This window comes from Chelonoidis abingdonii, chromosome 16 (assembly GCF_003597395.2).
Source record: "Chelonoidis abingdonii isolate Lonesome George chromosome 16, CheloAbing_2.0, whole genome shotgun sequence".
Taxonomy (NCBI): Eukaryota; Metazoa; Chordata; order Testudines; family Testudinidae; genus Chelonoidis; species Chelonoidis abingdonii.
Genome location: NC_133784.1, coordinates 26746063 through 26974402, shown reverse-complemented (window position 1 = coordinate 26974402; position 228340 = coordinate 26746063). Strand labels below are relative to the sequence as shown.

The window sequence follows — 228340 nt, the reverse complement described above, 5'->3', positions numbered from 1 at the left end:
CAGGGGTATATATCCGGCACCATAGCGGCGCCACTCCAGGGGGCGCCCTGCCGACCCACCGAGTGTTGCTAGGGTAAAAATCTTCCGACGAACGTGCACGCGGCGCGCACACACCTAACTGGAATGGATATGAGCAACACATCTCGAAGAACAACAGTTACAAAGGTGAGTAACCGTCTTTTTGCATGGTTATCCAAGGTAAGTGATTTTAGCACAGCCATGGGAAGTAGTAAACAGCAAAAGGATTGCAAAAGATACTGACGTTTCTGTAGGTTGAGCAGTAGGCTTTATTTATTTATTTGACCCAATGATACATTTAAAAAAAAGGGGGGGGCGGTGCTACATGATTGAGACCATTTTTAGAGAGGGTTTGCTCACTTGGAACCATTGTAAGTGCCGCAACGAAGACCTCTGGTTTCTCTCGGCCTCCCATCTTTCCCAGAGGCATGCGAAGTGAATGGGCAGTAGGGCGCTTCCATCCCCCCTCCCCCTCGTGTGCGTCGGTGGGTAGCCCCGGCTTGTGGGTGCTCCGGAGCTAGCCGCCCCTCCCTGGTGCAAGGCTCCGGGGCGGGGTGTTGTACGGTGCTCCACGCCTCACCTGCGCTGTTCGAGTCTGGCACTAGAGGCGCGTTTGCTCAGTCCTTGCTCGGCTCCTTGTTCCGGGCCTCTGTGGGCCGAGGAGGCGGAGCTGCAGCTACATCCCGCCCGTTGCCTCTGCAGAGCACCCGGCTTTTCCCCGGCAGCCGCCGCCACGACTGCCGGCGGATCCGGGCCCCATGCGAGGATGGCGGCGTCGCCGGCCCGAGAGCTCACGCAGAACCCGCTGCAGAAGATCTGGGAGCCCTACAACAACGGGCTCCCGGCTAAGCACAGCGCCCAGCGCGGGGGTGAGTACTCGGGGGGAAGTGGGCGAGCTGCGTTAGAACCAGGAACAGGAGAAACAAAGGGGTTGGGGGAGCTGAGACACCGGGGTTGAGGGTTCAGCAGATGGATAGGGGATTGGGCAAGCAGGATAGAGTCTGGGGGAGGTGTAGTGCGGGTTGTATGCAGCAGAAAGGCAGGAGAGGGAACAGCTTACCTAGGGGATATGAGTGTGTAAAATATAATATGTGGCAGTACAGGATTTACGGTAGCAGGGACTGAGAGACCTTGGGGGAGAAGTGCATGTTTTTTGGGAGGCAAAATAGAAGGGGACTGTGCAAGATGTGACTCGACATAGGAGACAGTGGAGGAGGTCATGTTTAGGGGAGAAATCGGGGGGGGGAGGGGACAACAGTGTCTCGGGCAAATCTGGAGTTGGGGCAATGCAGGTGAGGTAATAGATGGAGATGGGATTGGTGGGTCATGGGAGATGCAAAGAACTTGATGAAGAAATTGGATGGGGAAGATGCATAGAGGTGAGGTGATGGAATTGAGGAGTAGAACAAGACCTGCCCTGAAGATAAGATTGGGGGAGGAGTGCAAGAATTGTGAATATTTGGGCCACAGTGCTAGCGTGGGTTAGGTGCTTGGGGAAGGGGGACAACACAGGAGTTGTTTTGGGCAAGGGTTTTGGCAGTGGAGGCAGAACAGGAGTTAAAATGTATGGATTGAGAGACATTGCCAGGAGTGTGTGTGGGGGGGGGTATAATTTCGATGGTGAGGGACAGCGTGGCATGATCTTCCAGTTTCTTATTGTAAGTTACACTTGGCACATTGAGAAATGGAGAAAAATCTCTGATTCCTGTAATTTTTCTTCTTTTAGGAAGCATAAGGTGATTCATCTGGAAGTTCTCTCTGTTTTGTGGTATGGATATTTCCTTGAGGTGAAGTTGTGGAGCTTGAGGTAGAAATCTGGAGTCTGAAGGGAAATACAACTTGCCCTTTGAGTAAAGCCCTCTCTGAGTTGTTTGGAACCTCTTGTACTTTTGCACTTTTTGCTACGCTAGTGCTTATAGAATCACTAAATAAATCTGAATGACAGAGATGTCTCATGCCTTTTACGTTTTAAGAACATTTGGTTGGCTTTGAAATTCTCCAGCTCGCACTAAGGTCCCATTTATACTAGAAAATCTAGTGTGTTGTGGGACTTGGTTACAACATGGTAGTCCTTGTCAACTATTAATCTTATGTAGATGGGACCAAACTGGATTCCAGAACCTTTCTGTAAATTTGAACTTCATGTGTCTTCTGCAGCATGACTTGGTAACTCTGTTAAAATTTGGTTTGGTTCCATCTACACTTGCAAGACTGAACCATACATGGTACTACCATGTTACAGTGTGGTAGTTTTAATAATATAGGCCAGATCTTAACAGTTTGTATTTAAAACATACAAAAACCCCTGTGAGGTCTCTCTTCCACAAATACTGTAAATGAATGCTGACTGGAAAGTCATTTTAGTGGTGTTGGTTTCTTTTACTTCATATTAACCAAGTAAAGTTAAGGTGTTAAGAAAATTAATATTCTTATAGTGACTAGTGGATCTCAGTAGCCCTGAGACAGGAACATGAATGGTAAAAGGACCTTCCTCTCATGTGAAACCCTTTCCGCTTTCTGCTGGACTGCAGTAAATCCTTTTGATTTCCCTTTTAGTTCCTTTCTGTTTAACCTACTCATTGTATTGCCATATCATAAATCATTTCTAGCTCGGCACAGGATTTCTCTCTTTTTACAAGGCTGAGGCTAAGGCTCCGTGGAGGATTTATTTGCATCAAAACAGATCTGCTAAATAACAAGTGTCTACATTTTCACCTGACATGGTTTTGTTCATTTGTTTGTTTTAACTGCAAGATGTCTTAAAACTGTGGACTGAGCTCAGACCTGGTATAAGCAGATCTGATTCTATGAAGTTAATGCAGTTACACGTCATTGGGCCAAAGCTAAGTTTGGCCTAAGGGGTTCAACTACATGTTTCAGGTGCTTTTAGATGATTCTAAATTAGTTAACTTTTTTAAATGAAATGTTTAACTAAGCCATCTGTTACATCACTTAATAGATTTTTTTTTTTTAGGTCTAGCCAACCAAGTTATTGGGCATTAGGACTTATGGTTTCAGGTTTTGTAACGTTGTAGTCAATTTTGTAAGAGATTTCATCACAGAAACTTTTGTCTCAGTTGAATTAAAACCCTACCGTGCTTAAGTCATGACAATCTTATTCGGCCAAGTGTTTTCAATAGTACTGAATTCAGTAGTGGATGGACTGCAGTTATTGTTGACTTTTAAGGCAAATATCCACAATCATGTTTACATGATCTAAAGTATCACTTTGGTCCATCCATTAAAAAATGCTCCTAAAGATTGATTTGTCAGATAGATGATGAAACTAATTTTTGCATATGAAATAAATCATTCAATTAAAACAAATTGTGTAAGAGCAATAGAATATGGAAAACTACTTAAATATCAATTGCTACTGCAAAAAACACTTTGGAAGACTGACACAGTTACTTCAGTCAAACTTGTATCTGTTTTCAACATGATAATTTGTTACAGTGGCAGCTTTTAGATAGTTAAAATGCTTCTTAAAAAGAAGGCCTGAAGAAACTAAAATTTCATGTACACAATGGAAATGTGTATTAGAAATCAGTGAACTGATTATCTGCATGAATCTTCTCAAAAAACGTAAGTTGCTTCTGATGGTTATAAATAACAAGTAACCAGCATAGACTTTTGACTGTTGTTATTAGACTGTCCTGTTTCTTGGTAAAGTTCTGTAACTCTTTCACAGGCAAGGTCTATTTAAATAGAGAAGCCTTTTCAACAGAGCATTAGATAGCACAAAAATAAATATGAATTCTTAAAATATTTTCTTCTGCTCATGCCCATCTTTCCAGATTGGCCAACCTTTTTCGCCTTTTATATGTTTGTTACAGTATTCTTTTTTTAACTGATGTAAGTTAAGGTTTTATTTTTAAAAATAAATATAAATCCTAATTATGCATATACATGTTTATATTAATTAAAAAAAGTATGTTTGCAATGAAAACTTTCACTCCTTTAATTGTTGTAAGCTCCAAGCTAATGCTGTGCTGGGGCACAGAACCAGAAAATGAAATTAACTAGTTTATTTTAGCACCTGTCTACGTTACAGTTTTTTAACTGAGTCTGAAACTAGTAACAGGTTTCACAGTGGTAGCCGTGTTAGTCTGTATCAGCAAAAAGAACAAGGAGTGCTTGTGACACCTTAGAGACTAACAAATTTATTTGAGCATAAGCTTTCAATGGCTAAAACCCACTTCATCTGATGCATGCAGTGGAAAATACAGTAGGAAGTTATATATAAACAGAGAACATGGAAAAATGGATGTTGTCATACCAACTCTAACAAGACTAATCAATTAATGTGGGCTATTATCAGCAGGAATAAAAAAACTTTGGTAGTGATAATCAGAATGGCCCATTTCCAACAGTTGACAAGAAGGTGTGAGTAACAGTAGGGGAAAAATTAGCACGGGGAAATAGTTTTTATTTTGTGTAATGACCCATCCACTCCCAGTCTTTATTCAAACCTAATTTAATGGTGTCCAGTTTGCAGATTAATTCCAATTTTGCAGTTTCTCATTGGAGTCTGTTTTTGAAGTTTTTTTGTTGGAGAATTGCGACTTTTAGGTCTGTAATTGAGTGACCAGGGAGGCTGAAGTGTTCTCCAACTGGTTTTTGAATGTTATAATTCTTGACATCTGTTTTGTGTTCATTTATTCTTTTGCATAGAGACTGTCCGGTTTGGCCAATGTACATGGCAGAGGGGCATTGGTGGCACATGATGGCATATATTATATTGATAAATGTGTAGGTGAACTAGCCTCTGATAGTGTGGCTGATGTGATTAGGTCCTATGATAGTGTCCCTTGATACGTGGACAGAGTTGGCAATGGACTTTATTGCAAGGATAGGTTCCTGGGTTAGTGTTTTTGTTGTGAGATGTGTGGTTGCTGGTGAGTATTTGCTTCAGGTTGTGGGGCTGTCTGTAGGTGAGGTTTGGCCTGCCTCCCAAGGTCTGTGAGAGTGAGGGATCATCCTTCAGGATAAGTTGTAGATCCTTGATGATACGTAGGAGAGGTTTTAGTTGGAGGCTGTAGGTGACAGCTAGTGGCATTCTGTTACTTTCTTTGTTGGGCCTGTCCTGGAGTAGGCAACTTCTGTGTATTCTTCTGATTCTGTCAATCTGCTTCTTCACTTCAGCAGGTGGGTATTGTAGTTTTAAGAATGCTTGATAGAGATCTTGTAGGTATTTGTCTCTGTCTGAGGAATTGGAGCAAGTGCAGTCGTATCTTAGAGCTTGGCTGTAGACAGTGGATTGTGTGATTGTGGTCTGGATGAAAGCCAGAGGCATATAGGTAAGTATAGCGGTTAATAGATTTCTGGTATAGGATGGTGTTTATGTGACCGTCGCTTATTAGCACTGTAGTATTCAAGAGTTGTATCTCTTGCGTGGACTGCTGCAGTGAAGTAGGTTTTAGTTGAAACTAGTAAGTGATTTAGCTGGCTGTAAATGTAATCTATGTCACCTGCAACGTTGTTAATACTGTGTTCGGAACCACAATGCTGAGTGTTACACGTATCCCACCATCTTTGACAGAAACAGGGATTGTTTCCTGTAAACAGGCTTTAAATCAGTTGTTTTACGGTGTAGGCAGGACGCTATAACTACATCTGTGTAACTGCCCAGTCCTCTTTCCTCCCAAATTTTTGTGCTCACACAGTATATGTACTGTGGTGTGTGTGGATGGGATCCCTCCCCAGATTTTTATAGAGTAAGCTCATTATGCATAGAGGGTAAATAGTGAGGCTGTTTGTACACCAGCATGGTTGGCATATCGCTTTGTTAGTAAATGATTCAGAGAAGGGATGTCAAAACCTGGTGATTAACATCAAGGTTACAAACAGTGAGGTGGTATTGGCTAAGCTATTTAGAATGCAAGAAGAGAAAGCAAGATAAATGGTGAAAGGAAACTTTTTTTTTTTTTAAAGTGTGTTTAGCTGAATTGATCTAAAGTGACAGTTAAGAGAGAAGGATTTAGTTCTTTTGTCTTGATAATGTTCCTTTAAATTACTTGTATTATTTTTCTATTTATCTTCATTGTTTGTTTCCTGATATATTTCTAAAGTAGCTCGGCTCTTCCCATGGCATACCTGTGGTTAATTGGACTTTCTTTAACATTGAGACAGGATAGTAGGTAGTGGATCCCCTGGATGCAGTTACCTTTAGTAATGTTATCTGAGTTGGAAGAAACCATAATTAGGTATCTCAGTAGACAGTTAGAACACGTGAAACACTAATATTTTTAGGTTCTGCCTTGACCATGATAATCCAACATGAATAAAAATCTGTATAATTTTGGACTAGTAAAAAGCACAACAAAGTACTATCTGAGACAGCTTGGTGTGAAAATATAGGACTTTTAAAAAGTGTATAGACTTGGCTAAGGTAAAGTGAAAATAAATTGTTCAGAATGACACTGTAGCTGAAGTAAGGGAATAAAACTCACTGAAAGTCAGCTAAATGTCAATTTTATTTACATCTCCACTTAAATTTTACAATAGTCTGTCTTGAAAGCATTCTATAACTTGTTGTTTGGGTGCAACTGGGTATGTGTATAATTGGCCTAGATCAAAGCTACTTTCAGGTTCAGCTGTTGGGTTGCTTTAAGTTCTGTGCATCTAGGAATCAAATCTAAACCTGAAATTTAATTCAGAACAGTGAAATATACTAAAGCTAAATACTTTTTTGGGGGATAAAGGGAAGGTTATAGAACAAAGGTGAAAAATTAAAGGCCACGTTTCCTGCAATGAAAAATAGTTTTTCCTGGAACTGTTTTTCCTGGAACTGTAAACGTCAGTTAGTCTTAAAGATAGAATTTGACAAGTTGAGTAACTTTTTTTTTTTTTTTTTAATTTGAGATTCATATAGCACTGTAAAAGTAAGACACTTTTTCAAAAATATAAAGACAGACATGGTCACTGCCCTGGAGAGCTTACTTTAAGAGCTTGTAGGGCCTTTTTATACAGTTATCTGTATAACACGATGAAGGGGCTTAAATGGAGAGAAGGGACGATGGTTGGCAGAGCAGCTATAGAAGATGACGACAGCAGCAACAGTATTTTGGATAGGTGAGAGGAGGGAAGAGAAGGTAATGAAAGGTAGGTAGCTCAGAGAAGGGAAGGTTGCAGTATAAAATGTTAGATGACCAAAATGAGGTAAGGTTGGTGTGGTAATCTCCTTTATTGGACCAACTTCTGTTGGTGAGAGAGAGACAAGCTTTAGAGCTACACAGAGTTCTTTTTCAGGTGTGGGAAAGGTATGGAGAATGTCATAGCTAAATATAAGATCGAACAGATAGTTTAGCACATATTCTAAGGGACAATTCAAGGTGAAGTGGTCCATTAACACTCCTGTAGTCATAAAACAAAAAGGGATGGTTAGCGAGTTACAGATTGTTGTAATAACTGTAAATCTAGTGACTTTAGATGAGCAGTTTAGGGCTTGGCTACACTCGAAACTCCAAAGCTTTGAAGTGCGAGTGTGGTCGCAGCACCAGTGCTGAGAGAGAGCTCTCCCAGCGCTGCAGGTATTCCACCTCCCCGAGGGGATTAGCTCACAGCGCTGGGGCACTGTTTACACTGGCGCTTTACAGCGCTGTAACCTGCTGCGCTCGGGGGGGGGGTGATTTTTCACACCCCTGAGCGAGAAAGTTGCAGTGCTGTAAAGCGCCAGTGTAGCCAAGGCCTGAGGATTGGGGATAGGGAAGATGACTTACAGGGAAAAGAAATAGGATTTGAGAAGAATGTGAATGGGTACGTTGAAAATCATGCCAAGATTACAAGGCTGGTTCCAGCAGGGTATGGGATTAGTCAATGCTGGCAGAAGAGAGGCTGTGGAGAGGAGTTGTGAGCAAGGATGCTCCATATCGCATATAGTGCATTTAGGATGTCCAAGGGATAGATATCTGACAAAGAGTTGAATGTGAGACCAGTTGGAAAGCAGAGGTAGATTAGGAATCACCCACATGAAGGTGGTAATTGAACTTGATATGAAAGGGAGAGAACATACAAATGAACTCTTAGAGACTTCCACAGATAAGGAGCATAAATCAGTAAAGCAAGGGGAGAACCAGAGGCATGAAGGAGGATAACCACAATCATGCATGTAAAGACTGCATATGGATCTAGAACAAGGGCAGAGCAGTGCTCCATCCCCTCACTAGTTTGTTAATCTCCTTGGTCAAGATACTTTTGTTGAAATGAAAAGGGCAGAAGCTAGATAGGAGGGGAAATGTGCCTTGGCAGCAGAAGTAGACAGTACACACAAGAATTTTGGAAACAGAGGAGAAAGGTGGGAGGAGAGAAGGTGACAATCAGAGACAGATGGGGCTGAGTGAAGTTGTCAGGATATGCATAATAAGTGTGTATCTGTGCTGACTGGAAAGAATTGAGGGTGGGAAAGCTGCTATAGGTACGGGAGAGGGAGCAAGGTAGGAGGAGGTGCAGCATAGTGTAACCCTATCATTCAATGTTCTGGTAATGAAACTGGATGGCTTCAAAGACAAAGTAATACATTAGAAATGCTGGGCAGAATTAACATAAATGGATGCTGCTTCAACTTGTGTATGTACGGTTTTATAAAATTTACTGCATCACTGGCTCATCTTCCAACCCATAGGGCACTCCTACTTTTGAGTTGCTTTTCTAAGCACTTTCTTAGAGATGTAGCTGCTATCTGTTGTTGGAGGAGAATCAGGCCACGGTTACTGCTGCGCTCTTCTTTGTCTTCAAGATCAACATGTATTTGCAAAACACTGAAACAAAAATAGTTAAATTTGATAGGACGTAAGATGGGACACACTATGTAGAACCGTCTTATTTGGGAGGGAGGTATTTTCAACCCTTTGTTGTCTATTCTAGTCAGAGAGGATGGTGTGGGCCTATCTAAGAGCTAAATAGTACTTCAGTTTCAGAGACTAAGGGCTTTGATACAGAGCCCATTGAAATTGAAGACCAAGAAGCTTTCCATTAATGTGCTTTGGGTGATACCCTAATACTTCTGTTGACCATAAAAGTTGATTTAAGTGCCAAATAGAAATGAGAAATTTATTCATCAGTTTTAAGTATGTGGAAGGGGAGGGACATTTTCATCTACATAAGTGAAACATAATTTTTAGTCAGTATGTAAACTTAAAAGTAAGTTAAGACATAAGTTTCACAAGATCACTTGTTAAATATTCCGGTCTGCTTTCAAAACATTGACACAGCATGTGCACATCTATTGTGAAATAGGTCAAGTAAGAGGAAATAAAAACACCACTTGGTTTTCCTCAGTCTTCAGAAGTTAATAATTTTAACTCCTTTATGCTCATTATTACTTTTAAAAGGCTACTAGACAATCCTAACTTTATTTTATTGTGGGAATCTATTTCCGTTCCTTTTCCAAAATTCATGTGGAATCTAAAATGAAACATTTGCTATAGAGTGCCAGGTTGGTATGAACAATGCTATTTCACATAGTCACATTTTCATCAAGATAACAAACTATATTTATGTTTTTCCCAATTGTGTTATAACTTGTGGCCATATGACAATTTCTGTCTGTCGCTTGATAATAGGAAATTGATTTGACAGGGTGAATACACAGTACTTTCCTTGATGTGGTTAGTTTTATAAGCTTGTGACTGTTTGGTTAAAAAAATCTTATTTTCTTGCATGCATTACGTATATTTCTAAAACGACTGAGTAAAGTATGCAATACGGTCATGAAGTACTGGATTGTAGCAGTCCAGATTCCTTTTGCCATTTTGCATGGTAGTGAATATAGTAAGGTATTATAGTGTTTTTGAAATGTCAGTTTCTATTAAGAATACTCTTGTAGTATTTTTCTTTTGGGAAGCGAGAATTATTGTAGACCCTGTATACCCTGAATGCATTGGTGGCAATTCTGCTAATCACTGCCATAGTATTAAAATAATGCTTGCACTATGTTTTAGTGGTAGTAATACAATTTTCCTCTTTAAACATTTTGTGCTGTAAACATAATTTTATAGTTTGAGGTTTTATAACAGTTATCCTTTTCCTATCCCTCTTTCCTCCCTCCTTTTCATTGGGTGCACTAATAATTAAAGAGCACAGGCCATCCAGACTAATTAGATCAATTTTTTATTTCTTGTCTCTTAATTAAATTGAAAGACATTAAAGCCCAAGGCGGGGGGGTGTATCTCATCTAGTTGTCGGGAAACGGAGAAGGGAACAAAGCTCAGCTTCCAATACTAAGTGGCATTGTTCACAGGGGGATGTGAAAATAGGGAAGTTTCAGTTATTTTTAAAAAAAGGGTTTACATTTTTCCGCAGTTTACCTTGGCATGGTGGAATTTCTTAAGCTGCATCACCTTAGCCCTTGGGACATAGTCACTTCCCGTGCTATGAACTAAATGAACAGATGCAGTAATGTTTCTATACGTGTTGTACTTTGTCAGGAGAGAAATCTATAGTTGAGATTATGTGAAAACTTCTGTTGTCTCCTTTTCCCGTATGTTTGAAACATCCCAAAAAGTTCTCCTATTTTTTCTAACATTTAATGCCTGGTCTCAGCCAAATGTGACATTTCCCCCCCTGGAAACTAATTAGAAGAATTAGCGTACCTGGTTTTTTGGTTAGGTGATTGTTGCAGGGAGGAAAAAGTAAAAAAGTCTTTATTTGTTCCTGCTGAACTCAAATGTCTGAACTTAAGAAGTTTAAACTTCCCAGGTGGCTTGTCCTTGCTGAGGACACATATGTCTTCAAGCTACCTTACTACTGAAATATTTCAAGTGTAATAGAGTATTTCCTCTAAGGTTAGTTACAGTATTAGTTGCAGGACTGTGGAGTTAAGTAAATACACAGTACTGGAGATTATAGTGCCTTAAAGGCTAGGGCTGAATTTAGTTTTGTTCTTCTTCCCTTACATATGTAGTAGCTGTCACTTATTGGTACTAGTCTCTTTATAGATGGAAGGCATCCCCCCAACCAACTTGGCATTTATAACTGAAATATTTAGTGAGAGTAGGAATCAGGGCTGCCATTGTAATTGGGATCAGCAAATTATTCCCTTGGCTTTCTAATAGTAGGGTGACATAGCCAAAGAATTGTGCCTATAGTGATTAGAGCATCAGATTCGGTGCATATGTTAAACACCAGGAGCATAGGTTCCTAATAAAGGGAGCCTCATGACATTGTACTTATGGGAGTTATTCTCAGTCTTAAGCATAGTTAAGGAAAAAACATTAGTCATGTTTATGCTACTGCTCTTCACAGTTATGGAATAAAATGTGTAAAGGCTGTCAGCCCATGTATTTCTGGATATAACCTGGCCACTAGATCCGTGGCATTCAGAAGAAATGTCCGTCATGGACATGCTGCATAATTGATGTGGGTTTTACAGCTTCTTCTACGGAATCTAGCACCAGTCTGTGATGGAACCCTGAGCTATGTGGGCCATTGGTCTAATTAGAATGGCAATTCATATGTTTGTCAATGAATTACATTATCTTAAAAGAGGTAATAGTGCTGCATGGTTCTGAACAGTCCATAGGTCTGCAACATGAAGACTAGGGGCATATTTACATGAGTACTTGCTGTGTGGCAAGCTGGGATGTAAATGTACAGTGTTCCAGCATGCTGTGCACTAACTGCTCATGGGTACCTTGCAGATGTGCACTAGCAGTTCCCAAGTGCATTTTCAAACTAGGGAACTTTTAGTGTGCTTCAGCAGGGTTCCCATGGAGAGTGCACAGTATGCTGGAGCGCTGTTGATTTACACTCTAGCTTGGCATACTTGTGCTTGTGTAGATGTGCCATAGGAATCTGTGCTAGTTCAGCAGTACGGAAAGTGGTGTCCATTGTAATGCCGTATTACAAGTCTTTGTAAGTGTTCCGTGAAATGACTGCTGTGGGAAGAAAGTTGAATTTGCATTGCTCACCCTAGGCAAATGTCAGTATTTATTGTAAGAATAATTTTGAAGTCATATATGTTAGCCATACATGTAATGTTAAAGTCTGGAAATTCTGTTCAGAAAGTAAAAAATCTTTTTGGTTTACACAGGCCCCATATAGAGTATGTTGCGTGAAGCAGCACTGTGAGCTTTCTCAGCACATCAATTGCATACAAATCAATTGCTTATTGTTAGTTTCTACAACTTGTATTCCAGTGCTTTCTCTGGATAACTATTCAAAATTCGAGTTGGGTATTTCAAATGAAATCTGCAAGATGTAAATAATGATACGTCTCTTGGACATTCTAGGGTCACTTCGATTTTTCCTGGCAATGATGTCTTGTATCTGGGATTTTTCAGGGAGATTGTGAGAAAAGCTGACAGGAGAATAAATACCATACTTCTTCCATTTCACAAACTTCTTGTATCCCCCCTCCTTGCTATTTGGAATTACAGTTTGCAGAATTGAGAGAGAGGAAAAATGTACCAGAAGACATTATGGTCCTGGTTTTACAAGAACTTCAAAGCCCATACACAGACAGTAGTGCTTGGTTTGATAGCTGCACAAGTTTGTACCAGTGTCTTTCTGGCGTCTTAGAATGACATGCCATCCAAAAGGAATTTAAATTTCTGTTCTGATCCATCCATTTTCCTGGAAAAATAGTTTACTTTGTGCAACCTTTGCATGATACAGTACAGTAACTGCTCACTTAATGTTGTCCCACTTAACTTTGTTCCAATGTTACGTCCCTGCTCAATTAGGGAACATGCTGTTTAAAGTTGTGCAGTGCTCCCTTATCACGTCGTGGCTGCCTGCTTCTAAGATTCTGTGGAAGAGCAGTGATTTTACAAGGGAGCATTGCACAAATTCTGCTTCTTCGCCTCCTCCCCCTCCCTCCCAGGGCTTCCCGGCGCTTAGGACTTTCTGGGAGGGAAGGGCAGGAGCAGAGACACAGGGCTGGAAGGGAGGGGGAGGAGCAGGGAAGCCCCATGTCTCCGCTCCTCCCCTTCCTTCCCAGAAAATCCTAAGTGCCGCTAAACAGCTGTTTGGCAGTGCTTAGGTCTTTCTGGGAGGGAGAGGCAGGAGTGGGTAAGAACTATAGAGAAAGTGCTATAGAGAGAGGAAATTAATGTCTGAATTAAGTCATGGGGAAAAAAAACTTATCTATTTTGTTAACCTGTTTGTTTTTTATTGTTATAAAGGCCCTGGACTATTTACGTATGTTCTTTACTTTTACGCAGCCTTGTACCATAAAGGTTCATTTGTAGCCATGATGGATTCAAGAAAGATAGTTGAATCCATCCTGTTTTACTACTAGAAGTATTTGAAACACTTGCCATTCGAAAGGAATACTGCCAAGGTTTTCAAACCCCAAATTTAAATTGTTTTAAAGTATAATTTCATGAAATTGTCTAATTTTAAGCATATATATTGAGAATTATAGTTGTGGTGATGTTTTATTACCTTATCCTCTGTTGGCTGGACAACAGTAGTTAACACAAGCACTGTTTCTAGAGCTGTGGTGATGTCAATAGTGTTTGGAAAGAACAAGAGAGTGCTGTTTTGACATGATAGGGAACTCTATGACGTATTAAACAGCAGCAGTCTGTTTGTTTCATCTCCACTTGAAAAACAGAAAAGGAGATGATTAATAGGGCTGAAACCTTGCGTTTTAAGAAGACATTAAACATGGAAAGTTTTAAAAATGAGACAAACATCTGTGTCATTTTGGTGTAAATGCAGAACTGAAGTAGAAGACATCATAACACACACACACCCACGCGCACCCCTGTTGTTTTTTAATATGAATGCAGATGTGGAAGTTTATTGTTTGTTATTCACAAAGCAGGGATAAATGTCCAGTGTTGCACTGCTTCCACTGACTCACTTTGGTAAAGCTGTGGACAAATTAGAACAGAGTCCAATTGCACTGCACTTGCTAGGGAAAACTTTGAAAGTGGTATAAATGGAATGCTGTAATGGAATAACCACTGAATGCATGACCTGTCTGACCAGCCACTTCCTTAAGACTTACACTCCACAATGTCCTGGTTTTACTTGAGCCTTTGCTTGGCGTCATGTTAATTGTAAACATTTATTTTTCTTTCAGTCTGTATGACCAATTGTCCTACACTGATTGTCATGGTGGGCCTCCCAGCTAGAGGGAAAACATACATCTCCAAGAAACTGACACGCTACTTAAACTGGATTGGAGTGCCTACAAAAGGTTTTGTTCTGCTTTCCTTTACATCACAAGGTTTCTTTTGGGACTGTTAGCTTTTTTAATATATTTCCCTGTTGTTTCTTCTTACCCTCTTGTCAATGTCCTTCATTCGGTGTATACTTACTTTCTTTATTCCATTTAAATTTCATTCTGTATATCAGCTGTTTTGTCTGATCTGTTTTTCACTTTTTCTAGGCAGATTCCTGGATGAACTCTCTGCATTTATCTTCCATGTACTGACTCTTACAATTGACTAACTAGTTTTGGTATCCGAGAAGAGATTTTGTTTACTGGAGGGGTCTGAGTTAACACTCCTTGAATCAGTTCCTAACGTTACCATTGCCTTTCTATGTGATCTTTGAGGCAATCTCTTAATTTCTCTGTGCTACTCTTTATCTTTATTACATAAAATGGATGTAATAGTATCTATCTCATTGTTGCTCACTGGGTAATGCTGGTAAAGCACTTAGAGAGCCTCAAATAAAGGCACTAAGTAAAAATAAAGTAATAGCTAATTTGTGGAGCGGGCAGGGACTCTGAATCTTTTAGAGATGACTACAAATCTAAAGTTTGGAAGACTTAACCAACCCATTACTAAGTATGAAGACTCAGTATGTTACTACAGTAATGGGGGCCACATACATACTATAGATATCTACCAGTAGTGCGGTTAAATAACATAGCTAATGCGAAGGGTCAAACTTCTGACTGCGTATATTGAGATCAGACACTCATTCCTTAACTGCTTTTGAAGGAAAAAAATTGAAAATATGTTCTGGGCTGTATTTAGACTGCCATTTGACTTTGTCAAACCCTTCCTATTAAGTTTAGGATTGGAATTTTAAAAATATTTATAATTTTATAAATCTCTAACATTATTTGCATTGGGTAGATGGTTGTGGAAATGACATGTAGCTTATTGGTAGGTGATAGATGCTCAGTGTTCTTGTGGAACAGTGGGGTGTACATATAATATTTCCAAAATATTGTTGTCAGTTCTGACTCCAGTGTCCTCTCTGACTTGTAGTAAAAATCCAGGGCCTTGCAGTTTGGTTTCCAGTGGAAGAGAAATCACTGATTCAGATTCAGGGTACCTTTTAAAGTGTAACCTGCTTTTCTTATACACATGCAGCAGTCATGAAATGAGACAGTCGTGCAGACCATTGCCTTCTTACAGGAAACTCAGGCCAACACGGCTGTCTAGTTCTCAGGGAGGAATCCGAGCCCAAGGCAGAGAGCAAACTCTCCTGCTGCTCACGCAGTTTTCTCTCTCTCTCTTCCCCCTAAATTTCTTCTAACCAAAATTAACATCCCCACAGAGTCAAAACTTGCTTGCACATTAAGAAAAATAACTTAGAAGGCTGTGCCACCTGTTGACATGTCCTATTCAGATGATGGGGCAAATTTAACCATTACATTGACTTTTTAAAACAAATTTTTTTTTTTTAAAATAAGGTATCTAAGTGTAATATATCCTTTTAAATTCAGCAAGCTATTATAGTAGCCAAGATTCCTGTGCTGCCTTATCGTGCTTATCAGGGATGGTTATTGAACTCAAAGAGAGAAATGCTGCACATTCAACTTTGTGAAGCAAAAATCCCGTGTTGAACAATACATAAGACACGCAAGACACTATCCATGTCTAAGATTGGGGGAGTAGATTGTGGGTCTCATCCACAGGGTGCCGGCTTCCAGTTGTCCTGGGGAGTACTCAACCCCTGCTCAGCCCCAAGCCCTGCCCCCGCACCACTCCTTCTGTAAATCCCTGCCCTGCCTCTTCCTGCCCCATCCTCTCTCCACCACTTCCCCCAATGCTGCACCCCAGCCTCACCTCTTCCCACCCTGCCTCTTCCTGTCCCTTCCCCTAAGCATGCCTGGTCCCTGCTCCTGCCTCTCCCTTTCAGTGCCTTCTGCATGCCGCGGAACAGCTGTTCCATGGTGTGCCAGAGGCGCTGGGAGGGAGAGGGAGGAGTTGATTGGCAGAGCTGCTGGCGGGCAGGAGGCGCTGGAGGAGAAGGGGGCTTATCAATTGCAGTAGGCACGGATAATTGGCTTGAACTGTGGTAAAAGTTCCACAGACTTAAATAACAGGTCTGTATATTTAAATGTTTGTGTTTTAAAAATTAAAATTTTAAAATGAACTGGATATTCAGGAAGGGAATCCTTCTGTATCATTACATCATCATTACAAACCTTGCCATTTGTATGGTTCAGTTGCTATTTCTAATTCCTGACTAGGCTGTCAGTGAGGGTTGTCCTGATAATGGCTGCTGCGGATTTACAGTCATATGACCTGTAGTCTAGTCCTCCCTGCTGCTGCTGGAAAATATATCTTGCGTTTAATCCTTAGGTTCAGAGGAACAGCTTGTTATTTTGTCATCATGAATGCAGTTTCATCAGAGTTGAATCAGTTTAAAATACCTTTCCCATGATCGAAGAGATAGCTCTTGCGTTGTCTATCACTCTGTTGTCGTAGGCTAACTGGATGGATGATATTTAAGTAATAAATGTCTGGTCTTGTACCCTTTTCACTCTGAGGTTTCTTAACATCATTTAAAAATAACAGAATGTACTCAGTATCGTAAGATTTTGTAGCCTTTGATGTGGATATTAAAATGATTAGATTATCAAAAATCCAGGGTCAGATGAGTGGCATCTTCTCATGTAGCTCATGTTGAATGAAATAAAGAACATTGAGACAAATAGCCTGAGGCTCCCATAATGAGAATTATTTAAAAAATAATTAGACATTTGCTTTTATCCTTTCCGATCAAATCAAATCCAAGTAGCCTAAGGGAGCTAAGTGCTCAAATTCAACTGAATTTCAGTGAGATTTGGGTATTCTACTTCCTTAGGTTCTTTTGGATAATCCCAAACTATATACTACATTTGGACCACAAGATGCTAAATTAAATTGGGTTTCTTCAGTGAGATTTCTGTATTGAATAGATACTAATCATAAGGAAAAGGGTGCCCTAGGGAGAAGCAATATAGAATCTTTTTTTCTTTTAGAAAGAATTCCATGTATAGCTAATTTTGCAAACTATTTTTCGGTAGTCCTTAATTTTAAAGGGCTTTGACATGAAGAAAAGGTCTGGTTTTTTTTTTGGGGGGGTTTTTTTTTTTTTAAAGAATCATTCTTAAAGTTCCTTTCCCTCTTGTGCATATTCTTCTCCTGGGTTCTTATACGATGATTAGTTTGTATGGAAATTGTCCTGATGCCACTCAAGACATAAATGCCATTCAGTTGGTTACTAAAGTTTCCATCGGCTGTACTAGCTAATTTATTGTGATGACTGTTAAAGTTCAGCAGTATGTTTTGTCCAGGATTAAACTATTAATTTCCTAGTCTGTGACCCTTTTTAATGCTGTTATCAGGAGAGTCTGAACAACAGCTCAGTAGTTAATTTCCCCTATTTCTTTACCTCCTTCTGGAAATGAAGACTCGCAAGTAACAGTAGTTCTTCAAACAGAATGTTCAATCCAGGTTAGTTTAAACAAATGCTTGAGGTACAGCAAAGAAAACCCCTAAACACAAAAGAAGATAAACATTAGTTGCTGTGCTCAGAAGCTTATTTTATAAACTTAATTCTGGTACAGTTCTATTTGCCTTGTTTGCTAAGTCAAACTGTGCCTTGTCAAAGTCATACTGGTGCCTTTGATCACCTGTGCTGTGACACTCCTGCTGGCATAGACCTTTGTCCAGACGCAAGACAATTGCTCTTTGATCAGTGACGGCACATTTTATTCAGCATATGTGCAATAAATGCCCTGCACTTTGTGCCCCTCTATACGTTTTTAACCCATAGGAAGTTTTTCAGGATGGTATATACACTTGTTACTACTTATAGAATATAAATAAATAGGTTGTGTTCACATAGTACAGTACATTGGGGGGAAGGGGAGGAAGTAAGGGGTATTTAGCCAAAAACTAGGCTGACTAATTCCACATATAACTCTTTTTTCTCTTTATGTAATAGTTAATCTTTGGATATTAGGTGCTCTGGAAATACAGTTTCACTAAAATAATTTGTGGAGGGAAAAAAGATTATTGAAGTGCTTTACAGAAATGAATTAAATTAACTCAACATTTCTGTGAGGAAGGAAGTAACTTAACCTATTTTACAGGCGGGAAAACTGAGGCACAGAAAGGTGAAGTGATTTGCCCAAAGGTGCACAGAAGACTGTTGAATAGAACCCAGATTTTCTCACACTCGTCCTGTTTTGTAACCACAAGGCATTTCTTTACTGAAATGAGAAGTCTAACTAGTTTTGTTGTCCAGGCACAAACTAGACTGATCTATTCCTGGAGGTGCATTTATTTCAGAACTGTCATTAAATGTGATTTTTTTTATTGCTATTTAGTTGCAGGATTATTAATCCCAACTAATAGTGACTCTTCTCCACAGAATTTAATGTTGGTCAGTACCGTCGAGATTTGGTAAAAACATACAAATCCTTTGAGTTCTTCTTGCCAGACAATGAAGAGGGCTTGAAAATCAGAAAGTAAGTTGAAATATAGTTTAATTCTAATGATATTTTGTAATGTACTTTTGGGAACTGCTGTATATTCTGATTTTGTATGCCCTGGAAACCTCTGTAGGACTATATCAGATACCAAAGAAATGAAATCTTAGAGGAGCAAAAACAATGACGAGTCCAGTGGCATCTTCAAGACTAACAGATTTATTTGGGCATGAGTTTACCCGTGAAAGCTTATGCCCAAATAAATCTGTTAGTCTTGAAGGTGCCACCGGACTCCTCATTGTTTTTGTGGATACAGACTAATGCAGCTACTTCCTGATACTTAGAGGAGCAGAGGCAGTGTCTTTTGTTTGGATTGTTTAAAATTTAATTTAACCTTTTGTTTTAACTCAGACAACTAAAGCAGTTGGCTTTATTTAAGATTCATCACCTCTGGCTCTTCAACAGGCTGTAAATGCTGCCATTCCATTTCACAGGTACCTCAAGTAGACTGCCAATAAAAACAGAGTGGATGAGACTTGACATTCCTAGTATTTCTAAGGTGGTAAATAAGTAGACTCCCTTTGTCCCCTTTTTCCCACTGCCAAAAAGGGTGCACATACCTATCTTTTTCTCTTTTGCCACTCATATTAGAATTTCTATTCTGATTTAAAGTGTATTTGAATATATTCCAATCAGTGCTTCAGGGGAGCTGGAGCTGCACTGTCTCTGTCTGACAGCATGAGAACTGCTTCGTATTCTGTATGCAGTCAAGTCTGCTGGTGAATTGCACTGATTAGCTCTCTGTTTGCTATGCCTGGGAATTAGGCGGAGGGAGCGGAGCACCAGCGGTAAATACTGTGGACAAAGAAAGCAGATGGAACTCCTCCAAACTGTGAGGAGGGAAGGCTGCTGGTCATGGTGAGAGAACCACTGGTATGGAGTTGGGGAGAAAGTTCCTCTATCACAGAAACAGAGATACGGAAGGCAGATGGCTAGCAGGACAAGAGGGAGCCAAATCCTCTCTGAATTGTGATGCAAAACCAAATATTTGAAATTTGTGTCTTTTTCCCCCCATCACTGAGACCTTCCATTCAGTATTACTTGCAGCAAGCAATATCACTAATACAAGGAACAGGCAATTTGCAGAAGAACCTGCTGTGTGGTTGTGACATGAGAGAGATGCGTTTCGTTGGCCTCCTAAGTCTCTACCTTTTACTTATAGCTAAAATTCAGCTTAATGTGGCTCCATGACACTTATTAGACTAAAGGACTGGAATTACAGTAATTGATAAAACACATGATCAAATCTGCCCCATTTGCTGCGAAGGGAATGGGAAGTGTATTTAGTTATTGAAGGACTGATTGATGTATCTTAACTTCCAAACTCTATTAACAAGTAGCTGTTGGTATAGAAATGTTTGCAATGTAAAAGTTGTTGGAATTAAAAAGCAATCATTTTTTTCTTTTAAGACAAAGTTTTTACCAAGAGCACAGAATATCAGTTACACTTGGAAAACTAGACATTTCACTCCAGAATCTAAAATAGAGAAGCGATGCCAGTAAAACCCATTGTAGGATATTGAGCCAAATACAGCCTGTTTGGCAGCTACCATATGTCACTTAGGTTGGTTGTTAGCAAAGATTGTTGCTATCTGATGATTCATGTGAAATACCATTTCCTAATAGATAAATTGTCCATTTCACAAAGAGTAAACAGACATTATCCATAGTATTATTTAGGTATTGAAAATCTTATTTCACTTTGAGATTATTACTAGATCTGGTCAAATAATTGAGTAGAAGAAAATTGATCTGAACGTTAAGCCATTATAAATCAAAATTGAAGGGTTTTCTGTGTTCTTCCAGCCAGCTCTAAATATTGTATTGTCTCATTTATGATTCAGTTTCAGACTAGTGGCTGTGGTTGTGTTAATTTACATTAAAACGAATACACACTAAATTTAAGACAAAATGAGAGTTGAGCATGCTAAAAACAAGAGAAAAACCATAAGAAATCCAGCATAGAAGTCCAAAGCAAGTAGACTACTGAGAAATAGCTGCAACAATTATTCATTTTAACCTAAGAAAATAAGGCCACAACTCAGAACATTGAGCAACCATGTCTTCTTACTAGAAAACCAAATTAAGAGTCAACTGCCCATGGATTAGTGTTTTGGGGAGAAGAGGGGGGAATCTTTCAGTTTAAGTGGTGTTTTTATTATTATTATTATTATTATTTTATGGATCTGTGAACAATGATCCAGCCTTGTAAACTGGGCTGTAGAACATTCTGCATGTTATGTGCTGACCTGTGCAACATGTCAGATTGCCAGAGGATGCCTGCTTTCGTTTTTGTCCAAAGCTGCGTGCCTGTGATCTATGGCCTTGGGCAAGTCAGTTCACCTCTTTGCCCGTTTCCCCACCTGTAATGTGGAGATGGTACATATCAAATATATTGATGACTGACTAATGTTTCTTCAGCACTTTGAAAGCAAAGAGTTGTGTAGTGCTAAGCATAATTATGGATAATTAAATTAGTTAAACTAGCATGTGTCTTTTTTCCTTTAAGACAGTGTGCCTTAGCAGCTCTGAATGATGTCCAGCAGTACCTCAGTGAAGAAAATGGACATGTGGCTGTAAGTTTTCTGTCTTGAAGGCAAATTCTTGGAGTGTGATTTCTGCAAAATCACCAACCTGTCCTGGATTATACATAATCTGATTCAGTCCAGAATCATTTCATTATGTGTCTTAAATTTTCTTTGTAAATGGAAACTAGATTTATGTTGCTGCTGCAATGGTCATTTTGTGAAAGGAAAACATGGTATTTTCCTAATTAAATCCTGAAACAGCCTCCCTTAGAAATGGGTGGGTGATGTCTAATGCTACCAAGCTGTGCTAGTGCTGAGGAAAGTGTCTGTGCTTTTATATCAAAATATCCTGTTTAATCACAATATAGATGCATCCAGAACCATTTGGATGTCTAATGTTTAAATCAAAGGTAAAAATGTTTTAAAAATTGTCCTAAAAGAAGTGCCTGAATACTAGTGTTATTGACACTCTAAAAATGCCTCTGAGAAGTAGGACAAAATTCAATTTAATCTTCTGAAGATTTTCTTCCTTTGTAAAAATAAAACCCAGTGGGCCACATTCAGTGGGTTGTCAATTAAAGGTAATGCCACCATTGTTGCACAGAGTATTTTTAATTTTGTTCGCAGTTTGATCAGTGATGGCACAAACTCCTGTTGGAACACAGTTAGTATAACTGTTAATGGAAAACTACTTGGGAATGCACATGCACACATGCTTTTACTTTCTACTAAGTTGTAACTTATTGGCGTGGTTTTTGAGATTTGAATCTTCAGTGTAAAATTTGGCTGTTAGAATCTCTGTTCATCTAATGCCAGTAATATGCAAAGGATTCAAAACACGGGCTGTTCATTCAAATGACTTTTTAATTTTGTTTCCTCTGGGGGATTGTTAAGTTTTCTGCATAATTTGAACTCTGTTTTTGAGACTGTTGACGTGCAGCTGTCACTCAGTGTTCAGTGAGTTAGTCAAACTAACATTTTATTGTAAATTTAAGCCATAATTTGGGACTCAGAATAACATTTTATATCTTATATACTATTTAAATGTTGCTTATGAAGAAATTGATGCCTGTTTCACTATTAGGAAAACCTACAATTCATGGGTATGGTTTACAAGTTATGCAAAGCTCCTTCTCTCTGTTTTGATCATTACACTTTACTGTACTTTTAATGTTTTGACTAATGTAGTGATTGTCTATATAATAAGGTCTATACTTATCTGCTAAAACAGTTTTTCCATTAGAACATGTAAGGTCTAAATGTGCAATATGAATTTATTTCAAAACTCAGTCTGTCTGTCTGAGTTCATAGTAGTGCAATGTACTACTATGTACTTACTTTCTTAGTATTTTAAAAAAACAAAACAGAAGAAGCTAAATTTTATCCTGCTGTTTGGAGTGTTGAAAAATAAGGACATGCTATTTTAAGGATCTTTTTTACTTTTTATGCTCAATTTTAAAAATCAAAATCAATTGCAAAATGCAACCCATTTCACAGAAGGCTCAACAAACATGAAAGTTTGCATAATAGAATTTATGTGGCTGAAGATATTTTCCATTTAGTTACCTGTTTTGTGATATACCCAAGGTGTGTGCAGTTATTGCACAATAATGTTCGCCATGTACATTCTGCTTATAAATAGGAAAATTAGGAATATGATTTCTAAAGTCATTAGTAAGTGGCATGAATTATACTCCATTTATATAGTCAGAACTTCTCTTTACATCAGACTTTCTTTTCAGTTTTTATATGGATAATCACATTTCTTATGGAGGTTTTCCCATCTTATCTAGTTTCTGAAAGCTTTTGGCAGCTGGAAAACTTCTACAGAGAAATTCAATAAGTTTACCTCTTTGTATACTGTTCAAACAGGAGTAGGAGTATATGCAGCTATTGAAATGTATGGGAGGTACATGGCATAAGTACAAGAGAGCAGAACAGGATCCCACGAGATCATGCTCATCATGTTTTTGTTCTTGAAGTGAATAATATTGTGAGGCTTTTTATTTTCTGAAAGCATGGTGTGTTACATTAGGCATCTTTGAAAAATTCCAGCTTTAGTCATCAGCAGTACTGAATTAGATTATGTGTGTCTGTGCAGCATTTAGTTTTTGAAAGTGGAGGCCACTTTAGAAATGTTACTTGACATTTTCGCTACTAAGGTAGATAGAGATGCTTCAGAAAAGTGGGTTCTCAACCCAGGTGCTATTTTATTTTTCAGAATTCTTATGGCCATAATCTAGTGCCAGCAAAGTTTTTGACATTGTTCCTGGGAATGACTTATTTCTGTTTCTAGGGTTTGTTTATTTGCTGTTTAAGTTGAAGGCCTTGGAAACTTTTATTGATCGTTTAGTGCTGTTGTCAAGATGTGGCAATATTTTGACTCTACTAAGATACTGTTTTCTCTGTCATTTGTCTTAGGTTTTTGATGCTACAAACACAACACGAGAACGCAGAGAAACCATCTTCAGATTTGGTGAGGAGAATGGTTATAAGGTGAGTTGGTAGCTAAGATGCTTGGGATGTTAATCTGACTAATGTGGATGCATGGTTTTCTCTTATGTTCTAGTGACATTCTGATCAGAATGTCACAACATCAAATAAGTTTTTAAATGATGTTGGGCAGTAGAAATCTAGCAATTTTTTTCTGATGAGTTTAGAACGGTGTTTCCCCCCCCCCCCCCCCCGAGAATGCTGTTTGAATCCTGGTGAAATTAATCAGTAGCCCAGTTTTATGTTATGGCTCCCTATAACAGATAAATGTTATTCATATAAATGTTAGCAATAACTGTTTCGAACATAAACAGCAAGGCATCTGGTGGCGCCTTAAAGACTAACGGATTTATTTGGGCATAAGCTTTCATGGGTAAAAACCCCCACTACTTCAGATGCATGGAGTGAAGTGAGGTTTTTTACCCACGAAAGCTTATGCCCAAATAAATCTTTTAGTCTTTAAGGTGCCACTAGATTCCTTGTTGTTTTTGTGAATGCAGACTACCTCCTGGTACTTGTTTCAAACATAGTTGTCATTAGCCCAGTTCTGATTCTGTTCTGAACAATATCCTATCACTGCCTTCCTTTAGTAACTTCGATAAATGGAGAGAGGTTTTCTGTTTTGTTTACAGTTTTATACAGATGAGTTTGTATTTAGCAGACTGTATTATTTGGGTATAGGATTTTTTGGCATTCAGCATTTTCCTAGTAGTCTTTGTTTTTTCCCCTGGTCTAGCTTCTTCATAGATCTTTGGAAAAGCATGTCATGTACCTCTCATATGTAAGATTTGCTATGTTAGAGAGCCTTTTAACACTGAAATGCTTTTATTTTAAAGGTATCAATTATGTTTAGGAGTGCTGATTCACTTCCTTCCACTCTCCATTTCCGCTTCTTTGCCAATCTGAATTTTCTTGCCCCAGATTCTCTCTGTTATTGAAAGGTGCTTGTGAAAATTATAGAGCCTAATGCTGCAAAGTGCAGAGCACCCTCAACTTTTAGTGGGGCATTGAGTACCCTGTAAGACCAATCCTAAGTCGACATAGGAATGTTTGAAGCATGGCATAATTAGCAAGACTTGATACATGAACTGGTAGAAACTGTGTTTGTGTTGTCAATTACTGGAGCAGTTCTAATGTCTCTCCTTTCTTCCCTCCTTCCTTACATGTGATTTCCTGTTTGGATTAAAGACGTTCTTTGTTGAATCAGTATGCGTAGATCCAGAGGTCATTGCTGCAAACATAGTGGTGAGTTGTAGAAAAGTTTTCTTAAATTGCTTGAAGATGGGAGACGTAGCTTCTCTAAAATCAGCCATATGATGATTTTTTTTAATGTTACCTTTCATTTAGTCTCATTTTCCCTCTCCTTTCACACTGGTCTTGCTGAAGTACAGAACAAGAATCTCATTTCATGGCAGTAATATAAAACTGTGCCCTTTCATTTTATGTTAAGAGGAAAAATTATCTGGCAATGGGGTCACCCTTCCCATGGGTTCTATTTTTTCTTTAATCTACCTTTCAATAAACTGTTCTTTGAGTGACTTATTTTAGTAGGACTCCGAAAAGAAAAGAACCATCATTTCCTTTTCCTTTTGATTTGTTTTCCTACCCATTTACATAGTAAATACGGAATTTAGGTTTGATTAAAAACGGCCATTCATTGCTACACACATTTGGTTAAAATGTCTTTAAACTTTGCTGAAAATGGGAAAGAAAATGCATGTGCTCTTTTATCTTTACTTTAAATAGCAAGTGAAACTTGGCAGTCCTGATTATGTTGATTGTAGTAATGATGAAGCTACAGAAGACTTCATGAAAAGAATAGAGTGCTACAAGAACACATATGAGATGCTAGATGAAACTCTGGACAAGTAAGTGGCAGAATAATACTGTGGTCACAGCCACTTTATTTCATGACAATACATTAGGGAATGTGTACTAAATCTCATTGTCATGGAAATATGTCACCATTATTTATTTATTTTTTAACTATCTCAATCTGTTGGCAATTTAGAGAGAGATTTTTCAAAGGCCCTAGCAGCTTGCCTACATGAGGAAATTTACTGGCATAACTATTCCACCATAGCTGTCCCTGTGCTTTATTCCAGCATAATTACTCCACTCACAATTTGCTATAATCAGAATAAAGTCACTTTTATTTCAGAATAATGTCCAAATGGGAAAATTATTCCTGAATAGCTATATTATTCCGGGATAGCTATAGTGGAATTGTTATTCTGGAATATCTTTGCTGGTCTGTTTCCTCTAGGTAGACAAGGCCTAAGTGATTTAAGAGCACAAGTCACATTGACTCTTAAATCACTGTGGCAACTTTGAATGCCTCAGTCTTAGTAAATTTGACGTCCAGACTCATTTTTTCAACGTTTTAAATGATGTGTACTTGCCATTCACATTTAACACACTGTAAGATTAAGGTAGAATCTGGAAACTGTGGGAAGAACTTTGTGATGGTACATCCCAGCACTCAATCTGTCTTCCTAGGGTTTTATGCTGGACTCATCCTCTGGGTAGATTTCTCATTGTTTGTTTTGTGGCTGTTGCCAGGCAGAAAAATCATTTTAGGGTAATTGACCATGAGCAGTGAGAAGCTGCTTCTGTCAGATCTATCTGTGCATATCATGTCTTTAAGAGCCATGATATTTGTGTCTGTGCAGATCTGTAATGATTAACGCCAGCAAATGCTTTCAGAGATTAAGTGATGGTGGTTGTTCCTTACTACATTTAATAGGTTGTCTTATTTTTTTTTTATCATGTGGTTTCTCAACTGAATGGGCAAAACACAACAAGGCTAATTTTAGGCTCCCCAATCTTGACACGCTTTTTCCCTAGGTTGAATGTTGCTTAAAACTGTTAGCTCAGCTATATAAGTTGGTGGAGATGGGAGTGGAGAGGAAAACAAATAGATAATACGAGCCAGATTGTACCTTACCCAATGTGAGTGGGTAGAATTTGGGTGGGAGGGGGGTTGGCAAAGGGACATCCACAAGGTGGCTGGGATTGGTAGCTCTTCTGGTGACCCTAGCCCTTTTAGAAGAGGTCAGTGAGGTGTGTGGATGTAACCATAGCTCCAATCCCTTTCTGTACCGGACATGTATTAGGTGTGGGGAGCAACAGCTGCAATTTGCAGAATGGTGTCAGGCTTACATGAGCAAGTTAGAATTTCTCCTGGGACTGCTCCTGAATCTTCCTTTCAATGTAGGGCTGTGCCTTTGAAGTTCTAGCTGGGGGGCAGTGCACAAGTCAAATGGTACAGAATGGTGTGACATGAGAGAGAAGAGTTTTATGTGTGAGGAGAAAATTAATTGTTTGCATGAGTTCATTGCACCTCTGTTTACAATAGTTTGCTGCCATGCATCAAGGCTGAGGATTTATAATGAAGATTATCTCTTTTGAACTGATATTATATATTCTCATATATCTGAAGATTTATTCAATTTGGGGTCTCTTTGGCAGTTGCCTTTTTGTTTTTGAGTGCTGATGTTTGTTGGTGGGGCTTGGTACAAGTTAGAGGAGAGAGGAAACCAAATGATGATTTATGAGTCTCACTTGTTTACCATGAAAGGGATCTTTCCTATATTAAAATCATGGATGTTGGAAGGAGTTACCTTGTGAATAGAGTAATGGACCATATCCAAAGTCGGATCGTCTACTACCTCATGAATATCCACGTAACTCCTCGCTCAATCTACCTCTGTCGACATGGAGAAAGTGAACTGAATCTGAAAGGGAGGATAGGAGGAGACACTGGACTGTCCTTTAGGGGGAAAGAGGTAAGATCGTTTTGATTAAGTGACTTCAAACAAATGGTTGCCTTGTGTGGGTGGATGTTGGCATTGTTGTTCATGAAGGATTGGTTCATCAATGGCTGTTGTCAGGGACGCAACCCCATGCTCCAGATGTCCCTAAACCTCCAACTTCCAGAAGCTGGGACTGGGACTGGATGATGGGATGGATCACTTGAAATTGCCCTGTTCTGTTCATTCACTCTAAAAGCATCTGTCACTGGCCACTGTCAGAGACAGGATACTGGTTTACGTGGACCATTAGTCTGACCCAGTATGGGTGTTCTTATGTTGTTGACCATCTCTTACAGCTTCCTTTCTTTCCTCTGTCCTTTCCTTATAACAAACATAAATATCTCTATTACTTTGACTGTAATGTCATGCAAGTAGATAAGAGGTTTCAGTGGGCAAGTTGTTTTGTAGTTTGCTGGTAGCTCTTCATATATGGCTTCTGTTTTCATTCTTCTCTGATACACTTGTATTTAACCTTGAGTTCAAAGCACTTTTCAAGGAGTCCTTATTTTAAGTTGGGTTTTGATTTTTAAACCTGTGGCGCTCCTTAGTTGGAGGACACCTATGAACCTTTGTAAGGTGAAGATGGAAGAGGAAGTTAGATTGGGGCTGGAGTAGGGTACCAAATAGGATTGTTATCATCTTTGTATAATCTTTTCATTGCTGAACAGGAACTGTCATATTCTTAGGAAAAGTCTGAAGAGCCTTTTTAAAGTAGCATAATGAACTTGCAATGAGGGACAAGAACCAAATGGGTTCCAACTCAGCATATTGGCACTGGTTCCTCATCCAACCTCTGTCTTTTTCAGTTTGCCAAGAGCTTGGCACAGTTCATTAATGAGCAAAACATCAAGGATCTGAAAGTTTGGACCAGTCAGATGAAAAGGACGATTCAGACTGCGGAGGCTTTGGGAGTGCCTTATGAACAGTGGAAGGTTTTGAATGAAATAGATGCAGTAAGTTCTCCTGAGTTTCCTTTTTTGTAACTATTCAAGGAAGTGGCTTTGTTTCAGATGGGGGATGGGGGATTATTGTGCTGTAATAGGGTTTGTGTGGATTAGAAAGTAATTAGTATTATGGTTCTGGAGATCAGAAGGCTTATGCCCTCTCCCCATTAACATTATTAAGTGTTTTAGTAAAAGGTGCCCTAATGAATTGAAACTTGGTCTTGGTTAAACGGTATGCAACTTAAAGGGTCACTGTGGTAGTGCACTGCAGGGGAATCCCTAATCAGCTCTTGCCACTCCAGCCTCAATCAGGTGAAATGAGTTGGGGCTGGGCCACTGTCTAGGACTGGCCTGGAAACTGGCCACACCTGCCAGCCTTGTTAACGGGGGCTAAAAGCTAGGGAGGAAGTGAGTTGGAGGGGAGTGGGCAGAGACCAGGAGGGGAGAGTAGGGCCCAGAAGGAGTCATGATCCTGCTACCCTGTTGCCACTGAGGCATGTGCTAGGCCAAACCTGTATATAATCTGTAAATAGTTGGAGCTTGGTGATGGGGACCGTCCAGGACACAGGAATAGAGAGCATGGGTGTTGCACCAGCTTGAAGTGGTCCTGACTCACTAGGGAGCGGGGCCAGGAGGCTGAACCCAGCTGGGTGTGGTGAGCACCCCATAACAGTCACACAGTTCATTTCTTCTGTAGGCTGAGCATGGGCACCTTCGCCACCCTCACAAGCTCCCTCTCTGCTGCTAGGGGCTCTGTGGTGTTCTTTCCTCTCTCCAACCCCACTTAAGTCCCGTCTTCCTCCTCACCATTCTTAAATCTTCCTCCCCTCGTGGGAGATAAGTCATTTAGGGTGTCTGCATTTTAACTCTATTGGGACCATGAGCAGAGCTGAGATGGGCGAGGGAGAGTATTGTTAATGGCTGGTATCAACCAGTTCTTCGATATGAAGACAACTGCAGACTTGGTTGAAGGTAGTAGCTCTGCATGTTCCCTCATTTCACCCATCTGGGTCTGACTTTTCACAAAATCAACAGTGTTCTGCCCATTGATATCTAGAATGTTCCCTGAAATTTTGCAGTGTATCATATGCAACATTCAAAGGTTATAGCATTATAGGCAAGCAAAGAAATGCCATCAAGGTGTGGGGTGTTGGACCTGGCTAATAAAAAGGACGCTCAGTATAATTCTAGGTCCAAAACTTCAGGCGTGTTTTTAATATTTGGCACTTGTCACTTGATTACCATTGTAAGGCACTTATAATTATAAATTTTGATGCTGCTTTGGGGACCACAAGAATGATCCTTGAAAATAGTAGCTTTCCCCATTGTCTGTCAAGTGTGTACCAGGATGTTCTTATCTGGGAGTTGCTGTCATCATTCTGAGGACATCCTGCATTAAATAAAAACAGTATATGTGGATAATAAATGTTCTTCTACCTCAGTATGACTGTGAAATTGACACAGTCTATGTCAGTGACTAGGTCACCTGTAGGATCAGTAAATTATTACATAGAAGCTCCAAGTCTGCCACTGTGGGTATGGGAGATAAAGATCTACTGTTGTGCCCATGGGCCTGATGACTCTCATAGATATTGTGTGCCTTTTTTGTTTTTGTTACCCTTAGGGAGTCTGTGAAGAAATGACATATGAAGAAATTCAGGAAAACTATCCTCTTGAATTTGCCTTGAGAGACCAAGACAAATATAGATACAGATACCCTAAGGGGGAGGTATGCTGCTGTTTGTCTTTTTTTTCTTTCTTTATGTTAAAAGAGTGTCATGTTTTCTAAGATGCTAGGTATCTTGAAGAAAATTGAGTAATATGTTGTTTTCCTTGCCAGGTGGAAGGAGTATAGGAGCTTGTAGATATTATTTAGCCAAAACCTTTTAGCTGAATACATCCTTTGTGTAGATTTATGTTTTTGTTTTTAAAATAAATACTGTATTTGCAAATATGCTTGGAAGGATTTTCATACATTACTATTATTTTTATATTGATATTTTGGTTGTTTCACAAGGTGACTGAGCAGGTTGTATTATTATTAGACATGCAACTATATGCTGTAAAGACAGCTATTTATAATGGTCATCTTTGTGTGTAGTTAAATGTCACATATTATGTGCATTTTTGATTGAATATTGTGTAAATCTGTAGACACATTGGCTTCCCTTGTAACCTAGCAAGTCTTGCACCTCAGAAACAAAAATGAACCTGCTAGCATTTTTATAAAGAGACTAATTAAACTGAGGCAGTTAATGGATAGTCATATGGTCTGTCTTTGTATGCTAAAGATTAGGATTCATGGCACAAATTAGAACACCTGTTTTGATGTTTGTGAAGAGTGCAGTGGACTTCATTGGTACATAAATGAAGCCTTGGTGCTCTCTTTCATCAATACTCTGAGTGATCATCATTCCCAGAATAGGTTTGCGATAAAGTGTTTTCTTCTAGATGTGAGCATTCCATTTAGTAATGACACAGTCACTAAACTGAAAAGTTTTTAGTCTACTCAGACAAGGACTGTTGGTTTTTTACATCAGTGCTTCCTTTGAAAGATTAACAAACATTTCAAACTGTCTCATTGCTCTTAATGATTAATCTATTTTGTTAATTTCTCAAAATAAATGTATTTGTTGGTGATGACAGCAAAGCTGAGTCGTTCAATATTACCAGGTTGGAATATATTCAGTGTTACTGTTGCCAAAATCAAAATAAATAAAGTTGTAGAACGTTCATGCCATTTTATATTTTAGCTTTATCATATACACAAGAACTATTAAAGGTATTTATGTGTGTGAATTCATTGTTTGAGAAAGCAGCAGGTATAGAGTAGGCGGTGGCAATGAGTGTTTCCTTATAGTGTCTTGTCAGCGTGCTTGTAACAGTCAACTCGAGAGACAACCTTTTAGAGGTGACAGGGTAGCTTCTGTGAAAAAGGTGTATAGAGTTTGATAGAGAATGTTATCTTTTCTATAGAGTGTTCAAATCAACAAGCACAATTAGGCCTGTTACTCTCTGTGAAATTGGAGTACCTAGGCTCTTTAGTTGTCTTGGTAGAGTGGGACTTATTTTAATAGTAAAATATATTTACTATTTTTATTCTTTTATTATTTATTTTTGTGTGTAATATGGGTAGAAGGTCAACAAATGGACGTCAGATGAAAACAAGTTTTAGGGCACGTCTACACTGGCCAAGTTACAGCGCCGCTCTGAGAGCGCCGAAGGAAAACCACTGTTGTGTGTACACAGTGACAGCTGCCTGCGCAATAGCATGTTCACACTTGCGGCACTATTCAGAGCGGTGCACTCTGGGCAGCTATTCCACAGAGCACCTCTTTCTCTTTTGCCACTAAGACTTGTGGGAAGGCAGAAGGGGTCGCGAGGCATCCTGGGTCCTGTCCCAATGCCCCGTGATGCATTGCTTTGCATCCCAGCAAACCCTGTGCTTCCGTCAGCATTTGGTGCCATCGTTCAATCGTTTGTGTACTGCGTGAGTTGTTGACAAGAATACTGCTTGCACTGACCAACGCATCATGAGTGGCAGTGGAGTTATTCCTTAAACTACAAAGCAAGAGGGGTGTGACATTGATCTCATCACATATAGTAGTTATGACACAAGAATGCTTGTGGCATTCATGGAGGTGCAGATCATAGTGAAAGGCCGCTTTTGGGCTTGGGAAACAAGTACTGAGTGATGGGATCACATTGTGATGCACGTCTGGGATGACGAGCAGTGGCTGCGGAACTTTCACATGAGGAAAGCCACTTTCATGGGACTGTGTGATGAGCTCGCAGCAGCCCTGTCGCTGGAGAAGCATATGATGATTGCACTATAGAAGCTGGCTACTCCAGACTGCTACCAATCGGGTGCTAACCAGTTTGGAATGGGTAAGTTGACAGTTGGAATCATGTTGATGGAAGCATGCAGGGCCATTAATCACATCCTGCTCCGAAACACCGTGACTCTGGGCAACGTGCGTGAGATTGTGGATGGCTTTGCACAAATGGGCTTCCCTAACTGTGAAGAGGTGATAGATGGCACACACATTCCAACTCTGGCACCAGGCCACCTATCCACCGAGTACGTTAATTGCCAGGGGTATTTCTAAATGGTTCTCTAGGCGCTTGTGGATCACCATGGGCGTTTCACAGACATTAACGCCGGCTGATCTGGAAAAGGTGCATGACACACACCTTTTTCGGAACACTGGTCTGTTCAAGAAGCTGCAAGCAGGGACTTTCTTCCCGGACCAGAAGATCCCCATAGGGGAAGTTGAAATGCCCATTGTGATCCTGGGAGACCCCGCCTAAACCTTAATGCCGTGGCTCATGAAGCCATACATGGGGTGACTTGACAGCAGCAAAGAGCGGTTCAACAACAGGCCAAGCAAGTGCAGAATGACTGTGGAGTGTGCATTCGGCTATTTAAAAGCCTGCTGGTGATGCCTGTATGGGAAGCTGGACATGGCTGATGACAATATTCCTATGCTTATAGTTGTGTGCTGTAAGCTCCATAATATTTGTGAAGGGAAGGGTGAAAGCTTCACTCAGGGCTGGACCACAGAGGCTCAGCGCCTGGAGTCTGAGTTTGAACAGCCGGAGACCAAGGCTATTAGAGGGGCACAGTGCGGGCCATAAGGATCAGGGATGCCTTGAGGCAGCAATTTGAAGCTGAAAGCCGCTAATATTTGTTGCTATGCTCAGGATTGCAGTGCTTGTAATGCTGGGAGGTGATTGGTGCACATTATGCAAGAAGGGGCTTTAACATAATTGTATGTTGATTTGCGGTGCTCTTTTTGCTTTCACTTAATAGAATAAAGATTGCTTTCAAAACATCACAATTCTTTTATTGAAAAACAACAACCAGAGGAGAGAATCAAACGAAAAAATTCATCAGCACGGATGGGGATGGGGGAATGGAAGGTCTCGAGGAGGAAAGGTCCCGGGATGGCTACTGTTTTGTGTATGTCCAGGGATCATACCCAACCTTCTCCTTTGGAGTACGATGCAGCAGGTGTTGTACTTCAGCAGGGCCAAACTGCAGATGGATGGGTGTTGAATGCAGCGAGTATTGGGAGTCCACACTGCTGGACTGTGAGGAGGGAGGAGTGGAATTCTGTGGGTAGAGAGTGGAGCCAGGAGGTTGATAGGAGTGTGTTGGCGGTGTGTGTGGGGGCGCATGGGGAAGAGTTTTGCGACAGCAGCTGCAGAGGAGGACAGAAGCGCAGCTGCTCAGTTTGAAGAGCTGATATTGCCTGGAGCGTGTCCACTTGGCCACTCCATAACTGTTAAGAGCCGCTCTGTGGGTTCTTTCTGGTGTGCCACGTTCCTTTTTTGTCCCCTCTTCTTGCTGTTCCACCACTCCTTCAGTTCCTTTTCCTTGGTAGTGGAGTGCCTCATAACATCACGCATAAAGTCCTCCTTAGTTCTTCCTGGACACTTTCTAATTCTTTGCAACCATTCTGCCACCGATAACAAAGAGGGAGGCTGTGTTCTCAAAGTCTTCTCTGTGAAGTTTAAATGCAACATTTTACAGAAGCAGTACTGTTTGCAACACAGACAACACTGTTTGTGATTTAAACCACAGCCAGTACACTCACACCTGTCACTAACTGGCTGACCCCCTACAAACACACATGAGCCACAAGACCCCCAGAATGGTGAGGAACCTGTGGGAGTGGACTGCCCAGGATCTCTATGAGAGTTTACTGGAGATCTCTGAGGGAGATTCCTGTGAAGTGAAGGAGTGTATCAACAGCCTGTTCTGCTTCTCAAACTTGCCATGAGGTGGGAGACAAGCCTGCTTTTTGCAACCCTCTTGCCTCCAACAACTTGCTTCAGCAATTCCCAAAATCAGATCCACTTACCAGGGGCCTCCTCTCCTGTTTGCGCTTTACCAAGATCTGGTTGGCTAGGCTCCTGTGGGGTAGAAAAGAGCTCCTGACTGAAGGCATCTCTGGACTCTGACTCATCCTCTGCCTTTGGTTCCCCCACCCCCTCTTCATCAAGATTGCCTCCTCCTGGTTCAGATCAGTCTTGACTGGCGATGAAGCCAATGAAGTATCCACAGGGGACTTTGCAGTGGAGGTGGGCTCACCACCGAATATCACGTACAGCTCTTTGTAGAATCGGCAGCTTGTGGGTGCAGCACCAGAGCGGTGGGTTGCCTCCTGCACCTTGTGGTAGGCATTTTGCAGCTCCTTCACTTTGATCCTGCTCTGCAATATATCCCGGTCATGGCCCCTTTGTATCATGCAGCTAGAAATCTGTCCATAGGTATCATAATTCTGACAGCTGGAGCGCAGCTGGGACTGGACAGCCTCCTCTCCCCAAATGCCGATGAGGTCCAGCAGGTCAGCATTGCTCCAACGGGGGGATTGCCTGGTGCGTGGAGAAGGTATGGTGGCTTGGAAAGATGTGCTGAGACCACAACACACATCACTGAGAAAACAGGAAATGGACTTTGAAATTTGCAAAGGAATGTGTGTGGTGGGGCTGATGGTTGGTCACCTGGGGGCAGGGCAGTAGAGTTCAAACCAATGGCCAGAGAGGTGAGAGCAGGCATTGTGGGATACCTCCTGGAGGCCAATCGCAGCTCTGTTATCACCACAGTGTCTACAATGGCACAGCAGCTCTGTAGCCATGGCACAGAAAGGTCTACGCCTCTCATTGAGGTGGTTTTTTTAGAGCATTGCACTTGCGCAGTTTCTGTACACTAAGTGGCTTGGTGGTGTGTACACCTCGGAAATTACAGCGCTCAAAACTGCTTTACTGGGCACAAACTTCCCAGTGTAGACGGGAGCCTTAGTCACGACTCACTGGTAACTTCCAGGTTAAAAGGTGTATGTTTTTGTTTAAATAATCATTTAGGCATGGGGCACTTTTGTTGCAAGGTCAGACTCTAAACTTTTTTTTTTTAAAGGCCAATATAGAGCAGCTACCTAAATGTTATCACCCTCATGATATTGCAGAAGTTAAGTAATTGTGGATAAGATGACCCAAACAGGAAGGGTTATGGTGTTAACTGACTGCGGCCGTGTCTACACTAGAGATCTTAACAGTGGCACAGCTGTACTGCTGCAGCTGCGTCACTGTAACTTTCCTGTGCAGCTGCTCTGTGCTGACGATAATTAAATCACTCCCAGCAAGCAACAGTAGCTGTGTCAGTGCATCTGTCAGTGAAACTTATGTTCGTCAGGGCCTGGGGTTGGGGGTGTTTTTTTCATACCCCGACCAACAAAAGTTTTCCTGACAAAAGTGCTAGTGTAGAGATTGCCTAAGATGAGACAAATTTTAGGATTTTTTTAAATTTTAATTTTTAGTTTAATTGAGCAGGCGTAATCCAGAAACTAGGAAAATACAAAGAAACAAAAACACCCTTTGACTTTGGTCAGTCTTCCTTAGTGTGGGCTTAGTGCTAATCTCTGTTCAATACAACATTTAACCACTTTAAACACATGCTAACGTTGCATTGACTTCAAGTTGGCATGCTTAAATGCTGTCCTGAAAAAAGGTGAATGGAAGAGAATCTAGCAACCAAATTAATAATGAAAGTTTTGGTATTTCCCATTGGAAGGATCAGGCCATAAATTACCAGCACAGGATAGCCCATGAATGAGAAACTGAATTTAAAAAACAAACTAACCAAAAAATATGAGTAAGAGTACATCAAAGTATAGAAGTTCACGCAAATAGAGGTAATATTAAGATAAATATTAATGGTAAAATTCTGTATTTGAGAGGGTTGAGGGATAATTTGGCTCCAGAGATAATGGCAAATGAGTAAACCACTTCCTCTACAGAGTAAAAAAAATTGTAAACTTTTTTTTTTCTTTTCCAGAGTGCACTATATAGATATTGGCCCTCCTTTCTGGTCAATATCCTGTCTTAATAAAATGTTTATAAAACAACTAGCATTAGTAGTTCCTTCTGACTGTGCAGTAATTCCTGCCTAAGTAAGCCTCTGACTGCTCAATATGCTTTTGTTTTCCAGTCATACGAAGACCTCGTTCAGAGACTGGAGCCAGTAATTATGGAGCTGGAAAGGCAGGAAAATGTGCTTGTTATATGTCACCAAGCAGTTATGCGCTGTCTGCTTGCTTACTTTCTGGACAAGACTGCAGGTATATGCCCTTAATCAGTATTGATGTTTTAATTCAATGGGTCAACCTTAGCCTTGCAAGTGGTCTTGGCAACTTATGCAGCCCAGACACAAAGCTCACCCTTCCCTTGATGCAATGTTAATGTCACAGCAAATTCTAACACAATAATTCACTTGCACATCAAAGGTTACTTCCGCTGGGTGAATGGTTAAGTGGAATTTTTTTTCATGTCTGACCTACCTTTCTGCATACCTGGTGTGTGATTTGTATTTAATAATTCCTGTCTTTGAATACACAAATATTTTTCTGCTCAACCAAAAAACAGGTCTCAGTGTCACTGAGGAAGAAAAGATCTTTAAATAGTTTTAATGTAACAAACATTACAGCTAAGTGAATTTTCTTGTTCCCAATGTTTCATATGTATTTTTGTTTTTCAATTTCTCAGAACAACTGCCTTATCTAAAGTGCCCACTCCATAGTGTCTTAAAGTTAACTCCAGTGGCTTATGGTAAGTTAAAACTTTTTTTTTTTTTTGGTAAACATGCTATTATCAAATTCCACCCATGATTTTATTAAAATAAAGATAAATAAAGTGAAGTCCTTTCCAGTATAACTTTAGGGAGAAGTCCTTATTTAATTTCCTTTCCCAATATCAATAAAATTATTTAGTCAAAACACCTTTTCATGAAACATCTTTACAAATTTCCTTTATTGGAAAAACAAATAGTTAAATCTATAAATGCTGAGGGCCAAATTCTGTCCTCAGATATGCATATACCTCCCTTCCAAATTAATGAGTGTACATATATGTATTTGTGAGTTTTGATTACACCAGAAAAGGGTATAATAATGAAGATATGAAAATACCAATTTGTGTGTGTGTTTGTAGGTGGACACTTCCTTGTGTGTATTCATTAATTTAGTCCAGTTGATATTTCACCAGCAAGCACACCTTGACTATGTTTGTACTGTGCCAGCTCTAGGGGACCCGAATGCTGGTTGAATCCTTTGGGCACTGATGTAATATCTCTGCTAATTAAAAATAAGCAAGTGAAATTCTGAAGGTTGCTCATAAAATGGGAGTTTGGTAATTGTCATATTTTACTCCCAAGGAGTCTACTTGTTGTTTTTTCTGAGATTTATTTATGATCCGTCCTTCTAAAAAAATATATATATATTTTCTTTTTTCCTGGCTGTGTCCCCACTTTCTGTAAAACTCTTCATTAACAATTATTACTGTTAGATTGTTTTTCAGCAAATCTAAACTCTTAGATTTACCAGAAGTCTACAGAATACAAGGAATTAAATAAATTCTAGAGTGGTTTTTCACACACAGTTCATAAAGTCGTCACTACTACGATTAAGTGCATCTCAACCCTGATTCAGCACGTCTTATTTTAATGTGCTTCATTACATTGTCCTTAGAATGATTGTTTTTAATTTTACACAGTGATGGCTAATCACTGTTCAGAAGATAAATTGTAGATGGAGAAAAATTTCTCACAATTTATCTGAGAACGAGTTACCAAAAAATCATTTGACAATCTAACTACGCAATGGAATTCAAATAGCAAAGGCTGAACAATATATATATCCAGTTTAAACAAAAACAAACCCAAATTGGCTTCTGTTCAGATCTAAGTAAGAGAAAGGAAATAGTTGTTAAAAACCAGGAGAATTCGTATCTGGAAAAAAAAAAAAGATTTTTATAGACTTCATAACAATGATCTAAAATATTCTTGCTTTTTAAACAAGCTGAGAACTCTTCACTCTGGTGACACCTGGTGTCCAAAATCATTTATAACAAGTTGCAAGGTAGGTATGCTGGGAGTTCTGGTATTTAAAAATATCTTAACGGAGAAGGAAGGCATGTTGTATAGGTTATCAGTGCCAAACTATTCTAGTGTTTCATATAGAAATTGTACTGAACTGTTAGGTGATTTTGGATACTTTGTAATCTGGATTTGGATATTGGACCTGAATGTTATTAACAGTATTTTAAGATACCAGATAGGAAAAGAGAATTAACAATGAGACCCCCTCTAGCTCCTGTTGACTAAAATAGGAGGAAGGCTGTGCTTATGAGAATGGATTTTTGTATTTGTGTGACTGATAGGTGCAGCATAACCTATTTTTTAGTAATTTCACCAACTGAAACCATAAAATTTGTCTTCAGAAGTTAAAATTATATAAATATTTCAATTTGTTAATATTTCTGGGAAACTAATATTGATATATCACTTGGATTCCATGAGACAAGATGTGAAAAAGCATGAGATATTTAATAACCGTGTGTGTTTGGGAAACCTTTGTCGCTTAGTAAGTTGTCATTACCTAGTGCTTTGAACTTAACATCTTATGTGTGTAATTGTACTATGTTAGTTCCCATAAGTACTTGCTATGTGTTGGATCATTCCCCAAGAATCCTACTTGGCAGTGTGTTCATCCCTAGTGACTAGTGGGGATGGACAGATGGGCTATGCTTATTATCTTAACACTCCCTTACAGCCCACTCTAAAGCATCTGCTCAAAAGTTAACCATCTGATGCTATATTAACTTCTATACAAAATTCTGTGTTTTTGGAACCCCACCCTTAAGGAGACAAGGCAGGGGGTGTGGGGCTCTGAGAGAATCTCTGAGTTAATGGCAGGGAAACAGAAGGCTCAGAAACCTCTGTGGAAATAGTTTTAGAATCGAATGGTTCCCCAGCAGCTGCACATATTATTCCTGGGGGATTTTGTGCCAAAAAATAATAAATTCTGTGCACAATATTTTAAAATTCTGCATATTTTATTTGTCAAAATAACACAATATAATCAAGTCAGTTTCAATTATTTTACTGATTTATTTAAAAATACCTGTCAACAAGTGTATCTGTAACAATACAGACAACAAAAATTCAGAAAATGTTTTTGATAAATAGATTCCTTACTGGTTATATTAGTACAGAACTTTAAGTAATAATTAATTTAAACTACAATACAGAAATGTATTTCCTGCATCCCTCAGAAACAATGCAAAGGCTTGGGGGAGTCAGGAGTAATGGAGAAGCTAAGGAAGAGGGAAGTAATTGCTGGAAAGAAGCCTGGGGGTGAACCTGGAGGGCTGTTGGGTATGGGTTGGAGAAGTATGGAGCAGTTTGGTTTTTGGGGGGAGGGATTGTTAGGGAGTTGTGAAGCCTCACCTTTGCAGACCCTGGCTGACTCCTAGCTTCTTCCATTCAATCAGGCACATCTACCCCATCACCATGTATCCCTTCACCCTCACTCAGCCACCACTCCTCTCCCATCCCCATGTACCCCTGCATCCTTACTCCCATTCAGCCCATGCCCCAGTCTGTCCCCCCACTAGCCCTTCTGAACCTCAGTCTGTCAGAAGCCCCACTCTGTCCATCCCCCTCCATGTTCTGTGCCTCCTCATCTGGCCCTGTGGGTAGGGCGCTGTGTGGAACACAGCCTCATCTCCTCCCTATTGGCAGAGGGCTGCTCCCATCCAGAATCAGTTGCCCTCTGTTCGGGTGCCAGAGCAGACCCTGGTGGGCAAAAGATGTAACTGCAGCACCTCTCCAGCAGAATGTATTTTCTGCAGAGAAAATTTTTTTGTGGGGAACATGTATTCAGCATGTGCACAGTGGTGCAAAATTTCCACAGGAGTAAAATATCAGGGGTTTGAACCCTTTGCTGTTTGTGTGTGGGGATGAGAGTGCCCGTGGAAAAACTAATAGGGTTCTCCCTTGAGGAACAGAGTTTCACCCCAGACCCTTTTAATGGACTTTTCTGCAGGATATGTCCATCAGGCCCATTGTATTCTCTCATTGCTAGTTACAAATGAGTTTCTCAATATTAGTCAAAAAAGATCCCCCTCTGAGGAACGGTACAAATTTGTACCATTCTGACTGTTGATGTACCTTTAATTTTTGGAAGTAGGGTGGATTTCTGCTTGACTTGCATTTGGGGAAAGACTGCATTATAACTTCTGACAGCCGTGTTAGTCTGTATCTGCAAAAAGAACAGGATGTTCCAGTCTATGCATCCGATGAAGTTGGCTGTAGCCCACGAAAGCTTATGCTCAAATAAATGTGTTAGTCTCTAAGCTGCCCCAAGTACTCCTGTTCTTATTATAACTTCTCTGATTCACTGTAATTAGTAAGTGAACAGACTAATTAGAGCACATACAATAATGCATCACAAATGGTACATTGCTTTAATCTTGTGTGAGGTTTCAGAGCATATACTAATAGATATTTTGTAGTGTATTTCATAAAAATAATGTCTTAATAATATGAGACCTGAACTACAGCCCTTGGTTATTAAACATTGCTGAGGAGTGAGGACAGACCACCAAATTATGGAGAGTGCAGATTAGTGGCAGATGATTTAGTGAATTTCTTCTGTGTCTTCAACATGATGAGGACAGGTGGGTAAATTCTCTCCATCTGGGACGTATCAGCTTTGCTCTCTGCAAACAATCTTGTTTTTTGGTTTGTGTGTGTGTGTGTGTTTTTTTTTTTAAATGCACTGGATAGTCGGTAAATGGATCAGTTTTTTCTGGAGGCATCTGTTAAAACCAAGCTAGCATGAGAGACAAATAATGGTATTCCTACTTTCTCTGAGCTTGTTGGCTCATCCAATGGAAAAAAAATTGGCTTCTCCCCAGAGGTTAGCTTTAGATTTCCATTTATATAAATGTTAAAATGTTAGGTAAATTTAATAATAATTTAATAGGCTTGCCTGTGCCAGCCTTAGTAATGTGAGCTTTTAAAAATCTGAAATATACATGCATTTGGTCATATTCACGGTTGTTAAGAGTTTGAGGTCAGTACAATGTGATGCTAAAGTTAAAAATATCCCAGAAAACAGAAGTGGATGTGAAATGTTATGATTGTGTGTATGCCTATCATAATTTTTGATTGGTTTTTGAACAAAGTGAATTATTTAGTTTCCCTGTCTTGTTAAAAGTAATAAGAAGAATATGAGGTTGAAGATAGTGAGATCTGGATTAATCACCAAACTGGGATAAATACTAAACCTACTGAGGTTGGCTCATTATGAGGCCAAGGACAATTAGAACTTAGCAAAGGAATTCCAAGTGAAAGCCAAGAGGTGGAGGGAAGGACAGGGAATAATCTTTTAAAGTTAGATCACATATTTGCTGTAACTTTTTTTTAAAAAAGCAACACAGTTTTAGAAACATTAATTGCTTATCTGGTTAATTTCTGTCAACAGGTTGTAAGGTGGAATCTATATTTCTGAACATTGAAGCTGTAAACACACACAGAGATAAACCAGAGGTAGGACAAGTGTTCAGTACAAATACCTTAATGCATTGCATTTTCTGAGATGATTATCATAAAAAAAAACTATTGCCCAGATTTAGAATTAATTTGTTACAATTGCTGAGCGTATTTAACTTTACACATCAACTTCGTGTAACCAGTATGTTACTCATCTGGGTATTGTTTGCTAGATAAGGTTTGTGAAAAGAAATTTTACATTTCAGACGTAAAGGTAAACTCTGGCTCTTGCATTCAGAAATATCAACTGTGTGTACACAGTGTTTCTAAGTCAATGCCTTCTATATTTTTGTTAGAAAACACAAAGGCCAAAACCTTAGTAATGATCAAAGCAATGAATAATCTATTCAGTCTGTTATGAACCAGCTTATCATGCATCTATTTCACTTTACAAGTGCATGATAATGTATTTTAAACATTAGTGAAAACTTTTGATTGAGCTCTTTTTCCATTTTGGAATTGGCATAGTTCCCCATGCATTTCCAAAACATGCAAGAACTGTTGGTAGTAGGGATTAATGAAGTCTGTCTTGCTGTAGGCTGACTGCAATTACACGGCTTTGTCTGTACTGAGAATTTTTAGCAATGCTAGCCAATGGTGGGAACACTAGCACAGAGAAGGAATGGGTGTTTTTATATCTGTCATGTTGACCACCTCAAAGCAAGCTCGGCCAGCTGAGGTTTCATCTTTTCACTGCAGAAGATAGGGGTGTGTTTACACTGAGATACCTAACTTGAGATATCTCAGTGGATGTAGCTAGTCAGGGTCAACTCGTATACCCCCCAGTGGCTTGTATGTGTGTAATGTGTAAGCAGAGTTAGGAAGTCAGGCTTGTGGTAACTTATTGCATTCTTGTGGAATCAGAGTATGAGATGCTGTGTGTGCCATAGCATTCTATAGTAACACGAGTTTGGATTAATCATATTACTCTACCATTGATGGATTATAAAAGCTTACCCAAACTTGATAAGCATGGTGCTTGTGCTACTAGTTTTTCTGTCTACACCTTGTCTCCCTTGAAGTAATTTGGCTACCATTGCAAAGAATAATATGGGTAGAGTTGAGGCGAATGCATTTGTGCAGTATAGTCAATTTATATTATAGTGAGAAGTTGGGATTTGTGGTATTGATTAGGGCCATATGTGTGTGAAAATACGAGATTTTTGTATGTTTGTGTGCATGGAAATGATGTGTGTGTAATATGAGATAGATATATTTATATTTATTTGAGTGTATATGGCATTTGTGTGACTAATCAGTTTATTGCATGCTGTTTGCTACCGGGCTTTGCAAGAAGTTTTATTATCTTAGTTGCACTGAGTTGACAAAACATTGGTTTCAGTAGCGATTCTAGTCAAGTGCTTTCATTATGGATATTTTTTACCATGTTTAGACTTCACTGCTTTCATTACTTCTTTCCCGTCAACAGTTACATTTTGCCAGATTTTTTAATCTGTTCTTCTTGATGCAACTTGCATATTATGCTGAAAGCCACTTAAGAGGAACAGAGCGTAAATAATGGGATGCTTTCTGGTAAACACTTCACCTCACCCATCAGATGGAATATTAAACAATTCTGATGAATTGAACATGTTCTGTAACACCAAAATGACATCCTTATGTGCCCCTTTGTGAATATTCTTATTTTCAAGCCATGACTTTTTCAGTGATGATCCAAATGACTGTCTCCTGCAGTTCAGATGAAGAACCACTGAGTAACCTCAGTCTGCCACAGTGTCTTACAGTATGCAGCGTATTTCCAGGAAATTGCTATTGGGAATATTCATTTTGATAGCTTATTAAAAATGTTCATTTGGGAAGAGAACCTGTTGAGTCACTGCATTAGCTCTAAATGTTATAATTATGGGTACCTGAGGACCTAATGCTGTTAATTAGCACCTTTTGACCTGAAATGCTTCACAAACTACACATCTGGTGTTGCTAAAATGTAATCATGTTTGGGGAGAAGGGCAGAAGTCAGGCAACAACTGTATGGTAGTGAAACTAGTGCAAAAGTTTGACAAAGGATAGCAGGGTAAACCTGAGTTCTTTCAGGGAAGACCCATGGGGATTTTATTATCCGTAGAGAGTCACAGACAGGACCTGTACTTGAGATGTCTTCTGAAAGACCCACACTGAGTAAAGTTCATAGTATACATTTAAACTAACTAGGCAGGATGAAAGGCTAAGTTGATTAGGTCAGGATTAAGAGTGTGGTATTAGAGTATAAAATATTTCCTTTATGCTGACTGTGTAAATGGTAACTGCTACTGTAAAATCTAATTTTAAAATACTCTTTTTATTAAAGCTGAACAGCTACAGTATTTAATTTTAAAAAATTACCATTACAAACAAGATGCTTTCCTAATAATTGTACTGTGTGCGCCTCTTAGATATAAATTCCGTATCAATATATAAGGCATGCTACAGTGCATAGCAGATATTGAAAAAAAGTTTTAAAATACTTTATGTACTCTAAGAAAAATTCAAGACTGTCATTTTTACATTGCAAAAATACATATAAAGGAGTAGAATAACTGACTTTCCTATGTTTTCGATAATAAAGATCATCTATCTGAACTTGGACTCCAGATCTGACTGTTCATCCACAGTAACATCAGATTTGTAATGACTTCAGTCTCAGTCTGGATAGGATAAAGGAAGAGTGATCTTTGTTTTTCTCCCGTAATAAATCTTATGGAACTACTTCAAGAATCATTTGAGTTCTCTGTCTGATGTTTTGGATTTTATTTCAGAAAGCAAGTTTAATGCCTTTGTATGGCAATAAAATGTTTCCTTTGCTACATATCTTAGTCCATAAATTAGAGATTCATTGCAAAAACTCATTTTAGATTTATTTCAGTTAATTCAGTTTTTATTGTAAAAAGAAAAGAGAAATTTGCTCACCCTAACACAGAGTCAGGGAAGTGAACAGAGAGAGAAACATGGAACCCAAATGCCCAAAGCCTTTTTTTTTTTTTTTTTAAAGTGGAAAATATATTTTTGGAATTGAAATGGCTTTGGTTTGAAGCATGAATTGATCTTTCAGATTGAACCTGAATGCACATCATTTGGTTTTTATTTCAAGTCATAGGTAGGGTGCTAGGTTACCAGGTACTTTGTTTGAATTTGGTGATACTGTTGTAGGCCCCCAACTTGAGCTGCATGGGTGCAGCCAACGTTAGACTTGTCAGCTAAACTGTCTGCCCTTTGAACACATGCTGCATTGAACATGGGCAGTACTATGCAACTTCTAATCAGAGGTCTACCCATAGGTACCGTTTTACTCTTGGGGGAGGGATTTTGTCATAACTCACAACATCAGGTGTAGTTTTTGTATTCTAAACTAGCTATATTACAAGTAAAGTGAAGATCATGTTATGGAAATGCAGCGTGCGGCTCTAGTCAGGAAAGCATTGCTATTCAGAGAAACCAGTTTACATACTTGATTTCAATGGGAGCGGAGTATGTGCTTAGTGATTTTCCTGGGTAGGAATAGATTTAAGCACATGCTTAAGAGTTTTCCTGATTGGGGCCTATAATAGGAATCCTCTACATGTGAATAACTGAAGTGTTAGCTATAAGATTTATGTAAGATTGATAGTTATTTTGTATAAGTTGTGCTGCTGTATGTTCTAATGCGTTAAAAAGCTGTTACTTCACTGAATTTTCTGAGTGAAAAATCTTTTGTTGAAGTACAGCTGTACTTGTGAAGGAAGCTGACTGATATTTTACTGCTGCTTATTGCTGCATGATAAATATTCTCTGTATTTTTATTATTATACAGAATGTAGACATTTCCAGACCTCCTGAGGAAGCCCTTGTAACAGTCCCTGCTCACCAGTGAACCTGTGTCCAGATCAGCTATCAAACATGTGGTGCTGTTTTCATCCTATTACTTTAAAATACATCTTTAAAAAAATCATTCCAATCACTTTGAAATCAATTACAAAAATAATATTTAAATCATTGTACAGCACATAACATCTAAAATTGTCTAGGCATAGTGAAACTGTATTATACTAATTCAGTCGAACCTTAACTGGCTGCTGTTTGCTTTTGTTTTGTTTTGTTTTGTTTAAGATTTCCATAATCCTATGATTTTTGCAGTTTTCATTTTTAAATTGTTTTTAGGGCCAGTAACCGTTGGACTTCAGCTGAAGTATGAAAGCTACGATGCATAACATACTGTGTGTGATAAGCACAAGCTGGGTACAAGTACTACTTGTTTCCCTGGCCTTGGGAGTGATTGGACTGTTAAATGTAGCAGAAAATAACATTTCCATAGTTAGCAAAACATTTAGTTCTACTGATCCATAGTGCTAGTGTGGTAGATCTGCTAGATTACCAAATCTGTAATGATATATATTTGGAGAGGAGGCTAGCAAGTTGAAGCTTATTTTATTCCAGACTTCAAACATAATGAGGAGAAGTATATGAGTATTTTAATGTGTGTGGTTTTTCTTAAAATATATTTCTGCATTGGGCGGATGGCAGAGTTCTCTGTGCACATAGTAACAATTTTCATTTGGTTTCTTTTGTTTAGGAATTAAGATAGAAACACAGAATCTTAAAGTTCCCTATTTATGGTCTGGCAAGCAGCAGCCACACTTACCTCTAGTAGTACGCTGCTCCTAGCGCATATGTGGATGACCTTTGAGTCGTCATGTAGTCTTCGAGTCTTCACCTTTGAGTCTTCAATAGTGCATACATCTTATCAGAGCTTACCTTGGGTACAATACAAAGGGCAATGGCCATTTCAGATTAGTCTGTAGCTAGATTTTAGCTTCTACTTAAAAGGTTAGTTGGAGGTTGTCCTGGCCAAAATGGGTGCACACACCTCCCGAAGCATTAACAGAATGTTTGTTTGTGTGAAAGATGTCATGTTTACTACTGATTGTCAAGCAATTATTCACCAAGAGAGTGCAACATGCCAGTGTCTGAAATCCTTTACACATTGTACAAAAAGAAATTGTAGCTCATTTGAAAGTTGAGTAGCAGCACGACCTTGCTGTTTTTTGGAGGATAGACCAAATTAACATAAATTAGAAGTGTCCAAGTAACAGGGGCAGCTTTGTTTTCATTTCATCGAACCTTGGAAAATAGGCTGTTTTTTAAGCAATTGCTTTTCATCTAAAAGAATAGCACAAATCCCTTGTTGTGTAAACTGTTGGTTTGTTCAGTTAATAGATCTATTTCTCCAGCTTGTACATTTTTTACAAATATTTTGCATTTTGGTGAAATTAACTATTTGCATTTTTGATAATTACTGTTGAGGTCATGTACCCCATTATGCGCTCCTAAATACTATATGATAGGGATTAATTGATAGCTACCTGGCTCCTGTAAATAATCTACCCTCCAAGTATAGAATTTGAAGTTTCAAGTGATAGCATGTAGTACTGGATAGGACATTAGACTGGGAGTCAAGTGATCTGGGTTCTGTTCCTGTTGCTGCAGTGGGTATCCTTGAGAGGTTTGCAGGGAAGTTAGTTATGTAAACCAGAGATGTGGAAAAGTAGCAAGACAGTGAGTAAATTAGGAGGAGTGTGTGTGTGGCCCATTATTAAGGAGAATCCTATGCAATTGTAAATATATATTCAAAGTTAACTTAAAGCTGTTTCTGCTGTCTGATGTCTGTAATACTTATATCCTGCAGATGTAGGTAAGAGTCAGTAAGTAGTTCTAAGAGGTCTTTTTCAGTTGTATAACTGCCTGGATGTGGCAGTGGAGTAAGTGGTTCAATAACTGCTTACAGTTATTGTAGCACTAGAGAAAACCTTACCGGAGGACAGAATGGATTTTTAACCCCGGGCTGATTGTACAGAGCTCCAAGGGAAATCAGCTAGTTATAGAGCCTAAGCTGCTACAATACACTGATTTAAAATATCTATTCATTTATTTTTATGTATTTTTTACCTTTTAGGTTTTGGATGTGAATGTTTTTCACAAACTGAGTCTGGTGTTTTTTATTTTTATTTTTTGTGTGTGGTAAACTAGCCATGTCTGCATTCAGTGTATTTAACAACTCCTTGTCTGGCTTCTTTCTGAAAAATACTGTCCTCCCTACTTCATTCCTTCCAGAATTGTTTTTCTTAGCCTGGAGACAGGCATAAGCCCATGTTGGCAGTCTCAAGAGCTGCACAGTTTCTGCCAGTAAAAAAAACACTATTAAGTGCTCTCCCATCCTGGTTCCATCTACTTTCACAGACATGGTTGCCATAGGTATCTGAGATGAATCCCTAGAAGACTTAAGACTATGGCCAGAACTTCTCATTACCAGACAATGTAGCTATGCCATCCTTTCTCTCCCTTCTCAAATCCTTTCTCCTTCATTGCACTCTTTCTGATAGAGAGGTCTCCCTCTTTTTTCTCTTAGGCCTCCATCTATTACGATATATAGTCTACTCCAACAACTTCTTGGTCTCCTCTTATTTTCCCTGGGATTTCCTGGAATTTGGCTTCTTGCCTTCCATCTCTTTGAATCAACAGCAAATGCCCAGCCTTCCATATAGTGCAGCCAATATTGGGGCTCTCAGGCAGCCCACATAGACAACCCTTCAATAACTTAGTCCCAAGAGCCTGGTGGATATGTCATTTTGATCCAAGTGTTGCACAAGTTATTCTGAAAAATATGGGCAGATTGAACAAATACCCTCATCATTGCTCCGTTGTGGCCAAAGATTGGCTTGCTAAAGGCCAAATATCCATAGACAGGTGGTGACTCCAAATCCCTTGTAGTCTCTCCCAAAAACAGGCCAGTTACTCTTCTCTCTAGAATTTGGCCTGTGCTGGGTTGTTGCACAAGAGATTATTGCCTCAAGAAAAAGGAGTCTGAAAAGATAATATAAGCTCACTTCAACTCCTGGAACTCCCAATCCCATTAAGAGTTTGAAAGACATTCTGAATTTGCTGCCTGCCCAGAGAAAACTCAGCTTTCAGTGTCATCAGAATGACCTCTTGAATTTCCTCTGGAGAGTTTCCATATGGGCTTAGTTGATGGCAGTGTAGGTTTCAAGGTTTGGTTTCAGGCTTGCCGGTAACTTAACTTTCACAGAGTGATGTTTCCATAATTCTCTCTCAAGACTCAGATCTCCTGTAAGATACGTTGCCCTAGTCTGGGGTCTTAATCTAGTTTTAATGACGTTATTGGAACCAGTCCCTTGAGCCTACTGGCACATCTCTGATTAAACTGTAAACTCTTCAGGTTCTGCTTGTTTACTGTATCAGCAAGAAGAGTCAGTGAGCTAACAATCCTCACTTATCACTTTCTCACACATTGTCTTCCTCAGTTTTAAGATGGTGTTATGTACTGAAACGTCTTCCAGGAATAGGACCGTTACCCAATTTTACCGAAATGAAAGGTGGTTCTGCTCTTGATTCTCTGCTGGGCAGAGGAACAGATTAACTGCCTGGAGGTCAAAAAGCCTGCGACAGCTCACCAGTGCTCCAGCGTTAGTCTTTTCAGAAACCTTAGCTATTTCAGAGTATGTGAGAAAATAATCTCTGTGTCAATCCAATGCTGATTTGAAATAAAGGGAATGAATTAAAATAAAGGTTTTAAAAAAGAAGTAGTGGGGGTGCCCTCAACTTAAGAAAAATCGCAGGCTTTTTTCTACATACCATTTTCACAAGAAAGAGCTAGATTTCTGTCACTGAAATAGGGTAGAGGAAAAAACAGATTTCTGTTTTTCAATTACTTATCTGTGTGCACTTTTGACTGCACTCTGTGTAGTCAGTTCAGTCATTTCTGCTATGTATAAGTCATTTTATGTCGTCTTATTAATGTAGGTTTTTACAGATCAACAAGAATATTTTTTTAAAGGCAAATATGAGTATAAAACCACAAAAATTGATTAGCAGTTGTGGCTGTTGGTCATATTGGCGGGTTTAGAACCCTGAAACATGTTTAAACTTATTTTTGAAAATGAATTGTTTTCCAGTAACTTGATAGTAACCCGTTAAGTATAATAAAGCAACTTATCATCCCCAAATCAATTTTCCAACTCACTTTATTTTTTTATTAAATCAAGTCATTGCCTGGATGTGTGCTGTAAAGGAGGAGCTTGATAAACTTACTAAAAGTGACAGCTCTTATTATTTAATAGTTGTACTGCAGTGGCTTTGCCCCCTCATTGCCCTTTAGACCAAAACAAAATCAGAAAAGAAGTTCAAATATCTTTTGAGACTACATAGAAAGATTGAGGGGGAGGTTTCTGGTGAAATTTGTGCAATTCATGAAAATCTGAGGTGCAGTAATAAAAGCAAATTCAGACAATTTTCAGTAAAGGTAGTTTACAATGCTTATAATAGGAGAGTGATTTTGTGGTTAAAACACAGAACAGGGAGATGGTCTGTGGCAAAGTCAGCAGTAGGTGCTATATCTCCCATCCGTTGATAATGGCCCTTATGCAAAGCCATCCGGAGTCTTTCCTGTGACATCACTGGTCTTTGCAGTTGGGATTTCCACTTGTTAGTGGTTGAAAGAAAGGGCTCTGCAGTAGAGAACCTTAAACGTGCAAAACTTTTCTGCAACCATCTTCTTCCCTAAGTTCTGTAGACTTGTTACTTCTCAGTTAAAATGTGTATGGTTTCAGAGTGAAACTAGTGGTATAGAAACTTTGTATGCTATCCAAACAGCTTTGGGGACGGTATTGCAGTCAGATGGTAGAAAAAGTGATTTTAAAATCACATCTAAATGCCAACCACTGGCACCTATCCCCGTAATATGAATGATAATATCTGTAATATGAATATCCTCATAATATGAATGATAATATCTGCCCTAACAGTAATTGTATGCTCGTGGGGAGGGGAGAATAGACCCTTCAGTTTTATTTACATTTTGCTTATCCACCAGATAACCTTGAATGTAAGTAAGTGTTTTTGGTTTTATGAGACCAGGGAAGATAGTCAGTGGAAAAACACTTACTCTAAGACTGCAGAAACCAGTAAAAATGAATTCACTCAATTTCAGTTAATATAAAATCTGCTAGTAGCTAACAAAACTAGAAATCTGAACAGATACTATTTTGGGGACAAGTAAGTGAATAACTCGGGGACCTGACCCATGTTCCCCATCTTAGTCAAGCAGGCCCTAATACCCAGAGGTGTGTGACAATTATTGCTAAGTGCATAGTGCTAACTCATTTTCCTATGGAGTCTTTGCAAGACTGTATCTGAGGTTATGCTCATCCAAGGAGTGCAGTTTCAGCTAAACTGACATAGCGCACAGTGTGGACAAGGAACCACGTCTTTAAAGATAAACTTAAGAAGACACGTGCTCAGTGGACAGTATGAGAGTGTTTTAACAGCTGGCATAATGGATGTCCTAACTGATGCTTTTTTACTGGCAGCAAAGAAGGCCTGCGATCTGGTGTTAGAGAGTTGGCTTTGTAGAGAATTTAATAGCTGACATGAAGTTTTAATCATGGTTTTTGAACTCTATATACTGGCTGGTGTAGGTGTAGGCTGGGCCTTATGTCTCATTTTATTAAGTCTTGTGAGAAAATGAGTGTCCAAGGTGCTGTGTAAGAAAAGCAAATTCTGTCTGTCTTTTGCCCTTTGTGATGTGCCATAGTAAAAACATACAGCAAAGCAGGAAGAAACTTTGTTTAAATCCCCTTTCTGTCTTTGGCTTGCAGAATGTAGGTGTGGATCGCTCGAGAGAGGAAGCCTTGAGGACAGTACCTAATCATCTATAACTCCTGTGGACCATGACAATATGCCCTGCCTGCTACAGAAGCACTAAGGAAATAGCTCAGGTACATGAGACTGGAGAAGACATCCAAGGAGGTGAAGCTGTGTCACATGCACATACTCCCTTTGACTGTAAGGCTTTTAGAATGTGATTCAATGACTTGTGGAAAAACCCACAATTCTGGAGGACACTTAATGCTGAAAATTGAAATGTGCAAGACTGGAAATATTTATGGGAAATGCAGTGAAGTTGTTATAAATTTTTCTTCTGTGAATATGCAGTTTTTCAACTGTTTTTATCCTTCACCTGTGGCTCATGCAAGATTGTTAATTGCTCGTCAGTTTACTGTCAAGTTTTAACTGAACTTTTACTTTTTTCAATAATGGCTTTTCTAAGAGTACCTCTTATTTTTACTGTGAATGACTTCCTAGAATTAGATAACTTCCTTTTTAGTGTGTATGTATATATATATATTTTTGAATACATGTGAAATTCTGCATTTAATGCTCTGTAGGCTCCATTTGATACAAAAGCACTTCATATTGGAGGCTTGCTCTGAAAAAGTTTCTCATATACTCGTTTTTTTTTTCCCCCCATCCTCTGTCTGTGTTTGAGCATAGTTCAGGAGTTGCAAAGCAGTATGTATGTGTCTTTTGAAATGGGGATGCTTTCCCCTTTGCAAAGAACAAATATTTGATATTATATATTATGTTATATTGACAGTGAGAGAGGCTTTGCTATCACAGTAAGTTCCTTTACTCTGTGCAAAATGGCATTTTGTACCATAGTGGGGGTGCACTGGTATACAGTTGATTGTTATGGAAGGATGGTTTTAAGTACAGATAGCTGACTTGCTAATAGTCTAATTATCCTAGAAAGAGATTATAAAGGGTAAGATGGCAGATATCCTTCAGAATATCTTTACTGTCCAGGTTAAGCAGCCTTTCTAAGAGAGAACACAACTTCCACGTTCAGGGTAAAATATACTCCCATTCAGTGGGCCCTCAAAGGACCCAATACATCACTTGAATGCAGGAAGACTTCAATGTAAACCCTAAATGGGCTCTAATAGAGTGAATTTCACCCTAAAAGTATAAGGTTTTCTATGTGGGAGCATTAAGTCAATAGAGGAGAATGTTAAAATAGGATTTTAGCCTCCTGAGAATTGTGTAAGTACAAAAACCCTTGAGTGAATTTGAAAGTTGATTTTTTTAAATGTCATCTCTATATTTTGTTTTTAAAATCCTGTGAAATTGCAAGTGCATTTATGTCCAATGCTAAAAAGTAATAGAATTTTCTATGCATGTCTAGGCTACTCACTACCTTCATTGTTCCAAGCAAATATATATATGTAGTATACATGTGGTGCTGGATGATAGAATTTAGCTAGCAACACCTAATTGTTAGTGAAATGAAGAAAGCTGCCTATTAGTTATTGGAGTATCTTGTTGATGTCTGTATTATGTATAATCCAACTTTTGCATTTATCCGTTAATACATTTAGTTGAATTTCAGTGTAGAGAATTGAGTTCTGTCAAAGTAGCTTGCAGGCAAGGGGTAAATTATTGGGGTTTTTTATGCAGGGTAGGGGACTCTAATATGTGCTGCTGTTGTGATTTGTTTTATTAAGCTAGTCTTAGCAATATAGTCAGTATACTGGAAGTAAGCCATCTAGCTAGATTTCATTTCAGAAAACGAATACATAGGATATCAAAAACACTTGCTTGGAACTTGAGCATCAAAAGCTTTTTGTCTGTAATCCATGCAACCAGTAATATGCATTTAAAAGTATGTATATATTTAGCTGTATTAATAGTTATGTCTAATGTTAATAACTGCTAAGACATTTATTGATGCACAACAAAACAAACCCTAAAGATTCTTATATTGGAGAGGGAAGAGATGCTATATAGTGGTTTCCCTTCTGATAACCTATTTGTTCATAGTTCAGAAGAACAGCCCTATTTCCTCTGGATCTGGGCCACATGACCTACAGTAGAGATTATGTATGTTTAATGATGGTAAATTGAGGAAGCCTAGCTTTTATCCATAGTTATCCAAGGCAAATTCCCAAATATCTTCTTAATGTGCTTTGAAAAGCAGAGGTTTACCAAAGTAGTTTGGACTACTGTCGTTTTGAGCTTCGTCCTGGCAAAGGAAGTATGGTTATAATAGGGAAATATTTCCTTATGAGTTTTTAATCTCAGAACTTTCAGAGGTGCTGTACAATTCTACATGGCTAAATGTTTTATGTATAGTAGATATTTTTATAGACTGCTTTTACATATACTGTGATCAGAGCAGTTTCTCATTTGCAGGATGGATGTATAGTAAAAAATCACCGTATACAAGTTTGAATAAATTGTATGTCAGTACTTGAAAATAAAAGAGAATCTGAAGCTGTCAATTCTATTTTAATGTACAAATAATGTCATTGACTGTATCTTAGTTAGTAAAAGGAAAATACTAGAATGTAAAAATAAGTAAATGATCACTCCCATCTCTCCTGTAAAAATTGAGTTCTGGAAATATATTGCAAGCATTACTCATTACAATCTAAAAGCTATATACATATTCCCATCCCCATCTGTTTCGGAAAAGCGAGTCATCATCCAGAAGGGTTAACTTCTAAGCACGGTCTAATATGCTTGTTTTATGTTGCAGTGATTGGATGGGATTAACCTAACCTTTCTGACATGACAACTGGTCTTCAATTTAATCTTCTAGGCAAAATGAATCTCATGTGATCTTTCAGCCAAGTAATAAAGATAAAACATAAGATTTGTGTTTCTTTCCTTGTCCCCTTAGACCAGCTATGCTACAGTAACATGTAGAGTGGTGTAAATATCTCCTCAGGTCAACACACTTTATGAATTTGTCCATTGTGGAAGGCTGTGAAATACTTTTTATAACATGTATCTCAGAGAGAAGTGTGAGAATAAATGTTAAGTTCATTTCATTATCATCTGCTGAAAAAAGGTGAGATATACTGATTACACTACCTACAATGTGTGACAGAACCTGAGATCTGCTCAGGTTGGCAAAAATCTTCTGCAATAGAGAAGAAAAAGCAATAGTTGAGATTTAAGATAGAAAAGGAAGTCAAAATTCATGTGAAATTATGATTGTAAATTGAGGCTTTGTGAATTAAATGTTATGTTTAGGATCTGTGACATACTAAAACAGGACAACTTGGGTTTCTTTTTTTTTTTAAATGATTAATTCTCATCTACCTGATCATCTTCAGTACCAGTAGCTGCAAATTAGTAAGTAAAATGTTAATCTGCTGTAGCATTTGGAAAGTACTGATCGCTACTAACTTTAGTCCCTCTTGGTGGTGTATTATTTACAACGCAATTGCTATGCCCTCTTCTCCTCAAATGCACTAGCATTCTCTTTATTAGAGGTAACTCATTTCCAGGTCCCCCTTTTTTTTTTTTAAAGGCCTTGGGCCTCCTCTGTGCAGTGTATTGTATGGACACTTTAGCAGCAGCTGGAACTAAGAACACCAGCCCTTGTGCCCAGTCATCTCTTCAGACCAGTTTGGGAATGAGATAGAAAATAACCACAATCTACTATGTTCCACAAGGTGGCTCTCACGCACAGTGGTTACAGGAAAGAAGGTGTGTAATAAAGATTGTAAATCTCTATTTAGTTATTGGCTGCTGATGATAGTGATCTAACACCTTAGTCAGTTCCATTAATCAATGGGGAATTAGACTGTCACTTAAGTAGCAATACATCAAATATCTATAATGTATTAAATCTGAAGTATTTATTATGCTGATGCAGATAAAGATCACAATGAGTGTCTGGTTACTTGTTGGAGGGTATGTTAACTCCCCTTGCATGAAGTAGTCTGTTAAACCTCCTGATACATTGATGTGCACGTGTGACACCAATTGGCTGAGGCAGGCATTCCCAGCCAGTCATTTCAGCATCTCCTACCAATTGGAGTGATGTGCAAGAAAAGAGAGCTTTGTAGAGCAGGATCATCTCCTATTTTGAAAGAGGAGCATGGGTAAATGTAACCAGTTAGAATTCTATTTTCTTTTGACACATTTTAAAATAATTCCTTCTTTCCTTGGTTAAAGCAGACACACATTTTCCATGCTTGAAGGCCGAGAGCCTGATTTGAAACTGTATTTGTAATAACTTACTTTTAATCTTAGGGTGCATCTCTACCATTCTATTGCAGAAGGATCAAGCATCCATAGGCACACCAATCTCAAATATAAAGAACAAGAGTGTAGCCCGGTAAAATATACCTAAGCCTTCTCTGTTCTGGTGATTTGCCCCCTTTTCAGCCATTGGTTGGCCCCCATGATTCTTTTACCTCTGTTTGAAACCTCAAATTGCCCTTTACATTTATTTTTGTTCTGCCTACACTGAGGGTTTGCACTTAAGCCACTGATATTAGGGCAAATCCCCAGTGTGTAGGCAAACCCTTCTATATGAAATAAAACGCCAATCTGGGTCTCCCTAGAGAAACCTAAATTTATTATGAGAACACTGAAGCTCCAACTGTAGGTCCCAGCTTTATAAAGTAGCACTGCTTTTATAAAAACAAAACCAAGAATGTATTCTATGATTGAGTCTACAGTGGGGCCTCTTTTAAAAAGCCAGAGCAGTCTTCCTGCTTCAGTAGTACAGGGCTACGGCGCTTTGAGCTGGAGCTGCAAATTCCAGCTTAAGGAGACGTACCCAAGCTAGTGGGCTCAAAAATAGTGTAGTAGCAGCAGGAGGGGCTAGTAGCACCAAGTACATATGTGTTTGAGCTGCTACATATGTACTTGGGGCAGCTAGCCCCTCCTACTGCTGTAGCTACACTTTTTTCTAAAGCATGCTTGCTTGATCAGCACTAGTGCAGGTATGTCACCTTGAGCTGGTATTTACGCCCCCAGCTCCCAAGTGTAGACAGACATACTCCAGGTTTTGCTGTTCTGTGAAGTATTATAATTAACAAACTATTCGTGTCAAATTAACGAATGTATATTTTGTGATTAATTCTTTATCTGCTTACTCACTGTTTTCTAAAATTTAAATCTTTCTGCACTGGGTTTGCCAGAGATAGCAAGGTTTAATTGTATTTAAATGAACCATACTCATCTTCTTACAACTATTCCATGTTTAAGCACTGTACTCAGTAGAAAGTTCTTCTGAAACTAACCAGCCTTTTCTTAGCATAGTTCTGTAGTTTATCACAGTACCTCAGAAAGGTTTTCAGTAGGATACTCTCATGTTCAGTAACAATAGTTCCTAATTCTAAATTCTTAGAGGACCCCCCTCAATTTTTTTGGTGTATCTTGGATAAAGAAATCCAAAAGTGGAAATGATTCCCTTTTGATCTCAGCATAGTTGCTTGTAGCCATTTAAATTTTAGGTACATTTGATTATGAAATTTACATTTATATAGCTTCTGTGCAGATAAAGGATTTTTTAAACTTAATGGACACTAGGCTGATAGCACCTACACTTAATGGTTCTCTCTCTCACACATGTATGCTGTCTTCTGTGACAATCTGGTAAGTAACTTTTTATTCTTGCTGTGTAGCCCTATTTGCTGGGCTAATGGCAGTTACATAGCTGTGGAATTTTCGTACCGGTTAGCAAATCAGGGCCCTCTGTTATGAAATACACTTATAGAACAGCAGCACTTCAGTATTGTCTTTTTGATCTATCCACTAGTTTAAGGTCTATAGTATGCCACAGGCCCACTGTGTGTCTAGCTTTATAGTTAATGTTGTTTATGATCCAAATCATTAAAGGTTGTGCATTGAGTAAGTCAACTTTCTATTTACTTGGAAGTAGACCTGTGTGAACTAGTCTTGTAGTAATGAAAGTGGTTTAATCCAGATGAATCCTTTCCCTCCATCATGTACAGATGTTATTGAACTATGGAAAGTTCACATGTGGTTATAACCTACAAAAAGGAAGCATGGATTTGCTTTTACATCACTTGTGCTGCAACACATGGAGCTACAGCTGTTCTATTTGAAAGCTGGTGATTTATATGGAACAGCACCATGTCTGGCAGTTCAGCGGAAATGTTCCATCTCTGAAAGGCCAGGTAAGTGGACCCAATATTCCATATAATAGCTGAACCAGGGCTTTTTCGTAAGAGGCAGTGATCTTATTGCTCACATCTATTAATAAATGCACTTTATACTTTAGCAGTGGAAACTTTACTTCAGTCTCTAAAAATTTACTCCTAGTGGGTTGTTGCCAGATACTTGGGCCAGAACATCTGATGCATATGTTTGCCAAGATTAAATATTTAGAGTAACCAATGAAGCATAGCGCATGGAAAAAAGATGTCAGACAATTAATTGGAACTAATTTCTTTTTTCCTAATGTAACCCATCCTTTTGAGTTACATTGCTGGTGGAAGGTTGTAGCAGTTAAGCTGGTAAGTATTGTAATGATGCAGGATAGAAAGGAGATGTAATATTGGTTGGAGGAGATAAATTAGTTAAATTCAGTAGTATTAAATCATTCTTGTATTTCAAAAACTAGAGGGACACTGAGGCTAAACTTAAAGAATAGCCAGTGTTTTATCTGCAGCTGCAGACACCACCACATGTGTTACTTAACTGTGGCATGAAATTGTTTGGCACAGAACACTCTGGAGGCTCCATAGTTACATGAGTTTTTAAACTTTTAAAATACTGGATGGTGTCTTACAATAAAGTATTAGTTTGTAATGAGGCAAAGTTGTTTGGTCAGAATGAGCCAACAGCAAGCATCTGACACTAAGAGAAACTAGTGTTGGGTACAGGTTTCAGAGTGGTAGCAGTGTTAGCAAAAAGAATGAGGGAGTCCTTGTGTCACCTTAGAGACTAACAACTTTATTTGAGCATAAGCTTTCGTGGGTTAAAACCCACTTCATCGGATGCATTCAATGGAAAATACAGTAGGACGATATATACACAGAGGACATGAAAAAATAGGTGTTGCTATACTAACTATAACGAGAGTAATCAGTTAAGCTGGGCTATTATCAGCAAGAGATGCCCCTCTGCCATGTGCATTGGCCAAACGGGACAGTCTCTATGCAAAAGAATAAATGGACACAAATCAGATGTCAAGAATTATAACATTCAAAAACCAGTCGGAGAACACTTCAGTCTCCATGGTCACTCGATTACAGACCTCAGTCGCAAAACTCCAAGAAAAAGAAAACTTCAAAAACAGGCTCCAACAAGAAACTGCAGACTGGGAGTGGATGGGTCATTACACAAAGTAAAACCTATTTCCCCATGACAATTTTTTTCACCCCTACTGTTACTCACACCACCTTGTCAACTGTTGGAAATGGGCCATCCTGATTATGACCAAGTTTTTTTTCCTCCTGCTGATAGCCAAGAGTAACTGATTATTCTCATCATAATTTGTATGACAACACCCATTTTTTCATGTCCTCTGTGTGTATATATCTCTTCCTACAGTATTTTCCACCGCATGCATCCAATGAAGTGGGTTTTAGCCTATGCACAAATAAATTTGTTAGTGTCTAATGTGCCAGAAGTACTCATCATTCTTTTTATAGTGTTGGGTAGAGTATCCTTAAGAAAAGCTTTGCTTTTTAAATCAGGAACATTTCTATAATCTCAATTTACCTTTTACAATAGATTGAGAGTAAATGAGAGTCATTTTGGAGAAAAAAGTGTAGTTGCTAAAATCATAAGAAGTTTAATATAACTTCAAATTATTTGACTGAAGATGAATAAAAGGGCCTCAACCATATTTAAAAAACGACAGTCTTTTCTAACATCATGTTTCCAGAGCAAAATATACAGCATATACATATAATTACATTTAAGTAACCAAACACACAATTTACATTTTCCCAATTAATGCACACAGTTCTTAATATCTTAAACCTGACCATGTAGAAAACCACTGCCAGTTAATCAGCAGTAAGAAATTTTTCATGCTACTGTATATTATTTTGAAGGAAAGGTATAGGGACAACATTGTTGGACCACATGTCACTTAGCGTTTAGAAACCTCTGTTTACGATGTTTAACCCCAAATGTTCAGAGACTATTTAGCCAGGATCTGTTCAAACTTAGGGTTAATAAAAGAGAATCCAGCAAATGCAGACTGATCCATAGATTCGATCAAGTTTTTGTCACTGTAAGATAACCGTGCCTTCTCACTCAGAAACTCTCGGTCAAAGTTGTTGTAGTCACTTGCTGATTTCTGTGTTAAACAAAGAGGGTGGAAATAGTTAGTGGCTTCTTTGCTTTTCTGCACAGCTTCAGCCTAATCAGATTTGCTAAAGAGAGAGTTTTAAAAACCCGTAACAGTGAGCACAACATGAAAATGCTTCATTTACTACATGTAAGATGTTGAATCCCCACAGAGCATTATATTAGCATATTTTCAGAGTTATCACCCCAGTAGTTCTAATCATTGGAACAGTATTAAATTACACTACTGATAAAAATTCAAGCCAAACTAGTGAGAAAGAAGTTAAGTAATGCTGTGTAGACAATGTTCTTGAAAGCTTATAGTGTCAATCTTTCTACATTTACTTTGTGGGACATTCATTTTAGTCAAAGATGTCATAGTTGTTGGCCTATTCATTACTGTTTTAACTAATGATCTTACCACTGTGCTAGCATATAATGCAGATATTAGCTAACATCCCAGTGGAGAAAACCAGAACACTCATCTGTTGAGTTGTTCATTCTCAGTGATAGTCAACCGAAAAATTCTATGACTAAGAGGTTCTAAGATGTGCTTTTTTAAAAGTGGTATTGCTAGAACTCCACCGGGGCTTAGAGGCTCTCTACAGGGGAGGAGATATCTAAGTAATAATTAAAGGCAAATAGCACTAGACTTAGATAGCTCCTTCTGCTGTGTATGTAGAGGGAAAGAGCCATGTAAATACCAAACAAAGAAAAAGCTACAACTGAGAGTGACTACTAATCAATAAAATTGACAAGTGCCTATCATTGGCTCTGCTCAAAGACCTTAACAATTAAACTGTGCATATGATGGAGATAGAAATCCTTTCTTCCCCCTAGATATTAAAAGAAAACTGATTTGAGGTGGTGTGGAACACTTGCATTTCCTAGACTGGTATTAGATAGGGTTTTGGCTACTGTTCCATTACAAGAAAGCGGCACATGGTGCTAAATTAAGTGCTTTCCATATGCCTCTGGAAGATTCCTAATCCACATATAAATGTATGGTATGTCAGGAACGATTATAGTGAAAGTTATCTTTAAACATATTGTGGCAAATTGCCGGTACTGTTCTGCTGGGTCTCGCGCTTTCTCTTCTCTGGGGTAGGTTCAGGGCGCTATTGCTTGCCTCTGAACCAGTTCTTAATCACTCCCCTAGTGTCCTTGGAGGAGGGGAGTGGAGAGGGAGGGACCTGGGCCCGCCCTCTACTCCAGGTCCCAACCCAGGGGCCCTGGGGTTGTGGTGAACCACTTGACTAGCGGTTTCTTCCCCTGGGTTACTTCCCTCTCATACCCGTCAGCTTGTGAAGGGCTTCTCGCCTCTCTTCTATACAAGCCTGGTGCCCCTTACCTAGGGTTTCTGTTGGGCTTCCCAATCCACCGCAGCACTCCTCCAAACCTTCTATTTCTCTCTGGACAAACTCTTCTCTTCTGCAATCTGCACTCTGCTCCAATCCAACCTTTCTCCTTCAACTACCACCCCCTGTCTGACTGAAGCAGGGGTTTATATCCCATGACTGGAGTCAGGTGCTATAACTGGAGTCAGGTGCTCTAACTGGAGTCAGGTGCTCTAATTGGAGTCAGGTGCTCTAATTGGCCACAGCTGTTCTAGTTAATCTAAAGCAAACCTTCCTCCCTTGGCAGGGAATAAGGCCCCCTGCTAACACTCTTATGCTGCCCTCTGGCCATGCTGTATCACAATATATTGAGAAATGAAATCAGTGTTCAGACTCTTTTGGTCTGAGTGGCAGTGGTAATGATTGATTCTTTACAGTAGAATATACAATTTAAAATAACTATATATAGTGTCATCTCAAGTGGTACTATGAGTTTATCAATCATCTTTTTTCCCACACTATGCTTGATAACATGCAAATACATGATGCTCTTAGTTGGACCAGCTGTAGATTTTTCCATTGATTTCTTTCACTGAAAAATCCTTATCCACCTGTCCATTTCCCCCATTCAGCTTCAACTAATGGACTGTTCACATTCCTTTCCTCCTGTTAGGAAACCTTCAAGCTTTTTTCATCATGTTGTTTCTTCAACAAGCATCTTTATTAGTGGTATCCTTATAAACAAAAACTGTTAGATAGTATGGGTAAGTCACCACCTGTCTCTAGTTTCAGGAATGAGAATTGGGAAACTCAGAATGGCAGCACCTCTGACTCTTATAGTCAATATGAATCATCTGGGTAACCAACTCTCTGAGGACAGTGCAAAACCACGTAGAGTACAATAAGTGTTGGAATGATACATACCACTTTTGGTTTGAAAGGGGGCTCTACCTCCCTCTTCTCTAGTGCTGTCCAGTTGATGGTTTTGAAGAAAGAATGCTCCTTGATGTTCCCAGTAATTCCTAGTCTTTTTGTTGGATCCCTTTCAAAGAGCTTTGAAAGAAAATGTGTATAAGATTGAGTTCTGAATCCTTACATCTCCTCAGTGGGAAAGGGAACCCAGGGCTTTAGCTGGTTCTGGGGGTACATGGGCACTGACAAAGACAGGGGAATTGAATCATATGTACTGTGGAAGGGAACAGGTAAGCTACTGATGGTGTGATTGCTGCGCAGACATACTTTGTTTTCATAGAGTGATTGCAGTTCACGTAGACATACCTAAGGTAACTTGAATCAAGCTAGCTCCAGTACTCAAGCAATGAAGCTGTGGCAGCATGGACTTCAATTTAGCTGTACAAGCTCATCTAAGTCCCTGTTTAACTACTCATGGGGTAGCCTGGGATGAAGCACATATTCCTGCAGCTTCACTGTTCCAGTACCTGAGCACACCCTGTGACTGCAGATCAGACATATCTGAAGGGTTTCCCTGTCCCCTCTAACATAGTATAGACTAGCCTTTAGTGCTAAATCTGCTTTGGTTTCAGTTTAATAAAAATCTTTCACTGCTTGCTTAATAATTGCACTTCTGTGAAAGGTTTAAAATTATGAGGCGATACTTTACTGAAAGTGCAATTTGGTAACCTGGGACGTTAGTGCCAGCTTCTCTTCCCTTAATACAAACTTAACAATAGGCCTTACTGACTGTGTCACAGCCAACACCTACCTTCTCCAATAAGTCCTTCGATTCCTTGGTAATCCACCGTGGGTAGTGAGGCGTGTCCACTCGGATTGACTCGAACAACTCATCCTCATCATCGCCATGGAAAGGAGATTGTCCAATAAGCATCTCATACAGCAAGACTCCAAATGACCACCAATCCACAGAAAATGTGTACTTCAAGCCCTGAAGAATCTGTTGCCATGACAGGACATGTGCAGGGGAGAGAAACAAAAATTCTAATAAGGAAATGCTACCTCCAGCAGCTCACTTAACCAGGTCCGCAAAGACTTAAAAATAATTTGTTGGTCATGTCCAAAATCCCAATCTACACCTTAAAAGGTTAGATAAATCAGCTTAGATAAATGCATTACTGGTAGAAAACGGATTAGGGATTTGCAGCTTCTTTTCATACACAGTGTAGACCTGCATGTCAACTCCAGCAAAAAGAATGACAGGCATTTTCAAACTCTTCATAAATCAAGAAAAAAAAATAAGTAAGCTTTTGATGTGATTATGTCCTACTTAAATGGCTACACTTTAGCTTGTAGCTAGCTGGATATGGAAATCGTGTAGCTAAATTTTTTGTCCAGATTTGTAAATATATTGGTTGTTCACTTGTAACATGCACTTCCTAGGGAGAAATATTGTTGGACACCTGACAACTTGGTTTTTCAATCTTTAGAAGACAGAGGACTTACACTAGTACAAGTGGGAAGAGAATTAAGTCATTACCACTCCTGTGCAAGACGAACTATAGGAAACAAGATTGATTGTGATCAGAGAAAATAATTTACTAAAGGAAGGATGTTTGCTGTGATAACTATAACTAGGATTTCAGTGATCTCATTCTGGACTATAGTACAGGTGAGATTTTAAAAGCAAGCAACTTAAGAGCACAAGTCCCATTGAATTTCAGTGGGACTTATGTTAAGTCACTTAGCATTCCCCTGTCCCAACCCCCCACATCAAAATGTTTTATACCTACAAGCTGGTTTCATGATGTGGGAGAAGGAGTCAGTGAAGACCAGCTTTGAATTTTTCAAAGAAAGATATAACAATCCAATGGCTGGAAGTTGAAGCTAGATACATTCAGACTGGAAATAAGGTATACATTTTTCATGGTGAGAGTAACTAACTATTGCAACAAACTACCACGGTTTGTGGTGGATTCTCCATCACTCACAATGGATGTTTTTTCTAAAAGATCTGCTCTAGAAATTATTTTAGGGAAGTTCTACAGCGTGTGTTATACAGAAGGTCAGACTAGATGATCACAATGGTCCTTATGGGCTTAGATTCTGAGTCATGTAAGGTCTCTAATGAAAGCCTATGTTACACAATCATTGCAACGTGTGTGTATGTATATATATACACACACAGAGAAAATTATGTTCTTAAGGTCTTTGACTAGCGACTGGTCACCACAGGTAAAAAGCAGGTTTTCTTTCAGGAACAAAATGTCTGCTTACACTGTAAAATAAGTATTGTATGGTTCATAGTATCCCTCCATTTACTGTCTGAAGTCAGTGCTAAGGAAGGATTGTGAAATCTTCAGAGAGGAAATATATAGAAAGACATGAACTAGCATTTATAAAAAGGACAATGAACTTTTGGTGGTATAACTATGGGACAGGGAGGTATATCCTCATTCTTTCCATCTGTGCGGCCAAGCTGCTAGCAAACTTGTCCTTATGAGATGGGGTCTTAGTTTACCTCATGTCCTTTCCCCAGGATTTTCAAGTTGAGTGACTATCTTGTAGGAAATAGGGGAATGCCTTGTAATTAAGTTTTTGTCTCTAGAAACTAGTGCATTGATTTTGTTTTATATGTAACCATTTTTCTAGTATTCTCACTTCCTATCATGTGAACCTCCTCTGTTTGATAGTAAACCTAGGGTTGTTTGCTTCACCCACAGCACTCATGAAAAGTGTTGATCCTGAGGAATCTTACAACTTGGTGTATACTATTCCTTTGGGAAGAGCAGATCTAAGTTCCGTGAGTGTTCAGGGGAACAGAGGCTGAGTATTCTTGAGGGACACTCTGGATGGGATGGGCCTATCGCTACCTGTACAGAGAGTAGGAGGCGTAGAACGCAGTGCTTCTGTTGCCAGAGGGTGATTTTAGGGAGCTGATCCACAGCAGACAGAGACAAGACTTCCTCGCACTAAGGGCAGGTAAGTGGCAAGGTGCCTCACAATCATGGAAAAGCACCACAGTGAAATTATACCAGTGTTCATTGGGCAATAAAGCAGAAGGGATAACAGCTGCTTAAAACTTCACTAGCTGGATAGATTTAATATAAAAAATGAATTGATATTTCAAAAACCCAATGCATGCTTTAGAGTTCTGCAGTATTTTTAGGACAGCATCTGGATTAATCTTGTTCTAATGGGATTACTAACATTTAGGAATAAATATTTTTAAAAGTAAATTCTGTGAAAGGAAAGATAATTACATGTTGGTGAGTGCCAAAGAAGGCTTTTTAAGCAAATTCCACATTACCATTATCAGAACTTTGCACTTCTAAGTACTTGACTGGTTCTGTGCTTACCTCAGGTGCTATGTAGTCTGGGGTACCACAGAAAGTGCTTGCTCTGTTCTCTCCAACCACATTCTCTTTGCACATCCCAAAGTCAGCTATTTTGATGTGGCCTTCTTTATCAAGCATCACATTGTCCAGTTTGAGGTCTCTAGATGGAAAGATTAAAAAAAACAACAAACCAAAATGTCAGTATGCTACTTGGTTGAAAATAAGTGACACATATTACTGCCAGGAAAGGTTAAACGGCCTCTCACCAGGTGAATATAATGACTAAAGTAAGTAGGTTTTTCCCATATGTCTCAGGCCTGGTCTACACTACGCGTTTAAATCGATTTAACGCTGTACCCGTCCACACTACAACGCCCTTTATATCGATATAAAGGGCTCTTTAAATCGATTTCTGTACTCCTCCCCGACAAGAGGAGTAGCGCTAAATTCGATATTAACATATCGGATTACAGTTAGTGTGGACGGAAATCGACGTTATTGGCCTCCGGGCGATATTCCACAGTACACCACTGACCGCTCTGGACAGCAATCTGAACTCGGATGCAGCGGGCGGGTAAACAGGAAAAGCCTCGTGGACTTTTGAATTACATTTCCTGTTTGCCCAGCGTGGAGCTCTGGTCAGCACGAGTGGCGATGCAGTCTCAAATCCAAAAAGAGCTCCAGCATGACCACTACGGAAGAACTAGATCTGATCGCTTGTAATGAGGGAGACAAATCTGTTGTATCAGAGCTCCGTAAGACACGAATAGCCAAGCGTTGAAAAAAATCTCCAGATCCCACACGCTGTGACGCAGTAACGGGAGAGCCAGAAGACTCAAATGGACGCTCATGGATGGAGGGAGTACTGAGGACTCAGTCATCCCACAGTCCACAGCAGTCTCTGAAAGTTATTTGCAATTCTTGGCTGACCCCCCAATGTCTGTAGGTTCAAACACAGTGTCTGGTGTGGTTCAGGGAATAGCTCCTCAGTCCCCCCCCCCAATGTGAAAGAAAAGGGAAAAGAACATCATTTCTTGCTTTTTCAGTGTCCAACGCTAATGTGTACTGAATGGCTGCTGGTAGACACGATGCTGCATGCAGTGAAGAGCTCAGTATCCGCTCTCCACTCCCTGGGTGGGGTAGATGGTACAATTGACTGATATCTGTCTCGCAATCAGCCGTGAGTGCTGCTGGTGCCGCAGGTGAGGCTGGCTGGGGATGCCTGGGTAAAAATGGGAATGACTCCCCAGGAGAAGGTACGGAATGGCTGTAAACATGTCTTCATCATAGCCAACTGGGGCTGAGCTTCTCAGCCCCTCCCTTTCCTGTGTAAAAAGAAAAAGATTCCCGTACTGCCTGGACGTCATAGCCCCAGGAGTGCGCCCCCACTCATTTTATCTCACTAACAAGTCTCTGTTTCTATTCCTGCTTCTTTATAACACAATGGGGGGGGGGGCGGGGACTGCCACACCCTCTGTGAATACTGACACGGAAGCAGCTGTGCTCTGATACATTGTCCTCTAATACAACTTGTCCCCTTATTCTAGCAGGACTGACTATTATTTTAGATACCTAAGGGAGGGTTGCTCAGTCCAAAGTGAGTCAATCCCAATTTTGCTTTTGCGTTGCGCCCCCAGCCGATTTCAGCCAGGGCATCATGATAGCAGCGGGACAGTACAGAGGGGGAGAGAGAACCATCATCTCATGCCAAATTTTTCTCCGGCGTAGACGTGACATGAACGACCGGTAACCATCTTGCTATCATTTGCAAAAGCAAGTGAATGCTGCTGTGTAGCGCTTGAGTTATCGCTCTCTCTCTTGCGTGCATCAGTACACATACAGTGCCGGAAAAAAAAGCTGAACGGGCTCCATGGTTTGCCATTGCTATGGCGTCTGTCAGCTGAGTGTTTTCCTGAGGAAGGAATGACTGATGCCATTTACCAGAAAAACCACCCGCGACAATTGATTAAACCCAGAATTCCAGGGGCGGGGGAGACTGCAAGAACTATGGTAGCTACGGAAGACCTTACCCACAATCAAACGCTTCAGAAATCGACATTAGCCTCGGACCATGGACGCACAACGCCGAATTACTGTGCCTAGTGTGGCCACATGAAATCAAATTTATAATATCAGTTTTATAAAACCGATTTTAGCTAATTCGATATTATCCCGTAGTGTAGACGTGGCCTCAGTGTTGCCATATCTGCAGTCTTTGCAGAAAATTTTTTCACCGAGCTGTAAATGTGAATCCAAAAGACAATTTGTTTACCCTCTCCTCCCCTCCCCCTCCCTGTTTTAACTTTTTCCACATTAAGACAATACCTAAGAAGTGAGCTAGGTAAAACTGAAGTTTCTGCAAGCATAAACCACAGGAGCTATGGCTAGGTGCAGCACTCCTACCATTACTTGCATCTGTTATAACTGAGTTTTCCCCTTTCTCTGTAAGCACATGGTAAATTACTATAATCTATTTTTCTATCCTTACCATGTTTGCCTTTTGCCAAAATCCATTGTGATATTATTATTACCTAGAAGGAAATAAACTTATGTTCAGGACAGTCTCTCCTGGTCCCTGTTTTCATTGGTGGCTGAAGGGAAGAAGTTAAATGTTTGGTACAGAATTACTTAGTAAGTATCGGGAATTAATAACTCACAATTTGTAAGAACTAAAAGACCTGAAAACAGCTACCTTTTACAGCTGGCTCACAAATATTTTACAAGGGTCCCTGCCATAGCATGAAGGGAAAAAATCATAGGCAAAGTGTCTGAGGATTTTGGGACAGCAACGTGTACCTTCCAATAACTGTTCTGAAGCTATTTCACCTGAGAGACTATTGCCATTGAACAGATGCCTGCACAATGAGTAACTGAAAAATCCAAACTCTTCCCTACCCATGTTGCAAGGATGGCATTTGTACAGAATATCTTTGAAAAACTGAACAAGGCTAATCACTAATTTCATGTATTGGTATCCTCTGTGGAAATTCATGGGACACTAATGAACCACAGAAGAGACTTGTCTCCTGCTTGTCAGCAGCTCAATTTGGATTCTACATTTCCATTTTGTAGCAAGTGCAAGGATTCTTATTTCTGGCTGGGATTTTCAAAAGTGGTTAGATGACTTGGGAACACAGCTCCCTGTGAAAGTCAAATTCTTGCCTTCAGTTATTTTCCTTCTGGGTTAAAAAATAGTTCCAACTACCTTGTCATCACTTGTATACTGCCAATTGAAATAGGATATGTCAGAGCTATTGCTCAAATACCTGAACACTTCACAATTTAGATGTAGCTGAAATGTCAGGCTAGTTTTGTTTAGTTGTGAAGATTATAGACCACAGCATTATTGCTAATTCTGTTCTATAATCCTAGATACTTGCTTTGAAGTCTCTTAGGGCAACGTTCTGTGTGTCTAGAAACTCACTTGGATTCATTTGTACTAAATTTTGTTTTTGTAAGTTTTGGCATGACCAGAATGAGATTTCATCCAAAGGCCAACCAACTTGTACTGTCATCTGTGACTAGATGCCAACTATAGCAGCAGGGGATTGCACTACACTTCACAGTGACCACAGTAAATTAATGTTAAACACTGTGTTCACACTGTTTTTCTGAAGTCTTGTTAAATCATTTAATGGTGTGAACATTATTGATGCAGTATCTCCAAGTCTGCAGGAAAAGCAGTTACAGTCCCTTCTTTGAAGTATTATGCATTTTTTTGTGTGCAGCAACACATACCAAGAAAGGCAGACTGAACAGCTGCCAACAACCCTGCTACTGACCTATACAGACATAATTAGAGCAGCTGTTTCACAAGATGACTGGGAATTCTTTTTTTTCCTGGGTGAGTTCCCGAAAGCAGCTGCTAAGATTGTTAAAAGAGGGTGATCTACTGCTCAAGACCATGAAACAAATGTCAGAACTGTCCTTGACCACTCCAGAAGCACATGGTGTGACAGGCTGCACTGTTAATCCTCTCTAAGACTGGACATGACTCCCTACCTGTCCCATTGGATTATAGCTGCTGATACACAGACAAACGTCATTATTCTCATTTAAATGATTTAGTTTACTCCAGTAAAATCAAATAACCTTTGACAATTCACCTGGAATCTGTTCATTCCAGCATCACAAAAGTTAAGCCCATAAAATCACTATAAACTTGTCTACATGGGAAAATTTACCACCAGAACTCCCTTTCAGGTGGGGGCACATCATCTAGAATAAGCAGTGTTTCCACCATTTGTTTTGCTGATAGATATCTTCATACAGATAAATCCATAGGTTGTTAAACAAAGGTTTTTCATGTGATTATCAAGTGTCTTGGGGTCTGCTTCCATTGCCTTCTCCTATGCCTGCACATTACAGCCCCTCAGTGAAGATGCAGTGTGGGCTGCCTTGAGTAGCACCCACTTTCAGAAATTTGCTAGTAGTTGATGCATGTATACAGGAGATGCAACCCACATATCCACAGGAAACATGCAGTGGAACATTTTCTCCCCTCTGCCTCTTTAAAAAAAAAAAAAGGGCCCATCCCCATCCTTCAAATTTAGCAGATAAAGGCTAGTGTTATCAGAACTGCTAACTTGCATAACTAGCACCAGCACCACAGCATACAGCTAGTCGTCTTTTTCTTAGACCCACTACTAAATATGGGCAAGTGTACATATATGCTGAACCAGGATATTACATAGTAACTTAAGTCTTACCGCTTTCCTTTATTGAAACATAAAAGTAAGAGGCAGCGAAGGTTGACAGTTTGAGCTCAGCAGCACCAGGAAATGGAGTTACACCATATTTACTCAACTGCACTTGAGATCAGAATATAGCCCACAAGGTCTAAACATAGCACAGTGTGAAGAATGTGGACATTTGCAAGCTCATTTCTGACCTGAAGTTACAGCCCAGGAAGCAGTGTCTCTCTCTCCTTATTTCCTAGAGAAGGCAGCAGCAGAGAGCTTTAGCCTCAGTGCTTTTCACAAAGTCAAGCACAGCCTCATGGAACCTCTCTCCATTACCACTAACAAAGTCAAACTATCTTAGTCTGAGTACTGTGCTTGGCAATAACTAATGGGAAACAAAGACACTTCTGTGTAATATAAATAATATTTCATTATACTTGTTGCCAAGGAGAAAACACAAGAAAACAATTATAGATTCATCTCAAGTACTTGCTGAATTGCATCCTAATACCCTTGGAATAAAATCAAATGTTTAATAAAGAACTGTTTCTTGTATGTGTCCTGGTTGTAGGTTAATCACAGAATCCACTAATACATCACAAGAAATATGCCAAGTGTTAAGGGCCCCGTATCAGAGGCGATCACCACTCACCTATAAATAATGCCTTTGCTGTGAAGGAATTGTAAACCGTATACTATTTCAGCTCCATAAAACCTGAAATAGAGTAACAACACTTCAAACTGGCTTGCTTAGACATTTACTACATTGTGAATGCAACTAAGAAGTTTTTTAATGAAAGATGAATAGTACTGTAAATTTACATAATTTAATTATTTGGGGGGGGAGTCCCATATTTAGTTCTTGCATAATTACCTTGTATAGCTTGCAATATGGACATAATGCAGTGTTGAATACTATTACGGGTGGATTACTATATGTAATAAAACTGCAGTTAAAATTAATCTCTCATATCTTTCCAAGGAATGTGGCCTGAAAGCTACAACATATTTGTTATAACACTGCTATTCAGTTCTATACACACAACTCCAAACATTATGGAAGATAGCAACTTCCTTTTCTTCCACCATGGAACATTCTCCCTCATCTAACCTTTAATCTTCCTTTACACACTTGCAGAGAGAGGTATAGCTGAGCTTCAAGAGGCAACAGTAAAGAATAAAAGGTCAGAGTACCAGGAATCTCATGGGATCACCTTAAAATGGATGGGGTTCTTCATGCAAGACACGCTACACCCCATCTTTCAATAGTAAACCTGACTATAAAAAGTCAGTGAAATAAAAGTAGAGCCAAACAAAGCTAAACACCTTCCTTCAGCATTCACCAAAATATCTGTGTAATGGGATTTTTGTTGAATTTTACTTAAATTTTGAATGGCAAGACCATCTCTGATGAACTTTAGTTTAAATTACAGAGAAAACCAGCCTTAAGATGTTACATAAGAGGCTATGGTGTAATAGAGGTTGGTCTTGTAAGACAGACAAAACAGAACTGTAGGTAATCTGGGGATTTTAATGAAAGTGGCCTCCTGTAAAGTTTGTTGGGAGGGCTTACTGCTGTTTGGGGAAACTGGAGTCAGATCAAACTCTGATCCTAGCAGAACACTCAGGATCTGGACAGGAGGGAGCTGTCTCATCTATATGGCCCCCTCTGGTGGTCCTAAAAGTAGGATATGCCAGTCTAACATGGAATATTTTAAAGGGGGAGGAAGAGAATAAAAGGATCCCTTCAAGCTTCCCATGCCCCCTCCCTTTTGTGAAGAACTAGACTGAATAATTTTAAAACCCAACTGCCAACTTGTTCTCATTCCTGGAACAAGATGCATCTGGCAACCAATCCAGAGCTTCTGAAAAAAACACTGTGGAAAGAGATATCCTGCACTCTAACTTACTGTTTGGGTAAAAGTAATTTGAGAAGCTCTCTTATTGAAAGCAACGCAAGTAACTTGACTGGATAACTAGGCATGAGAGTGAATTTTGCAAGGTGGGGTCCCTCTGTTGTAAATCCATCTTGGACTTTGCCCCACAGCCCTTTATGCCAAAACTCTGTGATGAAATGAAACCCGATTCTTGTTAATACAGCACACAGTAATTTACATAATCCCAAACTGCATATAATCAAGTCCATCACTAGGCTTTTTTAATTTTTACGGTATCACACACAGATGAAACGTTTACCCAATGCCCTTCTCTATTAATTTTTGCACACCCTAAATTTAATGAAGACAATAAAAAGGCTATTGCCTTTTTAAACCTGTTTCACAGAAGGCATCTAATATCTACCAACCCTACTGCCTGAAGTTTAATTCCTTCTAAATCATATGATTATTTGCTCAATGTGCCTATAAATGATCCATAATCATTACTACTAAAATATGAATGATTTAATTTTTTGTAATTTTTTTTTCATTGCTAATCTCAGCTAAGGGAATAGGAAGCATTTGTATCTGATCAGTCTCCTTTTAGCTAAACACTCAGAAGAGAAATTACATTTTTATGAAGTTTAAACAAAGAATAAGTGGATACTGTACTCTGATGCACCAGCCAGTTAAGTTAGTGTTTTTATTCTGCTAATAAATGAACGAATCTTAAATTTTTGGAATTTAAGAAAATAAATGAAGCTTGTACTTTAAATTTGGCTTAGAGTATGAGGTAGAGCTGTGGGAAATTCTGACATCTCTTCTCACTCCAAATCAGGACATAGAATATCAGGGTTGGAAGGGACCTTAGGAGATCTCAAAGCAGGACCAATCCCCCAATTAAATCATCCAACCAATTTTTGCCCCATATCCCTAAATGGCCCCCCAAGGGTTGAACTCACAACCCTAGGTTTAGCAGACCAATGCTCAAACCACTGAGCTATCCCTCCCCCCAAGGACAAGAAATTGAAATTTATTTTTAAAAAATCATTTCAGAAATTGTTTTATTGAACTGAATCTAAAAATGAACCATTACAGGTCAGTTTAATAAAACAGAATATTTGAATTCTGAATTCATTTTGATTTTCCCAATGAAAATGGAAATGCTTGAAGGGAAGGCAGAAAATATTTGGATTCTAATCTGCCAAGTAAGTAGAGAGTCTCCATGTACCATATCAAGTTTGCAACACAAATCACCCTAATTCACCAATGGTTACTTGTTTTTACTACACCAAAAGATAGAAAATTGAAGGGGGTAGGGGAACACACTTTTCTCACATGTAGAAGTTCAATATATAAGGATGTAGGTCCAGAGTCTTGCACAAGACTCTATCCTAATAGGAAAATTGCATCTGAAACACTGCTAAGAAACATAATTCACATTCTGCAGCTTTTCTCTTGTTTAGAAATGGCTTATTAAGTTCCTCTGGCTATTTGAAGTAATTAAACCCAACTTTACAAAGGAAATTAAAAGAAGGATAAGAGAACATTTCCCTGTGCCACCACATACCACCAGTCCATTATTTCAGAAGGTCATTCAGTGTATGGAACAAATGCTTTCAAATATGTCTTGACTATTCAGCCAGTTAAATAGATTGGCTGAAATCACTAGGTCCTTTAGAACAGGGATCGGCAACCTTTGGCACGCGGCTCACCAGGGTAAGCACCCTGGCAGGCCGGGTTGTTTACCTGCTGCGTCTGCAGATTCGGCTGATCACGGCTCCCACAGGCTGCAGTTTGCCACACCACTTACTGCAGCCCCCGTTGGCCTGGAGCAATGAACTGCGGCGAGTGGGAGCTGGGATTGGCTGAACCTGCGGATGCTGCAGGTAAACAAACCGGCCCAGCCCGCCAGGGTGCTTACCCTGGCAAGCCGTGTGCCAGAGATTGCCGATCCCTGCTTTAGAACTGTAGGTAGTTAAAAAAAAACAACAAAAAACAAACAAACATGAACAGTTCTCTCAGCACAGCTTGTTCAAGATGCATTTTTTTGTTTAAAGCTTATTTTAAAAACTCTCAAGAAAAGTAGCAAGGTAGCTCACTTATTTGGGACTTACGTTGCTCTATAGAGATCAAAGCGGCCCTTATCCTGTATGTGGAACATCAGGTCTCCTCCATTCAAGAACTCCATAACAAAAAACAGATGATCCTATTTACAAAGCAGGAGAGAACACAAAATTAACTTGCTTATGCAATTGTGACTCAGCATGGAGGTGCTGCTTCTCTCTGACCAAGAAAAGGAATAAGAACTGGTGAGGGAGAGAGGAAGTTGGCAAATGGCTTTTACGGAATGGTCTTTGACTTTCCCAGCACTCTCAAGCTTTTCCCTCCTGCTCACACCCCCACAAAAATCAAAGAGTCCCATTGCTACTGATTTCATTAGCTCAATGATATCCTATGTATCTTATTTTCAGAGTTCATGTGTTTACAGGTTGGATATGAATGTACATTTTAATGAATCTTCCATTTGTGCTTCCCTTAACTTATGTGAGTCGTCATTTTAGATTGTGGATGAAACCAGTAATTGAAGCAAATGTTTAAATTAAAACTCTTCTCTTTGGCTGTAGACTTTGTAAATGCTGTACTTTGCCAGTCTGACCTAGTGTTATTTTACACCCACTTTGCACAAACTACTACCTAAAGTGCAAGGCAGGGAAGAATCAGGGCCAATACCTTCAGTCAATTAAAACATATTTCACTCATGCAGAGAAACAGATTGTATCTGTTCACTAATCCATTTTGCTTTGTTATTGATACCAGTATTCTCATAAAGGCAAAAGTTAAATCCATAGTATACCTTAGTTTGAAATGTGCAGTAGAGGTGAGTAAGAAATGGGTTTTCCCATGCAAGAGCTAGGACCCGCTTTTCCACCATGGTACATTCCACGTCATCATCGATAAGCACCACATCCTTTTTCAGGGCTTTAATAGCAAAGAATTCATTCTTCCCTTTCAGTTCAGCAAGCAGAACCTGCAAACACAGGAAGACTTCAGGGCATACGTAAGAAAAGTTGATTTAGCTAATAGTGCTAATCAGCAGAGGAGAATTTTAGGACAAGGCATTTAAAGAAGGTTGCATAGCACTACAAAAAAATTATTAAAAAATAGGGAGATTCACACCACCCCTCTATAGCCCCTCAGCCCAAAGGCAAAGCTAATGGATTTTATGATGGGGTGCATCACAGAAATTGTGGTTACCAGCCCAAACAGGTGGCAAAATGTTAGACATCTGTGCAGTTCCTCTGTTGCTATCACTTGAGCTCATGGACTAGAAGAACGAACATGAACCCTATTCATCCCTTTGAGATATTTCATTGCTGTGAAATAACCCAACTAACAGTCACATCCAAAATTCCCCTCCTTATTGACCTATGCAGGGCTCGCATAGAACTCAGCTCCATGATAGACAGAGGACATGGAGTCACTCTTGCTCTGCAGCAACCCTGCTTCTGTCCAATTCAACTCATAGTGGTGCCACTGCACTGGGGTGCTCTGTATTATTTTATATTGTAGAGCACAAAGGCTTATGTATCTTTTGGGTATTAAAGGAAGAAATCAAGAAACAAAGGGACAGCAGGTAGTACATTGTAGATCCTTTTTTGAGTCCCAACACTGCTCTTGGTCAGTTGCGATTTTACAGGTGTTGGGATTTTTAATCCATTCCATTCCATTCCATTAGCTGTAACAGTTTCACAACAAAGGATTAATCAAATTCTCTCCCCACAAAATGAAGATTGTTTACTTAAGTGAAATTAGCCCATAACACTTGAGAATAAAAGGCAAATCAACTTAAGCGCCTCCCACTTGTTACTCACCTTTCCAAAGCTTCCTTTCCCTAGTACTTTGTGAAAGACAAAGCTGTCTATGGTGAATTTTCTCCTGGTTCGTGAAGCTGGTATTGGTGTACTTCCCTCCCAGAGCTTATCATACTCGCTGTTATCTGCTAATGCAAACCATGATTTTGAAATTCTGCATGGCGCTTTTCATAACAGAGATTCCTATAATTTCTGACTTTCAAGTCTAAAATGCCAATAGTTATCAAATCTGCTCCTGATGCTGGTGACTATAAAACATGAGGACCTTTCAAAGAAGCTAAATCGTTCAAATGAAGTTAAAATTTGGGGTCTAAATCTGGGATTTTACTAAACTCAAATCTTGGATTACTAAACTCATATTATGCTCAAAGGCCCTGAGTATCTGCTTTGCCCAAAGAATGCAAGGCGTAACCTTGTTTAGGGGGAGGGTATTTGTTAAAGGTTGCTTTAAACTATCTGCTCTGATCCTAGGTGTGTTGTGCACCACATTGCAGCCTGCTTACTTACACTAGGGGACTAAACTTCTCTAATTTATGTGGGATGGCAATGGGCCATTGTAACAGCTATGGACTGCCGTGAAGCAGGGAAATCTTGGATACACCCCTTTTTACCAGCCATGTACTCAAACATGGTTGCATAGGGGTATAAGCACAGGAGCTGTTACTCCGCCAGAGGATCCTCATATGTAAATTGATTTTCCCACTGAGGGCTGTGCCAGCTTTAGAGCTGCTTTGCACTGGCAGCGTGTCACAAAGTGTCTGTACTGCAGGAAAGAATTTGGTCCAATATGCCCTTACTATACTTTAAGGCCTTTCTTGCCAGACATTAGTATGGCAAATTGGAAAAAGAGTGATCATTTACCAAGCAATTCAATAAAATCAGCTCAATACATAGTAGCTTCTATCAGATTTCATGGGACCATCCACATTGGTATAAGTCCTTTTGAATTTTAACTCCAATACCTGATCTGTGTTATTGAGGATTTCCCTATCTGTTCTCACTCTCTAAAAATATTTTAATTATCACATTAGTAGAATAAGAATTACGTTGAGAGGACTGATACAACTCTGACAGCAAGATTATATTAAGTGTGTTACAAAAATGACATCCCCTTCTCTTCATTTTTTAACAGAACTGCACACATGGAATTAGTGTTTGTGGGTTTTGTTTTATTTTTTGTTTTTTTTTTTAAGTACTTCTTCCATTTAGTCCCAACTAATATATTTTAGTTGACTCCAGTTTTTCAGATCAACACTATGCTTGTCATTTCACAAAGATTTCTACATTCCTTGAGTCAGTCAAGGTCTTGAGAATATGCACTGTATAGATTTCCATTACAATATGCTGACTATTTACATGTGCACCTCTCCAATTAATGTTCCTTTCACAAATTCTGTCAGAGAAATTATGCTAGAATGAGAATATAGCAAAATCTACAGGAATTTGAGCCTGCTCTCATTTATCTCAACACGTCTCTGGTTACTCTTGGGCAAAAGAATCCACTGATCTTTATAAATAATCACATTGTTTCACAATGTTCTCTGTGTTTTTGAAGAAAGAAGTGTCCGAGGAATAAAATCTTACTAATATTTTCAGTGTTCTGGGGGAGTTTCAGTCAACAACCTTTTAAGTATGAATTAATTACTTATTTTTAATAATTTAAATTAAATGAATGCATTAAATTAATTGTAAGTCTAAATTATTAAAATAGCATTGATGTGTTATTGATATTTCATGTTCAAGCTGATATTTGCAAAGCTCTAAATATTACATATCTGAACATAAGTTAGTCACAAGAGTTGTACAAAGACTGTAAATATCTTTGTATATTAAATCTGCCTTTTTGTTAGAAAAATAATAAAACATTGTTTTCAATGTATGGTAATAGCAAATAACTGCCTGTGATTAACATTTCAGTATGTGTGTCAGTCTGGTAATTACCTATGCATAAGTAAGAGAAAATTCAACAAATTTCATTTCTTACCTGTTGTATCTCCACCCAAAGCTTTAGATTTCTTATCAAAATCCTGGTAAATACCAACATTTTCTAGTGACCCAGAATCAGATCTTCTGGTCGATTTCTGTACAGGAGCAGAAGGCATTTGAGGTTATTCTTGCACTGTAATTAGCATATAGTAATTAGTAAGTATCACCTGAGAAGTTTTAGTTGTTGCTTTGCCTTTATTATAAGCAAATCTCACTCATGCAAAATATGTATTTACTACTTTGTCTAGAAACCTTTGGTAATGGAAAACTGAAGAATTATAACACACACATTTTATTTACTAAAATCCCTTTTATAGCATCCGCACTGTCCACTGTCATATGTTGTAAGAAAATAAACATTCAAAAATGGTGTTAAAAATGTTTGAACACTCTATTCTACCACCTCTGCCAGTGCTATCCATTGAAAATTATGGGTTCAAAATATCATAGCTTTAAATGATAGAGAGGGAGGGACAAACATGAACCAGGGCAGAATGCTGGTGGGGGAACAGCCTTCACAAAAGTGTGTATTACTTTAAAGTTTAAGCAATATACAGGAGGAGTCTTTATGTCCTAGACACAGAAAAGAATCACTAGGTTATTGGTGTTGTAAGCAACTTTTCCGTATTGCTGTTCTTTACGTAAGTGCACTGTTTAATTTTACTTTAGTAGTTAATCTCTTTAGATTTTCATGTAGTGAAAATATTGTTCTATCAGCCCTACATTTTTTTAAAAAGTAAATATCACACAAAATCTTAGGAAAGGTAGCTTGAGATGGAATTCTGAGATGTACTTCACTTCATTAAGCACGTGACTCTATGTTTTTCAGTTATGCTGTTATTTCACAGCCAGTATACAATTTTCTGCTTGTAAATGAAAGCCAGTGGTATCCAGCTGTAAAAGAAGCAACCACCAGACTCAGGAGATCTAGAAGTTAATACTGGGGAAGTGTTAGTTCCAGCAAACAGAACCTCTGATAAGCTAAAATCATGGAGTATAACATTTATGTTTTCAACATGTCATGAAAAAGTACAGATTACTAAAAACAAAATTTTGCAAAAGCTGATTTGTTTTTCACCATTTATACCAAACACTGCAGAAGAATGTTTAAATACAACAAAAAAGAAAAAAAACCTTGTTCTTGTTGGGATTAAAAAAAAATATTTCAGTAGAACGTTTTCAATTATCTTAAGGGTTTTTTTTGTTTTTTTTTAAACCTGCAGTTTCCCTTTAAAACCTCAAAAGGGATTTCACCACTTAGGCCTGGTCTACGCTACGCGTTTATACCGAATTTAGGAGCGTTAAACCGAATTAACCCTGCACCCGTCCATACAACGAAGCCCTTTATTTTGATATAAAGGGCTCTTAATATCGATATCTGTACTCCTCCCCGACAAGGGGAGTAGTGCTCAAATTGGTATTGCCATTTCGAATTAGGGTTAGTGTGGCTGCAATTCGATGGTATTGGCCTCCGGGAGCTATCCCACAGTGCACCATTGTGACCGCTCTGGAGAGCCATCTGAACTCAGATGCACTGGCCAGGTAGACAGGAAAAGCCCTGCGAACTTTTGAATTTCATTTCCTGTTTGCCCAGTGTGGAGCGCTGATCAGTACGGGTGGCCATGCAGTCCCAAATCCAAAAAGAGCTCCAGCATGGACTGTACGGGAGATACTGGATCTGATCGCTGTATGGGGAGACAAATCTGTTCTATCAGAGCTCTGTTCCAGAAGACGGAATGCCAAAGCGTTTGAAAAAATCTCCAGGCTATGACAGACAGAGGCCACAGCAGGGACTCAACACAGTGCTGCGTGACAAGCGTAATGGAAAGCCAAAGAATCAAATGGAGGGAGGGAGGAGGGACTGAGGACTCGAGCTATTCCACAGTTCCTACAGTCTCCGAAAAGCATTTGCATTCTTGGCTGAGCTCCCAGTGCCTGAAGGGTCGAAAACATTGTCGCCCGTGGTTCAGGGTATATGTCATCAATTTACTGCCCCCATCAAAGAAAAAGAAAAAAATCATTTCTCGCCTCTTTTCAATGTTACTGTATGTCTACTGATGCTGCTGGTAGACAGGGTGCTGCAGCGCTAAACAGCAGCACCTCTTCCCCTCCCCTCCCCGGTGGCAGATGGTACGGTACAATATGACTGATAGCCATCCTCGTCATCATCCCATGAGTGCTCCTGGCTGGCCTTGGTAAGGTTGGCTGGGGCGCTTGGGCAAAAATGGGAATGACTCCTGGTCATTCCCTTCTTTAAGCTTTGTCTCCTGGAGATTCAGTCCTGGCAGATGGTGCAATAGGGCTGGTAACCGTCCTCATCATAGCAGCTGGAGGCTGAGCTCCTCTCCCCCCTCATTCCCTTTCATGTCTAATGGAGATTCTGGACTATCATAGCAATGGGAGGCTGCGCTCCTCTCCCCCCTCACCCTTTAATGAGTAATGGAGATGTCCTGCCTGGAATATCATAGCAGTTAGAGGCTTCCTCCCACTCATTTTCTCTCACTAAAAAGTCAGTGTTGCTTATTCCTGCATTCTTTATTACTTCATCACAAATGGGGGGATAACTGCCACGGTAGCCCAAGAGGGATGTGGGAGGAGGGAAGCAATGGGTGGAGTTGTTGCAGGGGCACCCCCTAGAATGTCATGCAGCTCATCATTTCTGTGGGGTCTCTGGGGCTCTGACCTGGAGTGGCCATTTGCCTCTGTGGTTCTCTAGTAGACTTGCCCCATAGTCTAGGCAGGACTGACTCTATTTTTAGACAAAACATGAAGAAAGGCATGACCTGGGGAGTCATTCCCATTTTTGTCCATGCACCCCCGGCCGACCTCACTGAGGCTGGCCAGGAGCACCCATGACAGCAGCAGACAGTACAGTGTGACTGGTAAACGTCATCGCCAATTTCCAAAGCAGCAGATGGTGCAATAGGGCTGGTAACCATCTCTGCTACCTTGCAAAGGCAAATGAATGCTGCTGTGTAGCAGTACCGCGCCTGTCAGCAGCATCCAGTACACATACGGTGACAGTGAAAAAAGGCTAAATGGGCTCCATGGTTGCCATGCTATGGCATCGGCCAGGGCAATCCAGGGAAAAAGGGCGCGAAATGATTGTCTGCCATTGCTTTCACAGAGGAAGGATTGAGTGATGACATTTACCCAGTATCACCCGCGACACTGTTTTTGCCCCATCATGCATTGTGATCTCAACCTAGAATTCCAATGGGTGGGGGAGACTGCGGGAACTATGGGATAGCTACCCACAGTGCAATGCTCCAGAAATTGACGTTAGCCTCGGTACATGGATGCACACCGCCGAATTAATGTGCTTAGTGTGGCCGCGTGCACTCGACTTTTATACAATCTGTTTTAAAAAACCAGTTTCTTTAAAATCGGAATAATCCTGTAGTGTAGACATACCCTTCCAATGAGGCCCCCCAGCAGCATATTTCACTTAATGACCAAAATGGTATGGAAAGGAAAAACCTCCTTCCCATGCTGGTAATACAACTAGCTGAATGACAAACAACAGTGCAACATACCTGGCTAACTTGATTTAAAGCTTCTGCCAATAGTTTCTGGTTGATTCCACATAGATTTGCCACTTTCTTTTGACATTTGTGGTGCACATTCATCCCACACTCTAAAAGAAAGGAAAGGACAGTAATGTGAACTTCATGCAAAATATTGTTAAACAGTAGATCTATCAGAAAAGATTTTTTTTATTCAATACTTCTGTTCAGAAACATTTTCATAGCTCGGATTTGGGTATGAACAAATTGCTCTTTTAACTGATTATAGCCTTTAATAAAATTGCAGTTCAAATTTTACCTTCCCACTACCCAGCTCATTTAAAACGGAAGTTGTCAAAATCACCACAGGAACAGAGCGGTAAAGCTTTGCTGATTTGGAGTTATGCCTGTTTAATTCAGCTGTAATTTTGGCCCATTATCTTACAAACTAGAAGGAATAATTTAATTATATTTTGTCTTTCTGGTTGGAGAATGACGACGAGAGGGATTTATAGTTAACATTCAGAAAATGCATAGTCAGTTTGGGAGTATGTGCTCAGATACTATACAGTTTGACAAATATACTGAACTGCATTGCATCTGGGGGCTGCTCGTCCCTACTGTTACCAAAGAGACAATTTTTCTTGCTCTTGTCTCCTCTTTAACACTGCAATAATCAAAATGCTCTTTAACTGACAGAGCCAAGTGTTGTTTTTAAGAGAGCTTTTTGTGAATCACAAGATGTCATACAAACTCAAGAACATCCACAAACAAGAGACATGGACACACTTCACCACAAATTAGTTTTTCTATGGAAAACGCCCTGGCAATTCTCTTTTCCCATCCTCCATAAAAACTGAGACTCAGATAGCACAGAAGCCCCTAGAGTACCTTCGCACTTTAATCCTTGTTTAACTAATCCCCAGAGAAGACTGCCACAGTGATCACAAAAGGTGGGACTCATGTAGTTGTAAACTTTAAATCGATGAGGCATATCAATGTTGAACCGCTCCTTCTGAAACTGAAGGCATATTTACACAAATAAATCACCTTTTCAGACATTAGGGGGCTAATCTCTCTCTCTCACACTCTCTCAATCACATTTAAAAAACATTCACAAATGATCCAGCACTGAGTACTTTAAGTGTACAGTCTCTGAAGAAATTTAATATGCTGAGTTTGGGTGAAACGTGTGTCTATCAAGGGGACACTAGATGCCTACTGGCAAATTAAAATTGTTTCAGTCAAAAGCAGACTCACTGAAATGCACTAGTCTACCTCTCAGCAAAAGTATCTCTCATGTGTCACATATTTACATTTTATTATGGATGTGAAAAACATACAATCACAAAGAGTATTGCCCAGCAGGATAATACAGTAGGAACAATTCACATAGCACAAAGTATGAAGTACGGGAAAATATACCCCCGTTTCTTGCATGTCCTGAAATCCCTGACCCTCATAACTCCTGAAGAGATAAGCCACGCTGCAAAAACTTTAAGATCAACAAATTTGAGCTGTGTTGTATTTTAAAACCTCCCCAAACCCTATCTGTTACTGCATAATTTATTCAACTCTTAAAGAATTAAATCTTGAGGGGAAAAAAGGTTTCTGTCAAGGGATTGTAACTGCTCTGCCTTCTCCAGAGTTTCATCTGCTCCATCTCCATAAAATGTCTAGTATCTAAAGGAGGCAGTAAACAGCCATTGTTATGCAGCAAAGTACTTCCCAAGTGGATCTTGCTGTTTCCATCAGAGTCTTGCCACATTTACAATCATACATTCTTAAAGAAATGTTTTCATGTCTTACCATTGTGTCTCTGCTGTTGGCTGCAGTACCAGTACATCTCCCAATGATTTTATCAATACATTTCTTATGAATAGCAGCATTGCATTCTTCGAGAGAGAAATGAAAAGGAAAATAACCCATCAGTTAATGGATACAGAGGATTAGGTGCTCCTCTTTGGAAAAGTCTAATACGAAATATGCATTCTCTAAAATCTACAAGTGTTAATCCATATTTCTCAAGTGAAAGTGCCTCTCTCTGTAAGCAAGAGAGATATCTGTAGGAGATTATCATCTCTAGTTTAGGATCATATGTCTTTATTTCTGAAACACCAGTCTCTCCCGTAGGTGATGCCACCAGCATTTGAGGGTGAGGTGTGTGTGTGTGAAAACATTACTACATTTGCAAATTCTGGAAACAAAAAGTACTTTGGCATCGGCTGATGCTACCCTACAAGATACATCAAGATCTACTTTGACTGAAAGGTACTGCTATCACTAACTACATAAGAAATGAATCAAGGGTTTCCTTCTGGTTGGAAAAACTGCAATTCTTAAACTCTATTTAGAAGATTTCCCATATGTTCCAATATTTACTAAACACCAAAATGGAATTACTGGACACAATTTTTTGATGTTGTAAGTGGGTGCAGCTGTTGTCTTCAATGACATTTCACCCATTTACACCAGCAGAGAATTTGGCCCATTAACCTCATTACTCAAGGCTCAATGATGGAAGGGTCAGTCATTTGACACTGAACTACAGGGCCCTATGTCAGCACTTAACACTTTATTATTAACATCCGTATCATTGAGAAAGTGATTATGCACTTTGTGTAATAAATGTTTACACAGTATATTATCCATGTTACATATACCCATCTACAGAGTAATATTAAAAAGTTTGTCATAGTTACAAAATGCATACAGTCAACTCACGTCTACATTTGTATCCCTGCTTGTTAAGTCCCCTGAAAAACAAACAATATGAAAAGAAAATCACAAAGGCAGAAAGTGTAGCTCTAGATATTTGTCTTGTTCAAAACAGATTTTTTAGTTGCTTTCACATGCTCGAGATTCAAGGTTTAAATCACAATATTTATGCTGATTCTATCAGTCTAGGTCCTGTTATCATAAATGTGTCTCAATGCAGCATGTCAAAGGATTCCTACTTCTTCCTCTCTACGAAAACTTTTTTATCAATTCCCCCAACCCTTCCATAAAAGGTTTGAACATCACTGCCTTATACCCAAGGCAATTATCAGACAATATTCCTTTGAGAAGGTTTTGCCAGTTAAGGGCCAGATTTTGCTCCCACTGAAGTTGATGGAAGTTTTGCCAATTACTTCAGTGGGCTCAGGATCCATCCTTAAATTATTACCATGGCATAATGTGGGGAAAATGTATGAGTTGGGCTTCTAAGTGCTACAGTACTACATAACATAATATATTGTTCTCATCCAATGTGATACATGACATGTAACATCAAGGGCTACAGAGTATATCTGAAGCTAGTTGTTTTTTAATCATTTAACTCCCAAGAATAAAACCTGAGCTTACATATATTGTTTCCTTCTTACCAGACGAAGTCTTTACAGACAGAGCAAAATGTGAGCTGTCCAAAGAAGGTGGCAATAAACTCATGATTTTTGATGTAATGGATTTTGGCTTGCTTGATAGCACCTCTCCTATTCATAGTCACAATCCCTTCATCTTCCCTCATTGACTGCCTGCAATCTGGGGAGAAAAATAAAGAAACTGTTTTAAAGTTATACCAAGTTGTAATGACAATGAATTAATACCACCTTCCCAAAAGTTATAATTTAGTCTTATAATTTAGATATATATTTTTAATTCTCTCTCACACACACCAACATACAGCACTATGAAAAAACAAAATTACTCCTATCAGGTTTTAGACCCAGACACATTATAAAAGTTACATGTAAAAGAAGGTCTATGTTCAATACTCTTTCCTTGTCAATGTCAAGCTTTTTTTTTTTTAATTAAGCACTAACCTTAAAACACTTTTGCTAGTACTGAGTGCATTCAGTGGCATTTTCTTGAACAAAAACTGCTGCATAATTTAAATGAAATGAAAGTGAAATGATGTAAGCAAGCTGAACCAAAAACAGGGCATGCTGATATTTCAAGTTAATAGAGGAAGAGAGGTGGGGGACAAATCAGGGCCCATGCAGCTTCAGAAACACATAAGAGGAAGTGAGCATCTCAGATGCTCCCAATATTCCTTCTTTTAATAAACATGATATATTTTTCAATACTTCTACAGTTGCCCCAAAAGAAACAACCCTATGGTGCAGCTTTGCGACAAGGATCCTACACTACCTTGGTGAGGAGTATGACACAAAATCCCACTTATTTTAGCAACTTGGTCTTGGAGCAACCTTATTACTAATCTTTCATTTTCATGAAGGAGATAACAGAATTCCAAGTAAAGTGATTCTCTTATTAATCCCTTCAGTGGCACTTGTTCACAGTCAACTATTTTTTGTTTCAAAATGTAAAGGCAAGAAAAGATATTGGAATGGGATGTCCTAACTGAGACATTTTAAAGTGGTTAAGAGAAAGTCAAAAAAGACTGGAATCACTGGTATAGCAGTGCACTCAGCCCCAGAAAATGATTTTTTTTTTGGCAGGGCAGGGGATAAGGAAAAGCTGCTCAAGAATGACTCCATCTAGCCAGTTAAGGAAAAGCACAAGTCAGCTATTGAGAACTGACCAATTGTTTAACGCATTCAGAAATGCTCATCCACTGCTCTTTGTCTGGGATGGCTGAAAAATTTATAGTAGTGAGAGGTTGTAGTTTGGGATGTAGAGAATTCCATGGTGATGGAGGGAGGAGAAAGTCAGGCAGGAACAGACAAGGGGTAAGAACCGCATACCTTGTAAGCATAATTATTTTTTAATACGCCTAAGGCTACGTCTACACTATGAGCTAGGTGTCTGATTCCCTAGTAAAGTAGACACACTTGTGATAGCTGTCATCTGAGCTAGCATGCTAAAAATAGTAGTGTAGCCACAGTAGCACGGGCAGTGGTGCACAGGCTAGGTGCCTAAACCCCATGGGTACATACTCAGTATGACTAGCCCATGCTATTGCTGCTACCGCCCATGCTACCACGTCTATCCTTTGATTTTTAGTGCACTAACTCTGATGAGAGCTGGCATGAGTCTGTATGAGTAATGAGCACCCCTCGCTTGCAGTACAGATGTAGTCTAAGTTGATTTCAGCACCGTGATAATACAGCACCGCAGTTGGCGGTCTGCCTTGAAGCATGCTCTCCTGGAAGTCAAAGGATGTTTTGCCAAAGTCTTTGGTTGAAGCCAAGTTGGCCCCTCTATCAACAAATATTCAAATATTCTATGTATTAGAATAATACTATGATATTCAAAGTTACTGCATCCAACAATCTTCACATTCCCCTACTTTCCCATGGATTTCTGTTCCAGACATGCCCACTGATCTCAGTGATCGTTTTATTTTCCATTCTGAGGTATTGTTTGAACACACACTGTATGCAGCCTCTTAGTGGTGGTGATCTTAAACTTACCTTCAGCGCCATTAATGAAACTGAATTGAGGAGTAAACAGAGCTATTGGAAAATAACATTTTACAGCCAAAATTGACAAAACAACAAATCTATGACTATTCCAGACCATGACCTATGATGATAGCATTTCTCAAACACTGGTGAACTACATATTCCCCTTCTAGCATGACGTTGCTTCTGCCATTAGATCAGGTGGCTGTCCCCACCATACTTAAAAAGGAATCAACAAATGACAGAACTTGGGAGAGTCATTGTCTGGGTATACCACAATGACAGGAGACTTGTTCTGGGTTTTAATCAGGCCGCAACTTTATTATATAGCTGTTTGGGACTACCTGGCAGTGTAGTGTACAGTGCAGGCAAATCCACACTTATTCAAAGCAATTCTCCAGGGCTTCCATCAGCCCCCCTTTGTTTCCATCCAGGTCCCCCAGCTGACCCATGGTTTGGACCTTACCATCCACCAGCCTCGCAAGAGGCTTAAGGAGGGCTATGAGAATGGGGGTGGAGTTGACTCCCTGCCGTACTGGTCATGGGAATCCCCAACCCCACTCCCCCGTTCTGTTTCTTTATCCAGTACCTCCTTTTAAGTCCTTTACTGGGTCATTTATCTGGTCACTGGCTGCCCTCCCTATGGAGTACCTGCATTGAACATCCGCCACAAGGAGGTACCCGCCATTTGCTTGGCTGCCTTCCCCCCAACCCCACCGGGTTCCCAGACATCCGCAAATAGCCTCTTGGCTAGCAGCTCTACTGGGGAGAAAGAACCCATTGTCGCATGTGTGATTGTCAAGGGACACCGGCAGCTGCATTGTCCTTGACCTGATACTGCAGCAATTGCCCTTAACGGAGGGCCGCATAGGCGACCCATTTTCTGGAGCCTTGTATTGTCAAGATTCCTTAAAAGAAAACAAAATAAACTTGTAAGCTGGAGCCAAAATAAATAAATAAATAAAAATCTGCATTATGCCAGCCACATGACATTCTGAGGTTGCAGAGAGCCTGCAGCAAACTGGAAATGAGACAAGGCGTCTGCTATGTCATTATCCATGCCCAGCACGTGCTTGGAAGAAAAAACAGATGTTGAAGTTAAGCACTGGAGAACAAATGCCCTTAACAACATTCCAATCCTGTGCGATCTGGAAGTTTGGCAATTGATAACCTGTACTGCTGCCATGTTCTCACGCCAACAGCACACCGGTATATTAGACCCAAATTAATAACCATTTGTACCTCCACAATGATACCCCCTTAATTGACTTAGAAAACTTTTCCACACCCACAAGTCTTACTATATCTGTGTAGTGACTCGAATGTAACTGTGTGGTCTGGCTATGCCAGCCTTTGCCGCTGCCAGCCGGGCACAAAAAGCCCGCCCTGGGGCAACAACCCTGCAAGCAAAGTTCAGCTCAAAGCCCAGGTAGGTTAATGTCGTGAAAGGGGCCTTCTGTCTTGTCCTTCGCTAGGGCTTTCCCGAACTAATTAGCCAGTGCCTGAAATGTGTCCAACAGGTGAAAACACTCATTTGATCCAGCTCATCCTGCGAACAAAAATTATGCAACAATTTCTGAAAAGCTGCACAGGATTCTGAACAGCCCCTGGGCATAGTCTTGTCAAAATAAAATTCCCAGTGGTAGGTGTCTTAAACAACCACCATTATTAAATGTCCAGCAAATACTATTACATGCCTGGAGCCCTTTTCGGGCTTGTTGCGGTATGAACAAACCCCTGCTGCCCTTGGTGTTATGCCCTTGAACCAAAGTGTGTGATGCCATCTTATTCCAGTTTGTGCTGCTGCACTTAATGGAACCTTCTTATGACATACCCCCAAACATATTGGGTGGCAGCCTAATTATAGTCCTATAATTAACATAGGCCGGGCTGCTGTCTTGGTAGGCCTGTACCATAACACCCGCCTAGACGACGAGGGCAGCCTCTCAATTTTTTTCATGTTCTAGGCTCCCTGGGCCTCTTGGGCAGTTCGCTGTTTTGCTTGCCTTGTCCATGTTTACTGTCTGTGAACACCTTTCTGTGCCATAGGGATATTACATGCACAAATTGCCTGTGAGGATTCTATATTTAGTTGCACTGAGTAGGTGGAACTCCCATTGGGTAAGCTACCCTGGCATAACCTGTACTGCAGAGCTCTGCTCCCCCAGAGGCCCCTCGGGAGCGTCTACCCTGTCCCTTGCAGTTACATGCCCTGATGGCCAATGAGTTGCTGTGTGCCCCTTCCTTGTCCTGCTGCTGAAACTTGAGCCTATGCTGGGCCTACCCTGTCACCTTGTGCAGACCCCTCACATCTAGCTGCCTGAAGCTGCTGTTGTAAATGCAAATTAGCTTGCAGCAGCTGTGTAATACCATCAGTGATCCCCACTGAAGGTGCCACCCCCAAGTGGGTCTGCCCAGGCTTCTCAACCTTCCACTCCTGGGCCCAGAGTATTTAATAACTCAATTGGCTGACTCCTGTTTCCCTTAGGTGAACTCACTGAATGACGAGTTCAGCATGGTCCCTGCACCTGGCTGTGGCCCCTGCAACTGCCACCCTTTGCCAGGCTGGAAGCCAGATACCACCTCTGTCGCCCATTTCCTCAATCTCTGTGTGGTTATTACACTCACCCCCGGGATCAGCATTACCCCCGAACACAAGGGACGGTGGAAGAAAACATCCTGTTTTTTTTAGGTGACTGTGCACCCTTTGAAGCATCGTAATGCTGTGGAGAAAACTTAACATTACTGATCATTTACTGCACATCTTAGCTGACCACCCCATTAATGCACACAGCCTGCTCGTCTGAGTGCGTGGACACTTTCCTATGATCATTTGCCTCCCTTAGTCCATGAGGCTGCTGTGGGTTATTAAACACATCACGGGCAGTAGCAGTCCACATACTTGTGAGCCCCTTTACCCCTGCTGCAATACTGTCTGTCTTGGGTTTCCTTTCAGGCCATGGGCTCCTTTGGGGCTTCCCTGCCTGTGCCGGTCCCCTTTCCAGCAAAAGTATAGGCACATGAGCTGCAAGCAGCACACAGCCATGAAACAGTTACATTTTCCTTGCCTTCCTGCTTTCATATAAAGACTTGCCCCACCCAGGTTTCCTACCTTTATGCATATTCCTGGGCTGGGGGGTGGGGAGGAGTCATTGCTGCAAAGTTGACCACAGAGCACCTTTTGCAGCAGTTTCTGACCTTCTTCCTCTCTTCCCCCGCCTCCCAACCACAAAGCAGAGCTGTCCTTGTTTGGGTAAGCCCACCCAAATTCTGCCCCACCTTTAGTTGTGGTGCAGTCACTGTCCCGAGTCCAGGTGCTGTAATCCTGCCTAATAACTGCATTCACATCTACAACCAAGCTTGGCATGCAATCAGATTTCAGGATTTAAGAGCACCCTCAACTGGTTTTCTGGTTTCACTGGAATGAGAAGAAAGAACCAGTGATCCATGAAATCTTAGAATAAAGGACAGACCCAGTTTTATGAGGTAAGGTGAGGAAGAGACAATTAACTGTGAGAAGAGGTCAATGGCTGGTGCTGCTGAATGCAAATAGTTTCCTGAAAAATTTGGGAGCCACTAGCTTAAAACTACTGATGTTTGATCTTAGCCCACAGGACTACTTACTCCAGAACTCATACTCTAATATTAAATGATGATGACAATGATAATGATACACATAGTAAATCACATCTCTGCTCCAGGAACAAGATTAAGAATAGTTCAGTTTTGCTGTTCCAACATATCTTATTGAAACAGCCAGCCAAAAACTAACCCCAACAGCAATTTTTCAATGTTTCACTTGCAAACCATATTTTACCCCACTGCTTAATTCTGCTGAGCAAGTGATATTTTGATATATACAAACACCAAATCTTTGAATGCTTCAGAAAAATCACACACTGAAAAATGTGTGCAAGTATGTAGGCTGGAGAAAGGAACATAATAGTAACACTGCCGAATGTTAGTAACATTTTGGATTATCAGATGCACAGAACAGATGTGTCCAGGGGGGTGATTTAATCAGCATTATAGCCAAAGGGGGAGAAAAGCTTTTTCTTGCATAATTGTACTCCAGCAGCCTCTCTTTTCAGGCCTACATTTTGATAATTTAGCTCAATGCCGAGGGAAAACATTTAATAAATTAAAGCTTCTCAGGTGGGGAGTTGAATGAAAATATAGCTTCAGGAAAACCTGCAAAGATGTGAACCTAACAGAAGAGTTCATCATGAAAATGGGAAATAGTTCTCTTCATTCTGAAGTTACTATAGCAATCCATTACTGTTGCACTCAATTCCTAGCCAGCTGCTGATCAGTACGTGGGACAAAATCATAATTTGTTTCCCCTACTTGAGGTAAAACTGACAATGTACTCCAAAGAAAAGCTAAGCTTCAGAAGTCGGTGCATACAGGAAGCATAATTTAAAGCTAGAAGAACAGTCGCTGTCCTTAACCATCACATCCTCATTTTATCTTAAGAATCCTTGCACACAGTATCAATGTAAAAATCTGTATTCCAGAACAACCTGCTTCTACAAGTGACTGCCTTATTAAATGACATATCTGCACTGCTTTGGCCAAAATCAACCAATATATCGAACTATTATTGAAAAGAACATTTCACTTCTGCTCCAGAGCAAATAGAGAAGTTTGCACAGCAGCTGTTGCTAGACTGCATCTGAGAAGCTAAGATTGCTTTAAAATGATATCTAAAGTGAATTACAGTAAGATTACAGTACAGTCCATTTCAATTCTTTATATAAATGCCTTGTAGTACATATTGCCAGAAACCACTTTAAAAAGTGGAGCTATCGTAAGATCAAATGGGAAGAAAGATTTTATTTGTGAGCTGAGATTCAGATAGCAGTAGTGGCTGGGAGGAGCACGCTGAGCAAGTGAGTCAGAATTCCAAAGAGTTGGGGGCAACACAAAAGCATGGGGAACTTTGCCCTTCCCTAAAAGTGTGAATTCATGGGAAGTGCAACAGAGATTGGTAGGATTTTCACAGACTAGATCCTTGTGCTATACATGCTCAGCACACTCAGAAATGGTAACATACTAACTGAACAATCAACAATTCTGCTGCTGATGGTGTCAGAAAATCCCCCACAACAATTGTAGTTACTATCTAGATTTGTAATGAATCATTTTAGCCTCAGAACACACCATTACATTTAGCTTTTCCAGATGTTTCCTGCCTAGTAAATAATGAGAAAATATGAAAAATATATAACAAATCACTTCTTATTCAAATATTTCCTTTTCTCTTCTTAAAATCCAGATCTTTTTCTCAAACCAGCTCTTTTAATACATCTAAAACCTACTCCCAGCATTTATACATTGAGATAGGGGATAAAAATCAGCCCCCAATCATGACACTGCAATCAGACCAAAAGAATTGTATCTATATGAACATACAGTTTTTATTTAAATTCTTCAGTGCCTATTCCTGCTTCTAGGTAAATCACAGTAATTGAAACCAGTAGCATTTCATACTTTTAACAATCTATAATATATTTTATTGAGCTATCTAAACAATATTACTAGAAATAACCTAACCACAATGACAACAATCCCGATACCAAGAGGACGATCTCAGTCCAATCAGCCCGTTTGTTTCCAGATACCCAAGGAAAAAGCTTTGCCAGAAGCTGACAAACCAATAGTCATAGAGAGAGACAGAGAGCTGAGCTCTCAAGGTATTAATTTATTCAGTATACAATATGGATTTTTTTCCCGAAGCCTAGAAATGGGAAAGCAAATTGTGGGATTTGAAAAAAAACAGAGAGCTTGCCATGAATGTTTCATAGTGGTGGATTTGTGTGGATAGGTGAAATCCAGTTTTGTGCTAAACGGCTGACCAGTTAAAGGAGCACTGCCAATGTAAAAAGAACATATCGCAAACACATTTTCCCCCATGCTAATAATACCACCTTCAATTTAAAATTTACTAAAGTTGAAGTTCAGTGTCCCTTTAAACATTCTATTGCATTGCTGTTGGTTTGTTTGAATGCTAACAAAGTCCTCCGGGCCAAATTCAATAAAAACGTCCATCTAGAACCTTTGCACAGCAATACAAATTTTTCCCAAACTAGATTTCTTGCCTTGCACAGGCTCGTTCAGCTCAAAGAAAGCAGTTCTTCAACCTGGCCCTACACTCCGCATTCATGCTACACACACACATGCTACACACACACAAATGAATTACCTGTACAAAACTATTTGAAAAGGGAAAACTTTCCAGATTTCTACATTTTAATGAAATAATAAATCTAAATATACATCTGCTACCCTGGATTATTTTAAATTTTTCTTTGTTTACTATGTTTGTTGCTAAAAGTATATTTTGTTCACATTTACTTTTTCATCATCACGTATATTCTTGTTCTATGTATTTTAATGTTCTACGTATTTTATTGTATCTGTATCAACTTGTTTGTTCTGAGAGTATTTGTGGATTTGGCTTTGATGACATTTTAGGTTTCAATACCAATAAAATTCTGCATTTGTTTACTAACATGAGCAGTAGCCTCTTGATAGTTATCTTGCATAGAACATTCCGTCTAAATCTACACCAGCCCTAGGCAGTTATGCTAAAACCTTTTATATGAGTAACTAATCAAAAGCTCTTTTTCCCACAGAACTTTTTAACAGGGCTTATATACATTTAGAAGTTTCTGGACTTCCATTGCAAGGGTAACTGAATGAGTTAGTTGTGATAGCTGTTTTCTTAGACTGCCAGGGCACCTTGCCCTATAGATGACACATTCTGTGTGTGCCTGTGTGTTGTAAGTAAGTGTTGTAAACTACACACCATGAATTGAGCTGACATCCCATTGCTTTGACTCCGATACTGCAGCATAGTATTATGGGAATACTGCACTTCTATCTACGTTTGAGTGTGATCTAAAGGTCCTGGTCTTTGGTGAAAGTTAATGATGCTGAAGCATTCTTAGAAAAAAGACAAAGTAAGGACACCAGTGTTTTAGCAAACTGCCTTTTAAACAAGGGGTGGGGGGGACAGATTAAAATGGACAAATCTGCAGTCCATGTATTGAACACCACAGCCAGCACAAGTTTTTAACACCCAAATGGTAGGGGATCACACTGAGTAAAGGAGTAAATAGACAACTTACTTTTCATTTAAAAAATTACAGCTAATGCTCATTCTTGAGAGGTGCTACTGGTCTTATTTCTCATCATGCTATGTCCTACCCACCAGCTTAGTAGTTTAGGGCTTGATCCTCACCATTAGAGTTAATAGAAGTTTTTCCATGGACTTGAATGGGAGCAGGATGAAATCCCTAAATCCTACTGTCACCAAGCTGCTATTCTCCTCTGTCTGACATACCACCTACACCAGCTGCAAGGCGAGGGAGGAACTCAGGATTTCCAGCTGTGATGCTTTGCGTGTGAATAATGGTTGAATGGCAAGAGGCAACTCTGTTGAAATATTAAAGTTTTCACCTTCCCACTCCACCCACCCATTGCCATAGCAAGGTGCTATTAGGTAGGAAGTGAGGAGAATTTGAAGGGTGAAATTCTGACTCCATTGATCTCAAAGGGAGTTTTACCGCTGACTTCAATGGAGCCAAGACTTCGCCCTAAATGTTTTCATAGAGTTAACATGTATGCACAGAAATGCTCAATAGTTTTTGCTCTCTGTAAACAGAGGAATGCTAATTTTAAAGCACAAGGAGAACCAGTCCATCCTAACATCTGAAAATACATTATCCACCTCCTGTGCACTGGCAAAACTAAATTCAGTTCCCTTTGTCTTGTGGTTTATGGTACTTGGCTGATAATGTATATTGCTGGCTTATTATCTACAGTGTAATTTGTGGCTATGACAGAATAAAATAAATTTCATATTTGATTTGATTTTCAAAAAATCTCACCTTTCAGAGGTATGATTTTCAAGAAGTCCATTTATGATCACGTATATAAACCATCAATTTACTTGAGGGCGAGAACTGAAAGTTCAGTTTAGTACGAGACAGATCATAATATACTGAATATGGCATCTCTTAGAGATATTATTCTCCCCCTGGTTCAGAGATAAATTTGCTCTCCCTCTCATCTTACAAATTATAAGGCCATCTTCTGACTTTTAATTTATCATCATTATGGTTTATTATTATTTTTAAAAGGAGACAAGAATGCCAAACATGCTTTGTGTACCACAGAGATTGCACTGTATTGTAATTTAGCCCTACCCAACATGGAGATGGTGTTAGCACAACATCTGTAAATCTGCCTCTTAGTATGAAAAATAATAAGCTAAATTATATCTCTCCTCTTAAAATCTCATGTTCAGTTACTCATCACTCCCCACACAACATGTAGAGAAGACGCATTACATTTAAAGCAGTGTACACACATCTTTGAGCAATTCATATTCCCTCCTCCCAACAGGACCAGCTAATTTGCTGGCAGTAACTTGTGAAGCATTTGCCTTCTGATATAACTTATAACTCTGAAAAGAAAGATAATTCACTAACCCCTTCTCCTAGAAGCTGAAGTGATCAGCATGGCAATTCAAAGTCCAGAAACAAACAAAACAAGCAAAAAAAGATACTCCAACTGCTTCCAAGCTGCTCTCACACACAGTGAGGCTCAGTCTTAAACCATGCACTGTGATGCTGGGTTTTCTTACTGGATAAGGTCATTAACTACATTTGAATAAACAAGGTCAAGCAAGGCATAAAATGTATTGCATCTGCACACTATTAAGCTGCAGCTGCTTTTCAGGAGCATCACTTCATTTCCTATTACACAACATGAGGGTTGGGGAGAAAGTACATAACATTATAGATCATTAGGGGGTCACATGCCTTACTCCCCATTCACATTTTCTGTTGAATGAAAAAAAGTCACCTGAGTCCCATCCACAATATTCTCTCTTTAAAGGAAAGGTAATATGGAAGGCAAGAAGAATTTCTCAGGATGGGACCATTTGGGGGCCTTGGCTTCAGGTACCTGAAAGTCAGGGCTCTGTAGCCACTGTTTTAAAGAGTCCTTGAGAAAGGAACTTCAAGGACTGGGAAGAAGAGCTTTCTGTCTCCAAATTATCTAGCAGGCTTCCTGTCAGACCCTAATCTGCAACAAAAGAAAAGGAGTTAAGTGCTACTGCTATATCTCAAGGCAGCCTTTTTTGCTTACCATTTTAATAGCAATTTATTCCAAAGAAACTATTCTGTAATAATATATTTGATGGAACAATATTAAACACTGTGACGTTACACCCCAAATTCTTTATGGAAATATGCTTATGATATGAATATGGTATAACAGAGATATGTTATGCAAGATGGATCTTTAAGGTATCATCAGAAAGGTTATAATTTACTGACTGTGATTATCCAATTTGTATGCATGTATCTTTTCTCTATCTAAAGTTAGGAATATTGACTGTGTAACAATTACAACCGAGTGTGTATTTGGGAGACACCCACCAAACAACAGGTCATCAGCCTTGATGGGCCATTAGGAAGAAACAAAAAGACTTTGAAGATACTAATCTCTCTCCTTCCTCCTAGTTGTGTCACTACTAGGTCAGGTGGTCCTGTCACCTGGTCCTAAACACCATCCTGGACTTCTAGTAATTTTCCACTAAAAGGAGGGGGAGGTCAAGACTGGGAACCAAAAGATTCCCGCCTTATGTAAATCTTATTTAAGGCTGGGGAATAAGGCAAACAGGGATCTTCTCCATTGCCTTCCTGCCCAAGAAGAAAGACTGCTGAAAATACCTGAAGAGACAAAGGAACTAAGCTGAGGGAAAGGCAAAGGCTGAGTTCAGACTATGATTGGAGTCTGGTCTGTAAAGAGAAATAACTGGAACTCTAAGCTACAGAAACTCTGCAACTTGCCTAAAACAACATTTAGGGTGAGAAATTACTTCTTGAAACCAGTCTCTGTAAGACCTTAAGCTTAGTATGCACGTTTTGTTTTATTTGCTTAGTAATCTGCTTTGTTCTGTTTGTTATCCCTTATAACAACTTAAAATCTGTCTTTTATAGTTAATAAACTTGTTTTATTATTAAACCCAGTTTGTGCAATTTCTAACTGAGAGGGGCGGCAAGAAGTTGTGCATATCTTCCTCCACATTGAGGGAAGGGGGAAAATTTTGTGAGTTTACGTTGTAAAGATTTCTCTACAGCACAGGACATTATTATTTTGGGTGTACTTTCCAGAGGGGAGCTGCACTTGAGTGCTGGGTGATTTCCTACCTGAGTCTTCTCACAGACAGCAGTTTGCAGACTCTGTGTGATTCTACAGCTGGTGCGTCCCTGCCTGTGTGGGTCTAAGCCTAATACAAGTCTAAGCCGAATACAGTAGGAAACTAAATGCAGGTAAATCTCACCCTCAGAGATGTTCCAAGAAGCTTCTTTTACAGACTAGACTCCTTCCTAGTCTGGGTCCAGCAATCACTTACACCCCCCATAGTTATTGTCCTCTGTTCCAGTTTCTTTCAGGCATCTCTTCTGAGCCAGCTGACGACAAAATGGAGGGGTTTCCAGGGCCTTATATAGTCTCTCTCTCGTGGGTGGAAACCCCCCTCAACAAGATGGAGTTTGCAATCACCTGGGCAAGTCACATGTCTATGAATTATTCAGCTTTTTGCAGGCTGACGCCATTGTTTACATGTTAGTTTGAGCATTCCCAGGAAAGCTCAGATGTGGATTGGCATCTTCCAAAGTCCATTGTCAGTTAAGTGTTTCTTGACTGGGCACTTACTGAGAAAAGTCCTTTCTCAAGAAGCTGACCAAATGCTTCACTGAGGCTACTTAGAATCAAAACAGTACATAGCCAATATTCATAACTTCAAATCCAAAAATGATACAAACATTCAGACAGCATAATCAGAACCAGAAGACTACAACCTTCCCATACACACCCCACTTGTCCTCCTCTATATAAGAACTGGTGCAACCGTAGGACCCTGGTTGCAACAATGATCTATACGGTCACAGTTTATGTCAATAACGTCACACATCTTTTATAATGTAGGTTAGAATGACCCAGAAGCAGGTAGCCAAAACTCTTATGTAAAAAGATATATTCGGAGCTAATTACAGGAGCATGTAAAGATCATGCAGTACCCAATTCAAAACAAGTGAAGCAGTGTCCGCCCTGTAGAGTGTTAATTTGTCTAAACCTCTAAGTGTATTTCTAACTGTCATTAAGCAAACACCTCATATGTTATGTTAGTGGAATAATATTTATCTTATAAAAACAAAGCCCTACACAGTATGAGAAACAAGGTGAAATTTTTGGAAACACTTTAGTGACGTAGGAGCACAAGTCTTTCAAGGGGACTTGTAATCTAAATATTTTTACAAATCTTATCCTTAGTTTTCTGGTGTAAACTGAAAAAATAGAATGCCTCAGGGAAAACCAGTTTCCCCTATAAGCCTTTCCCCTGTAGTATAAGAATATTAGCACTCTGCTCTCCCTAGTTTTCTAATGGTCCTTTTTAATTTCTCAGCAAGAAGTCATGTCAGCAATAATAAAGGCAAGATTAATGCTGAAAAATATGTAACACTCCCTAGATATAACACACAAAATGGCCATTCCAAATACCTTTGTTTTACTGAAACTGCCAAACTTGCCTGATCATTAAATGAAGTACAAAAAGAGAAAGGAAGATTTAGAATTTAGATTTAGATTTAGATTGACGAGAATAAAGATCAAACTGTCTTGGATACTGACTTTATCCAAAGGTTTAACAACACTACAGATTAACACACACTCTGTGTTAATTATAGGATGATTTCACTAATTCACAACAACTGAGAAACTTACGATTTAACAAAGGAGGAGGCAAAAAAGCACAATGACATTACATCTATTTTCTCCATTTGTTTTGATAATTGGCATTTAGTTTTAATTATTTATCATAGTTCTTATAGCATGCTAGCATGCTGTATACTATATGAGAATTTTCGTAACAGCACATCACTGTTAAAGTAAATCTTTGAGAAGAGAGTATAGGCTTGTGTGTGACAATTTGCAAAATTCTATGGTATTTACACTGCAAACTATGATTATTTTTCATACTCCTTAGTGAGACAAAGACAGGCCTCAGTCTTGTTAAATGAAACATCATAACATATTTAGAAATGTTCACTTTGCTCACTCTCAGCCCAGAACATTGCAAGCTTTAGACAATCAGATTTCTATGCATTATCCATATGTTTGTCAATACATATGTTGACATAGTACTACTCTCTAATCTGCAGCAAACTTGCATGTGAACCAGTGATGTGTGTGGACCAAGATAAATGTTTCCTAACACACTTCCCTGATGCCAGTTTGAACCCAGACTGGAATAGTGTTGACCACTATATATATATATATATATATATATATAATCCCGGTTAGTACCCAACTTTCCAGTAGGGGTCCTTGGGCAAAAGACCCCCTAACGCTTCACCTGCCTACCTCAAATATGAGAGTGACACGAACTAGGAGAGTCATGCCGGCTCGGACGTCGCCCGGATTAACAAGGTCCGCGCCAGATGTTGAGGAACCAGGACAATCTGACGATAAGTGGGCTACTGGAACAAACCATTCATGGACGAGACAAGAGAACCTGGAATTGATGGAATGCTACTACAACAGTAGACCTAATGAGAGGGGATATATGAAACGTATGAGGGGACTGTGGATGGACAAAAGACCTACATCCACACTTACTGAGAAACAGCTAGTTACCCAACGCTTCAACATAGTAAAGAGGAAGCTGCTCTCACAGCTTGAGATAGACCAACTCCACATTACATCCCAGACTCAAGAAGACTTGGAAGAACGAGTGGATGTGCGGCCCACACCTGAAGCTGAAACTTCACTGTCACCCCCTCCATTGCAGAGCACAGCAGCTGATATGAGGCATAAGATCATGGAAAAACTAGCTACAGTCAATCCTCGAGACCGATTACCAAGGCTCAGTGGAGAAGTACCATCAGATAGTATGTTAGAAGATGCCAATAGAGCCCTCATGACAATCCCTACTACCACCATAACTCAAACCAATGAACTGGTATACGCTACAGCCTCTGTAATCCTGGAGATGCTTGGCTACACGATCAAGAAGAACAACAGTATGTACCCACCCTGGAAAATGAGGTTGGAGGATAAGATCAAGGCGACTCGGAGAGAAGTTAGTCAGCTGGTGGAACTACAGAAGGGTGTAGAGATTAAGGATAAGACTCGGCTACTGAAAAAATACAAGGGCCTGACTCCATCTGAAGCCCTAGAGACTGCTAAACAAAGGCTCACAGCACTAGCTACCAGGCTAAGGAGATACACTAGAGAAGCAGAGGCCAAAAAAGTAAATGCCCTGTTCTCCAAGGAACCATCCAAGGTGTACTCCCAACTGCAGTGCAACAACACAATAACAGCAGAGCCACCAGCAGCAGAAACTGAACAGTACTGGAAGAACATATGGGAGAAAGAGAAGACTCATAACACCAGTGCAAAGTGGCTGCAGGACCTGAGAACAGAGCACAGCAATCTCCCAGAACAGAAACCAGTCACCATCACAGTAGAAGACATCCAGCAGCGGGTCAAGAACATGAAGAGCTGGACAGCACCTGGACCAGACATGATCCACACCTACTGGCTAAAGAAACTAACAGCAGTGCATGAACGCCTAGCAGCACAGATGAACCAGCTGCTAGCAGCAGGCTCCCACCCAAACTGGCTAACACAAGGAAGGACAGTGCTGATCATGAAAGACCCCTGCAAGGGGACAGAACCGGCCAACTACCGGCCAATAACCTGCCTCCCCACAACATGGAAAGTCCTATCAGGCATCATAGCTGCCAAGCTACAGGACCACATGGGCCAGTACATGAGCACAGCTCAGAAGGGCATTGGGAACAACACCAGAGGCTCAAAACACCAGTTGCTCATAGATAGAGCAGTCGCCCAAGACTCAAGGTCTAGACAGACCAATCTGAGCACAGCCTGGATTGACTACAGGAAAGCCTACGACTCAATGCCGCACACGTGGATCTGTGAATGTCTGGCGCTATACAAAGTCAACAGGACACTAAGGACCTTCCTCAAGAACTCAATGGGACTATGGAAGACAACACTGGAAGTCAACTCAAGGCAGCTTGCACAAGTGGCCATCAAGTGCGGCATATACCAAGGTGATGCACTGTCCCCGCTGCTGTTCTGCATAGGCTTAAACCCCCTCAGCCAGATAATCACAAGGACTGGATACGGGTACAGGTTCAGGAGTGGAACTACCATCAGCCACCTCCTCTACATGGATGACATCAAGCTGTATGCTAAGAATGAACGAGACATCGACTCGCTAATCCACCTGACGCGGATCTACAGTGAGGATATCGGGATGTCATTCGGACTGGAGAAGTGTGGCCGGATGGTAGTGAAGAGAGGGAAGGTAGTCAAGACTGATGGGGTGGAACTACCAGCGGGCCACATAGCAGACATACAGACCAGCTACAAGTACCTTGGCATCCCACAGTCACATGGAAACCACGATGAGGAGGCAAGGAAGACAGCAACATCCAAGTATCACCAAAGGATAAGACAGGTCCTGAAGAGCCAGCTCAGTGGGAAGAACAAGATCCACGCCATCAACAGATACGCCCTGCCGGTCATCAGATACCCTGCCAGTATAGTGAGCTGGCCAAAGGAGGACATGGAGGCTGCCGATGTGAAGACCCGGAAGCTCCTCACAATGCACGGAGGTTTCCACCCCAAGTCCAACACCCAGAGACTGTATACCAGCCGGAAAGAAGGCGGGCGGGGCTTGGTGAGCGTCAAAGCCACTGTCCTGGATGAAACCCGGAACATCCAGGAGTACATCAGTAAGATGGCCCCCAAAGATGAGCTGCTGAGAGAATGCCTGAGGCAGCAGCAGACATGGGAGGAAGACCAAGCAGAAGAAGTGCCATGGCAAGACAAGACCCTGCATGGGATGTACCATCAACAGATAGCTGAGGTGGCTGACATTGGGAAATCCTACCAGTGGCTGGAAAGGGCTGGACTAAAAGACAGCACTGAGGCACTGATCATAGCAGCACAGGAACAGGCACTGAGCACCAGATCCATTGAAGCAGGGGTCTACCACACTAGAGAGGACCCAAGGTGCAGACTGTGCAGAGAGGCCTCAGAGACAGTCCAACACATAGTGGCAGGATGTAAGATGCAGGCAGGAACAGCATACACTGAACGGCACAACCAAGTGGCTGGCATTGTGTACAGGAACATCTGCACAGCGTATGGGCTAGACCCTCCCAAGACCAGATGGGAGATTCCACAGAAGGTTGTGGAGAATAGCAGGGCTAAGATTCTGTGGGACTTCCAGATCCAGACGGACAGGCAGGTACTGGCCAATCAACCAGACATCGTGGTAATAGACAAGGACCAGAAGACAGCGGTGGTGATAGATATAGCAGTGCCAAGTGACAGCAACATCAGGAAGAAGGAATATGAGAAGCTGGAGAAGTACCAGGGCCTGAAAGAGGAACTAGAGAGGATGTGGAAAGTGAAGGCCAAAGTGGTCCCAGTGGTGGTAGGAGCACTCGGGGCTGTGACTCCTAAGCTGGGTGAGTGGCTCCAACAGATCCCAGGAACAACATCAGAGCTCTCTGTCCAGAAGAGTGCAGTGCTAGGAACAGCTAAGATACTGCGCAGAACCCTCAAACTCCCAGGCCTCTGGTAGAGGACCCGAGGTTGAGGAAGACACATACCACCCATAGGGGTGAGAGGGGAATTTTTTTTATATATATAAAGCATTCAGATTTTGAAGAGATTTCTGTTAATAAGTCCTTCAGATTCGCACAAATTTTGTTGCTTTACAAAGTTTTATCACTTAAGAGAACAATCATTAATGGTATGTCCAAACGAGAATTCTGTGATCACACATATCACACCACATTTTATCTTTAGTAACGATACAGTAGGTTTCACACAGATGGTACATGTGGTGCAAAAGGACTTCATGTTGAAGAGTTTCACTACAACAGAATCATTTTTAGCTTGACTTTTTTAAACTCCCGTTTCCTTGACATTCTTTTTAAATATCTTTTATGTATAACTAGAACATAAAAGGATTACTAGAACATAAAAGGATTACCTGCAGAAGATTCTTTTCCACTAAAAAAAACTTTTTTCCTTTATTTATTTTTCTGTGCAAATGTCAAAGGTGCCAGCCTATTTGAATCTTGGGTAAGTAGGTGGAGCCCACCAAAGAACAAAAGTCCTATCCCTCAAGTAAGAGAGGGGCTCTACAGCCCAGGATTTAACTAAGTATGGGGTACAAAGAATTAAAAAAGCAGGGATGAGGGTGCAAAAGCAGGGATTGGGGTCAAAACAAAGGATTCAGAGATGGAGAACTCTAGACAATGCCCATTTATATGAATAGTCCAAGAAGTCAGTTAATGCTGCCTGGAGGAACTCTGGCTGAATGAATGCATTGTTGAGAGACCAGAAAAAGATCCCACACTTGTAGAGATATCACCCACCCTCCAGTCCAGATTCCTCTTCCAGTGCCGGAAGGAAGTTGATAAAGAGATATTTGGACTTTATGGGGCCACAGATGGGAGTGCATAGAGTAACAAGTGCAGGGAAAATTGCCAGATGGGGAGCCCTGGAGAAAGAAGGTTGTATGTCTTATCCATAGAATAGTCACACCACATGTAACAAGAGTACAGCCTTCCTGCCCCATCATTCCCCCATGAATGTGTTTAGTTCTTTGTTTCTCTCCAGGGAATTCCAACAAGCATTACTGCTAACTAGGGGACTGATTTTTTTTAAATGTCAACACTTGTCTAATAGCAACAGATCTGGGCTGAGTCCATCAGCTCCATTTGTGCAGGTCAAACAAACAGCAGGTGGCAAGGCATTTCCAAACTATATGGGATTTGAACTGATGATCTGGAGGTGAAAGTGTCCTAATTAGTGTTGTGCAAATATTTTGAAATGAAATTCAAACTGTATTAAACTCTTCTAGTCTCAGGCGTGTGAGTAGAAATGAAACAAGCAGAGTTTCATTCCAACCATGACATGAATCTTTTTGCCATCTCCAAATAGGCACAATTATTTCGGAGACAGAGTGGGTCATAGTGCTACGGCTTCTAATTTACTGGACACACAGTATAAAACCACAGAAGACAGAGACAGATGAAATCTATCAGTGGTAGGTAATTCAGCTCATCTCTCTGCCAAGTGCAGGACTGTTAAAAGTCCACTGTTCAGTCTGAGTTTAAAACACTCCAAGTGATGGGGTTTCTATCATTTCCTCTAGGAAGTTATTCACAACCTGTCAGGAAATGTTCCCCATTTTTCAGCCTAAATGTCCCCTTCCTTAATTGTATCCCGTTACCCCAGTTCTCCTCCATAAACTATATTCATTTCTTCCCAATATATACAAAATTTACAGCATTTAAAAATAAAATGGTACAGCACTGACTTTATTCACATGCTGACACACATTCAATTATTTCACTCAGTCATATGGTTTTTAGTTTCAGTGGCCAGGACACTACCCTGGGACTTGGAAGATGTGTGTTCAATTCCTTGCTCCACCACAAACTTCCCGTGTGACTGTGGACAAGTCAATTAACCTCTCCGTACCTCAATTCCAGAACAGCACTTCCTTACCTCACAGAGGTGTTGTCAGCCAAGATACATTAAAGATTGTGAGGTGCTTAAATGCTACCGCAGTGGAGGCTATATAAGTATCAGAGATAGATACATTAGATATGCACCCAACATTTGTCTTGCATAAAGTGATGGAATTACAAAAGTATAACTTCATACATTAGAAAATTCCACTGAGTACAATTTTTCTGGAACAATGCACTTTCCACAATGTGATTTCATTTGTAGAAAACAAAATATAAGAAAACGTTACAAATGTTGGTATTAGACAAAAATAAAACGTTTACTTTACCTGTATCTTCTAGAAGATATTGCACAGCCATCAATACCTTCCCTTGAGGTTGTAAGTCAAGCTGTGAGAGGAAAGACCAACAGTGAATTATTGGGTTGATAGGACAATTGCAGTGATTTAGTTTAATTGATATTTCTCAATAGAATTAGAAAGTGTGTCATTTAAGTAAAATTACAGGATAATGACTTCGGAAACAGGGATATTTCTCCAAACCCCTTGTATTTCATTGCAGTGACAATGCCAACTTTACTTCTTTTTACCTCTTCTTGCCTCTTTCAATGCTTTGATGTACCGGTGTCAGGCAGACCGTGCAGTACAGTCAAAGTGTTGTTGAGCTTTTTGTTTTGTTTCTGCTGTAATCAAGACAACTGACTGAGTGGTTAGTTTTTTATTTTCTTAATTTTGATTTACACTGATCTTCCTGCTGACATAGTCCACTGGTATGATAAACAGCAGAGGGAGTTAGGGCCAACCCCGGTGCAATGTGACTTGCACTTCAAAGGGACTTGTTTTTCCAAAACATGTTCAGATCACTCTTTTAAGTCATCTGTAGAGAGCATGCACCCATAGTTATTAAACCTCAGGCTGGTGTGAGCATCCTTCTGGGTTGATAAAAGTCCATAAACTATCCTGTTGGTACTCTAACTGCTTTTCTATCCCTTACCGAATTACGAAGATGGCACTGTGTCCTCTCCTAAAGCTGAACTACTTTTGTTCGATGAGGAGTTCCATCATTCTCCTATCCCTCGCTTCCAGTATCTTCATCCCATGCAACAACAGTTTTATCCATCAACAATTTCCATGTTAATTGATGCTTCCCTCCTTATGTATTAGGACCAGCATAGCCTGGCATCTGTCTTCAGGAATTCTCTTGTCTTGCCATGTGGTTTTAATGACTCTGTTCCTCCATTTTATGTCTCTCTCACCCAAGACTTTCATCAGATCCCACTACCTTACCACTCTTCATTTCCTGGATTGCATTTCTGACTTTCTCCTCTGTTATGTCAGGGCCAGATACTACATAAGGATCACTAGAGAGCTGGATGGTAGACAGAAATGTAGTGGGAGAATGGAGTTTTTCATCCCTAGGTCAGTGATTAAAATCAGATGACAGTTGTTAATGACCGAAAGTCATTACCATGTGATGAATGTTTGCTGGTCTATATAAAGTTAGTGGTGGACAAGGATTCAGACCACAACTCCTATTAGTTGGCGGTCTCTGCTGGCAGACCTAAGACAGATCATTGGAGACTGAACTACCTTCTTGTCCCAAGATATGGTCCCTTCAGGTCAGGATTAACGCAATATGGAGGAAGATTGCATAGCTGCTGCCTGCACTGTACCTGTTGCTTGGGTAATAGAGGACTTGAGTCTACAATGCTGTCTACACAGTACCATTCACCTGTGCTCAAGTTCACCCTTTTTTTATTTTTAACTTCCAAAAAATGAAACAAGCAGGTCTGAAGAACAGCAGGGAACCCAAGGTCACTGTGCAAAGTTTGAAAGTGTTACATTGGAATACAAAGGGTCAACAAATTCTTTAATATTGTATCCAAGCAATATATGTAAATAAAATTAGAATTAAGCACGTTTTAATAAAGATGTCCTCTAAAATCTGTTTGGTCCATTATCTTCTATACCTTTGTAAGTTTAAAGTGCATACCACTAACATATTGGTGTGTGTAGCACTGTGCATTTGGCATCAACGGAATGACGAATGACATGTCGTCTTGGACTGTCATTCTAGATACTCTCTCCTCACCCCGTTTCCCATGTTATCATTTATCACTACTTATAGTATGGTAGTGTCCAAAAGCCACAACCAATATCAGGGCCTGAACAGTGCTTGGTACAGTGCAAACACACACAAAGACAAGGTCAGGAATGTTATTTTCCTTTTCATTGCTCTTCACTGTCCTCTGTGTTTTTCTGGATGGTCGGTCTGGGTTGGGGAAGAACCTAATGGTTAAGGCTCTCTCTCTCCTTCAGCAAGATGAGGAGAGGCCTTCCAGTGCAGCAGCATCCATTTTCAGAACATTAGTGGAGCAATACAGTCAAGCCTCATCCTGTGGTGAAATATCCTATGTTGCACCATTTAGATTTTGCTGTGCCTGTATTACTGGGTGCAGTTAAAATACTTGTTTTCACATTGATTAGAATCTGCTGAGAGCCAAATCCTGCTCTGTGCTACAGAAATGTACTTGTAAACGGTGCAAAAGGCCTTCCTGTACCCAACAGATGCATGTAACAACCCCCTGGGCCTATATAAATAGCATTCAGAAAGGGCTAAGAGAGGCCCATGAAGCCACAACACCTGCTTTCCAACGGGGGGAGTGGTTTGTTGGTTATGGATGCAACCAAACCACCTTCCCAACCCTCTGCCTTTAAGCACATATATTGCAGCGTGTTGCACACACCAAGAAATGATGTATTCCACTCACTCCTCTTCAGAGCAGCAACAAGAATGCTCCCCACTATTTTTCTCCACCAACTGTCCTGAGCCATCCTGCCGTGCACCGGCAGGACGACTCTGGAACTCACTGTGCAGGCTGGCACTTGTTTGTTCCCTCCTCCTGCACCAAGACACCCAGTGGTACACTCTCTCCTTGGGTAACTGAGTTCTGGGAAAACCTAGCTGCTTTGATGAAAGCTTTAAACATCAGAATAACATAAGAGCTTCTAAGGAGGTCAGATCAGCCCACTCTCATTGAGTAAAATTTTCCTCCACATTCACCCCACTAGCTGTGTTGTGAAAGGCAGAGGCCTACTACATGGATACCACACACTACCCACACATCATCAATCTATCAAGACTACCCCTAACCAGAACTGAGCTATCCGTACTCTCCAAGGAAATTAACTTCTTCTGAACTGGAACTAACGTGGAGAACTACAAACATTCCTCCGCTGACTCTGCCTCAAACAATTCTTTCACAACAAAGACAACATCCCCCCCAACTATCACATCCCCACAGACGGTCACAAGAAAAAAGAATAATCTGACTGGACCCTCCCACAGTGGACGAAAGCACAGACTGGATCATTACACTGATTGCTTCAGGAACAAAAAAATTTGACTGAAATTCTCAACAAAAACATCACATTCACCACCATCTGTCCACCACTCAAAGAACAACTATACCATCCTTGAATTCCAGCCAGCAGATAGTAATCTAACCAGCACACAAATCAGGCACCACTGTAGTCCTTAATCAGATGGCTGTGCCAGTCAGGTCAACAGACACTCTCTGACCCCATCTACTATAAAGAACACAAAGACCACCCCACCCCACACTTTACACAGGAATTTAAAGACACCATCAAATCCTTCCTCAAACATCTCTAAGGAAAACTACCATCTCATCCCATGATCCACCTAAGGGACATTCTACTTGCTTCTCAAGATACACAAACAAAGGAAACCAGGCAGACCCATATCTCGCCATGGCACTCTTACTGAAGGAATATCATGATACACAAAACCATCCTCAAACAACTCACCACACAAAGGGCCAGCTTCCTTCAAGACACTATCAACTTCCTCCAGAAACTCCATCAACCTCCCACAGAAAACCATCCTTGCCACCACAGATGTCATCTCCCTGTACACCAGTATCCCTCACCATAACAGTATCACTGCCTGCCTCAAATACCTACAAGATAATGTACAATGCTCAGAAATCCACTGTCAACAAACACATCACCGAACTCATTTTATCCGTCACATTTAACAACAAACACTTTGTCCAAGCCATAGGAACAGCGATGGGTATTAAGATGGTTCTCCAATCTGCCAACCTCTTCAACGGCCACCTCAAGGAAGAATTTCTGGAAAAACGCACCACAAAACCAAAGATATGCCTGAGATATATTAATTATTTCTTCATCCTCTGGACAGACAGCCTAAGCTCCCTCATGAAGTTGTGATGGAAATCTAACCACCAGCATCCATCCATCAAAAACTTACCCTAGAACACTGCTCTAGTACTGACTTCCTGAACACCAACATCCGCTTCAAAAATTGACTATATACAAGAAACTCATGGATCATCACACTTCCCGCCACAGATCCAGTAACCACCCCAGACACACCAAGAAATTGGTTATCTACAGCCAGGCACTCAGATACTGCAGAATTTGCTCCAAAGAGGAAGACTGGGACACACTAAATGCACTTAAAACTGCCTTCACTAAACACTAAATCTGCCTTCACTTCTCTCCACAGAGAAGTATATCACATCATGGAACAGATCACCCAAATACCCTGAGAGAACCTGCTTCAATAAAGACAAAATACAATACAAAAAACTCACTGACTGAAAACCTCTATTTGTCACCTACCACCCCAGACTAGAACCCATATGGGGTATCATCAAACAATTACAACCCATACTTGATGGGGACCACATCCCAATCCCCCCACTTCTGGACTTCCAACAACCCCCCAGTCTCACCACGGTCATGATTACAAGCAAGTTCCACACAGACCAGGGCACACTAACTAAAAGTAGCACCAGAAGCCTCCCAGAACAGCAGATGTAAAACCTGTAAACATATCTCCACTGTTATGATGATCAATACACACCATAGCACATCTTTCAAGATCAGTGGGCCCCACACATACCTATCACAACCTGTGGTGTACCTCATCCAGTGCATCAAAGGCCCCCAAAACACCTATGTGGATGAATCTGGACAATCACAATGCTCCTGAATAAACTCACTCAGAGAAACGATACAAGACAAAAACACAATATCATCCTTGGGAAAACACTTTCACAAAGCAACATACTGACCTCTCAGTCCTTTTCCTCAAATGAAACCTGCGTAATACCTTCAAAAGACAAGCATGGGAACTTAAATTCATAACTCTGCTAGACTAAAACCACAGACTTAACAAAGACACTGGGTTTTATGGTTCTTTACCACAATTTGTAACACACTCCTCTACTTGTTAACCCTTAATTGCCCACATCATTTTAAGTGGACACCTACAGCATGTGTGCACCCCTTATGCTTAACTATCTGTCCCACTTTGTATTTAGCTTAGACAAACTGGTTACCTTCCCCAGACCTGAAGGAGAGCTGTGTGAAGCATAAAAGCTTGTTCCTTCCACCACCAAAAGTTGGGCCAATAAAAGATTACCTCACATATCTTCTCTCTCTCATGGGCAGAGATAGACAGGTTCCTGTATTATCAGACACAGCAGCCTTCCGGTAGAGCTCTCTGGAGTCCACTTTTACCATTACGTGCATAGGGGGTGAGACTATATATATATATATATATATATATATATATATTTTCTTACTGGGTACAATCATAATTGGGTGCCCCCAACCATATAAATGGAGAGGTCACATTCAAATTATGGCAAGCATAAGCACTTCCCTCAGTTTATAGACTCTGAATGACTGATTTAATATGCAGAGACCCACTAATATTTTAAACATGGATTATTCCTCGGCTGTAAGTAATGAGAATAAGCACTTCAAAATGCCAAAACAATTCTCTTGGATGCCACTAATTCATCTTGACCTTGAGTGATACAGTAGCTTTGTATTATGGGACTAGGGTCTGGTCTACCTCAGTAAATGGGGAAAAAAGGGAAATCACAAATGCATTAGCAAAATATTTCCTTGTTCACTTCAAATGTATGAAACTATGAAAGTGTAGAAGGGGTAGGGGGAACAGTTTTGTAGTATGACAGTTGGAATTTTAGTTAATGAAAATCAGTTAAGTCAAATTAATCAAATGAAAACATCAATATATTAAATATTAGAGATGGACACAGGCTGCAAAGTTTGAATTCTGATCTGAACTTCACCAGATGTTTGAATGTTCAGATCCAGGGTTCGGATCCCATTTCTATTGAAAACATAATTTTGAACATTTCCATCTTTTTGTCACTTCAGGTTTTCAATGTCTACCCAGAATCATTTCCAAAATGATTAACTCGGACTCAGAACTGTGTTTAGGAAATTTGTAAAATGTCATGAAGCAGCTATGAAAGTTTTGATGAATTTTATATTGCCTAACTTGAAGCCATTTTAAACACAAGGTTCCCCTACTTTGTTATTTTTCTATGCTTGAGTCAAAGTTTTATGGGAGAACTCATTTACTAAAATAATATATATATGGAGACCACAGGACTACTGAGAAAACATTCAATCTTTTGAGATAAACTGGACCCTCATCCCATAAGACAGAGCTGCTCTTTACTCAAGGGCAAGATGAGACAGTGGTATCCAAAAGATTTTTTTATCATCTATTTATTTAATGAGGAAGTTTTAACAGGTTTGCAAATCATTTGCCACGTAAATAGCAGAGACAAAATAATAATCATTGCAACAGTGAGCTTTTGTTTAGAAACAAGGCATTCAAAACTGCATTTGTAAACAGAACTGGTCACGTGTCACAGGACATGAGGGCAAGAAAGGGCGATCAAACAGCAGGGGGTCAGGAAGAAAGGAAAACTTCTTCCAGCACAAGTAGAAATTATTTATTATTATTTTTGAAAGCAATATACAAAATGAAAGACTTAGAATTAGCTTCACTTTTTATCATATACATGCTCATTATGATAATCCAACTCTATTAACATATATGCTGATCACACTTTTTAAGATAAATTCTGAGTGTGATACGGGTCATTATTTTCAGACACCGAAGCCTAGGATTTTACTATTGACCTCATTGACATTTCATTATCTACATCATTAGCAGTTCTAAAATAACTGTCTTACTTAGACAGACTGCCCTGCATGTCAAAAGGGAGCAAACACTCATACTTTATAAAAGCGAAATGGCATATCTTTTCAGCTTGAGTGAAATCAAACAAGACAAAAAACATAATAGAGTGATTTTGAATGGATTCATCTTCACACTTACCCAGAACTCTGCTTTGCCATTGCCCTTCTTGCACCTCTCTGCCAAGACTGATACCCCTACGGTAACCTCGGACAGTGGGTCTTCTGCTGCCTTCATGAGAACAATTTGAATGACACGCCCTTCATAGATGTGGGCATCAAAGGAAGATTTCCATTCTGGGTACATGGTGGGCTTCTTCTGGACCAGAGTTTTTCCTCTCTCTGAAAACCGTACAGAAAGTGGGATAAGTGGTAAGTGATGGCTCTACATATGACAATATCTGATTTGACTTTAAATGGAAAAAACAACATTGATGACCCTCACTATGAAATCATAAGCAGGATTGAACCTCAGAAAGCATGAGGTTGGGGCTGCCACCCGGATAAGCACCAAAATATTCAAACATTGGTAAACTCTCTGATCCTAGAGAGTTATGTTTATCCACATATCAGTTATAGCACAGGCACCAGCAGAGAAAATGCTAACGTGCATCAACTTGGAGCTAGAGGGATGAGCTATATGGTAGCGTTCAGAGGTTAGTTGAGTGTCCATGGACATTCAGTTCAGTCATTAGACTGTTTGATGAAAATGCCCAGAAGGCATTAGTATATTGTGTGATGGGGATTAGATCACTAGCTTCTCAAGTCAGGCATCCACCAGTAGATGACAAATTAAGAGATGTTTAATGCTGGCCTAGTTTGAATTCCAGCAGGTGGCTGGAAGCTGAAAAATCTCGTTAACTAGTCTCCTAACCTATTCTCACATTCTTCTCACAGTTCTATTCAGAAGCAGCATAGGGAAAAGGCACTCTAAACAGTACTGTGGTCTGATCCAGTCATGATTTCTATAGCTTTCTAAGTATTTCAAGACTGCCCTCCTGCTGTACAGCATGCATGTGCTTCAATTATTATTATTATTTGTATTATCATGGTGCAGAGTCACCGACTGGGATTCTCCTGTGCTAGTGCTGTACAAACCAGAACAAGAGCACAGCCCCTACCCAAAGAAGTTAGGCCATGATCTTCCTCCCATAAAAGTAACTGGTAGAATTCCTGTTTACTCCCACGAGGGAAGGGTTGGGCCCTTACTATCTAAACACCTTTCTGAAGCATGAATTCCAAGTTAAGTTTATATTAATTCAATAACAGTTTGTTTGATGCACTCTGCTCATTGTGATGAGCTGTCTAAACAGCAATAAAGAATAACACCTTAGTATTTCTTTATTAGGGAATGCCTGCCAAGAACAGCATTACAAATTACAGCTTTGACAAGTAAGCTTAAGTCTGTTTGCCGAAAGGCATTCTCAAAATGTTCACAAACAGCCACCTGAGTATCTCCTGCATTTTGTTATGACCTTCTGTTTTTTCTCCTTTACTTGTATTCAAAAGCTTTTACCTGGAATTCATAGTCTTGTAGACAGCTAATCATAGCAAAGGTTTCAATTAATCAAAAGTTCCTTCCAGAATTCAGCACTCTCTATAGCTACTATGAAGGTTTTTAGATAAACAGATGGTGAGAGTAACTACAGAAAGCCTTAAGTTAGACAGAACTTTTATTATAGTCCTAAAGGATCTTCTCATACCCATGTTTTTCTTCTCCAACATCACTATCATCTTTCAAACAAAAGATAGGAATAGCTAACTGGCGATATACATGGTTGTACTTAATTAGGTGTAAGGGTGTCTGTTGAAGCACAAGACACTCCCTATACTCTATGGGATGAGCATGCCATCTCCCCATTGCTTGAAGTTTCTGCTGCACTGGGCAATAAGAAACTGGCCATCAAGACCAGGTCTTCTGCATGGCACATCTAGCAGACTGGCCTAGTCATCTGATTGTTAAAAACAGAACCTTCTCATCAGAAAGCACTGTACTATAGAAAGTTGCCCTGGGACATCAGAAAGAGTATATTAATGGAGAGATCCTTCAATATAGAGAGAAATATATGCACCCATCCCTGTCTTTTTAGGTCTGTTATATCTATCTTATAAGTCCCATTAAAAAGTGCTCTTTTATGGCAGAGTTACAGAAGTTACAGCATTGAGCATGGGGAAACCATTTCACAGAACAAAAAAGTTCCCAGGCTTCTAGAAACCTTTTAGCTAAACAAAAGTCTATTAAACACTAGCAGGGATCCATTTCCTGTGAAAATTCTAAGTGGAAACTTGTTTAAAGTTTACTCATAGAATAGGTATTTTATACATGTACCTATTCTTTAAAAATGTCTAAGACTGAAGGAGCAGCCAGAGTTGCTGGAAAAGATTTCACCAAGCCACGCTGCTTTTTATTTATTTTAAATAATTCATATTAGTCAGGACTTGTCATTGATCAAGTTACCTGCCTACAAATTAATACATCAATGTCACTGACAAACAGCAATAGAGAAGAATGTTGAAAGGTTTTGTCACTATCCTTTCAGTCCTTTCCTATTTTGTCTGTTTACAAGGGTCTCTTTAAATTACTTTTTAATGTTTTATAATCTGCTTAATCCCAAACCCCATACAAATTTACTTTTCCAAGTGTTTCTATCTTTGTCCCAAGGGATGATCTTTTCCCTACTCAGGATGCAGTAATGTTAAGTCCAAACAAAATTATTCATGACATCCTCTAGGTCCACAGGACACGCTTCTTTTCCCACTGCAAAGACCCAATCCACCACCACTCCAAAAGGAGAAAGAGATTGGGAGGGGAAAGGAAAGCTGAGACTGCACCTGTTTTCTCTTCCTTTCCTCAGTAGTCCTTCTGGGCTGTTGGACCTTTTATCCCAGAAAGGGTTTGTGCATTCATGCATATTGACTGTGCGTGACTCGGCTGGAGGGCTAAGCCACTGAAGACCCACCTAACAAGGGCAACAGCTGATGGGGGCGGGGGGGGGGAAGGGAAAGGGGGGGTGAACTGTGAAGAATGTGTGCAGGAGGCGCTCTAGCCCCCTTGTAAGTCTCTTTTTTCCAACCCTATTAAAACAGGATTTTCAGCATGAGGTTGCTAGATCTTGTTCTCTGTCACCCTACTGCCTGTGACCCTAAGAACCACTCAATGCCAACTGGCAAAAGGGTTCATTGTTCTGGAACAGTAACTTCTGACTGGCTTGACAAACTCACTACACCCACCACAATTCACAAATACTATGAAAGCAAAGACTCTCAAATGAGGTCTCTACTAAAAGCTTATGTCACACTGATCCTCATAATCATTGTGAGATGTATGTAGGGTTGATATTTACAGAGCTATGTATGTGTGTGTGTGTACACACACACACACACAGAGCGAAGTATGTTTTAAAGACTGAATCAAAACAGGCTTAACAAGCAGGTTTTGACTAGACAAAGGATGCATACGTCTGCCTTGGTTCACATGTAAAATAAGCATTGAAAGCTAACACAATGGAAGACTGTTTGCATATGACAGTGATATGAGGATGTGAAGGCAACATGGAGTCAGCACACATGGGAATAAACCACAATTGTCATCCTGACTCTGGGGACAAAACAATGAACTTTGGAGATACAACGGGAAGGCAAAAAGGACACCTTTTCGTCCTTCACTGAGAAAGCAAAAAGATCAGTGCTTTTTGAATTCATGAAAGAGGGATCCCAGCCATGCTGGCTGGAGACGCTGAGAGATTACTTTAGCTGAGAAACTATTTTAGACAAAGGTTTTAGCCTGATGAAGTTAAGTAGAGACTCTATGAAGTATATTATATTTAGAACATAACATAAGAACGGCCGTACCGGGTCAGACCAAAGGTCCATCTAGCCCAATATCCCAGGTGCCCCAGAAGGAGTGAACCTAACAGGCCATGATCAAGTGATCACTCTCCTGCCATCCATCTCCATCCTCTGACAAACAGAGGCTAGAGACACCATTCCCTCCCCATCCTGGCTAATAGCCATTTACGGACTTAGCCACCATGAATTTATCCAGTTCCCTTTTAAACGCTGTTATAGTCCTAGCCTTCACAACCTCCTCAGGTAACGAGTTCCACAAGTTGACTGTGCGCTGCGTGAAGAAGAACTTCCTTTTATTTGTTTTAAACCTGCTGCCTATTAATTTCATTTGATGACCCCTAGTTCTTGTATTATGGGAATAAGTAAATAACTTTTCCTTATCCGCTTTCTCCACAGCACTCATACTTTAGTGTACTCATCATACCCCCTTTAGTCTCCTCTTTCAAGTGAAGGTCCTACCCTCTCTTAATCTTTCCTCATATGGGCCTCTCCAACCTAATCATTTTAGTTGCCCTTTTCTGAACCTTTTTCTAGTGCCAGTTATCTTTTTTTGAGGTGAGGAGACACATCTGTACACAGTACCATGGATTTATATAGGGCAATATATTATCTCAGTTCTATTCTCTATTCCCCTTTTTAATGATTCCTAACATCTGTTTGCTTTTTTGACCGCCTCTGCGCACTGCGTGGACATCTTCAGAGAACTGTCCATGATGACTCCAGATCTTTTTCCGACTCCGTTGTAGACTAAATTAGCCCCCATCAATTTGTATGTATGGTTAGGGGTATTTTTTCCAATGTGCATTACTTTACATTTATCCACATTAAATTTCATTTGCTATTTTGTTGCCCAATCACTTAATTTTGTGAGATCTTTTTGAAGTTCTTCACAGTCTGCTTTGGTCTTAACTAGCTTGAGTAGAGTAGTATCATCTGCAAAGTTTGCCACTGTTTATCCCTTTCTGCAGATCATTTATGAATAAATTGAATAGAATTGATCCTAGGACTGATCCTTGGAGAACACTCCATTCTGAGAATTTACCATTAATTCCTACCCTTTGTTCCCTGTCTTTTAACCAGTTGTCAATCCATGAAAGGACCTTCCCTTTTATTCCATGACAGCTTAATTAACGTAACAGCCTTTGGTGAGGGATCTTGTCGAAGGCTTTCTGGAAATCTAAGTATATTATTTCAACTAGATCCATTTCTGTTGCCATCGTTATCCTTACTCACTAAATTTTAGCCTTTTGACTATAAACTTATGACTTCATGCATCAAGTCTTAAGACAATCTCTATCGATTATAGATTGGGGAGAAGATTATCCCACATCTGCCTACTGTGGTGTTTCTTGTTATTTCTCTGAAGGATCTGATGCTGGCAACTGTCAGAGATAGAATAATGGCCCTTGGGTTTGATATGGCATAGAAATTCCTATAATTTTACAGCCCACTCAATGCAGCTATCATGAGTGACCACTAGATAAATATCATAGGAAGAAATGGGCCTAAATTCTTGTTATAGGAAGACCGTTTCTACAGGCCTCTAAATCCTTCAAAAATGTTACCTTTTTTTTGTTTAGTACAGCCATACTGTACTAATTTAATTTTGAAATGACGGTCAAAGAACTTGCTTCCCACCACCCCATAGGTAATTATTATTGTTTGCGCTGCATTAACACCCATGTAAATATACTACATGTCCTCATATGGACATGTTTCACATGGAGTAGAATTAGTTCCAAACAAATTAATTCCTACCAAAGCAGCAAAGAGTCCTGTGGCACCTGATAGACTAACAGACGTTTTGGAGCATGAGCTTTCGTGGGTGAATACCCGCTTCATCGGATGCATCCAAAGAAGTGGGTATTCACCCACGAAAGCTCATGCTCCAAAAAGTCTGTTAGTCTATAAGATGCCACAGGACTCTTTGCTGCTTTTACAGATCCAGACTAACACAGCTACCCCTCTGATACTTAATTCCTATCAAGAATCCGTGGTGATAATAATAAACCAAATTTCCCACTAACATATATTTCATTTAACACGCTGCAGTCATTTACCGTCCTGCATTTGAGAAAAAGGGCTCTCATCCCAAGGTAATTTAGCGTGCTTTTCCACAGTTCTCCCCAAACTTTCAGGCATATTTTACAATTTAGATAGCACACAGAAAGTGGATTTGCAAATGTTAGCTCACTAGCTAGTCACCACAACGCCCCAAGCAAATAGGACAACTAGACCGTTTTGCCACATACATTTCTTTTTTGTAGAGAAACAGGAAATTAATAAGGAAGGATTTGATCCTTCAAAGCATTGAGCAATCTGGGCCACATTCAGCAAAAGCATGGATTCCACAGAAGTCAATGGAACTTCTCACATTTCTTTAAGTTTCAGAGTAGCAGCCGTGTTAGTCTGTATCTGTAAAAATAACCGGAGTATTTGTGGCACCTTTAGAGACTAAATAAATTTGTTAGTCTCTAATGTGCCACAAGTACTCCCGTTATTTCTTTAAGTGCAGCCAATGCTTCTAAGTGCTTTGCAGGATCAGGACAAGAGTGTACAACTCCTTGCAGGACCGAGTCTTGAGTCCTGCAGCCCTGCCATAGCATGTGTGTAGTGTGTGTAATTTCTAATAAGCATATTTAAGTACAGAAATGTGTCAGTCATTATTGTACCTGTTGTCAAGGCTTCTTTCATCTTTATAGCGCAGAAGGGCTGCAGCTGCTCCCCTTCATTCTGCATAGGTCCCAGCTCAAATGAGTTGAAAGATATCCGTAAGAAGGGAGCCATTGCTCACAACAGTGGAAAAAACCTAGGTGAACAAAAGAAAATATAAATCCTAAAATAAAAAATTAGGCAGAAGCAGATAAGAAAACCAAAATCTAATATGAGGTTCCTCAATCAGAGTGACTCCAAATCCAGTCTCTAAATTTGCCCTTACAACTTTTGCTAATGCTTCTATCTGAATGCGCAAAACTTGCATGGTAAAAATGTAGGGGTAATTTTTGAGAGCATGACCTTAAAACTAAAGCAAAGTGTAATAAAGACACATTACTACATATAGCTAAGTGGATATTTTAGCCAGACAAGTTTGAAGAGACCTCCTCCCCAGTATGTCCAATTTATAGTCATAGTCTTCACACCCCTTTGAAAACATAAGGTTGTGCAGCATATTGTTATTAGATTAACTTTGATGTTGAGCTCCATACTAATAGAAGTGCTTAGTTAATGGATTAACTAAGCGCCTCTATTGGTATGGAGCTTAACATCAAAGCTACAGAAACACTCAACATTGTATCTATGAGCTACAAAACTGACCTGTAACACAAATATATTGACCTTACGTGTGCATTAAACTTGTTGAGCTTCCACTGCTTTGAATATGTTTATCTGTTAAGACTAACAAAATTATGATTTTTTTTGGAAGCACTTATGTGATCTGACAAAGTGGATGTGACCAACTATCATGCGACATGTTGGCTCACTTGGCATAATTAGAGATGTTAATTTTTTAAAAAGTGCTTTCTCCCAGTTGGAAGATTCTCTTAGAAGTTTGCCTGCTCTACTCCTGGGAGAATTCTGCGTCACTATGCATGCATATAATTTATGTCCCCAGCAGATTTATTTGCTTCCCCGCATTAAAACGGCTTTCTGACAGGGAAGCAAAGGGAAGCCACAAGAGTGGTCATGTGACCTTTCCCAGCAGTATGCTTTGAGTGCTCAGGGCAGCCAGCAGAGACGTAAAATCACTGTGGGGCAGAGGGTGGAATTGAGGAAGATCCGGTTGGTGGCCTCTACCCTGCATCAGGCTCAGCTGCAGGCTGACAGGCTTGGCAGGACAGGACTTCCTCTTCCCCTGCATGGCATCTGGAGCCAGGTCAGACCCATTCCCCGATTTCTCCCCCAGCAGCAGGAAGCTCTACAAACTCCCTCCCCCCTGCCTGTTTCCTGTACCCATCACTCCACTGAGATGGCTGCACCCAGATTTCCCCACACAGAACTCTCTCAACCCACACCTGGATCTCCCCACACTAAGCCCCTCCACACTTGGATCCTGCTTTGCTGAGCCTGCCTGCCTACACCTGGTGCACTTGGCATGGAGGGGCAGCGCCCTGGGGTGTTTCTGTGGCAGGCCCGGTCCTTGCGCTGTGTCAGGGTTGGGTGCAGCTTCACTGCTGAGTCCGTGTCCCGGCGGGAGCTGCACAGTGATCTCCCACCTCTGTGCAGGCAGTGGCCTGTGCTCCCCAATGCCATGATGAGGCCTCCACATTTATTTGACAAATAAAATTTGCAGAATTTTAAAATATTGTGTGCAGATTTTTTTTTTTTTGGGTGCAAAATGCCCTCAGGAGTACTGCTCCACCTAGCCCTTTAAAGATGTCCACAACCATCCAAGGACTGAAGATGACAAACCTTGTCTTACATAACTGTTTCATTAATCATGTGAATACAGAATGTCTTCTCTTCTAGTTGCTATGTGGTCCTGTCAAGGCACAGCTACATTGCCAATCCTCTGTGCAACCTCAAGAGGTAGGTAATCAAAGCAGAAAGGGACATAACTTCTGTCATTTAATACACTGCCTCCATTTTCAGAAGCCCCCGATGAACTATTGAATCTACAGTAAGATTTCCTACGTTGTTTCGGAAAGATCTGTCTCGGCTAGTCAGGATCATTTTCCCCCCCAAAAAACAAACAAACAAAAACACAACACAAATAATCACTGAATACAGGTGCCTTTTCAACATTAAAAACATGCTGCTTGAATAAGTGGCTCATACATCACTAGTCCATGTTTACTTTCTCACTTTGCTACATGCTTAGTATAGAAATATTTCCTTCACACTCTTGCTTTCATCTTTTCCAGTAACACTGATTCATTCATGATTACTCCAAAACTTTTCCCCTACCTTTAAATACAGACTTCAGACTGTATATACATTTCTATCATTTTCTTTGGCTCTAAGCTAGTTCTGAGGAGTTTAGAACATTACACAACTTCAGTAGAGGTCTACCCATCAGCTCAAGTTCAACATGACTGAAATAGGGGTTTTAATCTATCTCCTTCTTGATCACTGTGTACACGGTCACCATTTACCTGTCACTCAGGCCCATAGTCTGGGTGTCATCTAGAGTTGGACCTCTCTCTCTCTAGGCCTTCACATACAGGTTATTTCTAAATCTTGCTGTTTCTTTCTTCATAACATCTCTATATTACAGCATTTCCTATCCATCCAACTCAGCTAAAACTCTTATCCAGTCTCTTATCTCATGTCTCAATTATTGTTACATCCTTTTCTCTGTCCACCGAGTTCACAACTAAACCTTGAGTAGTCAATGTTTGTTTTATCATTCACGGAGACACTGAATCCTTTAAATACATCAGTACTGATAAAAATCAAATACAACTATGAACTGTTTTGAAATAAAGGAGAGACAAAAAACCTGAAACTGTCAACACTCCTCTGATTAAAGAAGAATAAATAAAATAAATCTAAGATTAATTCATGGTACTGAGATCAGAAAATTCATAAAACAGTGGAACACCAAGGTTATGTCCAAGTAATCATAGAAAAGTTTTGTTTGATTACCTAGTTTTATTATTAAATGAGGTTTCCTTTCTAAAAGGACGTTGGAGGACATGGAGGCTGCCATGACAAGAAAAACCATTTATTGGTCTGTCATTACATTTTTAATTTCTTCTGTTAGGGAATAGAGATCTGATTCTGATCTCACCTATACTATTCTAAATCAGGAATAACTCCACTGTGTAAAATTGGTGTGAACATGATCAGAATCATGCCCTTCATGTTTGAAGTCTAGAACTTACCAATGCACTAGTGAGCATTTTAACTTAAGACGGGATTCTTCAGTAATCTAGATTTTAGGTCAGGAGACCTGTGATCTATTCATGACTCTGCTGCTGACCTGTTTGGTGACCTTGTGTAAGTTACTAAGCCTATCTGTGTCTCATTTTCCCCATCTGTAAAATGGTAATAACAAAACTGACTTCCTTTATAAAGCTTTTTGAGATCTAGTGATGAAAGTGCTATATAAGAGATAAGCGTTCAGCATCCTGAATTTAAGAGGGTAGCTGCTCAGCACTTCTGAAAAGTAAGACCACATTACGATTTATTTTTTCAAATATAAATTAAAACAATGAGACAGCTAAATTAAGTCACTTTTGAAAATTTAGGCTAAGGTTTTGCAAAGCTTGGAAAATATAACTTCGCATCCACTGAGCTATCATTTTCTCATAGGTCAAAGTAACTGAACAGATATCCAGCGATATGTTCAATTCATGCCATCATTATATGTTGCATGGTTTCAAGTCCTCAGAAATGTCAAAGTGGTTTATTTTTCTAGGTTAGGAAAACAACCCAATTAAAAACATTAAGCAACATATAGTTTGCATACAGGATATAACAACTGGTGCTTCAAGTCTCATATCCTGCCACAAGCAGTGGCCATGAACTGATGCTTCAGATAAAAAAAAAAGGGAGAGGGAAGGAGGTAAAAAAGCCATAATGCCGCTTAGCCAATTGTGTGAGAGCGTGAGATAGGTGGGCAGGAATTTCTTTCTGAACCCTGCAATTATGAGCACATTACTTTTGTCTTAGCAAGCCTAATAAAGTTATCACTCATCAAATTATCCCGCTCCTTTTAAAATTCAGCTCCAGTAGGAGAGTTTGATCTCCTGGAGCTCTGAATCCTACAGGTTGACTCCAAGCTCTGAAGAATTATTTCCTGTTATTGGCTTTAAAAATTTACCCAGCATTAATTTCAGAAAGTGACCCCTTGTTCAAGTGTGACAGAATAAGAGGACGGATGAGATTTTTAACTGCACATACACCGTTCTCTAAAGAACCTCAACTACTTTCCCTCTTCTCTCCCTTCAGTGCTAATTTATTCTATTTTTTTGCAGTTTCCTAAGTACTTCTATCTCCGTTGACCTTCTTTGGACCTTTACCATTTTATTAAAACAATAAAAAAAACTAACTAGAGAGAGGGGCACAGTTTTCAATTGCAAGTAATGTGTCAGTTTGACCCGATCAAACTAAATTTCCAAGTGTGGCAGTGTTTTGCCTTTAGTTAGATTCACTATCCATTATATTGCAAGCTATTGAGGACAAGCACTTTATTTTCACACTTGTACTCATACATAGTTGTGACTAGCTGACTGTTAGCAAAGTATAAATGCTGCTAAATAATACATTTCCCTAGAAGACAGATGAGGTTCACTAACTGGGAATTCCCAGGGTTCCTCTTGCCTCTGTTCTCCCCATCCTCCTCTCTGCCCCACTTCCCCCCCCATAGGCACTAAATTCTTCAGGAACAGTTGCTATTTTCAAAGCTGCATTGAACAACTGTGTGAGAATCTCTTTACCTCTTCTTTTGCTACATCTTCACTACCCGCCGTATCGGCGGGTAGCAATACGGGTAGCACTACCCGTATCGGCGGGTAGCAATCGATTTCTCGGGGATCGATACCTTGCGTCTAGACGCGATATATTGATCCCCGAATGAGCTCCTATTGATCCCAGAACTCCACCAACCTGAACGGCGGTAGCAGAGTCGACATGGGGAGCCGCGGACATCAATCCCGCGCTGTGAGGACGGTAGGTAATTCGATCTAAGATACTTTGACTTCAGCTACGTTATTCACGTAGCTGAAGTTGTGTATCTTAGATCGATTTCCCCCCGTAGTGTAGACCAGCCCTGAGACACACTTTATTTCCTTCAGAAACAAGAAGGTCTGATGATTTATTACACTTGAGTTTCTCAGATTGTAGGAATATTGATTATGGAGCAGACTTATAAGTGTGTCGAGGCCACACAATGCTCTCCAATAAGGGGTGCCTTTGGGAAAGACATTATTCCATCATTGATGGTCAAGAATGAGGCAAAATATTTCAATTAACTTTTCTACTATTTTGTTATACTCCCTCTGATAATCTAGAAGGTCTATGGTATCTTTATGCTTCTTGGTTCTCATACACCAATGTGTGAAGAATATTTGTTTCTCCTGCTCTGGCTCTCATCAGGGTTGCCAGCTTTCACAATGTTATTATGAATCCTTCATTATCTGGTGTTTGCTTAAATCTCCAGCTCTTGGATTCAAGAGACTGAATGAGAGTGTAAGCCTTTGGTTTGTTAATTAGGGTTCTAGTCCTCAAAGTCATGGAAAAATAGCTTGAAAATGCAAAGTATGTGCTCAGAAACCAGAGGGAAAATAAAAAGAACCCAAAATGAATTTTAAAAATATCTCAGTTTAAGTCACTCATGATATTTTGGGCCTGATTCCACACTTTCAATGGTTAGGATTGACAATACTACTATCTGATCATCATATCATGTCTTTATCCTTTATCCTGAATTGTATCTTACTCAGCACTTTGTGTGTTTCATTTCATTTATATTTTTCAAGCCATTTCCAAAATTTTTAAACTACATTTTTAAGCTCTAAGCAGCCTCTGCATGTCGTTTAACCAGAGAAAGGTATAACAACATGATTCAATTGCTTGAAGTTGAAGCTAGACAAATTCATACTGGAAATAAGATGTACATTTTTAATGGTGAAAGTAATTAACATTGGAACAATCTACCAAGGGTTGTGGTGGTTTCTCCATCACTGGCAATTTTACAATCAAGATTGGAAAGTTCTCTAAAAACACTCTCCAGTTGGTGGTGCTGCTGCATAGCGAGGCTGACAGGCTCCCTGCTAGTCACTGAGCAACGCGGCTCCCGAGTAAGGATGCAGCTGGCATGTATGGCTCCTAGCCAGAGGGGCAGCTGAGGAGAAGGAGGAGGGGGTCTGCATGCTGCCTCACCCCCCGCAGCTCCCATTGGCTGGGTCAGGGTAGGGGAGGTGAGCCCTCAGCAGGCGGCTGTTGTGGGGGTTGCGTGGCGCGCCCCTCTCCCGCTGATCCCCAGCCCTCTTCTCCTCACTCTCCTCATGTGGCTGGGCTCAAGCTGTGGTTTGTGCCCTGTGGTGAACCGCTTTCTGTCTGTCGCCCCATCACCGGCACCCAGGAGTTCGAGGTATGCGTATATCCCCATCTCTGAGTGCTGGGAATAGGCTGCACTCCCATCCACCCATCATTCCATCCCTCCCCGCCTCAACCTCCCCACAACCCCATCCACCCCACATACCCTCCTGAACCCACTCCTCTCTCCTTTACTGCCCCCTCACCTTCACCCTGCTGTCATCCTGGGCCTCTTTCCCTCCCCATCCTCTCTCTTCCACTCCCACCCCACTTCATCTTTTCCCCTCCAGTCCACCCTCCTCCCTTCCTGGCTGGGTGATTTAGGCAGCCCCTGGAAAAGTGTATGAAAAAGTGTCTCTGTGTAGGCAAGTGTGTGCATGTATGCACTGTATGTGTGTAAGAGACTGTGTCTCTTTGTGTAGGGAGGTGTGTGTATTGTCACGAGTGTATACTTGTGTGAATAAAATTTGCAGCCTAACTCTTTGACTGTTATCCCCTTTGCTAGTTTGCGCACAAAAAAATTGATGACAAACGTGTATTCATTTCATAAGTTTTTAAAAGAGACAGGAGCTCTAAAACAAATGTATTAGTTCTTAAAAAATGAATGTAGTTGACTCGTAATTGCAGAAAAGTCAATGTATCATACATTTCTCCCATCTTTGTCTAGCTACATTATAAACTCTTTGTTGCAGACTGTAGCAGGGTGGCTACCCTGCTCCTAAAACAGAAGGGGTTGAAAGCAGCCCTGGAGAGGGCTGTGGCTGGGGACGGCTGATTGGGGAAGCGGCCGCAGTTGGGCCACGCCCCGATCAGGCCACAGAGCCAGGGGCCCAAGAGAAGTCTCTCCCCAGGCTGGGAGAAAGCCAGGCCTAGCTGCCTGCAGGAAGGGTACTGGGGGTGAAGCAGGGCTGGGGAGCATCAGAGGAGCAGGGGAGCTCCAGGCTGGCAACTTCCCAGGCTGCAGGACCTGGTCCAAGGCCCATAAAGGTACTGGGAGGCAGAGAAAGGCAGCAGGTCCAAACCCACTAGCCTATGATGGGTGGCTTTTACACTATAATCTGCCCCAGGGAGCAAGGGCTTGGTGATGACTGGCAGTAGCCCAGACTGAGGCAGTGTGGGGATTAGAGGGCTGGAGGTTTCCCAGAGAGGGGAGACCCATAGAGACTGGTGGGGGTATTGCCAGGGGGCAGCCCCCTAGTAAAGGGGCACCCGGGTCCTGGGAAGGACACGGGGGCCAGTGGCAATGGGCCTCCGGCCTGCAGAGGGCGTTCTGAGGGCTGGAGAGCTAATTCCCTGAGACAACCAGCAGGCGGCACCATAGAGGTGAGTCACCCACTGTTACACAGACTCTTTTTTTGTGTGTATGTCCAGCACCTATCACCCTGGAGCCCTGATCTCATTTGGGGTTTCTAGGCACTAAACAACAATTGTAATATTAAATAATGTGGAATGATATGTGTTAGTGCGTGCTAAATGTGCACACATGAATACACATGTATCTGTATGTATGTGTGGGAGTCAGTTTCTACAGATTTATTTATATAGGTATCTGGACAGGTGTGCACTTCTGTGGTTGTACTCTATGGATTTGTATTTGGGCTTCAGGAGTGGGCCTTTAATGGACCCATTGCAGCTATGATAATGTGTGTTCCTAATTTTGTGTGTGGAATTAGAACTACTTTAGTGAACAAAAAACATGGAGCTGGTTACAAAAAATGGGAAGAGGGAAGGGAAACAATCATGAAAACCTTTTCATTTTTTAAAAAATTACCCCTTTTGACTATTTTGCTGCCAGCTCTAGTATCCTGCAGCAAATAATACCAGAACTTAGCATAATACATCTGTCAAAACAATCAATATGCCTATTTGGGCTTTTCAGCGAAAATGAGTGCGTGAGAGAGGGTAGAGGAGAGCAAGTGATGGAGCAAGCAGAGGCTGGGGTCTCGGGAAGGGGTGGGGCAAGGGTGTTCAGTTTTCTGGCATTAGAAAGATGGCGACCCTAATAAACAAGAGTATACTGTATTCTAAAATGCAGTCACTTAGGGTATTAATAATGTCTCTCCAAACAACTCCTACATTAATGGTTTGTTAGTTGATAATGGAGCAGTTAATATTGCCAATTACAGTATTATTTTACCAGAAAATACTGCAACTTCCATATTATGAAATCTTGATCACTATTCTAATCAGGGAGCCTGCAGGCTACCTCTTTGAATTATGATAGTATTTCAGTTAAGTGAAATTTGTAACCAAATAAACTCCACTCACTGATCATTTCCCCCATGGAATGATATCCTGATTATACAAAAGATATCTTTCACAATTAATTCAATCCCTCCAATTTTGCAAAGTATTCTCTTTAAGTAGGACCCGAGAATACTTTATCTCATTGAGCCTACATCCTAACACATTTCTAAAATGAAAATTGTGCTGATGCATTCAAGAAGCCAAATGTTATATCTCTCAATTTTGGTCTGAATCTCTGGATTCAGCATAAAGGCGATTATATTTTTTATTTCTAACAAGAAGCCTGTGCTTATTAATTAGCCTCATTCAACTGAAAACTTTTTTGTCTGTACCTTATTTGACATTTTACTGTGAAATAGAAGAGAAATGGTCAAATATATGATCTTTCCTTCACTAGGTCAAAAACGATCCATCACATCTTCTGAATTACTAATTTGTACATGCAAAATGTTTACTCTTGGAAGGATAGGCTGGCAAGGTAACACTGAAGACTAGAGATTTCATGAGAAGGGGGGAAAATCTCACTTTTTTAAATATTTTGTCTGGAAAACAAAGTTAAAATTGAAAAAAGTATTGCTGAAATGAGAGAAAGTATGTTTACTTTGTTTTTACATTACAGAATTAGTGATTTAAGCCAGGGGTTATGAAGCTGGGAAAGTGCTCTGAGACTTCAAGGGCCTTTGTTCTGATGAGGCAAGCCATCAATCTAATATTTCACTGCTTTCTCTCTTCACTTTTAAAAAGCTCTTTAGCTCATTTTACAGCAGATTTCAATTCATAATTCTTGGTAATAAGAGCTATGAAATTAGATCCAATGCCTACACCAAGTGCAGTACTATATCAATTTTGTTAGGCATCTAATTACTTAATAGTAAAATTAAGCAGCTATTTGGTAGCAAAAGACAGCAGCTGCCATTAGCAACAGAAACTGGGAAGTAATGAAAAGAAAAATAAGGGCTCTGATACAGGAAGAAGAGCTCATATAAATAGTGGGAGGAGGAAAGAAGAAGATGGAACAGGAATTAAAAATAGGGTCAACCTGGCTTTACTGTAAGAGATTGTTTATCAAGCCGTTATTCTCCCAAAACTGTTGTTTGAGTCCGAAACTTGGACAACCTATAGACACCACCTGAAAGTCCTTAGGAGGCACCATCAACACTGACTCCGTAAGATTCTGAAGATCAAATGGGAGGCGCACCAATACTCATGCTCTGGAAGAGGCAAAGACTACCAGTATTGAGGCAATTATCATCCGTCAGCAATTCCACTAGACTGGTCATGTTGTCCGGATGCCAGACCATCGCCTCCCAAAACAGGTCCTGTTCTCCCAACTGAAAGTAGGGTCCCGTAATGTGGGTTGACAATGGAAGCATTATAAGCACTTGCTGAAGGACAACCTAAAGTAGTATAATATTGATATTAACAGTTGGGAGCCACTTGCCCAGGATCACTTAAAATGGAGTGGAGTCCTACGTGATGGTCCCCTGCATTTTGAACTTGCTCGCTGACAAGCTGAAGACAAGAGGCACAGGAGGAAGGAGAGACTGGCTTCCAGTCATGATCAACAACCTCCTGCTGAGCCTGAAAACATCTGGCCTCATTGTAATGGAACTTGTGGCTTAAAGATTGGCCTTATCAGCTACCTGAGGACCCATAACTTCCATGGAAGATGATCATACTCTGTGTGATTGCTCACCCTCATTAAGTGGTTTAAAAAAGCCTGATTATACAACCATCAACAGGTCTGTGTTCCAATGCTCAATATAGCAAGTTAATGGAGGTGCACTGAAAACCTGACTCTGCAACTGCCAGGGTAGCATCATGGTATTAGCCCATATGAATCCATGACTTCCTAATGACATTTTATACCCAAATTCAATGTTTACAAGCTTCTTGGATATATAAAGAACGGCAACATTCATTTTTTGTTATTTTCATATCACTATTTTGATACTTAGGCAATAGCTGTCCAACCAGCAAACAAGGTTTCAACATGTAGTGGCTCGTCATTAATTTTCTTTGTTCACTGTAGGATACTGGACTTAGATTCATATAGACTTTAAGGTCAGAAGGGACTATTCTGATCATCTAGTCTGACCTCTTGCACAATGCAGGCCACAGAATCTCACCCATCCACTTCTATAACAACCCCTAACCTATGTCTGAGTTATTGAAGTCCTCAAATTGTGGTTTGAAGACCTCACGCTGCAGAGAATCCTCCAGCAAGTGACCCATGCCCCACGCTGCAGAAGGTGGTGAAAAACCTCCAGGGCCTCTGCCAATCTGCCCTGGAGGAAAATTCCTTCCCAACCCCAAATACGGCAATCAGTTAAACCCTGAGCATGTGGGCAAGACTCACCAGTTAGCACCCACGAAAGAATTCTCTATACTAACTCAGATCCCAACCCATCTAACATCCCATCCACAGACACGTGGGCATACTTACTGCTTGATACCAATGATCAATTGCTAAATTAATTGCCAAAATTAGGCTATTCATCATACCATCCTCCATAAACTTATCAAGCTTAGTCTTAAAGCCGATAATCTTTTGCCCCATTACTCCTCTTAGAAGGCTGTTCCAAGGCTCCTCTAATAGTTAGAAACCTTTGTCTAATTTCAAGTCTAAACTTCCTAGTGTCCAGTTTATATCCATTGTTCTTGTGTCCACATTGGTACTAAGCTTAAATAATCTCTCCCTCCCTGATATTAATCCCTCTGATGATATTTATAAAGAGCATCAACCTTTTTGGGTTAGGCTAAACAGCCAAGCTTCTTTCAGTCGCTTTCATAAGACAAGTTTCATAAGACAGGTTTTCCATTCCTTGGATCATCCTAGTAGCCTGTCTCTGAACCTGATTCCAGTTTTGAATCATCCTTCTTAACGCTCGAGACCAGAACGCACACAGTATTCCAAATGAGGTCTCACCAGTGTCTGGCCCGTTGTAAAACAGTACTAACACCTCCTTATCTTTGCTAGAAATACCTCGCTTGATGCATCCTAAAACTGCATTAGCTTTTTTAACTTGCCATATACAATTGGCGCTCATAGTCATCCTGTGATCAACCAATCTTCTCTGAGGTCCTTCTCCTCCTCCATTACTTCCAACTGAGTGTCCCCATTTATAACATAATTCTTATTATTAATGCCTAAATGCATGACCTTGCACGTTTCACTATTAAATTTCGTCCTACTACTTACTCCAGTTTCAAGATCATCAATTCTTCTGTATGATATCCAGTCCTTCTCTGTGTTAGCAATACCTCCCAGCTTTGTGTCATCCGCAAACTTTATCCAGACATACTGCTTTTTGTGCCAAGGTCAAGTAAAAAAGGTTAATAAGATTGGTCCAAAACTGATCCTGAGGAACTCCATTAGTAACTCACTTCTAGCCTGACAGTTCACCTTTCAGTACAACCCGTTGTAGTCTCCCCTTTAACCAGTTCTTATCCCCTTTCAATTTTCATACTGATCCCCATCTTTTCCCAATTTAACTAATTAACTAATAAACTAATTAATTCCTCATGTGGAACCATGTCAAATGCCTTATGAAATTGAGGTAAATTAGATCCACTGCGTTTCCTTTGTCTAAAAAAATTTGTTACCTTCTCAAAGGAGATCAGGTTGGTTTGGCACGATCTACCTTTTGTAAAACCATGTTGTATTTTGTCCCAATTACCATTGACCTCAATGTCCTTAACTACTTTCTCCTTCAAAATATTTTCCAAGACCTTACATACTACAGATGTCATACTAACAGGCCTATAGTTACTCGGATCACTTTTTTTCCCTTTCTTAAAAATAGGACCTATGTTACCAATTCTCCAGTCGTACGGTACAACCCCTGAGTTTACTGATTCATTAAAAATTCTTGCTAATGGGCTTGCAATTTCATATGCCATATATTCTTGGACGAAGATTATCTGGGCCTTCTGATTTTGCCCCACTAAGTTATTCAAGTTTGGCTTCTACCTCGGATGTGGTCCTAGATCAACTGTTTTTGCCAGCAGGTAGCACAGGTGTGGCTTGGACTTTACACCAACTTTTAGATAATTTATGAGATCTTTCTTTGCCTTTCGCCACCCTTCCAGCTAGCTACCCTCTCTTTACCAGCAGAACACAGTTATGCTGTTCTTTCTGGGAGAAGAATGTGGAAAACTATTCAAAATCCTTCATGGAGCCAAGACAATTTGACTCATTATTCAATTTCTTTAAAGCACCCCTTAGCCAACCCAAAATGCTCCACATCACATGACTAGCATTCTTCTATGACTAGGTTCTCTTTAGAGCCTATCAGCATAATTTTTCAAATTGCTCAGAACTATCACTCTTGAGCAGCAATAAGCATTTCTTCCCAACCTCATGAGAATCAGCACACTGTCATTTAGACAAAAGACTGTGAAACAGGGCCGCCCAGAGGATTCAGGGGGCCTGGGGCAAAGCAATTTCGGGGGCCCCTTCCATAAAAAAAATTGCAATACTATATTCTCATGGGGGCCCCTGCAGGGCCCGGCGCAAATTGCTCCACTTGCTCCCCCCCGACGGGCAGCCCTGGGAAAAACAAACCTTCTGCATCTTGGCACAAACCCAGTTTTGAGAAAACTTCTTTACAAGGTATCACTGGTTCTCAGCATCAGCTAGTGCTAGAAGACACTAAAGCTCATTAAAACGGTTGGACAAATATTTTCTGTTAAAACTTTTTCTGGATCGAAAACTAGGGGTTTTTAAAAAGCAGAAAAAAATCACAGACAATGTATGCTTTCCTTCAAAATTTATTGTGGTTTTTTTAATTGAAAAGCTGAAATTAGTCTGCCAAAACCTGAATATGGTTTGGGGTTTCAGAAGTGTGTGGCCAAATATTTGCTGCTTGCTGTGTTCGATTGTTTCTTTAAACAATAAAAAAAATTCTGCTTAAAAAAACCCCCAAAACTTTTGAACTACCTCAGCTTGAGACCAAATGCCTGAGCCCATCCAGTCAGAGATTTTTCCGGGTTCCTGATACTCTGCTGGCTTCCTTGACTCATATCTGTCTCCATAACTTTGGGTTCATTTAGGTTAGAACTTGAGAACAGCCATACTGGGTCAAACCAAAGGCCCATTCAATCCAGTATCCTGTCTACCGATGATGGCCAATGCCAAGTGCCCCAGAGGGTGTGAACCTAACAGGTAATGATCAAGTGATCTCTCTCCTGCCATCCATCTCCACCCCCTGACAAACAGAGGCTAGGGACACCATTCGTTACCCATTCTGGCTAATAGCCATTAATGGACTTAACCTCCATGCATTTATCTGTTTCCTAGAGACTGGCTCCATGGGGTTCCTCACAAACTGAGACGGTTCTGTGGGTTTGTCTTTAGTTATATTATGTACTACTCCACAAACAGCATTTGACTTGTTCCAGAATCTGGGATGAGCCTATGTTGTGAAAACTAAATGCTTAAATACCACAAGCATGTGACTGGACACAAGGTGCTAAAATTAATTAACCCAGGGGTTCTCAAACTGGGGGTAAACCTCAGGGGGTCACGAGGTTATTACTGGGGTCATGAGCTGTCAGCCTCCACCTCAACCTCGCTTTGCCTCCAGCATTTATAATAGTGTTAAACTATTAAAAAGTGTTTTTAATTTATAAGAGGGGTGTCACACTCAGAGGTTTGCTGTGTGAAAGGGGTCACCAGTATAAAAGTTTGAGAACGCTGAATTCCCCTCTGGAGCCTCAGGGAATGTAGAGGGGGGTGGGAAATCTGCCTTGGTAGGGTTGGAAGGATATTGCTCTTTCACACTGCCCCTTTAAGTAAGCTGACCCACTCTTAAGTGCATTGTTCTATTTAAGTGGATTAGGAAGGTAAGACAGCAGCTGCTGCTCCCAACTTCTCTCTGTCTCTCTCCATCCTGTCCCCTTCCAGCTCTATATGGAGAAGGGTAAGCGGGATGCAGGAGCACGGGGGAGGGGACACCATGACATTGCCCCCCCCCCGCAAGAGTCTCTGGGCAAGCTCCAAGGCAGAGGGCAGGAGCCGCACATGGTAATGGGAGAGGAGAGCTGAACTGCTCCAGTTGATAGCCTGCAATTGATAGCCTGCTGGGCAGCTTCAGCACAGGGACTTAGAGGAAGTAGGGGAGCTGATGGGGGGGGGGCTGGCAGTCCACCCTGGTTACAAGCCCCCACCAGCTAGCTGCAACGGGCTGCTCTTCCTGCAAGCAGTGGACAAAGCAAGCAGCTGCCAAATCTTAGAAGGGAGCATTGCACAACTTTAAACGAGCATGTTCCCTAATTGATCAGCAATGTAACAAGGAAACAACGTTAACCAGGATGACTTTAAGTGAGGAGTTACTGTAGTGAGTAACAGGCAGTATGCGTGGATAACTGGGAACCAGATGCTGTAGACTTTCACCTTTGGAGGGAGAGATTCAAGTCCTGATTAAGTCATAGGTGAAAATGAGTTGAATGGTTTAGATCCTAGTCCCTCTCAGAGAGTTAATCAGCTCATTAAGTCCCCAGATAATTCAGCACAGCTGGAAAACCACTATTCAAACAAACCCAGGACTGAGACTAGCAGGGAGCTCTAAACTGAGATTGAGATGCATTGATGAGGCTGGATAAAAGTTTACACTGTGCTTGCTCAAGCTGTGTCTGGTTCAAGCCAGTGTTAGTCCCTAGAGTGAATATAAGCCCCATCACATTAACTTTTAGAGCATTAAATTAAGTATGTGTTTTCTAAGTGAACCAGTGATCTTTTCTCTTCCTGATAGCCAAGTGCAAAACTGACCTTTCAAGCCCCAGATGTAGTTGTCTCCTGAAAAGGAGTATTTTCTTTTTTTTCCATGACAGTCAACTTCACTGTGAACTCAAACACTTACCTACATGTAATCAGCTTACCAAAAACATACACATGGGGACAACAAGATCCACTGCGCATGGATTGTGCTGATATGAGCAAAGTCAGTTCAAGGCTGCTGGAAAGAACAGAGGCTACCTCAGCTCTTTTATTACCAATAAAAATGAATTACTCTGGGAAGTAAACTTGCTCTCACAACCAAAAGCAACTTTGTTTTCTTTACACATACAGGGTATGTCTTCAGTGCCAAAAAGGGTGTGTGTTTGCTGCCAGGTAACAAATATGTATTAGCTATCTTGCTGTGAAATCCAAGTGAAAACAAGGATCTGTAGTTTATCCACAATGTAGGTAGTCAAGGACAACACTATTCCCTTCACACACACTCCCTGTCCCCCCGCAGCTGACCTCACCTAGTACATCATGGTAAAAGCTACAGAGGCTTGTCTCCATTAGAATTTTACAGTGAGATAACTAATGTGCATTAACTATCTTTCTGTAGAAATAGCCACAGAGACTCATTCTAACAAACAGAAATGTCTCAAAATCCCTGCAGAATACCCAATCATTTAAAGTTCAGTCACATTCAAAAAAAAAAAACAAAGCCCAACATATGCACATCTAGTCAATATAGACAGTTCTCTCCCAGTGTTTTCTGTGAACTAAGATCCTCCCCACCTCCCAACTTCACACTAGAAGAATCAGGAGCACCTGAATGCTGATTCAAGCTTTTAATTACCGCATTTGACAAGAAGTCAAAAGATGCTGCAAAAAGTCTACATATGAAATAGGAAAGGGGAATTCATATACAACTCACGAGAAACTTATTGCCGCTATGAAATATGACAGCCAACTGGCTTTCCCTTAAGCCCTCGTCTTCCTTCAAGCCTAATGGTGGGGAAATGGAGATGTGTGCTCTTAAAGAGACCAATGGAAGTTGCAAGTTCTATATCTCAAATAGTTAAAAGCTCAATGTGTCTCTTATCTGAAAAAAGAAAGGGGAAAAATCTTTCATAACGTTGCTCTAGAGAAAATTGCACAGAAAGTGCCACGCTGCATCAGACTACAGAGCCATTCTCAGACAGTGGCCAGTACCACATTTCACTGCAAAAGGAGTGCCCTAAGCAACAACTCATGTGCTCTGTGGTAAGCAAAAGCAAAATTCTACAGCTAAAGTCTACGGATTCTGCACAGCTCTGGCAGGCATTCTGAAAACTCTCCAGCAGCTTCAGGTTAGTTTAAGAAGTTGGAAGTTTTTATGGAATTAAATTGGAAAACAAATCATTCCATACAGTCATCTTTGAATTATTAATCTTAAAGAGGGATCACACAATTTGTCCAACATTTGCTCACTAGTGTGTTTGTTTGAAAATCCTCATAGAAAAATCGATCAGTGCAGTCTCAAACATTCCAAGCCATAAAATATTGCCGTTACAAAGTTCAGCTAGAGCAGAAGTCTCTTCACTAACAGCAGCTGGTGGTGTGAAAGACGAGGGGTTAATGTTGTATCTTCTCCCTTTCCCCAAAGTCTTTAACATATGTCTGGAGCTCATAAACAGCAGCACTCGAGTCAGCACTACAGGCCTGTTAAAGTTCCTTTGTTACTGTGTAGGTAATTCTTTCTGGCTATAAAACAGCAAAAGCAATCTACCTCTATAGTGATCCAAAAACACAGACATAGTTGCATCTTCTCTGCATCAAAGTAACACCAAAGCTGTGTGTTAATCATCCAGAAGAAACAATGACAACTCTACAACAGGCCAGAAAACAAGACCCATGGGGTCTAGAAAACCAGTGGGTCCAAGTAGTGGACACATTGTTCAGTCATTGACACAGACACAATGTTTAATAAAAGCTTCTGCTGCCTCATGGTTCCGATTTCTTAGCATCCCACAGAGAGGCAACCAAGTTTCTGCATTTTGCAACATGGACGTACTGCACATACTAAAAGGGTGATGATCTTTTTCCATGCTGGCAAGAATATTTGAAGCTGCATACAAAAACTGTTTTCTTCCAACAGTAAAGAACGTCCATGGCTGTTTGGTGATGCTGTGCTTGCAAGGCAGCCAAAGGCCAAATAGCACAACCCCTTTGGCACTTAGTGGTTTTATTATTGCTTTGTTTCCCACTGCATGTAAAATATCTGAAAGCTATAAGGCAATAACTGTCCAGCAACATTTTTAAGACATTAAAAAGATTAACGATAATTAAAATAAGACAATTGCTTTAATTTAAAATGTCCCTCTTCACAAGATTGGCTTTTTAAAATCCTTCTGGGGATAGGTTCAGAGAGCAGCCTGAACCACCATCCCAACCCACCTGCCCCAGAAGTGAACCTGGATCTTTTGCATGCTTGGACAAGGGCCTCCCTTCCTCCCAAAATACTTCTTTTCTCTTATAGGCATTCATCACTATAGTAGGTAAGCATCTTCCAGCAGCATATTAAACAATGTGAATAACATCTCCCATGTCTTTGTTCTCTCATCTTCTCTCCAGTGGAAGGTTTTGTTTTGGAATTGTTTTGAATAGTAACAAATTATACACACACACACACACACACACAGTTATAAATTTGTTAGAGAAGGCAACGTCAAAATATGCACCGTGTACTTGCAGTGGAAGATGGTGAGGTTTGTAATGGTCATTAGTTCCTGGGGGAGTTCTTTCCAAAGTAGTCGGCCAGCTCTGAGAAAGCTGTCTCCTGAACAAAGGAGTTTTACTCTTAGTGCAAAGCTGTCAACCACAGTCTTCATCCCAGAGTTTTAGGGTATCTTTTAGATACCCTGGGACTAGACCATAGAGTGCATTGAAGATAAGGACCAAGACCTGGAACCTGATTTGATATTCTGTGAGACGCCAGTGTAGGGAGCAGAGGACAGGATTGATGTGCTCACGGTAGCCAGTATTGGCAAGATGATAACATTGCAGCATTCTGTAACGGTTGGAGTTTTCTAGGTGCTGAAGGTTTCATTCCCAGGTATATTGTAGTCCAGCTGAGAGGTGATGAAGGCTTGAGTAAATGTGGCCAGAACATCATAGGCCAAGATGGGACAGAATCTCCTAACCAACCCGAAGGGTAGAAAATGTTACTTGTGGATGCTGTAATGTGAGATCATAGCATCAGTGAGGAATCCAGAAGCACTCTTATTGAGTCAATTGACCAATTAAAGGTGCATACATTCAACCAAAAAGAAACTACACTTTGCCTGAAAACTCTACAAAATGCCCACTAGCATAACCTCTGCCTTACTCTGATTTAGCTTCAACCAGCTCTTCCCATCCATGAGCTGATCTCATCCAAGCTCTGGGACACCATGGTGGTCCTAGGATGGCTGTATGTGGTGAAAGACAGGTAGTAGGTAAACTTTCAATAAGTGCCATGCAGTTTCTCTTCTGCACAGCCTCAGCCTCCATCACTGTGACCTGGCTGGGTTAAACCACCTCATCCCTCCTATGGTACACCATAGAACTAGACTCCAACAAATTCCAAAACCTGCTAAAGGAAAACTGCACCTCTCCCACAAGGCAAGGAGCCAAGGACATGTTAAATCATTAACATTATACACAAGCCTCAACCATCGATACGTTGACCCCCAAATGGCACCTTCCCCCCATTGCCCACCCAGATCTCCCAGATTTTCTGACACCCTGTGCTAGATGAAGAGAGAGGGACAGAGACAAGTGCCAATGATGGAAAACAAAGGCTGATTTAGACAGGATGAAACAAATTCCCCAAAGCCTGTACTGAGGCTGTACTACAGGTCCCTCCAAAGAGGCTGCTAAATTCCACTCCCAGGGAGCAATCCTGAATTCTGATACAACTTGCATTGGAGCTCAGCACCAAGCACTGTGAAGAATCATCATCTTCACTGCAAGCAACTCCTCCTGCACCTGCCAGCCAACAGCCCACCTGCATTCCCAGAGTTCAGTACATTCACTCACCAAGACATTCTGGATACCCTGTAGGAATCCTGACCCAAGACTTGTGACCCAGGCCCTTCCTGGCTTGTTAAAGAGAGTCATGAACAATTGGTGCCAGTCCTGACCAAAACAGCCAAAGCCTCATTCAGAGAAGGAATTCTTCCTTCTTCCTTCAAACATGCAATAGTCTGACCAACACTGAAGAAACCTGATCTGGATACTTCAGGTCATAGACAACTATTACCCAGTGTCAAACCTCCCATTCCCGAGCAACCTCAGAGAGAAGCTAGCAGAAGGCCAACTACAAGCTCATCTAACTCAACCCAACAACCTAGCACAATCTGGATTCAGGCCACGACATGGAACTGAAAAATGCTGTAGTGGCATTGATGATGATCATCTTTCAATGGATAGAGGACAGGCAACCATTCTCATCCTTCTAGACACTGCTGACCATGACACACTGCTGTCTTGCCAGAGAGAGGTGGCAGGAATTCTGGGGAATGCATTAAAACGGTTTGAGTAGTTCCTTGAGTAGTCCCAAGAAGACTAATGATGGGAAACTGCATTTCCACCCCATACCCCTCACTTGTAGTTTGCTACAGCAAGTTTTAGTGTTTAACTTCTCCATTTATAGTGAAGTATAAGGCCACCAATGCGTCTGCACATAAAAGAATAGTGATGCGGGTGACCTTTGTGGAGTTTGAGTTTGCAAAACTACCTGAATGACTTTTCATTTAAAAATATTCATTCAAGTTTTCCAATGTATTTTTGTTACAAATTATTATGTTTTTAAAGACTACGATTCAATTTATACAAAAGTATTTTGCTGCCCCATATTATATATATATATATATATATATATATATATATATATAAAAAAAAAAGCTACAGGGAAGCCTGTGTAATTTCCTAAAACTTAGCTGCCATGAAGTAGTTCCTCAGATACAGACATTTATTTTACTCAGAGTTCTCTCTACCCTTCTCCTTTTTCAGCTTATTTTTTTAAGCTTATTTTTCCCAGCCAGACTCAGGAATACTGTATCTCATTGTGTCAGTCAGCTTTTCCATCAGAGCCTCTGACTTTTATGAGTTTATTAGTCAGCAGAAAAAAATCACTGCCGTCTGAAAGAATGAATTTGTCACTGCAAGTGTAAAAAAATTGTTAGTCTGACTCGTGATTTAAAGAAACTGCAGTAAAGTTAATAAGATTTCAGCAGACTTAGACTTTGCTACTTTCGTCTTCTACAATCTGATTTTCAGACGTACTGAAAATAGATAGCTTCCTCTTACATCAATGGGAATTATTGTAGGTATGCAACACAGCTTGGAACCAGCCCTTAAACTTTACTTTAGCTGTGGAGAATAAAATCAGGAAGACTCATTATTATCAGTAGACATAAACAATGGATCCTATTAATATTAAAATCCTTAAATAGTTGAGTTAATGGTATATACAGAGTAACTACCTGTGTAGGGTTTTTAGTACATACAGAAATTTCACATGTGCTTCTGTTTTTATACCCCTATATTCACTGCATGCAACATAATGCTCCAAGAGATCAGCTACAACATCTGTTTGCCTGATAAAACAGATTTATTTTATTATGTTAATTACGGAGAAGGATTTTGATATTCCAAGAGATGTGAAATCATCTGTTGTACCATATAAAAACCCTCTTGTAATACCCTAACAGATTAAAATGTTTTCTTCTTTCCTCCCCTTCCCTAAAAAGATCTTTCATACCCTCCCAATCCCAGAATCATTACTTGACACCCTCAAAAGTTGCATTGCAGCCACTGCCTGGGACTCCATTTGAAGCCTGACAGTCGGGGCGGCCCATCTCTATAGACGAATTAGGCGGTCGCCTAGGGTGCCAAGTTAAATGGGGCTCCAAATTCAAGAAAAACATTCAAATTAAAAAAAATACAAATTAAAAAAAATGAAAAAGATGAAAACATACAAATAAAATAATGAAGATGTCATTATTTCAATTCCTGTGTGCATATGGAGGGAATATGAATTATAATTCATTTCTCTACATTTCTGATAATTTATTAATGTCAATCTTTTATTTACTGCAAAAATAAATATACGAAGAGGTAAGACAAGGATGCCAATGCAGAGTACAATACGAAGTATACGACTGCCTCCTATTGGCAAGTATTTGTTTGCTGCAATTATTTATTTGATTCATTTGCATGTATAAAGGAATCCTGAACTTACAATCAGAAATATGAAGGTTTCCAATAATAGTTTTGATAAAATGCCACATAGAGTAGCTGTTAAAGAACAAGTAATAAGCAGCTTTTCAGAATTGGAGATACAAAAATAAGAGCTATTAAATACTTATGCAAACCCACTGTATCCTTGAGCAGATATTTTTATTATTATAGAAACAACATTTTAGGAACTGACAAGCTGAAACAACCACCACTGCATGAAAACAAATATATACCAAGAGACCTTGCTCCAAAGATATTCTGGCCATCCTATTTTCAGTCCAACCAGAACCACTGGAAATGCCCGCAGATTGCCATGTCTGTTTTGAAGATCCAAGGTGTTGTAAGAACCATCCATAATTATGACTGCCTGTTCAAATCATTCATTTCCCCTCATCAATAGTGTGAAATACCTCACAAATGCTGAGGGTCCTGTCTAAAGCCCCTGTCTAAATACACACACACAAGCAATAAAACCTTCCAAGTTGTTTTTTAAATATTGAGTCCAATTTGAATGACCACCTGATGACATGTGATTAGTCTAATAATCACATTTAGCTATTCTTAAATTGTCTGAATGCAAATATGTGGCAAGTAAGACATATCTGGATTTTAGTCCTGAAAGTACTGAACTTTTGAGCAAGAGTAACAACTGAATCTCTGAGTAGGCTGGGTATGTATGAGATATTATAGGCATAACGTAGAAAAGTACCTTGTAAATTGCATGACTGTACTTCAGGAAGGTGTGAATGAAAATTTAATTTGCCAACAAAGTTATTTTTCTCAATTGTTTTACCACAGTGCAACACAAGAGTTCTTCAATAAGGTGTTTGTTTTGTTTTGAGGAAAAAGGAGGAGTTTTCCACATTGTTGGGCCTAGTGCAGTCTTTTTGTTTTTGAAACACAGGACTAACTGGTAGATAGAAACGATTCAGAACTATGGCCATTTTCCACCACTGTTACTAAAACCATGTTTGAGGCAGACACAGAATGAAATTCTGCTTAATAACTTGCAAAATTCCAGATATTTTTTTAAAAAAAGGGGGGGGGAGCTGCCCGCAGCCCATGGAGTTTTCTCATTATTTTATTGAGGATAGTGCAAGCCGATCTTACTTGAGTAAAAACAGCAACATGGAAAGATTAAAATGTCTAGTTTGGGAGGATCTAAATGTAACTCTGTATTTCAACAATTCAGAGTGGGACTTGTTTTTAATGAATTGAGATTTGGCCCATAAATGACCTGAAAACAATTTCCCAAATGACATATTTAAAATATTGTCTACATTTTACAAAATCAATATTATTTTTTAATACCCTGCGATTTCAGGTCTGGTTTACTCAACCCCATGGCCACAAATGGGACAGGTATCAATAAGTGTAGCCATCAGTTAAAATGGCAATTTAGGATATGGGTCTGTGCTCAGCATCAGAACGGCCATAGTTGGGCTGCTACGTATCCCAACTCGGAGGTTCATTCCTGTGTGATAGAACCCTCTTCCAGCCTGCCTCCACTGCACCGGCACCTCCCGTCAGGATACAGCTCTCTACAGTTCAGTTCTGAAACAGTGTTCCCATTGTAAGAAACACATACCTCACAGATCCATAAGTCAGATAGGAGAAAAACAAATAAACAAAAGAATATCCAGGCATGTAACCTGGCACATAAGGTATCAGCACAAACATTTTGTTTCTTTGATTTTATAATGTGGCCATTTTACTTTGTAACAGTTTAAGAATAAGGGGAGAAGAAAAAGAACATCATCTGTGGATTTCAATGCTCCTACCATTCCATGCTCAGTGCTGGGACTAAAATTTTACCAGCTGTTACTCCTTTATGTAAATGAGCATTCTTTGGTCATCTCTCTCTCAAAAAACAGGTTCAAACCGATGAGATCCTGAAGTATAAAGCAGCTCTCTCATTACAAAATTGCTAATAAAAAAGGCACACGAACCAAAAACACAAAAAAGGATTGTCAGCTGTAAAGGATTACATGCACTGTGAAGAGTACGATTTCTGTTTATTTAAACATTTTGGCTCCTCAAGTATGAAGCAGAAAAGTGCACTGTGTTCAAACATGGGGAGGGTGGGAAGCGAGCATATGCACAGAACTCCCGCCTACTACAGCAAAACTATCATATTCTTCACATCCGGCTCTTGCTATCAGTCCTCATATCTTCAGGAAGATAATTAATAGACTTGCCAACCTAGCATCTATATAAGTATAGATTTGGGGGCAGTATTCAGATCCTTTCCGCTCTTTTTCAGTACAGAATTCAGTGATATCTGCAGTTCACTGTCCCCTATAAATGAGGCATATACCCTTTTCCTCAGGCCATGAAAATACTATTCTTTGGCAGAAGCGGTGCTAGGGGTTTGAGTGCCCTAGGTGCACAGCCATTTTGCCGCCCTGTGCGCTGGTCCTCTGGCTCCGCAGTCCTGCCTGCTGATGTTGGCTGCTCCCGCGGCTCCGATGGAGCTGCCGCAGTCGTGCCGGCGGGAGGTCCACCGCAGCCATGCGAGCAGCCAACCGTCAGCAGGCACGACTGTGGCAGCTCCACCAGAGCCACGGACCAGTGGACCCTCTGCAGGCACCACTGCGGCAGCTCCACCAGAGCTGCCTGCCCCCCCCTCCGGCAAAATGCCACCCCCTAATAATGCTGGCGCACTAGGCGATTGCCTAAGCCACCTAAATGCAAGCGCCGGCCCTGTTCTTTGGAAACAAGCATGTATTCCACCAGTTATGAGCTGTTCCAGCCTCCAGTTGTTTTGGTGCCTGGATTTATTAAAAGTAAAGATACTGTAGGGAGCTGATCCCTTAAACCTCATCCTCGTAATTCAGTTATTTAAAACATCTGAGTAAACACAAATAAGTAGGTCAACAGTACATTCCTCTGTTCTGTTCCTCATTGTAATAAATGAGGTAACAAGAAACTGCTCATTTACTTCCTTTGAGTAACCCCTACATGCTTCCATCACTAATTGTCCCTTGCCAGCTGTGCACTTTCATCAGCCTCTGAACACAGTGAGGCACAAGGCAGAATGCCCCTCATTACAACCACCATGTTTCTCAGCACACTATAGCTCTAGGATTTGAGAATGCAGCAAGATGCATTTGCTCTATTTTTAAGTACACCACTATCTCGATATAACACCACCCAATATAAAACGAATTTGGATATAACGTGGGAAAGCATTGCTCTGAGGGGGCGGGGCTGTGCACTCTGGTGGATCAAAGCAAGTTCAATAAAACATGGTTTTCACCTATAATGCGGTAACATTTTTTTGGCTCCCAAGGACAGCGTAATATAAGATAAAGGTGTAGCTTAAAAATAATATTTAACACCCTTTACCATTAAAAAAGACAATTAAAAGCCACAGAACTAAGGAAGGAACAGTTATAGATGAACAAAAGAGCTCCTGGGCTCTTCATGAATCAAAGGCTGAAGGTATCGTAGAGTTTTCAATACAGGTATATTTAGAAAAGTCTATCCCTCCCCTTTAACTCCACCCTCACTCAATATTTTAGACTGAATATCTGGATATTCAGGATCCAGTACACAATTCCAGATTTTTATTTTATATGTTTTCATTGGAACATATTTCTCAAGGGATTGATTAAGCCTCCTATATTTCCCACAAAAAAACGTAAATCTACAATACAGATGTGTTGACACCAGACTTACACAAACACAACATGAGAGCATTTCAGTGTAAATATTTAAAATCGGATGTTGATCTCTGTTTCTTTCTTTGGAGAACTGTTGATTTTTAGTATTTTGTTGAGGAGAAAGAACAACATATTTCCCCTTAAAACTGGAACAACTGCACACCACAGAGATTGTGTGAATTGTTTTAATAGCAAATGCAACTGGAAACCTGTTTCATTTCAGTTTTAGCTGGTCAGTGTCACACATCACTATGAAGGAATTAAAAAAAATGGAAAAAGAGGAATCTTGCATCAAATCAACAAGAGCTAAAAAACATAACAGACGCCTTCTAAAATGTTGGAATTAGAAGGCAGTTTTGCAATGTACTTTCCAAAAACATCTGGAGACTATCCAGCCTAAGTGACTCTTTTTGGGTACATCTACAGAGGGTTAAGAGAGATGTGGTATGGCAGTGACTGGCACGCTGCCTTGCAGGGTCTCAGAGCTTGAACTCCTGCCCAAGCCCAGGATTCTACACTGCCTCCACATACTTATGGCAGGATTCAATAAACAAAGGAAAAAAATAGTGCCTCAGATAGCTAAAGACTTGACTGCAAAAATAAGCCTGAAACATGCCCTGAATATTAACTAATTAAAATTTGATGGATTGAACTAATCCCACAGTCTGGGACTCCATCGAGAATGTCCTTCTGAAGTCCCCAGGCTTCTGGAAATCAAGAATACAGCATGACCTTTTCCAGCAGGCATACCACCACAGTACCCCTTGGAACAGGAAAACTATAGAATAAGTACGTGTGTATAACATACAGGAACACACACACACAATTAGTTATAGAAATAGGAAAAAATAAATTATATACATAACAACTCCACTTAAAAACCTTGCCAATCACCATCTGTTTTGTTGCTCTACTTGGTCATCTTAGTACTGAATATAGTTTGTCTGAAAAAGAAGGCATAGACTGCAATAGCCATATCAAATGGATTGTTAGAGAGGGCATAAGAATATAATAACCGACTTGCCCAAGTACTTGTACATTATCTAGAAGTAACTAAACTAGTATTACTTCACTACAATTCAGCATTACTGCCACTGTCCCCACAAAAGAAGTACAGCATTGAATGGTTTAGCTACAAATCAGCTTTCCTTGCTCAATATTTCCTTTAGTTTGATCTGCCATAAAATGTTAACCACAAGCCCTTTGATAAATGGACTGAAAGTCTGGCTAGTTTCATTGCAGCTTTTTTTAAGTACTTCAGTTTCTTTTGCTACAGTGTTATTTTGTAATGATCCACAGCAATTTGTTTTATATTCACTTACGTACCTCTTCCTGGCGTGCAGCCATATCATCATAAGCTGTGATTTTATTAGATTTTAAGGTAAGAAGGATCAGGCACAATTAGTACTGGCATAAGAGAGACTTTACAGGAAAATGTAGCTGTAAGCAACAGTGTTGGCAAATCAGTAGATGGCACCCTTCTCTCTGAATCAATATTTGAACCCCAGCAGGTGCAAATGAGCACCGTATTGCTGCTGTTTCCGTGATTTTCCTTGCAAATCAGTAAGAATAAGGTTTTTGGCTCCTGTATCCCAGGCAAATTCTGGCTCAAATAATCCTTTCAAAACTCCCCCATACTTTCAACTGAGTGAAGAAGAATTCTTTTTTTTTTGGCCCTTCAATGTTGTGTTGCACTGCACTATTAAACAAGTGCATTGCTTCAGCCCAGAAGGCAGCTGTATTTTATGTTATATTATACACAGTTCTCTCTAGCTATTAATTTCTTCTTTTCCAGTATTCTGACATATTCTGTATAACCTTCCATACAAACTAAGTTGTGTAACATACAGTATATAGTGTTAAAATGCTACAAGATCTGTAATTACTTTGATTAATGTTAGCCAAGTGCTTTTTAGATAAACAACTACAGTATGGAATCCTTTTATATTATCTTTCCATTAAAAGTGCTATATAAAAAATCTCAGTTATATCACTTTTCCTAATACATCTACCAGAAACCACAGGGAGAAAGGAAACCAATATTCCAACTCTGAAAGCATAAATTTTACATTATAAGAACTGTACTAACCTATTCTATATAGATACCCAAAAGTCCTACTCACTGTAGCAACTGGGGAACTGAAATGAGGTGTTTGTGCTACAATATGGTTAAACGTCTAAGAAGCTTGTTGTGATGGTGTGAAAGGATAATGAGTACATGTGAAGCCAGCTATAACAGGATGAGTACCATAAAAAAATTAAACAGGTCAACAGCAGCATCCTTGTTTCATACCTCCCAAGTTTCAAACCTGCAAACTTTTAATTTAGTTATCACATGTGAATTTAATCATGTCCATTCCAGACACCCATGCTGAGTATGTACAGATGCACCAAAATGATTCTGAGAAAAGCAGTGTTATTGCTCTCTTAGCCAGTGTAAGGGCAAGTGATGCTACCAATCACTTCTTGAAAGCAGTACTTGTAACTTTTACCTCAGGAGAAGACTGCAGGAAGATCCATGCATGAATGATTGCATGCAGTAATTGTCCATGCAATGGTCTAGTGGGTCTTTGCAGTAACACTACATTTGACAAACTTTTTTGGTGCATTTACATGGAACACTTCTTAAAACCTCTGTTTAATCAGTGTCTTCTGGAACTTCTTCCTTCCTCCAGTTATTACCGCTTTTCCTCCTCCTTTTCTATTTCTCTGTCTCTCCTCAGCTTTCACGCTTTCGACCCTGGCATAGGGAAGTTTCTCTCAGTTTTCAGGTGTGGATGAGGAAGAGAGGGAGAAATGACTTATGGGTAAAAAACCGTGCCCCTAAGCAGATTTCATGTGCAAATCAACTACCATTCAACAGTCTTAATATGCAATACTGTTAATAAGCACTGGTCTCCCTTGAACAGACAGCATGGTGCAAATACAGTGGTACGGTCCAGTACGCCGTACCAGTGAGATATTTATAGCCAGGACAGCAAACCAGAAGGACACAGGAGGAGACTGCCCCCAGCCCTTCCACACAACTGCATCTCCTGAGTCTTCCTGTCTGGGGTCTGTACAGCAGCCCTGCCACAGGACAGGACTAGGGGATGGGGCGGGGTTGGGGGCGGTATAGATGCCATACTGGAGTAGCTGCCAGCATGGGGCTGCCCAGTGGAGAGTTCTGCTGCAGTTCCGGAGAGCCCTGATCACTGGGGAACCACAGTGGTGAAAGGAGCAGAATGTGGGGCGACGGTCAGCCCCACGCCAGCAGCTTGTCTGGTGCAGCTGTATTACCCTCAGCCTGGTCCCCAGCCCTTTCATGAAGCGGTGTCTCCTGAGTCCTCCTGCCTGGGATCTGTACAACAGAAGTCTCCAGCACAGCGAGAGGAGAACAGAGCCCTTCCTCCCTCCCACCCCTAGGTAACGTGGGATGGATGTGGATCATTGGGAGAGGACAGGGAGAGTGCAGGGGCCCCAGCTGGGGGCAGGGAGGAGTCACATGGGGGGAATCATGTGAGGTTGTCACATGCCCCCTCTTTGTGTCTCTCTCATATGTGCAGCGTACCAGCAAGAAATGATTTCTAATTGCACCACTGGTAGACAGTTTTCTGCCACAGGTACTAAACTAAAGAGCAGACCAGATCCCCCATTCTCTCTGATTTAAACACAAGAAGAATTTTTTTAAATTGAACATTTTCATGATTGTGGTTCTTGTTGCTTAACTTGCACTAGTTTATATTTAGCATCACAGAAATCCCTCTCCCTACTTCCCCTTCCCCACATTCAGGCTGTCATCAGAGCCTGTTAGTTCTTCCTCCACAACTTCTAAATAATTTTTTGCATAGATTTTAAGACCAGATAGTTATAACATCTAGTCTGTGATATACCAGAGGTCAGACTGTATAATTTCACCCAGTTACGCCTGTATTCAGCTCACTAACTTGAGTTTGACTGAACATATCTTCCAGAAAGGCATCCATCAGTCTTTATTTGAAGACTTGAAGGGATGAATCATCTGTCACTCCCCTCAGTAATCTGTTCCAATGGTTTTTCGCCCTGACTTTTAAAAATGTGCACCTTATTTCTCATTTGAAATTTTTAACCTCCAGTCATTAGTCCTTGTTATTTGCTTCCCTGCCAGATTAAAGAGCCTGGTGAAGCTATTTATATCATCATCAAGTTACCTCTTGGTCTTTTTGATCAAGAGCTCGATATTTTTAATTTAAGTCTCACTCAAGGCACTTTTCTTCAGCCCTTCAGCCCCTCACTTCTCACATCACTCTTCAATCCATCAAAAATGTTGCTATTCCTTCCCTTGACTTTGATCTTGTCACCCTACTCCAATCCTTTTACATCAAGAATAAACTACTCCTCCTGATCTTTAAAGTTCAATTCTATTTTTAAATGTTTTTTATAACATGGTGAATTTCCCTGTTGATTCTCTCTCAGTGACTCGATAAAATGTGTCTACTTTTCAATTAAAGATGATTTTTTTTTAAATTGCCAGATTTGTATGACTTTGAATATGCACAGCAAGCAGAGGAGCGAACAGAACAAGTGCCATTTTTTACAAAGTAACTTTTCAGAATACAATGTAGAAGTGTATTTGAAGACTCTTCTCAACTCTCCACCCACCTGTCTCCAATTACTACTGCAATTCCCCAAACTGTTCCCTTTTTATCTTCCTTCTTCTTGCCTTGACAATTCACTCCATGCTGTCCTTTATGGGGTGACACTCTCTTCCCCTCCAGACAAGCTAAGCAACTTTTTCAAATCCTTCCCCTTTCTCCATGCAGCCAATTATATGGTATCCCCTCATATTGCAATGAATTCATTTCTGGTCCACGCAGTGCTTTGTATACTTGAATTGCCTTGTTTTTTCATACTGTAAACTCCATGGGGCCAAAGTCCGTGTTTTTCTTTTTGTTTCATACATCATCACCCCTCAGATTTGATCTTTGTATGTTGGTCAGGTAGCTCTCAGTCTGCCCATGTAAAACCATATCACACCACCACAGCCTTTAACATCCATTTGATCCAGGAAGCTTGAACAGGGCTTCCCTATGGTTCACAGTGATCTTCCATAGCAGGCTATGGGCCTTGCCATGTGGTGTTGGCCCCCCTCCATGTCTTCAGCTGCTTGATTGCACTACTCCACTGTTGGCACATAAATATTACTCTAATATTCTTTTCCAATGTAAGCAATTACTGTAATAGCCACAGAGATGTTATGCAATCAGGAACTAGAGGCGGTTCACATGATCAAAATTTGGTGGGAAAGTGTTCAAGAGAGACACTCTATTAAGTTGTGACCTACACTATGAAAAAGTTTCAGAATCCCTTCTTTAAGTGCACAATAAGGAAATTTTTTTTCCATTGAAAACTGTAACTCTATGGGAATGGTCTGTATTTTATACTGTTGCATTTAATACTTTCATCAGTTTCTACTACACGGTTAGTTATGGGGGGTTTAAAACTTAAAATCTAAATATTTACTCTGGGCTGCAACAAGACTATGCTGAAGCAAATTACTTGCTTGTGCTGTTTTTACTTAGTTCCCTAAAAACTGGGGCTGTAATCGGAAATGTGACTTCATAAAAGTGACATCATAATGGATTTTCATAATCCAGGTGCCCAAAAGAAACAGTATTTTTCTGATTGGCCACCCTGAAAATAAACTGAACTCTTAATTAACAAAAACAAACAAACAAACAAAAAAAGCAGCTGAGATCTTTACTTCATACACAAAACACCAAGAGTGAAAAAAGAGTCTCAGAACTCAAAATTTAGCTTACAGTAGAAGAGTAGAATCCACACCATCCTCTTATATTGCCGTTGCTCTGTGGGGCTAACAGAAGAAAAAGGAAATAACAGAAATATTGAGACACTTATAGGTGTCAGTAAAATACGCAGATGTGACTGATACGCACAAGCGGCCAATATGGTGAATAAGAATAGCCATTTTCACAGGTATTTGACGACACCAAAATTTTTTGTTCTTCAGGGAATCAAGTTCTTTTCCATTTTAAGCATGTCATGACAAAATATTTGCATAAAAATATATTTGCAACACGACCTTCACTACTGAGAACATACTGAAATGTAGAACAGCTTCCTGAACAAAGGGGGAAAAATGAACTTCTGTATTTAGATTATGTAAATGACAGAAGAAGGGACCTTGCAACAACTACTTGTAGGAATACTGTATGTCTGAAAAATCCTTGCTCTGATAAAAATCAGAAGGTGGAGGTAAATGGGATGTACTATGTTACCACTCAAGTTTAAAAATAAATGTACAGAGTTAAATAAAAATATTACTTCACATCTGAATGCTTTTCATCCCAAAGCACGGCAAGTTCCCCACCCACACCTCTCCACACAAAATTATGTATTCATTACAACATCACTGAAACCCAGGAGCGGCAACTGACAACACATGCTCCGTAATACTAGCACAAAGGGAATTTTTTTTACACAGTATCACCTGAGCAAAATCCTATTCTTGCATTATAGATATTAAGGCTGGAAGGGATCATTATGATCATGTAGTCTGTCCTCCCTGCATAACTCAGGGCACAGAATTTTACCAACAGATTCCTGTATCAGAACCATGATTTCTGATTGACCTGGAGAATATCTTTTAGAAAGACATGCTATCTTGGTTTAAAGTCTTCAAATGGCACAGAATCCATCATATCTCTAGGTAAATTGTTCCAATGGTTAATTATCTTCACTGTTAAAATTTTCCCCCTTATTTCTAGTCTGAATTTGTCTAGCTTCAGCTTCCAGTCATTGGACCTTGTCATGCTTTTTTCTGCTAGATTAAGGAGCCTTCTATTATTGGATGTGTTCTCCCCATGTGGGTACTTTTAGATGGTGATTAAATCAAGTCAGAAAGTGCTAGATCTCTTGCTGTGTCTACATGTCTGGCACAAAGATTGGCATAATGGATTAGAAGCAACTTCCTGTTTAGGAGGTATTCTCGCAGTTTGCAAGTTTCATAGAAACAAATGTGTTCTACTATATGCTGCTAGGTTTTTTTTGGAGCAGGGTGAGGGCAGGGCGGGTGTCCTTGATTGCCATTTTTAGGCATCATCCAGAAAAGCCAGCCTACAGTACACTCAATTTATCAGTTCCAGCAAGACATAGTGCACTGATTCTGCCAGCATTTATAAAGGAAATATAAATTTAGAGATTAAAAAACGTTTTCCCAGCAATATCTGAAAACCTATGAACAGTCAATTCACTGGGAGATGTCTTTATCTTTCCACAACATTTTACATTTTTTAAAATGGAAACACAAATCAGGTGTTCAATAAGCAAAAAAGGGAGGACAAGGAGATACGGTATCTGACATATGCAGATTGGAATCAGTTGATAACTATTTTTTTAACTGGTTTAAAGCATATTCTCCAAGGCCTCACATTAATTCATTACATTGATCATAGTCACAGTACTATGTATTAGCGCGATGGCTTTCTGCAAAATGCTTTACAGATATTAACTAATGAAGCTTACTATAAACTACCCTGAGACCCAGAGCTGGTTTAGGGGCAGGTGACCCAGGCAACTGCCTGGGGTGCCAGACCTGGGGGGCACCGGGCTCATAGGGCTGCTTTTGTTGTTAGTGACAAAAAGGAAAAGAGAATGTTTGAAGTAAAATATTTCAAGTATTCCATACATGGATTCATTTTTCACTAAACTCCTAGAATATTCTATCATCTTAGCAGAAATTAATTTTTTTTACTTGTTTATATATGGCATGAATAAATACAGATTTACAGATCCTAGCATGCAGTTGATTGTCTTATATGACAGGGATAAATCAGACATGCAAATCATGCATCAAAGTCATGAAGTGGGTACAAATACAATGAAAAAATAAGATATTTAAAAGTTTAATAAATGTGGGAGGTGGAGGGGCACCAAAGACGCTCCTTGCCTAGGACGCCATTAGGTCTAGGGTCAGCCCTGATTAGACCCCCACAAATTGGTACGCTAAGGTTACAGGAGATTAAGTCCCCAGATTACTCAAGGTCTTTCTAAAATTTATTCTGTTGTTACCTGCAGTGGAACTCAACTAGCAGGAGTGATGGGCAGTATTCCCTCCTAATTTTTGCCACCCGTGTGCAGAATAAATTTTGTTATGTGCACCAATATGTCACATCACCTCCATGTTGATGCACATAACAAAATTAATGTGGTGGAAGAGGGGCTGAGGGGTCGCAGTGTGGGAAGGGGGCTCAGGAGTGGGGCAGAGGGTTAGGGTGCAGGGGGTGAGGGCTCCACCTGGGGGTTTGGACTCTGAGGGGTTTGGAGTGCAGGAGGGGTGAGGGCTCCAGCTGGGGGGGGGGGCGGGGATGAGGGGTTTGGGCTGAAGGCTGCCCAGGGGCTACAGTGGGAAGGACTCCCCCACAGTTCTCTGTCTCCACCACAGCACCTCTCCCTCAGTTGCGGTGGGTCCATGCCGGAGCTGTGTTGGGGCCACGGGAGGTCCAGGCAGGTCTGTGCTGGGGCTGGCAGGTCGGGGCAGAAAAGGAGTGGAAGGACTTATGATTAAGATGTGGTAAGAATCAGCGGACCTGGGTTCGGTGCCCAGATTTGTGACTGATTTGTGGTCAAACTTGGTGTGTCAGTTTCCCCACCTGTGAAATGGCAATAACTCACCTACCTTAGGGTATGTCTACACTACAAAATTAGGTCGATTTTACAGAAGTCGCTTTTTAGAAATCGATTTTATACAGTTGATTGTATATGTCCACACTAACCGCATTAAGTCGGCGGAGTGCGTCCTCACTACCGTGGCTAGCATCGACTTATGGATGCACTGTGCACTGTGGGTAGCTATCTCAGTCTCCGCCACACATTGGAATGTGTGTTAAGCTCCCCATGCCTGATGAGACAAAAACATTGTCGCGGGTGGTTTTGGGTACATGTCATCATTCATCCCTCCCTCCATGAAAGCAACGTCAGACAACTGTTTCACGCCTTTTTTCCTGTGCAGAAGCCATACCATGGCAAGTGTGCAGCCTACCTAGCTCAGCTCACCGACACCGCTGCTGTTGTGTCCTGGGTGCTGCTGTCAGCAGACAGTGCAGTAGGACTGCTAACCATCGTCATACATCGCTGCAACTCTGCTCAGCTGCTCTTTTCTCAATAGCGAATTTCTCCATGTTGTCTGTCAAGTGCTCCGAGGTATGTGTGCTCTTCCTCGGGAAACGTGCGCAGTGCTAATCGTCATCCTCCACCGCTTCTGCTGCAACTCTGTTCTCCTGCTCTTGTCTCGATAGTGAATTTCTCCATGTTGTCTGTCATAGGCTCCTGGGTATGTGGGTTCTTCTTCAGGAAATGTGCGCGGTGCTAACCGTTGTCCTCCACCGCTTTCGCTGCAACTCTGCTCTCCTGGTACCATGAATCCACCTCGCAGGTCCTCTCGTTGTTCTGTATAAAATTTATTCTTGTGGCATCCATCATCATCCACCACTTCCGCTGCAACTCTGCTCTCCTGAAGACTCCATACCACGGCAAACATGGAGCTCGCTCAGCTCACTGTCATCGCTGCTGTTGTGAGCATTGTAAACACCTCACGCATTATACTGCAGTACGTGCAGAACCTGCAAAAGCAGGCGAGGAGGCAATGACAGCGCGATCATGATAGTGATGAGGACATGGACACAGACTTCTCTCAAAGACAGGCCTTGGCAATTTGGACATCATGGTGGTAATGGGGCAGGTTCCTGCCATGGAAGGTGAATTCTGGGCCTGGGAAACAAGCACAGACTGGTAGGACTGCAAAGTGTTGCAGGTCTGGGATGATTCCCAGTGGCTGTGAAACTTTCGCATGCGTAAGGGCACTTTCATGGAACTTTGTAACTTGCTTTCCCCTGCCCTGAAACGCCAGAATACCAAGAAGAGAGCAGCCCTTACAGTTGAGAAGTGAGTGGTGATAGCCCTCTGGAAACCTGCAATGCCAGAAAGCTACTGATCAGTTGGGAATCAATTTGGAGTGAGTAAATCCACTGTAGGGGCTGCTGTAATTTAAGTAGCCAATGCAATCACTGAGCTGCTGCTATCAAGGGTAGTGACTCTGGGAAACGTGCAGGTCATAGTGGATGGCTTTGCTGCAATGGGATTCCTTAACTGTGGTGGGGTGATAGATGGAACCTATATCCCTATCTTCAGACTGGACAACCTTGGCAGCCAATATGTAAACTGCAAGGCGTACTTTTCAATTGTGCTGCAAACACTGGTGGATCACAAGGGATGTTTCACCGACATCAACGTGGGATGGCCAGGAAAAGTGCATGACGCTTGCATCTTCAGGAACTCTGGTCTTTCTGAACAGCTGCAGTAAGGGATTTACTTCCCAGGCCAGAAAATTAGCACTGGGGATGTTGAAATGCCTATAGTTATCCTTGGGGACCCAGCCTCTCTCTTAATGCCATGGCTCATGAAACCATACACAGGCATCCTAGACAGTAGTAAGGAATAGTTCTGCTATAGGCTGAACAAGTGCAGAATGATGGTAGAATGTGCATTTGGACGTTTAAAAGCTCGCTGGTGCAGTTTACTGACTAGGTTAGTCCTCAGCGAAACAAATATTCCCACTGTTATTGCTGCTTTCTGTGTGCTCCACAGTACCTGTGAGAGTAAGGGAGAGATGTTTATGGCAGGGTAGGAGGTTGAGGCAAATCGCCTGGTGGCCGATTATGCACAGCCAGACACCAGGGCTATAAGAAGAGCAGAGCTGGGTACCCTGCACATCAGAGAAGCTTTGAAAACCAGTTTCATAACTGGCCAGGCTACAGTTCTGTTTCTCCTTGATGAAAACCCACCCCCTTCGTTGACTCTACTTCCCTGTAAGCCAACCGACCTTCTCCTTTCAATCTCCGCTTTCAGAGGCAATAAAGTCATTATTATTTCAAAATCATGCATTTTTTATTAATTCATCACACAAATAGGAGGAAAACTTGCAAGGTAGCCTGGGAGGTTTGAGTGAGGAGGGAAGAACCGGGTGGGGTGCTGGATGAAGGGAGGAGGGAAGGACAAAGCCACACTAAAGTTCAAAACTTATTGAATGCCAGCTTTCTGTTGCTTGGGCAATCCTCTGGGGTGGAGTGGCTGGGTGCCCATATCCTCCTCGCTCCTCCCCCCTGCGTTCTTGGGCGTCTGGGTGAGGAGGATATGGAACTTCGGGAGGAGGGCAGGCTGTTATACAGGGGCTGCAGTGGTGGTCTGTGCTCCTGCCACCTTTCCTGCAGCTCGACCTGACGCCTGAGTATGTCAGTTTGCACCCCCCTTAGCCTCTGCATTGCATCCTGCCTCCTCTCAGCATGCTCCTCCCTCCTCTCATTGTGTTCATTTAACGCTTTCCTGGACTCTGCCAGTGTTTGCCTCCACGCATTCTTTTAAGCTCTTTCAGAGTGGGAGGACTCCATAAGCTCTGAGAACATGTCATCATGAGTGCGTTTTGTTTTTTTTCCCACCTTCTAATCTGCACTAGCCTCTGGGATGGAGATGATAGGGGGAGCGTAGAAACATTTGCAGCTGCAGGAGAAAAAAAAAAGGTAAAGTAGTATTTTAAAAAGATACATTTTGGAGAACAAAGGGAAGACTATTTAACACTGAATCAAGCGATTCACATTACATAGCACATGAGCTTTTGGTACAAGATCGCATTTTGCTTCTCATATTGAGTACCTGCCATTTTGGTATGACATCACACATGCTCGGCTGGGCAACAGAATTTGTCTTGCAGGCAGCATGGAAAGGCAAAGGGTTTCGGCTTCTGCAACCTTCATAACGTGGGAATGGTTTCAAACAGCAGCGCCTTCCTTTCCCATACCAAGCAAAGGGTTGGCCATTTAAAAGGAGGGGCTGCAGTTTTAGGGTGAATGTGCAGCACAACACTCCACCCCCGCCCCCCCAAGCTCTCTGGGATGATCACTTCTCCTCCTCCCCACACCGCATGGTTAGTATCAGGGAAGATCCCTGTCAGCCAAATGCGAACATATTCTACACAGAGAGACTGCAAGATAGAACAATGAGAATGCATCTTAATCCAATAAGGGAGGAGAATTACTTCCAACACAAGAACACAAACACCTATCTCAGGCACAATATCAATCTCTTTCTCCTTCTCTCTGCAGAAACCTTTGTTAATGAAGAAATAAAGGTGGAAAAAGTAAGAAAGAGTCAGGAAATGCACAAGTTAATGTCTTCTATTCTTACCTTGATACAAGTGTGCAGCATCACCAAGATTCACAATCACTTATAAAGGGGAAAATTAATACAATTCTGTCCTTTAAGATTTTAGTGTCCCTAAGATGAGAACAATTCTTTTTGACTATGATATGAATCACTGAAATTCTCCTTTTCAACTTTTAAAAATAATAAAGGCAAGAATAACTGTTATATTAGTGACAGAAATTGCATTGCCTATTAAACCTGGGCAAACATTTTCAGACTGCAGTTATCTAGAAGAAAGGCAGGGGAGGGAGGGGAAGGTAGAGAGGGACTCTAAAAGTCATGACTTTTGTACCTTTTCTCTTATTTCTAAGTAAACAGACTAAACAATTTAAGCTAAATCTGTCCTCTACAAGCATCCAGAAACTGCCAGTGCCTTTTTCTAGGGGATGATCAGGATTTTGGCAACTGGACAAGTATCAACAGCTCTCATTTCGCAAATAAATGTAGATTATAAACCTCTTGTAATTTTGAGGTCTACTGCAGATGCAACAATGATAGCATCCCAGTTCCCAGTTCTAACAAACTAACATTTCTGGACTCTAAGAGAGAAGAGCAGTTAGGGTTAGGGTTAGGGTTAGGGAGCATTTCACAATCACCATCACCATCCTGGTCAGGTGGTCGGTAAGGTATTCCTACTGCCATAATCTTATTATTAAAGCATGGAATTTCTATCCATATAAATTCTACAGTACAGTTAGATTCCTTTAAGATTTTTACTATACTTGACTCTATGCTTCCTTTCACAGATAGTACCCATTCCCCACCAGCATGACCCACTCTGTCATGCCTATATTTTTTGTACCCTGTAATTACAATGTCCCACTGATGATCATCATTCCACCAAGTTTCTGCAATGTCTATTGTATCAATATCCTCATACCAGACACTCAAGTTCACTGACCTTAGTATTTAGACTTCTGGCATTTGTATACAAGCACTAATAAAATGTGTCACTTTTCAGCTGTCTGCTATTATGTGATGTAAGTGAATGGGACTCTCTTTCATTTGACTGTTTCTCTTTGGTTCTTACCAGTACTTCACCAACTTCTATCCTCTTCTCCTTACTAGGCTTTAGAGAATCCATGATAATAGATCCTCCCCTAAGGGATGTCTCTGTCCCAATTGTGTGCTCCTCCATACCTGTTGGCTTTCCCCTAGCCCTTAGCTGAAAAACTCCTCTACAGCATTTTTTATTTTACATGCCATAAAATCTGGTTCCCTTTTGGTTTAGGTGGAGCCCATCCTTTCTATATAGGCTCCTCCTTTCTTAAAAGGTTCCCCAGTTACTAATAAATCTAAACTCCCCCTCTTACACAATTGTCTCATCCACACATTGACACCCTGCAGTTCTGTCTAACTGGCCCTGTGCATGGAACTGGAAGCATTTCAGAAAATGCTACATGGCAGTCCCAGATTTCAATCTGTTACCTAGCAGCCTAAATTTGGCCTCCAGGATTTCTTGCCTACTTTTCCCTATGTAACTGGTACCTACAGGTACCATGACCACTGGCTCCTCCCGACAAAAGTCTATGTAGATATCTTGAGAGATCTGCAAACTTCACACCTTGCAGGCAATTCAGCGTGCATTTCTCCCAGTCATCACAAACCCAGCTATCTATATGCCTAATGATCGAATCCCACATTACTATTACCCGTCTCTGCAGAATAACTGGGATTCGTTCCCTTGGAGAGGTATTCTGAGTGTGAGAGGATATCATGACATTTCTCTGCTTATGTGAACAAATGAACTCCTGCAAGTCTTTCAAAGATCAGGATTGTTACTCAAACTAATCAGAACACATGGAAATGTAATATGAATTGAAATGCAATACAAAAATTTTATGTGGAATGAAGAAAAATAAGGCCACAAGTGGGCTGGTATCAGGACTTGAAAAACATTTACTTGACACCTACTAGTCTGAGCACTGAGCCCCCTAGATAGTGTAAAAAAAAAATAAATTACGGCACCACAACGTCAACATCCAGGGACTCCTCAGTATAAAGGAGTATAAAGTATAACAGTTGTGTGCTGTTTGTTGTGTAAGGTAGTTAAATGTAAGCAAGTTTCAGTTTTACTTTCAACACTGGGGAGAGGTGCTGGGATTCCTACCAGGATGCAGCCTCTGGACCACTTTTCGTGATAAACCCAAACACTAGATAAATGTGAAGCCCCCTTCTGCATATCCAAATCCTGGTCGCTGTTGAAACAAAATAAAATGTATTATCTTTGTTTCTCCCACCTAACTGAAGTGTCCTGCCTAATGCAATTGGCTAGTGTGAGTTGCCTACTTGTATCTAGCTGTGACACAGTGAGTTCTTTTCTCCAAACTGAAAGAGAGCTCTGTGTAAGCTCCAAAGCTCGTCTCTTTCATCAACAGAAGTTGGCCCTCACCCACCGCCTCTATTTTGTTCTACTCCTCCCAGCCTGTTTCTGAGTTCTCCTTGGCAAATAGCTCTAACACCTGCCTCTGTTGGTTTTCAGAGGTTTCTCAAGTAGTGCAGCACCATCTTGAGCCAATTCTTTCACAGCTGCCAACAAAGTTTTAAAATGAAAAGCCTCGGCAAAACTAGCTTTCACTCTGCTCTAGCTTTTGAATGTTGTAAGTAGCAGCAAAGGCCTTGAAACAGTCCATCTGCAGGCATCACTGCATCAGTTTATGCTTGGCTCATGTTGGAAACATTTTCTTTCCAACCATAAAGACTAGATGCTTAGATGCTACACAAGTTTATGGCATTGCCTGGGAAAATTTTTCATTCCCCACAGACAGGTGAGCGAGTAGATTTTTTCCAAACCTTAGGTGACAATTTTTCATAATGCAGTGCCTACATTATCGGACATGGTACAATTTATTTATGGTAATTTATTCTTAAAAAGATAAAAGCAGGCTACAAAACTACCAGTGCTTTCTTGGTTGTGCCAACTGTCTCATGGGCAGAAGTACTGTGATTCTAGTTAGTTTTATCAGCCAAAGGGTGAAGTGAAATTTCTATGGGGGCTGAGCAAGGCAAGAGGCCAGTACCTGCTTTTTTCAGTTGCTAAGCTGCTGTCCTTTCAGATATTCTCTGCTTAAAGACGTTCTGCAATTTGCTGCTCGAAACTGATGCCCACCATTACTTTTATTTCTTCCACATTATTGTTAGGGCTTTTTGTTGTGAACAGATTAGTAAATCAGACAGGTTATTTCTTGGTTGTCCACCATGGGGATTTGTACACTTTGCTCTGAAGCCCTCGTACTGCTCACTATTAGAGACAGGATACCTAAGTAGATGGACCATTTGTCTCTTCTAGTATGGCAGTGCATCTTTTGCCAGGAAAACAAAGTAGGGTGCGTTAAGAGAGAATGTCGAGTTTACCTTTTGGAGTCATTCCACACTTTGGTGAAATCTATCCAAGTGAAATATGCACTATACATCAGTCCTACACCATTAACACATTATCTGAATGTGTATGCAATTAATTTATATTATACCCAAGCAATCAGAGTATATGCACGTTTGAGGCTGATTGTCTCCTCTTATTTTCTAAATATATATTTTCTGAATTTCAGGCTATATAGTTAACACACAGTTTTTAAAATTTGCTTAATCATCTGCTCTACACATTTAGGTAATAAAATAATTATAAATCTTATAAACTGCACAAGAAGTTATAATCTTTTCCCTACTCAACTGACTCATTAGAACTAGCAGCTGCCCCAGTTGCCCACATATTATAGGTAGGGCTGGTAGCACACTTCCTGTTCTAAGGACATGTTTTCACTTATTTATAACTTGGTTAAACTTTAACCATTTGAGTTGAAATTTTACTTATCAGGAGTCGGCCCCAAACTGCATTTCTGCGTGGAAAATCTCAGCTAAAATAGTTCAACTATTTTTGAAAACGAGGCTAGGTAAAATTACAGTTTGCCCACATTAAGAAATTCTGGTGACCTTTTCTGTGAACAGCTCTAGCATCTCTAGGTTTTGGAACGGGGACTTGAAATTTGGCAGAGGTATAGCTTGTGTGTCAGGGATATGTCCTTCGCTCTCCCCATTAAAGCTTGTCCAAATCTGCCCAAGTTATAGGCTTTTGAAAAAAATCAGCAGTTTGCACATCCTCAATAGAGACTGATTTTAGCAGCTAAAATTGAGCATCCAAAATTAGTAGAAATTTTACTTTAATTTCTCTGTGACTCAGTTCTCCATCTATAGAATAGGAATATACCCTCACATCACCACACAGGTTTGTTGGGAATATTAGAGTTTATGAAGCACTTTTCTAGTATTCTAGAAAAGCTCATGAAGAAATTAATAATTCTTTGTTCAGAGCCGAGTTTGAACAGTTTGCAGTAAACAAAACTTGAAGCCACAGGCTGAACAATGAGGATAAAAAACAAAATGCACAATAGCTGCTCATGCAGCGAGTACATTCTGCCCGGTGTACTGAATAAGGCAGGGGTCTTATGGAAAAAAAATGTATACGATAATGGAATTAAAAACTGCATCATAATGCGTACTCACAAGAAAGCTAACTTAAGGTTGCACAAGCAACCTTATTTCTTGTATTCATAACTTTTGAGTGCTTGACTCTGCAAGCTTAACAATATTCTTTTAACAGTGAGTGTGTGTGTGAGAGAGAGAGAAAAATTACTTCAATGGAGACAACACCAGAGATGAACTTAGCCCTCTTGGTGGTCCTTGCATTTTGTAGAAACGACCCATGATTATACAGCCTATAGTGCCATTTATTCTTTTCCTCCATGGTCAGACACAATAATAAGCAGTTATTTTACCTTTTACATGGAGGTTTGAATGTCTGCCACTTGGTACAGCTGCAGTTATAAGTGAGATGGTTCACATCCCAGGACTTTCATCTACCATGCCTTTAACTCTTTGAAGACCCACACAGGTAGCACTATGTTAGCTTTCAACATCTGGTTATATTTACTTAGGATGCAGAGCATGTATATAGTACCACAAAAACATCTTTGGCCTTCCCTTGAAGTCTAGAGATACCATGTGAAAAATATGATGTCTGAACCTCTCTCATCAGGTCTGCATTTTCTCAGGAAGTATTGCTCAACAACCCACCCTTTTAAACAATTATCTGTTTCTGTTGCAGTCTGACTACAGAAAAATATCAGGATATGCAGTTCAAACATCAAGGGATACAATTCAACCTTTACAGGCCCAAATCTGACATGTCCTCTTAAAGTTTACATTAAGTATCTTTTTTTTTTTTTTAAGTTATCAGCCCTGCAAAACAAAAGTTAAATGTTAAAATCACAGCTTCTTAGCTGCAACACACCAAATTCCCAGTGTTGGGTGCAGCACATACCTCTCTGCATACACCACAACTGGCAGGTTTGTGAAACTGATCAAAATCCCATTTAGTGAGCCCTATACTGGTGTCAGCTTGAAACTCTTTCTTGGTTTTCCTGATAAACTAGCTGTAACAAATAACAGGAAGAGATAAGTTTTCTGCATCAGAAACAGGGAATGCAAGTAGTCAAGCTGAAATGCATATTCCTCATTCTCTTGTGCATTCACACTGAAGGTCAAGAACAACTTGATTTGAATTAGTACATATGGTTCATAATAAAGATAATGAGAGAGTTCCAAATGTAATGATTAAAACTTTCCCAGAATATTACAACAGTTATCTACTCACAACTGGTGCAACACCACTGTAATGAGCTAGAACATGAACAAAAGCATAATTTGTTCTGAGAGAATGACGACTTCTTTTGTATATTCTAAGGGAGACTGTACAATTCTTTCAGGTCCCTTTCCCTGGCAGACAGACATTTAAGCTAAGTGTTTCCTACAGTACATCATGTTGGAAGTTAACACCCAACAAAAACTGTTCAGAAATTTCAAAAACAAGTTTAAAGAGAGCAAAAACATGAATATTGCAATATAACATCCTCAGGAATTCTTATGCACACAGAAAATGAGCCTGTGGTGGAACATAGGAACAGATAATCAAATGCTGTTTTAGGACAGGAAATTAAGACTATACCATTAACTACTGGGGGTCTTTAGGGAGTCAGAACAACATATAATTAGAATGTGATCAGGACACTGTGTCTATAATCCTTAGGTCAGAGCTATCAAATATTCTTCCTACTTTATGTATTTATGTTGCATGCGGGACATAAAAATGGACTGAATTAGATTTCATTTTACATTTTCGAAGTGCCTTCCTACCCTCATGGGTTGCAAAGAAAACCTTCCAAGTGAACAGCGAGTCCAAGTCTGCAGGCAATAACTCAGGCTATGTCTACACTACAGGATAATTTCGAATCAGCATAAACCGGTTTTATAAAACAGATATTGTAAAGTCGATTGCACGCGGCCACACTAGGCACTTTAATTCGGCGGTGTGCGTCCATGGTCCGAGGATAGCGTCGATTTCTGGAGCGTTGCATTGTGGGTAGCTATTCCATAGCTATCCCATGTTCCCGCAGTCTCCCCCACCCCTTGGAATTCTGGGTTGAGAGCCCAGTGCCTGATGGGGCAAAAATCATTGTCGCGAGTGGTTCTGGGTAAATGTCGTCACTCATTCCTTCCTCCAGGAAAGCAACGGCAGACAATCATTTTGTGCCCTTTTTTCCTGGATTGCCCTGGCAGATGCCATAGCACGGCAACCATGGAACCCGTTCAGCTGTTTTTTGTTTTTTTTTTCAGTCACCGTATGCGGTAACTGGATGCCACGGACAGAGGGTGATACTCCAGCCTACACAGGCAGAAGTGCATTTGCTTTTGCCTGATAGCAGAGATGTTACAGTCTTCTGTACCATCTGGCTGGCTGGGGTTAAAATTGCATGAGATAGACAGTTAATCTGTTGCTCTTGTACTGTCTGAGCTGCTATCATGAGGTGCCCCTGGCTAGATCGGCAGGAGGGCGCAAAAGCAAAACTGGGAATGACTCCTCGAGTCAATTCCCTCCTTTAATGGTTCTCTAAAAATAGAGTCAGTCTGCTAGAATATGGGGCAAGTGTACTAGGAGAATCAGCTTGTATCAGAGAGCATAGGTGTCCGTGTCAGATCCTGCAGAAATGATGAGCACATGCTATTCACGGAGGGCCCCTGCAACAACCCTACCGTGCTTTCCCTCCTCCCCCACCTTCCTGGGCTACCCTGTTGCCGTGTTTCCCCCACCCCCATTTGTGTCATTGAAGCTATAAAGAAGCAAGGAATTAAGAAACAGTGACTTGCTGTGAGATAAAATGAGGGGGAGGCAGGACATTACGCGGTGGTGGGGGAGGGAGTCCAGCATTCCACTGCGTATGACATTTTCCAGGCAGTACAGAATCTTTTCTTTACACATGAAAGGCGAGGGGGCTGAATGAGCTTCAGCCTCCAGTTGCCTATGATGAAGATAGTAACAAAGCTTTCTGTTCCCATCTACTGGAGTGACCAGGAATTCATCCTAATATTTTACCCAGGCCCCCCCCCCCCGGCTGGCCTCATCTCAGCCCCCAGAGATGTTGAGCAGTTATCAAGCACTGAAACCACTCACAGGCTGATAAGGACAGTTTACCAGTCGTACTGTAACCATCTGCCACCTGGGAGGGAAAGAGCGAAACTGCCTTCACTGCTGCAGCATCGCGTCTACCAGCAGCATTCAGTACACATGGGTGGACATTGAAAGAGTCAAGAAAAATTGCTTTCCTTTCTTTCATTGTGGGGGGGGAGTAAAATTGAGGAGCTATTCCCTGAACCACGCCAGACACTGTGTTTGAACCTACAGACATTGGGAGCTCAGCCAAGAATGCAAATACTTTTCAGAGACTGCTGTGGACTGTGGGATAGCTGGAGTCCTCAGTACCCCCTCCCTCCATGAGCGTCCATTTGAGTATCTGGCTTCCCGTTATGCTCGTCACGCAGCACTGTGTAGCCTGGAGATTTTTTTCAAATGCTTTGGCATTTCGTCTTCTGTAACGGAGCTTTGATAGAACAGATTTGTTTCCCCACACAGTGATCAGATCCAGTATCTCCTGTACGGTCCATGCCGGAGCTCTTTTTGGATTTGGGACTGCATTACCACCCGTGCTGATCAGAGCTCCACGCTGGGCAAACAGGAAATGCAATTCAAAAGTTCGCGGGGCTCTCTTTTCCTGTTTACCTGGCCACAGCATCCGAGTTCAGATTGCTGTCCAGAGCGGTTACAGTGGTGCACTGTGGGATACCGCCCGGAGGCCAATAACGTCGATTTGCGTCCACACTAACCCTAATCCGATACGTTAATATCGATTTTAGTGTTACTCCTCTCGTTGGGGAGGAGTACAGAAATCGATTTAAAGAGCCCTTTAAATCGATATAAAGAGCATTGTAGTGTGGACGGGTACAGCGTTAAATCGATTTAACGCTGTTAAAATCGGTTTAACACCGTAGTGTAGACCAGGCCTCAGAGGTGTGAACTCCCTTACCCCTATTCATTTCATTGGACTGTCAGCTCTAAACCCCAGGGATGTTGCTTCAGTGTCAACATAAGCTATTTCATTGCTGATCATTTTAGCAGATGGACTGGGGAATCAAGTAATAGTAAAGCTCATGAGGAGGTGGGAATTTGGAGTTCCTATAGGAAAGGAAATGCAGGAGCAAGAACAGAGGAGAGGGATACAGGGAAGGAGGAGGAAAAAAGAGAAAGGGGGAAAGGAAGAGAAATAAAGGACAACAATAGCAGTGGTGTAAAGGGGAGCGGATTTTCTCACTCAATGAGGCTGAAAGTGACAGTAAAGTACAGAATAAATAAATACCTAAAAGTTGTGTTACTACATAAAGGGCACGTTATCTCTGTGATCCCTTCACAACCTTCAGTGTTCTCAATAGGAGACAGCTGTGTCATCAAATACTTACTTTCTACTACACCCGGATTTTCCTTGTAGTTCCCCATGCAAATAGCATCGCAGTACAATTGTACTTAATCTAAAAGATTTTACTGAAATGCAGTCAAAAGAGAACTTTGTCTTGTCTTTCTTTTGTAAGTGCAGGGGAGGACCTAGCTGATCAGTTATTGGAAGTTTATTTTATTGATGGTGAACACTAGAATAAGCAATTTCTATTCACCTATCAAAGATGGTTGTGTGCATTTATTTTTTATATGACCATGCAAAGTTATAGGCAAACTAGGAGCAATTCTTCAATTGTGACAAGTTGCCAGTAAAAGTTACATCATAAAAAGGTTGGACAATATTGTTTTTGAAGCCACCTATCACTCTGATGATATAGCTGTGGGTATGTTCTCTGGGAGGGCTTTCAAGTACAAGCATCTATTGTAGCTGCTCGGCATTGGGTCCGATGGTTTTTCTCACTGGTCCTCTACCAATAAGTAGATTAAAGGTTTGTTTGCAGCTACCTCTGATACCAGCATGAAAAGAGAGAGCCTGACAGGTTAAGCTAAAATTAGAGTCTTCTTGTGTTTCCAAGCTTTTGCAAAATTTAGTATTCATACCTTTTTTTTAAAAAAAAAAAAATGTCCTTCCAAAGTTCCTGTGAGAACTGTATTTCGTTTTGACCTTAATATTCCCCTACTGAACCCAAATACTACAGCACTTACATCTTGCACAAAACACAAAATAGGATTACTAGCCCATTTAATTTTTCGCACTTTTTTCAGTTCAGACTATGAAAATCAAAACAGCACACATTTAAAAAGTTTTTAAAAAATAAAGGGACCTTCAATAATTTAAAATACTGTATTAACACCACATATGGAAACTTTTTTTTTATATATGTTTTTACCCTGATAGCATCCCTTTGAATTTGTAATTACCAACAAAAATCTGAACAGTTAAGTGTATGCGGTCCAATTAATTGAAAAGTTGTTGACACCTCTTCTGTTTGTCACTGGAGCCAATGATACTTAAATCTGTGGTTCCCATTTTGAGAAAAAAAAGTGTTCAGAATACCCTTCAGGCACTAGGTGACAGAAGACTTAAGTTTATGACAAGGTTGCACAGTAGAACCTCAGAGTTACAAACACCAGAGTTATGAACTGACCAGTCAACCACACAGCTCATATATGCAATTAGACAGCAGCAGAGACAAAGAGAAAAGAAAAGAAAAAGGAAAGAAAAGGTCAATACAGTACGGTACTGTGTTAAATGTAAACTACTAAAAAAAAAAAAAAGGAAAGCAGCATTTTTCTTCTGCATAGTAAGTTTCAAATGCCATCAACGTTCAGCTGTAAACTTTTGAAAGAACATACATAACGTTTTGTTCACAGTTATGAAAATTTCAGAGCTACGAACAACCTCCATTTCTAAGGTGTTCATAATTCTGAGGTTCTACTGTAACAAAATCAAACCACTGATGGAGTTAGGAGTGAGCAAAAGATATTAGATATATTTTGCAAAAGTCAGAAGCAAGTTACGTTTTCACTACACTGTAACCCAGACAGCTTTTTGCAAGATTTAAGTCACACTCTCTCCTGAGAACGTTCAGGCCACAATAAATTTAACTGTGCCTCTTCTACAGGCGGGGAAAACAACACGAAACAACGGGGCTTAGAACGTACGGTGAAGTTGCAGCCATAATACTGGCTCCGTAATCTCTCTCAGAACTATTAACTGATTACTGCTTGCGCAGTATTTCGGTCAGGGTGAGTGAGAGAGATAAGCAGGAACATGTTAAAGGTCCATATTTACCAGATGAATAAAATCCAATCGGTTACATTTTTCCATGACCCGGCTCTGTTCTAGCCCAGAATTTTATTACATCAAGCAAATCCAGTCTAGCCAACTTCCCCTTAACAGAAAAACCCTAGCCCTGTGTATCAACTGCAGAAAGAGCCACAGAGCACAACAAAGACCCTTTCATACAGAGGAAAATTTAGCTATAAGGACAAAAGCGATTCTTTAAAAGAACCAGAACTTACATACCCTAATATATTTTAAAGGGTGAGATTGTACAAGAATGCATTGCAGTCCAGTATTTTTCCTCCACAAATTTGTCACTGATATAATATCAGTTTTGTAATGCATTCTCCTACACAATTTAAGTGATGACAAGCTCAATTAATTAAATTAAGAACTATACACATTGCAGAATGGGTTTAATAAGTTATGGTATTGTTCCCTAGAATTTTATGCTGAGTATCCACATCTTTGTTGACTTCACTTCAAGAAAGTCAGAAAAGAAAACATTCACACTTTAATGAATGTTAGATCATTGTGTATCTCAAGCAATGCTAACAGTAATTAGTTTTATTGAACATACAGTAATTGGAAATGTGTAATAAATACAAGAAATGAGTGACAAAATGTAAATACCATTTTTTTTTTTAAAGTGAAATTATCCAGTTCAATGCACAGTACGTGTTGCTGTCTTCAATGAATATAGGAAACACAACAAACATAAGTGAATTAGACAGTACAGATTTTTGGAGAGTCTGGGCTGAAAAACTGCAAAGGACTTTGGGATGGTATACAAAGGGTTCTGAGACATAAAGAGAAAAAAATAGGTAGCTTTGGTGTTATGAGAGACAATCTCATCTACAGCATGATAAGGCCTTTGAAGATTACAAGTCTACCAGTGATTTTTCTTGTATCACTGATAATTTCTGCACTGGTTATGTATTGATGTTAAGGAATTACACTGAATTCAAGGCAACCTGTTCCCTGAAGTCAAGATGCAGACAGTGGAAAGGTTCACAATCAGCAGTTCAGATATAGCAGCAATGTCAGCTTCAGAAGTGGATCACCAGGATGATTGATTGGTGCATTTTATATAAACTTCTGCAAACAATTCTAAGAACAACTTTCTGCTAGCATTTCCTTTAACAAGCCGGGGTGGGGGGTAATAAAGCAGAACACACACAATGGAAAAGAATATGTTGGACAAAGAGGGACATAAAATACATTAACAAGGTGTAACGGGATCATATACAGCTTGAATGCTTATCAGTCTTCTGCCAAAAGGACAAAATGGATGAAAACCAGGAAAGTTTCTTAAAGCAGCTATTGACTAGTTCCTTCTTATATCTTGTTCAGTGCACAGAAACTAATGCCAAACAACTCCGGGAAAGATTGTTTTATTCAGCAGAAAAACAGTTTAGAATGCCTTGATTTAAAAATTAAATACAACTCTTTCCATTTAGAAGCAGAAGCGCTAATTAAGATACTTTGGAGCTAGTTCAGGCATAAGAACACAAGGTTTAGAAAACAAAGATGGAGAGCAGTAAACAGTAGGAGAATTAGAGCAGGGCTTAAAACAAATAATTTCCTAAAATCATAAACTTAAGACTCAGCTTCTTGCCAATTTATTACGTTAATCATGTGGAAAATAAAAATAGCAGAACTATACAAGCAATTACACCTGTAGGTTTACTTTTCTTTCTTAAATTAAGACGTACGCAGAATTGTGCTTTCCTCCTGTCTGAAGCTTTTTGTACACAAGGATTTTCAGACACATAACTCCAGACTGGTGCCACTCCACTGACGGAAGACACTGCAGTGTAGGAAAAGCTCAGGTGTATTTTGCACCAAGTTGCCATGTAGTCTAGCTCTGCTTTAAGCATGTCGATGAAAATACAAGCCCTGCCTATACTACTCTCTCCACTACAGTGCTGCTGATGGCGTGCACCTATTGTGAATTACATGCTTGAAAAGTTTTAGTGAAATACAGCCTTCTGGCTTGTCTAAGCACAGATTTACACCAGTTTACCTTAAGCTCTGATTTCAGAACGATTTAGTTAAACCCTTGCAAAAGGCTGTGTGGACACACTTGGTTTGGTTTGAACCAGGTTCATTTCAGTTTAGAGTGTCAGTTAGGAACAGTTTTAGGCTAAACCAAAATGCAAACCAAACTCAAATTTAAATAAGATTGAGCCTACTCGCAGATTTGAACTGGTTAAACTAAATTAGTGCAGATGTGTGTGTAGACAAGGCCGCGGTGCAAACACAGTTTTAGGACCCTATTCCTCACTTCACTGGGGGTTACAGAAGCCCAACGGGATTAGGCCCTAGTTTAGGGCCACACTCCTTATTGTGGCAAAAGTCCTCAACTTCAAATGTAGTTTTTCTTAGGATGGCATGCATCTCAGGCAATTCCAGATTGAAGAAACAACAGCAGCAGCAAAACCAAGGACCAAATCCTGCTTGCCTTGCTTATGTGAACAGCTTAACCATTGAAGTCAACAGGACTCCTGTCTTGGAAAGGCAAGCAGAACTGAGGTGTAAAAACGTCTAGCACTGGGTGTTAACACAGAGGCTAGCTGTGATCACTGAAATGCTGGTACTATTAAACAAGCTACAATATTTGGTTAAGCAACATGCCCTGACTGGTTCCTTAATGTGCCCATCTATAGTAGTAGAAAACAAAATTAAACATTAGTAAACTCTGGTTTTGCTAAAAGCTATTAAAGGACTGTTCAGGCCAGACTGAATCATTTGGGTTACGGCAGTGGTTCCCAAACTTTAACAACCTGTGAACTCCTTTCAATAAAATGTCAAGTCTCATGAACTCCCTCCTAAAAATGAAGTTTCCAGGTATTTTCTCCTTTACCTGAGTATAAATTATAAAAAGCAGTGATCTTAGAAATATAAAATTTGTTTTTATGACATGCTTATTACACACTATTATTAATTATTATTTATCATTACAGTATTTTTATTACATTATGAAAATGGCAACACTCTTCCAAGATCTCACTTTCGTAGCATGCATCAGTTTGAATAAGCCTGTTGTAAGACAAGGCACCTATATTTCATCAAGGAGTATCAGATGTGAAACAGCATGAAGATATTTAAGAAGCCAACTCAAAGAGTTCCTCCTATACATGCATTCAGGTCTTGAGCAGTCCAGGCAACCAACGCACATCACAACAAAGCTTAAACTTGTTCTTCATAATAATTTTAAAAACAATACTAGCTGCCTACTTAATTTTAAAAACAGCAAAAAATATTCACCTCCCTTTCCATTTCTTACAAGGAGTCTTGACGTTTAAATCTCCTCATGTAACAGATGAGCTTGCTTTAATGTGCTTATCTCTTGGAAGTCCAGGGGCTCCGGGCTGCTAGCCCTATGCTGCCTGAGGTCCCTAGGGACAGCTCTGTCCGCCATTAGTAATTTTTCCCTGAGAACCCCCTGTAACATTTCGCAAACCCCAGTTTGGGAACCACTGGGTTACGCCATTATCTGCCTCCATCCAGAGAGGCTGGACCAACCAGGCATTAAAACACAGTTGAGCAAAAACAACGTTTAACAAAAGTAGTTACATTTGGTTGCATTTGCAGCATAAATAGGGTCTAAAGCCTAACTGGAGGACAGAGGCAACTGGTTTTGGCTGTGGTCTGAAGTTAGACAACAGTGCTTAAGACACCAATGCCTTGTCTACACTAGCTTTCCTACCTCATTAAAAGATTAGTGAATCTGAACTGGTGGTAGGAAAAAAGTCTCTTCAACTCCTCCTTATATCCCATGACATCCATCCCCATTGCTACTCCATGCACCCTGCTGTTCTGCCATGTCCCACTGCGCAATAATGATGTCACAGTTACTGATTCAGTGTCTTTTGCTGGACTCCGAAGACTTGCACAGTAAGAATATGGAACCAAAATATCTAAAAATTTTATTTTAAAAACAGAAGTTTATATTCTTGGCTATTCACCAACATCTGCGGAAAGCCTGTAAACAGACATCACAGATTGTCAGCATTCTGCTCAATTTAGTCAATTCAGTGTCCAATTTGACAATTACAGTAGAGATAGCATTAGATGCATTTTGAAACCACCACATATTATTCTGTCAAATTTAATCAGCGCCTAGATTCTAGGACCTATATAAAAAGGAATAAAAGCTGCAGACACATTCCTGTCCTAACATACTCCTCATTAAAAAAAGGAATTACTTATCCACAAGAATCATTAGCTTCTAAAATGAACAAATTTTCATACAAGGCATATTTAAAGAACTTTCTCTGCTTCCTCGAATAATATATGTTACAAGAAGTTTGTAATGAAGAATAAACTGCCAATGGGTGAGGTTGTGGGGAAATGTGACTACTATATACATATACTAAAAAGAACATCGTTCTTTGGTCCGCATACTGGATTTCCCACTACAGAGTTCATATTGCACATAAATTGCATCTCTGTACATGTGACACATAGGGTTTCACTGGAGACCTTAGACAACTCAGATTCCAAGGCCAGAAGGGACCACTGCCATCATCTAGTTGGCTCTTTGTATAGCAAAGGCCACAGAACTTCCCCAAATTAATTCCTTGCGCGGATCTTCTCTACCAGTTCATGTGCACATACAAAGAGAAACTATACTGTAAGCATAAAACAAGTTGGGGGAAAAAAATACAAAAAACCCCACAAACTTTCAGGATCTTCTTTATGCACCATAAAGCAGCAAAAAGGAAAAAAAAGTACATGAGCATTATTTGTTTTGCCTTTAAATCTCTTCTTTAAATTACAACCTTGTGTGTCTGTAGAATTGTTTACCTTGTGTTCATTTCATTAGATGCCTTGACACAATACAGTATTTCAGACAAATCAATCAGGCAGCAATATCTCTTAATGATGAATTGTTATTTTTAAGACAGTAGCACCCAGAGGCACAAGTCAGATGAAGATCAGTTTATTGTAAGCTAAAGATAGTTCCCACTCTGAAGAGTTTACAATCTAGGCAAACAATAGAGTTGAAGGGTAGGAGAAAAGGAGGACTATTATTTCACACAAGGAGAGACTGAAGCATAGAGAAATTGACTTTTCCAAGATCACACAGCAATTCAGTGGTCAAGCTGGGAATAGTATCCACATCTCCTGATTCCTTGCTCAGCACCCTATCCACTACATCACTCTCTCATTATATCCCTTTATCTCCCTGGATCCTACTTCAAGTTTGTTTTCTCTTCCATTACTGACATGGTATTTATAGCATTAGAGTCAGTCAACGTATTTTTATACTTGCTCATCCAAGTATAGGGGTATTTAATAGCATGCATCATTTTGAGTTTTGTAAAGTCTTCTCTTTAACACAAACTAAACAGGAAAAGTAGTATTTAATGTTTAAGAAATATCAAGAGTATTCTTGTAGTTATAATATTTTCTGGAAAAAAAAGTGATTTTCAAATTAATTGTCTCCCAATGACAAAACTGAATGGATGGTGGGTGCATCACGATTTTTAGAGTATGTCTAGCTAAAATTCTAATGTTTACATTTCTGCCATGACAACTAACTAACCTTATCAATGAGAAAAAATCTCAGATTCTACAGAGGACCAAACTATGTCCCATCCTATTCCTTTATGATTTTCTTATCATTTATTCCAAGTGGCCAAAGGCAGAAGGGACAGATTTTTCCTGGACCCTCCTGCAGTTACAATCTGATCAGTTTATAAGAGACTTCTGTCAATTTAGCTTAATTCAGTACAAATAATTGTGGAAAATCAGTTTACAAGTGTGTCGACTGATGGATGTCCACATAAGGCTTTGCTCTGATTTAACTAAATCAACAGAAAGCTGATTTTTATCTAAGTCAATGGGACTTGTGTTGGTAGACATGGCCTTATAAAAAATAGCTGGACCATTTTAAATAAGGGTGAAACGTGAGTGTATTTATGCTAGAGGCTTGCACCAGCTTACCTAGAACAATTTTTTAATGGCCTTAGTTACACAAATGCAGTTTTTTAATATAGATAAGGCCAGAGTGAGAGAAAGAACTAGGCATATCTATAAATTAGCTATAACAAGATATGGTCACAAGATGGAACTCTAGTTACTACATATTAAAACTATTCACAAAAATAGACAGGCTCCCTCCGTGTGCTTTAAGGGTTAAATATTCATCCAATATCTCCTTCAAAATGGAATACTGCAAAGGCTTATTTATATACTTGAGCCATTTTAAGACTTAACCAGAAATATAAGCAATGACCTAGCCTGCAGTTCTGATCTACTAGCAGCAAATTGTGTGCTCTGAAAACGCATTTAAGTTTGGAAGGTGCTCACAAAAGCATCTCTCTCTGTTCCTGGTTCATGTAAACTCAGTCAATGCTCCCTGATCCCTACCACTACACTCAGATTCATTTACAGTTTCAGGATCAATACAAATACTTCACACAGCTCTCAGTTTTTGCATAATAGATGCCTATCACAACACATAGTGTACCTCATCCAGTGCACTAAATGTCCCAATAACAACTATGTATGTTCTCAAATGAACTTGCACAGAAAACAGGTAAGAGAGAAAAACACCATATCTCCCATTGGTGAACACTTCACATAATGCAATCACTCCACATCTGACCTGTCAGTCTTTGTCCTCAAAGGAAACCTGCACAACACCTTCAAAAGATGAGCCTGGAAGCTTAAATTCATAACTTTGCTACACACTAAAAATCATGGACTTGATAAAGATACTGGATTTATGGCTTTTTACAGCAAATCCCCACTAATCTCTCTTTTTTTGTCCTATAACTGAGAGGGGTTAACTGGCCACATCACCTTGAACGGGGTCTCTTAAAATATGAGAGAGAGAGAAGGTGGGTAAAGTAATATATTTTATTGCATCAACTTCTGTTGGTGAAAGAAACAAACTTTCAACCTCACACAGAGTCTTCTTCAGGCCCTAATATTACAATACATGTTAACTACTCATGCTAAACAATCTGTTTCAAATTGTATTTAGTTGTGACATTCTGAATACGTTTCCCAGACCTGAAGAAGGGTCCTATGTAAGCTCAAAAGCTTTTGTTTCTCACCAACAGAAGCTGGTCCAATAAATAATATTACTTCACCCACCTTGTCTCTCTAATAACCTGGGGCCAACATAACTACAACATTGCAAACATTTAGAAACAATATCCTTCTTAAAAGGCTTCAGCACTAGTGACTGCCATATCTGGAAAATCCATTCAGGATCCCTGGGCAAACAATAAAATCCACTTAACTTATAGACATAAATTTTCTCAAACATGGGTGCCACTCAGGTGGCAAAGGCAATCTGATATAGCATGTAACCTGATGTAGCACGTTAGTAACTTCATAGCACCTACGTGAAAAAAAAATGCAACCTGTTAAGCCAGTTCTACTGCAGCCTGTTATAGTGTCAGCAGCTTTTGAAATGAGAACAACTCTATAATAAGATTTGCAACATATTTTTATTCTGGCTGGAAGTTAAGTGAATAATGGAGGAGTGACACAATGCACTTCCAAAATCCAATTACATGCCTGATGAGCTTAATACACAACTGCAAACAGTTACCATCTCTTGACTGAACTAAGGATTTAGCGCTAGATCTTATTACTCTTATTGGAGTCAGTGAAATTTTTATCACTAACTTTAATCAAAATAAGATCAGGCCCATAGCTGCTAACAAATAAGAGAATAGAGACAATGAGACAAAACACCACAAGAAAGCATGGGGGAAGCTTCTAAATTACAACAGTTTTCATCCACAAGAAGTCCACACTGTCTCTGTCCTTCCCCAGCTAGGACACAAGAGTAAATTCCAAGTCTTAACAACATAATGAGATACAATAGCCATAAAATATTAAATCTGTGGGAACAAATATTTCATAACTTCTTCTCTTTTTTAAAGAAATGCTTCTTTCAAGCAAAGCTATGTTTGCTTATCTTTACAAACTGGAAAAGTAAAATAGATGGATCCAACCTACAATACCCAACACAGGTCAGAAGATCAGTCCAGCAGACATATTTCATTAAAGCTCTGGGATTGCCTTTGGAGACTGTTAAGGATATCAGGAGCCATTCCCTGAAGAATAACAGTTTATACATTAATGCAAAATAGAGGACAGAATTTACAAATTAGCAGTGCTTGACTTCCCCCGCAACCCAGTGTGCTCTCTTTCAGCTCTTCCCCAGAACCTTATAATAAAAACCAGAATTCCCAGATATTTAGTGAAACCACCTGAAAGCACATGAGAATACCATTGGTATGCTGCATCCCAGATAAACCTCGATCAGCAATTATAAGCAGCACCATATGGCTTGAAAACTTGGTCTTTCAGGATAATGATATTTCAGGATAATTACTATTTCCCATATTCTCTGATTCTGCACTAGGTTGGCTTCCCCTATAACCCAGGCTCCTCAGTAGCTTAGTTCAGCTTCCCCCATTACCCCACTCTCCCAGTTCTATTCTCTCCTCTAGCTCAGCATCACATTCTATGGGAGCGCCTATAAGGTGGGTGCAAAAAAGGACAGAAAAACTGTTCACAGAGAGTAATCATCAGTGGTTCACAGTGCAAGCTGGAAGTGCATATCAAGTGGGGTCCCACAGGAATCAGTTCTGGGTCCAGTTCTGTTCAACATCTTCATCAATGATTTAGATAATGGCATAGAGAGTACACTTATAAAATTCGTGGATGATACCAAGCTGGGAGGGGTTGCAAGTGTTTTGGCGGATAGGATTAAAATTCAAAATGATCTGGACAAACTGGAGAAATGGTCTGAAGTAAATAGGATAAAATCCAATAAGGACAAATACAAAGTACTCCACCCAGGAAGGAGCAATCAGCTGCACACATACAAAAGGGGAAATGACTACCTAGGAAGGAGTACTGCGGAAAGGGATCTGGGGGGTCATAGCGGATCACAAGCTAAATATGAGTCAACAGTATAACACTGCTGCAAAAAAAAGCAAACATTATTCTCTGATGTATTAGCAGAAATGTTGTAAGCAAGACACAAGAAGTAATTCTTCTGCTCTACTTCGTGCTGATTAAGCCTCATCTGGAGTATTGTGTCCAGTTCTGGGTGCCACATTTCAGAAAAGATGTGGACAAATTGGAGAAAGTCCAGAGAAGAGCAACAAAAATGATTAAAGGTCTAGAAAACATGACCTATGAGGGAAGATTGAAAAAACTGGGTTTGTCTAGTCTGGAAAAGAGAAGACTGAGAGGGGACATAACAGTTTTCAAGTACATAAAAGTTTGGTACAAGGAAGAGGGAGAAAAGTTGTTCTCCTTAATCTCTGAGAATAGGACAAGAAGCAATGGGCTTAAATTACAACAAGGGCAGTTTAAGTTGGACATTAGGAAAAATTTCTAGGGTAGTTAAGTACGGGAATAAATTGCCTAAGGAGGTTGTGGAATCCCCATCATTGGAGATTTTTAAGAGAAGGTTAGACAAACGCCTGCTCTATATAATATTTAGTCTGGCCATGAATGCAGGGGACTGGACTAGGTGACCTCTCGAGGCTCCTTCCAGTCCTATAATCCCTCATGATCCCAGCCTCCTCAATTATGACACCTCCCCTCATTCACAAGTCCCCATTCCCTTCCATGCATGCTGCCCCAGTACTCATACACTCCCTCCAGGAGCAAAAATTTGGCTTTCCCCTTTTCCAGAGCACAAGCAGCATTCTGTTCATTGTCGCTTGATACCCTGTATAAGTGACTGCTAGCTCCCTATAATGAAGTGAGTTAAGACCACTCTGTGCATTCTGCTCCTCACCAGAGGGAGAAAAGGAGGGGAGCTCAGGTCAGAATGAACCAAAGTTTCCCCTTTTCTTTCCAGTGTAACGCAAGAGAGGCAGAGTCATGGGCTAGCCTAACAAGAGCCAGTGGCCATGTTCACAGGCCTCCATGATGCAATGAGTTCAGTCTCTGGTGTTCAAGCAAGTTCTGGTACAATGGCTCTGCTGGTAAGACCTTTGTCAGGATGGTTGGCAGCTTATCATTTGGGACGCAGAGGACTACTAAGCTGGAAACCAGAGAAGTCTGGAAATAATCTTTAAAAAGTATCATACAAAGCAAACAGAAGAGCCTGGTGTCATTTTTTTTTCTAGCCAAGAACCTTCATTTGAGGTAAAATGAAACTATGCCCTCACTTGCCAGATATTCTCTTTGAAAAACCAACTTTTGTCACAATGAGATTCATTCCTGATTAAATGAATGAGTGAAATGCGGGTTCATAAACACCTTCCAACTGCAAGAGATCCCTGAAGTGGTCACACAAAGAAGCAAGTTCAACCTACTACTGGGAAAGGGAGTAGTCATCATGAACTAAGTTAATAGCCTGGTTCAACTAGACGTGGAGGAGCAGGGCACAAGCAGACTGCAGATTCCTCAGTTTTAATGCTCATTCTGTAGAAACTAGTCTGTTGTTGGTATTTTGTTTTTAAATAAAGACAATTCCAGGCCAAATCTCCAAGCCCCCAGGAAGTCAACAGGAATGCCCTATAAACCCTTTGGCCCAAATCATTCCCTCCTTCAGAAAAGTCTGTATAAGGAGTCCCTAGAAGATGGAAGTTTCTACAAGGATCCCTCAAAAAGTTCCTCTTATACTATTCCAATCGGATGGAAGTGCAGGGGTAGCCCTGCCCACTGTGGAATAAACTACAGACTCTTCTTTAACCTGGCAAGCTCTCAGGGATCTGAAGCAGGTCCTGTTTCTTCACAGTGGCTTGGTCTCCAGTAGCCCTCAGTTGAATAGCAGAGCTGCTCTATCGGAACTGCATTATCAGGAAGTCTTTACGGCCAGGGTGGTCCCCTTGGGCAGGGAGATCTCTGTATGAGATAACACAGATTCAGGTTGTATTTTTTTTTTGCTGAACTTCTGCTGGGTCAGAGGGGGCATAATAAGAGTTCTGCAGCCTTGCCTACTAGCCCCTCATTCTCTCTACCCTTCCCCCTGCGCTGGGTTTGGAGAATTGGCGAGAGGGAGTCCCCTTTTCTGTAGTGGTGTGACTGGGATGGGGGAGATCCCAGCACTGAGGCTACTTCCTCCCTGTGATCCATATACAACTGGGGCCATCAGCTGACTTCCAAGTTTGAGTCAGTTCTTAGTTTATCAAAATGAATTCAGCTGTGCTCTTATGCACCCGAGTCACATAATCCTCAGGTGAACCAGGATAAACTTGCTGAATTGAAATGACAAGAGTCAGCTTTAGATAGCTGCTAAGGAACACAAGAAAAGGACATTATTAGTGAACTCTCAACTTCCTGATGAGATCTTATCTTAGTAAGAATTTTTTTAGTTCACTGAAAGCCACAGAACTTAGCTAACAGATGCATAAGAGCACAATGTAACTTTTATGGAGCCACTGGAAATTCTGCATTAACAGAGTTTTAATTCTTTATCATTCAGTTTGCTGATGCATTAGGTCACTCTATGATCACACCGCACACCTAAAATCTAGAGCAGTGATACTCAGACTCAGGCTCACAAGTCCCAAGTGGTTCGTTAATGTTTCTCCTGAGCTCTTTGCAGCACTTGATATTAAAACACTATGATTTAATTATTAGCCAATCTAAGTTTTAACCACTTAGGATGCTTTTACTATGTTATTAATCAACTGTAGTTGATAAAAATAATAATACTTGGTCAGTCATTTTACTGCGAGAATATTGTGTATATATAATTGCTCTGTCATACTGTTTAAATATGAATATATAGTACTACAGTAAATGAAACATTTAATTCACACTACTGTGGCTCTTCTGGGTAATGCTGACCAATAATGCTGAACCACTGAGGTCTGAGTATCACTGAACTAGAGAGTATGAGAAATGTGGTATTTTTGTAGCAAAGATCTCCAGGTACTTTTGAAGAGTCTTCTGTCAATACTAAAAGCATCTTTAGTCAAATCAACTCCTACTCCATCACATGCACACATACTTATATGACTGTGTGGGGTTTTAGTTCTTATTGTAGGAATCAGCATGAATCTATAAAGGAAGCAAAGTCTGCTGTCAAAAGCATGAGATCTTAACAAGAGGAAAACACCCATCCACCCTGAAAGAAATACATCATCTGTGTTCTTTTCTTACATGTATTTAAATGAATCAGAAACTGTTAAAAAAAGCAATACATCCTACATAGACAAAAGGTTTTCCATTAAAATATTATCTGACATATAATTATGTTATTGCCACAAATCAGCATTTATACCAGTGTAATCCAAGTAACATTAAAAAAAAATTTAGATACAAAACACTCCCTTCTTTAGTTACTTAGTTGAGCCAACCAAATGCAAAGTCACCCAGGAGGCATTACAAAAGCTATCATTTTATTACGAGATTTTCACAATTAAAAAAGCTAGTTTCATTTTAATAAAAATCTTTCGGAGTACTTGAATGATGCTCATTCAGCTCCATTACTGACTCTTCTGACAACAGCAAATGAAAGGCAAGGGGTGAATCTTGCTACATATATTTCACTAAGATGGTACTATGGAAGGATTTGGCCTGGAGTTTCTCAATTGTTATTAATTTTTCATGCAGCAAGTTTTCTTTAAATGAAAAAACCTCATGCCTCACCCTACTTCCCACCCAGCCCGAAGCAGTTCCCAAACAGAAGTTTTTGGCAAATGTGCACACTACCCGTTAAGTTTAGTTTTTAAAAACCTCACCAAATAGCTCTGTTAGCAATAGACTAACTAAGCTGTATTGAAGAAAGTGGGAGTTTTGGCTTGCAGGGTCTAGTCCATAATATTTTACTAAGAGCCAGATTTTTAAAGGTATTTAGGCACCTACTGGATTTTCAGAAGCACCTACGTGCCCCAGGTCCCACTGGTTTCAGTGGAAGTTAGGTAACTTTGAAAATCTCATTAGGTGCCTAGCTGCATCTTTAGACACCTAAATATCTTTGAAATACATTTCTGGAAACTTGTGGCCAGATATTTAATCAGCAGGCAAACAAAAAGACAAGTCTGATATCACAACAAACAATAAGACTTCCTCCTCTCTGCAACTCTTCCTACATTGCATGTTGACCCAAAATAAATCTGGTGCACTGACATATACGAGCCGCCACAGGCATGATGAGGACCAAACTCTGTAATCATTGAGTGTTCAGGTTTAGCAAGTTTCTTAGGGTTTGGCTACACTTGCAGCTGTACAGCGCTGGGAGTTAAAGCTGTCTTTGTACAGCTGTGTAGGGAAAGCGCTACAGTGTGGCCACACTGACAGCTACCAGCACTGCAGTGTGGCCACATTTGCAGCAGTGTTGGGAGTGCTGCATTACGGGCAACTATCCCAGCGTTCAAGTGGCTGCAACGTGCTTTTCAAAAGAGGGGGTTGGGGTGGAGTGTGACAGGGGGTGTGGGGGAGACAGAGAGAGTGGATTTTTGGAGCTGACACTGTGTCAGCTCCCTGCCTTGCAAATTCCGACCCCTTCCCCCAACCATCTCTCATTTACTCTTAAATGTAAAAAGCGTTCAGACCAGATAAGCAGCTGCTCCCACAGACCCCCTCCCCAGGGTGCTGTTTCTCTCCTCAAGCAAACACTAGCTGTGGACATTCCCTGCCTGCCTCTACTCGAGCAAACAGTAGCTGTGTTTGTTTTTTAGATAAGCAGCTCCTGGAGCCCTGAGTTCACAACAAAACAAAGAGAGGCATCATAACAAAAGAAAGAGAGCTCTTTATTAAAAGCATTATGGGAAGGTTCCAGAGGTTAGTTACAGCATAGTAAGATTAATCACTGTTTACACTGGCACTCCAGCGCAGAAGCACCAGCGCTGTTCTCTTTATTCCTCTCAGCCATGTGGAGTACAACCAGCGCTGTAGCCAGGGAGATACAGCGCTGTATGTGCCTTGCCAATCTGGACGGGGAGTAAGTTTCAGCACTGTAAAGCCACTACTAGCCCTTTAACTCTCCAGTGTAGCCAAGGCCTTAGTCAGGCAGAAAAATGTGGTGGTGAAGATAAACTGCACTTCCTCAAGAAACCATGGACTTTAAAGTGATAAGAGGGGCAAAAATCAACATTCACAAACATTGCTTTTAACAGGTTTGCAACACAAAGATACTCAGGGAAAAATGAGGTTCTAAATGGCTTATTACATAACTTGACCTTTAACTTATGGGACCTAAGAGTAAGTTTCACCTTTTTATTCCCTATCTGTCATCTCATGAAACCAACACATAATAAAAAACTAGGTTAAGCCAGCACAAGACTAGATTTTCATCCCCCCAACATGTATAACTTTTTACGTTGGGAGCGAAAACATCTATTGTTCTTGCTGGGGATGTTTCATAGAATCACAGGACTAGAAGGGACCTCATGAAGTCAAGATATACAGGTGTTTATGGTCACACAGCCAGTGTTAGAACCAGGCCTGTGATCTATAAATCACCTCTGCAAACCAAGGAAGGAGGATACTTTCTATAACAAAAAAGGTGGCCTGTGCATAAACAAACACTGGTCTATGATTGGGGGCTCATAGGAACTACCACCACACAAATAAAAATAATACTGTCAATGAAGTGGCATTATTGGATGACATACCAACTAAGCAAACAATCTAATAATACTTTGCCCATGACTGTAATGTCACCCAAATTATCTCTTGTTCTCGTTGGTAATTTGCCCATCTGCCCTGTTCTTTTAAGCAGGTAACTGTTGGAATCCACAAGAATCCTTTTCTGAGCCACATTTTTAAGTTTTGAGTCTCTGCCCACCCAAAAATACAGGTGACAAGAAGCACGCCCCAACTACACACACACACACTCCAAAACATAGTTGAACTTGTATAATTTAAGGCCTAGCAACTTTGAGTGTGTCCCTTTCCAGGTGAAACCATTAAGATGCATTACTCATGCTACAGTTCTATGAAATTATCTGTGATAGCCACATAGAAACACACCAAACAGTTTATTAAGCAGTTACCACTGCATGAATACCAATTGACTGTGCTTGGGAAAACACCTTTACATAAACTTATCAACACCACACACAACAGCAAACTAACTACATGTTAACCCAGATTCATGGGAACTGAAATACCTAAAATTATTTTCTATTTATGTAGATGTGTTCTGAAATTCTGTTTATAGAAACTGATTTTACTTTATAATGTCAGATATCAATCACGTGAAAATGATTTTAGTGCAGGGGTCGGCAACCTTTCAGAAGTGGTGTGCCAAGTCTTCATTATTCACCCTAATTTAAGATTTCACATGCCAGTAATACAGTTCAACATTTTTAGAAGGTCTCTCTCTCTAAGTCTCTATAATATATAACTAAACTATTGTTGGATATAAAGTAAATAAAGTTTTTAAAATGTTTAAGAAGCTTCATTTAAAATTTAATTAAAATGCAGAGCTCCCGGACCGGTGGCAAGGACCCAGACAGTGTGAGTGCCACTGAAAATCAGCTTGCGTGCCGCCTTCGGCACGCATGCCAGAGGTTGCCTACCCCTGTTAATGTGTGATCACGTGCAGCAGCCATATTGATACAGCATCATCACTTCCAAGAACGTTTTTCTGCATCAAAATGTGTTTAAATATTTATACTGAGGTTTTTTAACAAGTTAAGTACCCAACTCCCATTGAGTCTCAATCTTTTGACAGCTTCAGCCTTAAGCATTAAGTGACAATAAACTGCATTTATCTGAAAGGCATAACAAAACTTCAAATCACTCAGCACCAACATTGCAACAATTTGTAAAGACCCTCTATTTCTCGGCTGGATCAAGGATGTTCCCAATTTTCATGAACTTTTAACTCCTCTGATTACTCCAAAGGACTTGCATCCCATCATCATGGTCCTGCTGACAAAGGAGGAAAGGATGGCTCTCTTCTGAGGTTGCTGGCCGAGTAGCATGAGGGATTCTCTCTAGTAAACTGAGTGCCAAGCTACTGCTTTGCTCCTTGTTTCCGCCAACACAGTTACTGAAAGATACTGGACTGGGATACTGCAATGCATATTCTATAGTTTTTTATTAATTTTGGGCAGTTGCCCTCCCCTTTAAGAAACATTTATAAAATACTAATATTCAAGTCTGGCACCTCAACTTATGCCTTTGGAGTTTTCCCTGCGCCTCCCTCCTACTAGCTAGAACAGCATCAATTCTAACTGAATTTTTGTCAATTGGAAAGAAAAAAAAAAAGATAAGTGACAGCAAGTTTGACAGGTCCAAAATCTAATTCAGTCTAGTGAAAAAATAAATCTTGCCTCTGACACGTGGAAGCTTTTCCTGGCAAGTGGACTTCAATACTTCTATTTCTGCATAAACTAACACATATTTAAAAAAATTAAATAGCCTGATTGTCACAGATCCTGAGAGCACCCACAGTTCCCATTACACAGGGTGATCAGTACATATGGGGAAAAAATAAGTAAGTCAAGCTATCACTCTCTAGTTCTTATGGCAGCTAAGATAACCTTCTACATAGGACACAATGTAAACCAATGTACTGTTTTCTTTCTGAGTTTGCAGAAAGAGCTCTAGTGCCTGTCTCTATTGCTCACAGCTTTGCCAAATACAACAGATTCAAATTGGCATGATTCTTGATATTTTCCACTGCTGTCCAGGGGGTTCTGAATAGCAACAGTGAAAATGACCAGAGTATGTTAATTTTATCCTTCTGCAAGACTCAGGTTCCTTTCTCTCCTGGCATTTAGGACCCCTTGCACAGCTTGAAACTATCAGGAACCAACTCAGGCATTGAGGCTATTTAAGGAGAGAAGGACTCAAAGGAAGCTGTCGAGAGGTACAGTAGTGGAGCTCCACAAATAATTACAAGGCTGAATGGAAGAGGAAAGCGCATTCATGTTTATTAGGCACCTACTAGCCAGAAACCGATATGCAAGACAGAGGCCCAGACTAAAGTCCAAGAAGAGCATTCTGGTAGGAATCCTAGCACTCTTTCCAGCAGCCAATGATAGTGGGGGCATTGGGTTTCCAATAACAAGTGGGTTACTCTGGAATTTCACTAGTAGTTCCCTCCTTTTCTATCTGCCTTTGACTAGTGTTTGATGTTTCAAGCCCTGGTCTACTCAACTTGTTTTTCTGTGGGAGGTAAATGTCTTTCTGATCTTGGTGTTGAAGGAGGAAGAGTTCCTTATCTCTTCCTCAAATCTGAGGTCTAAGATCTGAACTCCAACTCATTAGAGAGCCAAGATCTAGAACACATAAGTGTCTTGCCTACTCCCCAAAATTAAGTAGACAAGCAAAGCAGAGGGACGTGCATATCCTTGAACCAGAAACGAGAGTCGCAGGTCTAATTTTAGGCCCAGGGCCAATTTAGAGAGCGGCTTTAATACAAAAACTTTGTTATTAATGATATTTACTTAATCTATTATTTTGATAAGTATATAGATTTGTTTTTAAGTATCCTTCCAAAATTTGCAAGCTCACAAAAGTAAATACATTTAAGCAGTGCTGCTTTCCTCGTAGCCCATTTTCTCTTCACTGTGCTGTGAGGTCAGAAATTGGAATTTATTATATCTCAGTATTTCAGGCTCACCAAACCGATGCCATGGTGACAGAATTATGACTGCACAGTATGTTTGAGCACAAGGAAAAGGCAGGCTATACGTTATAAAAAATATACCCCAAATATATTCACAAGTAATTATGGCATAGGCAAAATACCAGCCAAAGTAAATTGCTTCCTGTGTTTAAGAGATCTCTTTTTATCAGGTTTGTCTCTGCATGGGAATCACTGTTTTAAACACAGCGGGGGTTGGGGGGCACGGCAGAACTCAGACTACTTTCTATGAATTCTGCTTCACATCAGACAGTGACTCTATGCTGCATTTAACAACTATATTGACCTTACATCAACAGAGCTTTGTAACAGATGACAGTTGCCTACACTCTCATATTGAGCCATTCATTGCCACTGAGCAGCTGTAATAACTTGACGGCTAAGTTTGAACTCCTAGAATTAGATTGCTGAAGTACTGGTAGTTCTTAACTCCATTTCATTTATCATTACACAAAATCATTTAATTTGTGCTTAATGGAGTAATATTTCTCATGTTGTAGAAATTTTGGTTTAAAAATACAATTCCAAAATGTACAGTTTTTACCCTCTCCGTCTCTCAGCCCCTTTAGAAATAACAATATTTTAAATTTCATGAACAGGTAATGCTTAATTGAAGGCCATTATAAGAAGGTTTTATAAAGAAGACAGTCAAAGAACTTTAAGTCAAGAAGAGTATTATGAAAAGAATAAGATAAAGGGTACATGCATGGGAATGCATTTGTGGAACCTAATGATTGTATTTTAACATACAACTTGAGGTAGGAAGTAGAAGCTGAAAAAAAAGATAATGTTCTGAAACTGTGTGTTGCAATCTGCAGTGTTTAACTCTTTCCCCAAAGTTTGCAGACTTTCCACTGTGGCTTTGGGTAACTGATAATCCATCAGTCAGAATATTAGATATTAGCTCATATATTTTTGTAACAGACGTTTTCAGGAACTGCTCTAAACAGGAAATGCTGAACATTTTTTTTAAATTACTGAAGTAGCTGTTGAGCAGTTAAGGAACATTTCAGGAAAATTACTATGTTGCTGCTTCAGCTTGACAAACTGCAATCACCTCAAAACACAATGGCATTTCTTTCTCTGGTTGTTTCTTTGGTGTGGCGCACAGCATGCATTACTTGCCTGTGCATTTAACAGTAGCTAGCATACCAAGTGAAAGAAGCACCTGGGGTATGCCTCCACTGCAACTGGAGGTGTGATTTGCATCTTGGCTAGGCATACCTATGGTAGCTTGAATCTAGCTAGCTCACTAAAATGGCAGTGAAGATGCAGCAGCGCAGTCTTCAATGCAGACTAGCAACCTGAAACGTATCTATGTGGACTGGGCAGACTTGGAAAGCCCATGTTGAAGCCCATGCTTGCATTGCTATCTCAGTGGGTTAGCTAGACTAAAGCAAACATGGATATGCTTACACAAACTGCAAATCACACCTCTGATTGCAGTGTAGACATAGCCTAAACATGTGCATGAGGCCAAGAAATTACCAAAATTCAAAAGAAATTGGACTTTCATATGGATAACAAGAATATCCAAAAAGTTATGACAGTTAATGTGAACAACATTTTGTTAGAGACTTTAAACCTAATGTTTCAGGTTAAACCAAACTAAAACCAACTGTTTGAGATTAACAGAGAGAGACACAATGTGGGAGGCAGATGATCTCCCATTTGTCTTCAGTGGGGTTCTTACAACCTCCCCTGATCCTGTCCACTGTCAACTCAGAGGATATTACACTAGATGGACTTTTGGGCCTGGCAGTTCCTATGCGAAAAGTAATAATATCTCCTCTGTGCTACCTGGGTATTTTAGGAGAGAAATAGCACAGTATCCAACCAACCCCTGTAAATTAAGACTTCAGATATGAACATAAAATGCTATATTTCAATAATGTTAAAGGTTCAAACTCCAGCGCAGTATTCTCACTGGAGAATTCTGAAGTTTCCTCTATGAACTTATACATATAGTAGGGGGTATGTGTATGCATATATTGTATGCATACAAAAAGGAGAGACCAGAAAGGTTAATTCCTTCAATTTTACTCTGTTTTCTAACTGCTTTCAAAAGATCCATATGTGATCACATAGCGAGGGATTTTATAGCTTGACATGCTGAGTGTAGGGTTGCCAACCTTCCTGGAGTCTCCAGGAAATAAAGATTATGTCATGTGATGAAACCTCCAGGAATATGTCCAAGCAAAATTGGCAGCCCTACATTACACAAGCTTCAGATATCTGAACAGGGATTGAAGATGTAAGAATTCCATTATCTTGTCATATAGTTATAACTTGCTTAGCTCACTGAAAACTCAACTTTGCTCCTATTTGCTTTTGATGTATATATATTTTTACAGTCTGTTCTGCTGATATGTTGCTTCATCTCCCAAATCAAAGGAAGCTACGGCTGTTTTATAATCAAACGTTTAGCTGACATGATAGATAGATAAATGACTTCATTCTGTAACATTCCTGGGCTAAATTATGATTCCTCCCTGAACACAAAGTTTCCCTGTCCAGGTTAGCTATGCTTCCTGGAGCTAATGATCACTATTATCACAGTGAAACCAGAAGACATGCTAAGGACAACGTCAACACAAAAAAAGTCTCTCATTCACACAGCTGAGCCATCTAATACAGGGATACAACTTTTACTAACATGTAGAAGGGTATAAGCATCCTTACTTCCTGGCCCCTCACTTCTGAAGCAAGAGCACCACTGAAAATGCCTAACAAAAAACTATATGACTGTCATCATTTGTTGCAAGGACCATTTGATTAGCATCAATTGTCATGTTGGCTATATTTCAACAACAATTTAAAAAATGTCAATATAGTCTTGCCAGTTCCCATCCTCTCAAGAAAAGGGGAAACACAAATCAGCTAGGAAGGCTTTTTTTTTTTAATCTGCTTTCTAAATGTACTAAATTCAGCTTTTGTTACGCAAGTCCATTATCATGTATATTAACTAGCATCAGCGTCTGTGGCCACTATATTAGTTCAGAGTTAGCCAGAGACCCCTGTTTCAATATGTTTACTGATCTGACTCTCAAGTATTCAGTAAGCTATTTAACAAAAATCACTTGCTGATTTACAAACCACCCCTGACCAGCTTTTACACTCAAACAAAGTTTAGCACAGGGGTCAGCAACCTTTCAGAAGTGATGTGCGGAGTCTTCATTTATTCACTCTAATTTAAGGTTTTGCGTACCACTCATACATTTTACGTATCACTCATACATTTTAACTTTTTTAGAAGGTCTCTTTCTATAAGTCTATAATAGATCATTAAACTATTGTTGTATGTAAAGTAAATAAGGTTTCTAAAATGTTTAAGAAGCTTCATTTAAAATTAAGTTAAAATGCAGAGCCCCTCAGACTGGTGGCCAGGACCCGGGCAGCGTGAGTGCCACTGAAAATCAGCTCGCCTGCTGCCTTCGGCACCCGTGCCATAGGTTGCCTACCCCTGGTTTAGCATGTAACAAGTAAGGCATTTACAGCAAGACCTTCGGAAGGTGAATGACTAAAGTACAAGCGTAACTCTTAGCAGCAAGTTCACCAAGAAGAAAGACAGGATCCGAAGTCAGCAAACAAAACTGTCAACAAGACGGACCGAGCCGACAGCCGCTTATATTCCCTGATTTCTGTGCATTCACCACGGAGTCAATACACAAAATATGGAGGCTCACAGAGCCAGGAAGCCATGGTGGAGTTATCTCCTCGCCAAAGGATGTCAGAGGCAACCTTTGCTTACCCCACAGCTGTGCGAGCTCTGCGGAGCAGCCCCGACCGTCTCTCCTTACGCCGCCAGGAGGGGAAGACAGAGCAGATCAAAGCTCCCTCGTTGACTTATACGAGTGTCCCCGTCCTGAGCCCAAAGCCAGCTACCTCCGCCACCCTGCCAGTGCTGAGCGGGGAACCTGAGCCCCCGGGGGCGGCTAAAGGGAGAGCCACAGGCTGGAGCAGACTGAGCGCTGCCCCCCGCGGAGATGCGCACCCCCTAAAGCGGGGACAGGGACGGGGCCCCCTCGTCCAGCACCCGCAACCAAGGCACGAAGGAGCCTCCTGTAGAGGGAGGGGAGGGAGAGGCAGCGCCTCTGCCGCTTCCTCATTCACCCGGCGCCAGGCGAGGCAGGAACTGCCGTGAGAAGCGAGGAACTCCCCGAGCCTGGGCCCCGGCGGCAGGTACCCGGGCGGCGCCCCCCGCACGGACCCCAGGCACTCACCGCCTCCCGGGGAGCTGAGCACGGCGGGGCCGGCGTCCCGGCCAGACGGCTCCGGCAGCTCCCAGGCCGAGCGCTGTCCGAAAGCTAGCGAGCTCCCAGCCCAGCCCAGCCCGGCCTCCCCGCCCCCTGGCGCTTCGCCCGCCCCTGCGCTCCGCCCTCCGGGGCACAGCTCCCTCCTCCGCCCCGGCCAGCTCACCTGCCCCGCCGGCGCCGCCTCGCCCAGGGTGGGGGTGTGTGGGCTCCTGCTGCATCGGTTCCGGCAGGAAACCTAGCCCTAGAGCCCGTCCTCCGGCGGCGGGGCGCGGGACAGAGCCATCCTCCAGCTCCGCTTGCTCCTTCACCGCCCTTGTTTTCTTCTCTTTTCCCTTTCCTCGGTCCCGTCCCTTGCTCTCCTCCCGCCTTTTCCCGTCTCCCTTCCCTCACTTTACCTTCCCTCTCTCTTGCCGGCCTTTTCCTTTTCTCACTCTCCTTCCCCCTCTTCTTTCTTTTCCTCTCTCCTCTCTTTTAGTTTCCTCCCTTCCCTGACGTTACCGTCCCCCTCTCCCTTCCTCTCCTCCTATCCTTTGCCTTCTGTCACTCTCCTCCCTTCCCTCATGCTACTTTCCACCTCTCTTGTACACTCCTTCGTCCTTCACATTACCAACGCCCTTTCTTACTCTTCTCCTGTTCTCACTCTCCTCCTTCTTTTTCTTTCTCTCACTCTTCTTCCCTCTCCTTTACTTGCCTTCCTTTCCTCCTTGTACTTTCCCCTCTCTTTTACTCTTCCCCTTCCATTTCCTTCCTTGACTCTCCTCTCCCTCCCCTTTTACTCTCCCTCCTTCCTCATGTTGTCTTCCCCTTCCCTTTTACTCTCCTTCCCCCTTTTCCTCTTCTCTCTTCCCCTTCATGTTTGAGTTCTTCTGAAACCAGTAAGGAGCTCTCCCTGATGGCTTGACCCAAGAGTTCAGCTCTAGGTCAGCATTAAAGGCAAAAGTTCCAGCATGGGGCGAAGCTCACCAAACTCCTCCAGTCTTAAGCTCCTATTAGTGTAGTTGCAGCAGCCCTTATTCTTTGGGAGATGCTTGGCCTTTGGGGAAGCCAGCTTACTCTATTTGAACAAGTGGTTTTAATGTTCACTCTATATATTTAGTAATCCTGGCTTTCTTATGGGGTTTGGCAGCCTAGGCCACAAAAGTTTTCTTGACGTGGCACTTGTCCACCAGAAATTGGACAGAAGACACCAAACTCAATTGAGGTGGCTTATGATTTTCAGCCATTGGTGATATGCATTTGAATTCCATCTGTGTAAAAGTTTTTGCTGGACTAATGCTTTGAATACATGCCTAATCCTTTGGGAAAGATTGTCTTAAGTTTACAAAGTGGGGTTTTTTTTTAAAGGTGAAAAATAGATTTTTGATGGCTTTTAAATTGTGAGTTGTATTGTTAAAGGATGGCAAAAACACAGGAGGCCCCAGTCGCGTAAACACTTTTCACATGTTTAACTTTACACATGGGAGCAGTCATAGGGGCTTATCATGTACATGATGTTAAGCATGTGTATCAAATGTTTGCATGATCAGGGAGTTGCATTAATTCAGGGAAGGAGCTGTCTTCCTGCATGTTTATACAGTGCCCTCATTGGGGGCGGGGGCTGACCTTGATTGATGCTTCTGAATGGATTTCCCCAATATCCCTCCCATTGTCTATTTTTTTAAATATAGGCTATGAGGATGGTGAATCAATCAATCTAAAGTGTCTTCCTTTTTTGAGAAGCAGCATTTCCACTTATAAAAAAGGAACATAAAGCATATATGCCCAGAACCATTGATAACAGATAAATAAAACACACATTTACTCTTGGTATGGAAGAGAGAAACTTTCCTAACAAACTCTTTAGCACTTAGCTGCTTTTTCTTTAGTAAAGTAGACTTCCTTGTCAGACCTTCACCTAAATGACTTTATCCTTCTCCAATTAAACTTTCACTGAATTCAATAGTAAATCCAATGTACTTTCACCTCTCTAGGGCTGTACAGCTGTACAAGAGCTATGGGACATACGTATCTTTAATTTTCTTTATTTACAGCTCTCTTTGGGTTAGATTCTGGGAACTGAGGGTGATCAAAACCATGAAGATTAGGTACCGTCCAAGCAGAAAGTCAAACCCAATGTATGCTGGCTCCAGTCAGCCTCCTCCTGAATTTCTGATATTTTATCCAAGTCATCCATCCACCTTCTCAACCTATAGCTACCAAAAGTACATAGGGTACAACTTGAGAGTTTCTAAAATGTCTGAAGACCTCTGAATCTATTGCACAGACCACCTCTATCACAATTCCACTTCAAAATGAAGAGCATAATCAAAAGTAACATCTCAATTTACAGTTTAAAAGAAAAAATATGAAAGATTATTTGAGCACTAGGGGAGATGTAATATAGTTACAGCTATGCTCAGAACAAAGGAATGGAAAACAACTTTTTTTGATTGTAAATGAAATCTTAAACTGCACATATCTTCATACAATTACATGTTTTTATATCTTCTGATGAGATTTTAAAGTTTGAAAGTATAATCAAGAGTTTGTGTTTATGACACAGGAACTTCACACTGTACCCACAGACCATAATTTTTAATTCTATTTTAAAATCTAGTATGTCTCACTGGAACCTCAATAAAAAGTAACTTGTAGTACTCACTGCTATCACATAGAATTCCAAAGCAATTTATAAGATGGAACTTTCTATATCATAGCAATTTATGGATACTTTTCTGTAAAACCAAACTAAAACTACAAGGATTACATTAAAGGTGTAAGTGAAAACAAATTCAAGAGCCATGATTCAAATCTGTCCAAATGAGAGTTTCTTATTTCAGTACTTCCAATGAGCTTCATCAAAATGGGTAGCATTTTATAATGGATGTCAGATCATTTCTTATTAATTTGGTATTTAAAGCAATATAAAATGCACAGAGAGAATCCATTTTATTTTATGGTTGCACTATGTAGTTGCACAAAAACTTGATTGCTAGCTCTGTTAGGTATCCATTACTTTAAAATAAGCCTTTCTAAAACAAATAGCTTCTTAATCTTTGGACTATAAGATTTTCACAAGGTTTATAAAATTAAGAGTAGAGATTTTCAAGTCCTTATGAATATAAATCCTCAAGTCTTTACTCAGTTAGAGCTCTCTACAGTCAATTGAGAGTTTGCCTGCATTGGGACTGAGTAAGAATTGGCTCATGGAGAATACAATGTAGAATCTTTTATACTTAATAAAGCAAATTCTTGGCCTTAGCAAGTTGAGGTTCCTTCCAATCCAACCACCAATGATTCTAAAACTCTGGTTTTATTTTATTATGTTTTCAGTTGCCTTTTCCTAGTAACTTTGGTTTGTTTCTCTAGCTTCACCTTAAAACTAAACAATAGATTTTGATGATGTTCTTACATTTATTATTACAGTATATATTTGTTTGTATTACTATAGCACGTAGGGGCCCTACTCATGGATCAGGACCCCATTGTACTAGGTGCTGTACAAACACAGACCCTACTCCAAGGAGCTTACAATCTAAGTATAAGAAAAGGTGATAGATGGATACAGGCAAATTTATGGAGGACTAGAAGGAAACAATGTGACAGTATTGGTCAGTCTGATAGGCAGTGGTCTCAGCACACCAGCAATCTAACTGTTGTCAAGGGTTTTTTTGTTTTGTTTTGTTTTTTTCGTGTAGGCATCATAGCAAAGGACAGTCAATGGATTTGAAGGTGTAAATGAGGTTGCTTTGTGGATGTTTATGTGGAGCACATCCCAAGCACGTAGGGCAGCCTGCACAAAGATGCTTGTTTGAAAATTAACAAGCAGGCAATAGACACTGGCAGTCATGGGCCAACTGAAGGTTGTTGTTGACCATTTGATAGTGATTGACTGATGATAGTGTGAGGATCGACTGTAAAGTTCTTGAAAGTGAAGACAAGCAGCTTATATTTGATGTGATAGAGGAGGAGGAGTCAGTGGAAAGGTGCAAAGAATGGGGTGACATGATCAAAGTTATTGAGTAGGAAAGTCATCTTTGCAACAGCATTGTGAATGGATGTGAGTAGAGCAAGACTGCACTTGCCAAAGCCAGCAAGAAGAATTTTAAGGTAATTGAGATGCAAGATGATAAGGGCATGGATGAGAGTTTTAGCTGGATGGATGGATGGGAAATGCTATATCTTAGAGATGTGATGCAGAAAGAATCAGCAAGATTTAGACATTGCCTGGATGTGAGGACCTAGAGAGAGGAGTGAGTGGAAGAGTATGCCCAGGTTATGGGGCTGAGTGACAGGCAGCATGGCGATGTTGTCCACAATGACTGAGAAAGGAGGTAACAGGGAGAACTTGGAGGACAGATCAAAAACTACGTTTTAGTCCTGTTGCTCTTGGGCTGATGGCTGTGTGTCTTCAAGGTGATAACAATAATGGAGAGACATGCCGAGATTTTACTTTGGACAGGAGATAAGTCTTGGAGAGGTAGACCTATGAGTCAACACAGCACAGAGATAGTTGTTGAATTTGTGGTTGTGGATGAGATTACCCACAGGTAAGGTATAGAGGGAGACGGAAGGGAGACCAAGGACAGGGTCCTGTGGAACACCCACCGAAAATTGAAGGGCAAAGGAGGATGATCCTCCAAAGCACACGCTGTAAGAGTGATTAAAGAGGTAGGAGGAGAACCAGGAGAGGAGAGAGTGATAGTGTCTCATCTGGGTAGATTCCAAAGCAACTTAGAAAGCATTACTAACATATTTATGTTTGTAAAATCACTTTGCTGACCACAAATGGTCATTCAACAATGGTGTGAAAACGAGCAATTGTTGAACAGCATACAGCACTCCACTACAACTTTTAGGTCAGCAGCCAAGTATGGTGTATGTAATTGAGAATACAGGGGAAAATCAGAGACGTAAAATGTAATTATACAAGCTGGAATTTGGTCAAGACACTGGGGCTAATAGTTCTGCTCTTGTGAAGTATACCATGGGATTTTTTGTTTATCACCTTAAGTGGTGATAATTGTGGTTTTACATTGCATCTGTCAGACTGCACCATAGGTAGCACAATGCACTCTGCACCATGCTGAGGCATTGATTTAATACTAAAAGTACTTGGGTTTTCTTTAGAGATCTCACATCCAAAACACTCACCTTGCCTGAGGCTGCTCAGCATGTGAAATCTGACAGGGTCACAGTAGAAGGTGGTATGGCTACAAGCCATTTTACATGTAGATGGAAAGAAATGAGAAATTAAATTTTCTACAGTAAAGTGACAGCAAAAGATTCACAGCTGAGAATGAAAATAAAAATGAGCTTCCTGAACACACCAATCCACTATCAATACCCAGCACTTTTCCAAAGTTGTGTGATTTTGAGTTGGACTAATACCATATATTTTTCATGGGGCCAAAGGACTCCAGTTCAAGTTAAGGAAAGATGTTTTACTGATACACATGATTATGTATGGACAAGTGTCAATTCACAACAGAGAAATAAACATGGCAGTTACAGTTGTACTTTTATTCACCGAGCCCCATGATGCAGCTGGAGGGTGAGCTTCTGTTAAACTCTGTTTCCCAAGTCTAAGCAACAAATGCCTAGTCTCACTTCCCCTTTGCTCACAGAGGCAGGGGAAGGGAGTGACAGAGGGAGGAGCCTGCTACAATCTCGTCTCAAAATTATGGGGATTTCCACTAATGAGAACTGCAAAAGTAGGGAGGCTGAATACTTTCTGAACTAATCTGTTGTTTTTTATCCTCTGTATTTATTTTTGAAGTATTCAGAAAATTGATTATAGTTTTAAGGAACTGGCTTTAGAATGCTGGAGTCTTCTGCAGGAACCCCCATTTACCACATGCAAACTTTTCCTTCAGTTTCTCATAGTTACCTCCAAAAGCATGTTTGTGGGTTAGCACTGAGAGTTAGATGCATAATGGGCAGGATTCATTGATTTAATAAAGTCTGCCTGCCACATCCATTTGAGAGACTGAGTGAAGCTGAATTCTGCTTTAGGGAATATGAAATTAAACAGCAATATGAAATTTAAAAAAAAGTTTTACTTTTGATATTGACTTATGAAGTTGTTTTTCTTTGTATTAGTCAGTATGTCTTTTATCATGATCTGCACTTGAATCAGTTGCTTCTGCCTTTTTAGGCCTTGCTTCTTCAATGTGTAGAGTGCTGTGCCTGCACAGATAGCTACTGTTGTCAGCAGAGATCTCCACAGGTAGAGGCATTCCGTTCATGTGCTACATGTTGCAGGATCAGAGCCATAATCTTCATGTTTTAGCTTATGTTTGCATCAGATTTTTCAACTGAATAGAGTTCCATAGATACTAGGAATTAAAAAACAAAACCAAAACACCATGGCTTTAGTTTTCCCTGACTGTCGAGGTATATAGGTCAAGAGTTAAGAGAGTCTCAATTTCAGATCCAAGTATATAAATTCCTCCATATTTTGTATAAGCAATTTTTTTTTTATTTTAAAAAAGTACGTTTCTAGTCAGGGCCAGCTCCAGGCATCAGCTTATCAAGCAGGTGCTTGGGGTGGCCACTCCAAAGTGGGGTGGCACTTTCAAGTATTCGGTGGCAATTCAGCAGAGGGTCCCTCACTCCCACTCTTGAGTGAAGGACCTCCTGCTGAATTGCTGCAGATCGCGATCGCTTTTTTTTTTTTTTTTGGCTGCTTGGGGCGGCAAAACCCCTTGAGCTGGCTCTGTTTCTAGTGTTCAGAATTGTGAGGGGGGAAAAAGCTTGAAAACATGACCCAAGTGGATCCTAAAGGATCAAAATCCAGGATGACAATAAAAAAAACCTAACATGTTGGGTTGTTAAAGGTTGTTTTTTTTTTTTTTAGGTTCTTATGAGTGCTGAATATTGGGTCTGACAATACTGCAACCTGTGTTTAATCCATGTTCATGAAAAGAGTTTTTTAAAAAAGACTTCCTGGTACAATTAAAACTCCACAGTGCACATACCCTTCTACTAGGTCTCACTCTGCCTGCTGTGAAATTGTTAGTGTCTGTGTTGACCAGCATTGCTGTGACACTTCCCGTTATTACAATGTTAGTTTGCAAAGAGAGCATGAAGTGGTGAAGGTTATAGCACAGTAAGGAAGGGTGTGTGTTGGTGCAGTTCTGAAATTGACCACAGTCCTATTCCTAGTTGATTTTACATTTTTGTGACTGCTGCAGGAGGAGCTATGGTGTTCAGGAATGTAGCCAGTCTTCTTTTGCTTTGTTTGTGTTGCAATAATTCTCTCTGATCTTAATTCTGCTAAAAGGAGATGAAAATTGAATTCCTATTTATCTACAGAACAAGGACGGTATATATACAGTGGCAGTTCACACTTCTGGATATGAAACACAAGTGTGCCCCTGTCCTGGCTAGAGGTAAGGAATGATTCTCTAATTGTCATTGCTGCTGAGACTATCAGCACTATTTATGGTAGTGTTGACAGTTATGATTTGGATGAACATTCACTGGGAAATTGACTGAGACCACCCAAGAACTTAATACAGACCACAAAACAACTTTTTGCTTATTATTCACCTGAGATGCATTATAGGCTCTGTTGCCCATAAATAATCACCTGAGCCATTCAATTCCCACTTGCCATGAATACCTTTTATATAATGGCTAAGTATGATCTGCCACGCATCAAGGGTGCCAGCAGTCAGGGGACTGCTGCTGATAGATGGTGTCTGATTAAATAACAAGGCTGTTCAAATAGCGTGAGGAAAAAAACCCCAGCATACCAAACTTTTCTAATTCACAAGTTATTTTCATAGATAACAGTTGTATTCAGTTCACTGTGATTCATGGTACCATAGTTGTTGTTCATTAATATTCAGATTGCTAGTAGGTGTTCATGAACATTTTGAGGACTTTCTATTAATTTTAGCTGAAATTATTATTTAGCTGAACATCCATCTCAGAAGAGCATTAGTCATTATTTAGTTTTTCTCCTGTTTAAAATGTTTTAGCCATTCACTCAGAATGGAAACAATATAAGGGACCAGTCACACACCCCAGTTTGAATAAGGGATTGTTTAAGTCAACAGTTCACAGCTGTGTAACCTTAACAAATAGTTCTGACCCTCTGTAATGCCCAGCTTACCTTATGCATCACATGCTTCCAACTGAAATTTCTTTCCTAAGTACCACTTCTACATCCTATTTGTTTGCTACTATTTTGGGCTCTAGGCTTGACTTAAAAGGCTTCTGGGATTAGATGTCACTGAATCTTTTTCATATCATATTTGGGATTAATAATATTGTTCTTAGTTTTTATGTTCTCTGTGCTGTCTCATTCAGCCCGTTCCCCAGACAGGAACACAGTGATAGTCTAGTCTTTTTTTAGTAAATACTATTTTATGACAGTAGCAGGCTGTCATGAAAAGTTTATTAGGGTTTGTTTTTTGTTTTTTTTTACTGGCAGTAAATTTACTGGTATTAAAAGCTTAGTATCAGTCAAACAAGGTAATACATGCAAAGTATACTCCAATCAGCCTATTAGTCAGCAGGAACACTGGCTTTGAAACTCCATTCTGTGTAAGTCTGCCCAGTAAGAAGGGTGGGGCAGAAAGCTGAAACAGCCTACAGTGGTCATATTTGAGTTTGCTGAACTCAACCCAGCAAGTTCAGCTTAGCAAACGGATTTATGCCTTCAGAATGTCTGGTGTCATGACACAAATATTACATCAAGCTATGTAAGGCAAAGAGGGTAAACTGCTTCGTTTCCCCAAAGAGCACTGTGATCAGGGATCTGAGCAGTGGAGAAGAGATGATAGTTCAGGGCTGAGATCTCTAAACTTTGTCATGAAAAGTAGAAGCTGAACTTGCATTGCCTTTGCTTTCCCAGTGCTATCTGTAATTAGGTGAAGCACAGGATTTGGACCATCCTATAAAACACATTACAGTAACTAAGATGGATAACGGTGAGAAAATTCAGACTAGCTTTTAGAAAGTAGATAAAAGGAAGAAACTTTCTTTCTAAAGGCTCAGTTATGGATAGGGATGAAAGGAGGTCAGTAGCAGAAGAACTAAGGAGATCTACTCACCTCAGAGCAGAGCTACTTTGCCCACTTACGGATGGATCACTGTAAATACTGTCTATAATGCTCCATGTATTTAAAGATGGCATTTCTTATTCATTCCCACTTTGTAAATGAGGGTTCATTGGTGTTGGCCACCCTCGATGGCCCCCAACCCCAAGAGTGACTAATTTTGCATGTAACACACATTTGTGCGCAACAGGGTGTAACTTCACTGTTTTGAGCATGACGTATATTTCTCCACATTGTGGGATTGAGGCATTACAGGGTCAAACCCTGAATCATGGACCACCTATTATAAACACTTTTTGAAAGTTCAACTCCATTAAACAGAATATATATACTTTAGGTGTTCAAATTAGTGTTAAATCTTTTGCTTCAAGACTTTGAAATACAGAAGCCAATTGCCTTTGTGCATTATTAAATATTGCATTTAATGCTTACAACAAAACTGGTCTTTTAAAATATGACTTTATAAGAAAAGTGTTTTTTCCCCAATAGGTAGAGGCATCACAGACCACCACTTGTTATTCTTTCATATGCATAAGTACTAGTCTTCAGTTTTACCGTTCAGCTTTGAACACTCCCATGATAGAAACTTGCCCGGGCACTGTTGGTATAGACAGAGAATGGAAGAACCAGTCAGAGTACCAAATATTAGCTAAGATGTTGCTCTTTTCACCCAGCCAACACAGCAAACAATGTATTCCTACAGACAAAATACTTGAGCTTATATTTTAATGCTCCACCTCTTCTCAAATGTGTTTTAAAAAAACAGAACAGAATTTTAGATGGTGAAGTTTTTGGTGTTTCTGACTTCTTCCTTCTTGTTCTTTAAATTACTAGCAACTTTGACTTATGAGTTCAAATATAAAGCTATGCAAAAGATGTAGCTGAAGTTGCTGAGTCTAGTTTTCCACTGTCTGGCACCTTGTGTATTCATTTACATCCATCCAAAGCGGTTATAAAAACCAGTATCGTTTGAGTAGCGTTTTGCACACTATTTGCACAGGTGTGCATAAATGCGGAAGGACCAAAGCAAGAGAAGCAGGATCTCTGTGCTTGGTTATGCCTGTGAAACTGCCTTTGAATTCACTGGGACTTGAGCATATGTATCTTGAAGGCAGAGTTTATTGCCCTGGCATCATCATAACTGGTGGCTGCAGAAAACAGTGTTTTCCAACCTATAGATTTATGACCACAGCACTGCTGGAAGATGGAAGTAGCCAATTTTAGAGAGTAGGAGTGACTCAAGATGTTGGGAAGTGGGAAAGGAGCAATGTTTTCCTATTGTACTTATCTGACCATGCTATTTTCAGGCAGGCCAAGCACTGGAAGTGAGAGAGTCATTCTTGCTCTAAGGAGGTATAGCTCCTATTCCAGCTAAGGGGGAAGAGAGGCAGTTTAGAGCAAGACTGCTTTTTCTTTCCAACATCTAACTACTGCAAAAGCAGCTGGAAAGGAGTTGCAGTCATGGCCTGTTCACATTTATTTCTCCACAAAAAGAACTTTATTTTCCTTCCCATCCTTAGCTGTAGATTTTTTTGAAACAATCCTTGAAAAAAAGAATCCAGTAGGACTGTGTTGACTGTTACCTTCCTGTGACCACATTCCGTGCTTACAGTTAGAGCAAACAGGTCAATATACAAAGGAAGCACTAAATATTATCAATTGACTGGAAATATGATGTAAACCAAGTACAATTAGTGACAGTTCTGCACCAAAATTCTGTATCTATCCTCTTCTCCATTTTGAGGAAATCTAGCACAAAATCCAAACTGTACTGTCTTAGTCAATGTGCAACTGAAACAAGTGACTGAGCAGATGAAAGTAACATGCATTGCTTTAGTGACTCCTTTTAAAAGTTGCCCATGGTTACCATCTACAATGCATGTTTTTCATATCTACTTTTTGATTGTAGATTAGGATCACTGTAAAACATTTTTTCTTTTTGGATGCTTTTTGCGGTGCCTGGTTATAGTCAAGGAGATGTACTAAGACACCATCCAAAGGTAGTTGTGGTGAGATTTCCAGCCCAGTTGGAATTGCTGACTGAACATCTGCTACACAACATTTTGGAACACTTATCTGAAATTGATTTGCTCTCAAAGCTTTTGCAGTTGGCCTTTACTAAAAAAAAAAGATACAGCCTCAGTGTAGGCAAAAAGAAACTGAAAAAAAAATTGTGCAGAGTTGTCACACTTGAATTCTTCTGGTAAATGCTTGATTAGATCACTTGCTAGGACATTGTACTTCATTTAGTCCATTATACAGCATGCATCTGAAACAGGACAGTAAGCATTTTAGTGTAGGAATATAGGTGTTCCATAGCCCTTGTTTTCTGTAATATAATCTTATGGTTTTGCTTCTCTCGTCTTTTATTCATTATAAATCATAGCTTTTATTCTGAAAAAGCAGATTTCCCCCTTGTCTTCTAAAGAGCAGATTACCACTCAAAACAAAAAACACAAGTTCCAATTTCTTCTGTAAAAATTGCTTGTGTAACTTGAACTCTGCACTCCCACACATTTAAAAAGATTGCTTTATAGTGGAGCCTTAACAGCATTTCCAGACATTCCAATATTAATTCTCAGAAAAGATACAAAATTACCCATGTTTACTTCTCCCTGTGAAGTGCTATTTTCCCTTCCACAAACTTTAAATTCAGGCATATGAAGCAATTAAGGATTAGTGTACAGCATGCTTGTAAACTAGTGGTTCTGAAGCAGATAGCATTGGAACACAGAGTTTAGAGGAAAGAGATCTTTATTTCTGGATCATTGTACAAATTCAGTCATTATGCCCAATTATTTCTGTTTAGGAATGGAGTGGCTATATGAGTGACTAATCCTGGGTAGAATTTTCAAAAGCACTAAGTCCCTTTGACTTTCAATGAGACTTAGGCTCTTCAGTGTCTAAGTCACTTTTGAAAGTGGCACTCAGGCTGAAAGTTTCAAAAGAGCCTCTCTGTTTACAGCTACTTCATTTGATACCATATGACTTCTCCCATTCTTTTATGATCAATGTCAAATCAGGGTGATTTTTATGAGGAAATTAGATAAGTTTATGAACAGGATTGTATGACAGGGTTGCCTGTGATACCAGGGCTCTGGCCTTAGTGAACAAGGGGGCCCCTTCCAGTCCTATATCTCTAAAATTTCATGCCTCCCAGGTGTCAAATTAGTGTGAATAAAATTTCATGCTGTGGAGAATGATGGAGTTATCTGTATTATTTTTATGATCATCATTAGCATCTTGTTTTACTTGTTTGATATTATCGTGGCTGACTGCATGGCATTAAATCAAAGGAGGCTGTTAGGCGGCAACAACCAGGAAACAAGACAATTGCAAAGATAAAACCCTATTGGAGGCAATACTAAGGGTCTTTATGGTAACAATGGGGGAAGCTATTAATTGGGAAATGCCTACCTGCCTGGCTCCAACCAGGCCAGAAGGTTGATTTTCCCCAGATCTGAGCCTAGGAACTATGGGGCAGCAAATCATTAATAACCCCAGCCTAGAGAGGACAGGGTTTGCGAGTGGGCAGCACCATTTGGGGGTGAATGTCTGATTTTGGAGCCAGCTCTATATAGCCACGGCTGTTTTAAGGCTGCAACAGTGTTCAATCCAAAGAACCCCAAAGAGCAAATGGAGAGAACCAAAAGCCTATATTTCTTAGAAGGGAACAGCTACTATATCTTGAACTGTGCAAGAGTGAAATTAAAGTTGGGTATTTGATCTTATGCATATTTGGCATCAATGCATCTAGTTTGATTACTTGGGAATAGCTATGAAGTTCCAGTCTACTGGGCAGGCTAAACAGAATTGAGGGTCCAGTCCTGTAAACACAAAGAGCTTGTCTACACATAGTAGTTCCCCTAGTTTAAAGGTGTAAATTTAAAACCCTGTAAGTAAGCAGGTGGAAATTTCTGGTGTGGACACTTTTATAACAGTTTAAACCTGGTGTATACTGGTTTAAGCAAACACTTGTAGATTACAGGCGAAAGTAGGGTGACCAGACAGCAAATGTGAAAAATCAGGAGAGGGGTGGGGGGTAATAGGAGCCTATATAAGAAAAGGACACAAAAATCAGGACTGTCCCTATAAAATCGGGACACCTGGTCACCCTAGGGACAAGCCACACTGATGTGTGTCCATTCATTACATTGCACTGTTTTAATTAAGTCTGTTTGAAATCACACTTTTAATTCAACTGGTGCAACTTCTATTTAGAGCACGCCCTAGGACTCAGTCTAGCAAAACACTTAAGGATGTACTTAAATCTAAGCTTGTATGTACTATAATTTATTTCAAGGGGACTAATTGCTTGCCTGATAGTAAGTGTATGTTTAAGTTGCTTTGCTGGGTCTAGGCCTTTGTGTCAATCAAAGGGTTAACTGCTCTGAACAGTCCTATTGACTCCAATAGGACTGTACTCAGCAGTAAGTCCCATGCTTGCCTGTCAGTGTTTGTAGGATGAAGCAGTCCCTATCAATCCAAGAATCAAGGCAATAATGTAATTAAGTGGACTGGAAGGGATTTTAAAATGCTTTCAACCCTTCACTTTCAGATACCTTGACATTTGGGAGTGGGGGGTGGGGTGGGAAGCCTGTTGCCAACACTGTAGATTGTCTGGAAAATAAACAGCAGTTCTGTTGGAAGCAGAGAATGTACATGCATTGTTTCTTATGAGCAATAATTTACTCACTGAGCTCCCCATTCACTTACTGAATGTGTTAATGGAGCAGTCTGTGGAGGCTGAGGACTTATTTCATAGTTGCATAATATTACAATGCATAAGGTAAGAATAATATTACAGCAGAAGAGCTGTAAACTTCAGTCTAAGCACCTGTTGAGTTTCCAGTAATAGAATTTAGAAATGCACAGATCAGCAGTAGAATTGAGCTAGGGTTGGGCCAGTTTCTCATAACTAGACTTGTAGCCAGTTTTCTGTTCCAGGCCCAAGTCCCTCATGCATTTGGACCCAAACTTCACAGCCTAGGCTGGTCCATTTTTGTCCTCTCTGGTCTGTCATGAGACCTTTCCTCATGGCTTCAGTCTTCTCAATAACTTGTCCTTTATCTTTCCTCTTGTCCCATCTCTTCCCTTACAGTTCCCTGTACCATCCCCCTCTCTGACACACTCTTACCCCACTTCTCCTTCCTTATTCTCCCTTTTAACTCTGTTTTCTCTCTCCACTCCATATTATATGTGAAATAAGTGGCTCATTTCAGTCCAGTTTCTAGTGGACAAGTAGCCATATCACAAAACCACTCCCACTAGTGGCCCTAGCAAACATTCATGTCAGCAGTCTGAACAAAGAGTCCAAAGACTTAACTGTTCTGTCACGTCCCTAAAGATGATTCACTCTAGTTCAGGGTTAATACATTAGCAAGATGGTACAGGAGAAGCTTGCACTGCTGCTTCCTAAAAGGTACTTACTTAGTGGGAAGGAGACTTATTTATTCCTCATTGAAAGTGTCATGAAGAGAATGTCTACCTAAGAAAAACATAGTTTAATATGGCAATATGGATAATATGTAAGCTACAGATAAACAGACAAAGCCTGTTTTCTCAACATACATAGTCAAGATGGGTGGACTATGTTAAACTATTCTGTTTCTTTCATGGCATGTGATCTTTAACTAGGTTTGGATTAATTAGAGTTTAATCAGTAAATAAAGTGTCATTGATTTCTGCTTCTACTCAGTAAAAGCTAACATGAAAATCAATTGTGAATCATCAAGATATTCAAAGGGGGAAATATGTTTTGTTGCAGAATAATATTGTTTGAGAGCAAATACATCATTTGTGCAAATGGCTCTAGCAAAGAATTTGTTTTTCTCTGATATTTAAATTATGATATTTTTGATTAAATATTGTGTTTTTATTTTTAATTTCAATTTAGACATCCAAGAAATTGCATATAAATGTTAGTAACAAAAATATCCTGATAAAAATAAAAATATGTAGAAACAGTATTATGTCAACATTTATAAGAATAAGAACAATTCCTTTTAAATGCTTATGGAATGGGATAGAATTTGGGTTTTCTATCTTGAAATGCTTTAAGTATTAGTCAAATACTGACAGTGCAGCAAGAGTATAGGCACTGTACTATAGAAACTCAGTGTATGCCACCAGCTGTATCATCAACTGATGACTTGCCTTCTCACCAGGCCTCTTGTAGCCCCCATATGCTGTCCTGCTCTCTTTATTGGCCCAAGTGGGAGTACCTGGATTGGAACAGGAGCACTGAGTGCTCATTTAACAGGTTAGCTGCCCTGTTACATAGCGCTATCACACAGGAAGAGAGATGATAATCCCATCACTAAAATCAGGGAAAAGTCTTGGATCAGATGGCTACGGCTCTGAATTCTATAAAATATTTAAAACACAGGTAATTCACTTCTCAGCAATGGAATGTTTACAAAATACCTTATGTGAAGCAGACATAGTTTTGATACCTAAACCAGTGGTTCTCAAATTGTGGGTTGGGACCCCAAAGTGGATGGTGATTCCTTCTAAAGGGGTCGCCAGGGCTGGCGTTAGACTTGCTGGGGCCCGGGGCCAAAGCCTGAGCCCTGCTGCCCATGGCCAAAGCTGAAGCCTCAGGACTTCAGCTCTGGATGGTGGGGCTCAGGTTACAGGCCCTCTGCATAGGGCTGAAGCCCTTTGGCTTTGACTTTGCCCCCCTGCCCCATCCAGGGGGCAGGGCTCAGGTTTTGGCTCACCCCCTCCCCAGGGCACTGGGGCTCAGGCTTTCATCCCCCATCCTGAGATCATGTAGTAATTTTTGTTGTCAGAAGATGGTCATGGTGCAGTGAAGTTTGAGAACCCCTGACCTAAACTAAATATGGACTTACCAGATCCAGGGTCTTATAGGCCCATCTCATTAATAAAAATAGATAGTAAGATTTTAACTAAAATACTAGTATCTAAATTAGAGACAGTAATGCCTAAATTAGTGCCCCACAGCCAATCTGGCTTTATAAAAGGAAGAAGTTCCTTAACTAATGTACAAAAACTCCTATATTTGGTACAGCATTCCAAGAGTGCTAGTAAAGTGGCCGGCATTCTAACTGTAGGTGCAATAAAGGCTTTTGACACCATAGAATGTCCATTTTTTCTTAGACTGTTGGAGAAATATGGTTTTGAGGAACACTTTCAGAAGTAGATTAAAATAATCTACAAAAGTCCTATGTCATGTATTTGTGGATGTGTCACATTATGCAGAGGAACAAGACTAGGGTGCTCCTTGTTACCCCTATGATATGATTTGATTTTTGAATTACTAGCACAAAAGATCAGGAATACTGAAGAAATTCAGGGAATAAATGTTGGGAATAGAAAACAAAGTTTCATTTTAAGTAAAAATATATTCAAAATTGCATCTGGTCAAATCAACACAGAACATCCAACTGAGATTGGAGGCATGGTGCTACCAGACTTTGGGAGAGTTTATTATAAAATAATGTGCTGGACTGAAATCCCAAAATTCCAACATCCATGAAATATCACCTGCTACTAGGCTTGTCAACAGTCCCCTATTATAAGGGATGCCCCTTATTTAAATAGAAAATTTCCTGTCCCATACCATGATGCCTTTTATTCTGCATTTCAACAGCAGGGGGCCAGTACTCATGGGCGGGTCTTTCCACTCCCCTCCTGACCCTGGCCTTTCCATGCTGCACAGGGAAAGCAAACAGAGCTGCGCTTAAGGGCTAGGGTCCGGACTCAGGAGGGGAGTAGACAGATGCACCCATGAGTACTGGCCCCCTGCTGACTCTAGCCGTAGTGCGTCCCTGTCTGCCTTCCCTATGCAGGCTGTGTCTGGCAGGGCAAGTGGGTGGGGCTGTGTGCCCTGGAGCTGCACTAAAGGGCCAGGGGCTGGAAGGGGTTCTGTCTGGCAGGGGGTCAGCACTCTTGGGGTGTATCCTCCCCAACATCTGCCAACATCCCTAGGAGGGTGCATAGTGCTGCAGTAGGCAAAGACCAGCAAGTGCATCCTCCGACCTAGCTCCTGATGCCTGGGCAGAACCTGAACAAGAGTTGCAGAGTCTGCTAGCCCAGCATCTGTGGCCCTGGGTTCTCTACAGCTTCCAGAGCTGGAGAGAGAGAAACGCAATGAAGCATGGGGTTGAGGGGAAAGGGACTTGACCAGAGGTTAAAGTCAAGATTGGAGACATCTGAGGTCTGTCCTGTATTTTTTAAAGACAATGTTATCAATCCTAACTGCTACTTAAAAATGCACTTACTAACTGGATATATGTGAAGCACCTGATAAAACAAAAAAAGCAGATCAGGCTAATATAAAAAATAATAGGGCTTTCAAATCCAGTCTGAAAAGGACAGTTTTTAGATTTTGGAGCAAATGTCACTATGATAAGGGGAAGCAATTCTTTAGGATGGACAACCCTTAACACAGACAGATGTACCTGATATAGTAAAAAAATAATGAATGTGCAATATGAGTTTATAGAGATTGTTTAATTTATTAAAAATACTTTTAGTGAAGACAGTAATGAATGAAACTCTGTATTAGAAAAAAAATATGCACAGACTTGAAGTTTCAGCAACCAAGATTATGTCCACAATATATAATCTCAGGATTATATTTTTAAAATCCAAATTGCATAAACTATTAATTTATGGAGTGCAGAATGTGAATATAAAGTAACAGCAAAAGAATGGAATGAGAGAATGCAGAGACAAATATTGTCTCTAATATTAACCAAATAGTCCAAGTTCATTACTATTTAGTTTACAGAAAGTATGTTTCACTATTTCTATGGAATAAAATACATAATATTGCCCAAGATATCTGTGTGAAATGCAACACAGCCAGGCCATCTTTCATATACATGATATGTGACTGCTAGATGGTAAAAAAAAATTTTTGGAAAACCATCCTGAAAGAAATTTAAAAAAAAATAGAGATAGAAATCGACCAGGACTGAAAGACATGTTTATTGGGAGTTGGCCTGTTAAAAAAGATTCAAACCAAGAATAAGAAAGCTACTCCTATTCTTGCTTTTTACAGAAAATAAAAGGAATATTTTCTTTCCTTTCTTTCTACTTTCCTGTAAATATATACACAATCTTAATATATATACATCCACCCATACCCACACACCATGTTAAGATTTTTTTGGGTAAAAGAAAAGAAAATGTTAATGATAGAACAATGTATGGTCAATATGCAATGTCTTGCTTAATATTGTTAATTCTGTGTTATATGCATCTATCCATGTCAATACAATGTAATTTAATGTCTTATTGCAAAAAAACCCAAATAGGAATAAATAAAATCTCCCCCCATATAGCCAGAGATTGAAAAGCACACACTCTCTCTCTCTCTCAACAAAAATTTTCAAAGCCACCTAAGGGATTTGGATACTTACTCTCCATTCATTTTAAAATGGGAGTTACGGTGAGATTTTCAAAGTTGCCTAAATGTCTATTTGGCCATCAATGCAGAAACACAATTTCCATTATTAATGGGAATTATACAAAGAAATTAAAGTAGAATTTTACTCTATAGTGTCAATTGTTTTCTGTATGGCATCTGCTTTACAGAAATTGAGTACATATTTTACAGCTTGTTTACTGGATACCATGTAACCCTTCTGCCCCTCTGAGTTGGCAGCAACAAGGGCCACGTTCAGTATCCAGGGGTTCCGTTTCAATAACACAATGCATAACCGGCTCGAGCCCCCACCCAGTGACCTGGGACACTTACATACCATACCCTCCTGGGCGCCTCTAGGAGGCAATACTTCCCCTCTCGCAAGCACGGAGTCTGAGTGTAGCGAAATCTTTTTAATAAAGGAAGGAATCAATGCGGCATCCCATTGGAGAAACACCACAAACAGAGTTATAACACAAACCATAACCACTCCCCCCAAGTACATTTGGCAATGTCCTTTCCCCCTTAGGGTCTTAAGTCCAATCACTCCAAAGTCCAACAACCCAAAAGTCTCTGGTCAATGCCACCCCAGAATTCAAGAGTCTATCTGTAGAGGTCCCTCCCCCCAGCCTGGGTGAAAGGGGCACCTTACGTGGTCCAGGGCCAACTGCCCTGCCTCTCCGTGGGTTCTGCTTCCGCCTTCTCCACGAACTGCTCCGCCTTACCAGCCGCTCCACTCTGCTCCTCCGGCCGTCCTCACAAACTGCTCCGCTCCACCAGCTGCCTCGTGAGCTGCTCCAGTTGTCCCAGCAAACTGCTCGGCTCCGCTCGCTCTGTGGGCTGCTCCACACGCCCCCCAGCTACTCCGCTCTGCCAGCCGCTCCACTCCACCAGCTGTCCTGTGGTCCGCTCCAGCCATCCCCATAAACTGCTCCACTCCGCCAGCTGCTCTGTTCCACAGTATAGCTTCAGGCTCCCCCACTAGTTAGCACAGTACTCAGTGCTCCCAGCTCAGTAATTTCAGCTCTTTTGTGATTTCAGCTCTTAGTGATCTCAGCACATAGTAGGGGAGCCCAGTGCTAGTGCACCATTAGCCCAAAGTGAGTTCAGCTCAGCAACCTGTATCTAGAGTCTTAAGGGAATAAAAAATCAACTCTGACATTCCACAGTGGAGAGAGGAGGGAGTGCAACTGGTGCTTCTAGCTCCACAAGGAGCCTGCACCACCAGGCACAAATACCTGTCCCCAACCTCTCTCCATTCACAGGGTTTTGGAACCCATGTCCCTTGTCTAGCAAGTACCACCCAACTGAGGTTGAGTCATTTCTGTCACAAAGCAGTCCCACAGCTCGGCAGTCTGGGATGGGTTAGGCGTGCCTATGCAAATATTTGAGCTTTTGCATTCCAGACATTCTTTCCACACTTCCCATACTTCACCACCAGATGTCAAGGTACAGCTCATCCTGACTCTGCTTACACAATATAACACATTTATCCAGCATGGTTACTGGGTACAATATAACTAATAGTGAGTACATAAAGGTGTAACATTGTGGTGCTTGATATAACTAATAATGAATACATCTAAGATGGTGTAGTGCCTGAGACTGCAAGTGGTTAAATTCTCTCAATTTCCATTGACTTGGGGGCTAAAGGCACTCAGCACTCCAGCATGAGGTCCACTACAGACTAACACGGTTACCACTGAAATATGTGGATAAAGTTTTGAATAACACTATTTTATTGGCTGGTTGAAAGCATTTCATTAGCTAACACAAGTTATTAGCAGTAGCTTATTTGTTTCAGCACATGACGTTTGAGTGTCAAAAAGAATGAAGCTGCAAATATGCCCACAAATATCCATTAAAATATTTACATTTTGGTGAATGTACCAATGCGTGAACTGCAGTGGGTTGGAAGGAAAATTCAGTTTGCCTACTTGTTCGTTCCTAAGCAATAACTAAATTGAAAACAAAAACTTTTATAAACTACAATTGACACAATATGACCAGGCCTAATTCAAACTGTTGTGGAAAACAAGAAAGACAGTGATCTGAATTAAGGGAAGAGAGAGCTTTAAAATCCTGCTTTTCTTTTTGGTAACTTTAACACTGTTGTTTTAAACCACAGACTTCTCTTTTTAAAGGAGTTTCAAGGAAGTGCACAAAGTGAACCTGCCCCATAAATCCATATTTAGCTCCATGTCCGTCTACAGCCTGGATAATTCAGCACCACAAAAGAGCTTATTTTCCATGTTTTTTCCTTGGCAAAATAAAATTTAATTATGTATGTTAGAAGGAGAATGGAACATTAAAAACCATTCAAATAGTCTGATTGGCTATTGTACAGGGAAACAATTCTCTTTTACAGATCAATTGAAACTTTTCCACCAGTTGAAAATATCGATTACTTGAATTTAATCATTTTCATTTTATAACAGCAATAACAATCTCTTTATGGCATATACATCCTGAAGATTTATGCCCAGCAGGAGTTATGGTGCTTGGCAGAGTCTCAGCCCATCAGCGCCAGTCATTTGTTGCCAGGAAATGTCCTATGCTTGTCTCTATTGCTTAATTATAACAAGTTATGAAAATGTTTCCCTGCAAATGTTAATTACTCAGACATTTTTTTAAAACTTTTTTTTTTAAAGGACAACTGACTTTATAATTCCATGACAGGGATTGGGAATTAAAATTTTTAGAACTCAAATTGTTTTATCAAAGTGGAAAAAAGTCATTCCAATGTTATTTTGGTTTTTGCTCTTTCAACGTAAAAATACATCCATTGTTGAAAACATGTAAAAAAAGAGTTGAGCTTCAGGCTTGAACCCAAGTTTCAGAGCAGAGTATGCTTCTACAGCATTGTTATATAAAGCCAAATATTGAAATTTATAATAGATGTGTTATGACAAACCTAAGAGTGGTCAAATTAGCATTATTATTATAATGAAGTGCTGTTGTAAAGAGAGAACCCCATGTCCCAGTGGTGTAGGATGCTGAGCACATTCAAATCAATGGGCACTGAGGGCATACTGCACCACTGCACAGCCATTTCCCAGATTCACTTTGAATGTTGCTACTGAACTTACCTTTCATCTTAACCGGGGTTACTTTTGAATTAGGGTGACCAGAGAGCAAGTGTGAAAAATCGGGACAGGGGGTGGGGGGTAGTAGGAGCCTATATAAGAAAAGGACCCAAAAATTGGTACTGTCTCTGTAAAATCAGGACATCTAGTCACCCCATTTTGAATGTTCATTGATAACAGGGAACTATCTGCCTATATACACGTAATTTTAAAGTATGTATATCATTGTCCCAACTTAAGGTCGATCCTGCAAGTTTCTGAACATACTGACCCTGATTCAGCAAAGCACTTAAGCATTGCCCCCACCCAGAATTTCAAAACTACTTTAACTTGAGCCTAAATTTGTTTTGGCTGTAGTTAACATTTGTAGTTAGGCAAGATAGGACAGTGATACATACAATTAGTGCTCACATTTCAGGTTTAAGCTGATGCCCTGCAGGGTCAGAAAGGAATTCCTGCCTCCACGTTCTGCACAAAATCAGGGCTAAGTGGAACATGAGGGTGGCTTCATCTTTCTCTGAAGCATTAGATATTGACCATGGCCAGAAGCGGGATGGGTGGTCCAGTCTGGTACTTTGACTGTTGTGGTTTACCCAAATGCACCTTAGATCTTGTCTACATTAGGTTATTTTGCACAACGGCACCAATGCAAACCCCTAGTGTAGACATGCTACGCTGTTGTGAAAAATGACTTGCGCTACCACGCTTTCTCTATTTACTTTTTAGGGTTAGCTCTGACAAACAGCTAACACATCCATGCTAAGGGCAAAATATTGTTCAGCTTTGTTGAAGAACTTGCAGACACACACACTAACCCAATGCTTTTTCCCCAGTGCAGACTAAGTCAATGTATCCAGGTTTGTATGTTACCAATAGAACTAAACTATTCTGAACCAAGGGTCAGAGAAGTTTAATAGGCTGAGCTCACTAGCATCACTACGAAGAGTCTAATAATGAGATTAACTAAGGAAGGAGATCAATTAAGATTTATGGGTCAGTCTCCTATTCTCCCATGTCATGGTCTATACCGGCTTTCAGGAATTCCTGGTAATGCAAAACAGAGCTAGGGGAAGACATATACATTTATTTGTCAACAAGCGTTAGTTCAGCCTTTGATAAAGATTTTCTTTAATACTGATGGTGTTGCAGAAATTGGTTGCTCCCACTGTTACAGATGGCTTGGGGATGAGTAACTATGGGTGGCTCTTTCAATTTTTATGAGCACTGTGTGTTCTGATGGACAGAGCATAGGACACAAAGTCAGAAGAGTTGCTTTATGATCTTGGGAATTCATGTCACCTCAATGTGACTCATTGTAAAATGGGAATAATAAAAGTTATCCCTCTTTGTAAGTGTATTAAGGTCTATTGATGCACTGTCTCTAGCTGGCTGCATACAAATTGTGTCTTTGATTTTTACTTGTTCCCATTATATGATCTGTTGTCATTCATAACTGTAGTAATTTAAAACTCTGTTTTCAATTGCTGATTTTCTAAAATAAATGATGATAAAATACAGCCAGTTTCAGGTGGGGTCCTGGAATGACAGGTTTTCCAGGTTTTAAGCCTGAAAGCTGCAAGATACAGGACAAGGTTTGAAAAGCACACCTTCAGGAATAGATTTTAGTATTATGTTAGTATACTATCAAGCTGCAGACAGCAGTGCAAAGTTTTCAGATGAAACACGTGATAAAGCACTTGATCAGGTTTACCTTTCAGTGTCTTTGTTACCCAGCACAACATATTGTAAAGAATAGTTCAGGGTGGAGAACATTGAGCTGTATCAGTTCTCATAGTTCTTTTGAAAACTTAATTTCAAAGAGTCTGGATTCAGTGAACAAGGGAAGAGCAATTGACTAAACTATTGTGTTTTTTATAATGAGACCTAAGATACACTTATGTTCAAGGAACCTGAGGCAAATTAGTTCATCTAAACTGAGATCAGTGAACACAAGGGAACATGCACTCTGTGCCTGTTGAAGCTTTTGCTTCTAAAACCAGCTTTTATACAGAAGCATAGTCATCATCCAAGTGTTTTTTCTTAAAATTTTTAATCCAATATCTTTTCAAACATTGGATACCTAGTACTCATCCACTGATCCTTATGCTTTCCCTTTTTTAAGATGTAACTTCAAACTACTGCACTTTAGATTTTTGGTCATTGTTGTTTACTTTCCTGTAAAGAGAAACAATATCTAAAATTATTCACTGTAGATGAGCACACTTTTGCAAGATAGGGGAAGGAGAGGTGTATGAACAGACCCAAATATCACTTCACATCTATCCATAGGAAAATCTGAAGCAAGTAAAATGGAAATAGACTACAAAAATCTGGCCAGTTCTCTCATTCAGGGCCAGATCCTGTTAAGTCCTGAGTTTCGTTACTTCCTGTTGATCTAATACCATTGGGCCATAAACTGGTAAAGGCACTTTATACATTGTTCACTGCTCCCAAGAAAGATTTTCTTGCAAAATAAAGATGACCTTCCCCTAGGAAAACAGCTATTAGTCTTTATGTCCCAAGAAATGACTCAAGCACGTGGTTCTGTTTTCGTCCCTTCAAGGGTAGAGGGGCTGTAGAGGTTGCATATAAGGCTGCAGGAAAATGCTTCCAAGTTTGTCTTTGGGAGCAACTGTTTGTAGCAATATAATAGAAGGAACTGCACTTAGACCTCCTGATTCATCAGGGTAATTGTGCACTTTGTAGTCCCATTGAAGAAGACTCACATGCTTGCAGTTAAGCATGTGATTAAAACGTTGCTGAATCAAGATCTTAAATCTCTCTTAAATGTGTGAACCTTCTACCCCAGTGAAAGAGTTCTGCCTCTTCTCCTTGCCATTTCCCTTGTTTCCTCCTCCTAGGTTTTCTTCTTGTTCCAGCAGTTTGGCAGGGGTTTTCCACACACTGAGAATTTTTGTTACAGTTTTGGCAGATATGTGGACCAACAAAGGTTGCCAGTTCCATGTGAAACTTGCTTTTTAAATTTTATTCCTTCTGTGGCTGTGTGATTTTACTATTGAAACATGGGGTTATTTTGAGGTGATAGGAGAAGATTTATTTCTTCTTAGTGAGCTATAGTTAGTTCAAGTGCTACTTTCTTTCTATGACGGGTAGGAGAAAAGAAAGAAAAGGAAAGAAAACAGGGAGTTTGCCATTTGTCTTGCATACAGTTTAAGAACTAGCTTACATAGCCTCATATTCCATTCCTTCTCTGATCCGCTGGTGATCAGTAGTTGTTGCATAAGATGCTTTCCTCAATCAGTTATGTAAAACTAAAACCCACATAAGTTGGGAGCATAGTGAATGTTTAACAAAGAGTGCTACTGTTTGCTTCAATCCTATTATGTTCTTTGTAAAGTACATTCAGTTTTCCAAAGTGCTCATTGGGTCTTGCATGTGCATCCTTTATTTTTTTTAAGTATATTTATTTTCTGTATGCTTTATTGTAACACTGAAGAAAAAGCTGTGAATTGGGGTGGGGAGAGAAAGTAAAGGAGGTTTATTTGGAATGTTACATTCAAACCTAGTACATAGGGTTTGCAACCCTCCCAGTTTTGCTGGGAGACTCCTAGAATAGGGATCTATCTCCCAGAGGCTACTGAAGCAAATCTGGGAGATTTTTAACTGCTAAAAATTGGGTGGCACATGGGGGCTAAGGCAGGTTCCCTGCCTGCTCTGGCCTTGCGCTGCTCCCAGAAGATGGTCCCTGGGGGAATAGTTGGTGCTTGGGGGAAAAAAACAGGCTACTGTTTCTTTAAGGGGCTAGGTCCTGGTGCCTTGCAGTGTAGGTGTGGCAATGCTCCCTTCTGTCTCAGCCAACTGGGAGAAGCCCTGAGAAGAAAGGCAGCATATATGCTATCTTTTCTCTTATAACAGAGGCAATACCAGAAGGCGTGAAGAACTGCTATCCTTGCTCAGTCCAGTGAGGAAAAGTAGTGAGTTACAAAAGAGGCTAACTGGGAAGGAGGCTAGTTTAGAGTTGCAAGGAACCTGAATTAGCCAAGCTCTAAGAAAGAGGATGGTGAGACTCGAGGAGGGGAAGCCTGAGTGAATCATTGCAGCCCCCATGAAAGGCTGGGAGATTCCTGAATAAAGGAGAAGGAGCAGGAGCAGGAGCAGGAGCAGGACTGAGGGCTAAAAGACTCTGTGTTTTGGAAAACACCTAATACCACAAAACCCCACAAACAGAGACTCTTGTTCCAAGAATTGTGGTCTGAGAGTAAGTCATTGCAAGGAACTAAAAGGAAACTTGGAGCACAGTGCCTGCAAGGCTATCTCAAGCCATGAGGAAGTGCTTAGGGATGGTACCAGTCCACAGGGGTGGTTTTTATTTGCTGCTGGTTTCTGAGCTTTTAGGTGTACTTAGATCATGTTTTCAAGCTTCCCATACAGCCATCAGGCCAAGAAACTTTTTTTTTTTTTTAAATAGAAGGTGACATTCTCATGTAATCACATGAATTTTGGAGGTGGGTCTTAAAAAAATCTAACAAATATGAGTTTTGTTATAAGAGCCACAAGAGTTGGCAACATTCATAAGAGTATTTGTGTTCTTTAATGGTGACTTGCTAAGGATTTTTTTAAAGAATGGAGCTTGTGTCCTTTTCTGCTTCTTAATGTTGCATAGATGGTTTAAATCTTTTTCTGCACTCTTTTTCCCCTTGGTAGTACCAACAAAATAAACTCTGGTCTTCCTGGAGAATGAACTGAATGTTCTGGAATATGCCAATTGTTATTTCTCATACTTTAATTGAAAGAGCTGGGTATAAAACTTTCTACAAAGACATCCTTTCTCCAGTGTGTTCACTAGACAAATCTGACTAGGTGTTTTTTGAAGTATTTAAAATAGTGACTAAAAATCTCTTCCATTCACAGTTACTCAGCTTTCAATCAATTCTTTTGTGAAGAACTAGTTACCACAGAGTTTTCCAGTAGAATCTGTTTGTGAAGTGATCAACAATTTAAACAAACAAACCTTTCATTCCTGTTTTATACTCCTGAAGAAGTAAGGGTGAGCATAAGTGCAATATTTTGAGGGTTTGGTAACTTGTTTTCTTGTTTGTTGTTTTGTTTTTAATTCTGTGAGGAATTTTAAAAAACAAAGGACTTAAATTGAATGAAACAAACTCAGGAGCATAGTAGACAACTCAGGCAAAATAACCTTATACTACTGCTACTAAACCTTTATGGCCAAGTCATAGAGTCCAGTGAAGTTTTAGGTACTCATTTTCCATCAGATTGAATTGGAACTGTGAGGCGACAACTCTGTGCAATTACTGGAAAACACTCTGTGTGGAATGGGTTACTGGGGACCGAGTTTACTGAATTAAAGACAAAATGAGTTCAAGACTTTTTTTTTAAGAGGAGGAAATGTAAGGCCTGATTTTACTTCACTGAAGTCAATGGCCCAACTCCTTTCCTTTGATTTCAGTGATGCAGGCTAACATCTTTAAAAAAGCAAGAAGGTGGGATCAGGATAGATTTACAAAGGGCAAGAATGCTGAGCCAAAAGGATGACCTAATGGGTTAAGTTTGGTGAATAACGGCACCAGAGTTTAGCACAGGCTACAGGCAGCCTAGTATGTAACAGATGCTTATAGGAGAACTAAGACAAAGGTTGACCCTCTGCCTACAGCAAAATCAGATAAATGCAGCTATGACTATGGCACTCTGAGTAAAATTCCAAGGCCTTTTAAGAGTAACAGGTAGTAGGGTGACCAGATGTCCCGATTTTATAGGGACAGTCCTGATTTTTGGGTCCTTTTCTTACATAGACTCCTATTACCCCCCACCCCATCCCAATTTTTCACATTTGCTGGCTGGTCACCCAAACAGGTAGAAGTCAACAGAAGTCAACACCAAATCCCACTGCAGGTAGTTACATACAGTACTGTTTTCCTAAATTCCTTCCCTTGCAGTTTCACTTGGGTGTTATTTTTTAGGTCTCCAGTTTCAACAGTTGTACAGCACTGCTGTTGACTGTGTAGCAGATGGCCTATTTTACCAAAGAGATAAGTCGCTTCAACTACCAGTGAAATGTAGCTCTCTGTATGTCTTATTTATCATCTATTTCAGACGCTTTAGGATGAAATGTAATATGATTACTACTACTATGTTTAAATAAAGCTTTCTGTAGCCTCTGATGTAAAACTAGTCTGGAGGGACTTTAATGTGTCAGAATCTGAACAAATAACCAACTCTGATCGCTTGAAGTAGTTGCCCCTGCACAGTATATGCTTTTCATGCATTTTCATAAGTATTGAGCAAAGAATCCCAGCCATATTTACCCATAAAATGTATCCAACTTTATTATTAATTATCGATTGAACTGTATTGCTAAAGGTAGATGTGACAATGCATTACTGCATATTTCAGTAGCTGAAAGATGGAGTTAGAGCATGTGATGTTGACTTAGCAGCATAAATTTCCCATAGAATTATATTAAATTTGTTACATAAATAGAGATTTCATTAAGTTTTTTTGAATTGACTTTAGCAGCAAAGGAAATTACTAGAAATATTCCAAGTTAATGCAAATGAGGAAATTCCCAGTCAGAGGTGATGTATACCAGTTGTACAGTGTTTCTTCTTTGGCTGCCTTATTTGTCTAGCAGTGACTCAGCATGCAGGATCATGCCAGCTCAGCCTGAACTCAGTGTTTTCTTGTCACCTTGCATAACTTGAAAGGTCCTTGATTTTTTTTGTGTGCGTAATGTTACTGAAGGGGGTTATTCAGGTAGTAGGTTTCTGTGTTACTCAGCGTAATGTGAGAAATATAAATACTGATAAACATTTCACAAGCATTAAGCCTCAGCACACATGAGAGAGTACTCTGAAAAGTAAACTGAGCATAAAGTTAGCAGGGGACCCTTCAGAAGGTCTCATTTTGGGTGCTCTTCTTGACTGCTTCCTGGAGACCTTAATGGAAATGAGAAGAGATCATGCATCATGAGCCACTGGCATTCTTCCAGCACGATCTGCCCTGAACTTATCATGGGGCAACTACTCAGTTAGGAAACACCCAAGAAACAATGCACAGCCTAACATCCATAGCATCTAGGGAGAAGCTGCAGGCAAACCCCTTAGCAGGCTTTGTGGTGGCCTTATGGCAGCTGGTAGCCTTGTACCTGCAGCATTCTCCTCCCCTTGGTCCCACTTGTCTGCATCCACTCATGTTGTGTGGAATGATGTAGTTATGTGTGCTGATGATATGCCCTCAGTCCAATCCAATATTGCAGCAGCCTACAGCTTCTCTGCTACACAAGCCTCTTACATTCCCCCCAAGGCTGATCCCCTTAATACTAATTCCCAGTGAAACCCCATCACTAGTCCTGGGTGGGTGATGCAAGCAGTTATTTAGCATTTTCAGGTGCCACCAGACCACTCTTCAATGCCTGGTAATGACTGCCAACTTTTAAGATGGCTCCAAAGCCATTACCCAAATAGCCTAAGAGCAAATAGAAAAGCCCTCAAACAGTAGCCTCAGTTGGCATTTTATCACTGGACCTTTTTCCTTTGGTCTTCTTGTCAAACGTCCCTCACTAACTGCATTGATAAAGTACATTTTATCCCGTAACCATGTTTATTCTGTCTCCTAAACATGTTTCCCTTCTAGTTTGAGTCAAGTTGGTGGCATACAGCCTGTCTCTCAGTGGAGTGAGAGGCTGATCTCTGGGATTATGGATATCAGTCTGCTTGCTCTGTTTAGGGGCACAGGGCTGCAGGAGACCCAATGAGATGCTGCTGTCAAAGCACCTTCGCTCATGCCCCCCGAGGGTCTCATCTAAATTCCAAGCACCTCCAGCTGTCTTTGTATTGATTTGAAAATCCTGTGTGAAGACCCGCATCCCTCAGCATACTTGCTCCATTGTAGTCTATGGTTTCTGGTGTGCTTCTTAGACATCTTCAGCTAACCCAAACCCCAGCTTTGAAAATGTCCACGCTACTGAAGTTACACCCCAGCTGGACACCTTGTTGTTTGAAGTGACTTACTCTGAGTCAAACCGTGACTCAGAGATGAACCTGAAAGAGAACCTTAGGGTACCAACTCCGAGGCTGTAACAGCAGAACTGCAGAGGCTAGACTCTTCTCATCTGAACCCGCCTAAGTCTGGTATAATTAATGGAGTCAGTTGTGTTATTCTGGATCTACACAAGTGGAAGAGAACAGTTTTGGTCGATTTCCAGTCAGTTTATCTCTAGACTGATCCATGGGGAATCTGTACATTTTTGATATAACAGAGATAAGGATAAAACAAGACAGAACTGGTCTCAGACACAGGAAAATCCCTACTCTCCCTTTGGAGAGAGAACCTTTCCCAGAAATCAACAATTCAGCCTAGGATTTATCTGCGACTATCAGCAATGCCGACTACCAGCTGGGTACTCAAGGTTGTCAAAGACTCCTTCATCACATATTTCAGTGACACTGACTCATCAATTCTGTATACCCTTGATTAAGGATGGCTCAGGAACTGAAGAGAAACACCATTACTTGGATAAATGTTTTCCTAACATCGTCATTTATTTTGTTTAGTGGGATCGTTTTTCTCATTCTGCATCATACATAGTGGACTCTGGTTCCTTCTTGATGTGTACTCTGGAAACTGCACCCTTCTGCAGTGTAGAAGAAGCTTTCATGCCACTGGTCTTCTGGAGCTGTGTCAAGCAAACCACATGTACTTTGTAATTTGAATGCTAAAAGTGAGATTTGCTCAAGTGTTTGAAAACTGGAGCCAGGAAGGAGAGAAGCAGTGTCAAGGGGTTTTGTACAATTTGCCACCACCACAATCTGACTTCTTTATTTTAGAAGATCTGGGGCTTTTCTACAAAATATGAGTTTGATGAAAGCTGTCTTTTGTGTTTTATCAGAAGTTGGAGCCAATTCATAATAGGAAAACTTTCCATTTACTCTACTGCACATACAATGATTTGAGAATGTCAAGAATCAAAATGTTTTGCTTTCTCATAAGCCTGCAGCACAGTGATTCTTCACTGATATCAAAAATGTGTTTACTCAGCTGTCACCTTGTGCCCCTTAAACTGTTCTCTTCTGTGGTGAGCAGGCGTTTCCCATCTGTCTGTCTGACCGCAGCCCTGGAAAGGACACATCTTATGTCTTTCGGACAGAAAGCTTGGCTCCAGAAAATCTCCATTTGGAGAAAACGGTTTCTCTCTGGGAGAGTCTGTATAAAATTCCCAAACCACCATCTAAGACTCAAGTCGTTGAATTAACAATAGAGAGACAATCAAAAGAAAACAAATTCTTTGCAAAGTTCATCTAGTCATGTGAATACTAAAAAGAAATACAGAACTAGATGGACTGTGGTCTGAACCAGTATGTCAATTCCTAAACGATTTCTAGTTCTCCATTTCACTTTCCTTATTCCATCCTGAGGGTGTCTCAGTCTGTCAGAGACCCATCACACTGGTTCCAGGCCCCCTGCAAGTTCGCTTCATGGCTCTGATATGTCTTAAGGTTTTTTTGATATGGCTGACTGATTTATCAAGCAAGTTGACTCCTCCCCTCCAAGCTTCAGTGATGTTCTTGAGGCCTGTTCCCAAATTCAGTCCAGATTGTACCCAACGCTGGGGCTAGATGCTTTTAGAACCTGCTTGTCTGTTCCACCAGATCTTACTGTAATGGTGGATACCCACAACTGGACACTTAGAACTTGCCCGTGAGTAGAAATCACCCTTTCCTTATCTGCACTAGAAGTTTGATCCAGTACAGCTATACAGTTTGTTGGCCCTGATGGCTGAAGTCAGAGCTGATCACTAAAACAGACAAGGCCTTGCTCCCCACTCACACTCTTCTTCCTGCTCCCTTCACACTTCAGGTGACTTGTCAGAAAGAAAGGCCTTTTAGTATGCTATTTAGGCTCCTTTGTAGTGTTTTACAGCTACATCTTACCTTATTAATGTAAGAGAGGTTAAATATTTAACCCTTCATCTTGAATGTTTTCCTAAAGATTTTCTTTAACATTAAACAACGGTAATAATGCCTGTGAAAATAATTCAGAAACTGCTGAGATGCTTGCAATTGTAAAGCAAGCCTTACTTAAAATATATAATTCAGTATTCCACAGTACTGGTCCAAAACACTTCAGCTGTGAGTAGGAGAGATTTTACCATAACTCTGGTACTTTTGTATATAATGGAAAGTAACTTATTCCAGTCAATTACTGCTGCAGTGGGCACCCTTCCCCACTATCTCTCCTAATTTTTAAGGCTCTCTGTGCCCTACATCCATTTGTCCTTATTACTAAATCACTGAGGGTATGTCTTCTCTGCAGTGTAAGACTAGAGCCTGAACTCAGACTCAAGCTTAACCCCCTCGAGAAGGTTGAAGCCACAGCAAATTGGTAGCTACACCTGGGAGCCTAGGACATCTGAATGTGAAGTTTTACAACACAAACTGAGGCCAGTGCATCATGTTCTCATTAGCTGCATGGGAGAGGGGCATTTAGCACAGAATTAACTTAAAAATGACTTCCGCTGCTTAAATGTTTCTGGCTGTTGCCACTTAGCAGAAGACATGCCAGCTTACATCATTCTGTGTTTTACCTGAATGTCACAGAAGATGCATTCTAAGATATTACTGAAGCCTCAGAATAAAGCATTATGGGATATCAAGAAACTAGGAAGCACTAGGTGAATTTCACAGAGAAATTAGAGTTAAAACTTAGTTTTGATAAAATTTTCCATATGGCCTCATTAATTAATCATTCAGCCTAAAGTCTAGGATTCTTTTTTTCTAGTTCTCCTTTTTCAGGTGTGTAATTCACTCCCACTTGGCAGAAAAATAAAGCTGCACCCTAATTAGCCACTAGCACCATAATTTAGGGAGACTGCTGGACTTTTGTTTTTCATGGAAACCCATATATGGCCATTTTCTGTTTACGCAGAAAGGAGATGACTGATTAACTGAAACATTGCCACGTCAGAGGTCAGGTGACCTGAATTTATATAATTCTGTCACTGTAACCTCTGCATTACAGTATGCAAAAATGAAACTGACCTGCCACTGCCTTCCTTACAAGAGAGAGTTTTATGTGAAAAAATTGTGTCATTGAGGGGCTGGGAAAACAGTTTGGTAATCTCAAAAGTCAAGAGTTGTATAGATTAATCGTGTAATAATTTGCTATGATTAAGGTAGCTTGCAAGGGAGATAGTCACTTATCTGCTTATTGCTGAGTAAATAATAACTGGGAAAACTGAGCGAATAAAGTTTCTCTGTTGACGAAAGGAGTAGTACTTATTACCTCATTCAGTAAATCTGGTTGCAGTATGCTTAACTAAGTCCTATTTTTAGCCCTCAGGGGTGTGGCCACAGTCGCATACTGATGACTAAACCTTACAGAATGTGCACTATTTCAGTAGCAGTACCTGTCCACTGAATTTGAGAGAGAAAGAAAAAGGCTGCCAGTAAGAGTAGTGCTTCAGTTAGGTACCTGTGAAAGAACTTTCTAACTTGCTTGGATGCTTTGTGAAGTACATTACTGGACTGTATTTAATTACAGTGTGCTCTCTCAAAAGCAGCCAAGGTTATTTTAATTTTTAAATTGTTACTTCTAAGGCAAATGTCAGCCAGTGAGAGTTTCTAAAGAACTTCATTGGAGCCTGGAGCCAGAGGGCTTATAACCTGTCTTGCTTCAAATGGGGCAGCCCTGCAACTAAAAATGTCATCATTCTTCATACTGCATTATATTTGCATGGTCTGTATTGCCTTTTTAACAGTGCAAACATCAGTTACTTTTCCCATGCTTGCAGCATGCAGAATTTGAGAACAGAGAGGGAAACTGAGTTTCTTTAGATGCCAGAGGGGTCTCCTAACAGATCTGAAAATGCGGAGCAAATGTTACATACAGGAATAAATTTGCTTAACTCCAGGTATAGGGATAGCCTTCTACATGGCTGTTCTGGTTAATTTGCCCACCAGTCCTTTTATGTTTAATTATCTTATTTAATTGGATTAGCTGTAAGGAAAAGAAGTTAAGGTGTAATAGTGTCTCGCTTGCTTGAGCTTTGATTTACCACTTCAGCTCAAGTGGCAAAATGCTTCAGTGAAAGGAATGAATCCTCATGTTCTACTACTTGAACTCTCCTTTTCAGTGGCTTCCCTACCAGCACCTTCCAAGTTCATTGCCTGCTATTCTGAGACACTTCTTTCTGGATATAATTAGACTTCCATCTCCCCTGTTATGGTCCATTTTTTTGTAAAATTAGATTCATTATGGAAGGGTGGTGTGTGTGCTTTGTATCTTACTCTGAAACATCCAGTGGGGCTCCAAGTTTATGAAATTAGCAGCAGAGCACATGCTTTAGTGCCAGTTAGAGCTGGGAGAATAAAGCTTACAGTTAGTGTTCATGAATATTAATTTGAATTTTTAAATAAGTTTGCCTTGCCTATGCACACTTTCCAGTTTGTTTTTGATTTCCAAAAACACTTGAACAGTTGAGTTTGACTGACTAGCAAAATGTTAGTGGTAGATGAATTTCAGAGTCCTAGGCACAGTTAGTTGCAGAAACCAAATTTTGGTGCACAAGTGCTTGTGCACTCATTCAGTTAGGGAACAGAACAACACCTGACCAGTCACAGCAAGTCAACACAATTTAAGTTTCAAATTTGTCATGAGTCAGAGGAATAAAAACGTGCAAACATCAGAACGGCCATACTAGGTAGACAATTTTGAATGATCCATCCCTTGTTATCCAGCCCAGTATCTGACAGTCTTAGGGACACCCAGAGAATGGGGTTGCATCCCTGACCATCTTGGCTAATAGCCATTGATAGACCGATCCACCCTGACTATGTCTAATTATTTTTTGAACCAAGTTATACTTTTTGGCCTTCACAACATCCCTTGGCAATAAGTTCCAAAGGTTGATTCTGCATTGTGTGAAGAAATACTTCCTTTTGTTTGTTTTAAACCTGCTACCTATTAATTTCATTGAGTGACCCCTGGTTCTTCTTTTATGTGAAGGGGTAATTAACATTTCCTTACTCACTTTCTCCATAGAATTCATGGATTTTATACATCTCTACCATATCCTGCCTTAAGCATCTCTTTTCCAAGCTGAGCAGTCCGTCTTTTAACTCTCTCCTCATATGGAAACTGTTCCTTACCAATAATAATTTTTGCTGTCCTTCTCTGTACATTTTCAAATTCTAATATTTTTTTTAAGATGGAGCAACAAGAACTGTATGCAGTATTCAGGGTGTGGGTGCACCATGGATTTACATAGTGGTATTACGATATTTACTGTTTTACTATCACAGACTGTTAGTTTGATTTGGTACAGGAGCCCACTGATGGGTGCAGGCCTGCCAATGGGGGGCAGAGGGGAGGCTATTGCCCAGGGGCCTGGGTAATTTAAAAGCTGTAGAGGCAGCGGCCGGGAGCTCTGGGTCCTTTTAAATCACCTGGGTGGGCTGCAGGGCCTGCTCTGCGGAAGTGGCGGGCTGGGGAAGTTGGTGGCTGCCCCGTGCTGCCCCTGCAAGGAAATGCCTCCTCTCCACCACGGGCACCAGTGCTAGGCAAGTAGGGCTGGGTAGGGCCCCAGGGGTTGGGACCGCTCTGTGTTCCTGAGCTTCAGCTGTCTGCCCACTAGGACTGTGCTGGGAGGGGGATCCCTGCTCTGTGCTGGCTCTGCAGGGCCTGGGGGAGGGGGGGAGGGCATGGGGAAGTGGGTCTGTGGGGGAGTGCTGAGCAGTGGGATCAGTGTGTGTGTATTGGGGTGCTGGGCAGTGTGGGGTCTGTGTGGAGTGCTTTGTAGTTGTAGTGATGGGCTTGTGGGGAAGGGCATTGGGTAGTGCATGGTGGGGGAGCTCTGTGTGTTTGGGGGGCTGGGCAATGGGAGGTCTGTGTGGGGCACTGGGCAGTTGGGGTGGGGCTGTTGGCGGGGGTACACTAGGCATAGCTGGTCTGAGGGAGGCTGGGCATAGGGAGTTGGGTGGAGGGGCTGTGTGGACTCACCCCAGAGGGGAAGGGGCACGCTGGTAGCACAGGTCTGGGTGGGCCAGTGTGTGTCTGGCAGCTGCCAGTTTGTAAACAGAGCCCTCGCGCTGGGCACAGTGGGGCTGCCCCCTCCATGCCATGCCCCATTGCCCCAGCCGGCCCCTCACTCCAGGTACTGACCTCCCCACACCATGCTTCATTGACCCTGGGGGATCCACAAATATGTTTGGCACCGGGCCCACAAAAGGTTAATCCAGCCCTGGCTCCTAGGTGCGCGCAGGGTGGTACTGGAGGCAGCGAAAGCAGCTGGGTGAGCACATCCCCTTTTATGGGCCCGTTGACTGTTCTGCCTTGGGGCCTAGAATTGCTATCCTCAGGCCTGGATGGGTGGCGTTGTGATAACTGGACTTACAGATTTATCCTTTTTGTGAGCTCAACTGTAAAAAGTGTGTGCGTTTTTAATAAGACAGTACAGTGACCTATTACAACAAATGTTGATGGGAAAAGATGCAAAAAAGAGACAGACTGAATTAGTCCAAACGAAAAAAGACGACTGATTTTATATCAGCTGGGTTTAACTCAAAGACTGTGTTAAGATCGTGCTTGGTAAACAAGAAAAGTGTGGAACCAGAAATCAGTGGATCAAAATTGGTTTGTTGGAAATTATGTCTAATCAGTGGACAAAAAAACAGAGAGGGTGTTACTCCCTTTTTGGGTCCTTAAAGAAAGAGACTTTGGGGAGAAAAACTGGCTACTGGAGCAGCTTCACCATCATGGCTGCCATCCCTACCTGGGGACCCCAGATCTTCTTCATCCTAATCCTGAGAGATGTCCTGATGAGATTGGGCCAGAGAGAGGGGGAGCCAGATGACATTGCCACTTCCACTGGCTAAATCCCACCTGGCACGTGAGACTGTCTCTCTCCCCTCCTCCACCCTCCAGTGCATCTTTTTCCTTCTCCACCTTATTTCTTCTGTTTCCCATCTTTCTCCTTTTTCCTTCTGTCTAATAAAAGTCTGGCTTATCTGGGCAAAACTGCATATTTTGAAACACTGCCTGTAACCAGAGAGACAGCTAAAAGTAATGCCCTAAACAGGCCAATGCTCGTGCAAGTTTTCCAGGTCTCACTGATAAGATCCCTTGCTGTGCCTATGTTTTCCCAGCAGGGAGGTTGCAAGTGAGAGCCAACAACAGAGACAGAGGCTGCATTTTCTATTTTCCTTGCTTTCTTTTCTCTCCCCTTTTATGTGTGTGTGTGTGTGTCCTCTTTTGTCTTCTAGGAAACAGGATCAGACTTTAACAACAACAACTGCAGCCCATTTTAACTAACTTCTTCTCTTTTCCTCAAAAATACAGTTACCTTCTTTGATACCTTCTAAGAGACTGTCAAAAACCTCTCCAGCAAAAGGGAAAAGGAACAAGAAATGTTGTCGAAATGAAAGTCTTACTTAATACTTTAAATTTCAAATGCTTTGCCTGTTTTTATTTCTTTTCCTGTGTCTTTTACTGAAAGGTTAAAAGGATTTTAAATGGTATGTTGGCCATGGCACTAAGCAGGCTGAGATGCCTGTATAGCAAATCCCAGTCCTTGTTTAACCCTGTTGAATGTTAAACATTTTCAGGGTCATGTTAACTGCTTTGAAGCTTTCAGACATGTCAAGTCGCACTCACTGGGTGTGAGACTCACTCATTAGCACACTATGTCACTCTCTCACACATTGCTAAATGTATTTCAACACTTTTACTCAGGGGCTGAAAGAGACAAAAATATATCCAGGGCCTCAGGCACGGGGCTTGAAGCATGGAAAGCCACTTTCCAAGCTTGTACACTGTGGTAACCATAGGCCTGGTCTACACTACGAGTTTATTTTGAATTTAGCAGCGTTAAACCGAATTAACACTGCACCCGTCCACACAACGAAGCCCTTTATTTCTATACAAAGGGCTCTTAATATCGATATCTGTACTCCTCCCCGACGAGGGGAGTAGTGCTGAAATCAGTATTGCCATTTCGGATTAGGGTTAGTGTGGCCACAATTCGATGGTATTGGCCTCGGGGAGCTATCCCACAGTGCACCATTGTGACCACTCTGGACAGCCATCTGAACTCGGATGCACTGGCCAGGTACGACACGGAGAAGCCCGGAGGGCGAACTTTGGAATCGATTTCCTGCTGGAGTTGCCCAGGTCCTGAACCGCCCGATCAGCAGACGGTGATCGCATTCGTTCATGCCCATATATCAAAATTAAGAAGCTCAGTGAGTGGCCCTCTATACGGAGAGTTTAGCATAGAAGCGGATCTCTGGAGGAGCAGTATGGAAGTCGTGCGTAATGCCAGGAACTGCGTCCAGATGAGCTGATGCCATAAACGTGAAAGAAGACAGGCCAAGGCGTCCTCGATGGACAGCTAGCCCGAACGAGGCTCAATATCCATGTGCTGCGTGAAACTGAAGGAGCTGAGACAGGAGGCAACTAAGATAGAGCCCAAGAAGCGAATTGCACGCTCACAGAGGAGCAACTGAAAGACGTAGCTATCCGGACATTGTCCTGCGATCTCCTTCTGAAGACCAGTGTAGTAGATCTTGACGAGCCGTTCCGGCTAAAGCCTCGCGCACCTCAAAACATTGTGTGGGGTCGGGCGGCCGGTAATGTCGCGTAGGCGTACACCCCTTCGTCGACCCCAAGACAAAATATCGTTCTCATCTTTGTTATGTCACCGGATAGTCCTATGGTGCTCATGGCGGCAGATGCCGGGTGCTGCCAGTGCTACAATCAGCAGTATGCCCTCCCTTCCCTTGCCTTGTGAACGGTGTGCAGTTGACTGATATCCATCATCGTCGTCCCGGCATGGGGGATCTTGGCTATCCTCGGTCGCAGGTCGGGCTGGGGGCCTCGCAGATAAATGTAATGACTCCAGGTCATTCTCTTCTCTTAATTTGTTGTCTCCTGGAGATCAACATCCTGCCATGAATACTTTCATAGTGCCTACCTCCTCCCACCTTGTGACTGCTCCTTCTTGCATGATAAGGCAAATAAAGTTCAGTGTTGTTTTTTGTCTTATCTAGCTTCTCTTGCTACTTCACACACCAACTGGGGCCTAACTCAGCCCCAGTAACCAGGAGAGGTGCTGAACAATGTGCGTTGTTGCAGGGCACCCGCTAGAATGGCATTTGCACTCACTCATTTCCTGTGGAGTCGGGGGGCGGGAGCCAGAATGCGCCGTTGACTCTATCGGGATCGATTATTAGGCGTCTGTAGCGTGATTATTCTACCGGCAGGTGGAGGCATTCCCATCAGACCAAAACTTAAAGAAGATATACGCGGGGATATTTTGTACTGTTGTATTCGCATTTGTGTCCATGGGCCCCCGGCGGACTTCGAGCCTTGAGGCCAGCCAGACACCCATCGACAGACAGAGACTGCCGGGGTTTACGAAAATTCCATATGTGTCAGCTTGCAAAGCAGCGGACGGTACAGTAAAGCTGGTAACCATCTTTACTAACTTGCCAAAGGCAAGGGGATGCTGCTGTGTAGTGCTGCAGTACCATGACTATTAGCAACATCCAGTAGACATACAGTGACAGTGAAAAAAGGCTGAATGGGCTCCATGGTTGCCATGTTATGGCGTCTGCCCGGGCAGTCCAAGGAAAAGGATGCAAAATGATTGTCTGCCATTGCTTTCATGGAGGGAGGATTGTCTGATGACATTTACCCAGAATCACCCGCGACACTGTTTTTGCCCCATCATGCATTGGTATCTCAACCCAGAATTCCACTGGGGGTGGGGGGGAGACTGCGGGAACTATGGGATAGCTATGGCATAGCTACCCACAGTGCAATGCTCCGGAAATCGACACTAGCCTCGGTACATGGACGCATACTGCCAAATTAATGTGCTTATTGTGTCCGCGTGCACTCGATTTTATACAATCTGTTCCCAAAATACAGTTTCTGTAAAATCGGAATAATCCTGTAGTGTAGACATACCCACAGAGACTACAAGCCTATGTTCTAGAGCCAGGAAAGAGGAGGCTACATGGGTTTTTGTGTGTGTGTGTGAATACTTGAGGGTCAAAAAAAATATGAGTTTGCCCAAAAAATGATCAGTACTTAATCAAAAGTTTGCAGATTCTGCAAATTACAGTTCAAAATTTAAACCACACAGGACAAATCCATGGCCCTTCAGTGTTCTGGTAGTAGGCAAGACTTCTTTTTTAAAATGTGATCTTCTCAAGTTCCCTTTCTGTCCGTGGTTGCCAGGCTTGTCTTAGTTTTATTCCCCACTGAAATGCAGGAGAAGAGAGAGCATTTGGTCTTGTTTGAAAGAATAAGATACCATTCAGACCAAACCTTGGACTAGATGGGACACTGTCATCTTTTATCCAAGTGAAGCTGGCAAATCCTGAGCCATGTTACAATTTGAGCCACCAAAAGTAGTTGTAAAAACAGCAAAGGGAGCCTCATGGCAATATAACAAAGCACATGAATAAAATGTGAAACCAAATTATATATTAAAAGAAATGTGGAATCTGAATCCTTTATCTATGGTTTGTTAGCTTCAAATTAATTACATTCAATGTAGTTACTTTATTTTGTATTAATTAATGTATTGTTTGGTTGCATTTTATTTTAATTATTTAATTTTAATTTGTTGCATTTATTTATTTTGAAATCTAATTATTTTAGTTTGCTTTAAATGTAAAATAAGCAATAATATACAAACCAAATATTTGTACAATGAAGTGTTTTTCAAATGGATGATTACTAAAACAAGGTGATATGCAAAATAAACATGTATTGATAAAAGTTTTCTTTTGTGTTAGGTTTATATAAAAACAGTTAATTGTTGAATATTGCTCTTGTTCTGTCACACAGTACAATGGCATGTTGTGGATACAGGATTAAAATCTGGCCCATCCCTGTGCGGGAGACAAGGGGAAAAGAGAGAGGACAAGACGTCTTCATCCAGCCTTAGTCTAATGAGTGGGGTATATAGGTGTGGTCCCTGTGCTCTCCTGTATTCAAGGGCTGCTGTTTGCTATCACCTTCACCTATACAATGTGGAGGCAAAACATACCCCCCCCCCCACCTCTGCATGTGCCAGCAGAACTGAGTTGATGCACAGGGTGAAGCACGTGCCCCCCCCCCCCCCCCC

The 228340-nt window shown here is 40.5% G+C and overlaps 2 protein-coding genes across 7 annotated transcripts in view; one reads left to right on the top strand and one right to left on the bottom strand.

The window, feature by feature from the left end:
- The window catches only part of PFKFB4 (6-phosphofructo-2-kinase/fructose-2,6-biphosphatase 4), a 113096-nt gene extending 59116 nt beyond the window's left edge, over positions 1 to 53980 (top strand). For 3 of the 5 annotated variants that reach the window (XM_032772899.2, XM_032772901.2, XM_075072797.1), the window contains exons 2-15: positions 14051 to 14167; positions 18574 to 18670; positions 21201 to 21267; positions 23641 to 23715; positions 24901 to 24957; positions 25459 to 25580; positions 27293 to 27500; positions 28334 to 28480; positions 30096 to 30200; positions 36465 to 36594; positions 37019 to 37081; positions 41800 to 41864; positions 45655 to 45745; positions 51512 to 53980. In XM_032772899.2, the coding sequence (XP_032628790.1) occupies positions 14051 to 14167; positions 18574 to 18670; positions 21201 to 21267; positions 23641 to 23715; positions 24901 to 24957; positions 25459 to 25580; positions 27293 to 27500; positions 28334 to 28480; positions 30096 to 30200; positions 36465 to 36594; positions 37019 to 37081; positions 41800 to 41864; positions 45655 to 45714 (1313 nt within the window). In that variant the 3' untranslated portion in view covers positions 45715 to 45745; positions 51512 to 53980. Of the gene's footprint in view, positions 1 to 730; positions 888 to 14050; positions 14168 to 18573; positions 18671 to 21200; positions 21268 to 23640; positions 23716 to 24900; positions 24958 to 25458; positions 25581 to 27292; positions 27501 to 28333; positions 28481 to 30095; positions 30201 to 36464; positions 36595 to 37018; positions 37082 to 41799; positions 41865 to 45654; positions 45746 to 51511 lie in introns of those variants that run through there. The other 2 variants (XM_032772897.2, XM_032772898.2) reach the window with 2 other exon arrangements.
- Positions 53981 to 59234: 5254 nt separating this feature from the next.
- On the bottom strand, positions 59235 to 187808 carry PRKCD (protein kinase C delta). 2 transcript variants are annotated; one of them, XM_032772903.2, is made up of 18 exons: positions 187664 to 187808; positions 117824 to 117960; positions 111445 to 111644; positions 104556 to 104616; positions 84641 to 84797; positions 84000 to 84031; positions 83085 to 83170; positions 82167 to 82296; positions 81306 to 81406; positions 77768 to 77864; positions 75784 to 75908; positions 74766 to 74939; positions 74026 to 74117; positions 70684 to 70746; positions 65371 to 65509; positions 62823 to 63011; positions 62024 to 62152; positions 59235 to 59772 (listed from the first exon to the last, which is right to left on the bottom strand). In XM_032772903.2, the coding sequence occupies exons 2-18, from the start codon at positions 117936 to 117938 to the stop codon at positions 59614 to 59616; spliced, it is 2049 nt and encodes a 682-aa protein (XP_032628794.1). In that variant the 5' UTR covers positions 117939 to 117960; positions 187664 to 187808; the 3' UTR covers positions 59235 to 59613. The 2 variants fall into 2 exon arrangements, with proteins under 2 accessions (XP_032628794.1, XP_074928894.1); XM_075072793.1 differs by having other exon boundaries at positions 75784 to 75911; positions 187664 to 187797.
- Positions 187809 to 228340: the final 40532 nt, after the last annotated feature.

Bases quoted from the DNA above. Each gene is read 5' to 3' on its own strand.
- PRKCD (XM_075072793.1), bottom strand. From the start codon at position 117,938: ATGGCTCCCTTCTTACGGATATCTTTCAACTCATTTGAGCTGGGACCT. The intron at 84,032-84,640 runs GTAAGAAGGAAA...TTTGTTTTTCAG, and splicing joins GTCTGTAAAGACTTCGTCTG to GGGACTTAACAAGCAGGGAT. The intron at 70,747-74,025 runs GTAAGTCCCAAA...ACTCTATTTCAG, and splicing joins TTTGATCTCTATAGAGCAAC to GTTTTATGGAGCTGAAATAG.